The sequence below is a fragment of the Mesocricetus auratus genome, unplaced genomic scaffold (genome assembly GCF_017639785.1).
Source record: "Mesocricetus auratus isolate SY011 unplaced genomic scaffold, BCM_Maur_2.0 Super-Scaffold_100015, whole genome shotgun sequence".
NCBI classification, from domain to species: domain Eukaryota; kingdom Metazoa; phylum Chordata; class Mammalia; order Rodentia; family Cricetidae; genus Mesocricetus; species Mesocricetus auratus.
In genome coordinates, this window is record NW_024429198.1 from 50,922,410 (window position 1) to 51,201,892 (window position 279,483).

Genomic DNA, 279,483 nt, shown 5'->3' on the forward strand with positions numbered 1-279,483 from the left:
TATTAACAGCATGATGACTGTAGTTAAAAATGCAATATTCTATATCCTGAAAATTACTAAGGGATAAATATATGGCAAGTATTTTCACCACAAAATAATAAGTAGGTGAGTTGGTTGTTGGATATGTCAAGCTTGATTGAATAATTTTGCAATGTGTGCATATATTAAATATCCATAAATCCATCTAACTTTTATTTGTCAACTACCTGTTTATAATGTAGGAGAAAGATAAGAAGCAAACAATTAAGCATCATTTTCCCCTGAAAATAACTGTAAAAAAATGTTTTTCAAGTAGTGAATAAAATCAAGAGATCTTCAATACAACCAAATAGAGGGTTTGATCTAAGAATTTGAAAATAGTCCAAACACTAAAGAAATATGACTTAATGTTTTACGAAGCTGAGGATAATAAAACTACAATTATAACAGTCAGTTTCAGGCCAGAAAGAGGAAACAAAAAAGGAGACCGTGGAAGGGGACAAAGAAATTTAAGGGAGATAAAGAGGAGAATGGGTGCTGTACAGGAGAGCAGAGAGGGATTCTGGGGGAATGATGGGACCAGGCAGTGTGGGCAGGGAGGGCAGTAGGGAGGGAGGCGAATTAGAACAAAGTACAATGATAGATTTGTAAGAAAATGCCATAACGAAACATCACCAGGGAAGGCAGGGCGGCTCTGTGGGTAAAGGAACTTGGGCCAAACATTCTAACGTAAGTTGGATCTTGGGACCCACATGACCGAAAGAGATAACTTACTCCTGCAAGCTGTCCTTTGACCTCCACATATGTACTGTGACATACACATTCACACATGATAAATATCAAATAAATGGAATATATTTTTTAGATATTTTAACTTTATTTTATGTGCAGTGATGTGAGATCCCTTGGAACTGGAGTTATAGACAGTTGTGAGCTGCCATGTGGGTGCTGGGAATTGAACTCAGGACCTCTGGAAGAGCAGCCACCTGGCCGGCCCCAAATGGAATATACTTTTTAAGATAAATCGGTTACTTGACAGTCCAACTTTGAAGATTTGTCTCTGTTACTTTTATTACGTCTACACGGGTGTGGGCGGGAGTGAATGTGACCTTAGAGTCAGGAGAGAAATCCTGTTTCCCTCGGAGCTGGAGCTGCAGGTGGTTGTGAGCACCTGACCTGGACGCTGAGAACTGAACTCAGGTCCTCTTCAAGAGCAGTACTTGCTCTTAATAGCCGAGCCGTCTCTCTAGCCCCATGCATCATAACTTTTAAAAAGAAAAAAGTACACAAGCCAATAGGTCAAGGTTGGGTGATCAGGGTCTGATTTCCCAAGACCTAGGTGTGTCTAACTTTCCAGTCCCTTAACGACAGAAAGGAAAATCCAGTCGTGTTTCCTTACCACCTGCAGTGTTGGTCCTGGAATCCCTACAGCTATGTCAGACTCTGACTGCTCCATCTAGCTAGTTTTGCAGTAGACAGATGATGGAAACAAAATCTCATTTCAAAGTGGCATTTGTAAGCCCCAGGATGGAATGTCCACAATGCCCAATGGGGCACAGGTAAGTTAATAATTTAGCCTCTTAGTCACAGACCTGTTTAACCCAAGAATGTTTCCAAGGAATTTCTATAAGAAATTAGATCATCTGTTCTGATTTATTTGGCAGGAAAGACAGCGGGCTGCTCAAGAGAGTTCCCAAATTTCCTGACAAACTGAATAAACACTAATTTGCTTGTTTGTTGATATGATTATAGAATTAGCAAACTGGCCTGTGCCTAAGCATAAAAATTTAAGATCCAAATTATTTCATTACAGATTATTTCTATGACAAGTAGAATCAAATGGGAAATTAACTGTTCAGAACAGAAACAAAATGTTGTTGAAATACTGTTGAAAACAAAGGCTACCTGAGCACAAGGCCAATCTTCCACAGTTTCATCCACATATACAATGTTGATCACATCCACATCTTCCTCCATCTCCACCTTCCAACACCTCCTTCCCATATACCCTCTTATTAGTTGATTAATTAATTAGTTAGTTTGTTTGTTTGTTTGTTGAGACAGGTCTTATCTGTATAGTCGTGGCTGTTCTGGAGCTCACTCTACAGACCAGACTGACTTTAGATTTAGGTCTGGCTGCCTTTGCCTCCCAAATGCTCAGGCTAAAGGCATGTGCCACCACACCTAGTTTCTCTTCTTAAAAAAAATACTAACCCACTATGTCTAATTAGCGCTGCTCACATTCACATAGATATTAAGCCATCCACTTAAGACTGGGCAACACACCACAGACATACCTTCAAAAAAGACTTCCTTTCTCTCAGAAGCCATCCAACAGTCAGCTCCGTAGCAAGGGGTGGGACCTGGAAATTAAGTTCCTCCCCATCCACGTTGGAACGCTGACTGGTTTTATTTTATGTAGGTCTTGTGAGGGTAACCACAACTGCAGAGTTTATTTATTTATTTTTTTTTTTTGGTTTTTACGAGACAGGGTTTCTCTGTATTGTTTTGGAGGCTGTCGGTCCAGCCTGGCCTCGAACTCACAGAGATCCGCCTGCCTCTGCCTCCCGAATGCTGGGATTAAAGGCGTGCGCCACCACCGCCCGGCTACTGCAGAGTTTATAAGTGCAATGGGCATGCTGTGTCGAGAAGAAAGCATTTCACAGTGCTCTTTCCTGTCTACTGGCTTTTACTTTTTTTTTTCCTGCCCCTCTTCTGTGATGTTCCACGAGCCTTATGGGTGATGCAGATGTCCACTTAGGACTCCAATAGCCACTTATTCTAAGTACTTCAACCAGTCATGAGCCTCTGAATTGACTACCACCCACTATAAAAGGAAGCTAAACCGACCAAGGCTGAGAGTGAACCCTTGGTATAAACACATGTTTAGAAAGCAGGTTGACAGCATGTCCACTGATCACAACAGCAGTGCTAGCTTCTCTTCTATGACATCCTGGATGTGGTTGTAACCAGCTTTGTAGCACTGTGCATGAACTCCCTCCTGCAGGGCAGGTATTAACACCAGCTAGGAACAGTCGGTAACCCTCATAACAGTCATGCCACTATTGCGCCGGTGAGCACGTCTCGCCTGTCAGGTCAGTGCTGTAGCTGCAGGGTCCACCACTGAGGAAGACCTTTGATGTCTTTTCTCCCCGGCAGCCTGCTTAGCACCTTCCAGCTCTATGAAATTTGGCCAGGAGGGAAGAAGGTTCCTGGTCAGTTTGATATTGATTCCTCTTCATCCTGCAACCAAAATGTGTGGTGTCTTCACCAATAGGGTCTTACAGTCCAGTTGTGGTGGGTAAACAAGAACAATGGTATTGTCTGTGGGGGATTTTGGTGCCTCCCTGGCCAATAACTCATAGGGCGGCGTCCCACATCTGACACTGAGATGTTTACTTAATAACCCAGGTCTTCTGGGGGGGAGTATTGTCCACTCATGCGGGTTATCTCCACTCAAACTCCCATAAAAATATACACACATAAGATACATACAAATTTTATTGCTTTTAGTGTGTGTGTGAGTGTGTGTGAGTCAGGAGACAACTTTCAGGAGTTCTCTCCTTCCACCGTATGGGTCCCAGGCTGTCAGGTTTGGTGGCTAGTGCTTTACCCCACTGAACCATTAGTATTATTTTTTATTAGTCTGCAAGCTAGCGCGTTTCCAGACAGCTTTCCCATTCATCCTTAGTGTTGGTTACCAGTCCCTTCTCTCTCCCAACCTCTCACCTACATGCAGAATGTGACTCTTCTGTCAGAGGCTGTGGTCTCCAGGTTACCCACCTCTTTACCATGGGTCCCCACACATCACCTCCAATGGTGCTACACTCCCTGAACATCTGTTCTTAAATTGCCTTCCTTATATTATTCGAGTCTTATTTCCCTGTTGCATGGCTTTTTATATGCAGACCTTATTTCCAGGTTCAAATAGATGCTCATAAATATCTTTCTGGGGGCTGGAGAGATGACTTGGTAGTTAAGAGCACTGGTTCTTCTTTCAGAGGACAATTCCCAACACCCACATGGCAGCTCATAACTGTCTGTAACTCCAGTTACACCAACACATAAAATAAGTTAAATCGACTACACACACACACACACACACACACACACACACATATATATATATATATGAAAAGAAATATGTTTCCAGCCAGGTGGTAGTGGCACATGCCTTTAATCCCAGAACTCAGGAGACAGAGGCAGGCATATCTCTGTGAGTTTGAGACCAGCCTGATCTACAGAAATATCTTTCCAATCATCCTATATATAACAAATTATAGGATCACTTAAATGTTCAGTTAAAACAGGGGTATGTCTAGGTGCCCTGTGGGGGTGGGCTTGGAGCCTACCAGGCATGAAGCCCCTGGTTTTAACTCCATACATCAAGCATAATAGTGAAGCACACAGGAAACAGAAGCAGTATAGTCAGAAATTCAAGGCCATCCTAAGCTACCCTGCAAGTTTGAGGCCAGCCTGGGCTACACGAGACCCTGTGTGGAAGGACCCAGGAAGGAAGGAAGTTGCGCTGCTTCAGGAACTCTGTATCAGTGCTAGGGACAAAGAGCAGATATTCTATGTGCGGTGTAACTACTCAACCAGAATTTCTAGTGTGGAATGTAGGAATCTGAGCTGCTCAGCAAGAGTTTTTATTTTTGTTTGTGAATAGGTGGGTGTGCCTGTAAGAGCTAATATACATCATGTGAGTAAATACAGGTGCCCACAGAGGCCAAAAAGAGGGTGTCAGACGCCCTGGAAGTTCAGTGTGGGTGCTGGGAAGTGCACCTAGGTCCTCCACAAGACCAATAAGCTCCCTCAACTGTTGAGCCACCCATCTCTCCAGCCCCAAGAAAGTGGGTTCTAACAGTGAGCCTGACACCTCCTCACCATCCTCCCACACCCATCCACGTGCTCCATCCACTCAAGAAAGCATCTTTCCCTGATAATTATCCAGTCTCAGATATTCGGATGCAGCCACAGAAAACCAAGGGTGAGTGTTATCTCCGCTCCAGCTCCTCTTCCCCGCCCTCTCGGGTACCCGGCTGTCTAGAGCGCCTTATCCAGTTTGAACAGGGCCATGTCATCCCTCACCTCACCATGCTCCCTACTGGGACTGCAAATCAACGACATCTCAAGGCTCAGCTGGTGAGGAGTGCTGTTTTACAGACGACACACGGATGTAGTAGCTTAGAGTCTAGTGCCTTCTCCCACAGACCGCAGCAGCATCTAACTAACCCCTGTCCACCGTGGTTCAGATAATGCGTATTCCGTTGCACTGGGACCAGTGTCACATCTGCTGCTTCTTCAGGTTAAACCGAGCCTAGGACGTAGCTTGGTCTCAGGCACATAAAAAGAAGCAGAGAAAGATGTGGGGGTCAGATGTGACGGCACCCACGTGTAATAACGCTTGGGTGCCTGAGGCTAGAGTGTTGCTAAACAGCGCGTTTGAATACATCCTGAGATTCTGTCTGAAAACAAAACAACAAAAGAAAACAAGGAGCAGGGGGAGTGGGAAAAGAAAGGGCTCAGAACACCGGTGCTCAAGCCCGCGTCCACAGTGACCATCGCCCCAGAGGGCTGTGGAGGAGACAGCTTCGCTCCCCTCGGTGCACGCACGGGACTTGCTCAAGTTTCTTCACTGGAAAGGTCCCTGTGTCCCTGTGGCCTCACCCTCCAGTCTAGCAAAAACGGTTTCCAGGGGACTCACAGGAGGGCAGCTGCATCATCAGTTCAAACCTGGTGGCTGCCTGTAAACCGCCTCAGCCGCTAGGGCAGCCTGGCTCTGTTGCTATCTCTGTGCAACACAGGCCTCTGTTCCACACACGCTCCTTCTAGGGCACCCTTAGCTTCCGCCTCCTCTGCCTTTTGTTCATTTCTGTTACAGACTGGCTAGGGACAAATGGTCTGGGCTCCCCTCTCTATATTATCAATCATTTCTCCCAACTTTCCAAACAGATATGAGCCTTCCTTCCCCTCTTCCTGTCTGCCCTCCGGATGACCTTCCACAGAGCCTCCCCTGGGCCTCCCCAGGAGCTCTTTCCTGATAAGCACTGTCCCTCACGTTCCTTCTCTACTCCATTCTGTGGGAGAAGGAAACGGGCAGTATCTAGCAGTCTTTCTCATAGTGACCCCGCCTGGGGGACTGAAATGCAAGGGGCGGGTGGAACACAATAGGAGGAAGCCATCTGCTGACCCCTGCTCGTCCTGCCAGTCGGTGATTGGGAAGAGCAAGCAGCCTCTCACTCGGAGTTAAGACACACTGCGGAGCTTTTCATACAGCTCAGTTTTGCAAATGCAGCGTAAATTCTGTGAGCATAGGCAGGAAGAGGAGCATATTTTTATCCATAGTGAGTCAATGCTATTTCCTAAGCCATTTTCAAGGCTTGTAAACCTCCAAACTCATCAGCAAAATCACGCAGCACACCACTCATGAAGAAGAAGTTTCTCCATGGGGCCGGAGAGATGGTTCAGCGGCCAAGAGCCGAAGTTGCTTTTGTAGAGGATCATTTTTTAAAGAAACTTTAGTCCCAGAGGATGTGACGGCTTCTTCTGGTGGTGCCCAGCAGGCAAAAACACCCATATACATAAAACCAAAGTAAATGTATTTTTAAGAAATGTCTCCAATAGAAGTGAATTCCATTACTGGTTTCCATAATCAAGTGCCATGGGCTTTCTGGTTTCATGTTTGTTGCTGGGATAAAATACCCTGACCAAAATCTAACCAAAGGGTGAAGGCATTTATTTGGCTTGCAGTTCTGTGATACAGTGTAGCAGGTCTGTGGTTTCAAGGAGAACGGAAACTCCCGCAGGCTTGCGTGTTTGAACACTGGATTCCCAGTTACCACACTGCTTGGGGAGGCTTAGGAGATGAAGCCTTGCTGGAGGAAGTCCCTCAGTGAGAGCTGGTTTTGAGGTCGAGTAGCCTCGCCTACTTCAGCTCACAGCCTGGGATTTGTGCTTTCAGTTGAAAATGGGAGTTCTCAGCTTCCTGCTCCAGCCACCAGGCCTGCCATTTTGTGCCATCCCTCCTTGCCATGGTGAACTCCTATCCCTCTGGAATTATCAGCCCAAACAAATTCTTTCTTCTACACCTGGCCTTCAGTCACAGGGTTTTATCCCAGCAATAGAAAGATAACTAATACAGCAAGAAAGTGACAACGGCAGGTCCTTGGAGCGGCTAATAAATCATGTCTACAGTCAAGAGCAAAGGGAAATGGATTCATACATGCTACTTGCTTGCTTGGTGATTTCTGTACTTCCCACCGCTCAGGATCCTTTGCTTAGAGTGTGCTCCTGCCCACAGGGAACTGGACCTTCCTATAGCAATTAACTAAGACAATCCCCCCCACAGACGTGCACTCAGGCCAACCTAAAGTTAGCAGTTGTTCATCGAGACCCTCCTCCTAGCTAATTCTAGGTTGTGTCAAGTTGCCAATTAAAGCTAACCATCACATTGAGAGTAATACCATGGAATTAGGATGTTTGTTGTAAATTCCATGAATACTGCCATAATTTCACACCATAACACATCAATATACAGTTGAAAATAGGTTGGAGGTCACGCAAAATAAAATGGTCACTGATAATCGGCACAGCTCAGTAAATTCAAGTGTGTGTGTGTGTGTGTGTGTGTGTGTGTGTGTGTGTAGGGGGTGAAACATCACTGCTGCCTGGTACACAGTAGTCACTCAATAAGTACTTTGGGGACTAGGTTTTGAAGCCTCATGCTAACTATTCCTACTCATCTCCATCTCCCTCTCCCTCTCCTACTCCTGAGGAATTAATTCTCCAGGAGCAGAGGAGCTGACTCTTCCTTCAGACACTGAGTGAGCACAGGCAAGCTGTCTTCACAGTCCAGCTCCGCTTTCAGCTATGGAGGACCCTCAAGAGTGTTCTCCTGGCCGTCACCCCCAGCTGTCACTAGCACTATTCTGGTACATACCAGAAGCTGCATGCTCATCTACCCTCTTAGTCCTGTCTGTCTCTCCCAACCACGCCCTTTCTTTCCACTCTTCCCCACTCCAAAAGGGGGAAAAAACACATTTTAACATTTTTTAGCAATATACCCTGCCAAAAAAGATGAAACTTTGAATACACATGCTAGTGTACACTTGGCGACTCATGAACACATCAAAACATCATGTTACATAGCACACAAATGCATGTAACTTTTATGTGCCAATTAAAACATAGTCACTGTCAGACATGCTCCAATGTTAGCACTGGAGAGGTAGAGGCAGGAGGATCAGGAGGTCAGGGTCATCCTCAACTACATGATGAATTTCAGGCCAACCTGGGCCACGTGAGACCCTGTCTCGAAGAAAAACTAAAATAAAAATAAAGTAATAATAACTTTAAAAGCTAGATATGGGGATAGACAGATGTCTCAGTGGTTAAGAACCCTGAGAGTTTTCCAGAGAACTAGGGTTCAATTCCCACAGTCCTTGTGGTGGCTCAAAAACATCTGTATTTCAAGTTCCAAAAGATCTGACACCCTCTTCTGGCTTATGGGCACCAAGAACACAAGTGGTGAACAGACAAACATGCAGCTAAAATTCCCATACTCATAAAACAAAGAAACAGTCGAGAGCAGAGAGCTGCAGACACCCTTCTTTTGCTGCCTTCGTCTTCTCTCGGGCTGCCCTGAAATGTCAGGCTGCAGCCAGGACACCAAGGGATGATGGTGAACACATCCATAGAGTGTGCCTTCGAAATAATCTGTTTCATAGTGAGGCCCGGGACAAGAAGCCCTCACCCTTTCTCTTTCCAGAACTACCCTGAAGAGGAACTCCATGAGGCAGGTGTGACTTTAATGCTGGTCTTGGTTACTGAGGAGCCCGTCACACAGCATCCAGCAGAATCAAACATTTCTTCAGCCACCCTGATACGGAGGAAGCGGCAAAGCTAACCAGGAAGCAGAAGGAACAACTAGACAGAGATAATATGCCCTCAAAGATATCCCAGAGGCCTACTTCCTCGAGGAGACGCCACCTTCCAAAGTTTCCAGAATCTTCCAAAATAGCCTCCACCAGGGACCATTCAAGACAAAAGCAGATAGTAAACATTCCATACTCAGGCCACAGCATCCTGTTCCAGGCACAAAGGGCTCAGGGCATCTCAAATGCATCCAGTCCTACTCTGAAAATATCCAGGGGTCTCGTTTGCTTGTTGAGACAGGGTCTGTCTCGTGTCACTTGGGCTGGCCTCAAACTCACTGACCTTGAATCCCTGATCCTGTTTCCTCTACCTCTCAAGTCCTGGATTACAAGCATATTGTCCCCATGCCAACCTCAAGTCCCCATCGTTTTAACCATTTTAACGTTATCCAAAAGTCTTACACCTAAAGTGTCTACTGAGATTCAAGACATTTGTTTAGCTGTTCATGTCAGCGGTGTTAGTCAAAGTGATGTAAAAATGTGTACGCAGAGTAAACATCCTCACTTGGAAAAGGAGAGCACGGAAAGGGGGACACGGGGTGGGACCCAAGCAATGCTAGAGTCCAGCATTAAACCCTGCAGCTTCACACCCAGCATCTGGGGTGCATTTCTTCAGCCCTGCACAAGCAGCTTCCAGCTAAGGGGTAGCCAGGCCCGTGGACCGCAGCTGCAGTCTCTCCCCACCTGAACAGCTGAACCCAGGAAATCACTTTCACACGCAGCCTTGTGTGATCAGAGCAGCCGGGAAACGCCCTCCTTCCAAAGGGAAGCAGGTCACATGGGTTTATAAAGATTTTCCTTTTCAAAGAGTGTAAAGCTGCCGTGCAAGTACATATCGTGTGTTAAGCACATTCCCCCAAACCCCCTAATGTCCCTTCCATCCCAGCCCTCTTGTTAGTCCCCTCTGTCCTCCTAAACAGTTTCATCCCCCTTTCATATCATATAGACGTACATGATTTTATGTAGAAATCTAGGAACCAGAAAAGAGATATACAATATTTGTCTTTCTGAGATAGGCTTCTTTAATGTGATTATCTCCTGTTACATCAATTCACCTTTTAAAGGCATGACTTTGTTCCTCTAAAAAAAAAAAGTCCATTGTGTATATAAACCACATTTTCTTTGTCTATCCCTCTGTTGTTGGACGCCTTGGTTAGTTCCATAATTTAGCTATTCTGAGCGGTTCTGCAATAAACCTTGATGTGGTATTGGAGTCCTGCCTGTGAATACCCAGGAGTGGTACAGCTGGGCCATTTTTGCTAGCTGTACATGTGGTAAAGATTAATACCTAGAGTATACAAATAATTTTAAAAACTAAACAAGAAATCAAACAACCTAATCAATACATAGGATTACATGAGCAGAGTTCTCAAATGGCGAGATGCAAATGGCTATTGCCCATATGAAAGAAATCTTATTTATGCCTGCTTTCTTTTCTCTTTTCCTTCTACTCTTCCTTCCCTTCCTTCCCTTCCTTCCTCTCTTTCTCCCTCCCTCTTTCCCCATCCCTCCTCTCTCCCTCCCTCCCTCTTTCCCTCTCTCCCTCCTTTCTTCTTCCTTCCCTCCCTTCCTCTCTCTTTCTTCATTCTCTGTTACTAGTCACCCATGGCCAGGTCCTAGGATAAGCTCCAGAGGCCCCTTTTGATCCTTCCCTCCGTGCCAAGTTCTTTCTTCAGCAAGGCACATTCACCAAATATCTGAACCTGGTAAACACAAATGAGTTCAAGTGATGTGTGTCCCAGGAACTGCATCCAAACCTATTTGTGCAGAGCGGCGAATGATGCTCCTTGCTTAGAACAATGCAGAGGGCAGAAGTGGGTGGGACTCAAGCTGATGGGCTTTACTGATATTTGGGGGTGAGGAAGGAGTCCTTGGAAATCAGAAAGAAAAAAAAGTTTAGAAACAGGTAGATGGAACTTCTTTGAGTAAAGGAATTGTGGCAAGAATTCACATGGCTGAGAGGACAGAAGGGGAACAGGCCCCATTGGGGGAAGTTCCACAAAGCAAGCCTGGTCCTAATAACACTGAAAAAGACCAGCAGGGCCAGCAATATGGACCAGCAGTTAAAGGCACTTGCTGTCAAAGCTGACCCAGGAACCACATGGTGGAAAGAGACCTGAATTCACAAAGCCGTCCTCTGATCTTCCCTTGTGTGCTGTGTTTTACACACACACACACACACACACACACACACACACACACACACAAAATAAATAAATAAATAAATAAATAAATAAATAAATAAATAAATGGAATATGAGGTAACCGTGCAATCCACTAGCCGCAAGACACAACCGAACATCACAGATCCCAGGTAAGCATAGTCCTGTACCACTGAGCAGCTGTGGGGCCTCCACCCCATACAAGGTCCAGCAGGAGCCAGTCAGGACTGTCCTCAGTAGCAAAGCAGAAGTTGCAGAGTAGGAATTTGCTTAAGGAGAGCAGGAGCACATTCTGTCCTGCAGGGGGTCCCCAGTGTCAAATGCATTGGCCTTTCCCCACACTGGTGTGACAGAATTCTTCTCACACAGTTTCCTGTCACAGAATGCTTTAAAAACAGCATGATGTTGCCAGAAAAAAAATGGTCAAATAGGGAAAAAAAGAAAAAAAAGAGAGAGAAGAGAGAACATCCCCAGAGATCCATCCTTATAAATGCAGTCAACTGACCTGGGACAAAGGAACAGAGAAAGGGTCAACTTTCCCACAGCTCTACACCAAATGTAGACAAAACCAGAAACGGAGGCAGAGACCTTATGCCCTTCACAGACCACAAAACTAACAGAAATCTAGGCAAACTTGAGTCAGTAATGCCTTCCTAGAAGCCGTAACCAAAACGTGATTTACTAAAATATTGGCCAGCTGGACTTCCTTGAAATGACACACACGCTTTTGCTTTGCAGAAACCTTTGTTAAGAAACTGGCCTGGAGAGATAACTCAGGGGTTAAGAGGTGCTGAGTTCAAATTCCAGCAACAACATGGCGGCTCATGATCATCTATAATAGGATCTGACGCTCTCTTCTCGTGTGCAGGTGTCCATTAGATCACTCAGACATTAAAAAACATAAATAAATAAAAGTTAAAAAAAAAAGAAACTGAAAATTAGCTAAGCGGCGGTAGCTATCTTTTAATGCACAATAATGCCTTGGACTTCCAAGTGCCAGGGTTAGAGTGTGAGTGACCATGCCCAAAAACAGGTATTTTTAAGGTTAAAAAAAATCTAGAGAGATACTTCACTAAAAAAGACATAGTTCTCTCTTCTCTGTGGAGATGCTGAACAGTCAAGAAGTAGGATGCCAGAGGAGTAAGAGGTCCCTGGACCCTTCTCCGGTAAGATAAAACCATGTGGAGACACTTAGATCTGTAGAAATGGATTAATGATTAAGAATAAGAAACCTTAGCCAAAAGCCAACAGGTTTATAACTATGTAGAGTCTGTGTGCTTCTTGGGGGCAGAGAAGGGTGGTGGGACCTAGCCGGGCCAAGAAACTTTCACGTTACAAAATGGTGCCAGCAACAAGAGGCACGAATTTCCACGTAAACATAAAAAAAGCTTGAAAAGGGATTTCTAGAAACAAAGAACAAAATCTAGCACAGCTTCTTGGTAACCGCATTTTTCACAGTGAGCTATGTTTGCCAGAAGCAAGCAGGTGCTCATGACTCCTTTAAGGGAGGTTTCCTGATTCAGCATAAACAGAAAAACTGCATGACTCTTTTAAGAGGCCCTGCTAAAAATTGAGTGGCAGTGACCACGTCTCCAATCAGGTTTTTGAGAAACCCTATCTCAAAAAACGAAAAACAAAAGTAAAAAGGTAGAGTAATAAATAAATAAGCCACATATAGATAGAAAATAAACAGAGAATCTGGATATTGTATGCTATTGTGTTGTCTTTGAATTGTTCAATTACTAAGAAAGAAACAACTGCTAAAATACACTTGACTATAAATGCTGCTGAATTAATCCAACTTATATTTTGAAAATGCTATGACTTCTAAATTTAAGTATAAGGACATGCTACTTGAGAAAAGGATTTCTGCTTTTGTTTCCATAGAAAATGAAAAACTGTGGGTTCCTTCCAGAATAATATGATTTGATGAAGCCAGACCCCCTGAAGCAATGGCCAAGTTATCCAACATTAAAGACACCTGGAACCATGCAGTCACAGACCACTACAACCAGGATTTCTGAGTTTTCTTAGGATCCCCATGACAGTGCCCCTGAACAGCAGGTAGCAGTTTGGAGATGATGACACCCAAAATACCAAATATTATTTATGAACATTTGTTTTCATTTAAATGGAGTTGGTTATAAATAGTAATGATCACAGTCAATCTCTTTTTAAAGGAAAAAAGGGAAATATGATATAAAAATGATCCATACATTGGTATGGATTTTGGTTTATTGATACAAATTTAAGATCAATTTTGTTATATGCATTTATCTCCTCGTGTTTAGGTACTGTGTTTATATAGCTCATTAAAAATGTAATGTACAATTAAATACATAGTCACCTATAACAGTAAAAATTTATAGGTATGTTAGTTAGGCTTACTAGATACACAGAGATATATTTGAGATGGACAGATTTTCTTCAAACCTTTCAGAGACCTACAGAATATGGCATTTAAAATGGTTTAGGTTTTTTTCATGACAGTATATAACTGCTCCTGGCAACATCACTTAAGTCTGAGAGGAAGATAGACATCAAAAAACTTGTTATGAAGTTTGCTTTCAATATGGTAAGACTAGTCATTTAGGCAAGAAACCTCTCTTGCCTAGATTGTTTGACTGTATGCTGTATAAAGTGGACATACAGGACGCACTTGGAAGTGACTGCTGAACTTGCAAAATAAAATGGAACAGTTCTAAAGGGTTCCTACTTCATGGAAGAGTCTGCCAGACATTCTGCAGGACACAGAGAAAAATGACTGACAAATTGCCAATGCAGGTGGACAGTTTAAAATTTCCTGCTTCACTGAGAAGTTTGCCAGACACACTATGGCCTACAGACCACAGAAGGAGGAACTTCAGGTGACTGTCCAAGTAGCAAGATGCCTCTGTCAATTCTAGAGTCTATATACTATCCTTCTGTGGTCTTTGATGGAGTTGAAGATAGATAGTTATGGTTATGGTTTCATTAGTTTTGATAATAGATAAGTTACATATAAGGTAGGATAGATGATAGAATATTTTCTTTAAATCTTGCTAAATATTAATGGACTAAATATTGTAACTATAGTTCTGCTTGATAACAGTTTTGTTATATATATATATATATATATATAAATTTACTGTGTTAAGTTAAAATCCTTTTTAGTTTAGACAGAAAAGAGGAGATGATAGGAATGTTCCTCTGTGTATATGTTTGTCTTATTGGTTGATGAATAAAACACTGATTGGCCAGGCAGGATAATAGATAGGACTAGGAGATAAGGAGGATTCTGGGAAGTGTAGGCAGAGAGGAGTCATCATGTGATCCCAGGAAGTGACATAGTTGGGCAGAAACTGCCACTAGATAATCATAGAGATCTGGAGGTCTGTACAGACAGGCAGGAAGTGATGTAGCTGGGCAGAACCAGAATGTAAGCAGGAACAAACGTCTTCTCTGCAGAAACGCAGAACAGTCAGATAAGATCCACGTGGAGATACTTAGATTGATAAAAATGGATAAGTGATTAAGAATAAGAAACCTTAGCCAAAGGCCAACAGCTTTATAACTATAAAAAGTAAGAAGATATAGTTGCAAACTTGTAATCACAATGCTTGAGAAACTGAGGCAGTAGGATCACAAGTTTGAAGCAAGTCTAAGATATAAATTGACCCCTTGTCCCCAGACACCACAAATAAATAAATTCAATTTTTAAGATGACATACATATGGCAAAGGAGCACTGAAAAGGTAGTTAAAATCATATGACACTAGGGAAGTGTACTTAACGCCGCAATGATCTGATAGAATGGCCAATGACAAAGGTGGGAGGCAACAGGAGGCCTTCGATATTTTGGAAATTTCTAGAAAAATGAACACACTCTCAGTATGTGAGCCAGTGAACACACCTCTTGATAGTTTCCCAAAGAGTTGAAAGTTTACATCTATAAGACTTTGCACACAAATGCGTGTAGCAGCTATATTCCTAATTGGCAAAAGTTGGACGTAACCAAGGTGTGTAGCTACAGTCATACGATGGAAAAAGAAAAGTGCTGTCAAGCTAAAGGTGACTAAAGGGTCCCTAAGTGTGCTGAATAAAAAAAAGCAAGTCTGAAATTGACACACACGTACACGGTGATTCTATATGACAAAACGACAGAAAGGACAATTAAAAAGTTCATAGCCAGCCGGGCATTGGTGGCGCACGCCTTTAATCCCAGCACTCGGGAGGCAGAGGCAGGTGGATCTTTGTGAGTTCGAGGCCAGCCTGGTCTACAAAGTGAGTTCCAGGACAGCCTCCAAAGCCACAGAGAAACCCTGTCTCGAAAAACCAAAAAAAAAAAAAAAAAAAAAAAAAAACGTTCATAGCCACTAAGGTTTAGTGGGAGGGGTGATTCGATAAAGTAGAGGAGTTTGGGGTAGTGAAACTATCCTGAATGTTCTTATAATGGTAGATATGTATTTGTGAAAAATCATAGAATGTGAGAGTTGCAGCAATGGTGTGGTCATTAATATGCTTGTTTCACAAGTGTGAGGACCTGAGTATGCTTCCCAGCACTCACAGATATATACCCCTGTCATCCCAAACTAGGGAAGTGGAGACAGGAAGATGCCTGGCCAGTTAGTTTAACCGAATTTGTGAGCTCCAGCTCAAGGGGAGACATTTTTCTCAAAACATAAGGGATTGATGAAGTCACCTGGTGCCAACTTCTGATCTCCACATACCTAAGTGCACATGAACACATGTACACACAGACACATGCACACAAGCCATGGAGTGAATGACACCAAGAGTGAACTCTGATGTGAGTTGTGGGCTTTAGTTAGTAAATGTATCAAGTTTGACTCTTCAGTCGTAGCAAAAGCCCACAACTCGCATCAGAGCTCACTCTTGCTGTTATTCACTGGGGGGTGGGGTGGGGGGAGAGGGAGTGAGGATGAGGACACATCTTATGGAAACACTTTTACATTTTTTTCTATAAGTATAAAACTGTACCATAAAAATGAAGTCTAAATATCTGAAGTGGTCCAACAGGTAAAGGTGTGTCTGCCACTAAGGCTGACAACCTGACTTTCATCCCCAGGAACCACATGGTGAAAGGAAAGAACTGGCTTCTTCAAATTGTCCTCTGACATCCATGCATTTGACATAACATTCATGAGTGTGTACATGCATACACATGTGTGTGCATGCGTGCACACACACACACACAATGAATAACAAGTAAATAAATGTAAAAAATTTAAGAACATTGTGTTTTGGACAAGCCTTCAAAAATAAAGCATTAATAAAATAACGAAAGAAAGATCTATGTATACACTAAATGAATTTAAATTGTGTGACAAGAGAAGCAAGCTGTCACCACCATACTCACACAGAGTTCTGGATAGACTTTCCACATAGCACTAGCCATTGCACGTCTAGAAAAGACTTCACAAGCCTTCATGTGATGATGCTTCTTAAAGATTTGTTTCTACTAATGTTCAATTATGTGCATATGTGGGTATGTCCACATGAGTGCAGAAGCCCATGGAGTTGAGAAGAGGGCATCAGGTCTTGAACAGAGCTACAGTTAAAGTAGTTGAGGCCCACATCATGGGCCCTGGACTCTGAAGTCAGATCCTCTATAGGAACAGTATGTGTTCTTAAGTAATGAGCCATCTTTGCAGCCCTCAAGAGGGAATTTATGAGTGACTGTTCATTTTGTTTCGTGAGACAGGGGCTCGGTATACATAGCCCTGGCTAGCCTAGAACTCACTATATTGACCAGGTCGGTCTCAAGTTTACAAAGATACACCTGCCTGTGCCTCTAGAGTCCTGGTGTGAAGGTGTGTGCCACCATGCCCCCAGCATGAGAAGGTTTTGCAATAAGCCTTTTCTGAGAACTCTGGGAGCTGCTGTCAGTCACAGAGTTGGTGGCAGGGCAGGGACTAGATTGCTTAAAGACCTTTCTAGGTCTTCATGGACTCTTAGTGAAGAAGGTGAGGTATAAACATAAGTGAAACACTTATTTTGATTCTGAGTATTCGTGAGTCATCTTTCTTTGAATCCAAACTAATGGCCAAAGGTTTATACTTCTATAAGACCAGGTGTTTGTGTCTAACAAGCTTCATATATTCTTCAGTTTTAGCATTAGTCTTATTTGATTTTTTTTTGTTTTTTTCCAAACAGGGTTTCTCTGTGGCTTTGGAGGCTGTCCTGGAACTAGCTCTTGTAGACCAGGCTGGTCTCGAACTCACAAAGATTTGCCTGCCTCAGCCTCCTGAGTGCTGGGATTAAAGGCGTGCGCCACCAACACCCGGCTGTCTTATTTGATTTTATTTAAAGACAATATCTTATTTAGCCCAAACTGATCTCAAACCTGTAGCCAAGGAAAACCTTAAACTTGTGATTTTTTTCCTGTCTCTGTTTCCCAAGTCCCTGCTTTTATGTGGTGGTGGGTGGGTCAAAACCAGGACTTTGTGTATGCTAGATAAGCCCTGAGCTATGCTCCTAGCCCCACTAAACATTTTTGTGTACATTATTGTGAACAGTGATGAGTTACATAATGGCGATTTTTCTTTGAAGTATGTCACAAGTTTGACTGCACTCATCACCCTGGCGTCCTCTCCTGTCTCTTGCTCCCACCTCCCCCTTTTAACCTCTCTCCCTCCTCCCTGGTTTGCTTCCCAGGTGGTAATGAGGTCCAAAAGGAACTTGAGGAAGAAAGTTGGTCTTACCAGTTATATCATCCAGAGAAGCCAAGGAGAGAGCTCCAGGGCAAGTCCTTGGGATTAAACTCAGGTCATTCAGCCTAGTGGCAAGGGTCCACACCCACTAATCCATAACCCAGAACTGTATTTCTCCATCCTTGCGACAGAGCTATAGGCAGCTCTGTCAAATACAGACCCTTCGTTCTACCTGCTGTGTATACACTGGCACCAAAGAAACCTTTCTTGAAGCTGTTTCAAAACAGAAAATTTACAACACTAGTATTACATGGGGTTTTGTCAACAGTACATGACATGCAAATTTCTATTTCACTGATTTCTTCATGTGCTGGGGGAGGGGTGCCCAAGTGGTGGTCCCAGCAGGACTTCTGGGTTCGGGTTATCTTCTTCTATCATGAGTGTCCCAAGGACTTAGCTCCAGTCATGAAGCTTGGCAGCAGGAGCCCCTACCTGCTGAGCCATCTTGCCAGTCCTTGAATGAGGTTTTAATTATAGAAAACAATATCCTATCCTGTCGAAAATGACCAATTTGTGTAATTAAAGCAGCTGAGCTGGTGTAAAAATAGGGTAAGCAGCAGCATTCAGCAAGGCTTTGTCTTGGCATCTGCTTCATTAAAAATATCCTCTTAACTGATTAACTCTAAAGCTGACCAAAGGCAGCAATGATACAATGGTTTGTTTGAAGCACAAATCAGATTTCTGAGTCCTATTTATTCCCGTGGGGTCGTTGGCACTTCCGACATCATGTGAATATCTCAGTGTTGTGCACATAACAAGATGGCTACAATGTCTCCATCCACCACAGCCCAGAACAACATTATGTGGTCCAGGACTACTCTTATTGTGTGCTGCGTGCCTGATGTGTCAAGGTACACATGTGGAGACAGAGAACAACTTTGTGGAACCTGTTCTCTCCTTCCGTCTCTAAGTGACTTCCATTGACCTAATTTGGTTGCAAGTTTTTTGTGGGCAAGTGCTTTTTACCCACCAAGCCCTCTCAACAGTTCCGATGATAGTCCTTTTTATTTTTAGACTTCTCATTTTAGACTTGACATTGTAATGGGAAGTAGGAAAACTTCAGCATTCCTGCTCCTATGAAATTGTTTAATGGTTTTATATGGCAAGGTTAAGGTCCGGGGTAAGGGGGCGATCTAGTCACACCCCAAATGTTAAGAGAAATGATTCTTCCCACAAAGACATTGTTAGACTTTGAAGCCAGCAGAATCATCAGCAAAGGGAGTGTGGCCATGGGTTGCCACTCCCTGTGTAGAAACCACAGAACATTGGATTATGAGAGAGATACGAGAGGAGAAAAGACTACTCTATAAAACTAAGGTCAAAATTCCGTCCTTAGAGTAACGCACCCTGTGTCTGGAGTTGGCAAGACTAAAACGCACTCTCTGTAACAGATGATGCCCACAGTTTCATTCAGAACTCTGGGGTGGAGCCTCCTACCAGGTCAGGTACAGAAAGAGCCTCAAATTAGCCAGGGAACAGTGGCTTTGTCAGTCTGTGTGGTTTTCATTCTTACCGTGTTTGGACTTCGGAAAGTTGGTTAGCGGGCTGTGTACCATGGAAGTAAAGAGGATGTTAATGTAGGTAAAAGAAGAAATGAAAATGTATGGAAGAGGAAATATTTTCGTATTAGTAGAGACCAAAGAGGTTCCCAACCAGACAAGGGCACCGACCATTTTCTTGACCACAGCAGGCTGGACATCGCTTTCAGAAGCATCTGCGTTTATTTAGAATGGCTTTGTAAAGGGAAGATGGAAGCCAAGCTCCCTTCATGCATCTGGGTCCCCGAGGATGACTCATGTCTGCCTCAGCATCTCCCAAACCTGCCGGAGAATTTTACATTGCTGCCAAAATAGAAGGAGAGAGAAACAGTCATTTGAGAGCATCTGCTTGGCCTGTGATTGACATTGCCAGGTGCTGTGTTCCTTAGTGTTTCAAAGGCAGCTGTGGAAGGAATGGGTGGGATGCTGTGCAAATGGGAGGAGGTGCCAAGAGTGACAGCCACATGGGCTCCTTGGTGGGGGGAGGGGAGGGCAGGAGAGGTGAGATAAGAGCGGGAGGTTGATTGATGCAGATTTACAGGCTGAGGCTCTAGAAGGCTGACACACATTCTACATCAGTTATGAAGGGGACAGATGTGAAATAAAAAGCCCACAATGGGCAGTCCTGTGGGCCTGAGGGCTCTGCAAACACCTTGGTTTGAGTTGTTCACGCCCCAGAGATCCAGCTGCATGCCTCACCAGCACTGCTGGGAGATGGGCTTAGACTTCTGAGACAAACCTGGGAAATCTCTTCGTGATTCCCACAGCCCATCGAATATGCTATCCCCAAACATTAGCTTCTAAGGAGAAGTAAGGCCCCCAACTTGTGTCTATACCCATTCCTATGCCCTGAAGGAAGCCTTGAACAATTCCCCTAGCCTACCTGCAAAGCAGGTGGTTAAGACCTATAAGCAGCCAGACATGAAATGATGGGCCAGACATGATGGCACCCGCCTTTTATCTCAGCACTCAGGAGGCAGAGGAAGTTGAATCTCTGTGAGTTGGAGGCCAGCCTCGCTACATCATCATTTCTGGACGAGCCAAGGCTGTATTAGTAAGACCCTACCTCAAAAAATTTTTTAAATTTCTATTGATAAGTGTCTGTGTGTCTGTGTGTGTGTGTGAGAGAGAGAGAGAGAGAGAGAGAGAGAGAGAGAGAGAGAGAGAGAGAGAGAGAGAGGGAGGGAGGGAGGGAGGGAGGGAGAGAATGACATGGGGAGGGTGATCATGGAAACTGGAGACATCAGATGCCTGGAGTTGAAGTTACAAGCAGTTGCGAGCCGCTTGACACTGAACCATCTGTCCAGCAAGCCCTGAAAACACTCCCAGTACTGATGTTACAAATATTCAGTGGCCTGAAGGCTGCTGTGTGACACAGTTGGCAAATCGAGGGTCTTTTTTTTTTCAATATCCAGTCTATTGATGTGTTTAGAAGGACCCAAAGTTCGTTCAATGTAGAGGTAGTGAATACCATTTTGTAGTTATCTTTTCACTAAAAGTGACATGATGTCTTTTCTTTGGGGAACAGGACTGTGACACTACCTCTGTGCGCGGTTTGTCTGTCCTCATTCAGTGGCTAGGCCGTGTGGAAAGTAACGTGTTAGTGTGTTTACACTTGGACCTTGGCACGCGTTGTTTCTCCGCGTGTTCTGTGCGGTTTTTCTCTGCTCTATACACAACAATACATGTAATGGACAAGTACACACAAATCCTCCGCATCTCACCTCTGCATGCGGCATTGGTTGCCAGCCTAGGGCAAAGTGGTTACATCAGCACAGTTGGAGCCCTTTGTGTTGAAATTCATGGAAAAGCTTGTCCTCAGTAATGAAGTTGTATTGAGTTTCTGTTCACCTGTGTTTAAGCATTGCATATTCTGTACCTGTGCACTACTCTGAAGGCAGAGAGATGAAATGAAGCTATCTTTTAAGCTCAAAATGCTTATATTTACTACAGACTTCAGACTATAGCCGCTACTATGTTTGTACTTGTGTGTGTGTGTGTGTGTGTGTGTGTGCGGTTACATGGGTGTGGTCACATGTGCATGTTATTATTCATGTTAGGATCCAGACAGCTGTTCGGGCCATAGAATCTGCAGCAGCCCCTCCCCTCTGACAGATACCACAGGAAGCCTACCAAGAGCACTGTCTCCCTGAGCCCCTTGAGGACTTACAACCATTGCTAGAGGGAGGGGTTCACAAGGTGGCCCTCCCTGGGCAGTCACAGTCAGCTAACAGTATCTGGAGTGGAAACTGTTTCTTCAGTGCTGTAGGCACTAACAACTTGTCCCTGCTCCTATAAATGACACCTCACCCACCCTCATGTAAGTAACTAAATGCACTGGTTCGCAAATAAACACTTAAAAAGAGTATAGCTGGTGAATTAGTCAACTTATAAATGTGGGGTAATTCCCGGATGCCTCTTGGGCGTAGAGTGGTTATGACACCTCTGGCCAGCATGAGTTAAGACCTGCTGACTGGGCTGAGCTCAGAGGGGAGAAGAGGGTGACAGGAAGAGGCATGCTCTGATGTGTTCAGGTTTGTGTTGTGATGAGCAGCACACCCACACATGCAGCTTCTGCCTTTACTACAGAACTGCAGTGATAACCACAGCTTCCTGCCAATACCCTAGAGCTGTCTAGCCCTGATGACGAACCCCGAGAAATGCCACACTTAGCGCAGTCTGTTGCTTTGCATTTTTGTTTCGAATTGGACATTAAGGAAATGCAGTTTTCAGCTGTAACTCTTGTCAATAAATCTAGCTCAAGGCCTGTTGCCATTTTTGGGAAAATTCTGTCCCCGAGGAAGGAAGGTTTACAATTTTCCTAACAGATCAAGTGGGTGTGGTATGTTCTGGGCTATCAGAATACCACAGAGCATGGGGGGGGGTGGAGTTAGTGAACACTTGATGTTTGGGAAAGCACACCACACGCTGTACAGCTTAGGAGGCTGTGTGCAGGGCAGGGCTTGGTCATGGTCAGCCAAGCTGCTAGTGACAGGGTGGCTTTGTTCCTTGCTCCTTGTCCTTTTGCCTCCTGTTATATACTCTTAACTGGAAAGGATAAAGGTTCTTTTCTGAAAATGCCGATCATGGATGGGGCTGGGAAGATGGCTCGGTGATTAAGAGAGCTTGCTACACAACCATAAAGGCCGGAGTTTAGATCCTAACACCCATGAAACTAGTGGGGCATCTTATCTGTTATCCTAGCTCTGAAGCAGAGACAGCAAGACCACTGAGAGCATGAACCCAGGTTCAATGAGAGACCCTGCCTGTGAGGGACAGCAAAGAGGGACAGAGGAGGACACCTTATACCTTCTACACACACACACACACACACACACATTGTAAAATGCCAACTGGGTGATAAAATTATTTAAAATAAGTTTTTACATTTTCCTGGGATACTGTGATCTATACATATGTTAAAAGTATAAACAAATGAACAAGGTCTTAACATAAACTTCCATCAGGCATGGTAGACAGCAACCATGCCCCACGGAGTCCTATACCTCATGACCTGGTTAATTTTAACCTTTAACCTCTTCATGGTAGTGCCTTGAAGACACTTACTGTCACTAGAGTTCTTATCAGGGGAGGGGGGATGGTTTCAGAGGGAAGGCTTACAGCAGTTGAATTGTGCATAGCTAAAAAGTTCTGATCTGAGGGCCAAAGGAAAACAAACCGGCTCTCTTTAGGATTTCTCTCTAAAAGCTCTCTCCTCAAAAGTTCTTTCTCCAAAAGCTCTCTTAAAATCTAAAAGTTCCTTCTAAAAATTATCTGGAGGTTCTCCTAAAAAGCCTCCAAAATTTCCTTCTTGTAAAAGGTCTCCTGAGGTCTCTACTATCCCACAAGGCTTCTAGTTTTTAGACCCACAGGCACATTTAACAACTCTCTGACAAATCTCTCACAGCCAGGAAGGTGGTAGGACCTTGAGAAAAAGCAGGTACCTCATGTCTCTCCCCTGGATGTGACCTGCAAAACATCCAGGAAAACTTAAGTCTCAGCTCCTGCTGCTAACTGCTCTAGGGGGACTCAGCGCTGTGTCAAAGGGGAAAACTAAGGCTGTATAGTGTGAGATCCAGAGGATGCAGCTCTTACTACTGATGCCCTGGTGAGGTGAGAAGGAATTTCCTTTCTCTGGAGCCTATTTGAGACTACAAAGCACCCAGCATATTTTCTATATACAGCCAAACTCGTAGGAACAAATATTCTGGAGTTGATACCTAGAATATTAATTGCTACTGTAATACGCGATGAAGGCTTCCAAAAAGTAACTCATGGGGAATGCTTAGTTCTTGATTGTCAGTGATTGTTGGATGTGTAACATGTATGAACTAAGGACAACTGATAGCCTGCTCTTTTTGTTTGTTTTGTTTCTGTGTTGCCCTGGCTATCTTAGAGCTCACTCTGTAGATCACGCTGGCCTCAAACTCACAGAGATCTGCCTGCCTCTGCATCCCGAGTGCTGGGATTACCACCACCCGACTGGCCTATGCTATTCTTGGGAAGCAGGGCAGTTGAAGCAACCTGTCTGAGATGCCACCACTCCTTCCTCTCCCCTCCCCTCCATCTTCTTCTCCCCCCCCCCCCTTCTCTGTAACACTGGATTCCCTGCACTCCACTTCAGGAACATTTCTTCTGAACAGCTAGCGTTTGCAGATTTCCACAGGGTGCCATTCTCACTTCTGTTCCAAACATTTCATCTGTCACGTGATCACACGAGACCTGGGGCTTCTGGAACAGGCCTGGAGGCTGAGAGAATGCTCCAGACGTTTAGAGAATGTCATGGATTATGATTTGGATCACAGTCTTCCGACGTCTAGATTTTAAAAAGATCTACATTTCGTGCAGGGGTCGTGCAGGAGTCAGTTCTCTCCTACCAGGCGGGTCCTGAGGATTGAACTTGGGCATCGCTACCCACTGGGCCATCCGGCTGGCTCACAGCTGTGCTTGGAGAGCAGGTCTCTGCTCTGTCCTTTATCTGAATGCTAATCATGGCTCTCACTGAAACAAGAAACTTGGCCTTGAGGCAGTCTTGATAGGGAAATCTACCACGCAGCTCAAAACAGTAGTCATTATTTTTATGGGACATTTAATGTATGTTTTTCTCTGATATATCTCTATGAATCTCATTTGCTTTTGATTGGAAAATATAACAGACTATTTCTAAGTGCCTGCCTCTTTTACCAGCTCTCCAACAAGCTTATTTCTGGTTTTGGAATATTGTTCCAGAAGGGGACATATAAAACTAGGTGACACCCAGAGTCTTCTCTGGATCAAGTGGTCACTTCTGTCACTATTGAAAAAAAGAAAAGAAAAAGCAAGATGAACGCTTCCAATCTGTTTCCTATTATCTGCAGAGACCAGCAATAGCAGAGCCTAAGCTTTTTGGAAGTTTGAATCAATAGGCTTCATGGTCCCCAGGTGAGAGCCATACCCAAATCTCCAATATGAGCTTGCTATTGGTGGATGAATTTTCCTATTAAAGAAAGCTTATTTAGGGGCTGGAGATGCACTTCAGTAGTAGGATACTTGACTAGCATGCACAGAGCCCTGGGCAGGGTTAAAATATTGTCCTTTTTTTTTTTTTTATAAGATTAAGAAAAAACACAAGCTGGAAATTGGTCCAAGATCCACATTTAATAAACTATGGCTGCCATTAGCAGCTGTTGGGTGCAATGATCCTGAGGACGCTTCCCACCTGTGCTTTTCATCGCCACTACTGTGGACAGAACTGGATAATCCTCTGGAGTGACGTCTGTGACAGGGATGATTTGGAGTAAAAGGAAATCTAATTTGCAAATTATAAACTATTTTACAGCATCTCTGAGCTCTCCGTGGAGGGAGAGGTTGAGACAGAGCCTCGTGTAGCTCAGACTAACTTTGAGCTCTCTATGGAGTCAGGATGTGGAGGGAGAGGTTGAGACAGAGCCTCGTGTAGCTCAGACTAACTTTGAGAGCTCTCTATGGAGTCAGGATGTGGAGGGAGAGGTTGAGACAGAGCCTCGTGTAGCTCAGACTAACTTTGAGAGCTCTCTATGGAGTCAGGATGTGGAGGGAGAGGTTGAGACAGAGCCTCGTGTAGCTCAGACTAACTTTGAGCTCTCTATGGAGTCAGGATGTGGAGGGAGAGGTTGAGACAGAGCCTCGTGTAGCTCAGACTAACTTTGAGAGCTCTCTATGGAGTCAGGATGTGGAGGGAGAGGTTGAGACAGAGCCTCGTGTAGCTCAGACTAACTTTGAGAGCTCTCTATGGAGTCAGGATGTGGAGGGAGAGGTTGAGACAGAGCCTCGTGTAGCTCAGACTAACTTTGAGCTCTCTATGGAGTCAGGATGGCGCGTTGGCTCCCTGTCCTCCTGTCTCACCCTCCAAATATTAGAGCTATGGGTACATGCCCACATCCTGAGATTCTAGTCTCTAAATACTAGGTGCCAGCAGCAGCCTCTCAGTGTGACAACCCAAAATGCTCCTAGACATTGTCAGATGCCCTCTTGTTGAAAGCCACTGGACTTTCAACTGTGTGTGTAGAACAGCTACAAATACAGGCAATGGCCTGTGTGAATCTTAGCCAAATGAGGGACCATGTGTGGTTCTGTTTATATTCAGTCCTAGAATATAGCCATAATATAGGGTGAAAACGAATCCAGCAGTGCTTGTCCTTAGGACAGAGGGACTAGGGGTTGATGAGACAGGACACGGGAACTTTCTGGGATGATGATGACTGTCCACAGCTCAATACAACCTTGAACTATACAGTGTATGAATTGGCCAAACTTATTAATGTCAATAAAAGGTGTCTGCTTAGTTCAATCCCTGGAACTCACACCATAGAATAACAGAACCAACTCCCAGAAGTTGTCTTCTGACCACTGTGACATGCATGCACCCACACATGAATAAAATAAATAAATAAATAAACACAAAATACCACGTATCCATTTCATGTTACTAAAAGGAAAGTTACACTGCATTCTCGAGTATTAAAGTAAAGTGCACTGATGGTTTTATTGTGTAATAAATTGAAAATCAAGATGACAATGAGACAATAAAGGATGGACGGCTAACAACATTTAGAGTAGACTCTAAGAGGTAGGTATGTGGCTTTGCTATATTGTTTCATGTTTTCTAAATATTCAATTTTCTTAATAAAATATTGGAGGGAAATACATAGTCAGATACCCTAAGCACATGAGCAATTACATTTCGTGTGGTCCAGCGTCAGATTTTTTTTTTTTGGTTTTTCGAGACAGGGTTTCTCTGTATTACTTTGGAAGCTGTCCTGGAACTCATTCTGTAGACCAGGCTGTCCTCAAACTCACAGAGATCCGCCTGCTTCTGCCTCCCGAGTGCTGGGATTAAAGGCATGCGCCACCACCCCCGCCCGGCCCCAGCATCAGATTTTGAATGACTTGCCAGGTTATATAAAGAAACATAGTTCAGAAGGCAGTGTTGGGCACTCTTGAAGTATTGTTTTCAAAAGGGGGCTGATTACCAGCTGCTCTGATAAGGCATTCTTGTTTGTTTGTTTGTTTAAGAGATGATGTCTTATTTAGCCCAGGCTGGTCCCAAATTCACTGTGTCATTAAGAATGATCTTGAACTCCTGATCCTACTATCTCTACATTACAAGTGCTGGGAAGACAGGCATGTGTCACCAAATTTATGCAGTACTGGGGATTGAACCCAGAGCCTTGAGTGAGTGAGGCCAGCTCCCCACAATCTAGCATGATGTCTGGCATATAATGGCAGCTCAATAAATATTTGCTAAATGAAAAAGATGCTGAAAGATTAAATTCTGTTTCGTGTGTTATTGCTGTGTGTAAAATGCTAGGCTGGACATATACATCAAGATTCTCAAAGAGTCTTCAACCTAGTTGGATGATTCAGAACAAACAGTCTTATTGTTATGATGCTGACAACCACAGGAGTTTATGCCAAGAGCCAAAGGAAAAAGCTGAAGGGTAGAATTGAAGGGTCTCCTGGAGGAGATGACACGTAAGCTTCATCTCAGCGAACACTAACTACCACGTGGTTTCCTTGGGTGTTACACCTGCCACTCTACAGTGATACACTGGGGTGCTCCATGTCAGGGCTGTGTGGTGTAACAGTTCCTGGGGAGTCACCGGGACTGATGTACGCACAGAGTAAGGCTTTGGGTATTTCTGCATCTGGAGAGGGCTAATGAGAAGAACTGGAAGGCAGGAAACATCTGACAGAACCAGGCTCCGAACATAGAGCATGATTTCTATCTACCCGAGACAAGGAAAAGAACATTTCTCCTTCTGTGCCTGAAGGAGAAATCGTTCTTAAATTAGAAAATGTTTTCCAGGCTAGCCAGGGCTACAGAACAAGTCTCAAAAGAAAAAAGAGGGACGGAGGGAGGGATGGAGGGAAGGAGGGAGAACAGTAGTGATGTTTATGGTTTTTCTCCCGAAAAGGTATGAACCTTGGTCAAGGTCCAGGCACGCAGGAAATGGCTGGAGAGGTCTGCAGACAGACTGGTGTGGAGGCTCATACCCAGAATCTCACCATTTAGAAGGCAGAGGCAGGAGGATCAGGAGCTCAAGGCCAGCATTCAGTCCAGCTATGCAGTGAGTCTGAGTCCAGCGTGGGCTACCTGGGATCTTTATTTCCCAGAGGAGAGATTCTGCACACAAATGTCTAGATTTGCGTTTCAGTTTGAAGTCCGGCACTAGGTAACTGGGTGACCTGCAGCTGGTTCCGTCACTTCCTCACCTACCCCAGAACTCAGTGGGAGGTGTGACAGCATCTCCAACACAAGGCTGCTATGAAATTAAGTGTGAATGGATGCATGCATGACGAGCAGTCTGCGATGAACTGCTAGACTGCAGGCAGCCCTGTGTGACTCCCATGTGAAGCAAGTCTCTACCTCCTGGTCTTCAGAGAAAAGACAAAATGTCTGACGGCCAAGAGTGCCTCTTTAAGTAACTTGACCAGCACCAGCCAGCTCCACCCACTAACTGAGATCCCCAGCCAGCTCCACCCACTAACTGAGAGCTCCACCCACTAACTGAGAGCTCCACCCACTAACTGAGACCCCCAGCGTCGTAACGGGTGCGGCTGTTGGTAGGGGGCTTGTCTAGCATGCATGAGGCCGTAGGCTCCTTCCTGGCACAGCACACACTGAGTGTGACGGTTCTTCCTGCAACCTCAGAATTCCAGAGGTAGGGGCAGAAACAGAAACCCGGATTATCCTTGGCTACATAGTGAGTTTGAGGAAAGCTCGGTCCACCTGCGACCTTGTCTCTAAAAAAGAAAAAAAAAAAGGGCTGGAGAGACAGCTCAGTGGTTAAGACCACTTGCTGTTCCTGCAGAGGGTGGAGGTTTGGTACCAAGCATCAACATGGTGGTTTACGAACATCCGTAACTCCAGTTCCAGAGGTTCTGCTGCCCTCTTCTGGCCTCCGTGGGCACATACATGCAGGCTAAACACACATATAAAATAAAAATAGTTCTTTCTTTAAAAAGTGGGGGAAAAAAATTAAATGGAGCTACTAAAACACTCAGAAAGTCTCTACCCTCATCTCTTTATCATTCTTTCAAGACAGGGTCTCATTGAATTATCCTGGATGGCCTGGAACTCAATATCCATGCTGGGCTGTCCTCAAACTTTAGACAGACACCTGTCTCTGCTCCCCAAGTGCTGGTATTAAACGCTTACACACTACACTCAGCCCTTTTATTCTGTATCTTGCAGCAGATTGAGGAGTTATTTGTAAACCTAATCTCCCTCTTCTTCATGGATCTGCTGGCATTTTTTTAAAGAAGGCACCATTAATTTTAGAGACAATGCCCTGTTATCCACAGATCTGAACTTGTTCCACTATGATTCTGAGTGTTCGAGCTCTCCCCTCCCCCCAATCGGTCTGAACTATAGTTTGTCCCTAGCCAAGCTCTGTCCTTGTCCTCCAGGAGCTGCCCTCAGGCTGCTTAATGGGAACTTATCTGTGATAATAAGTGAGTCACCAGTTTATGGGAGGACAGCATTGCTATTCAGAGAAGTTTCCAGTAAAATACCATTATCATGTTTTGCATTTTATTGTCTAAATAAATGTACTGGATGATTTGCAGTTTCTCCAAGCACTTTCATAAGTGAGATGGATCTAAATGTATTTATTTGTTCTAGTAAAACAAAAATGCTCTAAGAACAAAAATGGATGCATTACTCTTCCTTGAGATTTTGAAAAATGTTTTCTGTGTTATAGACTTCATTTAGTCTATAAATGAAAACATCCATTATCTAGCACAGTTCCTGGTTTATGTACATTCTCTGCCAGTCATTTCTTATTCTTTTCTTTTTGGTAGAGAATTGTCTCTAGATACAAGTGTCTAGAGCCCAAGGCTGGGGACGACCGTAACTTTCCTGGTCGTGTACCATATATGCCACCTGGAGAGTTGGACTGAGTGTCCATCTTAAAAACTCACATTCCAAAATTGTCTATGAATGGTAACTTGTCTTTTTTTCATTATAAACCGTGTGGCTTATTGCTCAGGTTTATTACTAACTAGCTCTTGTGACTTAAATCCACCTATAATTCTTATCTATGTTTAGCCACGTGGCTTGGTACCTCTTCTAAGTGAGGCATTCTCATCTTGCTTCCTCTGCATCCGACTGCAACTCACTCTCTGACTTCTTCCCACAATTCTCCTAGTCTGGCTGCCCCGCCTATTCTTGCCTGGCTATTGGCCAATCGGCACTTTATTAAACCAATACAAGTGACAAACCTTTACAGTGTACAAGAGCACTGAATCTAATCTCCTTTGTTTAGCTTCTTTCCTGATCATTATCCATAATGAGTGGTAAATTTTCTAGGCTGTTAATGAGACCGGGGATTCAGATTCATCAGAAAGTGAAAAATCCAACAGGCACAGTGCAAGTATAGTGTAACAGTTAGCAGAGCAGCAGAAGCTACTAAGGGAAAGTCATGTGCAAATGCAGGACCAATAAATACCTATATGTTCATATGGATAAATGCTAGGTCCTGCCCTGGACTCACAGGAGAGTAGAGAGGGACATGATGGTGTGATTTGGCACAGGTCACCCATTTTGGCCTGGCTGCTATTCATTAAACCAGCCCAGAAACTTTGGCTGAACAACCAAGACAATGACTTCTCTTATGAGGGACATTCAGTTTGTGTTCAGGTGGGTTCCTAGAGTTCGTAGTCTTGGGATATACCGAGAAACGTATTGACTATCTAGATCCTGTATATAGAATGCTATAGAATTAAGGACTAGCACAGACTGATATCTAGAGCCAGTGAGGTAGAATCATACAGAAATGCTAACATGGAAGAGGGTTAGATTATGTAGTTTTAGTGGGGGGAAAACAGGCTTGGAGTATTGATAGTCAAGTGCCCTATTACCTGTTTGAACTGGATTAGGTTTTTTAAATTGCAAGCAGGATAAAAATAAATACATTCCTCACTCAATGCCAATGGGCACAGTGGTTCCTATTAACACCGCCTCTCAGTAGACTTAGACAGGAGGCCCAGAGATCTGAGGGCCTCAGATATGTAGTGAGATTTAGTTTCCTAACACACACACACACACACACACGCACACACACACACACACACACACACACACACACACAGTCAGGTTTGGTAGGTAATTCACACTTACAGTCTCATCGATTGCGAGGCTACGGCAGAAGGTCTCCCAGGGATCTGTAGTGACACCCTCTTTCCAGAACTAAAACAAGGCCTGACAAGACGGTGCAGTGGGTGAAGGCACTTGCTGCCAAACCTGATGATCTGAGTTTATGTCCCACGTGGTGGAAGACACAACTCCAGCAAAATGTCCTCTGAGCCCCATAACTGCAAGAGATATGAGTGGGGGGGGTGCACGTGCACAATGAATGAATGAATAAATTCATTGTAATAAAAAAAAATCCCATGCCACATGTAGTAGCACATGCCTTTAATCCCAGCACTTGGGAGGCAGAGGCAGGTGAATTTCTGTGAATTTGAGGCCAGTCTGGTCTATATGGTGAGTTCTAGGACAGCCAGAACTACATAGTGAGAACTTGTCTTAAAAACAAACAAACAAATACAACACCCAAATCCACCCAGATCATGTTTTCCTTTAAGATCCCATTAGACATCAGACACCATGTGGAAAACACTGGCTTACTGCCTGGCTCATAGGAGCAGCAGTTGGTAGCCCATGCTATAGGCTCCATTTAGTCAGTTAGCACCTAGTAAACGGGGCTTCGACAGTAAATGAATACCTCATTTCTCCCCCTCAATATTCTACAGAAATCACTAAGCCAAAGAAAAAAATACTAGAAAGCCACCTTGGAAGTGAGTTATTGCTTCTACCTCGTAAGGGAATCTTGGTGAATCTGGTGGTAAATACCTTATTAGTCAAGATTTTTTGGGGGGAAGTTTCTTGTATTCCAGGTTGGCCTCAAACTGGCTATTGTAACCAAAGATGGCCTTGGTGCTGACCCTCTAGCCTCAACCTCCCAGGTGCTGGGATTTCAGCATGTGCTACCATGTATGCCCAGCTCTATGTGCAAGATTTCTTAAATGACATAACTAATTCCGTTTGCCCTTTCCTCCTTTTCCTGTGAGTGTGTGTAGGGTTGATTCAGGTGAGTATACAATGGAGTTAGCTAAAAGTGGCGTATAAGCAGGCTACTCCACGGAGAATGACAGAGCTTAGAGAATGTGGTTCATTTGCCAGGAGAATGACAGAACTTAGAGAATGTGGTTCATTTGCCAAAGTGTCAAAACCACAAGGAAGGCAAACTTTCATGCTCCAGGAGTCAACTCTGAAACTCAGCTCCTGCCCCCACGGGGGCTTTACTCTGTTTCTGACATAGTGTTTGGGAAGACCAAGTCATGTTGGGCTCGCCAACTGTACCACCCTCTTCACAGAGCAGCTGCCAGATTCCTTGGGTGGTTGACCCCGCAGTCTGGAACATAACCGACTAGACCTGCAGAGTACACTTGCCTGGCACCAACACAGTCATCCAAAGGAGGATTTCAAAATCACTTGGAAATTTCTTATAAACAAATCCTAGAGGAACCAGCCCAGACCTTATGGCTCAAATTCCACAAGAGGGAATGATTCTATCGTTTATTTTTAATTAAGATAACCCCCCAGTGATGCGATGCTCTAAAAATATCTCTCAAATTCTAAGAGACTGGAACTTTTGCTGGACCTCACAGCCAGCGTTAATAATACCCCCTGTGGCCACTTAAGACACAAGACAGCTAGCCTCCTGTGTACTCAAACCCTGCTTAACCAGTCTCTAAGAGAAGAAGGCAACTACCAACATTACCTGCCTTGGATTTCCCTGCAGTCAACTTTTATAACCCAAGCTAATGCACAGCTGTGATCTTAAATGATGTAACTTCCATGACCCTGACCCAGATGGTACACGTGTGTCATTTGCTGACGGCAGAAAATACAGACACTGAAAGTGACTTCCTAAAACCTACCATAAAGGTTGAAAGCAACCACTTATACTTACTGGCTGACCCTCAATGATGTCTGTTATCTGGTCAGTTGGAGCCAGTGACTTAAAACCTTGTAACACTCTGCTAAAGATCTCTGTAAGTTTCCCATTCCTTCCCCCATGCAATGTGTCCTACGCTGCTCAATAAAGACAGCAGATCCTTCATTAGACACACACCCAGCCACACAACAGACGCACACGGGGATGGACAGGTTCAGACTCATACAACTGAGGATGGGAGACACAGGGAGCATGAAGTAGAGAATTCAAGTCTGGACTCACTCTTGGTTAAATGACTCCAAAGGGAAAGAAATGCTTTGATTTCTTTCTTTAATGCACACGGATTCGTTATTGGTGGCTCAGAGTTCATCACTAATGAGCTATAAGCTCTCCCACCCTCTCTCTCTTTCTGTGGACATGTAGTGCAGGTGTCTCTGGAGTCCAGAAGGCATTCAATCTCCTTGAGCTGGCATTACAGGAAGCTGTTAAGTGGTTCACTGAGGGTGCTAGGAGCTGAATCCAGGTCTTCTGTAAGAGCACTGCATGTTCTTAACCACTGAGCTATCTTCAGAAAGGCTGGAGAGATGGCTCAGTGGTCTAGAGCATTTGTTGATCTTGCAGAGGACCTGGGTTTTGGTGGCTCACAACCATCCATAACTCCACTTGTAGGGAATCTGACTCCCTCTTCTGGCCTCCATGGGCTCTTGACACACAGATGGTACACACATACATACATGCAGGCAAAACATTCATACACATAAAACTCTTCTTGAAAAAAAAAAAGACTCACCAAAGTTAGTCATGTGACACATGCCTGTAGTACCAGCACTTGAGAGGCCAAAGCAGGATTGCTGTGAGTTCTAGGCTAGTCAAGGCTTTTCAGTGAGACCCTGTAATGTGTGTGTGTGTGTGTGTGTGTGTGTGTGTGTGTGTGTGTGTGTGTGTGTATGTACCAATAAGGATAAAACAAAAAAGCCCTTGTCAGAGGAGTCCTTTATGTGGCAGGAGACTAGGACAGGGAGCAGGGCACCAAAGACTGTCACAGGAAGCAATGGCAGAGGAAGATCAACCCCCACACCTTGAGCTGCATGTAATGAAACAGCACACGTAGAGAAACAGGAAAACTTGGATGCTATGTAAGCGTGGGCTCACCTTACTCCACGCTGGAGGTCATCACAGCCCCTACCTGCCTCAGCTCTTCAGCCTGCTTCCATTCTTGGCTTGATACTTGGCTCTATTTCTGGAACTATCCACATGGCTCTGGCCCAATTCTGGTTCTAGGATACAAGAACCTGGACACCTCAGCAGATGCCCTCTAGGCTCAGGCCCATGCTTATACATTAATTTATACAATAAGCTTGTTTCCTCTTTGCTTTTTGATTAAAGCAACACATTTCTGGGAAGTTGAGGCTTTATGATTGTGTACTACAAGCTGGGAATGTGGGGAGGTAAACGCCACATTCTGAAAGCTCTTGAGGGGAGCAGCCAGGCTTGTTCCGACCACAGCCAGCCTTCTGTGGCCAGCTGGGCTTTAACAATATGACCACAGCAACCAATTCTGTGCATTTAGAGAGTTTAGCCAGTGAAAATTTGAATTTAAATAAATTAAGTCAAGGACCTCATTTGCATAAACCTCATAACCAGTCCAAAGCAAGTAAAATCAGACAGGTTTTTGAAGATTGCAGTTTTAATTTCAAAATGTCTATTTCCAACGATACACGTTTCTTTGTATAATAACCAAAATTGTAATTTAGAAAGTTATTGCTGGGCTGGAGAGCTGGCTCCACGACTTAGAGCACTTGCTGCTCCTGCAGACAACCTGGTTCGGTTCCCAGTGCCCAGATATTCACAGGAGCTTTCTATTCAGGGAGCTGACACCTGGCTCACAGCTTGTTATTTCTTTCTTATTCATCATTTGGCTTTGTGTGCTTTCTCAAAACGGTCTATATTTAGTGTGGCTCCTTCCCTGAGAGAGATTGGGTGACATTCTGAGGATTGGAAACTTTTGCCGACTAGCACTGCCTTTAGCCTCTTAGGACAGAACACCACCGCTTTTTCCTGTTGTTGCTGTTGGGGATGGATGGCATGGATGTTGGGCGTCAGGCCTAGAGCCTTGCACCTGCTCGGCACATACCCTAATACTGAGCAACACTCCCAGGCCATTTTCTAGCTCATTTTTTTTGTTGTTGTTCTAAGTGCATGGTGTTGTGGCTGCCAATCTGTCTGTGAGTATGCCACATGTATGTCTGATACCCAGAAGTCAGTAAAGGATTCTGTTACAGATGGCTGTAAGCCAATGTGTGGATGCTGGGAATCGAACCCAGGTCCTCTGGAAGAGCAGCCAGTATTCTTGACCACTGAGCCCTCTCTCCAGCTAATTTTATAGTATTTTCAACTCTTAAAAATAGAACCAAAACCAAATACAAACAAAGCCTAGGTTAGAATGAGGAGACAGCTTTTAAAAGAAAAGCCTGTGTTAACTGAAGAAATGAAACTGTGTTGATGTAATTAAACTTGGAGTCAGACCGGAGAAGCAGGGAGCAGCCACAGCGGCTTCCTACCTCTGCAGTCCCTCCATTCAAAAGACGGGGCTCCTCTCACTGCCCCACCCCTCTACTTCCTGTTTCCTGTCTCCAGTCCTCATAACTTTGGTATGCTAGTCCCGCCCTCTGGCTCCAAGCAAGCTTTGTCAGAACACAATCAAAATATCACACAAGAAAAATCTCACCATGACAGAAGAAACTAAGTTCTGAATTTCATATTATCTATCAACTAGGGGATGGCATCATTGGAATTAAAGTTGTATATTTTTCATTTGTGATTGAGAAAATGCCATGTATGCGTCTGATACACATCTTTTATATCTGTAAATTTATTCAGTGGCCCCTAGAAATAACTTCTAAAGGTTTAAATTTCTGGGCACCACGTGCATGCAGCGCCTGGGGAGGCTAGGAGAGGGCTTCAGATGCCCCTGGCACGGGTTGCAGATGCTAGCATGTCCAGAATGGCTTTGTCACCCATGTGAAGACATACAGACTGCAGAATAACCTACTCTGCCAGAGAGCTTCTGAGGACTGTCTGGCGTGGAATACCAACACACCTGGGCTTGCTTGGGACACCACACCAGGGCTTCCCAACTCTGCCCATCCTCCTCGGCACCTGGCCAGTAGTCCTGACAATATCTTCACATCACTGCTTTTAAATTATTCTCTCGGGGAGCTTTGATAGAAGTATGTACTCACAGTGCTTCCGCCACTCTCAGTATTCCTCCAGACAGTTTCCTAAGTGCCCAAGGGTAGCCTCAGGGAGCACACTTCCCTAGGGAGACAATTAGGAACATCACCCATCCTCTGCTTTCGGATCATCTTCAGGAACACAGATGCACCTCCTGGAAAGAGCTAGCTGCCTCCTGTCCAGTGTCACAAAGCTGGCAACCTGCTACGTGTGAGGGCCAGAGGGTTGCTTGTAGCATATTATGATATGTTACAAATGTTTTATAATATACAGCTCAAATTGCTGTCACTCCAATAGGCTGGTAAAAGCCTTTTGGGATAAATGGGCTGAAGAAACGGCTTATTTAAACTTGGAAATTGTGCAATTGGAGACATTTCGTTTCCTTTGAAACAGACTCACACCTAGTTTTTCTAGTCTTCATTTAATCCTGGTTCACTGCCAACCTTATATTATTGGCTCTCTTTGGGACCTTAAAGCAGACATGGCTGGCTTATGGCTGGTGCAAAGCATCATGGGGAAAGCTGCAGAAGAGATGCTGCTGCCTGTCCAGTAGTAGAGGCAGTCCTGGAAGCCAGAGACTGTCATGAGGACAGGCAGAATAGGGCCAGAGAGCAAGGTGAACATTCTTGGATAATATATACTAAAAAAGAGTTGGCTAATATATACTAAAGGGGCCTGGAGAGAAGGCTCAGCTGATAAAGATCATTACTGCCATGCCCAGGAGCAAGCTAAGTTTGATCCCATGACCCACATGGTGGCAGCAGAAAACCAGCTCATCCTAACTTCTACATGTACAACATGGCATACACATATACAAACACAAATTCATTCATTCCAACGTCATTTAAAAGTCTTAAGAGACGACCCCTGGCAGGTCAGACTGCAATGCTCAGCTTCAGTGCTGTCTTAAAGATGGGTGATCCGGTAGAGGGCTTTTGCTCAGTAGCATGAAGCCCTGGGTTCCATCCCCAACACCAAATAAAACCAGGCATGGAGGCACACACCTGTAATCCTAATACCCAGAAGGTCCAAGCATCGGAAGTTGAAGGTCATCCTCAGAAGATGGGGGCCAGAGCCGGCTACATGAGACCTTGTCTTGAAAATGATTGTGTAAGACCCTGGGTTCTAGCTCCAGGGGATTCAACACCCTCTTCTGGCTCTGGGGACACTAGCATACACGATACACGTGGCACACACACATACAAAACATGCTTAATAAAAATCTTTAGAAAGCAAATGCTTTAATTGTCACCTCTTACAACACTAATTTCTGCTTTACAGGCAAGTTAATGACAGCTCTGACCCAAAGCTGTACTCTAGTGCCTCCTTGTGGATATGGTTGGTTTCAAGAATCGCTTGCTATGGAGAAACCTTGCAAGAAGAGGAACCCTGACCCTGCACTGTCTCCTTTGCTCCCATTGTATTCTCATCTCGCTCGACGCCACAGAATACACCAGGATCATTTCCCTGGAGTGCCTTCAGCTCAGCCTTCACCCCTCTCCTTTCTAATCTACATTCCCACTGTCTCCACTTACAGACTCTAAAAAGGCTCCAAGTAGAAGCTTGTCAGAGTTTGCACTGAATTCCCACTAAAAGAAGATCTGGAGTTGGTGTGTCCTCTTGCTAGTACACAGGAATCGAGTCAGGTTTGGCTCCGCTGCTTTTCCTGTGGGATCACACACATATATGGAGAGTGAGTGGGAAAATTTGGGCGGTGGCCGTCAGATGACAGCCACCTGGATTGAGTGCTCTGGGTTAGTCTGAAAATATGCTTCGCTCCCTTTCTACAAAGGCATATTTTTGCTGAGTTTAAAATTGTAGCTTAGGCTTGGCATGCTTTCTCAACACATGCTATATTTAGTGTAAGTCTTGCCCTGTGCAAGACTGGGATAGTATGGAGAATTTAAACTCCTGGCAGATAAGCCAGTTTTGCTTTCAGCCGCTTATTTATGACAGGAATTGCTATACAGGACGCAGCACTGTGGAAACTGGACACAGTGACACATGCCTGGAAGGTAAAGACAGATCAAAATTTAAAGGTCGCAGGGCAATGGCGGTACACACCTTTAATCCCAGCACTCGAGAGGCAGAGGCAGGCGGATCTCTGTGTGTTCAAGGCGAGCCTGGTCTACAGATCAAGTTGCAAGACAGCCAGAGCTACACACAGAGAAACCCCTGAATTGGAAAAAAATTTAAAAAGAGGATTTTTTTCAAGGTCACTGTTAGCTATAATCTGAGATACATAAGACCTGCCTCAAAAAATAAAACACAAAACGCTACTCAACCCTTTCAAACATTCCACTGGATTCTTTTATTGTTATGATGTCACTATAGGTTTAAAGTCTGCTGCTTTTCTAGGGCTGGCTGACTAAGTGCACGAGGTCCTGAGAGGCAGCTCCAGCACAGCAGGCTATTGGGGAGGGAGGAAGCACATCTGCCTCTGGCCTAGACTGTCTGCCCACACATTCAGAGGAAAGTTCCGTGACCTGGCAATCATCTGGAGGTCTGGGAGACTCTCGTGTCCGCTACGTTCTTCTCTTTGCAGACTCAACATGTCAGTAGTTCTTACCGTTCCCCTAGTGCAACTTTTTCCTCTGCCTGCCTCAATGCACGTGATTTCTCCTGACTTACATAGCTCGTTTTCTAAGCATATTAAATCTGTGCCTGTCTCTAGGCTGCTTCTTCAGAAGGGAACAGATCCTGGGCAGAGCAGTCCCCCACCCCAGCAAGAGACTAGTTGGGTATTGTTTTAGGGAGCTGTTTCCTGTTCAATCAGAAGCTGTACTTCTTCCCACAGGAAGTCTACCCAGTGCCGATGACATTCCCACTAAGATGAGGCCAGCCCATGCAGACCTGAACACAGAACCAGACAGGACATGTGCAAAGAAAAACTCCGTTTGCCCTTCTAGAGCAAAGGCCATGGTTCATTTTTGAACAACAGAGATGAAGCTTTCACAGGAAACTAGGCTGGTGCCTACTGTACACGGTTGACATTTATTTTACATAAAGAATATATTAAGTCCTCACAAAGCCAGGTTTTAAAAAAGGCATCTAATAAATTTATACAGTGAATAGTATGTCTTTATTCTATTTACAGTAAATTTGTTATAAATATAATACATTTTTGAAAAGCTTATTTTTAACTTGAGTAGATTTATATTTTAAACAGATCAACTTAATTGTTAAAGTTATATAATAAAGAATATGATTTAAAGACAAAAATCTTATGGTGAAATAGTATGACAGTAAGAGATGAGCGAGGGAATAAAGTCAAATTCCTTCCAAAACTATGTTCAAAGCATCAGAAAAGCTTTTCTTTTTACAGTTATGTATAAGCCATTGGGACACCAGACTGAAATGCGAATGCCCATAACCAAAGTTCAAAACTGATCTTACAGAACTGTATGAGGCAAGGCAGGAAAACTGTATTTAACACCCTAGGACTTCACAGTAAGAGCTGGGATCTGCAGACTAATGGCTTAATGGCAGTATTGCCAGCAAGGCCTCTCCCTCCTCAAAACCATCTCAGAGTCACAGCCCATCACACAAGTTGCAACCGCAGACCTCGACGTAAGACACGGCTTAATTAAGTGTATGGATGTGTTGAAATTCTGTATTATGGACATGTAAATTATTACCAGTTTAAAAAAAAAAAAAAGGAATTCTATTCTCAGCCCAGTGTACTATGTGTCAACTAAGTGCCAAGTCCCAATAATTTGCAGTGATCAAAGAACTTCCTTAACAAGAGGGTATTTCCAATGCTGCTGTAAAGCTAGCTCCACAGTCGGACTCATTCTGTGACTCTCAGCTGTCATGCATTATTGATGATAATCAGAGCAGGCATGGAGTTCTGCTGACTTGTTTCAAATACTGTAACCTGGTCCGATAACTTGGCGAATACCCTTGGAGTTCCAAGGTTATAAACGCCTGTATGAACAAAGCATGCTTTCAGTTGCAAACTGTGCGTCTCTTCACTTTTCAGCTGTAGTTTATACTGTGTCTGTCCAAGCCACGTGAATGATCCATGAGTTTCCAATGCCTCTGGACTAAAGGAGGAAGGAAACAGTAAGCTGTAAACTTCTTAAGTTTTTTTTTCTCTATAGCCTTACATCTTTCTTTCATCAAATCCTTTTATTTCTAGGGATTATTTATGAAATGAACTATTATTAATAACACTATTACTGTAATAATCAACCATGTGTTAGCCATTATTACTATTCTCTAGGAACAATGCTACAAGGAGGTTATTTCATTTAATGCCCATAATGGCATGTAGTAAACAATGGAGCCTGATTTGAAAATGAGCTCTTAACCTCTTTGTTATTCACATATAAGGAATAACTGTGTGTAAAAGAATGCCCATGATGTTAAACCTTGTAAAACTAGAAAGTGGGAACAATCCAGTGCCAAACAACACAGCACAACTCAATGTGTTTGTAACACACATACATATAGGCTACGTGCTTGGATTTTAAGGCACCATTTGGGGTTTTAACATGAAAACATTCAGGGTATGCTTCATGTGAGTTTTCTTTTGTGTTTCTGAAGATTTATTTCCTCATCTTTATGTGTATGGATACACCACCTACATGTGTGTAATTGAATGACGTGGTACCCGCAGAACCAGAAAGCGGTATACATCCTTTGGAACTGGAGCTACAGATGGATGTAAGCCACCACACAGGTTCTGGGAACCAAACAGAGATCCTTTACCAGAGTAGCAAGTAAGTGCTCTTGACCGTTGAACCATTCTCCAGCTGGAGATTTATTTCCTAACACAAGAAATGCCTGAGACAAGCCTGCTGGCTCTAGGAGTACTGGGTATGGCAGTGTAATCTACACTATTGTGCTAAGTATTATTTTTCAAGTCAGGGGGGAAACAAATCTAATGCTGCTTGAGTTAACTTTATCCATGGTAGGCAATGATCTGCATAATTTCAAAACCCTGAACTGCTGTAAATAACACTAAACTTAGGGCTACAAAATAACCTCCCACAAAATACATTCTTACCTTGTTGTTTTATGCCGGAGATCAACGATTACATCTACGTCAGCTTTAGAACAGTTAGAAAGTAAAAGGGTGACTGGCACTAAGCAAAGGCTGTGGAACAAAGACGACAAAACCATTAGTTATCCACTTTCTTAGAAACTAGCTTCTTAATATAACACAACAACATTTAACAGAACAAGTTTAAAACCAAACTCAAAAACAGTCACAAAATCACTCTAGGTAACTTATTTTGTAAATAAAATACATTAATACAATGTGTCCATAATTTACATCAGGTTGCACACTTTCTATATGGAATATTGTTAAGCAAAAGTGCCATCCCTAGATACAATCAGCTTAGGTTGTACTGGCGCTAGGCCCCAGAGAGCAAGTTTCTAGTCTGCAGCATCATTTAAATTATAAATGTGTAAGTCACAAGCCAAAGTGAAACCCCAGGAACTCACACTATTCTGGTCCCATCTAATCCTCACATCTGACTAAAATGCTACTAGAAAGAAGAGTTGCAGGCATCTGCACATGCCCATCTAGTCCTCAGACCCAATTGACATTACTGCCCACTGACTATGAGACCTTTCTGGAGCACTTTACCAACTGCCCCCTGTTGAGACGCTGCTTCCATCTTGGTCTTCCTGTTAGCTGCTCCTTTCCAGCCCTCTTCAGCTGTTCTTGTCTCCTTGTCTCACTGTGCACCATTTCTTTTCTGCCCCATCACATCCCTCTCCCAGCTTAAAAGGGTGACTTCCCCAAAAGTGTGAACATCAATTGTTACATAGACACAGGTTCTAAGGAAACTCTATTCCTTTTCAAGTGTCATCAGATTTAGAATCTTCTATTTTAAAAACTTAGCTTATAGGTTAAAGCTGTTTATACAAATTATAAATAAATGATTCCCTATGACATTTAGTACTTAAAAATTCTACAGAAGTTGTTAGTTTGCAAGATGACTCAGCTTGGACAAGTTTGACAGCCTGAGTTTGGATAACTGGGCTGCATATGGTAGAAGATAAGAACTAAGTCCTGAAGGATGTCCTTTGACCTCCACATGAAAGCCACAGAATGCACACGCACGCACACACACACACAATACAGATACACACATAAGTGCATTATAAATAGATGCAAAAAATCTTGAGGGGATGGCAGTCTAAATTTGAGTCCCACCGTTAGTCATGCTACAGCTCTGATTTGTGTCTAAAACAAAATGATACAATTCTCCCCCTGGGTTTTGACTTTATGAAAAACCTTACACTTCAAATAGAAAGCTTTTGACATCTCAGAAGTGCTGGGGCAACATCCATCCTCAGTAACACTGAAGGTGTGTGACGTGCATGCATATGCATGGGTGCTTGCATGATCTCTCCTCTCTCTCTCAGCTAAATCATTCAAGACTCAACAATATTTTATATTTCTTTTGGTGTGTAGGTTAATGCTGTTACCAAAATAATGTTCATTCTTTAAGAATGGGTGTCTGACACGTTGGTGGCGCACACCTTTAATCCCAGCACTCGGGAGGCAGAGGCAGGCGGATCTCTGTGAGTTTTGAGGCCAGCCTGGTCTACAGAGTGAGTTCCACGACAGCCTCCAAAACAATACAGAGAAACCCTGTCTCAAAAAACCAAAAAAAAAAAAAAAAAAAAAAACCCCAAAAAAAAAGGATGGGTATCTGTACAAGTACATAGGAACAATTTAACAAAAATAACTGATACCTTTTTTGGTGAAATGGATGATGAAATGATTCCGGGTAGTGAAGACTCGTTTTAATGAGATTAGAAAGCTGTTCTACTGATGGTCTTGTGGAAACTGTAGTGTTTTCTGGCCTGAAAAACTTTAATAGTTCCATTTCTGGTGGCTCCTGAGAATAGACAATAAAAATTACTAATGAAATGATGCTTTATAAAGGTTACAGTATATACAAACTTAAAAAAAAAGCGAAGACAACCTAATCATGAAGAGTAATTTTCTTTTTTGCTATTTTTAAAACTAGCAGTTACTGTCATTTGTAATATAACCTTAATTTCCCATCAATTCCACACATTAGCTCTGTTATCTTACATGATTACTTTAATACTTTCCTTATATCTAAATTTGGGCTTCATAGCCAGTCACTTCAATGGTTAATGTGATTCTCATTCAATAAAATTGTTTAGTACTTTGGTGGTAGATATTCAATTATCCACAGTTGTTTTAAACAGTTGAGGATTAAGAATTGACAAAAAAATTCCATTTTGAAAATATATTCATTCATTTCATAATTTGATTATTTCAAATGTATTACTCAAAGGTTAACATGTACTGGGGAGACAGAGCTTAGCTGGTACAGTGCTTACCTGGCATGAACTGGTTCAAGCCCCAGTACCCTATAAAACTAGGCACAGTGGTGTAAAAAGAAGCTTTTTCTATGAGTGGAGCCTTTCTGCCCGCCTGGTTCTAGATCCGCATCAGTCCCAAATAAACACACAGGAGGCTATATTAATTATGAAGCTGTTGGCCTTGCTTGTTTCTTACTGGCTAGCTCTGACTTAAGTAATTACCCCATAATTGTTAATCTAAGTATGTCTCTTACCAGAGAGGTTTCCGGGCTTCCTACCCTAATGGAGTTACATCTCGAACTCTCTTGTGTTTCTCCTTCCCAGAGTCCTTCTGGACTCCTAGTCCCTCCTATCTTGGTTCCCTATAGGCTCAACAGTACTTTATTGGCAAATGCACAGGACTTCCCCCAACACAGTGGCACCAAATAATCCCACGCTTTGTAATCCCAGCACTTGGGTGGTAGAAGCAAGACAATCAGTAATTCAAGGTCAACCTCAGTTATGCTGTGTAAGGCTCCTTAAATTGTTTTTTCTTAAAGAAGGAAAGTGAACAACAGCATAAAAATTACCTAACACTGATCATAAAGATGGTTCTACTTATTTCAAAGAGCCTAAAAAACCCAGCTGATTCTACTGCACTGTGCATGCAGTATTTGTGAGGACCAAAGGAGAAAACCAGCAACACTGTAACATACAAGCAATTGAACCCAGCATGCTCTCCTAAGCTGTGGACACTTCACACTCCGGGTACCATAAGGTCTGACAGCTCACCTCGCAGTCCTCCTCCCCAGCCTGGGAATCAGTCACTGTTCCAGGAACCCAATGTTCTTTTGGTTGGAAAATAGTTTCTACACTGAAATGTCCACTGAAAATTGAAGAGCTATAACATGGACAGATTTCACAAACATGACCCTAGCCTGCAGCTTCTAGATGACAATGGACACTATAGGATATCTGCAGACTCAAATTGGCAGCTCTGCATTTGACTCCTAAGACACACAACAGTCCCCTGTACTCCGGAAAACACAGAGCTGAGGAAAGACAGGAGGAGCTGCCAGGGTCTTTCTCTTCACCCCAGTCTTGGATTAGAATGTGTTTCAATTTGTAAAAACTCTCTATTTATGACTACCTTTGATTTTAAATTTTAAAAAACGCCAGGTAGTGGTGGTATACACCTTTAATACCGGCACTTGGAAGGCAGAATAAGGTGGATCTCCATGAGTTCAAGACCAGTCTGGTCTACAGAGCTAGTTCCAGGACAGCTAGGGCTGTCACACAGAGAAACCCTGTCTCAACAAACAAAAATCAAAGCAACAACAACAAAAGCATTATTGGGGCTGGAGAGATGTTCAGTGGTCAAGAGCACTGGATGCTCTTCTAGAGGAACCAGTTCACAAGCATCCATAACCCCACTTCCAGGGTCCAATGTCCTCTTCCCAAGTCTGTGGGCTCTGTAGGCACAAGGTGCTCATATATAGTCTACAGACACCAAGTCTGCGGGCTCTGCATGCACAAGGTGCTCATATAGTCTACAGACACCAAGTCTGCGGGCTCTGCAGGCACAAGGTGCTCATATAGTCTACAGACACCAAGTCTGCGGGCTCTGCATGCACAAGGTGCTCATATATAGTCTACAGACACCAAGTCTGCGGGCTCTGCAGGCACAAGGTGCTCATATAGTCTACAGACACCAAGTCTGCGGGCTCTGCATGCACAAGGTGCTCATATAGTCTACAGACACCAAGCATGCACATGGTGCACAGACATATATGCAGGCAAAACATTCACTTAGAAAATAAAAAGAATATATCTAATTAAAAGTTTCAAATCCATTATTAATATATTCAAGTCATCTAAACAAGACTTCTAAATTATATTGAATAAGGACTAAAGGTATAGCTTTGTGATAGAGTATGGGCTTATCATGTGTGAGGCACTGGGTTCAATCCTCACCATAAAATAAATAAATACCAGAAAAGTTTCTACATATCACCTGTCAGGAGAAAAGGCATAAATAGTAGCCAAAGGATATTTAGACAAAATAGGCATGTAACACATGCCTCTAACTCCACCACCGAGGCCAACGCAGAGGCGTAGAAAGAATACAAGTACAAGGGAAGATATATATGCACACACAGCAAAGTTTCAGAGCAGCCTCCCAGCACCTGCCAGTACCTGTTTCTGAGATTGTGAAAAGGCTTCTTTCCCAAGATTGCGAAGAACAACATGATGCTGGCCTTCTAAAATAAGCTGCTTGTTATCTTCTACAACGTATGCCTAAAAATGCAACCAACAGAAATGTCACCTTTCACCCATGGTAGGAACCTCAAAAGTTAAGTATCTAAACTGGTGGGGGAAAAAAATAAGACACCTAGTATCTATCAATTATCAATAATCTCATGTCAGCATTTCATGTTAGCATTTCAACCTTTATTTATCCATTCAATCACAAATCTATCTATCCTTCCCTCTGAATCTGTTGGTGTTTTTTTTTTTAATAAAACTCGACTGACACAAGTATTTCAAAGAGATAAATCTTAATTTTTTTCCTTGTTTTCTCTAGACTTTCCAACTTCAAAGAAGTGGCTACAACAAGGATTTTGTGTGTGTGTGTGTGTGTGTGTGTGTGTGTGTGTGTGTGTGTGTGTGTGTGTGTGTGTGTGTGTGTGTGTGTGTGTAGGCGGGATCCCTTCTCCACCCAGCACTGGGGTTACAGACACAAACCAATACCTAGCTTTTACCTGAGTGCTGGGGTCTGAACTCAGACCCTCATGCTTGCACAGTAAGCACGTCAATTGCTGAGTCACCTCCATGGGCCCCAAAAGACTGCTTGTTAGCAGATCTTGGCTACAGACTAAGAAGTGACTGACATACAAGCTTCTTTACTCAACTGCTGAAATGCAGATGACTAAACTGAATGCTGTGAGTGGAATGCCATGCCTTATCAGACTGTCACGTCCAGGACAACCTCAACCCTCTAATTCTGTCTGTGCACTACGAGTGCTAGCATTACAGGTGTGTACCAGCAAATCCACTTTAATCCACACAGTTTTTTTTGCTTTTGGTCATTTTTCTAAGAGAGGGTCTCACTGGACATTACAGGCTGGAGTGGAATCTAATATGTATCTCAGGATAGAGTCAAACTGAATACTAGAATTACAGGCACACTACACCACATGTTTTTAAAAAGGTTTTTTCTACTAGTAAATAGCAAACTAAGTTCATTTATTTTAAAATACTTGTCCTAATTTATATTTTTCTTTCTTTTGAATTTGACTCTTCTGGAGAATAGTTGCCAATGGTTCTAACTTACTAAACTGTCACATTATATAAATGCATGAGACTGACTGGACTTAGTTTAATTTTATTTATTTGTTTATGTGCGCCTATACTTTGTTGGCATGAATGTCTATGTACTTACTGTGTGCGTGCCTGGTACTTGAGGAAGTCAGAAAAGAATATTGGATGCCCTGGGACTGTGGGTAATAGAATCAAACTTGGGTCCCCTGGAAGAGCAGTCCAATGCTCTTAACCCATTTCTCCAGCCATAACTTAGTTGTGTTTTTGCTTGTTTGGGTGGTTGGTTTTTTGGTTTTTCAAAACAAGGTTTCTCAGTGTAGCCCTGGATCTCACTTTGTGAACCAGGCTGGCCTCAACTCACAGAGATCCATCTACCTCTGCCTCCCGAGTGCTGGGATTAATGATGTGCGCCACCATGTCCATTTGTTTTTAATAAGCCAGATTTTCACTGATTCAAGAGACTCCATCAGAAGACTGTAAGAGTCTCAGTGCTTGAGCACTTCAATTTCTGCATTTACTGATTAGGGATAGTTTGTCATTTGGGGCCATACTTTTGAGTACTGATGTTCTAAGGCACAGAACAGCCCACGGCCCGCGGTGCCCAGAATCTGGAAGTAAGTAGCTGAATAGCTGCTGGTTTAACCTTCATAGGAACTCATCAATAAAGTCTTGAGACAATCCCAGATATCTTTTACATAGACTTCCAGGCCAACCTGAGCTACATATGAGATCCTGACTCAAAACATACAATTTGATGCCCAAGATATGAGTTTGGTCCTGAACAGTTTTGACTCACAAATCCTCCCCTTCCTGTGCATGACATCCCACAATTAAGATGACTTTTCAAGTGTTGAGTAGCTAGCTTGGTGTGATAGCACACACCTGTAATCCCAGCACTTGGGAGGTACTGGAAGGATAAGAAGTTCAAGGCCAACCTTGATTATATGAGATCCTGTCAGAAAAATAAAAACCAAAAGAGGGGAAAAAAAGTATTTTTAAATTCTCTTTAATTTACAGACATTTTCTCAACTCAATATAAATGCAGCTCCAGGTACTAACTACTACCAAGTTTTGTATCATATTCTTTAATACATTTTACCTCTATTTTCCATCAAGGACTACACCTTAAATTTTATTTTACATATGATCAGCAGGTCATTTTTTTCAAAAGCATAATTTTCTTCCCAACCAACGTCACCGTAAACTTGACAGCTGAGTATAGATTATAGGATACATTACTGAAAATCTTACCTTAAATGCATCAAAGGGCATTCAAGAGCCTATGATTTCAAGCTAATTCGCAACAATACACAAGCAGTCATTTTAACATAAATCTTATTCTATAATTAATATATGCAATTTATTTAAGCAGTGTTTCCTTTGAAGTTCATGCAAAGTTGGCATGGTTTAAAAAATATAAACGACTTCCAGTAGCAATAAATAAAGATGAAAATGAAAACGGGGGAAAGGCACACAAAGGACAACACCACCAGCAAGCGCACGGCTGCTCAAACTCCCAGCGCAGCTTCCTGCTTGACAGTGCCTGGAGATGCTCATGATAGAGTAATGGAGCCTGCTCACTGACCTGCACGTCCACGATAATCTTGGTGGCACACAGAAACAACAGAAGAAAGCTATCTGCTTTTATTGAATCCCTTTCTTTAGACAAACACATTCAAAAAGTCATTACGGTACTACTAAAAGTTGTAAAATAATTTCAATATTGAAAGTGAATATTCTAACCAGAAAAAAATGTGAGTATACAATTGTTCTCCAGTTTAAAAATAAAATATCTAGAGCTGAATGTAGTCGTACACAGTTTCAATCTCAGCAAAGATGGGTATCTGTAAGTTCAAGGCTAGACTGGTCTATATAAAAAGCTCTAGGCTAGCAGGGCTATATAGAAACTCTGTCTCAAAAACAAACAACAAAAACAAAACAACAGCAAAAAATAAAGGAAAGAAAGGAAGGAGAGGGGGGCTGGCAGATATCCAGGCTGGTTGTGATGGCATTCTCTTGTATTTCAGTGCTCCTGAAGCTAAAGCAGGCCTGTGCGGCACAGAAAGACCCTGTCTCAAATGCAAACTGCAAAACAAGGTACAAAACATAGCCGTCTCTAAGTGCGGCTTGCCACAGCATGTGTGTACTACCTTCCATAATATGACAATGCTCAGGTCCACCTCACTGCACTTCTGGACCAGCCGCACAGCATCCTCCGCTGCATGTCTCTCTGCATCTTGTGGTTTCTTCAACTCTGAGGACAAACTTCGGTAAAAGAAATCTGCACACGGACTTGCTGAACTTATTATCTGTGGAAAGAAAAATCACTTGTCTACATAAGTGTTTTAATTAAATGCCCTTTCAAAACTTACTCATTTAAACGTACTCTGCCAAAATTTACAAATCTATAACTTGTATATACCCAAAGTTCACTCATTAATTTCTTGTCTGTGCAGCTGAATACGTGAAGGCCATTTAAATACCTAAAAGATTTAGTGCACTTCACTCATAACCTCAAGAGTTATTATTACACCAAAATAGTCTATTATTGCCATGGTTTTAAGTGTCTGGGAAGATGAATAAAAGCTACAGTTCTAGAAAACAAAAGTGCTTCTCATCTATTTAACTCCGTAGAAATGTTAGTCAGATCCTTGAACTAAAACTCATTTTCATTGTGGTGGTTGTTAAATACTTTCGTGCAAGAGTACTTTTTGAGGTGTCTGGGTGAATTAAGAAGAAACTAATGAGGACACTATCCAGGCAGCATCTAATGAAATGATGTAGTATTAAACCACCCTTTGTATTTCCTTGAATGAGAGAAGATTCAATCTATCAAATTTCCCCCAACATATAATACTCTCTTATGGTCCTCTACATTCATAGTTTTATGATTTACTATAAATATATAATTTATATGTAAATCTTTACAATACAAAGTAAATATTCAATGTGAATAAATACATGATGGGCTGGAGAGTTGGTTCAGCTGTTAAAGGGTAGACTCAGAGGTCAGTTTCCAGTACCTACTTCAGGCACTTAACAAAACAAAACAAGAAACCAAACAAACAAAAAACCTATGCATTTTTTCTCTTCTGATGAACTTTTTCTGTTATAGTATCATCCTTATAGTTTTCTCCTTAATTTGTAGTACCTGGTGTTATTCAACCAGATACTTCAAAAAATGGTCTTTGTTTCTGCCTTCTTCAATGCTCATATACAATATTATTTAACAACAACTACAACAAAAATTGAAGTTTTAATATAACTTAAAGGTCCTACTGATGCTTCTAGGATTTAAATTATCTTAAAATAAAATTAATACAAAGTAAAAGAGGGCTGGGGTACAGCTTAGTGGTAGAGTGCTTGCCTAGCATATGGAAGGCTAGGCTTAAGGCCCAGTGTCACCAGCATCACAATAAACAAACAAAGAAGCAAAAAGACAACATAGAAAAAGAAGTGATGAAAACATTCAAGTGAAGACCTGAAATACTGCTAGTTGTAACATTTAAAATCACACATGCTTTGCAATTATTGGACCTTTGTAACTTTGAGATGTTGTTTAAACAGCTGCTTCCTCAGATACTATTACAAGAGGTGAGTGATGTGAAAACTCCTGATCAGAGAAATGCAATACTTTAGAGATGTCTGAAAGTGCTAAGGAGCATGAAGTCATTTCATTAACAGAACAGTCATACAGAATGAAGGTTGCTGCCTAGATGACCTCTCCAGATAACAGCAAAATGGGTTAAAAATGCATAAGACTTCCAGGCCAGCCTGGACTATAGAGCGAGTTCCAGGACAGCCTCCAAAACAATACAGAGAAACCCTGTCTTGAAAAACAAAAACAAAACAAACAAACAAACAAAATGCATAAGACAGGGAAATGATTCAACAGGTCAAAGTACTTGTTATACAAGCCTGATAACCTTAAGTGGATGCCTAGAGCCCACATCTTAATCCCAGCATCCTCATGGTAAAGTGGAGGTGCATAAAAGAGAAGTAGGCCAAAACTTGTAGACCAGCTAGCCTAGGAACATAAAGAGTGCAGCAGCAGAGACATGGGGAGACCCAGTCTCAAGTGACAAAATAGTAATGACACCAGAAAGTGGTCCTCTCTGCCCTCAACACATTTACCATGGCAGACACATGCAAACTAGCATATGTATGTGAGCACACGCAAAATTAATTTTTAAAAACTGCTAAAGCATGTTCCAGGCTAGGGACATTGCTCAGTTGATATATCAAAGTCTAGCATACACACAGCTCTGGTTTCAACCTCCAACTCAACATGGAAAGCCAGAAATGGTGACATGGTGCTATAAACCCATAATCCCACCAGACATGGTACCATAGGCCTACAACCCCACCAGACATGGTGCCACAGCCTATAATCCCAGCACTCAGGAGATAGAGACAGGAAGAAGAGAAGTTCAAGGTCATCTTTGGCTATATAAGGAGTTAGAGGCCAGGCTGGACTACATGATACCCTGTCTTCAAAAATACTTTAAAAAACATATTCCCAAACTCTACTGAAGATCATAATGAAGCTTCAGAAGTGGAGTGGGGAAAAGACTTTATTCTAAGAAAATTCTCTACACCCTGACACGCAAAACCAAGGTCTAAAGATTGAGCAACGACTAAGGTCTAGTACTACCTAGAAACTGACAACCACAAAGAAGAACCTAAGTTTCCACCAGTCCTGACAAACCAGAACTGCATCTTAATAAGGTGCCCAATGCAATATAAACATTCGAAAACTTACTCCAGGCGACTCATTCATATTATGATCAAGTACTACAAAAACCTTACCAATTCCATGATAGTCTATGTACCCACTGTTTAGGTCTCAGAACCATGCAATATGCCTAAATTTGAAGATGACAACATGAGGAAAGAATTGTAAGCAGACTTAGACGTTCCACTTAGAAAACAGTGGCTGTATTATGGCCACTTTTCCTAGACAGAAAAGTTTCCTCAAGTAATTCTGGCTTTTCGAAAATCCCAAGCACCATGCTTTCCTTCACTGGATACTTTCAAAAGAAGTTAGAGTTATGTAACTAAAGTAGCGTAGTCCATATGGCATGCTTAGATTAAAGGTGATTTGTAGAAGTCAATAAAGTTCAGATGCTTATTATTCAAAGATACACTAGTGATGCTACAGTTTTTTTCAGAATAGACAGATACTCCAAAACTAAGATTTTTTTACATCAAATACTACTGGGCATCATTGCATACCTGTTCATTTCCAAAGATGATATCTGCAAAAGTGTATTTTTCAGAGGACTGTATAGCAGCTAAAAAAAAAGAAAAGAAAAACAGGAAACAAACTAATCATGCCATTGCTATAAGATACAAAATGGACATTTAACAAAGTGTGAAAATAAAGCAAATTTACCTTCATTCTGTTTACATCTTACTGCCTTGAAGCAAAACTTTCCCTTCTCCCTACTGGCAAGTTTGGCATCTAGGAATAAAAATGTTTCTCAGGTTACATGTACAAAGCCCAATTCATCATTATAAAAATTTTCATTTGGTTGGGTGTGGTGATGTACACCTTTAGTCCCAGCACAAGAGAGTGAGGGAGAAAGAAGGGGAGAAGGGGGGGGGGGGGAGGAGGAGGAGGAGGAGGAGGAGGAGGAAGCTTTCTTTTTAATGAAATGAATATTCATTAACCTTCTGAAAAGGTTAAAATTCAGACTCATGAGGTGGAAGGAGAGAGCTGACCTCCCCAATTGTCCTTTGCCCCCCATGTGTGCTACGGAAAATGAATGTGCACATGCACAGAGATAAAAATACAAAAATAAATAAGTAAAAGAATTAAATGCTGATGCATTTTACTGGCTATTAAAGTCTACATGTGTGGTAGCATAATTTACACTAAAGCCACAACCAATTTTTCTCCAGTATGTTAATATGCCGTGCGCTCTGAATACTTCTCCTCATGTTCAGTTCATTCTTATTCTTCAAATGTGAAATGCCCCCACTGCTGTGTGAGCATGTGGTCCTCAGCTAGTGGTGTGGTGAAAAGTCTCATGCCTAGCCCCACTTCCTATCTGCCCTCTCTGCTTCCTGACAAAGGTGAGTGTGACCAGCTGTGTTACACTCTTGCCCCATGCTTTCCCCGAAAGGATGGACCGTAGCCAAAACAAGTCCTTCCTTCCTTAAATTGCATCTTCTTATATTTGGTCACAACAACAGGAAAGTGACTGCCACAATCTCCCAAATAAGAATCGGTGTGAGGCTAAGGGTACAGACCTTTGTTTTCAGAGATGTTCACGGATTTGTGTAGCTGCCAATGCTTGCTACTGCTTGACACCTGCACCATGTGGAACTCCTTAACCCCTGCTTCACTCTGTCAAAGACACAAAAGTCACTTGAGGTTAAAAGCACCGGAGTTAAAATACTCCAACAAGAACAAAATCAGATGCTACTCAAATAATCAAAATTAATATTAGAGGGTGGGGACAGAGCTCAGTGGTAGAACACTTGCCTCATATACAAGACCCCATTTAATTCCTAGTATAGGCAAAAAATAAAGGTGGCAAACCCCCTAGATTTGGGGGGCTACAGAGATGGCTCAGTGGTTATGAGCACTTTCTGAGCTTCCAGAGGACATAGGTTCAGTTCTCAGCACCCAAATGTCAGCTTACAATAGAATCTAGCCCTTTCTTCTGGCCTCCATGGGCACCAGGTACATATACAGTTACATTCAAGCAAGCAAAACATTCATATGCATAATAAAATCAAATCTTCAAAAATAAAATAAAAACATTAGATGTAATATGTATTTGAAATAATATAAACATATACCCCCAAAAATTATTCAAATCCTTCTTTAACACTTTATAGAAAGCAACATTTCAACCAAGAAATATATTAGTATAGTATATATCCACAGTATAATATCCACACAAAGTTATTAGAATCTACTACTTCTGGTAGTATTCAATGCAATTCACATCCAATGCCAGCACTTGGGAGGCTGGAGCAAAAGGACCAGTTTAGGGGCTACATCTCAAGCTTTAGACTTCCCTGGGTTACAGAATGAGGCCCTGACTCAAGAGAAAAAGAATAAATCTGCTGTGGACTTTTAACTAAAACTATGACACTTTCTGAGTTAGGGTGTCAGTTCAGTTGTCCTGGCATTCATGAAGCCCTGTGTCCCATTCCTAGCATTCTACAATCCAGATTTGGTGACACATGCCTATAATCTCAGAGTTCAGGAGACAGAGGATGAACCTAAGTTCAAAGTAATGCTCAGCTACAGACTGTTTGAGACCAGATACTGCCCTGCTTGTGCTCTCTTCTCCCTCCCTCCCTCCCTCCCTCCCTCCCTCCCTCCCTCCCTCCCTCCCTCCCTCCCTCCCTCCCTCCCTCCCTCTCTCCCTCCCCCTCTCTCCCTCCCTCCCTCCCTCCCCCCCTCAAGGTGTGACTCTTTTATTTCTTCTGATGTGTTTTCTCCAGAAATACCTCATTTTCAGTAAGGTAAGAAATAAAACAACAATAAGCAATTAGCTGGATACAGTGACACTTGCCACATGCCTATAAAACTGTACTCAAAGTTACCTAGACTAACACACAGACACTATTGAAGGAGGGAGGGAAGGACACAAGAAACAACAACAACTCTCAAACTACTGTGTAACTTAAACTGTATGCAATTTTTGTTTCCCTAAATGAGAGCTAATCTGACATTAGAAATTACCAACATTTGCTTACTCAAATAATGAACATAGTCTTATGAAAATCACCAACATTCCTCAATGCTTCTTACAAAGTGATTTCCATGAAACTAAAAACAACCATTACAGAAATAATGAGCATCTAAACTGATCCACTTGAAGCGCTATAAACTCTACAACCACACCTTCCTGACATTTAGTGTACAGACAGAAATGCCTTTTATAAAAGGAATGGTGCCGTCAGAGCATGTGAGAACAGGGTTATTACATTAATATGGAAAGTAGAATCTCTCAGACTGAATCACCAAATACAACACCCGACATCAACAGGCACATCCTTTCACAAAAGTCAAAGCCAGTGCAGAATTTTAACCCACGTGAATAGTTCTAAATTCCTATTTATGCTAAATTGTAGAGAAAAACACTACCCAAAACAAACATTTCTAAATAGACTTTAAAACAAAATTCAGCTTTAAAATAACTTACAGTATTGGTATTTTCCACATCCACAAAGACTAGCATATTGCCTCCCATGCCTTCTTCATCTTCAAGTGAATTACTTCTGTAGACTGTTGCTCGCACGTTCAAAGACCGGCTAGTACAAATAACTGCAGTATGTCTTAATATTCTGTGTCTGAAGATTAAAAACACATGCAAGCTGAATCTAAGAGTCTCTCCCTGTGTTGCAAATCTCTAATTTTAAATAGAGACCAGAAACCTGTTAACTTGTAGGATTGCATATAACCAGAAAACAAAGAATACAAGAAAGTAAAATTACAGTTAGATTAAGTTCAGTTCAGTTCTTTCTTCTCAATTTTTAAGAAATCTAGGCTGGGTGGTAGTGGCACATGCCTTTAATACCAGCACTCGGGAGGCAGAGGCAGAATGTGAGCTCTTTGAGTTTGAGGCCAGCCTGGTCCACAGAGCTAGTTCCAGCACAGCTAGGGCTGTTACACAGAGAAACGATGTCTCAAAAAAAGAAAAAAAAAAAAAAAAAAGGAAGGAAAGAAAGAAGAAACCTAATAGTAATCCTGGATCTAGGTTTTTCTCCAGCTCAATAAACCATGTCATAGTGAATATAACCTTCATATAGCAGCCAATATACCCTCTCTCTTTACAGGGGTCCCAAAGATGCCCCTAAAGGTATAGTTGCACGCACCCTTTAATCGAGCATTCAGGAGGGAGACACAGAATGATCTCTGAGAGGTTGAGGCCCAGTGAGTTCCAGGCTAGCCAAGGCCACATAAGATCCTGTCTCAAAGTAAATAGGTCTCAAAATTAAAACTACCAACAAAACCACAACTTAATTTTTTTTAGTGTATTTGTCTGTGTGTGTGTGTGTGTGTGTGTGTGTGTGTGTGTGTGTGTACGCGCATGCGTGTGCACACCACATATGTATGGGTGTCCAAAGAGACCAGATCACCCCAAACTGGATTACAAGCGGTTGCGGGACACTCAATATGAATACTGGGCACCAAACGTGGGACCTCTGGAAGAACAACAGGAACTCTTAACCACTGAGGCACATGTTCCTGGACCCGAAACCTCAACTTTCAGTTTGGTACTCAAAGCTGCACATTTCAAATGTAATGCTCAGTTTTGTAAGTCAAAGTCTGTGTTGCTTCAGGGTGGCTTTATATTCCTGCTCTTGCCTTCACCTTCCCAGTTACAGGCAAGAGCTGCTACACTGAACCCTACCACTCAGACCCTACTTGACTTCTTTCCCACAGTTTGTAGTACAGCATTAGCATCCAGTTCTTATTCTCTAATTGATAAGCCCCTGTTTGTAGATAAAGCTACAGTGGAGTGGTTGACTCCTACCCACTTGGGGTCCATGTCCTGAAATCTCTCCTGCCCTCTGAAGCTCACTTCACTACCTCAGCACTAAAGCTTCCCTGGCCAGAGTGCTCTGTCAGTGTCCATCCTCTTAAGGAGCATTCACATCACTAAGGACCCAAACTGTTCCATCATGGCAAGTATTTCCTATTATTGTCCTTACACTGTTTCACATGACATTTAGATATTCTACAGGATAAACAAATGTTAATTTAGTAAGGATGGTAGTAGTATTCGAATTCTGTCATGCAACATGTAGGCCTGAAGCTGTACAAAACAGTGAGGCTGGAGATCTTAAGTGATTGTCCACTGAACACCATTGCACACACATTTCTCATACCACCAAGACCATATTCTTATATAAGGATAAAATGGGAGAGGGCTTGATACACAAACAATATAGCATTTAAATCTATCAAAGAATCAGTAAGCTTATAGACTAAAAAAATAACCAAAAAATAAGGCTTTTTATCATTTTCTACTTAAAGAAAAAACAAAACACAATACTTCATTTAGTTAAACCTTTTTCCATTCTTAGCTACCTAGAATTAAGTTATAACAAGTTTAGATATAAACATCATGCATAATTTGAAATATGGTATTGTTTATTTGTTTTTCAAGACAGGGTTTCTCTGTGTAGCCCTGGCTGTCCTGGAACTCATTCTGTAGATCAGGCTGGCCTTGAACTCAGAGATCTGTCTGCCTTTGCCTCCCAAGTGCTGGGATTAAAGGTGTGAGCCACCTTGCCAGGCCAGGAAGATGGTGACTTCTTAGTAAACAATGGTGTATAACATTAACAAGTACCAACTATTTACTCAAATGCATAAACACATCAAGTATGGATCTCATACTTTAAAAGTTTTAAATTACCCACCGTCTTTTAGGCTGCTTTTTAACACTTTCATAGTAAAATAAAAAGTTAATTTCATGGACACCCTCTTCGTCTGGCCCACGAAGCCACATTGGCAGCTGAACAGAAGCTCCGGGGAGCAGCACAGAGTCAGGAAGGGGGACAGGAATGGCCTCCAGCTGCTGTCCTGTGCTGGTCCCAAAGTCCACAGATGACACTGATGACACAAGTGCCGTGCCCGTGCAGGGAGAACCTGTAACAACTGTCTTGTAAGCACTGCAGTTTTCAGATGTGGAAGGGCTCAGTGGTGTTAGAGCAGCAGTGTTGACACCAAAAGTGAAGAACTCTGGCCGTTTAGACACAACCTTCAGTCCAGTCAGAGGGCATTTGCTGACATTGACAAATTCTACATAAGCCTTTCGGATTTCTCCACAGAGGAGCCCTGTAGGAAAATGTATAAAGAACACCTGCATTGGAGGGAAAAAATATTATTACACTGTTAAAATTCTGAGCCTCTAATGAGCAACACTGAAAGACTGCTTTCTAAAGGAACAAGTTATTTCATAGCTCTATCTTTGAATCAAACATCTAATGTTACTTTGCCACTCAGATTTTAAATTTCCAATTTAAAATACAAGAACAAGATGACTAGTTTCTCAAACTTGCATACTTAGCATGGCATTTAAACTCAATCCACCTCAATTCATTTCTAGGTGCTAATCTTACCTACAACTATGCAGTATCAATGAATTAGCATTGTAAGAACTTAAAGTCAGGATAGGTAAAGGGAGATTAGGCTTGCCATGTGAAAGACATGACACACACCAAAATAAGGAAATTATCACTAAATCAAATAGGTAGCACACAATGGCAGATAAACAGCCACACATAGTAGCCCATGTCTTTAATCCCAACACTCAAATGGCAGAAATAGGCTGATCTCAGGACAGTCTCGTTTAAATATCAAGTTCCAGGCTGACCATGGGTAACATAATGAGACACTATCTCAACAAATGGGGGAGGGGGGGGAGGGTGTGCGTGTGGATATTTTCAGAGTATCAGTACATAGTCAAGCATAATGAGCATCCTATACCCTACTAAAAATACTAGGACTAGGAACACAAACAAGACAGGCAGAATGCCCAGGCACTAGGTAAACAGAGTGGGAAGACCAGCAGTCCCAGGACAATCTCGGTGGGGAGACATTCAGCAGCTGAAGGTAATGGCTGGAGCTCTGCCCTCAAACTCACATGGGAAGAGAAAACCACTGCCAATGACCTCACAAGCATACTCTAGTATATGCATCCATACACTCATACAAAATAAATAATGTGAAGGAAAACCAAAAATAAATGGAAAGAAAAAAAGTGTTTAAAGCATGCAGACATCAGTAAAAAAGACACAGGTAGCTCAATGGCAGAATGTGTATCTAGCACATGTGAGGCCCTGAGTTTGAACCCCAGCATCACAATCAATCAATAAAATTTAACTGAAAAGTTTTGACTAAGAGTCAGTATAGAACAAAGAAACAACAAATAAAAACCTAAATATAACTTTAGATTAGTAAAAATCCTCAACATGGATAAAGACAAAGTTAAAATATGCATAAGAAGAGCTGGAGAGATGGATTACAAAGGACCTGGGTTCAATTCCCAGTGCCCACATACATGGAAGTTCACAACTGTTTATAATTCCAGTTCCAGGGGATCTGGCCCCCTCACACAGACATACATGTAGGCAAAACACCAATGCACACAAAAATAAATAAATCTTAAAAATGCATAAAATATTTATCAACATCTAAGAAAATAGCACTTGGGCCTGTATCCATCCATCCATCCATCCTCTCTCCTTCCCTCCCTTTTTTCCCCACTAAATTTTGCCCCTTGGCCTTTAAACTTATTAGATCTGAGCAGAGCACATGCAGTTCAACAATGGTTTCATCGTAATACACAACACTACCACCACCCAAACATTCGACATGATGCTATTTATAACTACCAATACAATATTTAAGATCACAAGATCTAAAAACATAGATACCATTTTGGGATCATATTGCAAACACCTTTTGAACAAAGGTGATCATGCCTACTAACTTCCCTACCAGGGAAACTAGAAACTAACACATACAGTTTAGATTTCATTATGGTACTTATGAGCAAACCTTTCTGTGATTTTCTCATCCTCTCGCCCATGCCCCTGGCCACCCCTTGTACTCTTCCATGTCCCCACACAGCCTTTCTGCTTACTTTTCCCTTCTTCAACACCTTTTTCTCGTGGTTTCTTTACTAGGGGCATAGTCTATAGTCTCCCTCACCTCCACTCATACATATACACATATACACAGACTTTATTGGTCATGTTTTCTGAGTCTAGGTTACTTTCCACATACATTCATCCCCACATACTTGTATACTGCTTAGACTGTCTATGAGTTCAAAACCAGCCAGGACTACATACAGAGACCCTGTCTTAAAACAAACAAAACAACAACAAAAAGTACAGATCAATGGACTATCAACAACCTCAACCTAAAATTAATTTCTTTGGAACACCATCTGCCTCTGCAAATCATTGCAGCCATGCCATGGGAAGAAGTGTTATACCTCCAGCAATGGCATCTCCTCAGTGACTATAGGGTCTAAGCGTCGGTCAGGGCCATACTTGACAGACGTCTTCTCTTCTTTTGTGTTGTTAAGTCGAGGGCCCTGAATTTCTAAATCCTGTCTCCCACGGACTGACATACTCAGAGACTGTTTCCCTGAAATTAAAAAAAATCAGTACTTTAAAATAGCATGATAGGTTTGATGACTTAACTTGAATATATGAATACTATAAATTTCCATAAATGCTAGAAAAATTCCGGGTAATTGCTGAGTAACACATGTAATGACAACAGTAAGTATACTTTAAATTCATGTTTAATATCATGTATGGTATGCTTTTAAATATCTCATTTTTTTGGATTTGCTTATGTTACATAAAGATTACTCATCATTGAATAGAAGTCTTTAAAAACCAGTATCCTTATTCACCAAAAGGCCCAGTGTTGATATGAACCATGAGAAAACATTAAAGTGAAACATAAAACAGGTCAGCTTCTTACTTTTACTCATACAAAAAACAGCATATTTTGAATCTATAGAACTATCTCTTCTCAAAAAGAACAACAATAAAAATTATAATACAGGTAGTTTTCTTTTAACTCCTTCAGTAACTAAGTGAGGTTTCACCCAAGTAAAACAGGTGCGTGTGTGAAAGGGCTAGAGTGGGCGTCTAACTCCATCTTTCCTGAAGGCTGCGGGCCTTTGGTCACTGGGATGGTTCCACATTAGATATAATGTAGTGTTCCCACACAGTATTGAACCTAGAGCCCTGTGAACATTCAGTATAAAAAGTATCTACACGAAAATGTCATGAAAACTCTGTTTATAAGATAGGGCTTATTTTAATGTAAATTCAGTCAATGTCACACACTGACACAAATTATGAGCTTTAATGTATCTTGTTTTAGCACCCTGTTAGCTATATTTCATGGACTATAATAATTCTGTGGTACCAGATTAAGAGTTAAGTACCAGTGAGAAAGCAAAGTTAAAAATAATCTCAATCCTCACTCATACTGCTTTAGAAATGTAATGAATAAGTAAGACTACTTACAAATTACCTGCCTCATTAAACGGGAAGCAGAAATACAGTACTAAAACTCAGAAGACCATTCTCAATTTTTGTGTATTTGTGTTTGTTGCTTTTTTGTTTCTGCTAATTCATTCTTTCTATTTGAAGTTCCTGTATGTCCAAGTGGAAATGCTAACTACAAAGGCAAAGGTCAGCGAGTAATCCAGGAGACTCCCACTGTTAATAAACAGCTTTTATGAATGGTAAATTCACACCCAACAAATGAACGTCAGTTTGCTAGAAGATACATCTACTAATATTAAGCATATAGCTGGAGCTATAGCAGTTTACTATAAACTCCCTTCTTAGCATCTTTTCAACCTAAACTTAACCAAGTACACATTAATTATAAAGTAACATTAGGATCTTGTAGAGTTCTCCAAATTATTTAAAAACAAAACAAACAGAACATACCAAACCATGTGAAGTACATGTATGTATCTTGAGATTTCTTCAAAGTCTGCAGAGAATACTATTTAGGGCACCAAGAATAACAGCTTCAAACTAACTCTGCTCCTTTTGGGTATAGATAACTATATTTCAAGGGATTTTTTCCCCCTGTTATTTTGTTCTTTGTCAGTACTTAAGACTGAACCTAGAACCTCAGGCTAGGCAGATGCACAACTAGAGAACTACACTAATAGCCCAAGTTCTATTACTTTATTTTGAAACATTGTCTGGCTAAACTGCTCAGACTATTTTTGCAATTCTTCTGTCTTAGCCTTGAAAGAAGCTGGGATTATTGGCATGTACTGCCACAGGTGGCTTTGAATATTTATTATCTAAAGACAGAGGAAACAGCGGCTTCAGTGTATTGTTTTATAGAAAGGAAGTATTAAAAACAAAATATATTAAGGTGGTTTTGTATTAGCAGCAGACATTTCAACAAATAAAATTTATTTAGTTAGAATTTAATAAATTGGGATCACGAACAAAAATAGTATCAAGGGAATAAAATCCCTTACCATTGAACCTATTCCAGAAGTTAGAATAATCTACATTACATATGCTTATACATGTGTCCAGATGCCATTATATAAGCCAACATATTTAAAATATGCACATTTTTATTTACACTAATTTTTTGTAATTTGACTACAGTTCTCAAATAAGAACTTTGTAGATGGCAACATCATCTACAAAAGGCTGGACATGCTGAATATGAATTAGACCTATTAAGAAGAAACTCCATTCACTCATTGTATTCTATGGGATGGTTTAAGAGCAACTTTTCTGACTGCTTATCGATGCTATAGCTTTACCTGTGTGACATCCAGGAAGAGCGCCAATGCCATCTACTGTCACGGAGCCCTGAATAGTGCCAAGGTTATACACAACTCCCAGAATGTGCAGCTCCCCTATGTGATGGGGAAAGAGCTTCAGTCTTGCCTATGGAAATATTGAAGTCATTCTTATTATGTTTCATAGGATTTTGAATAGCACAGTACCTCAATTTTGGAATGTTGCAGAATTCACTCATAACCTAAACTTCTAAAATGACAACATTTCTTATGGAAAACTATTTTCCTTTTAATTTTTATTTCAGGGATAGGCTCGTACACAGTCCAGCACTGTCACAAATTATGCAGTAGAGTTTCCCCCATTTGGGGAAATTGCAGGGTCACAGCAAATCCCAAGTGCAATGGAGAGGCTTGCCCTGGGAAGTCACTTTCTTAGTTGTATATCTCCCCTGTCATTAAGTACAGAAAAGCATCTTCCTTAAAAGAAGATGTGTAAATTCAGTAATTGTTTTGGGGTTTTGTTATTGAGATAGGGTCTCACTGTATAGCTTTGGTTATTTTTTTAGAACTTGCTATATGTAGACCAGGCTGGCCTCAAACTCAAAGAGATCCATCTGTGTCCTGGGACTAAAGGTATGCAGTACTATGCCAGATCATATATATACATATATATGTGAATAATGATGTCTAGATCCTCAAAAATATTTTTCTTTTGTACTATTGGAACTCAAACGAGGCCTTGCACACACTAAAAATATCCTAGCCCTAAAAAACTATTTTTAATAAAACAAACCCACAAACCAACACTGAGCTGAGCATAGGGGCACACACCTTTAATCCCCACACTCCAGAGAAAAAGAGGAAGGTAATTTCTGTGAGGTCAAGGGGATTGAGTTTCAGGCCAGCCAGGGCTACACACCAGTTCCAGGATAGACAAGGCCACACAGTGAGATCCTGTCTCAACAAACACACAAATCTGCACACCTAAGTGCCTGTACATTTGCCATACTAACACAAGAAGTGGAGAAACATTTGTACCAGGCATCTCTGGAAACTTAAAGACAAACTACTACTTTTCTACTGATTTCTTTGGAGAAATTCCAGTTCTCTAATATTTCAAATTTAGACTTAAAAAATCTAGAATATGTTAATAGCTAAAGGAATTAAGCTGATCTTTTAAATTTTGTTTTCAGCTTACAAGTTTAGAAAGGCAAAAGATAAAAAAAAAAGATTTAAAAAATTACCACTTTAGATTCTTCACTGTTAATTAAGAATTCTGAAATAACTTCTGTTCCAATCATTTCAGGTTCACCTGTAACCTAAAGAACAAATTGTATTTTTTAATATACATACCAATGAGTAAAATAACAAATCATTAACATCTTACAGGCCATATTTACAAAGAGTAACATCAACTGAAGTTAGTCCCTCTAAGTTAAGCTCTGTGCAACGTGTTTTCCACTCCCACAGTACAGCCTATCTACAGAAGGCACTTGATGTATATTTTTCATTTTGTTCATCCTGACTCAACTACAGTGAATAAGTGATCGATCAAACATGCAATCATCAAGAGGACAAGACCCCAAAAAAAGTTCAACTGCTCACAGTTAACAATGGCCAAAATAACTACTTAAAAGCTATGCACAAAAATGCCATAGGATATGTGGGTGTGGCTTGCCAAACATACCATCATCAGTCATAGGTTTAACCCAAAATTCTACCACAACTTTAATTTAAAAATGCACCATAGAATTATTGTGATAGTCAACATGGAAATCTTCAAACCAACTAGTAAATGACAGTAAAAGTCTATGAATCATTCATAACAGTTTACACAAAAATGAAATACTAGACATTTTAACACCAGAAAACACATCAAACAACATAAGTGAATAGTAGAAGGAAATACAAAGCATGAGCAAAACACATACAAATGAAAAATCAATGTAAAAATTAACAGCAAAATGTTACTGTAAGTGTTTCTAAACAGCAGTATGGTAGTTAAGATCTTGTTTTATTGTTTTCTTACATTTCAAGAGAAAGCACATGTGAATTTTATAACTAAGTAGAAAAAAAAAAGTAAAACAGCAGGAGACTGTCATGCTGTAGCTGAGGCACACACACACAGATACCTGCTAGTAACTTACTTGTTCTCTAACTGTTTCAATGTCTTTCCCATTGACATCTTTAGGCTGAAACTTCCAGAGCAATGACAAATCGGACAGCAAAAGTGGAACTTTCAAAGGGTTTCTAAAAGCCACTTCCACTGTAATTGGCTCTACAAAAGAAAAGCCTACATTTAATAATTTCATAATCCTGACACTGTCTCTCAACACATCTTCTGTGTTTTTTGCCTAGAGTGTCTTTTGTTACCTTATACAACTCAGTTTGGGAAGAAATGACTTATGTGTCCCTAATGTCACCTTCTTGGTACTCCAGCACCACAAGAACATTAGAGCCCCAACATTTGGCTACAAATGCAGCTCAGTACGTAGTGAGTTATCTTTGTGCCCATGGCCTCCAGTAATGTGGCAGATCATAAACTACCTGGAACTTGCTCCAAGCAGACAAAAAGTTATGAATATACAACTCAAGTATTGGGCTGGAGAGATGGCTCAGTGGTTAAGATCACTTGCTGGTCTTGCAGAGAACCCAAAAGGCAGCTCCCAACCTTCTCTAACTCCAATTCCAAGAGATCCATAATCTCCCTCTACCCTCCTCCAGGAGCACTAAGCATGCATGTGGTACATATACACATGTAGGCAAAACATTCATACACGTGAAATATTTCTAAATTCAATTATACCACCTTCCACAACTGCAAGTGGGAATCTGGAGTTATCCGAGTAACTGTTCAAGCAATACTGTGTGGGGTAGAAACTGGATGGAATTACTCCTTTATTAGCCACAGCCACAACATGCTCCTCAAGTTCTCGCCACTGCTGTGACGACTCAGAGTCATATTCTTGATCAAGACTTATATGAGTAGCTGCTTGTTTTTCCCCTTTAAAAAGAAAGCAAATTTCACATTTAAGTACCTATTCATGAACATCTGCCTCATATAAAACATTTCAAATAAGAACCATATGTATCCAGATAAATACACATACATATACATGCACTCTTGACCAATTTCTAATTCTGATTCACAAATATCTACTCATTAGTTCTAGCCTAACAGCAACTTTGCTTCTAATATTGACGTATTTTTCTCCCTGACTCAGAAATGTTATTTCCCTAACTTCCACAATTTTTACATAAGATATTTCAACACACAGAAAAATAAAACACCGCCTATAGATGAAAGTTTTGTTTTTGATTCAGCAGCTCATGTAGCTCAGGCTAGCCTTGAACAAGTTAGGTAACTTAAAGATGGTGTGAAACATATCTTTCTGTCTCTACCTCCCAAGTGCTGAAATCAAATGTATGGACTCCTGGCTTGTATCTTTGTTTTTTATTTTTTGTTTTTGAGACAAGGTTTCTCAGTGTAGCTCTGGATATCCTGGAACTCACTTAGTAGACTAGACTGGCCTCGAACTCAGAGCTCTGCCTACCTCTGCCTCCAGAGAGCTAGGATTAAAGGCACGTGCCACCACTGCACAGCTTTTTTTTTAATCTAAATATTTTATGTCTATGGGCACTTTGCATGTATGTCTGCCTGTATACCACTATGTGCCTGGTGCCCATGGAGCCAAGAAGATTTTGGAACCCCAAGAACTGGACTTACAAAAGGTTGTGAGCTGCCATATGGGCTGTGGGACTCAAGCCCAGGTCATCTGGAAGAGCAGCCAGTGCTCTTAACCACTGAGCTATTTTCTAGCCCCATTGCTTATATCTTAGCAATTTTTAAAAATTGTATTTATTTGCTTATTTGTTTGTTTATTTACGTGGGGGATGCATGCTTGGCACAAATGTGGAGGTCAGAGGACAACTTTTGGGCATCAGCTCTCCCCTCCCCCATGTGGCTATAAGGGACTGAACCCAGGTCGTCAGGCACGGGAGCAAGTACCACTCATTACCTCTTGAGCAATCATGAGAAACTCGTATTTAAAAAAAAAAAATTTAAGTCAACTTTCACCTCATCAGCCTGACTTTTATTTTATTTTTTACAAAAAGAGTACTATAACCAGTCAATGACCTCTCTGCACTCCTCCCAATCCTAATAAACCCATCACCTCTGCTGGCATCTCTTCTCTTGGAGCACCAAGTGTATCACTTTCAGGCATGTTTGCATATTTTTCCTACATGTTTTAACAAGTATACACATAAACAATGCATGGAATTGACTTCTGTATTCAAAATTAAGTTGTAAATGATTTTTTTCACTCAATATTATGTTCCATTATTCAAAATCAAACAAGTAAAATTAGCTCATTGGGGACCTATAGTATATATTCCTTATTTTTTTTTGCTATAAAGAAAAAATCATGATGTAAAGTTGAAGGAGGAGCATACTGAGTTGAACTGTCCAAGTTTTTACGATGACAAAGCTCACCACCTGACGCATCAAGAACAATAGTAAACCCAGCCTTCTGTCTAATAGAGAATGCCCTTTCAGGCCTCAACCCCTGAGGGTTGAGAAAAAAACAAAACAAAACAAAGCTTTATTTAAAAGGCATGGTGATGCAGCTTAGTTGGAGGGTGCTTGTCTAGCACATACAATACCCTAAATTTGATCCCCAGAACCACCTAAAATTAAGCATGGTGACATGTGACCTCCATCCCAGCACTTAGGAGGAGGCAAGAGGATAGACTCAAGGCCATCTTACATACAAAGTAAGTCTGAGGCTAGCCTGAATTACATGAAACTGTCTCAAAAACATCTTTTTTACTAAAAAAAAAAAAAAAACAAAACAAAAAAAAGTTCTCTGCTTCTATATATGTTTTCATAATAAAAAGGTTAAAAGGTTAAAGAACCTAACCTGGGCATGGTGGCACACAGCTATAACCTATACCAGAGACACAGGAAAAAGGCCTCCAAGCTCAAGTTCAAGGCCAGCCTGGTTTATACAGAGTTCCAGCTAGCTTGGGAACCTTGTCTCAGGACAGGAAAAAAAAAATTAAAAACTAAGTTATATACATATCTGTCACAATATGATTTTATACAAGCAAAAAACTAAAATTAGTAACTACAGTAAGGGAATGAATGTTGTATTTAGAGGTGCTTTGTATGCACCAAATCGGGTATATATAGCAAACATTAAAGATGCTTGTCAAGGTGATACAGTAATGAACACTTCCTGAGTGAGAAACGCCGCTGTAAAGAATCACAACCATTTGGTTTTTATTGTTTCTAGTTTTTGGACTGGAAAGAAAAACAATAAAGTAGTGACTATACTCTAATGACTGAACAATAGGTGAAGCATCAATTTCTAACTGGAGAAAGAACACTTCAAAGAAATAGTCATTAGGCAACTGGGCCAAGTGAGAGTTTACTAACCATCTGCTGGTCGTCTGTCATGGCCAAAGAAAACCCGTGTTGCTGAACTATTAATGTATGGTAAGGGAAGCTGTGGTAAAGGGCCATCTGGTGACAGCTGATTTACATTCTGGGAGAAATACAAAAGAAGGGAAAAATAGTTTTTCAGAAAACTACATTTTTTATGTTTCCTAATTTTTAATACACAGGTATCAAAATGTTACGCAAGAAAGTTTAGACATACAAATACTAGTTTATATGCTATATCATTGTCATAAAAGTTTACTACTGAGAACCTTACACATTATTTATTTACTCTACTTCTAGAAAACCTTCCTAGCCAGACCTGGTGGCACAGACCTATAACTAACTCCAGCTAATCAGGGACCTTGGCCTCAGAGCAAGTGTAAAGTCAGCCTGAGCAACTCAACAAGACCCTATCTCAAAACAAACAATCAAGGGCTAGGGAAAGCTCAGCAGTAGAGTGCTTCTCTATCAGGACAGGGCTCCGGAGTTAATTCTCAGTAAAACAGAGCCTTCCTGAAGAGCAATCAACCAGTTAAGTTTCTTTCTTGGGCTGCATGCATCTAGCTTCCAAATGGTTCCTTAGTGTGAATGTTGCTATTTGTTGAGTCATTATAGAATCCTATCTGCCAATTTTTAACTGGTCTGATTTTCACTTAAGTCTAAAAGAGCAGTTATGTCCTGTGAATAAGATAAAATATTCAACCTTTCACAGATCTTGAAAGGGAGGGTTTAAACATCCTAAATGTCCTATCAAAGAGTGATTTGTGGTTTGTATCCACCTAGATTACAGTACAACACTTGCTATGAATCCACACCTCATCTTTTATCAGGAAAAGAAAGGAGTACATGCATCTAAGGATAGTAGGAGGATGTATTATTTTGTAAAATCAGCTGCAATCCTGTAAAAACATGATAAAATAGGCCCAGCACACGCCCACAATCCAGCACTGGGGACATAAGAGGCTGGAGGATCAGGAGGTCAAAGTCACTCTGAGATACAGAGAATTCTAGGCTAGCCTGGACTATGAGGCCCAGCCTCAAGATAGATAGATAGATAGATAGATAGATAGATAGATAGATAGATAGATAGATAGATAGATAGATAGATAGATAGATAGATAGATAGATAGGAAGGACAGACGGACAGACGGACAGACGGACAGACGGACAGACGGACAGACAGACAGACAGACAGACAGACAGACAGACAGACAGACAGACAGACAGACAGACAGACGGGAAATCTTAAGGTATTCCTTATAAAGATTTCAAAACAGTTACAAATTAAAAGTGTGGGTGGTATTCATCTGTAATACCAGTACTTGGAAGGCTAAGAAGGGTGAAGCATCTTAGGCTGCCTAGTTAAGAATGAGACTTATCTCAAAAGAAAGGGGTTAGAGAGATGGCTGATGGCTCAGCAGCAAAGAGCACTGGCTCCTCTTCCACAGGACCAGCACCTACATGGTGGCTCACAACCATCTAAGTCTTCAGTCTCAGGCGCTCCAACACTTCTTAGGCATCAGGCACAGGCACAGATGTAATACACATTCATGTGGGCAAAACACCCAAACATATCAGATAAATAAGTAGATAGATGAATAAATAAAATTTAAATAAAGAAAAAGAGGCTTCAGGGGGAAGTGATGTAATTCTATTTTAATTACATGCATATTTTTTAAAAACCACAAAACCACATTTACTGAAACATTAAAATTTTGTTTTAAAAATTGTATATGGACCACGCAGTACAAAGCTACAACCAAGAAATCTTCCACAAATTTTTATGACAGGTAATTACATTACATACTCTCCAATAAAGGCATTTAATTATACTCTGCGGGGTTAGTAGAAAGCAAGCATTTTCCTGAAAATAGTAATTCAAAAACAATTTTAATGTTTATTCCTAAAAAGCAGTACTTACCTTATAAACATAAAGATACTCTCTGAGGAAGGCCCCTTGCTGAGCAGCAGACTGCTTGCTTTCGTTGATTAAAATGTGCCTGAAAGCAGACACAGCATTGTCCAGCTGTCTCAGAGTATAGGACTGACGCCCAATGGTGAAGTTGATGTGATCCTCTGCCAGAGACCAGCCTTTTCCTTTGTAAACTTGCATGGCTTGACAATAGCATCGCAAAGCATGCTTCTTCTGAAGGAAAATAAATGAGATATGTATTGCAATTTTAGTTTGTCTTGAACTAGAAAAAATAAATATAAACACATGCAGAGACATGCACAAGTATAAACAGGTAAGTGGCTCACCCACTAAAAGAGAATGTAATAAAGAAAATGAAACTAACAATTAGGGTGATCTCCTCACAATTACACAATTCTGTGCAGAAATGTAGGTTAGGTTTCTCAGCCAGACAGTGTGAATGAGCGGTTGTTTTTGTCTGCTCTTACACTACCTCTTACACTACCCCTTATTTCTCTGACATTAACTTGAGGAAATTGTTCACTGCTTCAAATTGTTTCTGTGAACAGTTAAGGTATAATACTTAGTTGTCAGTGTCAACCTGATTGAATCTAGAATCACCATGGAACCCCACCTCTGGGAGTGTCTGAGTGTCTCTAGAAAGCTGTAACTGAGGAGGGAAGACCCATCCTAAATACAAGGGTACCACCCTGAAAACAAAAAGACAGGGCCAGTGAGACTGACTGCTCAAGCAACAGAGGTACTTGCATGCAGGCCTAATGGTCTGAGCTCAATCCACAAGCCCCACGAAGTGACAGGAGAAACTAACTCTGACTCCAAAGAATTCTCCTTTGACCTCCAATGCCATACACTACCATGTGATCTCTCTCCCTCAGACTCTTTCCTCTCCTCCCTCTCCCTCTCTCTCACACACACACACACCAATAAATGAAAAACTAAAAATCAAAATCAAGTCACAGAAAAATAACCAAAATTTAAGCCTGTATCTGTCTAAATCCAAGTCTCATGTCTTTACCAAAATATTACCTAAAAGGAGAATTTACTTCAACTTTTAGGACTAAATATAAAAGGCTGGCAAAGGTGTTCCGGGCAAGAGTCGTCAGAAAGGCTTACCACCAAACTTGACAGCCAAAGTTTGGACCCAGAGGACTCACACTCTAGAAGGATGAGAACTATGCTGGTAAGTTGTCTGAGTCCACATATAGGCATAAAGAAATAAACATACAGAAATATAACAAGAATCTCAGCACTCAGGAGGCAGGCAGATTTCTTAGTTTGAGGCTAGCCAGAGCTACAGTGTATGAACTTGTCTCAAAAAACAACAAAATCCACAAGAATACACTTTACAAATGAAAAAATAAAAATAACCTTTTAAAAAAGATTGGTTTTACTTTAAATTATGTATGCACATGTGGGTTTGTATTCACAGGTGAGTGTACAGGCACCCTGGCATCCCAGGAAAGGGTATCAGTTCCTTTGCAGCTGGGGCTACAGACAGCTGTGAATTACCCAGTGTGGACGCTGGGGTCCCATTCAGGTCCTCTGGAAAAGCAGCAAAAGCTCCTAACTGCTGACCATCTTTCCAGCTGCAACATCTTTTAAAGGAAATATGCTTACCTGCCCTGCTTTACTAAACCGATGGCCCGCTAGGATCATGTGAAAAGCGTATTTTCTAACCATGGGGCTCTTCATGTTTATGAAGCAATGCGCAGCCTGCTCCAAAAGAAGTGCACTTCGGAGATCAGAATCCTGTGAATGTGCAAACAAAAGAATGGTTAACATCACAAAAGTGAAAGCTTCTGTTTCCTAGTACACAACATAGTCAATTGTGCAGCTTGGCATAGAAGAGAGCAGAGAGAAAAGGGCCAACCAATCTCAATTCTTTCTCCAAGCAGCACACATTCTGTTTAAAAAGACTTCCAAAAAACTTTTTGTTCTTGTTCCTTTTAATAGAAGTCAAATGGTCAATTATGACACATGCTATATAATAAATCTCTGAATAACTTCAATCCCTTCTGAGTAGTTACACTGAGAACTGAATGCAGGTATTCTAATTAAAGATAAACTAAAAACCACAAACACAGAAAAACAGTTCTATCAATCTAGTTTGTCCTGGATATTACCTGGTGACTAATAGCATATTTAATGTATACCCTTCCCCAAAGAATATAGACTAGATTATTTCTAGATTATTATGTAAGCTAATTTGACTCTATCCTCCTTAAAGAACATTTGTTTAAAGGAATCCTCAATTTTTACTGTACTATTGAAGGGCCAATGCCTGCTTTTCATTAACAAGTTCAGAAGGCTAGCCCTGCAGCAGAGAGTTCTTCACAGGCTTTGAAATCAGGAACAGAACAACTACAAGCAGTTTCCATTTGCCTGACCCTGACTGCCCAGGAGCTGTAACAACTCATCCTCACTGCAGCCCCTCCTGGGAAGCCATTGCTTCAGATCAGTGATGAAGGCTGCTGATTAAGAATCAACTTTTCCCCAACACTTTCTCTAGGTCTTCAGCCTCAAGCTGAACTTACCAAGCCCTTCCATGTGTTCTGCTGCCATATTTTGCCCAGGGATAGTTGAAAACAGAAAACATTGAATTTTAAATGCAATTGCTTCAACAAATCAGTTATATCCAACAGATCACTATTATAAACTACCTTTGCAGCAGTCTTTTTAGAGAAGCAACAGATCTGAGGAGACCATGCAGAACACACACAGCAGACAGCAGCTGTTATTACTTTAAGCCAAAACTAAATGTTCAAATGTCTGCTCTAAGAATTCACATTGAAAAGGTGGTGGAAAAAATAACAGGAATATATAATTAATAAATGGTTCTAACAAGGATGCAAATTCGTTAATTAGATAATCTTAGGGGCTTACATTTTTAGACTTCAGGAGAAGCTTCTCTAACAAAAAATTATTAAATACAGATGCACATGTGTGTGACTATGTACACAAGTGCCAGCCATGGAGGCCAGAGGCATCATTTGGCCAACATTGGTGCTGGGAACCAAACTCAAGTTCTTGGAAAGAGTGATAATGTGCTCTTAACCCCTGAGCCATACTTCCATTCCCCCATATAAATATATATATTTATTCAAAGTAACTATACAAAAAAGCAAATGTCTTTGGCATCCCATGCTACAATTCATTTCCACAGGACTGTTTCCAATTTGGTGCTGTTATCTGTTTCTCTTTCTGTGAGTGCCTATGTGCTGAACATGCATGTATGAAAAAAAACAAAAACAAACACATACATTTTATATACACGTGGAAGTATATACAATGCTTTGCATTTTGCCAAGCCATTTATATCTTTCATTTCTTCCAAATAAGCATTATAGTCTAATATGTAAATATCAACTTATAGTCACCAATTAATCATATATTGGGTTTTTTGCTACTACCAAAAGAAGATTAAATATAATTTCTGTGTGCACATGTGCACATGTATATGAGCATGTGTGTGTGTGTATGTGTGTGCTGGGAACTGAACCAAGGCAAGTGTTCTATATTGAGCTACAATACCTGCTCTTACTTCTTGAGACAAGATCTCACTAAGTAGCTTAAGGCTGATCTAGAACTCTGGATAGACCCAGCTGATCTCAAACCCACAGACCTCCTGCCTCTTGTCATAAAAACAATTATCAAATTATGAAATTCTTAGTAATTAAATACTTTTATTACATAAAATTCTGGAAGTAGAAATAAGACATTAATGAAAATTATGCCTATATCTCAAAGTCTAATCACTGCAGACAAATCATTACCAAAAACATACTATAAATATATATCTTCATCAATGGAGACTAAGAATTCAGGTTTTTGGAGCCAGACAGATGGCTCAACAGTTAACGAGTGTGTACTGCTCTTACAAGAACTCTAAGTACAGTTCCCAGCATCCATGTCAGGAAGTTCACAATCACATCTAACTCAAGCTCCAATGAAACCCAACAGTTCTGGCCTCTGGGCATGCATGCACACGATTTCATTCATACACTTACTCATTCAACTGCAAAACTTGTATAGGTACCAATCCTGGATATCCTATGTAAGGGATGTTCTTTAGAAATCTGTAATGGTTTTTAAGTGACTCAACGTGCAGTCCAGTTGAGAACTCACATAATAAACTTAGCATTCTCAAATTTAATACCGTAAGACTAAGCAATTCAAGAAGGATCTTAAGTTCATATCATGAATTAAGCTAAAACAAAATTAGACACAGACAATTAGCTTCAAACATACTATCACTCTCAAGTCTTTACTATCAAGTTAGTTTTGCAAGTTAAAAAAAAAACTGCCACCAATACTTGACAACCAGAGTTTTTCCCCAAAAAAGTCATTTAAAGGTAGAAACAATGATTCTACTAACTTATCCTATGACTTCCTAATAAATGCCATGGCATGTGTACGGAACACACACAAAAATAGCAGAATAAAAAATTCAATTAAAAGTTACTGCTCAGAAATATATATGGGGGGGGGTTGGAAACATAGTTTAGGAGGACAGCACTTGCTTGGCATTTGTGAGGCCCTGATTTCAATGCCAAACACTGAGGGGAGGAGGAGGAAAAGGAGGAGGAGAAAAGCCTGACAGATCACTGCAAATTCATAATTCTGGGAAAATATTACTGGAACCTGCTGCTACCTGTGCCCTAAAGCAATAAATGACAAATCATCCATTTTGAGAAAGTTAAAAACAATTAACAAGGTTAAATATAATAAGAATGTGCTCTGAAGTAATTTTATTCATTTATGTGGGTAGAAAGACAAACATATTTAAACAAGGTTTAAAAAAACAAAAACAAGGAAATACTATACTAACTCCTGGATCATAAATTCTTTGTACACTCACTGATCTCCTTAGGTTGAAAAACATAGCATAGCATTCAAATTTAAGATCAGATTAGCTACTAAAATAGAGTCTGGATTCAACACTAGCAAACAGCTCATGCCTGACACACCACAGCCTCATATATTTGAGGCACTTTCCAGAAGGATTAGGAGGGTTAGGAGGTACAACACTGTTGGAGGTTTGGGCTGGGAGTGGGCTTGGAGGTTTCAAAAAGCTTACAGGAGGCCCAGAATTTCTTTCTCTCTCTACCTAAGGAGCAGGATGTAGCTCTCAGCTATTGCTCCAGCCCCTGCCCACATGCCACTATGCCCCCTGCCACGATAATGGACTAACTGAACCTCTGAAACTGTAAGCAAGCCCCAAATAAATGCTTTCCTTTCTAAGAATTGCTTTGGTCACAAAGTCTCTTTACAGCCACAGAACAGTAACTAAGAATACCAGTTCATGCTTGTTGGTCAGTGTATGGCATGTACCAATTACTAAACACTTTAAATATCACACATGACACTAATATCTCAGACAAATCTTTTTAAAGGCGTTTATCCAGCTTTACAAACATTTGTAAACCTCAGTGTTAGGTATCAGGGATAAAAGTGTAAAAGATGGGCTGTGGAGATAGCTCTGTAGTTAAAAACATGGAAGAGAACTGCTTTTTCAGAGGACCTAGGTTTGATTCCCAGCACCCACATCAGGCAGCTGAGCTGCCTGTACCATATAGATCTGAAACCCCCTTCTGGCCTCTGTGAGAGCACTGAACTCACATGAACATTATTACACACACACGAGAGAGAGAGAGAGAGAGGGAGAGAGGAGAGAGAGAGGGGGAGGGAGGGAGGGGGAGGGAGAGAGGGAGAGAGGGAGAGGGAGAGGGAGAGAGAGAGAGAGAGAGAGAGAGAGAGAGAGAGAGAGAGAGAGAGAGAGAGAGAGAGAGAGAGAGAGAGAGAGAGAGAGAGAATCTTTTAAAAAAGTAAAAGCTAAGAGGGTATGGTGGCATGCCTCTGTATTTCAGCACTCAGAAGGCTGAAGAAGAGGAATGAGTTCAAGGATAGCATGGACTATAGAGTGAGATAGCTCAGATCAGCTTGGAATACACACTACTGGCTCAAAAAAAAAAAAAAAAGCACAAGGCTGCCCTCATGTAGGTAACAAATCAAACATAATTCCTAGTATAATTGATGCCAAGCTTTGCAGCAGTGTATGAGACAGTAGCAGGGTAGGGAACTAGAAAGGCCCATGTGGAGGACATGACCAACAAGCAAAGCAAGCAGGAGTAGTGGGGAAACCATGAAGGCAGCAGAGCCGAGTGAAAGGGCTCAGCAGGTAAAGACACCTGCCACAAGCCTGGCCGCCTAAGTTGGATCCGTCAAACTCATAAAATACATAAACTTTAAAACATAATGTTCAATAAGTAAGTACAAATTACAAAAGAGATACTAGCTGAGTATGGTATTCATGACTAAAATCCCAGTACTTACAAAGCAGAGGCAGGGAAATTGCTAGGAATGAACTACAAAAACTGTCTCAAAACACCTTAGATGAAGTTAACAAATAACTAGTGGTGCTTTAACCCTAAAAAAGAGAGCCTCTCCTTGTTTTGTGTTTTGCACAGCACCTCTTTACACACTAATGAAATCAAGCAAGTCCAGTACCTCACTTGTCAACCGTATTAGAAGGGCTGCAGCCTCTGAGTATTTGCTTTGACTTTTTAAAATTTCGGCACTAAGTAACACACATCTTTCAGCCAACACCATATTCCTAAACAAAAACAGACAAGGAAAGATAGTCAGCATCACAGTAATTCTTTAGCACATCCAAGTTACCATGCATTCCAAGAGTCCACTAGATGATTCTGAGTAAGAAGTTTGTCCTGACATTGCTTGCAGAGCTTCATTCCCCCTTCCCCCTTTCCAGACTTTTTTTTTTTTTTTTTTTTTTTTTTTTGGTTTTTGGAGACAGGGTTTCTCTGTATTGTTTCGGAGGCTGTCCTGGAACTCGCTCTGTAGACCAGGCTGGTCTCAAACTCACAGAGATTCGCCTGCCTCTGCCTCCCGAGTGCTGGGACTAAAGGAGTACGTCACCACCGCCCAGCTCTAGCCCTTTTTGGATACATGTCAAAGTCCTAGCATGCTTGCTCTGAACTCCACATTCTCACTTTCTCTAAGAATCCATCTTATGCTCACCCAACCCCCCATCTACACAGCTGCCTGTCAATCTCCACAGTTGAACCTGCCTGCTCTCTTGGATCCTAACTCAAAAGGCAAGGCTATCTCTTCCTCGTCTCCTTCCATTACTTCCCAGTCTGCCTCCCCTGGTGTTGTCCCCAAATTCTAAAAACATGACTAATATTTAAGAAAGTCTGTCATTTTCTACCTAATAAAAAGACTTTAAAAAAAAAGCAATCCTCAACCTTTATTCCCTTTAGAGGTACTGAGGTCAAACTGGGAGCCTGGCAAATGATACGCCACAACCCCAGTCCAGCACATTTTTTCATCATACAGTTCTAAAGCAAGAACACAATACAAGGCTGAACACAGTAGCGTACACCTATAATCCTAACACTTGGGAGACTGAGACAGGAGAATGCTGGGGAGTTCAAGATTATCTGAGACTCTGAGACTTTGTCTCAAAGAAGGAGATAAGGTGCCTACAAAGGTGCCATCTTCCTTTTGGTACAGATATCTACAGCACTAACTGTATGGTATTATCAGCATACCTTACAGTTCATATATAACCTGTACCAATTATATAGAGTGTACATTTAAAGGTATATTCTCAGAACATAAACGTGAAAACAAGTCATATGTAGCATTTTGTTTGTCAGTATCCTTTGTATTGTGCCAAAGGAAATGTTTTAGAAAAAACAACTGCAATAAAGTAATTTTCGTAGACAAGAAAGGGGAGAGTCCAGTGAGATAATGCAGTGGGTAAAGGTGCCTGGAACCAAGTCTGATGACTTAAGTTTGTTCTAACAGACTCCCATCAAGTCGTCCTTGGCCTCCATATGCATGCCATGGCATGCCCATACCAAAACACTCAGACACACATGAAATAAATAAAAATGTTGCGGGGGAGAGGGGGGAGGTGTTTAATTGTTCGCAAAAAGTACTGTAGGCTAGACATGACACCACATGTGAAGGAAGGCAGAGGTAGGTTATCTCTGTGAATGGGAGACCAGCTTGGTCTACATGGTGAGTTCCAGGCTAGCCTGGGCTATACAGTGAGACCCTATCTTTTAAAAGAAAAAGTAATAGCAGGTCCCAAAGCTTACACATGTGGTCCTAGCACTCCAGAAGTGCAAACAGAAGGTAAGGAATTTAAGATCATCCTTGGCTACATAGCAAGTTCAAGCCAGTCTAGAATAAATAAGACCCATATCCCTTCAAAACAAACAAACGCTTTGATGATCTATCACACTTTCCACAAATTACATATTCAATCAGGTATTCCTAAATACCTAAGTCTTACTTAATGAACACAAAAGATAAACTCCTAATGTTCACTACTCATATAAGACTCGGTTCTTCAATTTTATGAATTTCTAAATGTTTAGATAAATTACATTTTATTTGCATATATTTTATATTTATTGTGTGTATGTGCATGTGGGGGCCCAAATGCACTTGTCATTACAGCATTCACGTGGAAGTCAGGACAACTCTCAAGAGTCAATTCTCTTCTTCTGTCATGTGGGTCCCAGGATCAACTCAAGCTCTCAGGCCTAGCAAGAACCATCTTTACCTACTGATATCTTGCCAGCCTTGTGAATGCTGTTCCAATGTAAACACTGCCACTACTATTACCTCTACATGAACACCAGAGCTCAAAATGACCTCCTCTACAACACAGACATCAGGCATGCAACTCAGCACGTCAAGTTCTGGGTTCAATCCAGCACCATTAAAAAAAGTCTAATTAATTTACCAAAACCAGCTTTTATAATGATGAATACCTACTCAAATTAGCAATAATTTTCATTTACTACTACATAAACCTTAATTCTATTTTAAAAAGAATAAATGACAGTTAAAGCTTCTAATATCAATTTATCTCTAACCCTTTCTATATATCCCCCCAATGCTTTTCAAATACACAAAGTGACCTTTACAGGCAAAACTATTGAGGAAACTTATTACTATAACTCATTATTCTAGAAATGTCCCCATGGCTATAAAACCTAGCCACCCTGCATGAAAAGTCTACCTATCAAATAAACTAGGAGCTTCCTTCTGATGATTTCTGGCCCATTTAATTTCCTTATAAGAATTCTAATAGTACTCACTACTTCTCATTTTTTCCTGAGTCTATATTACATGACTCTTCATGCTTCTGCCTAATTAACAAGCAAAGTTCAAAATGGCTAATTTCCATCTTAACAGTAGGTAAGATCAAAAATGTCCTACAACAAAAATGATCCCCAATGTAGCACAGAACCTTAATGCTACAAATGTCACCTTATCATCCCAAATGCAATGCAGCTAGGAACTGAATGAAGGTAACAAGCACTATTTTCACTTCAACCTGTCTCTGTCTCTGACTAAATTAACTTTGAGAAGCTAAGCCATGAAAAACTACTACTTATAAATACAAACTCTGTCCCAAAATAGGCAAAAGATAAATAATATGGTCACCTACTTGCAGATATCTCTGTAGGTCTGAATTGCTGTGTCCATGTAATGAGCAGGGTATGGCCTAGGAGCTCCTGGCTGAAGAAAGGCTGACACTGCTGCCATTTCCTAAACGGGAGGGGGGGGGGACAAAAACAAAAAATCACTACTTCAGGAGAAACATTCTCAAATGTAACACTAGGTAAACTTAAATACTGAAGGTATTTAAGGTCTCGGAGTATATATGCATAAACTTCACAGTTTAATGCAGACTCAAAACACATAACTATTTATTTTGACTTAAAATTCTGGTCTTTGCAGAGTGTAATGGCCTACATTTTTAATCCCAGCCTTTGGGAGACAAAGGCAGGCTGATCTCTATTAAGTTTGAGGCTAGCCTGGTCTAGGTTAGGCAGACTAAACAAAGACACTGTTTTAAAAAAAAAAAAAAAAAGGAGGAAGGGGAGGAAGGAGGAGGAGAAGACAGACATATTAATGATTTAAAGGTATATCCTGACATATCCATAACAAAGGTGAATCCTGAAAAATTTGTTGTGGGGTGATTCTGTTGTGCAGATATCAGCATATACTTATGCTGTTACAACTTATACTGTTAGTAGGTGATAATTTTTTCAGTAATAATTTTTATAAGAACACAATCATATATTCAATCTGTTGTTACGCACACACTCACACACTGCACTATGTGGCTGTACAATTTTCCTATTTTTACCTACATTTGATAAATATTATATTTAAACTTGCTAAGCAAAGGTAGCAGTTATATGAGAGATGAGTTCAGTGCTGGAAAATAAGGTGTATTTATCGTAACATTACACATTCCTAACTGAAAATACCCATAGTTTATAAAAGCTATTGTAAAAGTAATACACCTTAGAGGAACAGATTTGGAACACTCCTCTTGAAGCCTACTCATCTGAGTAATCAAAGCACAAACAAAACCATGAATCAGTAACTTCGAATGTGACCTTATAGCTTGCTGGGCGGCTTAGCATGGCTGGAGGATACAATCTAAATAGCAAACACTTCTTCCTGGCGAGATTGGGATGAAGAGGAACTCCTAACATGAGGGTGAGAGAGGAAGAGAAGCCTGCCTTGAGCCCAGAACTGTACAAAGGGAAGGAAGGGGGGAGACAATCAGTTTTAACTTCCTAAAGTACATCAAAGGCTTGGGGAACACTGCATAGACCATGCAGTAGGCCCTGGGCTTGATACTCAACAACACAAAATAAACAAACAAACAGTACCAACCAAGGCGCCAGCTGCATAAAGCATTGCTTGATCATTAAGAAAATCCTTCTTTGCAGTGTGATAGCAACTGTAAGCCAAATCATAATGCTGCACCAAAAAGCACAAGTCAGCCATTTTCCTTATCTGAAGCTCAGGTGCTTCTGGTGGATACCTAGAACATAAATATATAATTTATGGTCCATCACAGTTAAAAAAAAACTGTTCAACTACCCAGAACATGAGAGAATTTGATCTGTTGTGCAAAAATTCTGTCAAGGAACAATGGCAATTCTCAAAACTATTTGAAGTCCAAAAGTTAACATGTTTAACTTATAGCCCCAGAAGCTTCTCAACTGTAGACAAGCATTTGCCTAAGGAACAAGTTATGAAGTAAATAAATGCTTAACACCAAGTGACTTATTTATGTACAACTCAGAGAAAAAAATCCTAACAGACTCATGTCAGTTTTCATTAAAGCAAGATTTTGTAAGAAACAGAATTTGCAAGATACAGTCCTTGTCTTAGAACAGCAGCAGGAGGCCAGCATAGTGGCTCACCAACACTTGGGAGCCTGAAGCAGGAGAGCTCCAAGCTGAAGGCCAAATGGGGCAATTCAGTGAGACACTGCCTTTAAAAAATACCAAGTATTTCAGACAAAAAGGGCTAGTACTGAAGACCTAATCTAACTTCATCTTACAAATAAACAGGTCCAAAGTAAAATGACATTCTGAGTTATTTTAAGAGTTTTCTATGTTTTTGCTTATCTCTACTCTAGCCTTGAGCTGTTGACAGGTTTACATTATCAACCATGAATTCACTCTCAGTGCAGGACATGTCCAACCTAAATATAATTGGTTACCCTGGTAACATTCATGCTTCTATGAGACCAGTGGGTACATGTAGCCTAGCACGTGGGTACTGTGACATTCAGCATCCTCTGCTGAGTAAGACCACTGATGCATTTTTCCCTAGTAGACTTCTTAACACCTTCTAGCACTAGTAAAGCTTACCAACCACCAGGGAAGAAACTGTCCTGGTCAGTTCCAGTTTACTTTCTCAGTGTTATGGAATCAAATTACATGGAGTCTTTAGCAATAGGGTCTAAGTTCCAGTGAGCAACTAAAGTAATGGGGAGAGCTTGTGGTGTTTTGGGCCGGAAGAGTTTATTTTCCAGTGTCCAATAAGCCAGCCATGGTAATCCCAGTGCTTAGAAAAATGAAATAGGATTATTACAAATCCCAAGTGAGTCTTGGCTCAGAGTGAGAATCCATCTCAAAAAATAACTCGATTTAGAAGTCCAATTAAAGGGGCTGGAGAGATGACACAGCAGTTAAGAGCACTGATTGCTATTCCAAGGGACCCGGGATTCAATTCCCAGCATCTGAATAGCCACTCACAACTGCCTGTAACTCCAGTTCCAGGGGACCTGACACCCTCACATAGACATACATACAGGTAAACCACAAACGCATATAAAAATACTTTTTAAAAGTCCAATTAGAGTTGTTTTTCAAATTAGAATTTAGTGTCTTTCTTAGATGTCATTAAGTTTTCACCAACATGAAAATAAAAAACTAAAGAGACAATCACTGTTTTTGTAGTCAAACACAAGACAAAGTTAAATGCAGTAGAATTAAATATAGTGATATTTTACTTACAACAATCCAGGCGTATTTTTCAGCTCATTAATGCTCTTTTCTGGAACTTTACTGCCACTAAACCATTTCTTAGTGGCAGAAAACAGAGATCGACTCAAACCTTTCCTTGATATTAGCTAGAAAAAAAAACATTTAGACATATTGACAAATATAAAAACTTGGAAGTATTTTCTACAAACAAACAAAAAGTTTTACTAGCAAGTAAATAATTATTTTAGTAACACTAATTTAAAAAATGTCTAACGTCTGAAGAAATGGCTCAGCAAATATGAGTACTTATTTTTCTTGTAGAGGACTTGATAAATAGGTCTTAAAAAATAATTTGTCCGATAAATTGAAATGAATAAGGGTTATCTAGTGTTAAACAGAACTTCATCACTATACTAACTTCAGTTCGTTTTTACAGCTCATTGTAAAACAAAAAACAAAAATTAAATACAAAACTTTCAATAAAGTCTTAAATTCACTGATTTAAAGATTAATAATCCCAAAAATTTAAGTCTTACCTGATCATTTAACTGTCGAATTGTTTTCTCTATATGTGGCAAAAGGCCACGGAATGTAAACTCTTGTATGAACTGCCGAATTCTGTCATGGTCAGTAAGTGTTAAACAAGCACCACGAATCACTCCAGTACTCGCTTTCTTTGTCTCGTGTACTGAAGCAGACTTTGCACGATCTGAGCCATCCGTATTGTTAGGAGGGTCGCCGCATTGGTCTAATTGAAGTGGATGAACTCTGAAGTTATTTGGTAAACCATCTACTGAAAAACAAATCTCTCTTTTATTTTCAAAAGCTACACTAAACATAACAAAACTACCACACCACTAAAGGAAAAGATGACAAAACCCTTCTCTCTGTGTGTATCTGAGACAATACACTGCTAACATTTTTCCATTTTAAATTAAAGGTTTGAACTGCAGAGACAGTTCAGGGAAGGCTACCTGACAATTGACTTTGATTCCTGGAATCCACACATGAACAAAAAGAACAGACTCCCTGCAAGTTGTTCACTGACCTCCACATACATGGCACTGCGTGTGCAAGCAGACAGACAGACAGACACACACACACACACACACACACGTAAGTAGGTGCAATAAAAATTTTTAATTAAATTAATGTCTGAGTTAATAACTTGCCTCCATACAAGTTTAAGAATCCACACAGGTCAGTTTTAAATGCTAGAGTAAATTACCTTATTTTTAGAGAGCAAGCAAGGTCTTATTGAGAAACAAGAGTAATAGCTCCTGAAGCAGGGAGGGTTCTGCTTAGAAACAGGCTGTCTTATATCACAGCAGCTTCACATAGTGGCACATGTCTACAACCCCAGTACTTGGAAATATGAGACAAACGGATCTCAGGTTCCGTTTTGCACACAGTGAGTTCCAGGCCAGTCTGGGCTATCCAGTAACACCAACAAAACAAAAATTTGGAGCCATCATTACCAAAACTACAACTTAAAATAAAGGAATATGGTCCTAAAAATTATATGAATTTGGGAGATTGTGCTGCATATTATATTTCCTTGGCTTTTTAAAAGAGAAAGCTGATAGCATTTTTCCCTTTTTAATGTGATATTAATATTCTGATTGACCCAGGCATAACCATTTTTAAAATTTTTTATTTATTTGTGTATACATGAAGCTCATGGAGGCCAACAGAGGGTATTAGGTTCCCAAAGAGCTAGAGGTACAGGCAGTTGTGAGTGGTCTGGATGGGCACTGAGATCTACTTAGCTCAGGGTCCTCTGGAAGATCAATAACCACTGAGCCCTTGCTCTAACCCTCATGATCCACTTTTTAACACAGATTTAAATGTAAACAACAACAGCCAGAACTCAAAGGACTGCATAAAATCAGAAGAAACAAACTTCAGAGCCAAGTGTGCTGGCTCATGCCTATCTCCCAGCACCTGGAAAACAGCGAATTCTAAGTTCAAGGACAGTTTATGCTATACAGAGAGACACCTTAAATTCTAGCTACTTAGGAAGCCGGGAAAAGAAGATCCCAATTGAAAGCATAGTCAATAACTTAGTCAAGACCCTATCTTCAAATTTAAAACAGGAGAGGCAGGCTGGAGAGACAGCTCAGTATTTAGCAGCACATACTGCTCTCGCAGAGGACCAGAGTTCAGTTCCCAGCACCCACACCAGGCAGCTCACATATGTAACTCTAGCTCTGGGTGGATCTCATGCCTATGACCTCCTCTGGCACCAGCATTCACAGACACATCCCACACATAAACACATATATACATAATTTAAAATAAATCTTTAAAACAAATTTTAAAGAAAAGGGGCTGGAGCTGGAGATATGTCAGAGATAGAGTATTTAACTAGCATCTGCAAAGCCCTAAACTCAATCACTAGTACTAAAAGGGGTTGGTAGTAGAAATTTCCCCATCTCTTATCTGTGAAGGCTAGAGTGCTTTAGTAACAATAAATACTTAAAGTCAAAAGAGAACTTAGAGAAAGCATAACAAGACCTTTGACTTCGTTATCTAGTCCATCCAATGAGAGCAAGTTACTATCAGAATTCTTATTGGAGGTCATAATACAGGGGCCATCTTCATATGATTCCTAGCAAAATAAAATACAAAAGCATTAGCAACATAATTAATCATGTTTAAATATTACCAAATACGCTAATGCCTATGATTCTTCTGCTGAATATGGCTTCATGTACTTGCTGAAGCAATACTCTTATGGCCCTCTAATTTCAGCATATCGTATCATCATAATATCCATAATGTTGTATTTTAATTCCTTTTCATACTCAATTAACTATGCTAATACTTCTGCATTCAAATGACCAGTATCTCAAATGTATCTTAATATTCATGCCCAGAGGTACTTATATAGTCACATAAATATACCCATGCATCCTAAAAAAATAACGGCAAAGGAAAGTCTACCAGAGTCAGGCAAGAGGGGAAAAGAAAACAACTTCAAAATCTCCCAGGTCATAGACAAAATGCCAGGAGTAGATTCTGAATATACTGAAAGGCTGTGAGAAATACCCAACACGGTGTTCCATTCTAGAAAGGCACTGGAGTCTCGGTCTATCCCTGAACCGTACACTATTTCATGAGACCAGTAAAAATAAAGTATTATTATTCTGAGTACCAGAACTTAATAGCAACAGACACAGCTGGGTAGGAAACTCTGAAAAGCACCCCCCAGACAGGCTTGAGAAAGTAGGCATACTAGCCTGGAGTACCAAAAGTTGCCCACACTCAGCACTGAGGGGCTCCCTGAGCAGAAGCAATGGGAAGAGCAGCAGCAGTTGTCCTCAACTGTCATATGGTGACCTTTAATGACTCCCAAACTCTGGCCTCCTAAGACTAAATTATAGATACTCTGATACCTCCACCTTCTGTTAAAAGTTTTCAAACTGAAAAATCAGATTGGCATTTCCTTCTACAACCTTAGACAACTTACTATGAACTGAAGTTTTCAGTACTACCTTTATTTTGAGCATGGCCCTGGAAAAAAAAATGACCATAAAAAAAAAAAAGACCATAAAAAAAAAGCTGTTTTACATCCCGCTGGTTTGGTTCTTTTATGTCTGAAAATCTCCCCTCAACATAATCTGAAAGACAGCCAGCTCTATTCCAATACTAAAATGAATAAATGGGCTAGAGAAACGGCTCACTGTTTAAGAGTACTCACTGCTCTTACAGAGAACCCGGCTCAGTTCCCAACACCCACATAAAGTGGCTCTTAACCACCTGCAGCTGCAGTCAGTTCCAGGGTTTTCAATGCCTGCAGAATTCACGTTTATACATAAACTCAATACAACAATAAATCTTAAAAGTGAGTAAGTAAAATATTAGATACTATGTCTAGATTAAAAATTTTACATGACAGAAAAATAAAATCTTAACCAACGTTTCTATTAGATCAATAATTACATAAACTATGAAAGTGACTTTTAAATATCTCTGAAGGAGCAAATAAAGTAGTGTAGTTATACAAAATATATTTTCCATTTATTGAAAAAATCCCTTTTTTAAAAAAGTCAAATCTTTACTAACCAAATAAACAAAACAAGGTGCCACTGACTCTACCAAGTAGCACACAATGTTACTTAATATTGTGAAAGAAATACACTTTGCAACTATTCACTTCAACAAATAACACTTAACTTAGTTAGAATTCTAAGAAAGTAACAAAGAAGGAAGAAACAACACTTCAAAAATTCAAGAAAGGAAGACCAAATGACAGGAGCAAAACCCACCCACTTGGAAGACACGAGCTCTAAAGTGGCCAAAGAACAGCATGGTGGAACAATAGGAAGACAGCCCCAGCCAGGGATGATAAAAGAACAGACTGCCAGCCTTCTAGTTAAAACGGGGAGGGGAGGGATGAGGCAGAGTCTCACTATGTAGACCAGGCTGGCCTTGAACTCATAGAAATTCACCTGCCTCTGCTGATAGTGCTAAGCTTTAGAACCTTTAAGAGGACAAACAGCATTTGCAGCAGTTTTTGCTTCCTATATGTAGATGAAAAGCGATCTCTATGCTTTCTGACTGCCAGGCCAACCCCAGGCCCCTGCTCCCACACCTTCTCCACCATGATGGACTTCCTTTTTCAGGAAACGTAAGGTAAAATAAACCCTTTCCTCATGGTGTTTATCCCAGCAACGGAAAGTAACTGATACAGTATACAATTCACTTTTCAAAAACATTAACACCTAATGCTGTTACATACCTGAATGTGCTATACTTGATTAAAAGCCAGCTTGTGAACCACTTTATTTAACAGCTCACAATTGACAAATCAAAACTAGTCATATTAATGTTTGTATTAGTTAGCCACTAAGCAAGGCAGGTAGGTGCCTTTGGGGGCAGGCTCCTATGTCAATGTACCTTCAAAGTACCTTTTCCTTTAATTTCAGCTAAAACGTCATGGTGCAAGCTAAGTATGGCCAGGCATTTCTGTCTGTCACTTTAACCTTTTACATATGTGCTCCAAGAGTGAGTTGAACGTGACCAACATTGCATCTATCTGTTCTTTAAATTATGACCATAAATGAGCTTAAGAGGAACACAACAGAAAAAGCTTAGGAATGGGCCCTGAATTAAATCCTCATGCTTCTTTGATCGAGGGTGGCATTGCTTTGGAAATGACTCCCATTTGCCTTGTCTGCTGCATGTAAGACATCTTTCTCCCCCTCTTGTATGTTTTGGCTGTGCCTGTTTTGGCTTTGCAAACCCACAATGCTCAGTTACAAAACTAATAAATAAAAACTCCTAGACCCATGGAAGTGCATGTTGAAAATGTCAACACTTTTGTGAAGCTGAGGCAGGATGATTAAGAAATCAGGACAGACAGCCTGGGCGACATAACAAGTTCACGGTCTGACTGTACTGCATGTCAAAGAAAAAGAAAACAAAAGCTAACCAGGCATAGTGGGCACACACCTTTAATCCTAGCATTCTACATACAGGCAGAGACAGGTGGATCTCTAGGAGTTTGAGGCCAGTCCCTACATAACAAGTTCCAGGCCAGTCAGGTAAACATAGTAAGACCTTGTCTCCACTCACCCCTCAAAAAGTAAAAGTCTACAATCGTATTGTTATGATATGAACTAAAATACAACTTTTGTGGTTTGGTTCAGTTTTTCAGATGTACCTGGTTTTGAATACTACTTTTCTGGAGATACTGACTCCAAGGATCTGGTATCTGTTCATCTGATGCTCGATTGGGTGCTCGAGAATTAATTTTAAGCAAATAGCAACCCTGAGTTCCATATTTCTGTTTCATTTCTTCATAAATTGATTCAGCTCTAAAGAAAAGAGAAAAAATTTGAAATAATCTTAGACTTTAGACAGAATTTAGCAGACTACAGACAACAGCTCTTAAATTTTTTTTATTTACTTCTCTTTATATGTTTTTGCATTTATTTCTGTAGAGAGGGAACAGACACATAGCACACTGCATATGTGGACATCAGAGGACAACTCCCAGAAGCTGGTTCTAGAGACTGAGCTCAGGTCATCAACCTTCGCAGCAAATACCTTTATCCACTGAGACATCTGGTGAGTCCAGATAATAGATTTCACTTTACTTAGATTTTGTTTAAATGTGTGTAATCCTGCATGGACTTGATGTACATTTCCTACATGCAAGAGCTCAAGGAAGCTAGAAGAAGGTTCCCTGGGGCTGAATTACAGGCAACTTCAAGCTGTCACGTGGGTGCTGGGACCTGGATCTGAGGCATCATCTGCAAGAGTGGCAAGTGCTCTTACCCTGAGCTTCCCTCAGCCCCAGCATCAGACATCTCAAATCATCAAGAATAGTACCCCAAAAAGGCAAAACGGAAAATTAGAGATGATTAACTTTTTTTTAACTCTCATGATCCCCATCAAAACTTTTCTTCACGATAGTCATAATCTGCAATTCTGAGGGCCAAACTTGTCTGGAGGAACTACAGACATCAAAACTAGTTTCTTCACCATCTGGGAGCCTTCCACACTAGCTACTATGGAGACTGCCCATTTTCAGAGCTACTTCAAACATACAGATTAGCAGCTTTTTGTCAACTGTGGGAACTCATCCACAGAAAGCACAGTTTGAGAGTATCTTTTAAAACCATTTATTAAGAAATGAAAAGTATAATATCAAAAAAGTATATAGGATCGGGAAGAAAAGGAAAGAATTATAGCAAGGCAGATGAAGCCTTACTTACTGTCCATTCCACCCTCTGTTCTTACAGAACTTAGAGAAGCTGAGCCTTGAGTTACTCCTCAGACAAACAAATGAAAATAAAAACCTTTCCATAGTTTGAAATAAACTTGTCATCTTTAGCTACATGTCAAATTTGAGGCCAGCTTAGGCTACACAAAATATGTTTAAAGAAAGAAAAACTATTAAACATGCTAGCTGTTGGTGGGGAAAAATGAAATGTGACAACTTAAGAAAATAGTACAACTGTGAGAAATTAAATTCTAGTCACATTAGGTTCAATCTGCTTGTTCATAATTTATTTCTTTCAAGGCTGAATATTGAACCCAGGGTCTTAAAAAAAAAAAGATGAACTATCACTGTCTAGTCTCAAGTCTAGTTAAAATAGGTATTTTTCAGTTAATTGGCTATCTTGGGAAAGAAGGACACCTGGAAAATCTGAAGGCTCAAATAACAACCCAGCAAACTACAAAAATCACACACTATCCTATTAAGGCTAGATTAATAAAAGTTACAGAACAATGTATATAAATACAGAAATATGCTTATATATACATACTCTTAAGTACCACAAATCAAACTCCTGTTTACTTTATAAATAATACTGTTAAAAACCTAAGAACTGAGTTATTGAGCTGGCTTGTGAATAAATGTGCATGCTATTAAGTTTGAAGACCTGAAATCTGAGTTCTATCCCCTAGACCCACATGGTAGGAAGAGAACCGACCCCTGCAAGGTGCTGTCTGGCCCTGCCTGCAGGCTGTGATGTACACATACACTACATAAAATTACTAAAAAATTAAGAACCATTGGCCTAATTCTGAATGCAACTTGAACACTATCACTCAATATGGGAGATAAACCATCTTCAACTGACTCAAAGTAATTTTAAGCCAGTTCACACTTTTTTTTTACATATACTACTCTTTATCCAATGGTCTCTGGACATTTTTTTAAATGCTAAGGATGAGTACTCCACAAGAAGAATTTATTCTGTTTCTAAGTTTTAAATTATTAGAAATTAGTTCGAGGAAAGTGTTATTGCTCCATGTAGACTGTGCTCAAGATGCACTAGACTTGACGCTCAATCTCAACTACCCAATCACAATCTATTGTGGCAACCAGATACCAAGAATGGTATATAAACAACAAGACTTATCTGAACCATACCTTGAAACAAAAGCCAAAGTGAACTCCAAAGCCATAAACATAAATTTATTTTTATACTTATTTTACAAGAATTCATTTTGGGGGCCAGCAAGATAGCTCAGCAGGTAAAAGCACTTGCTGGGGCTGGAGAAATGGCTCAGAGGTTAAGATCACTAGCTGATCTCCCAGAGGTCCTGAGTTCAATTCCCAGAAACCAAACGGTGTCTTACTCCCACCTATAATGAGATCCAGGACCCTCCTCTGACATTCAGGCAGACATACAGGCAGAACATGATATATAATAAATGAATAAATCTAAAAAAAAAAAAGCACTTTCACCAACAACCTAAGTCCAATTCCTAGGCCCCTGTAGTGGAAGAAGAGATCCAACCCCCTAAAAGATGTCCTCTGACCTCCACACATGTACCATGACATGTGGATATATTTGGGCAGTGCATACAGACACACACAATAAAAACTGAGTCTCCTTCTTTTATAAAATAAAACAATTAAAATTTAAAAGGCAATGCTTACCTCTGCTCATCTCCTGAAGTTACATCATGCAAAAGCACATAATATTTAAGTGTATTTGGGATAAACCACTTAGGGTAGGAATAATCACTGTTGTGCTGAATTCGATGCTGTTCTTGTGACAACTTTGAAAACTGTTCCATGGGTTCAGCTTCACCAGATGATGCCACCAACATACCTTGTAGCCATATTGTCAGGAAAACATCACATCTCTCAATGATAAACACTGCCTTATTAATATATATAAATTTAGGGAGAAATTTTCTAGCCAGGCTTCATAGCACAGGCCTGTAATTCCAGCTACTCAGAAGCTGAAGTAAGAGGTTGCAAGTTAGGGTTGTTTTTTCACTATAGTGTGAGTCCAAGGCCTGCCTGAGCATCTAAGGGAGACCTCTGACTCTGGCTTCCATGTGCACAAGCACAAACATTTGCACACCACATGCGCATTGCATTCAACTACCCACATCAAAATCCAAAATAATTTTGAACGTGGTATCACCACCAATTAAAAAAATTCTCCATTCTCTATAACTTCTCAAGTATTTTGTCTCTGTTTCTTTAAGATTACTTAAAGGATACATGCTAAATAATGGTTCAGAAACTCATGATCTGATGCTGGCATGGACTGCAGAAATGTCTCTCTGTAAGACTCAAACCATGGAGTAGTAGCTAAAATTAAGAACATGCAAAATGGTTAGAATTCAGCAGAATCAGTTTATAAAAGAAAGATAATTTCTAGTAGTAAACAAGTATTATTACCTGTGCTTTAAGATACATAATATAAGAGTAAACAACACAATGTATCTTACTTATAGATGCAACATTTTATATAAATACATCAAGTCATTCACATATTTAAAGATACATATAAATATAAAGCATATGCAACATGTATATTTTAGGGTATTCATGTATATCCATTTATAAATGGAACTACTCAGGCCAACAGAATGAAGCTCTCACTCCTGAGCCTGTGCAGCAGCCTCGAACTATGGACTACTCACTGGATCACAGTGACTAGAAATAAGCTCACAGTCATAAGCAGACCCTGCTCATAAGAAATCACACTACATCACTGGCTCTCCACCGAGAAGACTGTACCCTCAGGAGAAACTGGACAGTACTGGAAGGTAGTTTTGGCTGTCATAACAGAGAAGATGTAACTACTGGTGCTTAGGCAAAGAGGTCAGAAAATCAGACATCTTACAGTGCACAGAGCAACACAGCTCCACACACACAAACAATCACTGGGTTCAAACTGAAAAGATGGGCATGGCTGACAAATGCTATAGCTTGATGACTTGAGTATGACTATAACATAGCCTTTTAAAATTTTACACATTATTATTACTGTGTGTCTATGTGTGCTGCATGACACGTGCATGTTATTGTATGCAACAAGCACGTTTACCGACTGTGCCACCTCACTGACCCAACAAAGTCTTTCTAAAGAGAATTTCAAAGGACAATTACTTTATAATCAAGTCAACTCTTTAGCAATTCATATTTCATCTTTTTAAAATAAATCTAAACATACTTACTTAGTTGGTTTATGCCTCTAATCCTAGCACTCAAGAGACTGAGGCAAGATAACTACAAACTACAAATCTGACATCAGCCCCGACTGACAAAGTAAGATCTGGTCTCAAACAGTTTCATGAAAGAGAGAGATGAGAGAGAGAGAGATGAGAGAGAGATGAGAGAGAGATGAGAGAGAGAGAGAGAGAGAGAGAGAGAGAGAGAGAGAGAGAGAGAGAGAGAGAGAGAGAGAGAGAGAGAAGAAGAGTGCTAGACAGAGCTGGTTAGGCAGGCATAATGGCATATGCCTGTAATCCTAGCACCAGCAAGGTGGAGGCTGGAGGACCAGGCATAAATGACTACCAAGGTAAAAGAGAAAAAACGATACATGTTGAGCAAATATTGTATCTCATCTGGTGCCAAATAAGCTTTTTTGGGTTTTTTTTGTTTTGCTTTGCTTTGCTTTGCTTTTTTGAGATATGATCTCACTATGGTAACCCTGCCTGGCCTTAATTACCAGTGTATATCTGTGCCAGCACATCAGCCAAATATGTAAAAAAAATTTTTTTACTGTGGCCAGGTGTGGTGGTACACACCTCTAATCCCAGCACTGGGGAGGCAGAAGCAGGTAAATCGCCTGGTCCATGTAGCAAGTTATAGGACAGCCAGAACTGTTACGAAGAGAGACCTGTCTCCAAAAACAAAACAAAATAAACATAAAGCCCAACCAAACAAAAACAACAAATGTCCTACAAGAAATGCTCGTGTGTAGCACACCTTTAATCCCAGCACTCAGGAAGCAGAGGTAGGCAGATCTCTGAATCTCTGAGTTTGAGAACAGCCTGGTTAACAGAAGAGTTCCAGGACAGTCAGGGCTACACAGAAAAACCCTATCTCGGAATTAAAAAAAAAAAAAGCTCATATTTGTAGTATGGTTAGGAGGGATTATTAAGACAATTCCCAGCAATTTTATAATCTTCATAGAAATGAAGAATAAATGACACAACTATATGTATTTGTCCCAATAGGAAACTGATTTTCTCACTAACCAGAATACATTTTTGCATCCAAATCTCCAGCTAAAAAGTTTATTGATTTATTATCAGTACCAAGAAAAGAGCTATCAAAAATTTAGATTAAGTAACCAAGTATCTCACAGGAAATGGCTCATTTCACAAAAATGACTATATATTTTGATCATGTTTACCTTTGTTGCCTTACTGTTGCTGAAAAATTAACAAAATAAACAACAACAAAAAGAAAATGAAACTAGTCATACGAGCAAGTTTCTGTTTGGTAGTACATCTTCCAAACAGCCATGCCATACTATATTATCTGTACTAACAAATTTTAGCTGAATATGATGGCAAATACCTATACTCCTGGCAACTTGGAGGCAGAGGGAGGAAGATCAGAATATGAGGACATCCTAGGCTATATGACTCTATATCAAAGAACAAAAGGAGGGGGGCTAGAGAGCCTTATATGTTCAGGACTAAACTATGACCCGTTCATTAAATGGTATACTATGTATGGTGAATCCATTAAATGGTACACTATGCAACTAAAAGAGAAAGAGGAAACTTCATAAGGCTATGAAGTAAAATCTGCAACAGCCAAGGCTAGCATTGTGGCTCATACCTGTAACTCCAGCACTTAAAAGCCAGAGGCAGCAAGAGGATAGCAATGAATGATTCAGTGCAAACCAAGGCTACAGAGCCAGACTGTGTCTCAGAAAACAATAAAATGGGCTGGAGAGATGGTTCAGAGATTAAGAGCATGGGCTGCTCTTCCAGAGGCCCTCAGTTCAATTCCCAGCACCCACATGGTGACTCACACATAAAGTTATACACATTTGTTTATATTTTCAAAAACAAATAATGCAAAGATAAACCTAACACTTGTGGGCTATGGATATACATCTGTGGTAGGACATTTGCTAGCATGCATAAAACCCCGGGCTTGATCCCAAGCACTACCACAAGAAAACATCCTAATACAACCAATCATCTCTCAGGCAGCAGAAAGGAGAATGGGAGAAAGGAAAGGGGGGGAGGGGAGGAAAAAGGGAGGGAGGGAGGGAAGGAGGGAGGGAGGGAGGGAGGGAGGGAGAGGGGGAAAGAGAGATGGACGGAGGCTAACTCTCTCTGAACTACAGGTTTAATCTTTTGTTTTTGTATCTGAGACAGGGGTCTCATATAGCCCTGGCTGGCTTGAACCCACTGTACTAGGGGTGACCTTAAAGTCCTTGTTGTGGTTTGAATATAAAATGTCCAGTATCGGCTCAAGTATTTGAATACTTGGTCCCAGCTGGAGGCTCTGTTTGGGAAGTTATGGAACCTTTGGATGGTCAAACATTGCTGGAGGAAATCTAGGGTGGCCCTATTTCCTATTCTTGTTCTACTTTGATACTGTGAATATAATGACTGGCAGCCTTGAGGCCATTTCTTCCCCCAAAATAAACCCTTTCTCTCCTACGTTGCTGTTGTCAGTGTATTTAATCAGAGCAACAGAAATGAAACTAATACTCTTCTGGCCTGTCTCAAGCTTCCAATCCTGGGACCACAGGTGTATGCCTCCACACAGTTTATGTGGTGCTAAGGATCAAATTCAGAATGTCATACATGACAGACAAGCACTCTACCCAAGAACTATACTTTCAATTGTGTTCCATGATCTGACTTTAGAACTTCATAAGCAATAAGCATAGTTATGTATAAAACTGTATGTAATTTTTATTATATTGTTTAAAGTATGCTTTCTGTAGGAAGTAGTAAGAAATGGTACTCATTAATTTTTGTGTTTAACACAAGACTTTTAACACTTAATTACAATTCTCTCACCTTAAAAATCTCGTACATAGTTGGGATGAAATCACTATTTTGCTCTTATTCCTTTTTTTTATTGGCAAGTGAAATAGCAGCCATGATACCCTGTGAATGTTTCCTTCAGCAAATCAAGCAAACACTTGGGGGGAGGCAGGAGAAGAGAAGTTCAAGGTCATCCCCTGATTCAAAGGGAGTTTGAAACTAGCATCTCTCTACACAATGTACTTTGCCTTTTTATCAAAATAAGATGCAGTTCAAACTAGACTATCAAAACAATGTATGTGTTTAAGAAATAGATAATAGACGATGAGCAGGTAAATGTATAAAGAGTACCATAAGACCACCTTCATGTCAGAAAAATTAGAGACATGTCAACTGACACAAATATGTAAGAGCACTGGAAAAGGGGGCAGTGGGTAATAGATACGGAGTAACATGACAGCAATCTAGAAAAAGAGACCCATTACGAGAAATACCTGTATATAACGAGGATTCTTTTAAGTCCATGAAAGTGTCTTTCCAATTACTGTACCAAGGAACACTAGCTTTAATTGACCGATCTGATAAAGAAAATATGGCACCATTAAGCCAGGCTTACGAGGTAAATATCTAACATTTACTGTTTAAACAGAATGAGTGAAAGTATGCCAACTCATTAACAGTAAAACCTAAATGCAAACTTCTGGACATAACTAACACTATATCAGAATGGATAAATTTGCTTTTAAAATAACCCCCAGAATATCAATCTGTCATGATGGAATTTTATTCAAATTAATTCTTTACTTCTCATCCCAAGTTTTCAGAGACAAAATGAGGCTCAGTGGTAGAGGGCTTGGCTTACACTTAGCACGTGTAGGGCCGGAGGTTCAATCCCCAGCAGCCAGATACATGCATAAACTGAAAGGAGATATCTTGAAGTAATGGGGGAGAAGCTGAAGAAATCATTTTATTTTGGCTTATCCTAATAGTTGAGTTTTTCTAAAAATTTGTCTAAACAGTTCAGCTAAATAGTATCTCTGTCTGCCTTTAAAAGCAAAAAGCACACAACACTCTCTTAAACAGAAATGCTGGAAGGTCTCTGAGAACACAACTAATGTAATTAGGTAAGCTTTCACACTCAAATAACTACACTATTCCTATAAACTATCTAGAAAAAGCCACTTTAACAAAATAGTTAAAATTAAATCTGCTCCATAGTTAACAAACAGCAATTTTAAAAGTTCATCTCTAGAGAAACTAAATGGCCCCCAAAGAAAACAATTACAAATAATAAAAACTGAAAACCAGACACTTCCAAGTCTACACAGCTTCACTACAAAATGAAGAACTGAAAAACTGATGACTGTTGAGTTTTCTTCACACCCAGGAAACATCTTAACATCTCAATGTGAAATAGGAAGCAAGCTTTTAACAGATGTGAGGAACTTTTCAGCATTAAAGAATCAAACAGAAATGAATGAGAGAAAAGGTGCAGAATAAAGGAAAATTGAAAAATAAAAAGCCACTAACAATTAATTAAAATTAATCTGTTAATATCCTGAGTTAACATTCTAAACAAAAAAGAAAGCAAAAACCCATAAACCAAATATCTTGGGGGCTGGGGGGGGGAACAACTATGCAGTCCTGGCAATGCTGGAACTCATTATGTAAACCAGACTGTCTTCGTGACTTTGAACTCAGAGTGGAGGCTCTGCTGGGATTAAGAGCATGTGCCACTACACCTGTTCTCAAAGAAATATCTCAATTTAAAAAAAAAGACAGAAAACATCAAAATTTTAATAGACGAGCAGATATAAAGTGAAAAGGACAAAAATCTGCAATATTCATAAAAATGATCAGAACACTGAGTATCAATTCAAATTCTACAGCCATCTAAGAATAGCTCAAGGGGGAAAAAAAGGGAGAAATAAAGAATTCAAAAACATTCTCAGGACTAAAAACCATGCATGACCAGACGGTTACAGTTGCTCATTTCTAGGAGTTCAGAAGCCCTTAAGTGGTCCAACGTGCATCTCAAACAGCAGAGCATCTTCTGAGTTATTTAGAGATGAGATTAAGTAGGGTTCTTAGGAGCAACACTAAAAGCTTAGAGGAAAAGTATCAACTCTGAAGGAAAACATGTCTAATTGGTACAGGTAAACCATCAGTCAACCATAAAGTACATTTTCATTACTTTCTCAAAAATTTTATCTTAAGGGGCTAGAGAGATGACTCCATGGATAAGAGAACTAGCTGCTTTCCCAGAGGACCCAGGTTCTGCTCTCAGCATTCATGTGTTAGCTCACAACTATCTGTAACTCTAGTCCCAGAGGCTCCAACAACCTCTTCTGGCCTCTACAGGCACTGCATGTATGTGAAAGGAAAGCATTCTAAGAATTTTTTTTAATTTCTTAAAAGTATTTAAAAAGCATTATCTTCGATACACCCTTCACAGAAAGTTACTAGGGAAGATTCCTCCATCAAATGAAAGAAATACACCAAAAAAGATAAGCATGAGTCAAGCCAGGTTACTCTTGCCTATAATCCTAACTCAGGAGCTGAAACAAGAGAATCCAGCCCTGAGTTGGAAATGAACCAGGACCAGTGAGTTCTAGTGCAGCCTATTACAGAGTAAGAATCTGTCTACACACACACAGACACACACACACACACACAGAGAGAGAGAGAGAGAGAGACAGAGACAGAGAGACAGAGACAGAGACAGAGAGACAGAGACAGAGACAGAGAGACAGAGACAGAGACAGACAGAGATATGAAAGAAAGAGTATAAGAAAGGAGGACTGACCACTGGTTCAGTGGGAAAAGGCCCTTGCTACCTGACATAAGCCTGAAAATGATTATGATCCACAGACCCTACAAAGAACCTCACAACGTCCTCTGACCACCACACAAGCACCATGGTACACACATACATCCACAATAATAAAGATGATGATATTACTAAAGTAAAATAAAGTGAGAGAAGGAAAGGAAATCTCTAGGATGACAACTGTGGAAAGTGCCTTAGAGTCTCCAGTCCAGGATGGAGTAGATGAACATTTTCAACTTTTGTTTTGTTTTGTTTTTTTTGGTTTTTACGAGACAGGGTTTCTCTGTATTGTTTTGGAGGCTTTCGGTCCAGCCTGGCCTGGAACTCACAGAGATCCGCCTGCCTCTGCCTCCTGAGTGCTGGGATTAAAGGCGTGTGCCACCACTGCCCGGCCTGTTTTGTTATCTTTAATCAATGACTGTTCTTAGATCTTTGTTTTGAAACATAGTTACATTCTGTATTCCATTCTGGCCTGGAACTATGTAGCCCAGACTGGCCTTGAACTGGGAGTAACCGTCTTGCCAGATTAGACTACATGCATAAATCATCATTCCTTGATGTCTCTAAACCTTTTTTCCCTAGTCCCTCCCTCCCTCCCTCCCTTCCTACCTTCTTCCCTCCCATCTTTTCCCCAGCTTGAGGTCATGTACATGCTATGCACGTTCTCATTCACTACACTAAACCCGTTTGAAATTACACAATAAACATGCAGGGACACAAATCTTTGGGGAAATAAAAACCCCTGTAATAACTAAATCATTTTGTCCCAAAAGCAATTTTCAACTCCATGAGGGATGATATCATCCTTGACAGACACCAGTGATAGAGAGAAAAAGACTCTGGAGGAAGATCTTGATACAGAATTACTTGAAAATTGACCTGACAAATTCAAAGTCCTACTCAGGAAGTTTGAGAGACTTTATAAAGACTCTGAGCAAAATTATTTTAAAGATGATTACTATAGTGGTTTGAATAGATATAACTCCCCCCCCCAAAAGAAAACCTCATGTGTTTAAATGCTTGGCCCATAGGAAGTAACACTGAAAGGAGATGTTGCCTTGTTGAAGGAAGTGTTCCACTGTGTAGGTGTGCTTTGAGGTTTCAGATATGCTTAAGCTATGGCCAGTACAGTCTCTCCTTTGCTGCCTGCAAATCAAGATAAACAGAACTCAGGGTTAGGGTTAAGGTTATGGTTAGGGTTAGGGTTTCAGGGTTAGAGTTTCAGGGTTAGGGTTAGGGTTAGGGTTAGGGTTAGGGTTAGGGTTTCAGGGTTAGAGTTGGGTTAGGGTTAGGGTTTCAGAGTTAGGGTTAAGGTTAGGGTTACGGTTAGAGTTAGGGTCCTTCTTCAGTACCATGTCTGCCTGCATGCCACCATGTCCCACCATGACAAAAATGGACTAAACTTCTGAAACTGCAATCCATCCTCAATTGTTTTCCTTTATAAGAGTTGTGTCTCTTCAATAGGAACCCTAACTAAGACAGAAGTAGATACCAGGGATTGGGGTATTGCTGTGATAGGCTGGACCGTATTTTTGCTTGGAGGAATGGGGACTTTGGTACTCTGAATTAGGAAAGCAGTGGAATGCTTTAAGCATTGCTTAACAGACCACACTAGTAGGAGCATGGAAGACAACAGGGCTGAGAATGACTACATCTGTGGGGGTCTGGCTCAAGAGGTTTTAGAGAATTGTAGTATGTGGCCCAGAGATTGTTCTTGTGATATTTTTGGCTAAGAATGTGGCTGCTTCTAAAATAAAGAGATATGGATTAACTGCATTGGCCTAGTATAGACTATGTTGTGTGGTTACTAATATTCACTCTTATGAGCAAGATGAGCAAGGGAAAATACAACATATACAATTTAAGGAGAACTATGAAGTAGAATGAGCTAAATCTTGTATTCAAGGAGATGAGCAGATTAAAGATATTAAATGGAATAAAGGAAGTGGTGCCCTCAGGGCAAGATAACACCCAGGTAAACTTCGAACTTGTGAAAAGGAATTGACAACTTAGGCCCACGAGTGGTGGAGCACACAGAAATCTTAGTACTTTAATCCCAGTACTCAGAAGGCAGAGACTAGTGGATCTCTGAATGAGGCCAGCCTGATAACAGATCAAGTTTCAGGACAGTCAGACTTAGGGAGTGAAGGAAACCACAGAAAACAGAAAGCTATTGAAGATGTAATTGAATGAGGGGGCCATGCTCCAGGCTCAGCAAGCAGCAGAATTGGCAGTTCAGTCATGTGGTTCTGGCTTTAGAGTCAAGGATAGAAGAAAGGGTTTATGGAACCTCCCTCTGTGACCAAGGAAAACTGCTGAGGCTAGGCATGTGCCAGGGGTATGCTGTGGGATGATCCGTCCATATGCTGTAAATATTTATTGCTCCATTGGTTAATATAATAAAAGCTGTTCGGTCTATGTCAAGGCAGGATAAGGTTAAGCAGGACTATCAAACTGATGCTCAGGTGAAGAGGGGCTGAGTTGGAAGAGAGTCACAAGTTAGCCACCCAAGAAGCAAGAGGCCACAGAACCAATAAAGCCACGGCCACATGGCAATAAAGATTAATAGAAATGGGTTAATTTAAATATAAGAGCTTGTTAGCAATAGGCCTGAGTTATCAGTCAAACATTCTGTAATAAATATTAAGCCTCTAAGTGATTATTCATAAGCATCTGCAGGACAGGGAGGGCAGAAAAACCTCCGTTTACAGGGGTATATCCCTGAATGGAGGTCTAAAGAGGCCACCATGTGAAACTGTAAAAGTGAAGCTTAGATTGCCCTGGAGACCCCAAGACATTGGAGATGCCAGAACTGTGGGATACCTAACCAGAAAAACTGCTAACAGTAGGAACCAGCCCAGGAGAAAGGATATGTCACAGTCAACAAAGCTCAAAGGAGATGGAGATTTGAAGAGCACTTTGACATAAAACATGGAGATGCAGAGTTTGGAGTTTGTACAGCTGGTTTGCAGTCTTCTATGGTCCAGTATTTCTTTACTATGCTCCATTCCCTCCATTTTGGAATGGATGTATATCCTGTGCCATTATATGTCGGAAGTATGTGACCTGCTTTTTTTATTTTGATATTTTGATTGTAAAGGGGATTGCATGAATCTCAGAGAAGACTGAACTTTTAAACAGTGTTGAGACTGAGAGACTATAGGGACTTTTGAAGTTGAACTAAATACATTTTACATTATGTAATGGCTACACACCTAAGGGGGCCAGGGAGTAGAATGTGGCAGTTTGAACAGGTATGACTGCCATGGACTGATGTGATTGAATGCTTGGCCCACAGGAAGTGCACTGTTAGGAGGTATGCCCCTGTTGGAGGAGGTGTGTCACTGTGGGCACAGGCTTTTTGAGGTCTCATATATGCTCAAACTATACCCAGTACACAGCCTTTCCTTCTGCTGCCAGCAGATCAAGATGCAGAACTCTCAGCTCCTTCTCCAGCACCATGTCTGCCTGCATGCTGCCATGTCCTGCCATGACAATAATGAACTAAACCTCTGAAACTACGTCACCCCCAATTAAATGTTTTCCTTTATAAGAGCTGCCACGCTCGTGGTGTCTCTTCACAGCAATAGAAACCCTAACTAAGGCAAGCTGGCACCAGCGTAGTGAAATATTGCTGTGCAGAATTGACCATGTTTTGAGAAGGATTGTGAAGGGTCTTTGGAACTTTGGGCTAGAAGAGCCATTGCACGTAGAGGTCAATGGGCTTTTCATTAGGCGTATGGAAGATGAGAATATTGAGAGAGGTACAGAAGACGGAAGCCTAGCTTATTAGATTTCAGATGGATGTTTAAAGACTCTACCAGAACCATTTGCTATTCTGACTTGAGATTCTGTGGTCTGGTTAGCTGGGGCTGAAGATCAGCTGTGGTTAAAAACATACCAGAACTACTAAAATGAAACCTTTGCTCTGCTGGGACAGTCAATGCTGAGGGGTGGAAGCTGAGAATTTAGCAGTGATTGTTTAAAAAGAGACCAGCATCACTGAGGTGAAATCTTCTGGGATGTGTTTCCTTAGAGCCAGCACACAGAAGCTATGTTTCAGAGGTGGGCAAGGCTGTTCTCATGCCAGTAGCCAGACTTGGTAATATGTAAGAGTCACCTAGTTGGTACTGGTTTTGAAGGCAAGAAGGGGCCATGGAACACAGCTGAGAGGCCAGGGAAGGCCATTGGTGAAGGTGCATCCTTAGTGGCAGCTGAAGGCCACGGCTGAAGGGGTCCTGCAAAGAAGCTGAGGCCTGGCACCATAAAGAGAGTTTAAGAGAGGCTACTGGTCAAAGACGCAGCAGACCCCAGCATTTGGGAGATGCCGGTATCATGGGTTACCACCAAGAAGAGCAGCAGCATGTGTGCTGTAGAGGCTGAGCTGGAGAACTCACCCACGCCCTTTAGAGGAGTCCAGGAAGATCTTGAGTGGATCCCAACATTGGATGGGTGGGATTTGGTTTTGCTTGGATTTGACTGTGACTGAGCCCTGATTCTTCCCTCTTGAAGCCTTCCCTCAAGAAAGAAAGAAAAGGGCATGATGGCACACACCTTCAATCCAAGCACTCGTGAAGAAGAGACGGGTAGATTGCTGTGAGTTCCTGTCCATTTAGGGCTACACAGTAAGACTGTGTCTCAAAAAATAAATAAATAAAAAATAAAAATAGCAAGAGCATGGCAGGGGTAGGAGGAGAGGAGATAGAGGGGAGATCAGGGAAGGATGGGAGAAGAGGAAGGAAGGAAGGAGTCTGGTCAAGTTTATGTTTTCAGAGAGGAGACAAAGTCTCAAACTGTCAACAGCCTACCTCAGTTACCCCATTAACTGAGGGCTTGTCATTTAAAAGATTAAGACACTAGAATCTGACTCCTTGCCTTTCATACTACAACACTGGCAGGAAAACAAATCTCAAATTCTACCATGTCTCAGGTAAATATGCCAAATTTTCCATCACTTTAAAATACATTGTGCCAAAAACTGATTAACCCTAGATCTAAAACTTCAAATTCTTTTGAATAGTATAGCTCAGTGGTAGACTGACTGACTAACATGCTTAAAGTCCTGGGATAAATTCTAACACTATAAAATTTTAAAAAGATACAATGAAATTATCACATTAATCTATGTTGCTAAATTAAAATTAATAGTAAAGAAAGATATGGCAAACTAAAACACAGTAATTCTATACATATTTCTAAGTATACACACTTATAGACTAATTACCATGGTGACCTATAGCCTACCACTAAGTTCTCCATATCTGGCAGCCAGATCTAGTTTACTATTATTGTCATTAATGCATGGGCGGGTACATGAGTGCCCCAGAGCCTATGTGGAGGTCAGAGGACAACTTCATAAAGTCAATTCTCCCATGAGTTCTAGGCCTCAGACTCCAGTCATCAAGCCCACATGGCAAACACTATACCAGCTAAACCATCTCACTGGCACAGGAAGATCTTTAACTATATAATTAGGAAGTATGACAGTGTCAAAAGTAAATTAGACCAACCTAAAAAAAAAATGTAAGCTGCAGTTTTTAAGAGTTGAGAAATTGCAATTAGATTAACATATTTTTAGTACTTTCCTTTTAAGAATTCACCTCATGTATTTTTAATAAGACATTTGGATACTGGAAAATAATCATATCAAATATTAAGTTGCTCTACATATTAATGTATTAGTTTCCTTATCAGTCTTATGAAAACATTTATTATCTAAACCAGTATAAGAAGCACTAATAAAACTATGCATTTACATCTATTTTATAAACATTTTCACTTAACACCATGCAAGAATAAAAGTATAACCGTATGCCTTTCATTTAATAACAATATCAAATCATACAGAAAAATCTGTTATCTATTGTTAGCTTTATCATGAAACACTGATTACCCTAGGTTATTTACTACCGGTTGTAGAATAAAACAAAGAAGTTTCTGGGAATCTCTCCAAGACAGAATTATTCTCCTAACAAAAGAAATTTCATTGAAAAAAATAACAACACTTGTTACATACCACTGATGTTAAGGTCATAATCCCCTGCTGTAATCACATTGGCGACTGATCCTTCTGCAGGCTGGCTGCCAGAAACGACATCATTCAGAAGCTTCCCAATGGCTCCAGGCTGAGGTGGCTGGGTGACAATGTTGCTTACTGCTATCTTCAAATTTTTAATTACATGGAGTTGATTATTAGGATCTCTCATGTGAACTTTTAAAAAAGAGAAAAATTTTAAATTAACTTGGTATAATGTATCATCAGTCAAAATTGGGTTAATAGTTTTCAAACACAAAAGAAACTCAAATCAGAAACTAAGAATTAAAAAAATATTCTACCAGAACACAACTGGTTTACCAAACCAAAAGAATTATCTAACCTGTTAACCATAAACTTCCTTCCTCTTAGCCAGCCATAGTGGCACATGCCTGTAATCCCAGCACCTGGGAAGTCGAAGCAGGGGGATCAGGAGTTCAAGGCCAGAGTGGGCTACATGAGACTGTCAAAGGGGAAAAAATATTCCTTTCCTCTCACACAATGCTACATGTCACATTTTCCCTATAGGTCCTGTTTCCCTACACTTAGAGTTGCCCAAAACCACCACCCATAAAGTACCCAGACACTTTTCTGACTTTTGGAGACAATATCTTTGTATGAAGCATGGGTGGCCTTAAATATACAGTGATCCTCCTGTCTCAGCCTTCCAAGTGCTGAGATTACAGGTATGTGCAACCATGCCCAGCTCCCCACAAGCATTTATACATCTAGGCTTATAATTTAATCAGTTACAAACTAAATTTCCTAAATTTCTTGTGCTTTCTCAGACACTTTTAAAATTTTAAATTTAAAACATAAAGCTTATCCAGATGTACAAACCGTGTTCCAAGCAAGCCAGGGTTACATAGTGTAGGGGGAAAAAAAAGACTATAAAATATTAAAATAATATCCAGTTATTGTAGCTCATAACTGCAATTCAATCACTCAAGCAACTCATGCCAAAGGAATGCCTTGCTGTAAGTTCAAAGCCAGTCCAGACTACAAATGAGGCACTGTTCTCAACAAAAAATAACAGTAATAAATGAAATATCAAAATAGCATGTGTCATGAATGTTTGTGTGTGAATTTTAAATAACATATGTGGGATAGTGAACCACTCAGAGTAAAGATCTGATGACCTGAACAGAGTTCAAGATGGAAAGAGAGACCCAGGTACTGAAGTTGTCCTCTGACCTCTACATGCACACCACAGCATGGACATACTCACACTCACACACATACACAATGATTTAAAACATAATTAATTTTAAGTACATGTGCAAAACATATTCATAGTAGCTGACCTGACTGTTTAAAGATGAAACAAAACCAAGAGAAAGAGGATTCAAACCTAACTTGCAATAATTTTAAAGAAAAAGAAGAGAAGCAAACACAGGGCTGAGGAATCCAGTTTGGATCTCTAGAACCCACATAAAACCAGACATGCAAGTCCATGTGTCTATAATCCTAGCACTCCCATAGAGACGTGGGTGTTGGAAACAAGAGGATCCTGAATACTCACAGGTCCACAGGTCAGCTAGCACAGCATATGCAGAGGTGAACAAGGAGAGTCTTGTTCAAACAAGGTGGAAGACATGGACAGACAAGGCTTTCCTCTGCCCTACACACACACACACACACACACACACACACACACACACACACACAGCTTTGCTTTTTATCTTTTTTTTTTTTTTTTTTTTTTTTTTGGTTTTACACAGGGTTTCTCTGTTTTGGAGGCGGTCGGTCCAGCCTGGCCTCGAACTCACAGAGATCCGCCTGCCTCTGCCTCCCTCCACACACAGCTTTTAAAAGATGACAATTTTTGCATTTTCTAGATGAACAGTGGAGATGAATAGTAATTGTATTCTCTTCATTCATCTATGATTATTGTTTTCTCATTTAAATACACACAAACCTCCCTCAATAATTAAAACTTCCCAACTGTATAATTATGACACAGAAAAGGAAATGGGAAAAGGGAAGAGAAGAATAAACGAAAAGAGAACTGTCAGAGTGCTATGGTATGCCTCTGAAAACTTTAGGGATATATTTTCAAGTATTTCCTTAAAGTTGTTTCATAACTGATAAATACTATAAGCAGCCAAAAATATAGCAAACCTTCCTTTGAGGGCTGGGAACAGCACTATAGTGTGCTTTTCTAGCACACTGCAGGTCCTGGATTCAAATTAGAAACATATAAGTGTGTGAGCGCGCTCTCTCTCTCTCTCTCTCTCTCTGTCTCTCTCTCTCTCTCTCTCTTTCTTCCTTCCCTCTCTCCCTCCCCCAAACCTTTGAAATTAATTACCTAGTTATATCAACATAGTAGTAGTTGTGATGGCTAATACTGAGAACTTAACAGGATCTAGAGTCACCAGAAGACAAACCTGAATATGCCTGATTCAGAAAGTGAGAAGACCCACCCTGAATACAGATGCATCACACCATGGGCTCAGATCCTAGGCTGAATAAAAAACGAGAAAGTGAGCTGAGCACCCCAGTCATTTATCTCTCTGGTGACTGTGGATGTGAAGTGACCAGACAACTTCCTGTTCCTGCTGTCATGTCTTCCCACGATGGACTACACACTTTCGAAAGTCAGCCAAAATGAGCTTTCCCTCCTTTATGATACTTTTATCAGGTGTTTTGTCCTAACAATGAAAAGAGTAGCTAGTTACAGGACTGAGAGCAGAGGTGGAACTGTGGTGATACACCTCACCATGTGAGTGTCAGGCCTGACTCATTCATAGGAAGAACGGCAAAGGGCTTAGAACTCCAGGCCTTAAAAAGCCCAAGAATGTTGTAAGAAGAGTTTAACAGGCCATTGTAGTGGGAATTTGAAAAATCAGATTGCCAAGAAAAACATTAGCAGTGGAGCCGGGTGTTGGTGGCACATGCCTTTAATCCCAGCACTCGGGAGGCAGAGGCAGGCGGATCTCTGTGAGTTCGAGGCCAGCCTGGTCTACAAAGTGAATTCCAGGACAGCCTCCAAAGCCACAGAGAAACCCTGTCTCGAAAAACCAAAAAAAAAAAAAAAAAAAAAACAACACATTAGCAGTGGAGACCTTGCTTATAGTGTTTCAGAGGGAAACAAGAACTCCACTGAGAACTAGGCTAAAAGTCATTCATTTTATACTCTGACAGAGTCTGACTGCCTCTGTCTACGTCCTGGGAACTTCGGTGAGGCTGAATTCAAAGGTAGGGAACTAATTTGGTTGGCTGAGAAAATATCAAGCCAGACAGCATTCAGGCTGTGTCTTGATTACTGCACACTGCTTTTGGCTAGGTCTACAGTGAGAGAGAACAAGTAGAGAAAACGTGCTGTTGTTGGGAAAAGGGGGTTTAAAGCCAAAGACAAGGGGCCAGCAACATATTTGGCAGGTAAAGGCATTTGCTGCCAAGCCTGAGACTGGAATTTGATCCCTGGATCCTACATGTTGGAAGGAGAGAATCTCTGACCTCCACAGGAGCACCTACACATATACAGACACACACAAGAAATATGTAAGTGTAAAAAGAATAAAGTTGAGACAAGTCGTGTTGATGAGAAAGGAGGTGTATTACTAAAGACTCTGGCACAATTCTAGAGAAACCTGTCTTGAACTAAACAATAGGAAATGTGCTCAGAGAGCAAGATTCCATCCTTTTAGTCCTACATCTTGTGACTATCCAAATCCCCATAAAGGAGTCTAAACAGAATGCAACTTAAAGGGTGCCCTGCTCAAAAACAACTATAGGGAAGATTGTCTCCCCCAGAGTCATCTTGGAAGGCACAGAGAACAATTCGACTACGGTCCAGGGGGCCTAAGCTCCATCTCAAGCTGGCATTGCTTAGCATCACACACATGGTACTTGTTTCACCGACGTGGAAGCTGCAAGAGTGGCCACGGAAGGCCGAGGTTCTAAAACACCACTGAGGCAAGGTAATGTAGGATCCCTGCTAAGAGAGCCTACGAGAGCACTATGTGAAGCTGGGAAGGTAAACCCTAAGCTACACTGAGAGATCCTGGGATGCCACAAGAAGGCCAGGACAATGGAGTATCTGCAGAGGAAAGCTACAGGAATGGAGTGAAACTGGTTTGAGAGACAGTACATGCTGCGGGTGACAGACCAGGAAGGGTGGAGCTACCCAAGCCATCTGGAGCAGCCCCAGATACCCAATAAAGAGCTGGAGATTTGATGTTTGCCCTGCTGGATTCCAATCTTGGCTTGGTCCGAACTGTCCTTGCTATACCCTCATTCCTCCCTTTAGGAATGGGAGTGTTTATTTTGTGTCATCCCACAATGGAAGTATGTTGTTGGGTTGCTGTTTTTGTAATTAATTTTATAGGGGCTCACTGTGAAGACATCACCAGAGTTCCAGAAGAAATTTTGCACTTAACTTCTGAATAGTATTGTACTGTTAAAAACTGTAAGAACTTTTGAAATTAGACTAAATGTATTTTACGTTATAAAGTACCTTTATGTGCAAAGAACATAAGGTTATAGCTTAAAAGTGAAGGTTATAGCTTAAAAGTGATATAGGGGGTGGGGGAATGTGGACTGGATGATTAAGAGCACTGGTTGTTCTTCCAGAGGACCTGAGTTCAATTCCCAGCACCCACATGGAGACCCACAACCATCTGTAACTTCAGTCCCAGAGGATCAGACTTCTTCTGACTTCTGAGGGTACTGTATAAATCTATGTATGCACAGACACATTTACAGGCAGGAGTCATAAACTAAAGACTAAAACATTTACTGTGATATATGTGGGTATCAAGTTGACTAGGGAAAGATGTGTGGTAGTCAATTTCAATAGTCAACTTGACAGGATCTAGAATCATCTAGAAGACAAACATCTGGACCTGACTATGACAAGAGTTAACAGACAGGGCTAACTAAGGAGGAAAAGCCACTCTGAATATGGTGGTACCATGGGCTAGGGTCTCAGACATGAATGAAAAGGAGGCAGGGAGCTGGGCACCTCACTGCTGCCTCTGCTTCCTAAGCACAGATGTGCTGTGAGCAGCTCCTAGTGCTCCTGCGGCCTTCCCCAAAACAGCTGATTGCATTCTAAACTAATGTCAGACAAACGCTTCTTCCCAAGTTGTTATTGTCACAGCAATAGAAAAGTAAGGAAAATAGTGCCTTAGGTTTGGTATAGGTCACTCATAAAGGTTTGACTCCTGAAAAGGAGTCAAAAGGAAAAAGAAGTTGCTGGGCCTTTAATCTCTGAACTCGGGAGGCAGAGGCAAATGGAGCTCTGAGTTCCAGGCCAGCCTGGTTTACAGAGTGGGTTCCGGGACAGGCACCAAAGCTACAAAGACACAGTTTCGAAAAACAAAAACAAACAACAACAACCAAAAAAATAAAAAAAGGAAAGTGTATAACTACAAGACATTTAACTTTAAAAATGACTATGATGGTTCTAACAACAAGAAAAGTGTGGTGGGGAACACCTGCAATTCCACATGGGAGGTGAAGGCAAGAGGATAGGAGTTCAAGGCCGGCCAGACAGGAACATGGCCTTATCAAGAAAAGGGGGGGTGAAGATGGGGAAGAAAAGGTGGAAAAAGAGATGGAAAATGGAAAGAAAGCAAATTAGAAGCTGCCTTTCAAAGACATTTCCTAAACTTATCTGCCAAACTTTCCAATTCATGCAGAAAATTACTCAAGAGTTATAGAATTACATTGTCATTTTTAATCACTTAAATAGATATAGATTTAATTCCAACACACTAGTATACATACTTCCAAACCTGTAATTTAATGTTTAAGGTGAAATTGTCTTAAAACACTTCTAAAATGATACAATGAAATACTATTTAGAATTATTAGAGAACTACCATTAAAAAAATCAGTAAGGCATGCCCTCCCAAGATGCTATTGAGTTTGTTTTATGCTGATAGCTACAGTATTCTTTACAAGAGTAAACAGAAAAAAAAAAAAAAGGAGTCATAAGGTCCCAGTTGAAACTCCAGCACCACAGAAAAAAACAAAGTACTAGGAACACAAATGTGTGAACAGTGAATACAAGTTAAATCTGCAACACACATCGGGAATACATACAAAAATCACTTAATTGTGCTTTACTGGTATATTCAGTGCATTTAAATCTTTTTAGGTTTTAAAAACATTCAAGGAGCCTTAAATGGCTCTCTGACATATATGCGTATGAAGCCTAATAGCTACTTTTAAGGTCCTATACAAAAATAGTACTCAAATTTCTTCTAGCAATCATGTTTTCAGTTTATCTTTAAACTATGTGTTTTTCTACTGAAGCCTAAAGATAAGTCTCCAGGAAATACGTGACTGTACTAAACCAATTTTGATCTCAGAAGTCAGGGCAAATAAAACAAACCTGCAGGCCACAAATAAATTGGGACCTTAGGACACTAGTCTTGTTTATTTGTTTACATTCCTTTCTCTGAGTAAAGAAACTTGAACTTGGAGCTAGAGAGATGATGGCTCAGTAAGAGTTCTGGCTGTTTTTCCAGGGAACCAGGTTTCAATTCCCAGCACTCCAGTTCCAGGGGATGCAAAGCCCCCTTCTGACCTCTGCTGTTAATGAACACAAGTGGTGCACAGACACACATGTAAGCAAAAACGCCCATGCTTATAAATAAAAGGAAATCTCTTTAAAAAAAAGAAAATGTAACTTGTTTTACATGGACCCTGAAATTGTACTACCTAAAGTGATACTCTCATAACTTACATCCTAAGGGGGGAAACAATCTTTGAAGAATTTCTATAAGACACACATGCCATAAAGAAGAAAAAAATCCAAAACTTTATTTACCAACAATAAAAAAAGCAGTATTTCACCAAATTTTTTGTTTGTTTTCGAGACAGGGTTTCTCCGTGTAACAGCCCTAGCTATCCTGGAACTCGCCTATGGACCAGGCTGTCCTCAGATTCAGAGATCCACCTGCCTCTGCCTCCCACCACCTGGCTTCATCAAATTTTTAAATATAATTATTTCCATTAACTCTTGGAAAATTTCATGCATTTGTACAATGTATTTTTATTATATTCACACCCTCCACCTCCCCCAACCCCTCTCATATGCACCCCCAGTCCCCTCCCAACTTCATGTTTGATTGTTTTTTATGATGCCACCATAGTCTCTACCTTAATCATCTTTGAGGCCTCCTGCCTCCAAAGCAATAGGATTACAGACATAGAACCATGACAGCCTAAACTTTTAAAAAACTTGCCGGGCATTGGTGGCACACGCCTTTAATCCCAGCACTCGGGAGGCAGAGACAGGCGGATCTTTGTGAGTTCGAGGCCAGCCTGGTCTATAAGAGCTAGTTCCAGGACAGCCTCCAAAGCCACAGAGAAACCATGTCTCGAAAAAACAAAAACAAAAAAAAAACAAACTCAATGATCTGCCAAAATGGCTTCACTTAAGAACTCAAGACTGCCTCATATTTACCACTAGAAATCGAGAAGCCCCTTCCTGAAACTCCAGCTTCTCCTCTCCTAAGGCATTGCCTCTGCATTCTGTACCCCACAAGATACTTTCCTGCTACTCTCTCCTAACCACCGACTACAATTTATACCATCTGAGTAACCATTTGATGGTAGTCTTAACTGCAAAACCTGATACAATTTATATCACCTGAAAGACTGGGCATGCCATTGGAGGCTATCTTGATAATGATAGGTATCCATCTTAGTAGAGGTAACTATCTCCCTAAATGGGACCCTGGACTGTATAAAATGAGAAACAAGAGGTAGCTTTAGTTTGTAATCACTCCTGGCTCCTGACTGTGGTTTCAAGATGACCAGATGCTTCAGGCTCCTGCTGTCTTCACTTCTCTGTAAACCAAAATAAACGCTTCCCTCTTAAGCTGCTTTTGTCAGAGTATTCTATCACAGGAGGAACTAAGACGCCATTCTACCTCATTCCTTTCCCGACTCCCGAATAAGCAGTGACTGCTTTTTGCCTTTCTGCCTCTCTATCAACCACCTCACTGTACTCCTACCTTCCCTTCCCTATGCAGCAAGAGAAACACAAGTGAACACAAGTTCACCCCTATCACCGCACTGCCAATGAAGGCAGCACCATCATGGAAGGCCTATGGAGTCCTTAAAATGCACCTACTCACAAAAAAGAGTATTTATGCATAAAGCACACTGAATTTTAAAAACTTTTCAACAAACAATGTAAAACCTCCCATTTATATCTTTTATATTAGATACCTATTAAAATAAATCTGCCAAAACTTTGGAAATACATGGGTCAAATAAGTTACATTATTAGAACGAATCCCACCAGGGCTGGGGATATACCTAATTGGAAGAGAAAAGGGTTAGTACAAGAGACCCACGTTCACTCTTGTACTTAGTACAATAGTAACATCACTTACTATTTTTTTATATATTTTATTGCACTTACCAAAAAATTTTAACTATATACATGAGGCCTGACATGGTGCCACATGCTTTCAATCCTAATACTTAGAACACAGAGGCAGGAAGATTAAGAGCTCAAGTTCAGCCTGGGTTACATGAGACTTTGCTCTCTAGTATAAAGTAAATTTAAGCACGTCCAGGAAATTAGATGATTGATGATTCAGATCACAATATCTTGAGTCCCAATGACTGCTTTTAACTCTTTCCTAGATACAAAACTGCAGATAAGCTATTATTTCTATACCTCAATGTCCTCAACTTTAAAAGGGTAACAATGACCAGTGGTGGTGCACACTTGTAATCCTGGCACATAGGAAGCTGAGGTAGGAGAATCACTGTGGGCTAGAGGCCAGCCTGGGCTACACAGTGAGTTTAAGGCCAGCCTACACTACATAAGCAACCCTGTCCCAAAATAACAACAATAAAGATAACTATTAAGTGGAAGTAACGATGAAAGACTCAGTAACTAAAAAGTCTCGGATATCAGTGTTATTTACTTTTCTTTTCTTTTTTTTTTTTTTTGGTTTTTTGTTTTTTTGAGACAGGGTTTCTCTGTATTGTTTTGGAGACTGTCCTGGAACTCGCTCGGTAGACCAGGCTGGCCTCGAACTCACAGAGATCCGCCTGCCTCTGCCTCCCGAGTGCTGGGATTAAAGGCGTGCGCCACCAACGCCCGGCTATTTACTTTTCTTAACACAACAGGAAAGAGCACACACAAAGTCAAACTGACTTCCAAGTGCTCATTGTTTAAGGATTTGTAAGGCTGTAGAGGGGCTAGAAACGTAGTTCAGTGAGATAGCCCTTGCTTAGCATGGGTAGGACCCTGGATTTGAACCTCCGTACTGGGACAGGGGAAGTTTAAGGCTATAAACTGAAACAAGGTGTGGTGACACACACCTGTAGCCCCGGTACTCAGGAGGCTGAGGCAAGAGGATGTCAACACTGAAGCTAGATTGGGGTATTGTGAGAAACAGATGTCAGTCAGAGCTAATATTCAGACCTATAAACTCCACCACCAAAAAAGAGTTACAAATGACAGAGGCTTTGCTGCTCTCCGTAACTCTAGAGCAATAGTTCTTAACATGTGAACTGAGATCCCTTTGGGGCCAAATTTACATTATGATTCATAACAGTAGCAAGATTACAGTTATGAAGTTGCAACAGAATAATGGTATGGTGGGGATCACCACAACATGAAGAACTGTATTAAAGGGTCACAGCATGAGGAAGGTTGAGAACCACTGCTCTAGAATATGGGAGAAACTACAATGCTGAATAAACTATAAGCTGAAGAGATGAACAGAATCTAAGAATTCTTAAAGTTTGGGTTAGCCAGGCGTGGTATACTTTAATCCCAACACTGGTGGGGGGTGGCAGGGAGAGACAGGCAGATCTGAGTTTAAGGCCAGCTTGGTGTCCGTAGTGAGCTGTAGGACAGCCAAGACTATATAGAGACTCCCTGTCTCAAACAACAAAAAAAATCTTTTAACTTAGTTTTATGTGAATGTACGCCTACACGTATGTAAGCACATCACCTTGGGCAGTGCTATGCCAGAGGACACACTGGACCGATCCCCTGGGACTGGAGTTACAGGCAGTTATAGGCTGCCATGTAGGTGCTGGGGATCGAAGCATGGTCCTCTGCAGAGTAGCAAGTGCTTTTAACCACTGCACAGTCTTTCTGTCCTTCCAAATTTGGGGGGTTTTGTTTTGGGGTACCTCCTTCCTCCCTAACTACAAAAGGAAACTTGCAGAGCAGCAAGTCTCTTAAAGACTAGCATGTAACCACATGCACCAACAGTATAGCTCTAATTTTTTTGGATAACTACCATAAACAAATAAACACCACAGCTATTTGATGAACAAAAGTTTATAAGAGAACCCTTCATAGTAAACAGCTCTTAAATTTCCAAGGAACTATATCTGCTTTTTTTGTTATTTTCTGTTTGAAAGATATCAACTAAACTACACTTAAAAGTATACTTAAATAAAAATGTTTAACTTTTAAAATCTGTGTGTGTGTGTGTGTGTGTGTGTGTGTGTGTGTGTGTGTGAGTGTCAGAGACTTGGATTCCCACCAGAGCTATAGATACACGACGTTCTGAACCACCACACAAGCAGCAGGAATCAACTTCAGTCCTTCAAGAGAGCTATATGTGCTCTTAACCACCGGGCCATCTCTCTAGCCCCTTGAATAAAATTTTAAGTATGGCTTATTTTTTCCTTAATAAAAAAAAATCAAAGGCTGGAGAAAGAGCAAGTTATGGTGGCTCAAGCCTGTAATCTCAACATTCAGGAGGCTGAGACAGGAGGACTGCCTGGAGTTTGAGACCTTCCAAACCATCCTGATCTAGAGTAAAACCCGCCTTAAAAATTAACAAAAATAAATAATAAAGCTGGAAAAAATAATTACTAGATATGAATATACTTATGATTAACCATCAATATGAAAAGGACCTGTCTCCGTGAGTTCGAGGCCGCCTGGTCTACAGAGCGAGTTCCAGGACAGCCTCCGAAACAAAACAGAGAAACCCTGTCTCGAAAAAAACCAAAAAAACAAAAAAGAAAAGGACCTGAACTGTCCTAACCCCATAAAATCTAGATAACTTGGAACATCTACATTGTTAATACTACTTTTATTTTTTTCTCTTTAGATGGGGTCTCATGTGTCCCTTGCTGGCCTCAAACACCCTACATAGCCTAGGAAAGACTTCAACTCATTTTCCTGCCTCTACCTCCGAGTGCTGGGATCACAGGTGCGCGCCGGGTGTGTGGTGCTGAGAATCCAATGCACAGCGGCCGCCAGCCAGCACGCTCGAAGGAAGTCTGCCTACCACCTGAGCTACGCCGCAGCCCGCATCCTATACTATCCACGGAGTACTTTTGGTTGCTTTCTTGAGATTGGGCAGACTGCTGTGTCGCTAAGAACTCGTTTGAATGGTCGAAAGGGGGAAAGTAAATAGCTAAAAAGACGTTCGGGCAGAGATGAAACCCCAAGGCTAGGCGATCGTCGTGAACCAGGTAAACTCTGAAAGTCCAACTTAACACTCGACCAGGGGGACACGGAGGATCTTTCGCTCTTACACTCCGTCTCGGAGGCTGCCTCTTTCTACCCGGACCGTCTAGTTAGTGCCGAGTCCTGCTGGGTGGCTGCTAACCACGGTCTCGACCCCCTTGTGTCAGGACTCAAGTTTACCTTCGGGGACTTAATGACCCGGCTCGTTGGAGGAAGAGAGCGCCTAGGAAAAGGGGGGGGGGGGGGGGGGGGAGCGGCCAGGAGCGCGCGGTCTTGACAGCCGCAGCCCCGGGCCGCCGCCCCTCTCGCCGTCCTCGGCTCGCTCGCAACTTCCCCTCCCCGTCTCGGCCACGGCTCTGCTGCAGCCCGAAGGACGAGGACGGCCACCACCACGTACCTTCGGAAGTGAGACGAGAGAAGGGCTTGAGCAGTTCGGCGAAGCTGAGGTGGTTGAGGCGGGTGAGCCGCTCGGCTTCGTCGCTGCACAGCGCGGCGACGCAGGGGACGAAGGAGTCGGGGATGAGCTCCTGCACCGACTGCACACACTGGGCCATGGCCGCGGCCGGGCGCCCGGCCTCCGCCCCGCCTCGGAGCCGAGCTCGCCGCCGCCGCCGCCGCCGCCGCTGCCGCCGCCTGCCCGGCCGGGTGCGGCCCCACTCCGGAGCCTGCAGCCGACTGCGCGGCGCCGCCGCCGCCGCTTCGGCTTTCGGGGCCTCGGCCCTGCCCTGCCTCCGCTCAGCGCGCCCCGAAGCTTTGCATCCCACCCCGGCAGGTGGGGACGCCGACCGCCGCCGCTCAGTCCTCCCGACGGCAAAGCCTCGGTCACTCTCCGACGGGAACCGCCATGTTGGGCCGAACCCTGACCCGCCGCCGGCAGCGCTACTCCCGGCAGGCCCCGCGCGCGCGCGTGCGCGCGTGCCCCTCACGTGACAGTGTCCAAGACGCGGGCGGGGCGGGGCCGGAGCTCGATGACTAGAGAGCGGGGAGCTACGGAAGCCCGTAGGAGGACGAGGACCGGAAATACTGTGACGAAGGGGGGAGGTTCCCTTACTGGCCGAGGGCGGGGCTGTGAGGCTGGTGGGCGTGGCCGAGTGGGCCGGGCGTGCACCTTTTCGGCCAGGTTCTTCGGCCGGTGCCTCGGCGAGGCTGTCGGGGTGATGGCTCTTCACGCCGGCCTGACCTCCTTGGTGTCCCCAAAGATCTCATCCGGCTGCAGTAAGCAACTGATGTGACTTAGCGCTACTTTCTGACCTGTCGCCCCGCCTTTCCCCTGGTGGGCGGCCACCGCTTGGGGTGCTGATGGCCAGGTGCCTAGGGGCTCCCCTCTGCGGGTGCCCGGGACGGACTCTATTCTCTGAGTACGGTCATACTTTTAGAAGCGGCCTACCACGTATGTGCTCAACAGGAAAACGTGCTGTAGAGGGTGCTTTAGCGTGGGTTGTAAGGGAAACTGCATTTTTCTGGGAAAGGATGTCTTCGGTGTTGGTTTTGTTTTGTTTTTAAGACGTGGGCTAGGATGTCGCGCACTTGTCTCTAATACATGAAGTTCTGGCTGTTCGGGTGTCTTAAAACTCCTACTTCAGCCTCCCAAGAACTGGGGTTACCGGCTTTCACCACCACGCCCCGCGCCACCTCTCCTTTTCCATTTTAGAGTATTTACTTCATGGCCACTTCTCCTTTTCCATTTTAGAGTATTTACTTCATGGCGCTGGAGCCAACAGTACTTAGACTGTGTGGCCGGCCATTCTAGCATACTGCAGACTTGTCAGCCCCCGTAATCACATGGCCAGTGCCTAAAAGGGAATAGCTGAAGGAAATTACCAGAGGCTTGCCACAGACAGAATGGAGAACAGAGTTTTATCAAACCACAGACTGGGCCCTAGAGCTGGCTATTAGCAGAACCATGTAGATCTCTGTATGAGATCTGTTCTATGTAAAAAGTTACAAGCTAGTGAGGGCTGTGTATAGTGAGTCCCTGTCTCAAAGAGAAAGGGGTTGGGGAAGGAGTGTTTTCTCCCTATCCTGGTCAGCTCTTGGCAAAATATTCTTTGAACTATAGAAATCCCTAAAAGAGATAGTATTTCAGTAGGTACCTTAACAGACTTTGTTTTGTTGTTTTTCCAGACAGGGTTTCTCTGTGTACCCACTCTGGCTGTCCTTGGAACTCACTTTGTAGACCAGGTTGCTCTCACGCTCACAGAGAGGCTAGTCTTTGCCTCTCAAGTGCTGGGATTGAAGGTGTAGCTACCACCACCTGGCTTTAATAGACTTTTTGAAGTATGAAGTCTTATGTATCCTCAGCTGGCCTGGAACTTGCTATGAAGACCCAGCTGACCTCATACTAAGAGATCTGCCTGCCTCTTGGGATTAAAGGTGTATGCCACAATGTCCAGGAATAGCAGATGTTTTCATCAAGACTTTTGCAACATCAAAACAGAAGTTGGTGGGGGAAGAGATAGTCCAGTAGTTAAGAGCAATTACTGCTTTGGCAGAGGACCTGAGTTCAATTCCCAGCACCCACATCAGGTGGCCCACAACTGCCGGTAACTCCAGTTCCAGGGACTCCACACGCTCTTCAGACCTTTAAGGGCACCTGTACTTGTGTGCACATAACCACACAGAGACATACACACAAGTACTATAGATAAAACAAATCTGCAAAAAAAAAAAGAGGTTAAAATTGAACATGATGATACATGCCAGTAATTCCAACCAAGTAATTCGAGGCTGGAACTGCCAAGAGGTGGTGGCACATGCCTTTAGTCCTAGGAAGGCAGAGGCAGTTGGATCTCTGTGAGTTCGAGGTCATCCTGGTCTACAACGTGAGTTCTGGGACAGCCAAGGCTATGCTGGGAAAACCTGTCTTGAACTTCCCCCCTCCCAAAAGAAATCCAGGCTGAAACAAGGTTGTCATCCTGAAATACACAATAAGACCTGATCTGGGGGGAAAAATATAAGATGGGCATAGTGGAATATGCCTGTCATCCTGGCACTGGAAAGGTGGAGGCAGATAGATCCATGTTCAGGGTCATCTTCAGTTACATAGCAGGTTCCAGGCTCGTCTAGAATACGAGACTCTGTCTTTAACAACATCAAAAAATGTATCTAGTCAGTGGTAGCTATACCTATAATCTGAGCAGTTAGGAGACACAAGCAAGAGCACCAGCACAAGTGCAAGACCAGCCTGTGTGCGCGTGTGCATGTGCGTGTGTGCTGCACAAGTGCTTATTGGCTAACACCTGTAATCCCAACTTTTGAGATACTGAGGAAGGATGAATTCTACAAGGTCTAGGCTACGTAAGACCCTGTCTTTGAAAGTAAAAAAATAAGTAATGCAAAACATGCTGAGGATATAACTTCAAGGGCACTTGAAGTTCTGGATTTGATCCCCTGTGATTTACAAAATAAAAATTTAGCCTGGAGGTGGTGGCAAATGCTTGTAATCTCAGCACTTGACAGGCAGAGGCAGGCTGATCTCTGTGAGTTGGAGGGCAGCCTGGTCTACAGTGTGGGTTCCAGTACAGCCGGGGCTGTTACACAGAGAAACCATGTTCCAAAAAAAAAAATGTAAATCAGAAGTTAAGGTTATACTACCTTAAACAAAGTGTAGGTAAAGGAGAAATATAGCCCACAGGCAAGGGAGCATGGGACAAGCGTAACCCCAGGCTTCCTCAGCAGAGTCTTCCCCTCACACTCCACTTCCGTCTTCATTCCTCAGGAAACTTTCCCACAGGTGTAGAGCCTGTCCACATGCCCAGATCCCACACTCCCATTTTAACAAATTAAACAGAAATGGAACTTCACCTTCCCAGCATCAGTCTATCAACCCCAGGGAATGCTTGTGATTTGTTTCACTCAGACCATATGCCATTCCCTCAGCCAGTCAAGTTCCAGGGAGGTTAGCTGTCATTGGCCAGTCATGGTCATAGCTCTGCTCTTCTGGGAAGGAAGATAGGAGTGATTTATGACTATGAAGCTGGAGATGGGAATGTTTACCAGCCAAATATAAAAATCATGTATCCCAGCACAAACTAATCATTGACTTCTCTGTACGCACACGTTGCCTTCTTCCATAGCTATGATCTAAGAATGCCTCTACCCAACAATTATCCCTTTTACTACTGAAAACAGACTCATTGTCTAGCTAGAGGCAGCCACACAGAAACCATCGCAGCCAATCCCAACCGAGGGATCTCTGGATATGCTTCTCCATGGTCTGTGACCAATAGCGTGCTGTTTATTTCTTTCTGAGATAGGCCCAGGCTGGCCACCAACTCACTGCATAGTCAAGAATGATCTTGAGTTTCTGATCTTCCTGCCTCCACTTCCCCAGGGCTAGGGTTTCTACATTTTATGTGGGGTTGCAGATTTAAAGCAGGACTTCATGCATGCTATGCAGGAATTCTACCAACCAAACTTCATTACAGAAGTTTGTTTAGTTGTATTTATGTGCCCATACACACACATGCAATGATATATACGTGGAGGTCAAAGAGCAGCCTTTATATCCTGCTACCATGTGGGTCCTGGGAATAGAACTCAGGATATCAGGCTTGGAAGCCAGCATCTTCTTAGGTATACATACACACACACACAGAGAGAGAGAAAGAGAAAGAGAGAGAGAGAGAGAGAGAGAGAGAGAGAGAGAGAGAGAGAGAGAAGATGAATTTAATGCAATCTTCAAAGTCACTAGGCAGTAGAGGTAGACCTTGAACTCCTGATCCTCCTGTCTCCGCCTGCTGGGGTTACAGGTGTGGGATACTGTGCCTGGCCTCCACTGTTTAAAGGGGAGACATGAGGTGTAGATAGAGCTCAGTGGTAGAGTACTTGCTTAGCATGCTCAAGGCCATGGGCTTAGTTTAGGAGAGGCATCAAATTACGCCATTGGTTCTTCCGTCAGTGCCATGCCCACTACCTTTTTTTTTTTTTTTTGCAATATAATAAAGAAATCTGTTTTCTTTGTTAGAAACAAAATTAAATCATAAAACCGTCATTCAATAGTTTCACATCCCACTGGACCCAGTAAGTTTTAGACAGCACCTATCTCCTAAGTAGGCTGGGGATGTTAAGGTCCAGGGTTCTGTTGCTAAGTCAAAAGAACCAATGAAAGAAGAGCAATAGCTAGGTGCCTCCACAATGTGCTGGGAATAAGGCGCTATGCAGGATGTGTTTGCAGGTCTAGCTATGCTCTTCTGTTTCTGTGCTTCCTCTGGACACCGGCTGTCCTTGTATTGCACGTATTTTGAATAGTTCACTGTGTCCGTGGTCACATCCTATCCTTGAGGCCAAAAGGGCAGGGGTGGTCACAAATGAGTAAACACTTGGTGAACAAAGCTCAATGATGAGTTACCTTCTCAGAATTGAGTCATTAGACAAATCCATCACCATTGGACATCACAGAGTATACTTACACAAATCCAGGTAGTATCTTCCTGGGGGAGATATGAATAAATGTCCACTCGTTGCTGATAACTGTCTTAGGGTTTGTGTTGCTGTTAGCAGACACTATGACCATAGCAACTCTTACAAAGGAAAACATTTAACTGGGGCTGGCTTACAGTTCAGAGGTTTAGTCCATTGTCATCATGATGGAAGCATGGCAGCATACTAGCAGACATGGTGCTGGGGAAATAGCTGAGAGTTCCACATTCAGATCTGAAAGCAGCAGGAAGAGAAAGTGACACTGAGCCTGGCTTGAGCATCTGGAACTTTAAAGCCACCCCCAGTGACACACTTCCTCCTACAAGGCCACACTTCCTAATAGGGCCACTCCCTGTGAACCTCTAGAGTCCATTTTCAGTCAAACCACCACACTGACCAAAGGAACCATTCCACCCAGCTTAGTGAACAGGTTACTTACAGGAGCATACATCACCCCACAGCAGCTGCACCGTCAAAATACTTGCCCCAGTGTGGGCGATGATTCAGGAAAGCTGCATCCTTGAAACTCCCTATACCACCTTCATTTCACCAATGTTCAAATGCAGGCAGTGAACCATGGGGCAATTAACGTTCCCAGACAGTCAACATGATGCTAGAGACAGAATTAGCTTCCCTTCACCTCAGAGGCTTCCCTGTGAGGAGGCTGCTTTCCCACCAAGCTTCCTTGTTCCAAACACACCTACAGATGTTTTGGCTTGCCTCACATATAGTGTTGTTTGTGCTGGCTACTTTGTTGTCAACTTGACACAAGCTAGAGTTGTCAGGGAGGAGGAAGCCTCAATTGAGGAAATGCTTGCAAAAACTGGCTGTAAGGCATTTTCTTAATTAGTGATGACTGGGGGAGGGCACAGCCCACTGTGGATGGTGCCATCTTTAGGCTGGTGGTCCTTGGTTTTATTTTATTTTATTTTATTTTTTTGGGTTTTCAAGACAGGTTTCCCTGTGTTGTTTTGGAGGCTGTCCTGGAACTCACTCTGTAAACCAGGCTGGCCTCGAACTCACAGAGATCCGCCTGCCTCTGCCTCCCGAGTGCTGGGATTAAAGGCATGCGCCACCAACGCCCGGCGGTCCTTGGTTTTATAAGAGAGCAGGCTGAATAAGCCATGGGGAGCAAGCCAATTAGCAGCACTGCCTCCAAGCCCCTGCCCTGTTTGAATTATTGCCCTGGGCTGCTTTTGATGATGAACTGTTATATGGAACTGTGAACAAAATAAACCCTCCTCCCAAGTTGCTTTTGATCATGGTGTCTCATCACAGCAATCATAACCCTAAGACATTGTTACAGCAAGATGTTTGTCACTTCTATATATCTTTTCTGAGTCTCACATTATTTTCTATGCTTACAAAGTTGGAGTTAGAGGCTAGAGAGTTGGCTTAATAGTTAAGAACACTGCTATAGAGCTAGAGTGATGGCTCGGTGGTTAAGAGCACTGATTGCTTTTCCAGGGGACGCAGGTTTGATTCCCAGTACCCACATGGTGGCTCACAACCAGTGACTGTCTCCAGGACCTGACACCCTCTTCACCTTCTTCACGCTCTTCTGGCACCAGACAGACATAAACACGCATGCAGGCAAAATGTCTATACACAAAATTCTGTTTGAAGAGAGCACTGTCACTCTTCTAGGGGAGCTAAGTTTGTTTCCCAGCGTCCATGTCTAAGAGCTCATAACCACATATAACTCCAGTTCCAATGGATCCAACACCCTCTTCTGCTCTCTGTGGGGTAACATTCAAAATAAGCCTTAAAAAGAGTTTTAAAGATTTTTTTTAATTTTGTTTTATGTGTATGAGTGTCTAGGTCCTCTGCAAGAGATCTCTCCAGCTCCTAAAAAAGTATTTTTAATTTATTGATCTTTATTTTATGTGCATTGGTGTTTTGCCTGCATGTGTGTCTGTGTGTGAGAGTACCAGATCCCCTGGAAGTGGCATTACAGTTGTGAGCTGCCATGTGGGTGCTGGGAATTGAACCGAGGTCCTCTGGAAGAGCAAACAGTGCTCTTAACCACTGAGCCATCTCTCCAACCCCCCAAAAAGATATTTTTAAAACAAACTAGAGACTAGGGGCTAGAGGTCACTGAGATGGCCAGGAGGCTTGTTGCCAAGACTAATGACCTGAGTTTGGTCCCCAAGACCCACATAGCAAAAGGAAGCATGCCACAGAGTTGTCCCCTGATCTGTGCTTGTGAGTTGTAGTACACACATGCCTGCGCTTACACTCACACATCATATACACATCATAGATATTTTATGTTTTGGATTCATTTAAATTAGAAAACCTAAGTCTACTGTTCAGACCACTGTAATTACTTCAGTCATCTTAAATGTGAAGATCAGTTCTAGTGTATTGCAAAACTGTCACTGCTTTCACTTTTTCCAACAGCAGATGGTGCTGTTGAACATTATAATTTTTAATGTAAAAATTTGTAATTCTCCAATACATAGTTATCCCATAGAGACTCAGGTTCAGTTCCTAGCATACAGGTAGCAACTCACAACAATCTCTAGCCCCAGGCATAGGGGATTCAGTGCCTTCTGTAGGCACTACACACATGTGATACACAGACATGGAGAGAAATCACCTATACACATAAGAGAGGGAAACTTCTAATGACACTCAAATATGTTGTGATATGCTATTTGAAATAGAAGGAAGATTTAAAATATACAATTTATAGGGTATGAATGTAGCTCAGTGGTAAAGCATTTGCCTGAGATATAAGGATCATGGGTTTAACCCCTGAGAGAGAGACAGAGACAGACAGACAAACAGAGAGACAGACACACACAGAGAGAGAGAGAGAGAGAGAGAGAGAGAGAGAGAGAGAGAGAGAGAGAGAGAGAGTTATGTCAGGGCAGGCATGTGTAGTTCAATGGTGTGTCTGTAATGGCATGTACAAAGGCTCCGGGCTCAATCCAGTACCCAACATATACATATATATACACACATATAATATGCTCACATAATAACCCTGTATTCTACATGTTCATTCATATTGTTATCAGTTCTGGGGATCGAACAGCTTTATTTTTACTAGACCAAGCCCTCTGCTACTGTGCTGACCTCAACTCTGGCCCACATGTTTTGTTTTATTTTAGACAGGTCTTAGTGTGGCCAAGGGTGTCCTTGAAGTCCTGATCCTCCTGCCTCCACTTCCCAAGTGTTAACATTTCATAGAGGAGCTTGAGATACAGCTCAGCAGCTAAGCTAAGAGTACTTGTTACTCTTCCAGAAGACCAGAGTTTGGTTCCCAGAGCCTGAGTCAGACAGAACTGTAAGATGCAAAGGCCTCTTCTGGCCTATGCTGGGGTTTACAGCTCTAGAGGCAGTGGGACTTGGAATAGTCCAGCCAATACATGAAGCAGGCTTGTAACCTATATACAACCACAAGGACAAGCTGTATAAACAAATAGCAAAAGCCAGTTACTCTCTCCTGTCTGCTATACCTGGGAGGAGCATGAAAATGCATTCCAAGAACAAGTCTGTGTTTTGAAGAAACTGAGGTACAAGACTCTTGCCTTGTTTTCTTAAAGTTTTCTCATGAACACTCAGAATTCTCCTCACTCAACTCCATTCTTGGACTGTGTTTTGACACAAAGGTATCTGCACACACATGATTAACACACACACACACACACACACACACACACAGACTTTTTAAAATTATTTAGGTTAGTGAGATGGCTAAGTAAGGAAAGGCATTGCCATCCAACCAGAAGCCAGGCAGTGAGGCACAGACAGATATCTCCAGAAACTTTGCATCAGACACTGCTCCAACCCCTTATTCAGAACAAGACCAGGTTCAGTGATTAAGAATGTTTGCTGTTGCCGGGTGTTGGTGGCACACGCCTTTAATCCCAGCACTCGGGAGGCAGAGGCAGGCGGATCTCTGTGAGTTTGAGACCAGCCTGGACTACCAAGCGAGTTCCAGGACAGCCTCCAAAGCCACAGAGAAACCCTGTCTCGAAAAACCAAAAAAAAAAAAAAAAAAGAATGTTTGCTGTTCTTGCAAGGGGTCTACAGTTCATTTCACAGCACCCAAATTTGGTAGCTCACAACCACCTATAATTCCAGCTCTAGGAAATCCAGCACCCTCATATGGACAGGAACAAATGTGGCACATGTGCCTGTGTGTGCTCAAATACACACACACACACACACACACACACACACACACACACACATTCAACTTAAAGCCCTTAGAACAAAGAAAGCTAGCTGTAACCTTTGCAAAAAAACAAAAACAAAAAAAAAAACACAAAAAACAAAAAACAAAAAACACTTGGATGGTCTTGGCTGCTCTCCATGGTTCTGAACCAGGTTTCCTCATCAAAACTCAAGCCTACTTTCTCTAATGTTCCTGAGAAAATCCTCCTGTGCTGACAGGCAAAGTAAAGACAAAAAGAAAAGCCAATAAAAAAGGGAGAAAGCAGCACACCTTTAATTCCAGCACTTGGGAGGCAGAGGCAGGCGGGTCTCTGTGAGTTCAAGACCAGCCTGGTCTACCAAGTGAGTTCCAGGACAGGCTCCAAAATAATACAGAGAAACCCTGTCTCCAAAAACCATATAAATAATAAAAAGAGAGAGAGAGAAAACAGAAACAGAGACATCAGTACAATGGATAATTGCAGGTTTGGGTAGGGGGGAAAAAAGGAAATCCACTTTCAGATCTTCAAATATTTGAAATACTATCCAGCCTGGCCCAGTGGTATACTTCTTTATTCGTAGCACCTAGGAGGCAGAGGTAGGTGGGTCTCTGTGAGTTCAAGCCCAGCCTGGTAGACATATGGAGTTCCAGAGCAGCTAGCGTTACTTGGTGAAACCTTATCTCTAATTAATTAAAAACAAAAAATGAAGTGTTAGGCTAATTGTGGTGACACACACCTGTAATTCTAATGCTTAAGAAAAGGATAAAAAGTTCAAGCTCATCTTCAGCTACTTCAAGGATGAGTGATTAACTCTGAGTTACCAGTAATGGCTCAGTGTTGAATTAAGGAAAGAAATGGCAGCACTTCCTCTAGAAGTCATTTAACCAAGAGTGAGTCCAGATTTGCATTCCCTGATCCATGCCCCCCACGTCTTCTGTCTACTGTCTGTTGCATGAGTCGGAATCTATGCCTGCATCTGTGTGTGTCCCTGTGTGTCTGTCCCCAACAGTGGGTTTTCTCTGTCTTTATTGAACAGCATAGAAAGCATCACATGGGGGAAAGAATGGGATACGTACAGAGATCTTTAATAGCAGAGTTATTCAAGGAATCAAGTCAGTGTTTCCAACTGACCAGATAATAGACATCACTGAGGATGGATGCTTTATACTGTTAGTGTTAAATTTTAGGAAGTCGCTTTCAACTTCTGTATCTACTGCTTTCAGCAAAGACACACATGCATTATATGGGCCAGATATGGAAGAGTACATAACTTAAGATTACAGTTATTCATTAGCTGTAATTAGACAAGGTCGTAAAAGTTGATTACATGGGAAATCCAAGGCAAGTAATGTTGCTTGTTATGTTGTTCTCTTAACAGCAGGTTAAACAAACAGTTTGAGTACACAGGTGGCTAGTAATCTTAAGTCCTAAATGACTTCAAGGTGTATTATTAACTCTGGCTGTGAGGCCCAGCAAAAGTTCCAGTCTCTTAGAATATAAGAGATACTCTCAGAGTGCTTCATTACCACATGTTACAGAGAGTTGGAGGCCAGACTTGGCTATTTGAGACCTTAGCTTTAAAACAAAAAGTTCTAGTTAATGTTAAAGTTACAACAAATTAAGTCCCATACCCCCGTTCACACCTATAAAAACAAAAACTCCTAGAGAATTTTGTCTTTAAAATTTAAAAGTTAATCATTTAATTTTATGCCTATGAGTGTTTTGTGCCTGGTCTCACGGAGGTGCTAGCATTATATAGATGAGCAAAGCCCAGTCTCAGCAGTCACTCTTGCCAGTTAACCTGAAAATGTCTGCACTGTTTGTTATCGGGGCATGTTTACTGGGAATCTGATTTCCCTTTCTTTTATAGCAATGTGTAAACTATTTTTAAGAATTATTTTATGCAGGCCGCTGCGTTTGACATTGGGTCATGTTGTACATCTAACACCTGGGGGGACATACAAGGCAGTGGAGTCCTGGTGGTAGGGGCCATGCAGGCTGGTGTGGGGGAAGAAAAATAATCACGGGCATAACTAGGAAGAAATCTGAGAAGGACCCAGTTTGCTTGTGGAAGCATATAAAACCAGACTACAGGAGACTGAGACAGCTCAAGAGGTTACGGAGAGCTAATGAAGTGAAGACTGTTTCCAGTCATCAGAAAATGTTGGAAAGAATGGAAACCTTAAACCAAGAATGGAAGCAACAAAGGATACAGCCTGCATACATCATGATTTCTTGTTCCGTGCCCAGTAACTTGGATTTTCCAGCACAAGTCATCCTGTTAAACACCCTGAATGCAGTTGCATCAAGGCCCATAATGTATTTTTGATCTCCCTGACAGCAGAATTTTATAGTGGAAGATGAAACTGATTTACATACATTCCTTGTATGGGGATGAAGTCTGGGTCAGGATGGTACTTCCACTGAAGAACTAGTACAAACTGTGATGCAAAAGTACATAGAGACAGAAAATGTGGATTTACAAATGGTGAATTTTTGTGGAGTTGGTAAATGTTCTTGATTAATATAATGATAATGATGATGACAATGATGGAGATGATCCTGATGAAAGAGAAGGAAAACAGAAAGATCTAGAGGATAGTCAAGACGATTAAGTTGCCCCCCTCGGAATTTCCTGCTGATAAAAGTTTTGAAGCTATTTCTTCAATGTTTCCAGATAGTACAGCTGTCACCAGCTAATGTGGTAGGCTGGAGGATGAATCCATCTCAGCATACTGTGGAGAGATTATTTCTCTTGATGAAGCCAACAGAAATGGGAAAGCATATGACATGTGCAGCTTCCTGTTCATTTTGAACAATGACATAACCAACAAGGGCAACAAAATTCATTTTGCTAACCATTCAGTAAATCCAAACTGCTATGGAGAAGTTATGATGGTTGATGCTGGTCATGGGATATGCATATTTGCTAAGAGGCATCCAGGCTGATGAAGGGCTGGCTTTGGGTGACAGATTCAGTCAGACTGATGCCCTGAAGTGTGTGGGCATTCAAAGAGAAATAGAAATCCCTTGACATCACCTCTTCCCCTCTTCTCTAAAACAGCCGCCTTAACTTCAGGAACCTTGAGTACTGAGGACAATTTAGAAAAAGAAAATGCAGTTCAAAATTCTGGATTTGCAAAGAACTGTAACAGTAATTTATAGTAATGAGTTTAAAAATGAACTTTTTACTGCATTCTCACCCGCTGCAAAGTGCTTTGTACCAGTGGATTTTTGCAATAATACAATTTGGTAGATTTTCAACTTTGAATAAAGAATACTTGACCTTGTAAAAATTATTTTATGCATTAGACTTGATTTACATTTGTTTGTGTGTGGGGTATGTGTAATGTTGTATTTGTATATCTGTGTGGTGGAGGGGATATGTGTGGTGTGTGTATCTATGATTTGGTATGGGATATGTGTGGTATATAGGGTATATACTGGATAGTTTTATGTCAACTCGACACAAGCTAACATCATCTGAGAGGAGGGACCCTCAATTGAGAACATGCCTCTGTAATATCCACCTGTAGGGCATTTTCTTTATTAGTTATTTCAGTGGTTTGACAGGGAATGGTCCCCATGAACTCATGTATTTCAATGCTTGGTCATTAAGGAGGGGCAGTAGTTGACAGGGAACAGGAAGTATGACCTTGTTGGAAGTGCGTTACTGGGAATGACCTTTGGGATTCCAAATGCTCAAGACTATCATTCCTTCCTGATGCCTGCAGATCTGGATGTAGAACTCTCAACTCCTCCAGCACCATGTCTGCCTGTGTGCCACCATGCTTTCCACCGTGCTGACAATGGACTAAGCCTCGGAAACTGTAAGCCAGCCTCAATTAAATGCTTTCCTTTGTAAGAGTTGCTATGGTCATGGTGCCTCTTCAGCAGTAGAACATTAAATGAGATAGTAATTGTTGGGGGCGCAGCCCAGTATGGGTGGTGCTATCCCTGGACTGGTGGTCCTGGGTTCTATAAGAAAGCAAACTGAAAAGGTTGTGTTGAGCAAGCCAATCAGCAGCACTCGTCCATGGTCTCTGCATCGGCTCCTGGTTTCAGGTTCCTACCCTGCTTGAGTTCCTGTCCTGACTTCCTTTGATGATGAACTGTGATGTGGAAGCTTAAGCTGAATAAACCCTTCCTCTCCCTGACTTGCTTTTTGGTCATGGTGTTTCATCACAGCAACAGATTGTGTGTGTGTGTGTGTGTGTGTGTGTGTGTGTGTGTGTGTGTGTGTGTGTGTGTTGTGTATATGGTGTGTATGGTGTGTCTGCATTGTTAAGTGCACATGAGAACAGTACCGGTGGCAGACAGAAGAGGGCATCAGAACCCTTGGAGCTAGAGTTAACAGGTTGTTGTGAGCTACCAGGTGTGAATGCTGAAGTTAAGCTATGGTAGTCTGTAAGAGTAGTGAGTGCTCTTAACCACAGAGTCATTTCTCCAGCTCTGAAATGTAAATTTTAAATAGAATGTATAATATTTATACAATACCAAACAACAAGAGCCAAAGTTCTTATTTTAAAATTGATATGAACTGTTCTTGGGTAGAAAAAGACACAAGTTGTTTGTATGATTTAATTCTTTCTTTAAGACTCTTTTGTGTATCTTAGGCTGACCTTGAACTCATTCTGTAGCAAGGATTATGTTATACTTCAGATCCTCCTTGTGATTACTGACTTCTTCTTGTGGTTTTGTTTTGTTTTAAGAAGTATTTTTATTTTTCATTTATGGGTATGTGTGAGTGTCTTTGTGTATCTATCACTTAAGACCAGGTGGCCTCCCAGACCAGAAAAGGTGTTGGGTTCCCTGTAGCTGAAATTCCAAGTGGGCTGGGAGTCACCCAACATAGGTGCTGGGAACCAAACTCAGGTCCTCTGGAAGGACTTGCTCTTAACTGATGAGCTATCACTATAGCCTGGCCTTTTTAATTGGTGATCTCTCTGTTTCCAAGACAAAATAAATAAAATAACAACAAAAGGCAAGCGATGTGGTCACAATTGTCTGGCTAGTTCAGGCAAACACGGTCAGTTACTTGGAATTTCATTTTCTCCACTGTCATTATTGGACTTTCCCTGTGTCTAGATCTTGTTGGAAAGATGTGATCACAGGATAGCCTGCCTGCAAACCCAAATGACTCAGCTCACTCACTTTGGACTTTGTCTTACCTTTCCTGCATCTAAAGCCTCTTTTATAAAAAACAACAAAGATTAGAAAGACAATAGCAGTATCTATAATCCAAAGCTGGCTCTGGGCTTTTATTTAACTTTTCTTGAAGATTTTGAGTTGCTTGTTCAAGCAGTACCCTGGACTTTATCAGTCAACTGGAGCAGAAGCTGACCCAGGCCTCTTCATTCTTTGCTTGGGCAAGTGCCTTAATATATGTTTGCTTTTGTTTTTTTATAATGCTGTACTAACTGGTCTACAACCAGAGCTCTAAGCTGTCTAATTTCATTTGTTTGTTTGTCTGTTTGAGACAGGATCTCTATATGTAGACCTAGATGTCCTGGAACCGTCCAGGTAGGCCAGGCTGGCCTTGAATCACAGAGTGCCGCCTGACTCTACCTCTGGGATTAGAGGTATGCACTACTATATGAGGTCTAAACCTCCTAATGTCAGAGATGTTACTGACAGAGGCAATGCAGCTTAGTGACGGAATGTTCACCTAAGGTACACAGGCCCTGGGTTCAATCTCTAGCAACACAAAAAACTGGGAGTAAAATACAGGTTTGATACCCAGCACCAAATAAAACTAGGTGTGGTGGTTCTGGCTTGTAATTTTACCAGTGGGGAGGGGTCTACAGAAAGATGAGAAGTTCAAGGTCATCCTCTGCTACATAGTTAGTTCATGGGCAGCCTATCTCAAAGTAAATGAATAATATGTAAATAGACAAAATGATAACACACCTAAATATATATCAAGTTTTTCTATTGATTTAAAAATCTGAGAACAAGAAGTACTCTTTCTACAAAGATCTAAGGATGTTGCTATACATGGTGACTCACACCTGTAATCCTAGCCCCAGGCTGAGGCAGGAGGATTACTGTGAGTTCCAGGCCAACTTGGGCTGTCAAGTAAGATCCTGTCTCACATAAAATGAAACAAAATGTCTAAGGATGGAAATTTCCCCTTGTTCTTCCAAATATGTGTTGTGTTAAAAAAGTTTCTGTTGAATTTCTAGGGCCTTAAGAAGCCAATTTTAAGAAATGACGCAGCCTGGTTTGGTAGTTGGCAGCTTTTAGTCCCAGCACTCAGGAGGCAGAGGCAGGCAGGCCTTTGAGTTCAAAGCCAGCCTGGTCTACAGAATAAGTTCCAGGACACAGAAAAACCCTGTTTGGAGAAAACAAAAAAAGGGGGGGGGGAGAGAAATAGTATTTACTACTTGATACATAGTTACCAAAGAACAACCACTGTTCAAAGTACTCTCTGCATACGGGTTTCTTAGAGAATTCACAGTTCTACCCTAGAAATGCTAATATGGGTTGACATCTGGGATGGGGCATAATCACTAATTTTTCTCCATCCCGTTTCTACAGTTACCTTAGATACCAGAAACAACAGGCCCTATTAATGGTCATCATAAGATAAAGGATAGAAACAGTTCCCTAAGTACAGAGACAGTCCCAGACAACGGTCACATGACTAAGATAATGACCCAAAGTGATGATCAATCTGCCAATAGGATCTGTATTGCTACCATAGGAGCACTCATTCTTGCCTCTATTTCTCGTTCAAGTGTGTCACAGGAGGATTGCATTTGGAGGACAGAGTCTAGGCCATTGGACCTCCGTTCTTCCCAAGGAGGCACCTCTCTTTCCTTTCCATCCTTCCTCGTTTTAACTGGATTTTTAGATGCCAGAATCTTATCCTTTGTGACTTCCTAGAGCCAGGCTTTATTCCTAATAAGTCCTATCATATTCGTTCTGCTGTCATCATTTGGGGTGTGTGTGTGTGCCACTGTTTTCCTTTGTCATTCTATATTTAACTGTTTGATACAGGGCCTCATTGAAACAGACTTTTATTGATTCAATTAGACTAGCTGGCTGGCAATCTCCCTGGATCCTCCTGTCTCCAGCTCCCCATACTGCTTTCTATGTGGGTGGTGGGTGGTGGGAATCGGAAGTCAGGTCCTAATGCTTGTGTGGATTGGATGATCTCTCTCTGGTCCAGATGATTTTTCCCTCTGTTTTTGTTTCCTGGTATTTGCTATCTTGGTGCTATAGATTAAATAAAGGCTGAATACAACAAAGTACTCAACTACTGGGCTGCACCACTCGCCATAAAGTGTATTTTTCAGATAGCATCCTTCATAACTATTTGAAAATTGATTTGGATGGAATCAGGAAGGTTTGCTAGAGAATTCAGCCAAGGTCTCTACCATTTCATTAGAATTGTATTATTTTATTTTTGGACAGGTTTTATGTAACCCAGGTTAATCTTAAAGTTGCTATGTAGCCCAAAGATGCTTTGAACTTTTGTTCCTCTGCTATCCTCCAAGTGCTGGGATTTCAGGCATGTCTCACCTTGCCTGGTACTATGAGGTGTTAAGTTCTGAACTCAGCACGTCCTGCATGCTAGTAACTTCCTGAGTGAAAGTGTATGTTTAACATGAGCATGGCCATGTCAAGGACCCCAGTGCCTCAGAGCCATGAGCATGACAAGCCCTCCTGTAGTCTGAGTGTGAAAGTTGACAGTGTGCTCGGAAACATCTACAATAGCTTTCTGCCACTGAATGTTTGCAGCCTGAAGACAGCTCTCTCTTCCGAGCTCCTACCAACGTTAGCTAGTCTTGACTCTCTGTTCAGCTGTATGTAGTAACCCTGAATCCTTGATCATCTGTCTGAAGTAACCCTATCTCCTTGTTCAACCGTACATAGTAAGCACACTGAGCTTACAGGGTACTGTGGTTTCTCTATCCAACAGCCCAGATTACTTATCCCAACTTTTCTGTGTAAGTGTGTCTTACCCCAGGGTCAGTTCCTGGAGCCATACAGAGCGCAGTGCTAGGCAAGTGTTCTACCCACCCAGTTGTATTCCCAGCCCCCCCCCTTTGGGGGATGTCTTGAGATAGAGTTTTTCTTTTTTCTTTTTTTTTTTTTTTTTTTGGTTTTATGAGACAGGGTTTCTCTGTATTGTTTTGGAGGCTGTCGGTCCAGCCTGGCCTCGAACTCACAGAGATCCGCCTGCCTCTGCCTCCCGAGTGCTGGGATTAAAGGCGTGTGCCACCACCACCTGGCGAGATAGAGTTTTTCTATCCAGTCCAGGTTAGCTTCAAACTTGTGATTCCCCTGCCTTGGCCTCCCAAGTGCTAGGTTTATATGCAGGCACCACCATGACTTCTTGAATACCCCTCTCTCTCTCTCTCTCTCTCTCTCTGTGTGTGTGTGTGTGTGTTTGTGTGTGTGTGTGTGTGTGTGTGTGTGTGTGTGTACATGGAAGACAGGTCAACATCAGATGCTGTTCCAAAGGAGCCACCCACATTGTTTTTTTGAGACAGTGTCTCTCACTGAGATAGCAAAAAAAAGTAAAAACATTTTGAAAAGTAGAAGGTGTCATTCAAATATAAAGAGATATTGCCATCACTGAGATCTATAGGCTTGTCTGGTTTCTGACACAAATGGATTGAAATCTGAGAACATCCCTCTCATTTGCCTAAGAGTCCCTCTGGAATGGACATGGGCTCAGCCACTCTTCTGTGCTCACTCTGGTGCCCATCTGTGAAGCTTCGCCCTCCAATTTCTCTCTCCTCTGCCCCATTCCATGCATTCATTGGTTCTATGCTGTTACCCTGGACCACCTTCCTTCCTTACACCTAACTCAGAGCATGAGTACTGCTTCGTCGTATGCTCTGCCCACCCACAAGATGGTCTATACGTGGACTATGATTTTTATATTTTCACCCCAGAATGAATGTCTAAAAATGATAATGTGTTTTCTTCTAGAGAATTGTAGGGCACGTTTAGCTCAGTCTATTTTAAGAACATACTCTCAGTGTCAATTTCCAAGAAGCAGAAACATGACATTTATGGCTCTTCAAGTAAGACATATCTTCAAATTATGTCCTTGAGGTCATGGGATATTTTGTACTGTTTATTCTCAGAAATGTCCATCAGAACTATGAATGGGATCTGTAGAGCAATTAGTGTAGAGCATAAATAACAGGGTTCAAACAAAGACCTGGGCTCTGCATCAAATGGCATCAGCTAGCCTGGGTGTCGCCCTCTTTAAAAACTTACAAGGGAGGGGAATAACAAAAACTAACTTGCAAAATAAAACTAAATGTACTCTGAGTGTATTTGCTCTCTAGGGCTAACATACGCACTGCACCGGCCTTGAGTGTTGATCAATATCGGTAGCCACTATTGCTTAACTCTGCTTTAGAGGACACTATCACCCGGAAAGAAATTCCTGTCCAAGCACACTTCCATATGTTAGTGGGACTCAGAGCCTGGGCAGAATGTGAACCGTGGCAGCTGAGGCTGCATGGCAACCGCACTTAAGGAGAACATACCCTTAGTTCAAGTGAGCAAAGACTTGATAAACAGGAAGCTGGCACAGTCTGTTTTCTAGTGCAAATGGGAGGTCTGTGTTTAGATTGGTTTCTTTTCATGTATTATGTGTAGGAGTGCTTTGCAGGCATATTTATGTACATCTGTGCACTACAGGCATGCAGTTCCCTTGAGGACCAGAAGAGGGCCTCAGATCCCCAGGAACCACAGTTACCGTTGGTTGTGAGCTACCATGTAGGTGCTAGGAATTGAACATGGGTCTTCAGGAAGAGCTGTCAGTGAGTGCTCTTCATCACTAAGCTGTCTTTTGAGCCCTGAATGTGAGCTATTTACTTGAGAAGAGGACGTTTTTCTATAAGGAAATCTTTTCTGTGATAAACATGTGAAAGAATACCTTGTCCAAGGGGAGGGCAAGGACCCGTCATTTTGAAGGTGTGGGTGGGACACAGACAAAGACTGTAATCCCAGAACTTAGAGGGAAGCAGGAGAATCAGAAGTTTCAGATCATCCGTAACAAGATCATACACAGCAAGCTTGAGGTCCGTCTGAACTACGTGAGATTCAAGCTGCTGATCACTAAGAGTAAGACATGAAAACTGAGACTGGAGAGCTGGCTCACCGGTTAAGAGCACTGACCGTTCTTTCAGAAGACCTGAGTTTAGTCTCCAGCACTTACATGGCTGCTCACAACCCTCTGTAACTCCAGTTCCAGGACATCCAGTGCCTTTTCCTGGCTCCCTTGGGCATGAGGCACACAAGTCATGCACAGACAGACATACAAGTAAAACATCCACACAGAATATAAATAGAAGTGTTAAAAAATGGTTTAGGAAATATCATATATCTAGCAATTGATACCATGACTTTGAGAAGCAAGATATGGGTCTGGAGAGATGGCTCAGTGGGTAAGAGTGCTTGCCGCATATGCGTTACAGCCTGAGTTCAAATCCCCAATATCCACATAAAAAGCCAAGTGTGATCATGCACACACCTAGAACCCCAGCGCTATAGAGGGAGGACTGAGATAGAAGGATGGGGGTGTGGCTGGCTACCAGATTAGGTCCAGGTTTAGTGGAGACCCTGCCCCAAGGAAATCAAATGGAGTTCTCTGCCCCCCTCCCAGAGAGGGGGGGAAGAAAGGAGAAGAGAAACAGATTCACCCTAGCAAGTTCAAGGTCAGTCTCAAAAAAAAAAAAAATAGAATGGAGGGCCATGTGGCTGTGACACGTGTCATTCTATTGATCATCAAGGTGACTTCATTTGATCTGGCTGGCTCAGCAGGAATCCCTTCCTCTCCACTCTGTCTCCCTCGCAGAGCTGTGTACATGGCAGAAGAGACTTTTCTCTGGTGGAAGGTATCTACATAGCTTTGCTCCCCTGTGAAGACAGTTAAGTTATCACATAGGAGACTCTACAAAAGTATACAAAATAAAAAGGGAAGAAAAGAAGCAGAACCAAGGGGGTGAGGGGAGAAGTTTCAGAATGTCACATAAATACTCAAATACTGGCTGAGAAATTTCAAAATGACTGTTTGGCCTCTTCATTCCATATGTAGCAAAGGTAAACTAAATCTGCAGGTTACAATACCTCAGCCAGGACCTGCAGTCATTCCTAGGTGTCATGACTTTGCAGTTTGTCATTGTCATTTCTGAAGGATCTCCTTATGCAGCCCAGGACACCCTTGAACTCCAGATCCTGCTATATCAACCTTGAAAGCACCGGGATTATAAAACTATACCATCATGCACACTTCACAACCTGTGGTTTCTGTTACTGCTGTTTTTTGTCTAAGAGTGGTTCATGTAGCCAAGGTTTGCTTGCAACTTGCTATATAACCAAGGATGGCCTTGAACTCTTAATCCTCCTGCCTCTGCCCCAAGTGCAGGGTCTATAGGCTTGAGTCACCAAACCTGGCGACTTTTGATGCTTCTTTTGATGCTTGATGCAGTGCTTCCAATGCAACGCTAGTGGAGCTGCAGATGTCATCCCAGGGAAACCCCAGAAGTGAGAGTTCTGGCCTAGGTTAGTTAATTTAGGGTGGCCAAATTGGAGGGAGTGAAAAAAGGAAGAAGGTCTTTATGCTAGGGCTCATGAAAAGTGGGCTGCCTTCATATCCACAGTGGGTAAAGGAGCAAATCTGTCAGAAGGGTGAGCCCCTGGGATCTACCAGGGGTGAAGGAACCTCTGGTTGCAGGCCTGTTACTGTGCTATCCCAGAAAATTGGATACAGGCCATCCACCAAACTGAGTCCAGACTCCTCTCCCATCATCTGCTGTGAGAAATTGCCCAGGACAATTTCTGAGAAATTGTCTCAGAGTTTCTTTTGGGTCATTGGCTACAATAACTCATTTTGCATTGGTATAAAATATGCCTGAAACTGGATGTTTTATAACTTAGAGAGGTGTATTTGGCTGAAACATATCCAGCCATCCTGCTGGTGCTAAGAAGGTATGTGAAGCCTAGCTGATTGAATTTGCTGAGAAAACTGAGTGGCACCCATGCCAAATGGGTAACAGACCAAAAGACACCCAGCTGGCACATGGCTTACTGCAGAATGTGGGCCTGGGGACACTAGATGACTCAGCAGGTAAGGCATTCCCTGCCAAGGATGACAGCCAGAGCCTAGATCCCACAGCCACGTGATGGAAGGGGAGCATGTTTCCCTCTGATCTCCACACAGGTGACATGGCAAGCTCACTCCCCAACACACACAGTCACACAAACCTCAACAGATGTAACCTGTGTTTTAAAGGAACTGAAAGAATCTGTCATGAGGGGAAGCATTTCATTACAAAAGAAACGAAACAAACCTTTCATCATTCTCTCCTTCTTACTGGGAGCCCTAAGTGTTAGATATTTGTGCCCCTGGGATCAGAAAGTAGCTAAGTACATGACTGCGAGTGGAAAATGCCAAAAGTGGGCATCAGGTCCCCTGGAGTAGGAGTTGCGAGTGCTTGTGTCCCATGCATTTGTGCCACTCATATACACCCACACCCCACGTAAATAAATACATATACTAAAGAAAATTTAAATGTACATACAAATGCAATAGAGTGAGCTAAAAACAGTGTTATTTGTTTTTTGAGACAAGGCTTCTCTATTATGTAACTCTGGCTGTCCTGGTGCTCCTATAAACCAGATCTGCCTCAAGCTCACAGAGTTCACCTTCCTCTGCCTTCAGAGTGCTGAGATTAAAGGCATGCACCATGCCCAACAAAAACAACTTTTAAATGCAAGCTGTGGTGGAGCAACTTACTCTTAATTACTAGATTAAGAGCGAGCCTCATGTTCTTATTGCCTCACTCCCAGTAGCCTGTGCTTCTCTACACAGGTGTGTTTGAGACTCCACTCCATACTAATCTGCCTTGGACTACAGAAGTTCAAATTTCGGAGCAGGAGTTAGCTGCCCTTGCTTGGGATTCATGGGGCCTTTGGTTAGCAACAAACCAAACGAAGCAACGGGAGCTGAGCATGGGGGGAGGGAGGAGCTCCATGGCAGTGCTGGCCTCCCATGCAAGAGGCTCTGGGTCTGCTACCAGAACAGCAGAACCTGGGCGTGGTAGCATGTACCTGTCATGCTAGCCCTCAGAAGTGTAATGATGATCAGAAGTTCAAGGTCATCATTGGCTACGTAATGAATTGGATATCCACCCAGGATACATGAAACCCTATCTAAAGAGCGAAGGAGACAGGGCATGGTAGCTTCAATCTGTAATTGAGCACTCAGAAGGATGAGGCAGAAAAATTGCCTCAAGTTCCCAGTTTGCCTCCCCATCCCCCACTCCAACTGTGCAGAGAGACAACTGTCTAAAAAAAGTTTAGTTCAATTGGATAAGGTCAGGGCAGTAGACCCAGCATGGTTGAATTGATGACTTATGAAAGATTGAACAGACACATGCACACCCACTGCCTCTTGCCATGTGACACCTTCTGCCACCATTGGGACTTTGCCATTACAAAGGCAGAGTCCATTACCAGAGGTAGCCCTTGGACTTTGGATCAGATCCACTAGAGCAAATAAACCTCTTCTCCATAAAGTTACCCAACCACAGCATTGCGCTGCAATAACACAAACAGTCTAATAGAAATGGCCTCCTTTTTCTCTTCCTTCCTCCATGACCTTGGCTTAGAATCTATCTCACCAGACACACATATTTATGCATGCAAAAGAGAAACAAATGTTGGCTGAGGCCTTGCGTTTTTGTTCTGTGTGTGTTGCACATGTTCTCCTATCTGTTCTGCATTTTCTATTGTATATTGGATTTTAAAAACTCATTAATTGATTTCACAACTATAGAGGGTCATGAGCTACGGGTGAAAACAGTTTTGGCAGCTGCTGCTGTATGACTCAGAAGTTTCTCCTCTCTCTCCTCCCCTTTGCTGTTTCTTGTACCTGGGAGCCGTGCAGTGTTACTTGCTGAAGTGATTGGCCAAGATGAAGCTGGGTAACAGAGTAGGGGCAGTGACAGCAATCACCGACATTTCTTCCAAGCCATATTAAGCATAGAAGTACACTTCAGGATCTTAGAAAGAGATGAGCAGAAAGAAGAAAAGACCACATATGGTGTCCACCTGCAATTCCCATACCTGGAACACAGAGACAAGTGGATCAGATGTCCAAGGTCATCCTCAGATGCATAATGGGTTCAGAGCCAACTTGAGCTACCAGAGAGCCACCCAGCCCCCTTTAAAAGGCAGAGACCATAGCTCATGATTGTACTGTATTCTTATTCTATTAGACACTTTTCATCTCAATGACAAAATGCCCAAGAAAGCAACTTAGGGAGATTCAGTTCATGGTCAGTTGGCTACATTGCTTTAGGTCTGAGGTGAGGCAGAAGACCATGGTGGGAAGGGTGTGATAGAGCAGTCGCTAACCTCAAGACAGCTGGGAAGCAGAGAGAGCAAGGGGGAGTGCCCAGGGACCCTCCTTATTACCTGCTTCCTCCAACTAGGTCCTGCCTCCTCGTTTGCGCACTTTCCAACAATGCCATCAAGTTTCAAATGAGACCCTATCCAAAACAGAGCGGAGCAAGTGGAAGGTGGCGGCTCAGGTCTATAATCCCAGGAGTAGGTGATACATGCCTGTGATCCCAGCAATTGAGACTCCAAGGCAGGAGGATTGCAAGTTCAAAGCCTGAGTTGGGCTACATAGTAAATTCCAGGCCAGTTTTGACAATTTAGTGAGATCCTGTCTCAAAATAAAAAGTAAAAGAGTTCAGAATACTTGGTGGTAGAATGTTTGGTATATTCTCCAGTATTACACACACACACACACACACACACACACACACACACACACACACACACACACACACACACGGTGGGGAAGTTGGAGAAAGCAAGTGCTGTGATCCTCAGAACAATAAAAGGGCTGTGGGAGCAACATGGTGAGATCCGGGACAGTCAGGGCTACAGACTGAGACCCTCCCTCAAAAAATAAAAAGTTTGTCAGCCAATGGTGGTGCACACCCTTAATCCCAACACTGGGGAGGCAGAGCCAGGTGGATCTATGAGTTCAAAGCCAGCCTGGTCTACAGAGTGAATTTCAGGACAGTCAGGACTACACAGAGGAAACCCTGCTCAAAAAACTAAATGTTCTCTTTGTTTAAAGCTGCGGTCTAAAATGATCATCAGTGTGACCCTTTCCCCACTGTTCCAGAGGAATGTTCTCTGTGTTATCTCCTTTCACTTGCTAAGTCGATGAATACTCAGGCACTGGTCCCAGTTTAGGTTTAAACTTTGTTCCAAATGCTTTAATAACGGCAAGATTCTGTTTCATTTTTCAAGCCACAGCCTTTTAGCCTAAATTGAGACAGTCACTTGACAGCTGGGACTTTCTGTGATCGTAGGAACTGAAGAGCCAGCCCACATCTACTGTTAAAATCTCATTTAAAATTTCTAGGTCTGGGTGCCTATGTGGACAGCATCTTGTTTTATCAAGTTTCCTCTGTCCCAAGAGAAGCGAGGCCAGTTAATAAACATTCTGTTCTGGGGATGTGAGAAAACAACAAACAGAGTCACAAAAGCTTGAGTAGTTCTGAGCAGTTCTGCTCATCCCGGGCTCCCTCCACTCTCTGTAGACAGGCCAGAGAGAGCCTGTGGATGTGCCTGGGTCCTCTCAAGAACTTAGCCAGGGCTGAAGATACAGCCATTTGATAGAGGGTTGCCTAGTACCTATGAGGCCGTGGGTGAAACCGCTGTTACAGAAAAGCACTGAGGTCACAACTGGGGGTGTAGCTCAGCTGGTGGAGTGCTTGTCTCAGTGCCCAAAGCCTCCTTGGTTCGATCCCTAGCACAAACGCATTAGGCACCAGGCATGGTGGAGTCACAGGCAGGCAAGTCAGAAGTTCAAGGCCAGTTTCCCGTACCTGAGCCTGAGACACAAACAAAACAAAATGAAAAGTGAGGTCATCTAGCTTTTGCCTTACTGAAAGTTTAATATAGAGGCTAGAAAGATGGCTCAGAAGTAAGAGAGCCGGCTGCTCTTCCAGAGGATCTGAGTTCAATTCCCAGCAACCACACAGTGGCTCACACCTGTCCTTAACTCCAGTTCCAAAGGATCTGACACACTCTTCTGGCCTCCTCAGCTACCGGGCATGCATGTGGTGCACAGACATACAAGCAAAACGTGCATATGCACAAAGTAAATAGACATAAATCAGTAAGCTTAATGGGGGTAAAGTGCAGCTCAGTGGTTCAGCGCTTGTACTATACAGGAAGCACAATTCAGTTTCCTATGGCAAACATCTAAGATGGGTTTAACACGTTTCAAGATCTCTCATTCTCAACTGGGCATGGCGGAACAACATAATAATCCTAGCACATGGGAGGCTGATGCAGGAGGATTGCCGTGAGTTTGAGTTTGATAGTAACTTGGGCTACACAGTAAGACCCTGTCTTAAGGCGAAGTCAACGCCACGTCTTGTACTTGTGGCATCAGAACCCTCATACCACTTTGTGCTATGTTCCAAATAGACCCCCATACATATTTCTTAAATTGAACTGACTTGAGTTCAAGGCGATGGCATAGCTCAGAAGCCCTCCACCCCAGACTAACAGTTTTGCCTTTTCATTTGTTTGAACTTTAATTCTGTGTATTGTCAGTGGGGGATACTCACTCGCATGTATCCATGTGGAAGCCAGAACTTTTGAGAGTCAGTCCTTCCCCTCCATTGCGGGATATGGGGCTCAAACTCAGCACAGGCCTGCACAGCAAGCCCTTTACCTTCCGAGCCCTCGTGCTCCCCCGACTCTGCCTTAACTCACCACAAGTGGGATAACCTAAGCAACCACAGCCTGTGTGTTACTGACATTCTCCCCCTTCATGGCACAGCCTTCCAGCAAAGGTGTCTTCAACTTGTCAATTAACACAGTATTACACTTGCCTATCTTTACATGTACCTGTGTATGTAATTGTGGTGGGGGACACACAGGCCACAGTTCATGTGTGGAATCAGAAGCCATGCCGGTTGCAGGAATGAAACGTAGGTTGTCAGGCTTTCCTGACAAGCTCACTGAAGCAATTTCTCCCAAATTCACAATGTACCTGAAAATGACCTTGAATTTCTGGGCCTCTGCCATCTACCTCCAAAGTGCTGAGATAGTCCTAGTGTTCGTACCACACCACACCAGCCTGGTTTATGTAATACTAATGATCAAACAGAGAGAAGGCTTTGAAAGCTAGGCAAGCACTCCACCAGCTGAGATACACCTGAAGCTCAGCAAGGTTTGAGGTGTTTTGTTGTTGTTATCTATTTTTGCTTTTTTTTTAATGAAGGAGAAATTACCATATAAGAAGAGATACTTCGGGCCGGGAAGTGGCATCAACGCCTTTAACCCCAGCACTTGGGAGGCAGAGGCAGGCAGATCTCTGTGAGGTCAAGGCCAGCCTGGTCTACAGAGTGAGTTCCAGGACGGCTAGGACTATTTCACAGAGAAACCCTGTCTCAAAACAAATAATTTGTAAGAATTTTAGTGGCAAGTATCTAAAACTAGGAGTCTGAGACAGAGACCCCAAAGACAAGGCCTGGGAGAGTTAGAAAGCTGTTTGTCAAACAAATATAGTGTACTGTGACTCCCAGGATCACCTGACCCAGTGACCTAATTCACGCTGAGCTGAGACTGTCGTAGCTCCCAGCAAAGTGCATTGGCTGGAGTCCTGTGGATGCGGAATACCTGTGCCTACTTGCCCTTGTTCAATGACGGTTTACACTTTAACCATATACTCATTAGCAGCACCCAAGTTGCACTGTCCCTGGGAACATGGATGTTTTCTGAGAGAGAAACAGGTACGAGTGTTGGGACTTGGCCCTGGACATGGAGAGTGTGAGTCAGCTTATAAGTCTAGCCGGCAGGGTAGAGGACACTGTCCTTGCGTTAGACAACCAGTATTGGAGAGATCTGTCTTGCTTGATGATAACCTCCACTCTCACCAAAAAGGTTGGGTTGCAGGAACAAGCTCTCAGTTGCCAAGAAGATGAGCTAAGGCCCGCCACCGGCCTTGCTCCCAGGCTAGTCTGGACCTGAGGCCGGGACAGCTGTGTAGCACCTGCTGTTTTAATGTAAACGTCAGTTCCTTCCACTGGGTGTGATGGAGTGCCTATGATAGAAGCACTAAGGAGGTAGAGGCCGAAGAATCAGGAGTGGAAGGTCACCTTTTGTTACATGCAACCCTGCAATACCCCTGCTTGCCCCCAAATCCCAAGAATGATCTTTTTCATCTTCAACAAGGTCCAGCTTAGCACAATAAATTCACGTCATCATCGGCATGAAGTTCTTGGAAGGGTACCAGATAAACAGCGTCCACAATAGAGACCAAAGTAAAGACCAGCTTTATAAGCTAGGCCAAGAGGAATCCAGGAAGGAAATAAAGGACCGTAAGTTTGCTGTTCTTGCAGTACTGGGAGCCTAAAAAACAATTTGAGCCATATTACGCCTTGAATAACAGAAATTCAAAGTCATCCTTGGCTACTTATTGTACTCAAGGTCAGCCTGGGCTACATAAGACCTTGTTTCAAAACAAAACAAGGAAATGAATTTCTGCCTGAGAGTTACATATGGTCATAGAGGCCTGTAACCCTGCTTCCCAAAAGACTGAAACAGGGAAGTCTTGAGTTCAAGGTTGGTTTGGTCTACATATACATACACACATATATACATACATACATACATACATACATACATACATACATACATACATGCAAGGTCCTGTCTATAAATAAATAAATACATGCCAGAATGTAGTAACTTAAAAAACCCAAGGCCTACTTAATAGCTAACCAGTTGTGTTTGTCGGTTTATTGTAATCTTTATGAGAATCTGAAAAGAAAGCATTAATCACTCCAGGCTGGGATAATCAGGAGAAACTTAGGCAAAAGATGAGGTGTCAGGTCTGATGAACTTCCCTGGGGTGGTGGTGTTTTTCAAGAAGGGGTTCTCATGCAGTCTGGCAGGGCTAAGCACAGAGTCACCATAGGTGATGGCGACATATCCTGATCTTCTCATGTGCCTCCAGAGTGCTGGGATCATAGGGTGTGTGGTGGCACCTGGCCGTAGGACTTCATCAGTCTCTGAGTGAGTTTGTGAGATAGTTTTCATATCCGTGGGAAAACACAGAGGGACGTGTGGGCTTATGGCGCTCAGACAGTGGCATCAGAGCCAGTGGACTCAGTGTGCATATCATCTGTCAAAGTTTCCTCTTTTCCAAATAAGGGGAAGGAACACCACAAATACAATGGAAGCCCCTGATAGATTGCACAGTGTGAACAAGTTAACAGAGATTTAGCTATGGAAGCAGAGTTTGGAGTTACACCGCTGCCCTATTTAACACGAGTGGAGATCTTCGGAAAGTGTTGATACTTGCCAACAGCTGCGGCCAAGTCTTATTGTACAGCCTGGCCCATCATGCCTAGAGCCTCGAATGGAGAGTGATGCTCCAGGGTGTGGGTTGTGGGTACTGACATTGCAATGACAAGGAAGATATCTCCATGCACAGTGAGGGGGGCTGAGTATGCGTCTAGCATTCCTGTAGCCCACAATTCAGTCCCGAGTACCATTCTACTTGGGCTGGGAAGGGTGAGTGTGGGGTGTACAGCTTTAATCACAGTGCTTGGGAGGCACAGGCAGGAGCGCCTCTGTGAGTTTCAGGCCAGCCTGGTGTGTATAGCATAGCAAGTCCTAGGCTACATAGTGATACCCTATCTCAAAAAAAGGGGGAGAGAAATCTGGTGTGACAGCTCAGAGGTTAAGAGCCATGGCTGCTCTTGCAGAGGACCTGGATTCAACTCCCAGAACCCATATAGCAGCTCACAATCATCCATGACTCCAGGGATCCCATGTTAGGCATGAATGAGGTGCACAGACATGCATGCAGGCAAAAAAAAATCCATACATGTAATAGTTTTTTGTTTGGTTGGTTGTTTTTTTTTTTTCTTTTTTTTTTTTCTTTTTTTTTTTTGGTTTTTCGAGACAGGGTTTCTCTGTGTAGCTTTGTAGACCAGGTTGGTCTTGAACTCACAGAGATCTGCCTGCCTCTACTTCCTGAGTACTGGGATTAAAAGTGTGCGGCTCTGCCCGGCTTCATATAATAGTTTTTTAAAACCTCATAACAATGGAAGAAGAAGGGGCTGAAACAAGAGGCCCAGATGAAGTGCAGATTCGGAAGGCCAACAGGAGGAGGCAAACAAAGGCAGGCGTTTGACTCCGCTGAGATTAACTCTTGGTTATGCTGCTTGGCCTTGGGCTGCCCTCTTATCACTCAAACCCAGGTTCCCTGAGGTGAAATACACTTCCTCTGGGGTTGAACTTTCTGACGGACTCCCCCCAAGCCCTCTTCTCCTCAGGTCATCAAACCAAGCTAATCCAGAGAATCCTGTTCTCTTTACTGAGAACTGGTCCAGGGAAGGCAAATAAAATATAAGGGAGGATGCTATGGGTTGAACTATGTTCATGCACAGCAAAGACGCAAAGGTACCTGGGTAAAGCCCATAGACCCCATGAAAAGCTGGTAGGAGCTATCTCTTTTGTCCTGTCCTTGAAGGCCACACCTGCTCCCATTTTCTGGCACCTAGGTATGCTGGTGGGAGGGAGGGACACATTAGAGCAACCACAGAAAGTCTCCATTGGGTCAGAAGTGGGAGTCTGTGGTGCAAGATGTCCTCCTTGGCTTGCAGACTCCTCTCTCCAGATGTATCAGAAGTGGCCAGTGTGAAGCTCACTCTTCTGCTCTCCAAACCGGTTGATGAGTGGCATGGGTAGAGGGCTGCCTTTGGAGTGTATGGCGACATTGTGATCTCAGAGTGTTGCAAAGCACAGAAAGAGGGAACCGAGCATGGCTTTGAGGTTGGAAAGGGAAAGAACCCTGTGTTGTATGTGGAAGAAGAAAAGGCTTGGGAGTAGAATGACCTTTGAGATCCGTCACAGTCTTCCCGGTGCATCAGCTATCTCCGTAAGCACCAGCTGACGTGAGAAGTACTGGTAGAACAAGAAGATGGAAATGTAGAAGAAACACATTTGTCACCTCCAGAGAAGGGCACTAGACGTTCCTCCATAGAAGGTCTCGTACGGGATAGTTTGGATTGAATTAGGTGTAAGTGAGGTCATGAGGCTGGGGCCCTCATAATGGAATCGGTGCCTTTACAAGAGGACAGTGTGGGGTGGAGTGCTTGCTGCAGAGGACCCAGGTTTGTTTCCCAGCACCCATGGTTAACTCCAGCTCTGGATAACGCACTGCCATCTTCTGACCTCCGGAGGTACTGCACTCACTGCTCAGTTGGCGCCTCCAACTCCCCCTGCACAATCCGGAAGCCCCATTCCTGTCTGTCTCCAAACCCCTCCCTCCCAGAGATCCTCCGAACAGAGGAAAGGCACCAAAACACATTCTCGTTCTTGGCGAGTATTGCAGCTTCCTCCCGTGATGCCTCGAGATGTCCACGTCTCTGCTGAGCGCTCTGCTTTTGAGCATACTTGGGCACAAACCCAGATTGTGACATGCACATCATCACCCCTTGCCTACAATCTATAAAATTTCCCCCGCCTTAGTTCGAGCAGGTGACTTATCTGGTGTCCATTTGGAATGGTGAGGTGGTGAGCTCACCCAGGTTCAATAAACCTGCTGTTTGGCTGGATCTGGTTTACTGCTCCGGCAGAGACACTTACTATCAGGTGTCAGAAAACCTATTATTCCTTTCACATATGTACACACACCAACCCATCTTCCTTCCTTCTTTCCTTCCTCCCTTCTCCCTTTGTCCCCCCCTCCCGCCCTTAAAATTTACATTCTGGGTGACAGAGAGAGCAGAAGTGACAGAGCTGGAAAGATGACTCAACAGGTAAAATCATTACCACCAACTTGACAACCTGAGCCCAGTCCCCAGGACCTTGTCGTGATGGAAGGAGAAAAAATCAACCAGTGCCTTCTCTTGGGCACTTTCCCTTCTGTTTCTTTTACTCAATTTGGATGTATTAGTTTTTGTTTTATCTTATGTTTATCCCTTAGAAGCCCGTTTGCTTTCTTTCTTTTTTTTTTTAAGGTTCATTTATTATGTATAGTGTTCTGACTGCATGTACACCTGCTTGCCACAAGAGGGCACTAGCTCTCATTATAGATGGTTGTAAGCCATCATGTGAGTGCTGGGAATTGAACTCAGGACCCTCTGGAAGAGCAGCCAGTGCTCTTAACCTCTGAGCCATCTCTCCAGCCCCTGCCTGTTTGTTTTCTGATGAGAGGCGGAAAGGGTGTGGATCCAGATGGGAGGGAAGGTAGGAGGGCCTGGAAGGAACAGAGGGAAGAAAAACCATTGTCAGTATATATTATATAACAAAAAATATACTTTCAATAAAAGGAGGGAAAAGTTATCTTCTGACCTCCACACTTGAACTATGGTGCATGCAAGCAAGCAAGCACACACACACACACACACATACACACTAATGATGATGATGATGATAAAATTTAATTATGAACATACACTTTTAAAAGTGACATAGATGTTGAATTGTGATCTCATTCTTTTCCCTATGGTCCTGCTAAGTGAGACAACTTGTTCTGCCTAGATGCTTCCTTGTATCATTAGCACTTGCCTTTCCATCTCTGGAATATACTAGATTTTTATTTATTTATTCATTTATTTTTGAGACAGGGTCTTGTTATGTAGCCCTGACTGACCTGGAGCTCACTATGTAGACCAAGATGGCCTAGAACTCACAGAGATCTGCCTGCCTCTGCCTCCCACGTGCTGGGATTACAGGTGCCATGCCCAGCTTGGGATATATACTTCTATACATCTTTTGTTTAAACACTATGATTTAAGCAGGTAAGAAATAGTAAAAAACAAAAAACAAAAACAAAGGTGTGTTTAGTTCTTATTCAGGTCTACTTTTTTTTAAGATAAAAGACATCTTAACTATACATTTAAAGCAAAGCAAAGCATAATCACTGAAAACTTTCCCAAACTACATTGTTCACTGGACAGCAAGATTCTAAACAACAATGTGCTGGGCTCCTGGGACAGAGCTTCCTTGAATTGTTGAAGTTTGGTAATTAAGCTAGCCTCCATGGTGGAATCGTTAAGATTTTCTATTTTTATCAAGCTGCACTTTTAAATCCTGAAAACTGTTCAGCTCTTGACTGCTATAACCCTATTTCCCTGTTACTAAGGGCATGTAAAACAGATTAAGTTCGCAGTTACGGTCCTAAAGAAAATATGAGGGAGATGTGCAAGACCTCGCTCCAAAGGTGTCCCTAGGGGCATCATCTTAACAGCAAAGAGGGAAATAACAAACTCTTCAACAACAAAGGATTGCTTAGATCTGCTTTCATACAGCAGCCAGAGCCAGTGAGAAGTGTGGTGAAATTCTACTAATCTGATATGCCCAGATACATAATATGAGCTAATAAAGATTTCTGACTTTCCATCAGTTTAGTTTACATCATGCACAAGACCCAGGGTTCGTAGACGGCCTACCGGCACATGCCTGTGATTCCAAAAGTTGAGAGGGAGAGGCAGGAAGACCAAGAATGCCAGGACCAGTCTTGGGGACACAGTGAATGTGTGTCCTCCTGAAATACAGGAGACCCTGGCTCAAAACAACAACAGAAAGCCAGCTCAAAGACGTTTTAGATGATCCCACGAAAAGGGAGATACTCCATCCATACCAGTAGCAGCAGAGAGGGCGGTAGTCATCAGGGCTGTGAGCCTCACATAGACACCCTGGTTAGAGAACGGGGAGCCTGCAAACAAACGTTCACAGCACTGCCCAGCAGTGTGAGGTCCCCGGGAAATGATGGGACTGACGGGAATGAACTCCTGCCTTGTAACAGCTTCCAAACCGACTAGTTAGAGTAACAGGGACAAAACAGATGCTGCACTATGAGGGTGCTACAGCACAATTTGAATTTGGCTTCTGGAGGGTCTGGGGGAGCGGGAGGGACAGGGCCTAGAGTAGTCCAAAGTAATCTCAAACTCAATACACAGCCAAGGGTTTCCTTTGTTAGAAAGGTATTTCACAAAGAAACAGTCCAAGCACAAGGGACCCAACAAGGCAATTTCTTCTTGCAAAATGAGTGAACCACACCCTAACACCGGGCCAGCAAGCACGCTGGGACAGGAAGCTTTTATCCTAATGCAGGTGGGGACAGTGTCTCATCCTCTTGGTGGGAGCTTGACCTTGCAGTCTGAGGCAATTGGTTAATAAATAATCAGTGCAGAGAAAATGAAGGGGAGGGAGAGCTCAGCCTCCCTGAGTCATCAGGTTCTTGGATGCAGCAGGACATTTATAAACAAAAGTTGGTCAGGTGGGAAATATAAGATTTACATAAAAATTCTACAAGGTTGAGGGAGATTTGTGGAATATTGGCCTCTGGAGGGATCTAGTCACCTCTGAAAGGGAAAAAACGTTTCTCACACCACAACCTTCTGATCTTTAATCCAAGTGCTGGGATTACAGGTTTTCTTTGTTGCTAGAAAGAAACCCAGAGAGTACTATGTATACTACATAGGTCTGCTAACAAAATGAGTTAAGAGTCTAGCCTGAGTGCTTGTCTCTTAAAACAAAATAAACCAGCACTTTGGTGCCTGAAGGAGGAAGATTATATAGTGAAGAGAAAGAAAGGAAGGGAGGGAAGAGGAGGGGTGAGGGGGAGCAGAACATGGAGAAAGGTAGAAGAGAAAGAAATTGAGCATGATGACATCCTTCTGTGGTCCCAGCTTAAAGGGGTAGAGGAAGGAAGATTTAGTTCAAGGTCATCTTCAGCTATATAGCAACCTGTGAGGCCAGCCTGGGCTACATGAGAGCCTAATTAACGGTGTGTAAGTGTGGAGTAGCTGTTAAGTAAATAGTTACAGGAGATTTCCACTTTCATTCAACAAATTGTTATCATATTTCTTCTACATTTAAGACCTTGGACAGAAAAAAAATAAAACAAAAATGACCAATTGTGGTAGCTCGTGCCTTTAATCCCTGCATTAAGGTCAGAGGCCAACCTGGCCTATATATATAGCAAGTTCCAGGAAAGCCAGGAGTACAGAGAGAGACCCTGTCTCAAAAACAAAAACAATGGGGTGAAGGGCCCGAGCTAATGGGTTTAGCTCGTTAAATAACTATAATAAAAGAAAAGAAAAACAAGAAAGACCTTGTACTAACTGCTCATACTCATCTATAATACTAACTCCAAAGGATTTGGTGAGCTCCATGGGTTAAGTGTATAAAGTTGACTGACATAAGGTGTCTCTTAGGTCTAAAGCAAGCCCCCCAAATGGCAGTGCTGGTGACTACATCCTAAACAGAAGAACCTGGTAAGGAAAAGGATTATTACTAGGTAAACCGCCGCCTACAGTCATCATTCCTCAGAAAAACCAGTAGCTCCTTTATCTATCCCAACAGTCACCAACCTCAAGCAAGAGCATCTAGTTCCCGTTAACCTGAGCAGGCTGCTGAGTAGCCTGTAAAACTCAACCGCCTTCCCGTCAGGCTGCTTTCCTGTCTTCAGAGGCAGCCTGGTAGTTCATTCCCCTAATAATCTTTTCTTCCCACCCACGGAATGGTTGCGTTCGGTGACTTCACTGTACCCTCACTTCCAGTACCTAATTCAGGAGACAAACAAGGTTCCTCGTTTTTAAAATACCTTATTTTTATTTATGTGTCTTGTATGGATATGTGCGTGAGTATGGTGAACCCATGGAGGCTATCAAAGCCTTTGGAGCTAGTATAGGACTATGAGCAGACCGCCATGGCTGCTGGGAGTCAAACTGGTCCTCTGTGAAGGCAGTGTGTGCTCTTAACCACTGAGCCCTCTTTCCAGCCCAAAGTCTCGCTGACTTTACTCACTCCTTGGCATCATGCGTTGTTATTCTTTCTTCTTTAATTTCTACTGAACCTCTGACAAAACCAGAATACCTAATGCAAGATTAACCGTGGGTTACCATTGTAAGAAAGATATGAGTACAGACAAATAAATTTCATTTTCTCTTAGCTCGTTTCCTCTTGGTGACATAATGCCATAAAGGCTTAAGCCTTTACCTCTAGAGTACATTCTAGAATAAATCGGGAAGGTCTTCCTGCACCAGCTTCCTGAGTGCTGAGATGACAAGTGTGCACCAAAGATGAGTCCCACTTTCCACCTTGCTGACCAGGTTTCTTTTCCTATGATGTGACGGCTACTCTTGATTAGCAGCCTGATGACATTGGGAACTAAAGCCCAGAAATGGAGGGCATATCTGTGAGGGGTTTTTGCTTGGTTTGAAGTGGGTGAATCCACTTCTAGTCAGGACTTTGACATACGAAGACACACTCCTTTGATCCAGATCTTTTGTTTGTTTGTTTTGTTTTGTTTTTCAAGGCAGGGTTTCTCTGTGTAGCCCTGGCTAACCTAGAACACACTATGTGGATTGGGCTGACCTTAAAGTCAGAGATCCTCCTGCCTCTCCTGGGATTAAAAGAGCCCAGTTTTTCTATTGGCTGGCTTTTTGATCCGAATCTCATGGCGGGAAGACACACCTTTAACCTGGCCACATGTTCTGCTGGAGTCTATATATAGAGAAACATGGAAGACCAATGCTGGAGTCTAGAGAGACATGGAAGACCAATGCTGGAGTCTAGAGAGACATGGAAGACCAATGCTGGAGTCTAGAGAGACATGGAAGACCAATGCTGGAGTCTAGAGAGACATGGAAGACCAATGCTGGAGTCTATATATAGAGAGAGACATGGAAGACCAATGCTGGAGTCTATATATAGAGAGAGACATGGAAGACCAATGCTGGAGTCTAGAGAGACATGGAAGACCAATGCTGGAGTCTATATATAGAGAGAGACATGGAAGACCAATGCTGGAGTCTAGAGAGACATGGAAGACCAATGCTGGAGTCTAGAGAGACATGGAAGACCAATGCTGGAGTCTATATATAGAGAGAGACATGGAAGACCAATGCTGGAGTCTATATATAGAGAGAGACATGGAAGACCAATGCTGGAGTCTATATATAGAGAGAGACATGGAAGACCAATGCTGGAGTCTATATATAGAGAGAGACATGGAAGACCAATGCTGGAGTCTATATATAGAGAGAGACATGGAAGACCAATGCTGGAGTCTAGAGAGACATGGAAGACCAATGCTGGAGTCTATATATAGAGAGAGACATGGAAGACCAATGCTGGAGTCTATATATAGAGAGACATGGAAGACCAATGCTTCTGCTCTTTGCCTGCTTGCCCTCCCTGGTCTTGTTAGCAATTCCATTCTTTCACTGGTGTTAGGGCCTACTTCTTTGGGATTCCAGCCTTGTAGACTAAGCAACTACTGGACTCTTGGACTTTCCATTCACGGCCAGCCATTGTTGGATTAGCTGGACTGCAGCCCGAGATCTGAGATTGCAAGTATTTTTCCACCACTCCCAGTTTATGTGGTGCTGGGGATTGAACCCAGGGCCTTGTGCATTATATGCAAGCGCTCTACCAATCAAGAAACATCACAGTCTCTCTCTCTCTCTCTCTCTCTCTCTCTATCTCTATCTATCTATCTATCTATCTATCTATCTATCTATCTATATATTATATATATATAAAGTCTCATATTGTAGCTCAGGTTGACCTGCAATTTACCATATAGTTCAGGCTGGTCTTGAACGCATGGCAGTCCTTCCTCCTTCATTTCCCAAGTGCTGAGGTCTACCTCGGGATGCACCCACCCCCACCATGCATGCTAAGTGCTCTGACTAACCTTGTCTCTTGGACAAGACAACCAAACCCTGGAGAACTAAACATGATCCCCGGTTCACACAGATGTTAAGTGTCGCGGTGGGGATCCAAGCCTAGGAAATGAGTTTGAAGACTTCCTGTGCTTTTTTTATTTAACTGTCCCTCCAAACACTTGTATAGTACTTGTCCTGTTTCATTTTTTTCCCATTTCATAGCCATGACCAGCCCGGAACTGGGTATTTGGACCAGGCACGCCTCCAACTTACAGAGATCCACCTGTCCTGCCTCTTGAGGGCTGAGATTAAAGGTGTGCACTACCACTCCTGACCATTTCGGTAGTCTTTGAGATGGGCACTTGTAACTTCCCACTTCAGCTTCCTGATGACTGGGGTTCCAGAGGTTCACCAACGTGCCCAGCTTCAGCCCTTCCTCCGTCTTTCCTGGGTCTTCCGTCTTCCCTGGCTGTCAAATGGCTGTGCCTATTCTTCAGTCCACAATGAAGAATATGAGTCACATAAAGCGTCTGAGTTTCCCATGTCTCAGCTAATGCAAGAGAAACATTTGTCCACCCCCCCCTTTCACTCATCTCTGTATTTTGAAATCTTTCTACCTGAATTTCGAAATTTCCATAGAATAAACTCAGCCTGGGCAGGGTCAGGCAGCTACCTTGAGCTAGTAAACAGCAGGGTCAGGGGAGGTCCAGTTCAAGGCCACTTCTCAAGAACTGGTAGCTCTTGCTGAAAGGACAGAGTGGGTGGGAAGAACAATAGAAGGAAAAGAAGGTTCCAGCAGCATTCATACAAAAAAAAATAGTAATGAAGGGACTCTGAGAAACCGAAAGCGTTTAGCAAAGTCATGTGAGTACCTATGAAGTTATTCTCCTTAGAGTTTGTGTTTTCAAAGAGAAAACAGTGCAAAACTTAACAAATCGAAACTGCAGTCACATGGACCCAGGTATACACGCTGGTTGTGAGTTCATCAGCTGTGTTCCCTGTTCTGGTTATTTGAGTTCAAAGGGGAACGGCAGCACCGTCTACTAGTTAGAGGTGAGACCAGATAGCTGTACACCATACTCAGCACAGTAAGTACCCCGTAAATAATGATTGAGGGGTAGCATAGACACACGCTGCTAAGTCTGATGACCCAAGTTCAATCCCCAGGACTAACATGGAGAAAGGAAGCCGGGCGTTGGTGGCGCACGCCTTTAATCCCAGCACTCGGGAGGCAGAGGCAGGCGGATCTCTGTGAGTTCGAGGCCAGGCTGGTCTACAAAGTGAGTTCCAGGACAGCCTCCAAAGCCACAGAGAAACCCTGTCTCGAAAAAAAACAAAACAAACAAACAAACAAAAAAAACATGGAGGAAGGAGAGAACCAACCCCTGCAGACTGTCCCCTGACCTCCACAAGTGGGCTACTCCCCCTCCCCGCACAATAACTTACAAACTTAATGTATAGTAAAAGCAGCTAACATTGCCAAGCAGTGGTGGCACATGCCTTTAATCCCAGCATTTAGGAGTCAGAGGGAGCCAGATCTCTGTGAGTTCAAGGCCAGCCTAGTCTACAGAGCTAGTTCCAGGACAGCCAGAGCTACACTAAGAAACTCTGTCTCAAAAAGCAAAGCCAAAATAGAAAAACGAAAGAAAAGAAAAAAGTAGCTGATATTATTTATGAATTTTCTTTAAGTGACTGAAAATTTTTTTAAAATTATAGACAGGGCCCCAGTTAGGATGTACAAGGCCCTGGGTTTAATCCCAAGCACTGCATAAATGAGGGTATGGTGGCTGTTGCCTGTAACCCAGGGGTGGTGGCTGTGGAAAATCAAGCCCATTGTCTGCACTTACAATTCCAGGACTCTGGAAGTTGAGGCAGAATCATTGCCACAATGGAGCTGCATAGTAAGCTCCAGGTTAGCCTGGAGTATAGCTTGAGGCCTCACCTCAAACAAGTAAGTAGGTCCAATCCCCAGCCCAAGATAAAATTAAAATACAGTGTGCTTGTTTTGGGGGAAGCTTATCTCATGTGGCCCACTCTGGTCTCAGATAACCTGGGTTTCCTGCCTTCACCTTCATAGTGCTGGGAGAGCCAACAGGTGCTGCCTGCCTGTCTCTGCAGTACTGGGACCAAATCCACGACTTCGGGCATGGTAGGCAGGCATTTCTACCAAGTACCACTAAAATAACGGCTAAAAACAGAGGGCGGCACGTGTGTTCTGTTCTTTCTGACCCAAGTTGTCAGTCACAGGTACCCGGAGAAGCAGTGTGGCTGGGACTCTGAGGACATCAGCTGTTTTCTTTGATGGATGTCTGTGGTTTCTGATCTGCAGTCTGCTTTGCTGCAAGATTTTCGCATTGATTCCCTGCAGAGGAATCTGCTCACAGATGTGACTACAGCAGAACCATTACCAACATCCCCTCCAGAGCCTTCTGGCATTGATTTCCCACTGTCCTTCCTGAGGAGTGGGGGGCAGGGGTGAGAGTCTTGAAGTAAAGGAAATGCTGAATCTCTCCTCTCTGCTGCAACTGACCCAGAGGCACCTGCTTTTTCCATATTCATCGTGACAGATGCAGAGATAAGCAGGAAATGGGCACTGCCATGCCCTATAAAAAGCCATTATATGTGACAGTGCCTCGCCTGCAAGTCCTGGCACTCAGGAGGCCATGGTGCATAGATCACCAAATTTCTGAGCCCTGTCTGAGTCCAGGATGAGCAACTTAGTAAGCCCTGTCTATATATTAGGAAGAAAGACATTATTTTTCAGATTTTCCATGTGTTAGTAGCCTAGTGGTTCCATTTTGCTAGGCATGTAGCTCAATGATAGAATGCTTCCTAGATATGTGTAAGGTTCTGGTATTTGGAGGTTTGATTGCATGGCTAGGGGATAGTTAGTTGGGTTTTGGTTGTGGGGTCTTAAAAATTGCTAGAGAGGGAGGGAGGGAGGGAGGGAGGGAGGGAGGGAGGGAGGGAGGGAGGGGGAGAGAGAGAGAGGAGGCCAGAGGACAACTTGCAAAGGTCAGTTCACCTTCTGCCATGTGGGACCTGGGGATCCAACTGAGGTCATCACACTTGGTGGCAAATTCTGTCATTTAGTTGTTATTTTGTCTTGTTTTGTTTGATTTGTTTTTATTGTTGTTGAGACAGAGTCTTACTGTGTAGCACTGGCTGTCATGCAACTGTATGTGTTGACTGAGTTGGCTTTGAATTCACAGAGACTTGGCTTCTGCCTCTGCCTCCCAAGCACCAGCATAGGACACCACACCTGGCTTGGCATTCTTAACTGCTGGAGAAGCCAGGCTGTTCTCTGAAATACACCTAGTAGAATAGTGTGCCGTGCAATCTTTTGCTTGTTAGTTCACGTGTTATGGTTAGCAACTATAAATATAAAGGAAGAGTGAATTCTTTAGGCAAGTTCATAGCTCGCTCCTTCCTTCCTCCCTTCTTCCCTCCCTCCCTCCCTTCCTTCCTCGTTATATAGTCGAGGATGATCTTGAACTTCTCATACCTCAGCCTCCACCTCCAGAGTGCTGGAACTCTAGGTTTTGAGACCGAATTCAGGGCAATTCTACCAACTGAGTTACATCTCTAGTCCCATACTGTGAATTCTTGATTTTTCTTCTACTCACGAATTCTGCAACTATAGTCATGTGCTATTATGGCCAGTGCACTCTCTGTCTCTCTGTCTCTCTGTCTCTCTGTCTCTCTCTCTCTCTCTCTCTGTGTGTGTGTGTGTGTGTGTGTGTCTGTGTGTGTGCACGTGCGCACACGTGCGCTATGCTGTTATTGAGAAAGGACTAGAGTCTCAGGCATGCCAGGCAGGTGATCTCCCACTAAATTAAGTTTCCAGGTCCTCCTTTTAATGGGGGATATCTTTCTGTGTGCTGTGAATATGTTTCTCTTATTGGTTGATGAATAAAAATGTTTTGGCCAGTGGAAAGGCAGGATGTAGCCAGGCAGGAAGTATAGGCAGGGCTACCAGACTAGGAGAATGCTGGGAAGAGGAATACAGAGAGAGTTCCCAGGAAGACACCATGTATCGGCCAAAGGAGTAACATGCCAGAACATTACAGGTAAGCCACAGCCTCATGGCAATACACAATTTCTTAGAAATGGATTAATTATTAAGAGAGAGCTAGCCAATAAGAAGCCTGAGCTATCAGCCAGACAGTTTACAATTAATATAAGCCTCCATGTGTTTATTTGGGACTAAGGGGTAAAGGCACTACAGCAACTTACATCTTCATCCTTTCCCTCTCTTTACAATGTTGCAAGGGTCAAACCTGGGACTTTCCTGTACTTATAGACCTATAACCTCAGCCAAATTATTGTTGTTGTTTTAGAGACAGGGTTTCTCTGTGCTTCCCTAGCTGTCCTGGAACTCTGTAGACCAGGCTCACTTTAAACTCAGATCTGTCTACCTCTGCCTCCTGAATGCTGGGATTAAAGATGTGCACCACCACCACCCAGCCCAAATTAATTTTTGACATATAAAAGTTCACACATTTGTGAGATAATGTGTCATGTTTCAAGATTCATGTATATATTGTGTACAAGGCAAACACTTTCGTTTTTCTTGTTGGGTTTGGGGTTTTGTTTTGCTCTTTTGAGACAGGCTCTCACTATGTAGTGGAGCTTGCTATATAGACCAGGCTAGCCTCAAACTCATAAAGATCCCCCATTTCTGCCCCTCAAATGTGAGTGCTGGAATTCAGGTGTGTGCCACTATGCCTATCTTATTTTGTTTATTTTGTTATTATTGAGTTTGGACCAGCCTCAAACTTCTGATCCTCCTGCCTCAGCCTCCGAAGCTTTGGGCTTATTGGCATGTGCCCTCTTCAGACCTTGCCATTTCTCTGTGTAGTGCTGCTTGAATTCGGTAGGATGGCCTTTGATATAAGATTATAGTGTATCCTGTTTGACAGGTCGCATAGCTGCTTCTCTGCTCCCAGCAACGGCACTGGCATTTCCATAGCTGCTGCCTCGTAAGAAGACAGAAGGGCAGCCAGTTTCACATTAGGGCCAATAGAAGAAGAAAACAGGCTAATGGGATGCATTCAAGCTAGACTCAGACCAGAAAGCAATTATGGCATAGTTTGATCCTGCTGGGTCTAATTACCTCATGCCTGGAAGAATTTATGGATAAATGTAAGTTAGTTCTCTTTGTGTGACCTTTTATATACTCATATTGTTGTTTTAATGAGTTTTTTATTGCCAGTGATGATGTGTTATGTTGATATTTTGCACTGAAGGAGGAAACGCATATATTTTTGAGAGGGGGCATTTCATATAGTCATTTCATATAGAGACGACCTTCAACTTCTGGTCTTCCTGCCCTTATCTCCTGAGTGCTGCCATACCTGGTTTCATGTTCTTCTTTTAATGTCCTCAAATTAAGAAAGTAGTTCTGGTACCCACTGATCTATGATGTCTCTTCCTGCAACATCTGCTGCCAACTGTAAAGGGGCAGGAGAGGACCCTCCTCAGCTTCCAAGATGCTTAGGCTGGCAAGTTCAGGTGTATCTAGACATAAAGCATACCCCAGGAGTCCCTGGTTCATAACCACGAAGTGAACCACACCTCCACACTGCCACCATGCTGTCTCTGATGTAGAACCAAATTGCCAAATGCTAACCACTCAGAAAAGAGCCAAACCCAAACAGTATTCTGACCCTTTTTATGTTTGTTTAGAAAAAACAAAAACCAAACTGCTGGCCAGTGGTGGCGCACGCCTTTAATCCCGGAACTCAGGAGGCAGAGATAGGCAGATCTTTGTGAGTTTGAGGCCAGCCTGGTCTACAAAGCAAGTTCCAGGATAGGCTCCAAATCTACACAGAGAAACCCTGTCTCAAGCAAACAAATGAAACCTTCTTTTTCTGGTTTCCTTTCACACCCGAGCGTAATACAAACTGTGTTCCATATAGGACAAGCAATCTGAAATTTGAGGTGATTTAAAAAGTAACAAGGTAACACTCAGATAGAAACGGGAGGAGCAGGAGTTCAAGACCATCCTCAGCTACAAGAAATGTTCTCAACTCCTTTGTTGGTCATTGTCTCGAGGAGAAAGCTAGGAAAAGCTATACTTTAAAAACAGTTCTTAGCTCTGTCCTTCCCAGAGGCTCCTAAAATCCATCTATCATTTGCTCTTCCCGATTTAGGTCATTAACATTTAACCGCTACCATCGTTTCCATGCGTCTGTTTCTCAACTGCCCCCTGTTTCTAATTATGGGGACACAGACTATAAATGAAGTGTCCCACGTCTATTTATAATCCTCAGCTTTTGTGAAATGGGATAACAAAGTTCATAAATGCTTTTTCTGGAGATGCTCTCGTTGCTCTGACTTTTTGTGGTGCAGGAACAACACTATGTGAAAGATCCCTATCCCAGGCTCTGCCCTGAGATTGTAAGGCTATGCCTTAAAGACTTAAAGTTTTCCTGTTTTCGTTGTACTTTGTACCTTAATACCATCTTAGAGTTTCTATTGTTGTGATGAAACACCATGACCAAAAGGCAAGTTGGGTATGGGAAGGAATTTTCGGCTTATGCTTCCATATTGCTGTTCATCACCGAAGGAAGTCAGGACAGGAACTCACCAGGGCAGGATCCCAGAGGCAGGAACTGACTGATGCAGAGGCCCTGGACGGGTGCTGCTTACTGGCTTGCTTTCACGGGCTTGCTCAGCCTGATTTCTTATAGAACCCAGGAATGGCCCCACTCATCATGGGCTAAGCCCTGGCCCACTGATGACTAATTGAGAAAATGCCTGCAGCTGGATTATGGTGGCATTTCCTCAGCTAAGGGTCCTTCCTCTCTGATGACTCTAGCTTGTCAAGTTGACCCGAAACCAGCCAGTACAAATACATTGAGGGAAGCAGGTGACAGAAATAGAACGCATCCAGTCCTATGTATGTTTTCATGACATGGGGAGAGGCAGAAGCACAGACTCAGCGTGACACACACGACCTCTGCTCTAGTCCAGGCATATCGGTAGATGGCAGAAGAGGCCCCGAGCTCCATCTCAGCACAGTCGAACGATGCCGCCCTGTCATGTAGGGGTTGTCAGGCTCTGTGCAAGTTGTGTAAATCCTCTGAGCCTCACTATGTGAAAAGGGGAAACGAAAGAGATACAAGTTGTAAACAGTGTGTGTGTTAAATATGTGACAAACACAACTTAAGGAAGGGAGGGTTTGGCTATTTGGCTCACGGTTTTAGGAGTGCAGTCTGTCACTGTAGGGAAAGCATGGTGGCAGCGGTGTGCTGGAGCTCACCGCATTACATCCACGGTCAGGACGTGGAGAGATGTGAATAGTGGTGCTCGGCTCACTTTCTCTTTCATAGTCGGCCCTGGCCCCCAGCCCGTGCTGCGTGCAACTCCCACATTCAGACTGCGAATCTCTAGAAGCATTCTTCACCCAGAGGTGTCTCTCTGTGGCTAGCCTGCAGCCAGTCACACGGAGATCAAGCACCACGCATGATTTAATTTTTATAACACAGACATACACATTCTTACTTGCGAATTATAATAATGCTATACATGGTCTACGTAATCCACTAAACTGGTGTCAGTGTGCTCATTTGTTGTTGATAGCTGAGACAGTTGGTATTATGCCCATAGGATTATAGGTGAGAATTTACCAAGTGATCACTGTAACCATGGAGATACCCATGTTCAAGGCCAGACTGTCTAACCAGCATGGCATCGCCCAGTGGCAAGGAGGCTCAAATTGTGTCAGAATAAAAGCAAGTACCTCTCCCATCACCTGACAGATCTTTAGTGACTTACCGAGCCTGCTGCAGTAAAAACCACCGAACTGCTTCTCAAGGACTGTTCAACTAAGCCCTGCATGCAAGCCAGCTGGGCCTTTAAAATGCAAGGCTATTGTCTGGTTGGCTGTCTGTTTTGGGTTTCATTTCGTTTTGATATTGTTTGCTTCACCTTTCTGAGAAAGGGTCTTTCTGTACCCCCAGCTGGCCTCATGCCTCAGCGAGCCTCCTGTGTTCGCTTCCTGAGTGCACCACCACACTCAGCTGGAGTGTAGCTTTCGTAACTAACCCAGACACGGAAATTTGGTATCTGGGCATCGAGCCTTTCAACAGGCTTCTCAGGTGAGTCTGATGCAAGACACTTTGAGGACAGAATGACTTGACAAAACTGTGAGTGTGGCCATGTCACTGACTTGCTCAAGCTCTTAATTGGTTCTATGAAGCCACAGAAGCCAACTGAAAATACCCACCAAGGCCACTTCCATTTTCACATGTCCTGGTCTCCAGTTTCCTCTCTCTGTCGAATGCTGTGAGCTGGAAATTCTGTCAACGGGGGACTGGATGCGGCTTTGTGAGCCAGAGCTGGGGGCTTCCTGCCCCCTTGCCTGTACTCACAGCATCCAGTCACCCTGTCTGAAATGCTTTGGTTTTCCCTCCATTTGAATTTGGATGTCATCTCTCCTCCTCCTCCTAGCAGTCCTGGGTGTCCTAGAACTCCCTATGCAAACAGGCCTCAACTCACAGAGAATGTCCTGCCTCTGGCCCCTGAGTGCTGAGATTAAAGGCATGCTCCCTCATGGCTAGTGATGGGGTGCTGTTTTCTGTTTTGTTTTGTTTTTTATTTCCTGTTTTTATTTTTTGAGACAGGGTCTCTTTATGTAGCCCTGGTTGTTCTGGGTTTCTGTACGTAGACAAGGCTGTCCTCAAACTCCCAGAGCTCCACCTGCCTCTGAAATGCTGGGGTTAAAGGCCTTCAGCACCATGCTGGTGTTTGTAATTTTTGAAAATAGGTCTTGGTATGTCACCCAGACAGGCCTCAAGCTTGCTATATAACTGAGGAAGACTTTGAATTTCTGATCCTCCTGCCTCCACTCAGTTTCTGCTGTGATGAAGATGAGAATCAGAGTTTCCTGTGTGCTGGGAAAGCTCTCTGCCCACCGAGCTGCATCTCTAGCTGCACAATGTGCTTTCTCGCTCCCTTCTCTGTTATGCGCTCTGGCTGAAGCCAGCATCCCCATTCTTTTCATAGATTCTGACCACTGATGATGTACTCTATTATAAAGGTTTGCTTTTCGTTTTTGCAAGACAGGGCATTTCAAGACAGGGTTTCTCTGTGTAGCCCTGGCTGTCCTGAAACTCGCTCTGTAGACCAGGCTGGTCTCAAACTCACAGAGATCCGATTCCTGAGTGGTGGAATTAAAGGCATGCACCACCACTGCTGGGCTACAGCTGTTATTTTCTCAAACAGCGTATCTATGAGAAATGAGAGCCTTGAGGACAGGAAAGAGGCGTCAATTTTGGTGTCAACCACAGGACTAACTGAACAGATTATGCAAGAGAAAAAGGAAGTGTTGGTGAGATGTTGCAAGCTGTAGACTGAAGAGAAAGAGGAAGTGCATCATCATTTAGGAGGGAGGGGCTAGGAAGGCTGGGATTCCACCAATAGGGAAGGCCTGAGGTCAAAACGTATACAGTGAGTGGCGCACTCCAAAGTCCCAGTGTGTCAAGGAAACATTCATACACGTACACTGCATTGCCTTGACCACCACGGTCCACAGCAACCAGTCAAAAGCAGCTCAAATTCACAGATGAAGAAAGAGGACGACCGTGAAGGTGAAGAGGTTCCCGTGACCAAAGCCAGTAGCTGTCCACTCCTTAGTTTGTTCTAATTTCTTTCCTGTTGCTGTGATGAAATATTCTAACCAAAAGCAACTTTCCATAAGTTTCCCTTCCATTGCGACCCCCGGGAAGGGACCCCCGACCCGGGGGGTGAGGTGATGAGGGTCGCTACTAATTTGGTGGGCCTTCACGAGCAGATCCGATCTGGAAAGTGAACTTCAAGAGGTTAATAGAATCAGGCTCAAGACAACGTTCGCTGATCAAGAGCCTTTATTTTTTGGGGCGCGCTGGAACTTATAGAGGAAGGACCTCAGGGGGTGGTACAAGCATGTAAATCAAGTCTCAATTCAAATATACACCAAATACGGTAAAGACAAAGCTGTAATTTTCCATCAGTCATTAGTTGCATTCCACAAATGCTTGTCAGCGTAAGTCAGGTGCAGGAAACATTTTTTTAGGCTTAACCTCCAAGTCACAGTCCATTATTGAGGGGAGTCCGGGAAGGAACTCCAGGCAGGAGCCTGAAGCAGAAACCATGGAGGACTGCTGTTTTCTGGCTCACCCCAGGCTCATGCTTAGGTAGCTTTCTTTTCTTTTCTTTTATTTTAGGTTTACGAGACAGGGTTTCTCTGTATTGTTTTGGAGGCTGTCAGTCCAGCCCAGCCTCGAACTCACAGAGATCTGCCTGCCTCTGCCTCCCGAGTGCTGGGCTTAAATGCGTGCACCACCACTGCCCAGCGTTTAGGTAGCTTTCTTATATAGCTGAGGACCACCTACCTGGAGAGAGGGGCTGCCTACAGTAGGCTATGCTCTCCTACATAGATAAACAACCAAGACAACTTCTCATTGTCATACACAAGCCCAGAGATCAACCTGATAAGGACAATTCCTCAGTTACTTTCTAGGCTGCGCTGAGTTGACAATTGATGCTAACTAACTAGACCACCCTTTATCCTGCCCCTGGTGACTAGTGCCATATTTGACCCACAGTAGCCTTCGTCATTAAATGCTGCACAACGAGTAAAGTCAGAGACAGAACATGTGTTTAAATCCACCTGGTAGGCCTCACTGTTCTTCGCATCCACTTACTTTTAACAAAAATTCTACCTGAAAAAAATTGCCCATCATTGGGCTGGAGAGATGGCTCAGACGTTAAGAGCATGGACTGCTCTCTGCCAGAGGTCCTGAGTTCAATTTCCAGCACCCACATGGTGGCTCACAGCCATCTACAATTCAATCTGGTGCCCTCTACTGGCATGTAGGCAGAACACTGTATATGTAATAAATGAATAAATCTTTAAATAAAAAAGGCCCTAATTGCTGGGCGGTGGTGGCACACGCCTTTAATCCCAACACTCAGGAGGCAGAGGCAGGCGGATCTCTGTGAGTTCAAGGCCGGGCTGGACCGACAGCCTCCAAAACAATGTGCGGAGATTGACAACACAGAGACTCGTTCAACGATGTAAAGAAAACTTTAAGCAGGCCCCCAAAAGGCTCAAGAAAACTTCCCAAGAAAGGCTCCCTCCAGAGAAGCTTCTGCTCTCTCCTTACCCCTGGCTGGTTCTCTCTGACACCAGAAAACTGCCTTGGGTGTGTCTGAAGAGGTGGTTAGACTTTGGAAAAGGTTGAGGTCAGGGCGTTCCTCGGGCCAGCCCTTTTCAGGAACTTATTGCCCCGGGCATTTTATTGTTTTTAGTAAACATTGTTTTATAGCTGCCTACTCCCAGGCTTTTGGGGAAGTGGGTCTCTGCTCAAGGTCTGGTGTCCCCAAAGCATGCTTGATACTCGTGTTGGTGTGCTGTGGGATATTCCTTTACACCGTATGAATATGCGTCACTATGATTGGTTTAATAGCCATGCTAACCGGCCAATGGCTGAACAGAATAGGTTAGGCAGGCGAGCCAGACTAGGAGAATAATGGGAGTAAGAAGGGCAAGTCTAGAGTTGGCAGCCAGGTGCAGAGGGAGCAGGAGATGAACGTGCCACGCTGGCAAAGGTACCACACCGACACGTGGCAGAGTGTAAATGAAGAACACGGGTTAATTTAAAATGTGAAATCAATTTAGTAATAAGCCTGAGCTATTGGCTGAGCATTTACGGTTGATATAAGCCTCAATGCATTTACTTGAGAGTGGCTGTGGGTCAGGAGAACCCCGCTTGCTTTGGTGCTTGCCTTTAATTCCAGCACTCGGGAGGAAGAAGCGCATCCAGATCTCTGGGAATTCAAGGCCAGTCTGTTCTGCATAGTGAGCTTCAGGCTAACCAGGGCTACATTGTAAGACCAGTTTTCAAAACCAACAGCAACCGAAACAAAACAAAACAAAAAATAAGCAAAGGGGGCTGAGTTACAGCTTAATGATAGAGTGTTCGCTTGAGAGACAAGGCTCACCATCATAAAATTAAACAACATAAAATAAAAGTGTCAGCTGGGCATGACTGCATACCTTTTATTACAGATGCAGGCAGATCTTGAGTTTGAGGCCAGGACTGATACACAGAGAAACCCTGTCTTGAAAATAGAAAAAAAAATTAAAAGCCTCAAAAAGAAACGCAAAAAGGTAAAGACTGGGAGAAACCTGGTGAGGATCAAAAGAATTTAATATTTTGTAGTATTGCGTACAGTTCACTGCATATTGTGTATCAGCCTATACAACTGCATTAAGTCTGTTACTCTCTCCAACCTATGTTTTCCCTCCTAGCTCAACCTCCTACATGCTGTTACCCACCATACGCAGGTACGAGCTTTATTTTTCACCTTGTCGTTTACACAGTACTGGGGAACAAACCCGCATATCATACAGTCTAGGCAAGCACACCACCACTGAACTACATCGAAAACGGTCTCATTCCATAGCCCTGAATGTTCTGGAATTCACAGTGTTGCCCAGGCTGCCCTAAAACTTTCGATAATCTTCTTTACCTGGCCTCCTAAGTGCTGAACTTGAAGGCGTAAGCCATGATGTCTGTCTTGTCTGTTTTTGAAACACTGCCGCGTTCAAATGCAGCCGAGGCTGTCCTCGAACTCGTAGCAATCCTACTGCCTGACTGTTGGCACTGTATTTGTAAGCCAACAAGTGGGGTTCTGGATGAAGAAACTTTCCACTCACCCCCCCTCCCGCCCCCAGCTATCTCTCCCTTCCTGATTAAAGTATTGAGTCAATCACCGAAATGGTCATAGGTCGGCTCTGAGGCTTATTAAGATACCAACTTGGAGACCAGATAGTCATCCCGTCTCCGGTGGGTGTTCTCAAACTGCACTTTGCAGAACTCTGAGTGCGGTCGCGGGGTGGAAGGTTCAGGTTTCACCCTCCGGAGACCTCGAGCCTCTGCAGCGCCTGGTCGCTCGCGGAAGAGCGTTTGCAAGCGGCGGTCGCGCGCTCTCCCTGCTCTCCACCGAGAGGCTGTGCGACGCGGCTGGCCGAACCAGGAGGCGGCGATCCGGGCTGGGCCGGGACTTCCTTCCTCCGGGGAGGGACAACAGACACCTCCCCACCCCACCCCCGACAGCCCACACCGAGCTCCTGGCAGCCAGCGGTGCTAGCGTGCAGCGATGGGCTCCCTGCTGAGCAGCGACAGCTCCAAGTCCGCGCCCGCCTCCGCCACCCCGCGGTCCCTGGAGCGCAGCGGGGACACCGAGCTGCCCATCACCTCCTTCGACTGCTCGGTGTGCCTGGAGGTGCTACATCAGCCGGTCCGGACCCGCTGTGGCCATGTGTGAGTGTCCGGGAGCTCGGGTGTCGCGCCCACCCAACGGGAAAGGATGCCTGGGAAGCGGAGGGCACAAGGTGGGTGGGTGGAGAAGCAGCGACTACTGGGGAACTGATGCAGGGCTGGTTGTGGGACGCTTACACAGGACTGCGAGAGCCGGGGCTCGTGAGACCATAGGGCAGGGGGATCCCACCATGCAAGGCGGTCCAGCTGATTTTGACTGGTCCGGGGGTGCCTCCCACTTTCCTAAGAACCTGGGTGGGTTTTGTTTTGCTGGAGCTGTGCACATGTTCCAGAGCCGCCGGAGGTCTGTGCTGTAGAGGATCTGCACAAACTTTTAATTCCCACCCAGTCCTTTTCCCAACACTCACAGACGCGGACCCCCTTTAAGGTCTCAATAAGACCTTCTTCGTATTGCCAAACGCTTTCTAAGGTTGCTCAGACATTTTGCTCCACGCCACTAAATTCACCCACTTAAAACTCGGCTGCAAAGTGACTGGAGGTTGTGTGCTACCTGCCAGCCCTTGTCTCTCCCAGAACCGAAAGTATAGACAGTTTTGTTTTGTTTCGTTTTTTCAAAATCTTGTGTCACGCTGTGAAAACTCAATACTGTTGCAAAGCAGTGGTAGTTTCTAAGGCTTTAAAAATGACGCCCTGACCATAATGGGTGTGCTCTTGTTTGAATAAGCAGAGTCCTTCGATGTGTGATTTGTGTTAGTCATTTGTTCAGGCAGTTTTTTTTCTTGGTTACGTGGGTCTGAGTTATGTGATTGCATACATAGGTCAAAAGCAAAACCCACTCCACCGTCATCTCTATGAAACTAACTACATCGAGAGAAAGCAACAGAACAAAAACTATTTGCTGGGGCCCACTTTCAGCTTATCAACCAAGCCAAACCAAACCCTGTATATAAAAAATGCAGAGCAGGGCGGTGGTGGAGCACGCCTTTAATCCCAGCACTCGGGAGGCAGAGGCAGGCGGATCTCTGTGAGTTCGAGGCCGGGCTGGACCCACAGCCTCCAAAACAATACAGAGAAACCCTGTCCCATAAAAAACAAACAAACAAAAATGCATATGCAGGGCCATGTTTTTTAACAGCACTTGAGTGAAGCTTGACAAATACGGATAGCCAGGGAGGAGAATGTGCCACCCTCCCACACAGTGTTTAAATCAAGAGTGCTCTGGGCACTTCATTGTGGCTTATGTTTAGGACCTGGTTTTTTATTTTGTTTGTTTTTCCAGCTTTGTACTTTAAACTCAAGGCTTACATTTTTAACATCTTTTCCAGTGACTGATGTTGTTTCCTAGGTGTCTCAACACAGCTCTTTGACATACCATCCAAAGGCCAGCTTGACAGAGTGAGAGCCAAAATTCTGTTGTGTAATGTCATGAAATATGTTGATTGGATTACAACAATAGCCTAAGGAGAACTACATTTTTAAAGACCTATTTATTTTCCTTTGGGGGTCTCGGGGGTGAGTTTGGGTCTAATGAAGGATCTGAGGGTGGCCTGAATCGTTTTGTTTTGTGACTGTCACTATGTAGTATTGGCTAGCCTGGATATCACTGTGTAGATCTGTCTGCCTCTGCCTCCTGGGTTCTAGGATTAAAGGTGCGGCCACACTCCAGTAGCCTTGACCTTGACCCTCCTGTCTCCACTTGCCCAGGGATCACTGACTTGCACGCACCCGGTGTCCAGTTTCTATCAGGTTGGGGGTCCTTGCATGGTAAGAAAGCTCCCTACCAACTCCACATGCTCTACTTTGTGAGTGTGTGTGGAATTCAGGGACTTGTAAATAAATCACTAAGCAAGTGCCTTGTGCCTGAGCTAGATCTCCAGAGCTTTAGTTTAACCTTTACTAACATTAAAGCTTTGCAGTTGAACCAAAGACGGACAATAAGTCTTGAGAATCCCTTCTACGGCACTGAAGGGCATCTTTGCTGCTGCAATCAGATGACTCCAGATTGTTTCCAGGGGTCGGACTTTGAACACAGTAATTTGTTTCTGCCAAAGGATAATATAAGCTTGCAAAATGTTACATGTATTTTCGTTTAATCTTTTTTCTTTGTTAAAGTGAATAGGAAACTGGCCACTGGGAAAACAGTCATAAAAAGCATAACAAGGGCTGGACAGACAGTCTTCCCTCCCTTAGCTGTTCTTTGTTTTGACAAATCTATGTCCATTGTTCTGGCTGTGGGCAGAATTTCCATGTTCTTCCTTTTGGCCAATTTGGGCCCCTTCCACTTTACAAATGTTAACCAGGGTCCTTTTCGCACTGGGGACTGTTGTTAACACCAGTTGTACATTCTAATGAATTACTCCTTGCTGCTGAACCTAACTTGGAAAATGAGAAAATTGCAAGTGAAGCCCTTTGTTTTTGTTATTCCATATCGAGGTTGGATTTTTGAATGGGGCTGTTTCTGCTGATTTTAGCTTATAGCTCTATCGAAAGTCAAACTTGCATAGTGACAACTTATTTGATGGATGAATGTATAGATGATCCTTTTCGAACACAGTTGTGGCACAGTGCCAGTTGAGCATGACTGAAAGTGCATTTGAAATCAGTACAGCCCCGAGCCATCTTGCAACCAAGTGCTTGAGTCTCAGAATCTGAGTCTCCTCTTAAATGGTGAGAGATGAGATGTTGTGAGCATTTGAAGTGTATAGAGCCCCATAAGAGGGCTGAGAGCTGGGAATGTGGAGTGTGCTTGCACAGCAGCACAAACCAAGCCCTGGACTGGATTGCCAGTGCCACACACAGAAAAGACTCAAAATGTGGTTTCTGTTTGCTCCAGGCGCCTTATAAGCCAAAGTCCATAAATAAGTATCATCATCATCTCTGTTTGACAAAGGGATGCATGTATCCCAGCTGGCCCTGAACTATGTAGTCAAGGGTGCCCTCCACTTTTGGTCCTTAAATTTCTTCCTTCTTTCCTTCCTTCCTCTTTCTTTCTTTTCTTTTTCTTTTTGGAGACAGGGTCTGACTAGGTTAGGCTGGCCTTGAACTCAGGGATCTTCCTGCCTCTGCCTCCTAACTGCTGTGATTAAAGGCGTACGCCACCATGACTGTTTCTTTTGTCTTCCCAGCTGAGATTACAGGTAAACTACACATATGGTGCTGTGTATCAAACTCAGGTCCTGTGCCTGCTAGACAGGCTGGGCAGGCACTCCACCACATGGACTGTATCTCCAGGCCTGTTTGATTTTCAATGGAACTTCCGGGTTTCCAGTTAGTTCATTATTTGAGTGAGGTGATACATGCTGCCCAGGATAGGATACGGGGGAAGGGAAGAGGCAGCTTTCAGGCGTTGACTCTCTTTCCATCTTGTCTGTCTTGGAGACTGTCCTCCAGTCGCCAGGTGTGGTGGTAGGTGCCCTTACCCTTAAGTGGGTGTTTTGCTAGTCTCTTGTTTATTTGAGACCAGGTCTTGTGTACCTCAGGCTGGCATTAAGTTCACTTTATAAGCAAGGATGACCTTGAACTTATGATCTTCATGCCTCCATCTCCCCTTCTGTTTGTGGGTTCTAGAGATGAAACTAGCAAGGGCCTTTCTCCTTGGAGCCATCCTGATGGCCAATGTTTTATACTTTAGACAATTTTCTACAACTACAGGACTCAGTCTCTCTCTTTCTAAAACAAGATCTCATTCCATATCCCAAGCTGGCCTGGAACTCACTGTGTAGACCATGGCTTTTCCTGAACTCACAGAGATCCACCTGCCTCTGCCTTCCTAGTTCTGGGATTAAAGGCGTGCACCACCACGCCCGACATCCAGTGTTTTATATTTTAGATTGATTATTCATATCACAAAAACAGTTCTAAAAGTAGATTAGGGGCCGGGCGTTGGTGGCGCACGCCTTTAATCCCAGCACTCGGGAGGCAGAGGCAGGCGGATCTCTGTGAGTTCGAGGCCAGCCTGGTCTACAGAGCGAGTGCCAGGACAGCCTCCAAAACTACACAGAGAAACCCTGTCTCGAAACCCCCCCCCTCAAAAAAAGTAGATTAGGAGAAAAGGACTTTGAACATTTGCTTTGATATTGTCAGAGAAATAAGGAAAGAGAGTTGCTGACAGTGTGAAGAGAACTGAAAAGGAGCCTGGTTTGTGGCTACAGGGAAATCAAAGGGTCGGGGTCATTGTTCACTGGTAAAGGACTTGTCTAACATGCATGAGGCCTAGATTCAGTGTCTAGTGCCAGAAAAATCAACCATTCTGGGTGTTATAGACATGCCTGCTGAAGAGGGCTAGGGATACATATTAGCAATTTTGCCGTTACCATGATAAAACGTCTTGACCAAGGCAACCTATGAAAGGAGGAATTTACTGAGGCATGTAGTTCCATGATGGCAGGGTGGAGGCATGGCCGCTGGAAGCTGAAAGCTTCCGTCTGTGAACACAAGCAGGAAGCAGAGAGAGTGAGCTCAGAATGGCTGACATCCAGAGTCTTTAAATTCGCAAAGTCTGCCTCAGGTGATACACTTCCTCCAACAGCACTGCAAGCCCTAAGCCTTCCCAAACACTGCCACCAGCTGGGGACCGAATACTCAGATGCCCAGAACTATGGGAGATGTCTTCAAACCACAGGCTGTACTGTAGTGGCAGGGTTTTTGCCTCATATTCACAAGGCTTGGGATTCAACCCCTTAGCATCACACACTCAAATAGAATCCAGGAGTTGCTCGGTCCACAAGGCGGGGTGTCTCAGCTGGTCTTCAGAACACACCGGGATCCTGAAGAAGTGGGCTGGAATGCCAGTGAAGGAATGGACATGGCAAGGGGAAGCAGGCAGAGAGCGAAAGCTTTGGTCTCCCTCCCTCGTCCTCAGCAGAAGGTGTGGCCCAGATCAGAGGTGTATTTTCCTGCCTCACCATCGGATTGAAGGCCTGTGTCTTCCTACCTTAAAGGTCTGGGTTAGAAGTGGATTTACCTACTTTAAATTAAGAAAAAAAAAATTCCTCACGGGTGTGCCGTCCATTTTTGCATTTCGGTTAATTCCGGATGCAGTCAAGTTGACCACCAAGAACAGCTGTTACAGACCTACTGAGCATTTAGCAATCTGGAAAAGAGAATTTAAAATGTGACTGTTTATACCAGCTCTGGTGGGGCATGCCTGTAATCTCAGCATTTGAAATGTAGAATCCTGAAGACTGCCACAAATGTAAATCCCGCCTGAGTATCAAGTGGTAGCCAGCTAAGAGTACATAAGGAGTCACTGTCTCCAAAATAACAAAATGCCAGAAACAAACAAGCAAACACAAATATCTCAGATCAGGGAAGCAGATGAAAGCTAAAAGATTTACATAAAAGGTCTAGAGCAGGGTCTCTCCACTTGTGGATTGAGACGCCTGTGAGAGGGTCCAGTGCCCTTTATACAGGGGTTGCCCAAGACCATCAGAAAGTACAAATATTTACATTATGATTCATAACAGCAGTAAAATCACAGTTTTGAAAACAATTTTATGGTTGGGGGTCACCACAACATGAGGAACTGTATGAAAGGGTTGGGGCATTAGGAAGGCTGAGAACACTGGTCTAGAGGTTGAGAATGGGCCTAAGCGAGCCAAGACCAGGGTGTGGTACAAGATGGAAAGAGCTGTATCTCCCTGGAACTCAGGGGAGACAAGTGCTTACAATCATAGACATGCACACCTTTCCTAGACAAAATGCTACCGAGGCCGTTTCTAATCACTTTGAGTGAAAATGTTACATTTGTGATTAAGTAGAAGCGATAAAGCCTCTTCAAAGTGGTGACTTCTGGAGTAGGTGTTTGTTTGTTTTGAGATGGTTCTTGCTATGTAGCACAACCCGGTCTAGAACCTGAGATCATCTTGCCTCAGACTCCTAAATGCTAGGGTTATAGGCATGCTCTATCACACCAGACTCTGGCGGGGTTTCCCTTCCTCTTGACTAAGGATTGAACTCAGGTCCTTGTGCTCAAGAGGCAGGCAGTCTAGCACTGAGCTACACCCCCAACTACAGTGCTTTCGCTCTTAGAGATGCAGTTCAAAGGTTTCTTTCTAGCTTAAGGTGAAACCATCTTACCCTATTATATATTGTAGGTATTTGTAATCTGCTTATGTATTATCAATTAGTGAGAACTCTCTAGAGAAACCATCTAGAGGACATGTGCCTCTGTGTGCTTGTTATGTTTGGCCTCTGGGTTATAACTGAGTTTGGTGAAGACAGTAGACAAATTTTGTGGCTTTTCTTCCCAGTATGAAAATAAGCATATACTCACTCCAGATAGGACATCAATGATGACCAAAGGGATTATTATTTCAAGTGCAACTTTGAGTTCATTTTGGGGGTTACTTATGGGAGCATGGTTACTCAGAGGCTTTGTCCCCACAAACCTCCATCCTAGGGTGGATGATGACCCTAAAGAGTGGTGTCCCTGGAGCTCCTTGGACAACCACTAGGTACGTCCACTCAAGAGTCACCTCTCCACTAGCAATTTTTAAAGGCTTATCTTTAGGTGCGTGCGCGCATGTGTGTGTGTGTGTGTGTGTGTGTGTGTGTGTGTGTGTGTGTGTGTGTGTGTGTAATGTGTATTTGTGGATATGTGCACACCAGTGTAGGTGCCTTCAGAGGTCAGAAGAGGGAGCTGGATTCCCTAGAGCTGCAGTGTTTGTGCACCTCTGATATGGATGCTGGGAACAGAACCCAGGTCCTCTAGAAGAGCAGGAAGCACTTTTAGCCACTGAATTCTCTCTCCATCCCTAGAGAGTTTCCTTGTTTCTGTAACAAAATGCCCAAGAAGCAACTTAGGGGAGGGTTTGTTTGGGTTTTATATTTTAAATTGATTAGTTATATCACAAAAAAGTAGTTTTAAAAGTAGAATAGGAGAAAAGGACTTTGTACATTTGCTTTAATATCGTCAGAGAACTAGGGAAAGGGAATTACTGAAGAGAAACTAAGACCTGAACTGAAAAGGAACCTAATTTACAGTTAAGGAGAAAAAAACCAAAGTTTTGGGGATAGTGTTCATTTGTAAAGCACTTACATAAAATGTTCAAGGCCTAGGTTCAGTGCCCAGAACCTGAAAAGTCAACTGTTCTGAGTGTTATAGATATGCCTGCTGAAGGAGGCTGGGGATGCATGTTAGCTACCTTGTGACCATGACCAGACAATTTATAAAAGAAAGAAGTCATTTGGGCATATGGAAGGCATGGTGGGCAGCGTATGAGGCAGTTGAACATACTTGGTCTACAGTCAGGAGGCAGAGGGAGATGAATTATGAAGCAGCTAGCTTTATCCTTCCCTTTTTGTTTAGTCTGGGGCCCCAGCCCCGGGGACAGTGCCACCCAGATTCTGGCTGGATCCTCTTTAGTTAACCTTCTCTGAAGCTGCCTTAGAAACATATCCGAAAGCATGTCTCCTTCGAGGCGCCAATCCCAGTTGAACTGACGGTGAAGTGAGCCATCACGGACTCTTCTGACTTCACTTGCATCCTGAGTTGTGTGAGCTCTCCTCTCCCCTCGAGGAGGGAGCGCTGGGATTTCTGGTGTGTGCCACCATGCTCAGCTCCTCCTGTAGACTTAACATGAACACTAGCAGACAAAGGCTAATTCTGTGCAGCCCGGTTCTTGGGTCAGGAAATTAGTGTGGCTACAACTAATTGGGAACAGCTAGGCTTTTTTCTTAGGCTGGTTTTTGTTATTGTTTTGTTTTGTTGTCGTTCTCAACATTAGTGTATGGTGGAAAGTCTCTAATTTCCTGGGAATTTTCACCTGCCGCATATATACTTTCAGACTTTATTGTCGGAAAGGAAGAAGCAAGTTCAAGGCCATGAAACTTAGATGGGGGGGGGATATATACCCAGGTTATAAGATAGTATTGGGGCTTGAACCCTGAGCTTTACAAAGGCTATGCAAATCCTTTACCAGCTGAGCCTGCCCCCAGCTCCAACGATCTGATTTCTCTCTCTATAAGAATTTTAAGAGAAAACTGATAATTAAACATGAGACCTCCATGTCCCTGCACACACTCTCCGTGTGTGTGTAAAGCCTTTTGTGCCACAACGATTGGGAAATTCTTGACTACCATTGTTCTGGTTGATGAACACTCCTTTAAAAGCACAATGTCCCCATTCTGTAAAGATTTGGCAATTAAATGTTGAATATTGGTTGGATTAATGAGTATAAGTGACTCCAAAAACAAAACATAGTTTGTAAAATTTGGCGTCATTCCATAGCACCGGTGTGTGTGTGTGTGTGTGTGTGTGTTACCCTATAACAGAATAATATTAGCCTGTGACTGTTGTCTTTGGTAACACCTCCCCATATTCCGTCCCATTTTCATACTTACTGTGCCAGCTTAAGTATTTTTTTTAAAGATTGTTTAGACAGGTTCTCACTCTAACCTAGACTGACTTGGACCACACTATACATAGCCCTGACCAGCCTTCAACTTAAAGCAATCCTCCTGCCTCCCAACTGGTGGGATTACAGGTGTGAGCCATTGAACTAGCCGACTCGAGGTTGGAATTCGGCGTTGTATCAGCACATCCATAGAGAAGCTTTGTGTTGGGTTCCTCAGTTAACAGGTTAGACTTACCACGTGCTGCCCACAGCCCCCTCCAGAACCCTCCCCCACCACCCCAGAAAGTCCCGGGTGCTTCTCTTTCCTGTTTCTTTCATTCAGAGTTCAGTTTTGCTCTGAGACTGGGACAGACGTCTCTCCAGTGTCCTTAGCTGTTTTCCTGTTTCCTTCCAGCACTCTGCTGGCCTCTTTAGTACAGGGATTTGGCTAATTGCTTAATTTAGACAACTAAAATGGAGCTCTAAAATAACAAATAGCAGTGCTGTAACTAAGTTTCCAGCTGGCTTCAGGGTTGGTCCAGTCATTATGGAGTTCCTTGTTGATTTTATCCGCTGTGCTACAAGGGAGGCCAGGGGCTGAGGGCCACACTCCTCACAGGGCTTGGCCCAGCACTTCCTGGAGATGGCCCTGGAGTGGCACCAAGCTTGTAAGACAAGCCTCACAGCTGAGCCAGATGTGGGACGTCCCGATTTCAAAGTCCTGGTATCGCACCTGGAAGGTTTCCTTCTGCCCATCGCATTTTCGTTCACAAATTACCGTATTTGTTTTATGTGTGCTTTGTGTGGACGTGTATGTGCTGCCTGGCCCGTGTGGAGGTCAGAGGACGGCTGGTGGTGTAGATGCTTTTTGCTGGGGGTGGGGTGGGGTGGGGTGGGGTGTTTCACTGACTGCATTCAGGGTTTTGAAAACAAGGAGCCAGATTGATTTTTCTTGCTGCTGCTGTTTGAGAGACACAAGGTCTCACTATGTAGTCTTGGCTGGCCTGTAGACAAGACAGGTCTTGAACTCATGAAGATCCTCCAGCCTTTGCCTCCTGGGTACTGGGATTAAGGAGTGTTCCACCACAATGGGCTGGAGTGAGGTTTTCAAAATGGTGTGCCATTTACATCCATGTTCAACTCCAGTCTTTAAACTACAGATTCTCTTTGTGTTAGACCTTCCTTTTGTGATTTCTCACTTCATAGCCTCCTGGTGGGTCAGGCTAGACAATCAAATACCTCCTTTCTGTGGTGTCCATTCCTCTCCCTTGGGGTCTTCATGGTAGAAAGAATCACACTCTTTCTGAGACAGGCTCTCATGTAGAGTCTAGGCTGGTCAACTGTTTATGGCATTGGGGTTGATCTTGAACTGTGGACCCTCCTGCCGTTGACTTCCAAATGCTGGGGTTATAGCATGTACCACAGCATCCAGGACTTTGTGCACATCAGCCGAGCTGCAGGACACCACAGTATGATTTACTCATGGGAACTTTGGGAATTCCCAGAAAACTCTCTATTGGGCAATTTCTCCTGATTGTCATGTCAACTTTCTGACAGAGTTCTGAGCAGCTGCAATTGTGCCTGGGTTGTGTAGGAGGGAGCCCATGTTGGAAGTGGTCCTGTGATCTTTCTCACAGTGTTACAGAAGTTTTTGTTTTGCTCCTCAGCTTTACTGAGGTGATAGAGTGTGACTCATACAGTGTACGATGAATTGCGGCAATTGTTCATGGCCCATAACAACACCACATGGAGATCTGGAACAGTGGGTTCCCTTACCCTGAGAAATCCCTTCCCACCCTTTGTGGTCATTCTCTGCCCCTATGGCTAGTGCCATCAGCCCCATCTACTTCTGGCATCCAACTTGGGGGATCACACAGCTAGTCGCTCTTTCATTTGCCAAAAGGGCATGGCTTTTGTTTTGCCTGTCTTGTCCCTTGCCAATGTCAACTGCCATTTACTGGTATGAGGCACTCGTGTGTCTTGGCTTTTTGAGTCGGGGTCTTGTATATCAGATTCACTAATGTGGCTAAGATAACCCTGAATTCCTCCTCCCTCCACCTCGGGATTTCTGCGATTACCACTATGTCAACCATAGTGGGACCTGGGGCTGCATCTGTGCAAACTGAACTCTACCAACCAAACTCTAGGGGCTTTAGAGACAGGATCTCACATGGCTCAAGCTAGTCTTGAACGTGTTTAGGACACATTAGACTTCTGGTCCTCCTTGTACTCCCTCAGTGACAGGTTTACAGCTTTGTTCTCTCACACCCTGGCGAAGGCACCAGTGTCTTGAATAAATTTATTCTAAACTTAAAAGTATATGAGGTGGAGGATAACGGGGGGGGGGAGGGGAGGGCACGGGAGGAAGGGAGGGAACGGGAGAGGGGCCTGGAACTGACTTGTGAAGCAACCTTGATTCTTATCTAAATTTAAACTGGAAAATAAAATTTAAAAAAAAAAAAGAAAGAAGAAAAAAAAAAGTATATGAGGTGGTTCATTTTTTTTGGTAGGACCTAGAATGACCTATGAAATGTTAAACCCCTTGCTTAATTCTGAATATCTTTCTACTTTATGTTTTAAGAGAAGGCTATGGACTGAAAGTATATTCTTGAAAAGTCCGCATTGCAAGTGGTTCAAACAGTCAACTGAAAGTAATATACTTTTCATGGTTCCCTGGACCAGCACTTAGGCTGGCCTTGAATTTGTGCGATCTTCCTCCTGTTCAGGCTGGCCCCGTCTACTCATCTCTCACTGCCCACCTCAGTTTATGCCCTAGGATTCCTAGCAGCCTTCCTGAACCTCAGCAAAGTGGTCCCTAGCTGGTGCAGTTTCTGGTTTTGCTTCCATTAGGAAAGAATTCCCAGTGGTTCTCCAGGTTCCCTTGGACTCACGCCACTGTTTTTCCTGTTTAGTTTTTGGAAACGGTCTTGTAGCTCAAGCTATCCTAGAACTCTCCTATGGAGCCCAGGTTGACTGAAATTCCCTGTCTCGGTCTCCCAAGTACTGGGAATATTGGCATGCTGATTTAATTTTTTTCTAATATGACAAAAGATATACCCCTGTTTTTATTTCATTCCTCTACCCCCTCCCCACTTTTAGCTTTTTGTTTATGCTCTTGCTTTGAGGCTAGACTAGACTCCAGTTGCTATTAAGCTGGGGATGACCTTGACCTTCCAGTTTCCCTGCCTCCAGCTCCCATTCGTGTCATCATGCCCACCTTAGGCCTGCCGGGCGTTGGTGGCGCACGCCTTTAATCCCAGCACTCGGGAGGCAGAGGCGGGCGGATTTCTGTGAGTTCGAGGCCAGCCTGGTCTACAGAGCGAGTTCCAGGACAGCCTCCAAAGCCACAGAGAAACCCTGTCTCGAAAAAACCAAAAAAAAAAAAAAAAAAAACCTCAGGCCTTATCAAACCGAGTCCTTCTGCAGTCTCACCTCTGACTCCCATTGAGTGAGGGCTTATCTGCTGGTACGTAAGTCATGTGAGCAAATAATTCAGGTTGGAGCCATTGATGGTGTATTTGAAAAAAAAAGTTTTTTATTTGAACCATTTGTAGCCAGGCAGAGGCATTCAGCTTCCAGCACTCAGGAGGTAGAGACAGGCAGAACTCTGTGTTTCAGGCCAACCTAATCTACAGAGTGAGTTCCTGGACAACCAAGGCCACACAGTGAAACCTTGTCTCAAAAAACAGAAAACAAACAAACAAAAACCCCCACATTTGAACCATTTGTAATGAATACTCTTAAAAGGATATACTTTAAAGGCTGTGCACGGTGGCCCACACTTTTAATCCTAGCACTTAGGAGGCAGGATCAGGCAGATATGTGTTAGTTTGAGGCCAGCCACGTCTACACAGTACATTCCAGCAAACAAGGCTACACAGTGCTGCCGCGCATTGGTGGCACATGCCTTTAATCCCAGCACTTGGGAGGCACAGGCAGGTGGATCTCTGTAAATTCGAGGCCAGCCTGGTCTACAAGAGCTAGTTCCAGGACAGCCTCCAAAGCCACAGAGAAACCCTGTCTCATAAAACAAAACAAAAACAAAAAACTACACAGTGCGACCCTTTCTCAAAAACAGACAAACAAAACAAGAATATTCTTTCAACTGGGCTTAGTGATGTATTCCTGTAATCCCAGGCAGATTATAGGAGGTAGAGAGTTAGTGGGTAAACTGAGCTTCTTCTTAAGGTTCTTAGTCTCATTCATAAAAGAATTTAGACAGGGGAGCAAGCCATGCCCTCCGAGTTAGGGTCCGACATATTTGGCAAGCAGTCACACGCAGCAGCAGAGAGAGAAAACCCAGACTGTCAAGAGAAGTATGCCTGGAGTTTGGAAGGAAGAAAGAGAAAAAGCTACATTTTCTGGATAACTCAGGAAAGTGGGAACTCCACAAGAGACTACTTCTAGGATAGGGTTTCTGAGAAGGAAACTCATTAAGTGGATAATTATTCTTGCCATCTTTTTATCATGGCTTGAGGAAATCAGCCTCTCTGAGGTGATTGATAGGCCCCCACTGCTTTGGGTCTCCATGCAGAGCCGTGGTAGAACTTAGATTCTGGTCTTTTTATCTTCGAGCAGTTGAATGGACCCTTAAAGCCCAGAGACGTGTCATTGTGTGGCTCTGGCTGGTCTGGAACCTGCTGTGTTGACCAGGCTGACCTTGAATTCCCAGGCTGGCCTGTCTCTGCTGCCTGGGTGCTAGGATTAAAAGCGTGGACTACCATGTCTAGCTCTTTTATTTTTCAATTATGTGTTTGCGCCTATGTATGAATATGTGCCCATATGAGTGCAGGTGTCACGGGAGGCCAGAAGACTCGGGTGCTGGGAATGGAACTCGGGTCCTCTGGAAGAGCAGTGAACTCAAGTGCTGAGCCCTGTCTGACGTATTCTCTGTTTGCTCTGAGTAGATTCTGCCGATCCTGTATTGCAACCAGTATAAAGAATAATAAATGGACGTGTCCATACTGCCGGGCATACCTTCCTTCAGAGGGAGTGCCAGCAACTGACGTAGCCAAAAGAATGAAATCAGAGTACCAGAACTGTGCTGAGTGTGGGAGTCTGGTGAGTAATATAGCCCATGTTCATGACTGCAAGCAAAGTTTTCCACTGAGACTATCATTCCGCCTGCTCCAGCTCCCCGACTTTGGGAACAGGGTCTCATTCTGTAGCTCAAGGGGGACCTAAACTTGCCGTCCTCCTGCCTCTGCTTTGGAAGTGTCCGATTCCATGCGTGCCCCCCCCCCACATCAGCTCCTTTACCATCAGTGTGAATGTAGCTCAGGGAGATTGCACCCATGGCTTCCTGCGAGGTAGGTGACTGCACCACATCCCAGCCCTCGTTTTCACGTGTGAAGGAGACGCATTAAGCTACCTGTGCGAGCTGTGAACTCTGTATCCTCATAGCAGCTAGCATTACAGGCTTGCCCCGCCAGCCGTTTAAACATTCTGCTTTCTCACCACCAACAAGAGCTGGAAAATAAACATTTTTAACATGGAATTGAAAAAACATGAAAATTCAAGCCTTTACTCTCAGCACACTGGAGGCTGAAGCTGTATGTCAAGGCTATCCCAGTCTACATAACAAGTTCCCATCAAGCCAGGACTAATACAGTACGGTGTGTCAGAACAGCAACAAATACCCGAAACAAAAAGCCAGTCCTCAGCCGGGCGTTGGCGGTGTACGCCTTTAATCCCAGCACTCGGGAGGCAGAGACAGGATCTCCGTGGGTTTGAGGCCAGCCTGGTCTACTGAGCTAGCTCCAGGACAGGCTCCAAAACAGAGAAACTGTCTCGAAAAACAAAACAAAAGTCAGTCCTCGCCAGGAGGTAGCGCATGCCTTTTTAGTCCCAGTGCTCAGGAGGCAGAGACCAGCCTGGTCTACAGAGCGAGATCCAGCACAGTCAAGGCTACATAAAGAAACCCCATCTGGAAAAACAAAAAGACTAGAGAGATGGCTCAGAGGTTAGAAGCATTGGCTGCTCAATTCCCCAGCAACCACATGATGGCTCACAGCCATCTGTAATGAGATCTGGCGCCCTCTTCTGGCTTGCAGGCATATGTGCGGGCAGAGTACTGCATACATAATAAATACATCTTTAAAACAAAAGTCAGTCCTCATAAGTCAAAGAACGCGGTTACTCTCCCACCTTGCCTCAGAGCCTGGAAACCAGCTGAACATTGTCCCCCGCTCCCTCTGAGTTTACAGGAAGATGCTAAACGGCCTCTGGACTTCTCAGCTCCCAAGAGAGACTGATTTGATCTGGCTACCTGCACCCCTCTTCCGGGGCCCCTGTCTCCTACTAGGCTCCTCTCCTGTCACCATCTTTCCCTTGAGACCTTACGGTCACATTCCACGCGTCAGTCACTGCCCACGCTCTTAATGCAAGGGCACATGGGGAACTTGGCACCTCCTCTAACTTCATACTCAGCATTTATCCACTAAGGCCTTTAAATGCCACTAAGGCCTCGGTGAAAGACATTTTTTTTTTTTTTTTTTTTGGTTTTTCGAGACAGGGTTTCTTTGTGGCTTTGGAGCCTGTCCTGGAACTAGCTCTTGTAGACCAGGCTGGCCTCGAACTCACAGAGATCCGCCTGCCTCTGCCTCCCGAGTGCTGGGATTAAAGGCGTGCGCCACCAACGCCCGGCCGGTGAAAGACATTTTTAAGTGTAAAGCCCAATTATCTATCATGGCCACCTGAGCAGAATTTATGATGTATCCTTTGGGAGCAAGCATCCAGAGACCCAACACTAATTTTCACACCTGTTTCAGATTTGGCACAAATAAACAACTTGTGTGTTTATTTTTATTAATTTATTTTACAGAGACAGCCTTACCATGATTGTCTATCCAAACCAACAGCATTCTCTCAGGTCCTGGGTGGATTCCTCACCTGATTCTGATCTCTGGTATCTGACTAATCAGGATTTTTGGTTAGTGTTTGTGTCCCTCTCTTGCTTTCGGGGCTGTTCTTCTGTCCAGGAATGCTTCCTGTTCCTTTACAAGTTCCAGCTTTGGGGACCTCACTGTCCAGGCCAGTTCTCTCTACGGAGCCTGGCCTTAGTATTTGGAGTACCTCTCAAAACATCTTAACTACCTGTGTATTTGATTATCTGCAGTATTAGAACACACAAGAGGCTCATTGTCTAACATCTCTTCAATGGCACCTTGCATAATTTTGTGTGTATGTCTAGATTATAAATTTGTCACTATGTTTGTCAATGTACAACCCCCAGGTTGATGCTTTTTCTAAGGAAAGCTTATCTTTCTTGAACAAAGAATATGATTTTTTTTTGAACCAGAGTCTTAGCCTAGTTTAGCCTGAAACTGTGATCCTCCTGCTTCAAACCCTCCTCCTCCCAAATCCTGAAGGATTATGCATGTACCACACCACACCTACTATCAGGCTAATTTTTTCCCTCCCTCCCTCCCTCCCTCCCTCCCTCCCTCCCTCCCTTCCTTCCTTCCTTCCTTCCTTCCTTCCTTCCTTCCTTCCTTCCTTCTGTTTTTTTTATTGTTGTTGTTTTTATTTGTTTTGTTTGTTTGAGGCAGGTCTCACTCTGTAGGCCTGCATGACCTGGGATTCACGGTGTGGATCAGGTTGACAGAGATCACTTGCCTCTCCTTCTCAAGTGCTGAGATTAAAGAGTCTGCCATAATACCTGACTCAGAAGTGTGTGTGTGTGTGTGTGTGTGTGTGTGTGTGTGTGTGTGTGTGTGTAATGTATGTATATACTTCTATATGATTAAACTAAGTAAAGAGAAGCCATATAAAGAGGATTCTTAAATTTTTATTGTGTGTGTGTGTGTGTGTGTATGTATACGAACGAACAGGCACACATGAGCACAGCTTGCATGTGGAAGCCAGAGTACGACGTGTAGGAATTGGTTGTCTCCTTCTTCTTTGTGGGGGCCTGGAATCAGTTGTCAGGGTTAGTAGCAGGAGCCTTTACCCACTGAGCTATCTCAGCAACCCCCAAGTAGATGTTATAGGTTACAAACGTTTCCCTGCTCCTCCTCTCCCTCCTCCCTACCTCCCACCCCCGTCACAGATGTAGTCTCACTGTATAGGCCAAGCTGGCCTGGAACTCAAGGATCTACTCACCTTTATTTCCCAAGTGCTCACCACTGGGTTTATATCTTTAATCCCATCACTGGGGAGGCAGAGGCAGGAGGATCTCTGAGTTCAAGGTCAGCCTGGTATATGGAGCTAGTTGCAGGACAGCCAGAGTTGTTATACAGAGAATCCCTGTCAAAACCAAAAAACAAAAGAGAAGACATGCCCCACCAAGTCTGGCTACAAGCATGTCTTTTTAAGATGACTACCTTGATCAGTCCTCCTTTTTATGGCTTTGATGGGTACTTTGTCACTGTTTTTGTGTTCTTGCTAACTTCTGCCTTTGGTTAAGCGACTGTGGCTATTTTTGTTTGTTTGTTTGTTTGTTTGTTGTTTTTCGAGACAGGGTTTCTCTGAGTCTTTGGGGGCTGTCCTAGAACTAGCTCTTGTAGACCAGGCTGGTCTCGAACTCACAGATTCACCTGCCTCTGCCTCCCAAGTGCTGGGATTAAAGGTGTGCATCACCACTGCCTGGATACTGTGGCTATTTCTGTCACGTGGTAGTTTTTGAAGCTGAACTTCCAGTGGAAGTTTGGGCAGCATGAGCTGGCTGTGGGCTGCCACCTAGCCACCGCTGTAGGAAGCTTCCTCCACGAGGAGATGCTATCAGTGTTTCTGATGAAACTGAGTGGAGTGTGCACTGTACTGTCAACATAGCCCTCTGCGTGTTTATCCGGGAAGAATAAGATAAAGATGGACTCCAAGAGCTGTGCTTTGTTAACCCTGATGGCACTAGGAAGTCTACTGTGCATCGTGAGCTCACAGCACGGCTAGTCATGTCATGAATTGGTGACATTTATGACTTCACCAAGCTGTGAGGTTTCCTTTACTTTATGATGGACCCTTGAAAAATGTGTGCATTCCATTGTCTTCGTCTCTATTTCTTTTCATCTCTTGCTAGTGTTTTTCTTCTTCTCCTATTCTTACTCTTTCCTCTTCATCTAGTTTTCCTTTTGTCCAAAATCTATTTGCATAACAGAATGCAAAACAAAATCCTTTGTTGCTACTCATCTTTTTCCCTTTTAAAAAACAAAATGCTTCTTAGAAGGAACAAATGTAAAAGCTCAACATTCAATGTTTCTGAAGTGTTAGGAGATTTAAAACACAGTATATTGTTATTATTGTTACTATTACTACTACTATTACTACTGCGGGTTTGTCTCTTCCCTGGCTGTCCTGGAACTCGATCTGTAGTCCAGGCGGGCCTCAAACTCAGAGATCTGCCTGCCTCTGCCTCTTGAATGCTGCGGTTAAAGGTGTGTTCATCTGGCTCAGCACTACTCTTGATAATTCCTGTACGTTGTGTTGTTTCATGAATAAATCCACTTAATTACTGCCCCAAGGTATCCTGATTTGAAAGTTATGGAGTAGGTCACATAGAGGCCCTTTCCAGCAGGAGTTTTATCTGATTTCCTTTGTGTAGGTTTGCCTCAGTGACATGAGGACACACATAAGGACATGTGAGAAGTACATCGATAAGTACGGGCCGCTGCAAGAACTCGGAGAGACGACAACAAGGTTTGTTTGAATTCAGTGGAATGTCATGCTAAAGTCAGTATGTTGATGGAGAATTTAGGCCTAGAACTTAGGAGGCTGAGGCAGGAGAGTTTTTATGAGTCTGAGGCCATTCTGGGCTATACATGAAAGTGCACTCAAATTTGAGTTTGAACATCTCTGTTTAAAAAGACTTCTTTCCTGTTTATGTGTCTTGCATTGTCTGCACCGTGTGTATGCTGTATCCACAGAGGTCAGATGACCACTCTGTGGGCACTGGAATTCCAATCCAGGTCCTCTGTAAGAACAGCCAATGCTCTTAACTGCTGAGCTATCTCTCCAGCCCCAAATATCTCTTTTTTAATCGTGGGTGATGGTGGCACACAACGCCCATCTTTATTTTCTTAATACTTGTGTGTGTGCGCTCCTGAGGGTATGCTGCGTCACGTGGATGCAGGGCCCTGTGGAGGAGGGAAAATGTGTTGGATCCCCTAATGGAGTCACGCAGAGTTGTGAGCCCTCTTTTAGGTGCTTGGAACTGGGCCTGAGCCCTCCACAAGAGGCCTTTTAACCACCGAGCCATCTCTCCAGCCCCCAACTTACACATCTTAACCTCAAAGTCCAAGGCACACTCTTTATTTTACTTGAAATTGCCTTGCTAATGTACATGCTACTGCAGGATTTGTTTTATAAGTGATGCCGTAAAATTTAAATTTAATTTTTGCTGAGCAGAGTGCAGATTCTGCTAGATTGAAGAGTAGTGGGGAGGAAGGGGACACATGAGTGGCTTTGACTGCAAGTCGATGGAGTTTATAAAAATTTAAAATATACGGAAACTAACTTAAACTTTAATTTCCTTTGCTGGTTAAAGTAATAGCAAAGACTCTTGCAGCTAAGTTTGGTGGCACAGGCTATAATTCCAGTACTCTGAAGACCAAGTCAGAAGGATCACCAATGCTAAGCTGGTCTATGCTACATAGTACCTTTGAGGACATCTTGAACCATGCAGTAAAACAAACAAAACCCCAGCCAGTATGGTGACAAATGCCTATAACCACAGCATTTGAGGAAGCTGAGGTAGATGGATTGCTGTGAGCTTTAGGAAAGCCTGAGCTACATAGCAAGACTCTTGTCTCAAAACTCACCAACCAGAAAAGGAAGCCACGTGGTGGCACATACTCATAGTCTCATAATCCCAACATTTAGGGGCTAGACGCCAGAAGACCAGGGTAAGCCTGGGCTACATAGTGAGACCCTGGCCCTCTCACAGAAAAGATACTAATGCCCTGTAGACCAGGCTGGCCTCAAACTCACAGAGACCCACCTGCCTCTGCCTCCCGAGTTCTGGGACTAAAGGCGTGCGCCACCAATGCCCGGCGGTTTTTTAAATTTCTAGTTAGGTGGCTACTCCCTAGGTGACCACTGTTGTAGTGGCTGTAATCCATTCTCTGCTCTCCCCAGGTGTGTGTGTCCGTTCTGTCAGAGGGAACTGGATGAAGGCTCTTTGCTGGACCATTGCATTACCCACCACAGATCAGAAAGGAGGCCTGTGGTAAGGATTCTCACCTACTGCCTGTCTGTCCGAATATAGTGTCAGAATTTCAGATGTATTAGAATCTGGGCATCTTGTCTCGTGCCTGTAATCCCAGTGCTTGGGAGGTAAGGAAGAGGGGACGCTGAAAGTCTGAGGCTAGCTCCGTGCCAGCACTTACTTATTTTCTGATTTTTAAAGTTACTACAGTTATTTATCTGTGTGTTTACACCAAGTTCACCTGTAGGGATGATAGAACTTTGGGGTGTCTTTTGGCAGAGAACTTTGGGCACAACTGGTGTCAAGTGTCTTTACTCACTGAGCATTTCACCAGGCCCAAGAAACTCTGTGTAATATGTTGCTGGGCATGATGGCACACACCTTTGGAAGGCAGAGGCAAGTGGATCTTTGTGAGTTCAAGCCTGGTCTACGTAGTGGGTTCTAGGATAGGCAGGTCTACAACAGTAAAGCCCTATAGTTTATTTTTGATTCTTAAAAAAACAATATTCAAATAAAAAAATAAATGCTTAGTGTCTTACCATGCAGCCCTAGCTGGCCTGGAATTTTCTTTGTAGATCTGGTCGACCTTGAACTCACAGAGCTCTTCCTGGATATAGATAGAATTTTTTAACATTGAGTTATAAAGGCAAGTGTAGTAGTAGGCTGGTGTTTAAGGCCAGACTTGGTCACAGTAGATTCAAAGCTAGCCTGAGCTACATGAGAAACAAAACGAAACAGTGCTAGGAAGATGGCTTAGTCAGTAAAGTGCCACACAAACAGGAAGACCCGAGTCTGTGTCCCTGCATTCCCCTAAGACCCGCATGTGATGGTGTGGTACCCACCTGGGGTCCCAAGACTGCTAGCTTAAGTAATTAGCCCCAGGTTCAATGAGAAGCTCTGTCTCAAAACATAAAGCTTGAGGGGCTGAAGAGATGGCTCGATGTTTAAGAATACTTGCTGCTCTTGCAGAGGACCTGAGTTCAGGTCTCAGCACCTACGTGGTAGCATCCAGCAATCTATAACTTCAGTTCCAGGATATCTGATGCTCTCTTCTGGATTGTATGGGCACCAGGCATGGATGTGGTACACATATTATATGCAGACAAACACTCATACACATAAAAGCCAATAAATCATTTTTTAAGATCCTTAAAAACTGTATGGCACCTCAAATACATAAAGGGGAAATAAAAATGAAAATAAATTAAGAACATGAGGTGGAGAGTAATTGAAGAAAACACCTGACATTGGCCTCTGGCCTTCACATGAACATTCACAAACATGACCTTGTGCAGATACTTGCAAATACAAGAATACATGTATGCATCACTCCTACACGAAACTAAACTAACAAAACGCAATGTTGAGGTATGTCCAATGGATTCAGAGTTACAGTTCGCATTCAACAGTGACTTCTTTTTTTAAATTCTGGAGTTAATAACTATTGAAACTTCTATTGGTCTTTTCTTCTAGTTCTGCCCTCTTTGCCATTTACTACCTAGTGAGAGCCCAAGTACCTTCAACGGCAGCTTAATCAGACATTTGCAAGTCAGCCATGCTCTGTTTCATGATGATTTCCTAGTAAGTATATTTATGCCTTTTACATTATGCTTTTGTGCTATGTTAAGCTTACCTGTTAAAGTCTCCATGAATAAAATTGTACAAGAAAAACTGAGCATGTAGGAAAGGGTATGGATTAACATTAGCATTAAGGAGAATGTCATGTCAGTAGAGTAGCATTCACTACTAATGTTGAAGTAGTCTTCTTTCAACAGCTGTGGTGGTGTATACCTTTGATCCTAGCCCTGGGGAGACAGAGGCAAACAGAGCTCTGTGAGTTCAAGGCCAGCCTGGGCTACATAGTAAGTTCCAGGCCAGCCAGAGCTACACAGTAAGACACTGTGTCAATGAACAAACTAAAACTATAGAATGGACTTCTCATAGCAATTTCACCTTTTGTTTTAGAAGTGAGAGGAACTGGAGAGAGATAGGGCTCCTACTACATTTGTTTTTACTTATGAAAGTGCTGATATGAAGCTTAAATTTCACTTCGATGCATAAAGAAGCAAGAAGAGCATTTTGTTGATTTTTTTTCCATTCCACAAATCAGTAATTAATAGAACTGTTATTATTCTGAGGCCTAGGACTGGCCTTCTTTTTTTTCCCAGTGCTAGAGATCTGCCCTGGGGTCTTGCCCATTCTAGGAAAATACTGTCATTCAACTGTGACCCCCAAAACTAGCGGGAATAAAGTGTAAACTTTATTCCAGGTGTGTGTGAAATATAGAGACCATCCTGACCTGACAAGGCTTTCTTTCCTTTACTTTTATACACCTTAAGGTTCTAATTTGCTTTTTACTTGTATGTCTATGTGTATGTTGTGGAGAGGGGGGTGTTTGTCAAGTGAGGTTAGAAGTGGACATCAGCTTAAGACTTTATGGCAATTCCTGAAAGGCCAGTGAAATCAAACAGGAAACAATAACCTCAAAGTAAGTTCTGGGCCTGACAGGCCTCCTGGAATCGTGGACAGGCCTTGTAACTCAGGGAAATTATTTCCTGAAAAATGAGCACTGTGTTGACCCTTGTGCCAACCCCTCGCATTTCTGAAACAAACTGACTGTTTCTAATCATTCTTCTCTGTTGTAGGATTTTGATATAATCGAGGAAGCCCTTATCCGAAGAGTGTTAGACCGATCACTTCTCGAATATGTGAATCACTCAAACACCACATAATTTTATAAGGGACGATTCACTTGTACCATTTAAGATGCTGCTTGAAGGACTAGAGGGAAACCGTCAGTGTTTGATGACGAAAAATGTACCACAGTGTTACAAGCTTGTCTTTGTTAAGTTGCATTCCAAAACTGCTTTTGTTTTGGTTTAGATCTGCCTTTACATTCTTGAGTTTCTTAGACATTTAGCCACAGGCAGTAGTCTCCATAAGCTGTTAACAGATGGAAGAGGCACAGACTGAGTATGTGATGAAGGAGGTCAGATGCACATTGGTGACACTGTGCACAATGCTACGTGTTCATAACTATCACCATGGCTAGGCAAGACAACCAATCTCTGTTCTATACAAAAGGATGGACCAAAATATGTGGACTAAAGGAAAGCGAAAATGCACTCAAATCCTAATGCTCTAATCTCCAATAAAGGAATGTGAATAATCTTACATGGAAGGAGGAAAGGGAAGAATTTGAACGCAACAGAATCGATTTTTAACCAAATTACAGTACATAATATTATAAGGAATTTTGTCTTTGGAATGTGTACTTAGCTGGACATAGTGGTGCTTGCCTGCAACCCAAGTATTTGGGAGGCAGAAGGATCAGAAGGGCAAGGCCAGCCTTGGCTGATGAGACCATAAAAACATTAAAAACAGAAAAAAGAAAAATTTATGTGGACTTAACTATTGACATATCATATATGCACATATAAAAATTTGATAGAATTTTTTCAAATATTTGTACCTTATTATTTAGAAGTATTTTATAATATAGGTGATTTCTTTAGACCTATCTGTTAATATTTGTGGTCGAAATTTTCACATTGGTAATTTTGAGTGGAACTCCCAAGCTTTGTTTTTAATTTTAACATCTTAAAAAGTATAAAATAAAGCACACAAAATGTATAGCTTAATGTGTTATTATAAGAAACATTATTGCTCATGGATGGTGACATATGTATGCCTGGGAGGCAAAGAAGTATTGCTTCAAGTTCAACGCCAACCTGGGCTACATAGTTGTAAGGCCTGCTTGGGCTGTAGAGTGAGACCTGGTCTCATTATGAACTCATGTATTTAGACACCCAGGAATGGACATCCATCCTTTGTTGAGGTTCAGCTTCTCTTTTCTTTGCCATTCCTCAAAGGCTGGCTGAGTCCTTTGAACATTTTGTTACTTTGCTTGCTGTCTCCTATGGTGAGAGCCTCCATGCGGAACTTGTGTTTGCCGTTATGCCTCTAAAACCACCCTTTCTCTGAGAAGCCAGCTTTCTTTCTGTGTGGGATGGTATTCCAAAGCTGGGAATGGTAGCCCATGCCTGTCAGGAGTTTCTGTTGTCAAGCTCTTCCTCAGCTGCATAGCAAGGTGGAGGACAGCTGACACAAGGCCTTTTTCATTCCAGGAGGGCTCCAAGGGTAGCTACTGTTGACTACACAAGACCTTTTTCATTCCAGGAGGGCTCCAAGAGTAGCTACTGTTGTTGAGGTGGCCATTGTTTCAAGGAGAGAGCTCGGAAACAGCTGTATGTTTGTTTAAAGAGAGAATACCTCATGGCCAGACATGGTGGCCATGGTAGTCCAGGATGGCTGCTAACTTGAGACCCTCTTGCTCTAGCATCCTGTTAGTAAGGATACAGGTGTGTGTTCCCATGCCTGGAAGTTATTTCCCATTTTCAAAATTAGCTTTACTGTGCCAGTGTTTTTTGTTTTTTGTTTTTTTTGTTATGTTCTACTCTCTCCCTTTTACAACCCCCCTCCCCAGTTCTTCAGGTAATATGTATATATTATTACTGGAGTTTTTCACATTTGATACTTTTGGGGGGGGAGTTGAAACAGGGTTTCTCTCTGTAGCTTTGGAGCTGTCTTGGAACTCTCTCTATAGACCAGGCTGGCCTTGAACTTACAGAGATCTGCCTGCCTCTGCCTCCCGAGTGCTGTGACACATTTGATTCTTCAGTGACACTGATTAGAATTACCATCTTGAAATGAAAAATGTAACCAAAACTTTGGCCATGGACTCCTGAGGGTGAAATGTTATTTGACTTAAATTAGCTAGCGGGCTGGTAAGATGGCTCACTAGGTAAAGGCTCTTGCTGCCAAGTCTGACAATCTGAGTTTGATCCCTGTGACCACATCTGTGAAAGGGAGCTCCCACACACAAATAAATGAGCATAACACAACTTTAACTGTAATAATTTATAAGCATCATTCATTACACATCGACATTGTCATAATCATGGTACCATGGCTTCTTCCCCCTTTTTTTGAGACAGGTTCTCAATATGTATACCTGGCTGGTCTGGAACTCACTGTGTAGGGCAGACTGGCCTTGAACTTTAGGTGATCTTCCTGGTTCTACCTGCTGAGATTTATATGTGGTCCTCTAGTTTCTAAACTTTCGGTAATGAATTTTTCCACGACTGCTTTGATATTGCTACTGTTTTCCCACCCAGGACAAGTTCACTTGGGGGATATAAAGCCAGGGAGGAAAAGGGCTTCAGGACATACCTTTCATTCGTTCATTTGTCTTTCAGTGTTAGATTAAACCCAGGAAGTGATGTGCACAGGCCAGTGCTGACCCAGGAAGTGATGTAAATCAGGTCAGTGCATATGCTAATTTAGAACCATCAAGTTGTTACACCTCTAAGTAAGTTAAAAAACCCATTCTGGGGTCTGGAGAAATGGCTCAGTGGTTAAGAACACCAGCTGCTGTTCTAGAAGATGCTGGTTCAATTCCAGCACCCACATGGCATTCACAACTGTAACTCCAACTCCAGGGCATCCAACACCCTCAGACATGTATGTAGGCGAAACACCAAAGCACATAAAATAAAAAGCAAAACAACCTATTCTGGATAACCAAGATGGCTCAGCAGGTAAAATGTTCTTGCAATTCTGGCCCCCAAGTTTATCTGAGCCCCAGCAGCTGATGGTGGAAGGACGACTCAGGAAAGTTGTCTTTCCATTTTTGCACACGCACTGTGGCATGCTCATGCTCACATCAGCACACATAAAAATAGCGAATGATGCCGGGTGTTGGTGGCGTGCGCCTTTAATCCCAGCACTCGGGAGGCAGAGACAGGCGGATCTCTGTGAGTTCGAGGCCAGCCTGGTCTACAGAGTGAGTTCCAGGACAGTCTCCAAAACAATACAGAGAAACCCTGCCTTGAAAAACCAAAAAAAGAAAAAAAGAAAAAAAAGAAACCCAACAGCTGAATTCCAAATTGGGCATGGCAACTCAAGTCTGTAATCCCAGCACTTGGGAAGTAGAGGTACAAAGATGAGAAGTCTGAGGCCAGGCTCGGCTACATAGCTAGTTTAGGCCAGCCTGGGGTTACATGAACTGTCTCAAAAACCAAAACCCTATGTTGTAAGCACTAAGTTGAAGTCATTACTAACAGTGTGTGGATAGACTCAGAATTCTACATGAGCTTTGTTGGTTTGCTTGTTTTTTAATTTTACCATCTATAGGATAAATTCGGTGCTGGCCACCTGGGTTATTTTGTGTTCTGAATTACTGCAGTTTGAAAGTAACATGCAAATATTCTTTCACTGTGCTTTTTACCTTTTTATAGAAAGGAGTCTGTAATTCATTGCTTTAAAAAGTAAAAAGCGGTATTCGTGTGTTTTTTTTGTAAATACTGTCTTATGTTACAACTTTATCAAGGAAAGAGATTCAGTGATATTCCAATGATTCTAAAACTCAGTTCTAAACTGCATGGAAAGTGGATTCATTGCAGATCAGCGGCAGAGAGTTAGCACTCCTAAGGCCCCCTTGACTACGGTAATGTTGGTTCCTTACAGTTACTGGCTATTTTATGTGTGTTTCATTTCAAAGTGAGCTTACTCCAGTTTTTGAATGTTCATTATATGATAATTTGTATGCTCATACATTGAAGTTATTTTTTAAGTACTAAGAGATTCATTCTTTCATTGTTCAAATTGTAAAAAGAACTTCTGATCAGAACTTAAAATGTATAATTCTTTTTCTTTTGAAAACTGTATTATTATGAAAAATAAAGAATGGCAGGACCATTGCTTTCATTAAGATATCCACTGTGTATGTGGGTTTTGTTTTTATTTTTGTGGTACTGGGTATAGAGCCTAGGCCTCACACATGCTGGTCAAGCATCCGAGTGCCTAGCTACATCCCTGCTTCTCTTCCTTTTTAAGACAGAGTCTAAATTAGTTGCCTAGGCTGCTTTTGAATTGTCATCTCTGTTTTAGCCTCTCAAGTAGTTGGGATGACAAGCATGAGTCACCGTACACAGTTTTTATTGTTTTGAAATAGGGTTTCAACTGGTAGCCCTGATGACCTGGAATTTGCTTACATAAACCCAGCTGGTTTTGAACTTGTGATCATATCTTTGCCCTCCCCCACAAGTTCTGGGCCTGTAGCCATGAACTGTTATTCCTGGCCAAGTGGCTTAGGAAACGCTCCCTCCCCTCTTCTCGGAAGTGCTAGGACAGGGACCCAGGGCATGTGTGCAGTTCTGTCTTATCTTTCTAGTTTTAGTGGAGACCCTTGCTAACAGCCAAGAGTAATGTCAGGGTGCTCAGAACGCCAAGTTTTCTAAACTGTGCTGTTATGGGTACTCTGAGTGTTAGTGATGAGGGGCTATCTTCTGCACTGGAGAATACTGAAAACCCTTAGTTTCTGCCTAGATCCTAAGCCAATAGCATACACTTCCCAGCTAGGACAGTCAATGTCTGTAGACAATGACAGTGTCTGCTGGGACGCAGAACTACTGGACTAAATGAAAATGACTTCGGTGGTAGATGTTACTTAGCCATGATTAAAAACAAAGAGGTGGCATGACACAGGACTCTGTCTCAAAAACAAAAGTGCTGCTACATTGCCTTTGGTCTATGGATGTAGAGTACTTGCCTCACACAAATATATAGGTCCAGTCTTTAGCAGCAAACAAAATAGGTGTGATTACACTTGCCTATAATGGTACAGGCAGGAGTGACAGGTGTTCAAAGTTAGCCTTGGCTTTATATTGAGTTTGAGGTCAGTTTGGCCCACAAAATACAGTCCTAGGTTTCAGAAGATACATGTTTTAAAAGTTTTGAATAAATAATATAATTACGTGTGTGCCTGAGTGTGTGTATATAAACATGTGCAAGCAGGAGTTCTTGGCTTAGAGGCATTGGATCCCCTAGAACTAGAGATACAGTTGTGAGGTGCCATGGGACTTCTGCAAGGACAGCCCGTTCTCTTAACCACCGAGCCATGTCTCCAGCCAGACAAGAACACATCTTGGTTTTTTGTTTTGTTTTTGAGGCAGGATCTTAATTTATAGTGCTGGCTTGGCCTAGAAGTCAGAAAGCTGCCCACCTCTGCCTCCTGAGAACAGATTAAAGATGTGTGCCACCATAGTTGAATAAAAACAACAACAAAAAAAATGAACACATAATTGTTTTTTCCCTGAGACAGGGTTTCTGTGTGTAGCTTTGGAGCCTGTCCTTGAACTCACTCTGTAGACCAGACTGGCCTTGAACTCACAAACTCACATAGATCAGCCTGCCTCTGCCTCCCAAGTGCTGGAATTGATGGTGTGCACCACCACCGCCCTGCCGTATTTCATTTGGTAATGATTCCGAAGTTTGAGTAAAAGTAACTAAATGTTACCATGATAATAGTGTGTATCAGAGCCACGTGTGGTGGCACATGCATTCCTACAAGCCTGGCATTTGGCTGAAGCAGGAAGAGAGTGTAGAGCTAACTTTAGCTGTATAAGGAGTTCAAGACTTCAAAGCCTACTGAGATTTTTTTTTGAGACACAATCTCATGTAGCCCAGGCTGACCTCACCCTCGACAAAAAAACAACCAGCACCTACCCTCTAATCTATCTCTTTTGTTTTGTTTTTGAGACAGGATCTCACTATGTAGCTTTGGCTGTCCTGGAACTCACTATGTAGACCGGATGGCTTGGAACTCACAGATGTCCGCTTTTTTTTTTTAACAGAGGGCCTAAAATGCAACATTCTATCATCCTTTTATGGAATTTCAAGGTTGTGTTCTGCAGAAATTTGAACTTAGGGGCCAGCTGGCTTGAAACTCCTTATGGGGGTGTTGTAGGATATTATTTTAAAACTAGGCAAAGATATGTTACTTCTGTTTATGCTGCATTTGTTTAATTATGAAAAGATGTGTTACATTTGTTTCACTATGCCTGACTTCTTTTGGTCTACTAAAGAGCTGAACAGCCAGTAGCTGGGCAGAGAAAGGATACATGGGGCTGGCAGGCAGACAGAATAGATAGGAGGAGAAATCTAGGCTGAGAGAAGAGAAGAATGAGAGAAGGGGAGAGAACCAGGGACAAGCCCAGGGCAAGGTGAGAGACATGCCCGGGGCAAGAATACAGCTAGACACCAGGCAGATGTAGGGAAGCAGTGAAAGTAAGATCTGCAGAAGTAGGAAAGGTAGCAAGCCTCCAGGCAACGGGCAGATAGAGAGAACGGGTTAATTTAAGTTAAAAGAGCTAGCTGGAAACTAGCCTAAGCTAGCCTAAGCCCAGTATTCAAAACTAATAATATGTCTCTGTGTCATGATTTGGAAGCTGGTCGGTGGTCAAAATAAAAACAAAAAGCCTGGTATTTGGGGGGGAAATAGCTTTCCCCCCAAGTTTTGGGCGTTGAACCTAAGGCCTTACTCATGCTACTTAAAAACACCTTCAACCTTTTCAGTAAAGTAATACAATTAACAGAAACAGAAAAGGGAGTGGCTTCCAGTGGCTGAAAGGAAGAAAGGGAGTTGTTCAATGGGTCTCGAGTTTCAGTTCAGCAGTAGGCAAAAGTTCTAAACACAAAGTGTATAGCTGATACCACGATACTGTACATCTGAAAAGTGATCAAAATGGATGGGGGCTCTGGCTCAATTCTCAATACCCACAGAGCAGCCCCCTTGTGGCTTTTGTCAGTATTGCATGCACACGGTGCTCAGACATACAGACTGCAAAACTTAAACGCACAGAAAGAAAGAAATCTTAAAAATATTTGTATTAGGTTCATTCATTTTATAAGTATTTCTGCCTGCATGTATGTATTACACCATGTTCATGCTTGTTGTTCCTGGAGGTCAGAAGGCGTCAAATACCCAGAAACTGGAGTTACAAGGCCTCTGTATAAGTGTTGAGCAATCTCTACCATTGCTCCCCAAATCAATCCTTAAAAAATTATCTAGATGGATTCCGCGTGTGTGTGTGTGTGTGTGTGTGTGTGTGTGTGTGTGTGTGTGTGTGTGTGTGTGTGTGTGTGTGTTGCATGGTTCTTCACCATCACTCTCCGCCCCATTTCTTATTTTGGGGGCAAAGCTCTGGCTAGCCTGGAACTTACTGTGTAGACCAGACTGGCCTCAAACTTACAGAGATCCACCTGCCACTGCCCAAAAAGGTGTAGATCAAGATACCCAGCTCCACCTGAATTTTGGAGACAGGGCACTCAGTAAACTTGGATTTTGGTGATTTGACTAGACTGGCTGATCAGATAGTCCCAAGAATCCTCCTGTTGCTGCCTCACCTGCACTTGGGATTATAGATGTGAACTGCGCACCTGGCTTTTTAAGACAAATAAATATCATGCGTTCTGGGGAAATAAGGTCAAATGCTTGTCCAGCAAGCACTTACTGATTGAACTGTTAGCTCCTAAGAGTCTATATTAGTGTTGTGTTTCTCACCCCATTCTCTCTCCTCTCTCTCTCTCTCTCTCTCTCTCTCTCTCTCTCTCTCTCTCTCTCTCTCTCTCTCTCTGTCTCTTTCTCCCTCTCTTACACACATGAGCTTTTTTTTTTTGAGGTTTTGAGACAGGGTTTCTCTGTGTCCCAACCCGCAAGACATTCAACGTGGGTCTGGTGGACACCTAGGAAAAAGATGGGGGTCAGGGGACACAAGGACAGATGCCAAGACAAGAGTCTGATCAAGGTGACAACTTTATGCATCCCAAAGGGATTTATACAGGGGAAGGGAGGAGGGAAAGGAATGGGGGTGTGCTGTCGCTTCGATGAACCTGGTGGAGCGAAGGTCAGTGGGAGGGGTAGGTCATCCTGTGTCCTCTGGTAACCTAACCGCAGACTCTAACTTTATCTTTCACATTCGACCTTCTATTAAGCCTAAGCCCTAGATAAGCCGCAGGTCTGTTTCTGGAATTTGGCAGGTAGCAGGGTGGTCCTGAGTCACGTACTTTCTTTGAGGGTCTTTTCTTATGAGTACGTGAGGCAGCCGTACCTGGTTGATGGCCGGAGGTCCCTGACATCTCTGTATTGTTTTGGAGGCTGTCCTGGAACTAGCTCTTGTAGACCTTGCTGGTCTCAAACTCACAGAGATCCGCCTGCCTCTGCCTCTGCCTCCGGAGTGCTGGGATTAAAGGTGTGCACCACCACTGCCCACAGAGCTTATTTTCTTTAATCAAGTTTGGTAAATTATAGTTGTCAATGAAATTTGAAATATAAGAAATGTTACTTCACTGGCAATGCTCCTGAACGTTCAAAAATAAAGCATTTAAATACAGACACAGAGAAACTCCTTGTTTCTGGTTTTCACCCACGGGTTTCTGATTGGACTTCAGGTAAAGCCTTGTTTGAACTGCTCACCTTTCACGTGCTGCTGTGAGTTTGACTGACTGCTAGTCAGGGGAGCAGCACCCATTTTAACGTTCTGGTTCATTGTGTCTTGTTTTGAGACAGGGTCTCCTTATGTAGACAGGGTGGTCTGGAATTCACTAGGCAGAGTAGGCTGGCCTAGCATTCACAAAGACCCTCTGCTTGGTATAGTTGTGTGTCACCACGATTACTCCTCTACCCCATTTTAACATTTCACTTTGCATGATGGGAATGGAGCCCAGGACCTTGCACATGCCAGGCAGGCATTCTGCCAACCAGTTCCATCTCTAGCCTCCCCATTTCATTTCAGCTTAATTACTTCTTTCAAGTGTTCCACTACTGGGTTACACACATAGGAATGGTTTGATTTTTTTGGGGGGGGGTGTCTCATTATGTTATCTGAGGTGGCCTTGAACTCCTGGGGCTTAGTGATCCCTTCTGCCTCTGTCTCTCAAATAGCCGGATCTATAGTGTATGACATTGGACATGACTCAAATTCTCTCGTACACATTTTTTCCTAGATGGAGTTTCATGTAACCCAGACATAATGATGTCCAGTTTGCCATATAGTAGAGGGAGGTTATAAACTCCAGGAAGGGACCCTGTCCTAGTTAGGGTTTCTATTGCTATGAAGAGACACCATGGCCAGTGCAACGTTTTTTCTGGGGTGGGGGACAGTTAGAGACAGGGTTTCTCTGTGGCTTTGGAGGCTGTTGTCTTGGAACTAGCTCTTGTAGACAGGCTGGTCTTGAATTCACAGAGATCTGCCTGCCTCTGCCTCCCAAGTGCTGGGATTAAAGACAGCTACTCTTACAAATGGTGGGGAGCATGGCAGTGGGCACGCAGAAGTGGTGCTGGAGTAGAAGCTCAGACGACTGTATCTTGCAGGCAACAGGAAGTGAAGTGAGACACTGGGTGGTACCCTGAGCATGGAAAACCTCAAAGCCACCCCCCATGAAGCACTAACAAGGCCATACCCGCTCTAACAAGGCCACACCTCCTAATATTGCCACTCCCTGTGAGATTATGAGGCCAATAATGTTCAAGCACCACAGATCCCAAGACCAAGTTCTCCAAACAGAGATTTATTTGCCCCAGAGGGACAGAAGTCAGGGAATAAGAGACAAAAACAGAAGGTAAAGGATGAGGGAGAAAGAGAAAGGAATAAAGGAGAAGGGGAAGGGTTTTTTTCCTGAAGGGGCAAAGGAACACCTCTGGATGGAGAGGAGACAGATGTGACACATAGGCAAATGGCAGCTTATAAAGGAAAAGGGGAAACCTCATGTTAGGATAAGGTGTTTCATTTTGACTGGACAGTCAAAATGGGCTTTTCATTGCTGGATCTCGGTATTATGGTGGAAGGTTCACCCCAGCCCCTGGCATCCATACACCCAAAGAGTCTGGGATGTTATGGAGGAGGTTCCACCAATACCCTCCGCTATCTCCCTCCAAACCGTGCAGCATCTCAGAAAGCCCACCAAATGATGACCCCCAGATACTCAAGACCACCTCCACAGGGTATTTAAACTGCCCCCAGAAAACAGACATGTGGTTTTCCTGTCTCTATTTCCCCACTAGTCTCTGGGGGACTAGAAGGCCATCAGGAAGCGTTGTATCCATTAAGGGGGGGGGGTCTTTCTAATTTGGTTTGATTTGGTCTGGTTTGGATTGCCGCACCCTAGGAGAGCAAGGCTTAAGGGCTATAGAAACGTTTCACTCGGGAGGAAGAAGTTGACAAATAAGGGAATGGACCTTAGGGTTAGTGTTAGGAATGCAATCTAAGGGTTTTTAGCAAGGCAGAGGGAATAGGGGAAGGGCATGTTCCCACGCTCTGGCTGGGTAGAGCCCTCACCCTGAGCTGACCCCCTGCTTTCACCTCCCCGGTACAGAGGGCAAGGGTATGACTCTACGCCTGGTTTTCTGTGGTGGTGGAGTCTGAACCCTGGGCCTCACCACAATACCAACTGAGCCAAATCCCTATGGCCTTTATATTGAGGTCCCCTGCCCGAGATGTCACTATGTAGCACTAGTGACCCCAAGGGGTTTGTCCTGCCTCAGTCCCCTAAGGGACTAGGGTTATAGAAGCACACCACCATGTTCAGTCCTCCCGACCTCCTTCCTTTATGCACTTTTGGTACTAAGAAGCGAACTTGGACTTGGAAGAGTCTAGGGCATCTTTATTGGGTCCATTTTTCTCTGCCAATTAAGGAATTAAAAGGCAGGAAGAATCTCAAGCGCCACAGGCAGAGAAATCTCAAACACCTCACACAGGAGCAGACGGAGCGGCTGGTGAAGAAAGGTGTTTTTGGAGGTCAGGAAGCATGTGCATGCAGCAGAAACACAGAGGAAAGACCCCTGCAAAGCAGAGGGGCCACTCGGGAAGATGAGAGATCCAGTATTTCCTGAGTGCAGGAAGTTTTAAAGTCTATGAAGTTTCCCTTCCCTAAGTTAGGGTTGGTCAATTTGCAAATACAGACACTATTGTCCCATAGCTGAAAACAAGCCGTGTGCCACCGCGTGTCACATTAGATGATTTAGAATACAGGAGGGAGAAGTATAAATATATTTGTAATAGACATGCGGAAAGTTAGGGTTACAGAGGATGAAATGAAATTGAAGTTATAAAATTAACTTCGTTAGGTATTCTTAGGAATGACATTAAAGAATATCACATTGTGTTTCTTGTGCTTTCTTCACTGTATTTACTGAAAAAATAACTTTGCTACTTATGTGTCTTGCCTGCTTGTGTGTCTGGGTGCCATCAGTGTGCCTGTGCTCTGAGAAGTCAGCTGATGTCATTGGGTCCCTGGACTTGGAGTTACAGATGGTTGTGAGCCACCACATGGGTGCTGGGAATTAAAGCTGAGTCCTCTGGAAGAGCAGCCAGTGCTCTCAACCACTGAGCCGTCTCCCCAGCCCCTTATTTACTTTTCTTTTTTTCCTGCCTGTTTGTTTTATAAAGAAAAAGAGGCATAGAGCGGGACAGACAGAGAGGATCTGGGAGGTAACCAAGGAGGGGAAACCATGATTAAAATAACATCTGTGGGAGTTGGAGAAGCCAGCATGCCCCTCCTATCAGGTTCTTCCCTCCAGGAAATCTCCCGCTACATTCGCTTTCCTGCCCTGCTCCCGCTGTACTTGATGTTATGGAGCAAAAGGAACAGGAACACAAGCACTGACATGCTGGTAGAAGAAATTATCTATTAGGAACCCACCCACATGAGCAGTTTTCTTCTTTTCCTGAGATAGGGTCTTGCCATGTAGTCCAGGTTGGCCCTGAAGTCTCCATCCTCCTCCTCTCACATGCTAATTAGGACCCCCCCTTAAAAGGATTTATTTATTATGTACACAGTCTTCTGCCAGCATGTATGCACACAAGCCAGAAGAGGGCACCAGATCTCACGAAGGATGGTTGTCAGCCACCATGTGGTTGCTGGGAATTGAACTCAGGACCTTCGGAAGAAAAGCCTTTGCTCTACACCTCTGAGCCATCTCTCCAGTCCTAGGACCCCTGCTTGATTTGCCATGCGCACTGAGACTTCTCAAGGTTTTCAAGGAAGCCTTAGAACCCAATCCTTCCATTTTCTGCCCTCATAATCACTATTAATGTAAAATTTAATACTTTATCAAATAGCATGCTTTGTTCCTCCTTGAATTATTTTGATAGCTATTGGAGTGAAATTAGTTGACAAAACTATGACAAGTGCAAAAATACCTAACAGTGCTACTAGAAAAATAACAAAATTTGAAATATCAAATCGGCTTTTACTTGCAACTATGTGAAATCTGAAATATGCCATTCCATAAAGCAAAGCAGGGCTGTTATGTTATTTACCATGTTGGAGAACAGACAAATTCAGAGATTTGCCTGCCTCTACTTGCCAAGTGCAGGGATTAAATGTGTGTTCCGCCACTGCATGGTTGGAGTCTTTTTTTTTTTTTTTTTTTGGTTTTTCCAGACCGGGTTTCTCTGTATTGTTTTGGAGGCTGTCCTGGAACTCTTCTCTGTAGACCAGGCTGGCCTCGAACTCAGAGATTCACCTGCCTCTGCCTCCTGAGTGCTGGGATTAAAGGCGTGTGCCACCAACGCTCGGTTTAGTCTTTTTAAAAAATAATCTTTCTTTGCAATTTTATTTTTATTTTCTGAATGTTTCGCCTGCATGGATGCCTGTGCACCTGCATGTTCAGTGCCCACAAAGGCCAGAGAGGAAGTCAGATCCTCCAGAACTGGAGTTGTAGATGGCTGTGAGCTGCCATGTGTGTGTGCTGAGAACTGAATCTGTGTCCTCCAGAAGTGCAGCCAGTGATGAGCTATCTCCCTGGTCCCCCAGTTAATTGTCCTAAGTGTCTAAATGACACTGATTTATAATTACCTTAGCCATCGTTTAAGGAATGGCACTGGAGCTTTTCTCTAGTTTACTGAAGATTCCCTAACACACGCTGGGTTTTTCTTATCTTCTCTTTTCCACATGACTTCGTTCCTATTTCATGTAGCTTTATCTAGGAATTAAGGGCCCATTCAAGAATACACATTTGTTTCCAAAGTGAGGCAAAATAACGTAGTGACTCAGATGCAATGTGTAGGTACAGGCTTCTAGCTCATTCTTACTCTATCATTCTCTCCTTCCTTAACGAAAAGGTATGAAGGTAGAAGACCGCATCTGTCAGTGTGACTGACTAGTCTGAAATGGACAAATCTGTCATTTTGCTTAAGACGAAAGTTCAAACGCCACAGCAGCTCAGGCTGGCCTACCTTGTTCTCCCCAATTACAGACATCTAACCAGGTTGTGGTTACTTGTTCCATAACATACATCTTGTCCAAATCCAAATCTGACCTGGGCAAATAGTGAAAATCAGATTTTTTTTTTTTTTTGGTTTTTCGAGACAGGGTTTCTCTGTATTGTCTTGAAAGCTGTCCTGGAACTCGCTTTGTAGACCAGGCTGGCCTCGAACTCACAGAGATCCGCCTGCCTCTGCCTCCCGTGTGCTGGGATTAAAGGCATGCGCCACCAACGCCCGGCTGAAAGTCAGATTCTTTACATTAGGAATATCACAATAGGAATATTTTTTAGTTACATTAAAAAAAACAAGAACAAAGAAAAAGAATGAAAGAGAGAAAGACAGGGAAGGGAAGAAGGAACCAGAGAAAAAAGTAGGGAAGAAAAATTCCCAGGACACGCAGTAGGGGGATCAAGAGCGGAATCCACCCTGCGGGCCGGCTCAGGGGGCTCCCGGGTGAAGACGGCGGCCTATTGCTTTCGTCACAATCCGCCGCCGGTTGCCATGGGGGCCGGGGAGGCCACCACGCCCCCGCCCTGCGGTGGGCGGTGACCGGCGAGCGGGCTGCGGGCTTCGCAATGCCGAGGGACCGCGGCTCCGGGGGTGGGGGCTTCACGGTGCTCCACGAGCCTCACTGGGGCCCAGTCCCATGAGGCTTGCGCGCCGCGGGACTGAAGCCAGAAGACCGCGCAGGAGCCCCCCGCTCGGCCGGCCCGTGACGGAGACGGCGCTTGAGCCCCACAGCGCGGCTCGGCGGATCTGAGGTGAGGCCGGGCGAGCGGGGCGGAGGAGGCGGGGGGGGCGGGTCGGTGAGGGCGTGGTAAGCGCGGAAGCACCTCAGGGTGGAGAGGGCGGACCGCGAGGACTAGGGCGAGCCGCCGAGCGCCGAACCCGGGGTAGCGGCGGCGGCTCTGGGCGCTGGGGGGGCGGGGCCTCGGCACTATGGCGGCCGGGAGGGGAGGGGCTTCGGCGCGCGCGCCGGCGACCGAAGCCGCGGCGCAGCCAATTGCCGCGCCTTCTGCCGCGCCTCCCGCTAGGCCCCGCCTCCGCGCCCCGGTCCCGCTGAGAATGGGCGGGGCCTGCTCGTGCTGCTGCCTGGTCTCTGTGTTCCGCCCCGCCCCCGAGCCCCGCCCCCTTCCTGGCGCTGGCCGCTTCCTGAGCGAGCCGCTTCCTGACACCACTCCCTCCCCCCCCAGGGCTCGCTCAGGTCGTCGGGCTGAGGGCCGCCACCGCCACCCGGGCCCCCGCCGGCGCCGCCGCCCGTCCCGCCCAGCCCTCGCCATGTCCGAGGAGCTCTCGGCGGCCACGTCCTACACGGAAGATGATTTCTACTGCCCCGTCTGTCAGGAGGTGCTCAAGACGCCGGTGCGGACCGCGGCCTGTCAGCACGTGTGAGTGTGGACGCCCCTCGGCTCGCGCCGAGCCCCGGCCCCGCGGCCCGCCCGCCTTCCCCCCGCCGCCCGGCCTGGGGCCCCCCACCCCGCCCCCCGACGCCCGCTCTCTGCGCCCGGGGCCGGTGCTCGGGCCCTTGGGGGTGGCGTCCCTCGGCCTCCCTTGCCAGGCCGGAGGTGGGGATCGCAGAGAACGTGGAGCCTTTTTGTTTCCTAGCAACCCTTGTGGAGGCCCGGGCGTTGCGTGCTCGGCCCCGCGGAGGTGTGGTCGTGTGGGCCCGCCGTGTCTTCGGGGGGGGGGCTTTTCGTTGGCTTTAGACCCCTGGCTGGGCGAGGCCTCCCCCCACCCCCGCCCCCAAACACACCCTCCGCCCCTCCTCCACGCCAGTTTAAAAGCGAGCGGTGAACCGGCCTGAGAGGAGCCAGCCGCCTTCCCCCACGTCGGGGCCGCTCCGGCAGGGTTTCCTGGGCCGAGGAGGTGGCTCCCTTTGTGCTGGGATTCTGTTTACCATTGCTGGGTGAGGTACTTGCTCCGGGGAGGAGGCGGACCACAAAGGCGTTAGGCAGGGTGGCCATCGTTAGCTGGAGGAACAACTCGCTTGAGGCATTTTCTAGACACCCAGTGTCGGTAGGAGCTGGGCACGGACCGTAGGTAAATATATAAAGCATGTGACAGGCCTGGGTGATGATCAGGGCCCGCGAGGACCAGCCACTTCTTTTCTTATTTTGAGGCAGGGTCTCATGTAGCTCTGGCTAGTCTGGAACTCAGGGTGATCTACGTGCCCCTGGGAATTAAAGACGTGCCCCGCCCCGCCACGCCTGGCTCCCCTCCCTGAGGAACTTTTTCAAAGTGAAGATAACCAATTTCTAGGCTCCATCCCAAACTTAGAAGTGGGTTTCTGGCAGGTGGAGCCTGAAAAAGTTCTATGCTTTAAGCAGCTGCCAAAAATTGAACAAGTCTCTAGATAACCTTTCCTTCCCCTCTTGTTTTTAATGATGGGACTTACAATCCTCAAGGCAGGGGAAGTGGTGCTTGGGAGGCTCAGACAGAAAGATTTTGAGTTTATGGCTAGCCTGGTCATGTCCTAACTTCCAGCTACCCTGCACTACAAACGAAGCAACAGTACCAACAATCCAACAGTCCCTTCTAAAAACACAGCTACCCAACAGTACCAACAATCCAACAGTCCCTTCTAAAATCACAGCTACCCAACAGTACCAACAATCCAACAGTCCCTTCTAAAAACACAGCTACCCAACAATACCAACAATCCAACAGTCCCTTCTAAAATCACAGCTACCCAACAGTACCAACAATCCAACAGTCCATTCTAAAAAAAGGAATAAGGGGTGGTGGGTAGAACTCTGGCTTTTTAATCACAAGTCTAACTACAGGTGACTTTTTTGTTAACTCTTGATATTGATAATTTTTTAATTAAAAAATCCCTTTAATCCCAGTACTTGGGAGGCAGAGGCAGGCGGATCTCTGTGAGTTTGAGGCCAGCCTGGTCTACAGAGTGAGTTCCAAGACAGCCTCCTAAACAATATAGAGAAACCCTTTCTCAAAAAACCAAAAAAACAAAAACCCCCACAATATAGTCTGACCATGGTTTCCCCTCCGACAACTCCTCCCAGATCCTGGTTATCTACCTGCCCTTTCTTTAGCAAACAAAGAATAAGCCCAAACAAATGAGACTAAAAAAAAAATGAAAAAAAAAAAAAAACAAGAAACAACATTGAGCTCCTTGTGTGTTGGCCGTCTTCTCCTGGGCGTGACTAACTCTTCGCTGTTCATCTTCACTAATCGTGTTCTATGGAGTCATGTGAGTAGCTTTAAGTGATAAAATATGTAAGTTATTTCTGCTTATCAAGGAAGATTAAAGAGCCCGATGGTGGTGGTGAACGCCTTTAATCCCAGCACTAAGGGAGGCAGAGGCAGGCAGATCTCAGTGAGTTTGAGGACAGCCTGGGCTGAACAGAGAGATCCTGTCTTGAAAACAAGAAAGGAAAGAAAGAGGATATTACTGCTCTTCCACAACCTGAGTTCATTTCCCACCGTCCACATCAGGTAGACAACTGACTATTGGCTCTAGCTCCAGGGCATTCAACATCTGTGGCCTCTGGAGGCACTTACACTCAATGCACATATCCACATACAGACGCACAATTTAAAACAATCACGTTTTAAGTTGTTTACAATGGAAGACTAATGACAGCCTGGCATTCCTTTATTTGGCACAGATGAGGTGAGGGGAAGCTATGGTAGTTGCTATGTGTGTACTTAGTAGATCTTTTTATTTTTATTTATTATTTTTATTTTTTGGTTTTTCGAGACAGGGTTTCTCTGTGGCTTTGGAGGCTGTCCTGGAACTCACTTGAGATTTATTTATTATGTTTACAGTGTTCTGCCTGCATTTGTGTATACCTCTTGGCAGAAGAGGACACCAGATCTCATTACAGATGGTTGTGAGCCACCATGTGGTTGCTGGGAATTGATCTCTGGACCTCTGGAAGGGCAGTCAGTGCTTTTAAACCTCCGAACTACTCTCTAGCCCTGTAGATTTTTTATATACAGTATCATTTCAAATACTCTGGGGTCACTGGCCTCAAATTCAATTGTAATTTTTATCCCCTCAAATTCTGTGCACAAAATTCTACTATATTTCCCTTGTGGTATATTTAAAATGAAGGACTGTAATTTGGCTTGAGCTCAAGTGATTTTTTTTTCTTTTAAATTTCTGACTTCAGATTAACTTTCTGGACTTTGACAATGATGACATGAAAAGAATAGCTCTCTACCTTCAGTGTCCCTACAGTTGCTTTGTATTTCTTGGTGTATTTAAAAGGGAAGAGGGAGGAAAAGTTTTATATAAATGGAGGGCAGGTAATGATGGAACATGGACTAGACTGACCAGACTGAATGGGCTGAAGAAATTAATTTTTTTATAATTAGAATTATTTAGCGTACTGTATTAATTTGTTATATCATTATCTCTCTTTTTTTTTTTTTACAAAAGATAGAATTGTGCCAATAAACAAGTTTATGTTTTGCTGTAAAATCAGGTTGTGTTTTTGAGGTGGGGCTTAGGATTGAGCTCAGTGGCTCAATATATGGACAAACTCCAGTCTACCAAACAGACAGAAGGCAGAGTACCAGATTACTGTATGATTCATTGAGAGGGATGAAGTTAAGTTTTCATGGTCATTTCAGTGACAGGAAAGGAACAAAATCATTACAATGGCTTTATCAAAATATGTGTCATTTTAATCTCCATTTATTTCTCTAAATAGGAATTGTCTAATACTTTCTATTTGGCTCAAGGAGTACTCAGTGAACTTTCTCTGGCAACTGTTGGTAATCTAGTGGAGAAAACCTATAAATGAGTGTTACTGATATAAAGAATTTGATGTTACCAACCAAAACACGTGTCTAAATCAGTAGGAATATAAATGTAAATGGCTGATTTTCTTGATGAAGTTACTGGTGACAGTTTGTCTTTTGGCATGGTGGGGAATATCTGGTATAGGTTTACTTTATGTACTGTAGGAAGGAGGAGTACAGAAGATGGCTATCCTCATATAGACTTTGGAGCCAAAGAGTATGTGGTAATGAGCTGTAGTTGACATGTATTGGCAGGAATTTACTGGTTGAGCCATTTAAATGTTTTCCTAGAAACCAGAGACCTATTTTGGGGAGCAGAGTGGTGTGGTTTCACTTTTAGAAAGTTTATGTTAGTGCCAAATTTCAGGTTGGCAGCTGAGACTAGTAATGTTGACGACATATTGATAGGTCAGGAAAGGGAATGATTAGAACCCTAAACTGAGGAGATAGACCCTTGGCCTTTTTAGGGATGTTGTATGAGATGTAATGACAGCATGTCCAGTAGTTGATGTGTATACTGTACATAGATCCAGAATAAATGGGGGTAAAGCTGCCTTTGTGGGTATATTCACTGAGGGATGTACGTAACTGAAAGCAAGAGGAGAAGAGTTGTAGAGAATACTTAAGTGTTCTACCCTGAGAAGCATAGGATAGGAAGAAAACAAGCAAGACATAAACTAAGAATTAAAAACAAAAAGCAAATCAATAACAAAAAGACTAAACCACAGCACGGTTATATACTTCATAATAGATATAATGTTTTTAGAAATACGTAAAAAGAAAATAAGGACTGGGGGGATTAGTGTTAAAATGCTTGCCTAGCATGCACAAGGGTCTGGGTTCAATCCCCAGCACTGAAAAAACAGAGTTGGCCTGGGTGGTACAGGCCCGAAAAAGCATCTGGGAAAACTGAGAAAGTATAATTGTAATTTCAAGGCTAGGTTATTCAACTCTATCTCAAAACACCAGAATGAACTGGGGGACATAGCCCAGTGTTAGCATAGTTATCTAGCCTATGTGAGGTTCAATTCCCCCCCCCCCCCAGTCATGGTGCTATAAAAACAGCACTTGGGCTGTGAGGTAAGGTAGGAGGATTGCCATGAATTTGAAACCAGCATGAGGTACATAGCAATACTGTTCTGCAGAAGGCCAAAACCAAAGGGTGTATGAGGCAAGTATCCAAAAAACATTTCAGGAGAAAATAGAGTGACTATTATTAAGGTTATTTCTCATATTTTTATTTCATAATCTTAAAAATCTTTTTCTGTTCATTTTCATTTTTGTTGCTTTGATAAAATACTTTTAACAAAAAGCAACTTAGGGAAGAAAGGGTTTATTTGATTTACAATTAAGTCTATTTGGGGACATCAAGGCAGGAATTTAGAGCATCACGTACAGTCAAGAACAGGGTTATAATTAATACACAGGCCTTGGTTGTTACTTAGCCATTTTCTCTCTCTCTCTCTCCCTCTCCCTCTCCCTCTCTCCCTCCCTCTCTCCCTCCCTCTCTTCCTCTCTCCCCCTCTCTCTCTCTCTCTCTCTCTCTCTCTCTCTCTCTCTCTCCCCCTCTCTCTCCTCTCTCTCTCTCTCCCTCTCTCTCTCTCTCTTGTTTTTTTTTTTTTTTTGGGACAGGGTTTCCTTGTGTGGCTTTGGAGTAAGCTCTTATAGAGGAGGCTGGTCTGAAACTCAGAGAGATCCGTCTGCCTCTGCCTCCCAAGTGCCACCACTGCCTGCCAGTTATCTTTCTTTTAGACAGTTCAGGGCCCCAAACCAGGGAAGGCTCCTGTCTGAAATGGTCTGGGTCATCTTCCTATAACTATCAAACAATCCTAAAATGTACCCACAAATCCAGCCATCCTAATCTAGACAATACCTCAGTTGACTGTCTTCCCGGGTGATTCTGGGTTGTGTCAAGTTGATACTTAAAACCAATCATCATAATTTCTATCTTTTTAAAATGTCGAGGAATATTTGTACACTGTTAGAAGTAAGCTCTCATACAAATGAAGGTTTACATATCATAATACATATCTGGGAAACATTAGTTTTCATATAGCCCAGGCTGACCTTGAATTCCTTATATAGTTAAGGTTGGCTTTGAACTCTGATTTTCCTGTCTACTTCTCAAGTGCTGGGATGATAGGCGTGTGACAAGATACCAGGCTTCTTTTTGGCTTTTGAGATGGAAGTTTACTATATAGTGCTGGCTAATTGAACACACTATTTTTTAAAATTATTTGTTAACAAGTCTCATATGTTTTTTGTTCATTTTTATTTTCAACTACCCTCTCATTTCCCTCTAATGTCCTCTGAACTTTCCAACAAATCCCCTTTCTATATTTTCATGTCTTAAGATTTTTTGTTTTGTTTTTTTTGTTTTTGTTTTTGAGACAGAGTTTCTCTGTGTGTCTCTGGCTGTCCTGAAACTTGGCCTCAACTCTTAGAGATCTACCTGCCTCTGCCTCCTGACTGCTAGAATTAAAAGTCTGCATTACCACCTTTAAGATTTTTTTAACTATCCAAATCCTTTGTCATTCTTTATAAAGTGGCATAATTAAAACTCCTCAGTTATTTTGGGGAGCTGTGTATTTTGGCACTTGCTTGTAGTCTCAGCATTAAGAAGACTGAGGCAGGAGAGCCACACCAGGATGAAAAAGACGCCAGGCATGGTGTGTACGTGCCTGTGATCCTTGTACTTGAAGGCAGGAAGATTAGGAGCTTAAGGCCAGCCTACGTGAAGAATTTGAGGTTATTCTAGCTACATGAGACTTTTTTTTAAATTAACCTTTATTTTTATATGTATTAATGTTTTGCCTGTATGTCTGTGCTCCATTTGCATGCAGTGCCTGTGAAGGCCAGAAGAGGTTATCAGATACCCTGGGACTGGAGTTAGAGATCCTTATGAACTGCCTTATGGGTATTGGGAATTGAACCCAGGTTCTCTGAAAGAGCCACCAGTACTTTTAACTGCTGAGCCATCTCTCCAGCCCCAAGACTCTTTCTTTAAAATATGTTATTTGGAGGAATGATTTTGATTATATAAATTTGCATGCCAGGTGTTTAATTTACACTAAAAGCAAGGTGGGTGAAAATGCAGTTCTTTTTTCCTTTCCCAGCATCTGTTAATCAGTCTTTTGTTGGAGAATGAAAAAAGACAAATGTGTGTGGCCTCTGGGGGTTGCAAACTGAGAGGACTTTGCAGTGCTAGGTTGATGCACTATTCCAGTTACAGGCTCCTTTGACATTGGGAAAGAAAGTAGGACAGGAAGAGAAGGAAAGGGTACACACCAAAATTACTAAGTTTCTGTGTAGCAAATTTATCTAGCTTAGTACAAAGAGAGATAAACAAGTTTATAACTGAAGAGGCATGCTTGTGGTACAGAAGGAAAAATAGTAAATTGGAAATAAAAGATACTTATTTCCTAGGTGGTGTTTTTCTGTTGTTGTTTGTTTGTTTTTTTTTTTTTTGTTTTGTTTTTGTTTTGTTTTTTTGTTTTTTTGAGACAGGGTTTCTCTGTATTGTTTCGGAGGCTGTCCTGAAACTAGCTCTGTAGACCAAGCTGGCCTCGAACTCACAGAGATCCGCCTGCCTCTGCCTCCCGAGTGCTGGGATTAAAGGCGTGCGCCACCAACGCCCGGCTGTTTGTTTGAATTAAGGTCTTTTTATGTAGTTCTAGATGTTCTGGAACTTTAAATGAAGACCAGATTGGCCTTGGGCTCAAAGAAATCGTTCTGCCTCGTCTTCCTGAGTGCTGGGATTAAATGTGTGTGACACCACACCTGTCTCTGTTTTATAGTTTTCAAACACAAATGTAGCTGGGTGTGGTGGCACATGGCTGTAATTCCTATCACTCTTAAAATAGGATTGCTTTGTTAGAGCAGAGTAAACTGTTATATCTAATCCAGTTATTAGTCTTATTGTCTGAGAAATATATATAACTTTTTGAAACAGGGTTGTCCATGCATTTGAATAGCCCGACTACATACTATATGTACGTATCCATAATCACTTGTTTATGTTTAGTTATAGAAATAAAAAGTACTTTTTTCTGTAATTAACTAACATGTCATAAATGTTTGGTTTAGTTTCTGTAGAAAATGTTTCCTGACTGCAATGAGAGAAAGTGGAATACATTGTCCCCTGTGTCGTGGAAGTGTGACTAGAAGAGAAAGAGCATGTCCAGAACGGGCCTTAGATCTTGAAAATATCATGAGGAAGTTTTCTGGTAGCTGCAGATGCTGTTCAAAAAAGGTAGAGTTATATTATGATAGTGTTTTAATTTTACTGGTAAATATGGTTTTGACAAGAAGGACATTTCTAGGCAATATGGTGTACACCTTTAATCCCTGCTCTCAGGGGGCTGAACTAGGAGGGTTGTAAGTTCACAGTCAGTTTGGGCTACAAATTGAGATAATCTCAAAAAGAAAATAAACAAGAGTTATGTAGAAAAGACCAGAAACTTTGTGTATCAAAAACCTTAGAGATTTTTATCTTTAGGATTAAAATTTTATTTTCTCAATAAGTCACAGTCTCTCAAATGTTAATAATTTGGCCAAATAGATTTATGTACTCAAAAAAACCTCTGTGACTGCCCACTTAGATATTTAAAAAAATCATGAAATGTTTCAAAGAAGACTGGCTTAAGTTTTAAGCACATGGGATAATCAGGTATTGATAAACAAGAAACACTCTCTAATTATTCTATTTGAAGAATGCTGAATGAACAGTGAGAAGTGGTTAGGCTTTGAGTATAGCCTTGTGTCTGAAGAGCATTTACCCAAGTCAGATCTGCTTTCCATGTCTGAAGAAGGTGTTGAGCTGAAAAGGAAGTGAAATAAAAACACTTGTGGGATTCTGGCCTCACTTCTCAGCGAGAAAAAAAAATGTTTCCAATGTGAACATAACAGCATCATTTGTTAACCTGCTTTCTAACACTGTCATGTTGTAATAAATAGTCAAAACACCCAGCAGCATGAGGCAGCCTCTTAGTATTCTTTCTAGCTAGAGTGTCATCAGGTAGCCCAAGTGGGCCTTGAACAGCTGATTTTTTTTTGTTTGTTCCTCTTCCCAAATGCTGAGATTATGAGTATGCACCACTGTGCCTGTCTTTTTCTATCAGTAATATAATTTCAAATATAAGATTATTTGTTAATTTTTCTCCCAGTGGTTTAATGGAAGGTGGACTTGTATGCATGAGCAAAAATGTGTTACACACACACAGATACACACAGACACACATGCATTTCATCCATCTATCAATCTATCTATCTATCTATCTATCTATCTATCTATCTATCTATTTTTTGAGGCAGGGTCTCCCTGTGTAGCCCTAGCTAACCTGAAACTCGCTGTGTAGACAAGATTGGCCTTGGCCTCTAGCTGAGAGATCTGCGGGGGTTAAAGGTGTGTGCCCCGCTGCCTGACAATAATTTGCATTTATAAAGAAACTTGCACTTAAGTGAATATTTAGTGATCTATTTTCATCTTTTCCCTCTTATTGACAGTATCTCAAACTTTGTGAGTTCTGTTTTAAATTAAAATCTATTTAACCAATAATTTGCAGATTAAATTCTATCGCATGAGACATCATTACAAATCTTGTAAGAAGTATCAGGATGAATATGGTGTTTCTTCTGTCATTCCAAACTTTAAGGTTTCTCAAGATTCAGTAAGAAACAGGTAAGCAACATTTATCCTAAAAGCAAAGTTTTAATAATTGAAATGGAAATTGTTTGGGGAATTTTGGTTTGTGTATGCTTAACAAATTACACTAAGTATCTTAACTAGAATTTGCCTTCAAAACTTATTTGCTATTGTATCTAGGAGACCAACTCCATGATATACCTAAGCCTATGTTACTTAAAATCATTCTGGGAGTCTTTCTTTGAATAAAAATTATACCTGGGAGTTAAAGACTCAACTGATTTTTCAGATGAAATTATTTGGCAAAAATTTTTTTTTCTTCTCATTGCCCTCTAAGGAATAGGTTTAGCATTTGAAGTTTTTATTCTTATAGTGTCTCAGATCTACTATTACCACTGCTACTTTAAAAAAAAAAAACCTATTTTGAGACTGGGTACAGTGTATGTATCCAAAGCTGGTTTTGTACTTGTTAGTGATTTATTTTTTATTGTTGCTTTGTTGTAGCATCATTTAAAAGCATTTATTTCATTGTTTATTTGTATTGTGTGTGCTGTTATGTATATTTGGAGGTCAGAGGACAACTTGGAGGAGTCAGTTTTCTTTTTCCATATGGGTCCTGGTATTGAATTCAGGTCCAGGTCTTTATTTGTTTGTTTGTTTTTAAGCAGGGTAAGTCATATATATGAGAGGTGTGGGGTGGAGAAAATACGGAGTATTGGGGCTGGGTGTAAGCAGAGGTCTTGGAGGTGTTTTCTCAGCATTGTCAGGTAAATGTTCGCTTCAGTTACTTATTCATCTATTTATTTATTTATTTGGATTTTTTGTTTTTGAGGTAGAGCTTCTGTTTAACTAGACGTTAACTTTTGACTAAGCCTTTTTTCCTCAATTAGCTGACTGGTAATTTAATACTTTTTGATATTTGGTAAATATTTAGGTAGTATCTTATTTACTAGAGATTGACCTGTAGCTACCAGAAGTTTCTAGAAGACAATATATAGTCGTGAAAATTTCAGGAAAAGTTCAACATGTTATCTAGGTTTGTTGTCACCTGTGTTTGTTTCTCCACTTTTCACAGTTCTCTCACCATTTTAGTTTTTTTCTGGATAAATTTTCTCCATTAAATGTATAATGTAGAATAATTTTTAATATACTGTTTTTATGTAATACAATAATACTATAATAATATTATATATATATATATATATATATATATATATATATATATATATATATATATATATATATACACACACACACACACATACACAACATGGCTGTCTGAAACTTGTAGACCAGGCTGCCCTTAGCTGGCATCAGAGAGTAGCCTGCTTCTGCTGGGATTAGAGGCATGCACCACCACTTCTGGTGGCCGTCAGAGTTAGTATTAAGTGCTTATACCTGCTAAGCCATCTATCTCCCCAGCCCTTCAGTGAGCATCCTTTAACTAATTTGAAGTAGAGGCACTTTAGTAATTTGTTTCTGTCATCTTCTGTATACACAAGTACAATATTGAATAAGTAACAGAAGCTCAATAAATACTGTTAAAATAAATACCTAGTTAGCCACTAGCCTGGGTCAAGAAATAGAGCAGTCACCAGAACAGTTTCCTGTGAGCTGTGTCCATTTGATCTCCTATCCCTGTAATCACTGTTCTTTCATTTGGATGGTTGTTTTTCTTTATATTTTATCATCCTCACATGTATCCTCAATGTTTTGCTTCATTTAGAAAATTGATGACAAGTTTGTGTTCAGTAGTGTGAAGAGGCTGGTTGGTGGTGGTGCACACCTTTAATCCTAACACTGGGGAGGCAGAGGAAGGCCAATCTCTGTGAGTTCGAGGACAGCCTGGTCTACAAGAGCTAGTTCCAGGACAGCCTCCAAAGCCACAGAGAAACCTTGGCTCAAGAAGCCAAAAAAACAGAAAAACAAGAACAAAAAAACCCTAATAGTGTGAAGAAATGCAATTTCTTCAGTCTAATAATAGCTGTGGAAGTCAATGTGCTAAGTCAAATAAATACAGTTCTAATTTCAGTGCTTCATCCATATTGCTAATGTTCATACTTTAACCACCTATAAACAATTCTATTCTCCATATAGTTTTCCTATTGCTTTTGGCTGTTTTACTTACTACTTAGTTGAAATGTCTGGTAAGTTCTTTAGGAATGTTTTCACTGCTCTACACAACTCAACCCGAGTTCTCAATTTACCTCAACAATGATTTATTGTCATTAGATGAAACTGTCATTTTCATTTAGTGATTTTTTTTTAAACCAAATCCCTGTGGATTTCTTTCATCCCTGTGCTTCTCTTACCATACTTCTGTTGTTTTATAAGTATACATCTATTTGGTTTTTTGTCCAGTTTTTAAATTTTTTTGTTGTTTTGAGACAAAGTTTCTCTGTGTAGCTAGCCCTGGCTGCCCTGAAACTCATTCTGTACACCAGACTGGCCTCTAATGCAGAGTTCTACCTGCTTCTTGAGGGCTGGGATTAAAGATGTGGGCCACCACCATTAATTTTTCTTAATAAAGGGTAGTGTTTAGTTTCACTATGTAGTTCTGGCTGATGTGGACCTTTCTCAACTCTTTATAAGTGAGGTTGAAAGTCAATGTATTAGTGTAGGTGAGACTAAGTTGAATAGTGTCTTGCCTGGTGTTAGTTCACACCTTCACCTCCATGGTACTGTTTTTCCTTAGTACTCTAATCTCTAATCCACACCTTGCCAGCTCTGGCAGACCATGCACTTATTTATTTATTTGTTTGTTTGTTTATTGTTTTTTTGGGGGGGGACAGTTTTTGTATAGCCCCAACTGTCCTAGAACTTGCTTTGTAGACCAGGCTGGTCTCAAACTCCACCTACCTCTGTTTCCAGTATGGGGACTAAAGGTGTGCATCACAACTGGTAAAATTTTAATGATTTAATTATTTTTATTTTATGTGATTAGTGATTTGCTTGCATGTATGTCTATATGAGATGTCAGATCTCTTGAAACTGGAATTACAGGCAGGTGTGAGCTACCATGTGGGTTCTGGGAATTGAACCCAGGTCCTTTAGAAGAGCAGGCATTGCTTCACTGGTAGACTTTATTCTTTTAATGTTTACTCGTGTGTGCGTGTGTGTGCGTGTGCGTGTGTGTGTGTGTGTGTGTGTGTGTGTGTGTGTGTACGCGGGCGCGCATGTTGAACAGCTCTCAGAAGGCGGTTCTCTGTTGTCATTTTGCGGGATCTAAGGATCAAACTCAGGTTTCAGGCTGTGTGGAAAGCTCCTCTAACCCTTGAGTCATTTTACTAGCTTTTTTTTTTTTATTTAAACTAAGTGTTAGCTACCCTGTGAAATCTTTCCTAGCCTTTAGAAGTTCTTCCTGTTAGTAGAAGTGTAGTTTATATTCCAGTTAGATCCTTTAAACTTTATTGTATTTATTTACTGCTAAATCTTATCTGGAATTTAGTATTGTTTTATATCCTATGCAATGTTGTAATTACCATAGAAGGCATCATGAATTTTCAGTGTAGACGTGGGCAGATTTGTTTGTTGGGTTTGTTTGTTTTGTGGTGCTTAGGGCTCAGACTTGGTCGCCCATTGCTTTACGTATTGTAGAGTAGCACTATACCATGAGCTACATCCTTAGACCTTAGTTTTTCTTTGAGACAGGATCTTGCCATGTGACTACTAGGAGTTTTGAGAAAGCTTTGAACTGATGGATTGGCTTCTCACTGCTGGGATTATAGGTGTCATGATGCCTGGCAAGAGAAATGTTTTCTTTTGGAGGGGGCACTTTCATTTCCAGATGTATTCAGATTCCTAGCAGTGGGATCAGGCAGCTCACAACCATCCATAAGGCCAGCTCCAGGGGGAACTGATGTCTCTGACCTCTGAAGTCATCTGCATTCTCATAGACAGATACACTCATATAATGAAAAATAAAATCTCTAAAAGAAAAAAGGTGTTTTCCCATGGTAGAAGTAGGCTAGTGAGCTGGACAGGAAGCCCCAAAGCCTGCAAGCACTTGTTTTTATAATAAGATTGACAACAGTGCTGAGATTCTTTGCCATGTTAGTTACAGTTTCTCTATGGAATGCCCCTTTTTCCCTTCTTCTGACAGTCATTTTGACAGACTTTTCTGGTAGAGTACAAGTAAGTATGTCAGGATAGTCTGTGTATTAGAAAAGTGTGCTAATAATGAAGCCTAGTTTCTTTTTTTTTGAGCGGGGGGGGGTGGGTGGGAGATGTTTGAGACAGGGTTTCTCTGTAGCTTTGGAGCCTGTCCTGGAAAGCTCTATAGACCAGAAATTCACCTGCCTCTGCCTCCCAAGTGCTGGGATTAAAGGCATGCACCGCTACCGCCTGGCACCTAGTTTCTTTTTTAGGAATAAGTTATAATCATTAAAAAAGTTCAAATATTTTGTGGAATCTACTCCACTTTGGAAGCCACAGTCTTCTACCATATCTTAGCTACATGACAAAGGTTCATGAATATTTTAGTTCACCCAAGGGTTTAACAAGGAGCACTGGATAGATGGCTTAGTAGTACAACGTTGACTTCATTTCCATAGGACATGGGTTTGAATCTCATTTATTTGGGGGCTCACCACCATCTGGAACTTCAGATACACAGGGTCCTACATCCTTTCCTAGCCTCTGAAGGTACTGCATGCATGTACTGCATATACTTACATGCAGGCAGAACAGGTTAAGTGTGATAGCACATGCCTATAATGCCAGGAGGATGGAGCCGGAGAATGGGGAGTTTGAAGCCAGCCTGCATTGATTTCTAGACCCTGTCCTAGCTCTCACATCACCTCATTATCTTCAAAAGAACATCACTGGTTGAGGAAAAAGACTTTTTTTTTTTAGAAAAAAAATTATGTAATTAAAATTACACTTGTTCCTGAATATTGTAAAGGTTTTTGTTTCTGTGAGTTTTTTGTTGTTTTTAAGATAGTAGCTGGCCTGGAATTCTCTTTGTAGCCTGAGATGCCTAAAACTCAGAGATGCACCTGTTTCTGTCTCTGCCTCCCAAATATTGGGATACTGGGATTAAAGGAATGTGTCACCATACCTGGCCTCCTCCTCCTCCTCTTCCTCCTTCTCCTTCTCCTCCTCGTCTTCCTCCCTCCTCCTCCTCCTCTTTTTGACAAGAGTTATGAAGTCCAGGCTGGCCTCAAACCTATGATTCTTCCTGCCTCAGCTTCCTGAGTGGTGAAATTATAAGTATGCCACTATGCCCTGCTGTAATCCTCTATTTTAAAAGACATGAATACATGGATGAATAAGAACTTAAATAGTCTTACTTTATTTGGAAAGCCATGCCATGAATATCATAAATATTTTTGATTTTTAAGACTACTTAAGTTTTACACTTTTTCTTTTTTTAAATGTGGATGTGTGCTTGGTACCCTTGGAGACCAAAAGTATTAACTGCTGAGCCATCTCTTCAGCCTCCGAAGTTCAGTCTGGTCATCTTCATTAGACAGTTCTCATTAATGAAGCCCTGAAGGTGTGTTTATTATTTAGGGTATTAATTCTTTTCCCCCTGTGTTTCTTAAGTAATAGGAGTGAAACATCTACATCTGATAACACAGAAACTTACCAAGAGAATACAAGGTAAATTTTTGAAAATTATACTTTAGTAAATAATATTGTTGAATAACATAAAAGGTGATTATTAGTTGTGGTGATAAGATTTTAACTCAGGGATTGATCATGCTAGGCATTCACTATACTATTGAACTATAACCCTGAATCCTTGTAATAGATTTTTCCTTTCTCTGAGACAGGGTTTTGCTGTATAGCTTAGGCTAGCCCTCATGATCCTCATGCCTAAGTCTTCAGAGTGTGTGGAGTTGCAGGCACGTAGGTTATTACAATAGATTAGTAAGTAGTATGTTTTTTTTATTATTAGGCCTTTTGTGTGTGTGATTCTTTTTATGTTTTGTCTGTGTGTGCTCATGTGCATGCTACATTATACATACAGAGGTATAGAGGATACCTTGCAGTAGTTAGTTCTCTCTACCATGCGAGTCTGGAAACTCAGGTTTCAGGCTAGGTGGCAACTGTCCCTTAGTTGCTGAACCCTCTCTCCACCCAGTTGCTGTATTTTTAAAATAAATATTCATTCAGTTAATTCACTAATTACACTGCTAGAAGCTAATGCTTCAGAAATAAACAGTGCTTAGATAGTTGTTGCTTTCAATAACATGTAAGAGCTTATCTATTTTCCTGGTCAGATTTCTCCCATGCATGATTCAGGCAAAGATGTCAATATTGAACTGTCCCTTGCTGACATTCAGAGGTATTAAAACCCAGTAATGCTTGATTCTTAGATTGCTTAACTAGTTTGTCTTAGGGTGTCTGTTGCTGTGATAAAACACCTTGACCAGTGCAGCTTACCAGAAGATAATGGATTTGGGGCTTACATTTCTAGAAGATTAGAGTTCATGATGGTGTTATAGACCTGGTGATTGGCAGCTAGAGCAGTTCACATCTTGATACATAAGGAAGAAGCGAAAGCACACTGGAAATGGTGTCAGTTTTTTGAAAGTCTGCTCAATGACACACTTTCAACAAGGTCATACTTGCTAATCCTTCTCAAACAGTTCTAACAAATAGGAACCAAGTATTCAAACATATGAGCCTTTGGGGACCATTGTTATTCAAACCACAACACATTTCAGTCTTTGCTTTTTCTATGAATTTTATGTTAGATTCTTAATTTGATGGAAATCCTTTTTTAAACTGTATTATTTATTTTGTGTGCTTTGGGCAGGGTAGTGAGGCACTTGCAACTGTACAATTAAATTGTACGGGTCAGATAACTATTTTGTGCCTTCACTCATTGAGCTATCTCACTGGTCCATGGAGTCTGTGAAGTTTTAAATTCCTACATAAGAGCTTTCTAAAATGTAGTAAACTGTAGGACATCACATGAGTGATTTACAATTAAATTTGGACTTAGCTTCTTAACCATGGTCCTGTATTTTGTTTGTAATTGTTTGAGATGGGTTTCATTAGGTAGTCGAGGCTGATATTGAAAGTGATCTTGTTGCCGCAGTCTTCTGAGTACTAAGAATTAGGGCTGTGGACTGAAATGGTAAACACTAGTCCTGTTTAAAATGAGAGTGTAAGAGAAATTCTATTCTAAATCACGTGTTGAATAATTTCATAATTATACCACAATGAATTTACAGCAATGCATCAAAAAACAGGAGCGTCTTGTTTTTATGTTATGGTTTGAATTTCAGTATGTTTCATTTGAATTGCTTTGTAGTTCTTCTGGGCATCCCACCTTTAAGTGTCCCTTATGTCAAGAGTCAAATTTCACCAGACAGCGTTTATTGGATCACTGTAATAGTAACCATCTGTTTCAGATAGTTCCTGTGGTGAGTACATGTATTCAAAAGAATCTTTTGTTTAAAGCATGTGGTTCCATGAATCTGTCTTTATGTATATAAAGGGGAGTGTTTTTTATTTAAATTTGGATTTGAAAGTTTTAATAAATGATTGTGAGGCAAAAGAAATGAGATATTTAAAATCTGGCTACCTCATGTAAAGAAAGATAGTTACTGTGAGGTAATGTAGACTAGTCTAGGAAAGAATGAAAGGTGAAGTAGGGAGTCATTTCTGTGTAGTGGTAGAGCCTGATTCCATTGGGTCCTTTCAATTTTTCTGCTGGATGCAGAGGACTGGATCCAGTAATGTAAATCTGTTGCAGAAGACAATACCTATAGAGAGTAATAAAACTGGTGAATGGTTTTAATCCTAGCTTTGGAGAACAGTTCCAGGCTGGCCCGAGCTGTACAGTGAAACCTTGTCTCAAAAACCAGAGAGTAAAGCCAGTAGATATTTTTAACTATATCCTTGAATAATGTTTTATATGAATGTATAAAGCAAGAAGGAAAAGAGACATGCTATGTTTTTATTTTGATGTGTACTTGTCTTTTTTGATGTCATTTTTAGGGTAAATTATGTAGATTACAGGGTTCCAACATTATTTTAATGATCCCAGAACTCATTTTGAGCATACATTTCCTAGGGAAGTGAATTTTAACTGTAGACAATGAAAGAGGAAGTATTTGGAAGGTATCTTCTGCCTCCCTTCCAGTACCCCTGCCCGGTACCGGGGCTTGAACTAGGATTCTGCACTTGCTCCACAAGCATCCTGCCTTTAAAATGTATCTCCAGCCTTTTAAATTTTTTTCTATAAAATTTTGTGATGGGGTCTCACTTAGTTGTTCAGACAGACCTTGCATTTGGTTCTTTCTGCATTAGCCTCAGGAGGAGGTGGTTCTATATATTTCTCTACGTACATAGGAGAAGGTTGTTGATTGAAATTTGAATTTAAGTTATCGATACACCATATTTTTGTTAATGATTGACTGTGATGCAAAATGAGACATTTAAAACTTTTATTACCTTATTATATAAAGGAAGATGATATCATGAGGTAATATAGACATTCTATAGTAGGATTAGGAACTATAGGTTTGAGCTGTCACAACTATTTCCTTCAAAAATAAGGAATAAAATGTATTAATAACATTTACAGCCACTCTTAGGATATTTTTAGCAGATATAGTAGAAAAATGTTTTTTAAAAATGCCCGAATAACAATCGAGGATTCCTTTCAATTCCTGTAACCATTTATTAGAAGGGAAGGGGTTATTAAATAAGCAAATGCAGAACCAAAGAGGTATATGGGAAGTCTTCATAGTTAAGACACTATGCTTGGTTTTATTTTGAATTAATTGATTTGTATTCTCTGCATAATATTCTGCACATTGTCAGCTTTTGCTAAAATTCAGTTATTCGTTTCTTTTTGTGTCATTTTAAGAAATGTACTTCATTAAAACTTTGAGGATACATTTTAAACATAATTCACTCTATTTTCATTTTACATATAAGTGAAATCAGGCTAATAACAATTCAATAATGGTTATTAATGAGATCTAATGAGATTATATGTTGCACATGTTGTAGGTAGTTAATGAAAACTGTCATTACATTGATGTTAGTATAGGCTGCATGTGATGTTTCTGTTTAGTTATGTAACTAGAGATTTAAGTAATAGAATACCCATGGTCTCTGTTACTATAGTAGTGTTATTTATGTAAGGTAATTTGCTCTGGAAATGAACTAGTCAATGGGATTTGACTCTTAGAAATGGATTTTAAGTGCTATACACATGGTGGCACATGTCTACAGTCCCAGGACTTGGGAGGCTTAGACAAAAGGGTCACAAGTTCAAGGTAGTCCGAGCTACACAGTGAGATCCTGTCTCAATCTCATTATAATACTGCAAGTTTGAGTACAGATCACAATATGAAAGCAAATATTGATGTAAGGGCCGGGTATGCTGGTGCATGCCTTTAATCCCAGCACTTGGTAGGCAGAGGCAGGAGGATCTCAGTGGGTTCCAGGCCAGCCTGGTCTACACAGGAAGTTCCAGGATAGCCAGTACTACATTAGAGAGACCCTGTCCCAAACAAACAAAAAATAAATAAAAAAACTGATGTGAATTGAGTTATACCTTTTTTGATTTTTTTCAGTCCATATGTATAAAAATTACACTTGACTATATATACTGTATCTGTTAAGTATGCAATAGTACTGTGCCTAAAGTATATATTTTCTGAGTTAAATGCTTCATTGCTAAACAGTGTTATTGATCATTTGAGATATTGGAACAATGGTGCCAAATAGACTTGCTTGACATTGGGTTGGCACAAACTTACAATTTTTAATGAAGTATCTGCAAAAAACGCAGCAGAGGGAAGCACGATGAAGTGTACCTGGTGTTTTCAATAACATGAGCTTGTATTTTAATGCTCTCAATAATTATATAATGTTTCATTATTTTTGTTATTTAAAACAATCTGTTTCTCATAGACATGTCCTATTTGTGTGTCTCTTCCTTGGGGAGATCCTAGCCAGATTACTAGAAATTTCGTTAGTCATCTAAATCAAAGACATCAGTTTGATTATGGAGAATTTGTGGTAAGTGAGTTCTTCAAGATTAAGAAAGTTAAATTACCTTTTTCAATCTAAATTTGAGTTTTCAGGCAAGTTGTGGAACCAGACTGCTTGGATAAAGAAAAAGTTATTGTATTTTTAGTATAAAATTGTTAAGCTTCATGAAGTTCTGAGAATTTAATTTATTGTTTATACAGGAGGATAATTACTAGAAAAAAATGAACCCCTTTAATGACAAAATGAAAGTTTAAGTAAAAATTGCTAGAAGTAAGAGACTTGAAAAGTAAAATTGGCACAGTCTGTATGGGAGGATGCGTTTTCAAATGTAGCTAGCATATGAGGCACGTCAACAAACCAAACCGTGGAAACCCATCAAAACCAGGTTGTCCACTTAGGAATGGCAACAAAGGCCCTCAAATTAAAATGGTCAGTTTTTCCTTTTCATATTCATGATAATTTCTAAAAATGTGATGATTTCACTTTATTAATTGTAAAATTGCATTTTATTCAGCTTGTGTGTGGTTAAGATCTTAATACATGATCAATCCCAGTAAACAATAGCTGATGTTCATTTTCCTGTTCAGGTAAACATAGGCATACATAATTTTCATTTTTATGGAATTTGCAGTTTTAGTCTGTTACTTCAGAATAATTTAAATGTATGTAAAATTCACATGTGTTGCTTGCTTTAGTGATTTAAGGAAGTAATTGTATATTATTAAATTCCCATTTTAAGAATTGATACTATATCTGGAGGGCTATATTTGGAAGAGCAAAATATGTTTTGTCTGCTATTTTTAATGCATTTCTTTGCTTTACCTTGCCATAGAAAACTGTAGAAGACTTGATATCTTTTAAAGCTAATCCAAAGGGCATATATTGACAGCAAATAGTGTTGTTAAAAATGGAGTAGGGTTTCTGTTGTTGCTATTGTTTGGCTAGTGGGTCAGGGACTCAGTGCATTCTAAACTGCTGTACTACACTGAGATCCTAAGCCCTAGTAATAGAGTCAATGTATAATTTAAAGATAACTGAACTACAGTTACTTAGTTCACTCTGTGGTTAAGAAGCTGTTATTTAGCTGTTAATTCAGTAACTGCTTATCTTTTTAAAATTAGTTTCTCTTCAAAACTTATAAGTATTTTCTAGAAATTATACAAATTTATCATATTGTTAGTTTTAATTAACTATAAATTTGGTCAGTACTAATTTTATCCTCTGCTGAGCAGTGTAGTTATTAGTTATTACTAAATAATTATAGCTGAGTTTAATTTTAAAGTTTGTGTATTGAAACCTTGTATTTTGCTAATTTTTGAGATGGGGTCCCATTATGTTCATGATGGTTTCAAACCTCAGTGCTCAAGATATCCTCCTGCCTCATACTCCTGAGTGTTTGAGAATATGACACACACCATGGTGCTCAGCTTTATCTTGTGTTTTAAAACATACTGTACATAAACTCCTTTGTATGCAAATGTATGTGAAGATGTGTAATACGTTAGATAAAATTGAGCAATTGGTTATTTTCCTGTTGTCATTTTTTTTCTTTTTTAGAATCTTCAGCTAGATGAGGAAACCCAGTATCAGACTGCTGTAGAAGAGTCTTTTCAAGTAAACATCTGATGTGTATACACATCTCTGCATCCTTGTACCTACAAGTGCCATCTTTAAGGGGAAGACAACATGAAGTCACCATTTCAGTAATTTGCTGTGCATATTAATAAAAATAATAATTCAGTCTACTGTATTAGGTTTTTAATTGGAAATAAAAGGTGGGCCACCTTAACTCCATTCTCAAGACAGTTACTTTAGCAGCATGGAAAAGGTTGTGTTTTCTTGTGTGGTGAAAAGGGGATTCCTGTTGTCTTTTTCTTCTTTGTATTACATATTCTGAATGTTTCCTTAAGTTGTTTTTTATTTTTGATGCAGTTCCTTCTATTTACTTTTTTGTGCAGAGGTAACAGTACTTTATTAGAAAGGTAACAGTAGAAAATTCTGAAAGATGTGATTCCTATAAAAATAATAAAACTGAGCCATTTGTCAGAACTGCAGAATGGAAACTTGAAGTGCTAAGTGGGATAATCCAAAGGGTTTTTTTTTAAAGTATAGATTCTAGCTGAGGAATTCAACAATAAGAAAATTGTATTTATGTAATGTTTTGTATTTTTGAAGACTAGTGACATTTCTATGATAATTTTGACTTTGAAAGCGTATTGTACAAATGTTTCTTCTTTTGTTATTAGATGAACATATCAAGAGAAGAGAAAAAATGTTTTGTTTGGTTAGTTTGTTATTTCCTCTAGCTTGAGTAATTTGTAAGCATAAAATGAGTTGTATGACAGTTCTTTGAAGTCAGAATTTCTCACTAGCTGATGAAACTTTTACTCAGTGATGATATATTACACTTAAATTAGTTTTTTAAAAATCCAAAGTTGAAGATGTATGTGGATATGTACATATACTTTGCATGTATCTATACACATATATATCTTTGCCTAGAGTTTGTCAGGTTATGTATAGAATTTCTATTAAGAGTTTTAATAATGGGCAAGCAATATAGGATTGAAATATTTATCTCATTTGATTAAAATTTTCTATGTTGTTACCAAATTTTTTAAACAGTAAGCCAAATACTAAGTGGTACAGTTGGCTGTTATTACACCTGAAAAATTTGTTATATGGTGCTCATTAGTTATTTTTGAAAATGATGCATAGGTGGTGTAGTGAGAGGGATTTTACCAGCTACTGTTTAGTCAAAACCAAGTTTGTTCTTAGTCTTTGGTGTAAAGTATAGTAGAGGAGGCCAAGTCACAGAGTATAGGGTGAAGAGTGAATTCCTGACATTCCATGCTAACATACACTGTTACACTTTCTTTAAAATAACTAAACTCAAAAGAAAATCTCTGAAGTAGTTTGCTGCTAATATATACATATATTGTAAAAGAAAAGTATATTTTGATTTTCTTAATACTCTTGTTGACTTTTCTACAATGAACATTTTTTAACTTGATTTAATAAAAATGTTAATTTTGAACATGCATTTTGTAAGAATCCCTTTTCAGTTAAACAGTAATGACTTTATTTATGTTTAGTAATGTAGTTGAACACACAGAAAGCCATACATCTTAATGCCTTTTTTTCTGTTGTTTCTTGAGCGTGATGTTTGCTGTGTTTTCTAGCACTTTCAGTTGACATACAGGAATTTTAGGAACACATCTGTATAATGAGCTCTTTAAAAGGAGACTTCTGTCCACAGTTCTTCCAGCTTAAAGCAATAACTTTGATACTTAAAGTTTAATTAACCAGTGTGTCCATAAACCATCCTGAGATATACAAACTTCTTTAAAGGGAAACTTGTACTAGAGGCCATTTTGAAATCCTGTTTTGAAGTCTTGTGGATGAGTTAAATATTAATAGCTTTTTCATAAGAATTACCCCTCCCCCAATCTGACCATGGAAAAAACTTTTTAATTCCTCTGTGTGGTTGGGTTAAGAACAGGGATAGATGGGCTTTATAATTTAATTCATGGGGGAAAGCCCCTACTTTATTTAGTCTTTGTAGCTGTCAGTATAAAGGAGAGCAGCTGTAGAAATATGCTGATGCATCAGTTTCACAGTACCAGTTAGGAAAGCGATTTCTCTTTAAAATTTACTTTATGATGTTAATATTGTGTTATTTGAGATGTATTGCTTAATTTTTTTCAATTAAAAATGGTTTTCTCCTACTAGTGTGTCTTAATTAAAATTTGTCCTTAGGTAAACATTTTTGGGTCTCATAAGACCTTGCAAAACATGCAGAGATTTCCCATTATTTTGTACAGGCTGTAAGTTGACAGGCTGTTGTATGTTGGGTTGAACTGTATAAAATTTTGTTATATATTTCCAATGTTAAACATCTGCGTGAAGATATTTCATTAAGTATCCATATAGCAAGATATTTGAAGTCCTGTTAGCAGTCAAGCAAAAAGTCAGCTAGCTGATGACTAGCTGTAGGCAGGATAAGGCTCTGAGAATATTTTGCATATGTATTACCATCTTTGTGTTGGGCTGCTTGGTAAATATTGTTGCCTTCAGTGAACCATGCCCTGTATATATGAATTGTAGGTCTTATATTAAAATAGGCTCCCATCAGAAGAATGCTATTGTAGCTTATGTAGAAAAGATGTATCCTAGAATACCTCATTTGCAGTTTGTAGTGGAGGTGGATATATTGCATGATGCCACCTAGTGTGTAGTTTCAGGTCTGCAGTACAGGGTTGGGAAAAGGAGAATGGAGACCAATCATAAGAGGTCAAATATTGAGCGCAGGAGAGCTGGCTTATCAGTTAAGAGCTGCCTGCTCTTGTTGGGTATCTGGGTTTGGTTCGCTACCATAACTCCCAGTTCCAGGGTACCTGCACGCTACACATACTGCAGGCAGAACACTCACACACAAATCTTTTTAAGAGGTCATAGACTATAAAGGGATAAAGGGTGAGATGACTCAGTGGGTAACTTGCAAAGCACTTACTGACAACTTGAGTTTGGCAACTTGAGTTTGGTCCCCGGAACCACATGGTGAAAGGATAGAACAGACTTACACAAAATTGTCCCCTGACCCCACAGTACTATGGCATGCAAACACCCTATATAGTTTTTTAATGGCAGATACAAGGGCCTTGTGAAAATGGGAGCTAACAGCCCTGCACCCAAACTGCATTTGCCTGTCGTAGGCTTGAGAGAAGTCAACTATCACACTTCTCACTGGTAAAAGAGTAAAAGATGGTGTGTGCCTATCATTCCTTCTAAGGCACCAAACTGCAACACAAGGTTGCAGTATGTTTCTGATTTTTTTTAATGTTCTGGGGACTGAAAGTATGCTCTACTGCTAGGGTATATGTCCAGCCCCTGTGTAAGGGATAAATTCTGGGGAAGCCGAGTCAAAGGCATTGATTGCTGTAAGGTCAAGAGGAGCCTGAGCTGTGTAAACTAGATCCTGTCTCAACCCTCCCTTTCTCTAAATGTATAAGACTTGTGGGCATAGTGGCACATGTCTGGTTTCAGCACCGGAGAGGTGGAGACTAGCCTATTCTCCAGATCCTGTGTTTAAAAAGGTCTCAGCACTTGGGAAGCAGAGGCAGGAGCATTAGGAGTTTGAAGCCAGTCTGGTTTTCAAAAACTGCTTGTGTGTGTCCAGACATGGATTAGGATGTTAAAGCACTGCCTGCTTTTCCAGAAGTTCAGGGTTCAGTTCCCAGCACCCATATGGCAGCTAGCAATCACCTGTAACTCCAGTTCCAGGGGCTCTGATGCCTCGGCCTCAGCAGGTATCAGACATATCGTTGCCCAGTCTTTCACATCAAGTGAAAGTCTTAAAAATAATTATAGGTCATGGTAGCACTTGAGTGGGAGGGAGGAGGACCAAATCCTTCCTCATCTCATCTACATGAGACAAGTTACAGGTAAGGTGCAAGAGGATGATTAGATGAATTAATAGCCTGTTTAATCGAGGACATGGAACAGAGACACAGGACATGAAGGAAATCACAGGTATACCCCTGGCGGTGACTGACATGATACAGCATACACAGAGGGAACAGAAGCGTAAGTGACTGGCGCGCGCATCAAGCGTGTATTTTCCCGGTGTATCTCCCTGTAAAACCTGTCTTTTGCTCAGATTGGAAATGTGGAGTTGGCCGGGTGGAGCACACTTTTAATCTCAGTGCTCAGGAAGTGGAGGCCAGCCATGACTACACAGAAAAACTCTGTCTCAACCAAAAAGAAAGTTCTTTTATGTTTCAGTTTCTTGGCAAGATCTTCCTGTTTAGAGCAGGCTGACTAGAACTTGAATCCTGTCTCAGCCTCTTGAACTTTGGGGTTGTAGTCAGGAGCAATACCTAGTAAAGTTTTGGTGTTTGTGAACATTGTATTTAAAGCTGGCTAGCCAGTCTCTTGACTTTAGGAGTGCTGTATATAATGAGAAACAAAAAACTGGCTTGTTTCATTGTAACTGGTTGAAGAAAGGTACAGATGCCTAACAATGCCCTGGTATGCCTATCTGACTTTCCATAGCTTTGTTTTACATGTCTTTTCAGCAAAATTGTGTGTGTGTGTGTGTGTGTGTGTGTGTGTGTGTGTGTGTGTGTGTGTGTGTGTGTGAGTGAGTGTGGGGGGGGAGATGGAGGAAAGGAGGGAGGGAGGGGAGAAAGATTGGGCATGTGAGTGCTGTGGGTGTGGCAGCTAGCAGACAGCTTTGGGGAGTCTCTCCTTCCACTGTGGGTTCCAGGGATCAGATACAGGCCATTAGGCCTGCAGAACAAGTGCGTTTACCACCTGAGACATCTTGCTAACCATCTTATAGGTATGGGTTGTTGATGGGGGATTGTCCTTCTGTATATATGTTTCTCTTATTGGTTGATGGATAAAACACCAATTGACCAGCAGCCAGGCAGGAAGCATAGGTGGGGCTACGAGACCAGGAGAATTCTGGGGAGAGAAAGGCAGAGAAGAGCTGCCAGAGAGACGCCATGTAGACGCAGTAGGAATAACATGCCAGGGTATGACTGAAAGCCCGTAGCACGGGGTATAGTGGTCACAGGTGCTTACCTGATTTAGGTCTGAGGGGAAGGACAGGCTCGCTCTGGGTTCCCTTCTGCCCTCTGAGGGCAGCTGAGATTGGATGCTCGGGATGCTGACCCTTGGTTATTGGTAGCTCATGTGATTTCTCCCCAGTAAAATTGACCTACTTATCCCAACCCCTTGTATCATAATTTGTGAAGCTACATTCTGGTGCCAGGAGTGTGGTTTTCACAGGACCTGGGGAAGTAAGTTTCACCTAGTTGGCGGGGTGCCCTTCCCTCCCCCACAGCTAGTCAGTGAGCCGTCCCTACCTGACTGCAGCCCACTGTAGCCCCCGAGCTCCCCACCCGAGGTTTCTCGCTCAGCTGCAGCCTGCTCCGTTTCCACTGCTCCCTGCTAGCACAGCCATATGCCTGCTATTCGTGTGGTCCAGCTCTTAGCCTGTCCGCTCTCCCGTCCCCACCAGTGTGGGCTCCGGTCTGAGGCTTCACTGATCCACACATGCGGCTCTGTGTATCCGCCTTGGTGATTGCTTATGCTACTGCCTGCACTGCCTGGTGCCACCCTTCCTTCCCCGCAGATCCCTGTGATATATGCACAGCTCGTTTTCCTCCTTTTAACAAAATACCGCTCATTCTAAACTTGTTTGAAAAACACTTAGAATTTACAGAATCAATTTGCGTCCAGGGACCATCCTGAGGTTGGATTCTGCTTGGTGGTACACTTGCGCCACCTTCCGGCCAAACATAGTTACTGCAAGTTGAAATTCTACAATTAAAAAAGACAACCACAGTCCTGAGACTAGATTATCACTAAAGGTAAGCATTGCATTCCTTGTATTTTAAGCTAATAATAATAAATAAGATTAACTACTCTATACCAATGGTGGGTAATCTTACAATACAGAATGTTAGGAATCTTTTTGTTCCTTACATGGATGGGATTTTAGAAGAGGATTATGCCCTACCCAGAATATACCTATTCTTAATACTGGTGATTAGTTTCATAATCCATATAATATCCTTAATGAAAGAGTTTAAGAATAGAACAAAGAATAAGGAATTTGCACAAACCATTGAGATCTTTTGGGAAAATACTGACAACTTAGAAAGAAGGACTCAGAACATTGAAAACAGCAACGAGGATGTGACAAAATGGGAGGCATGGAAAACTTACAAACAAGGATTGGAATATTGAATATGGCCATAGGTATCTAACAAACAAGATTCAAAGCATAGGATGTAAAAGTGGCCTATATGTCTGTTGCTTTAATGACCAAAATAGTAACAATGCAAAATAACATTAACAGACTGGCAGAAACAACTTGCTCCATGTCTAATGACTTGGTTAATAAAAATCAAAGACTGGAACTTCAGATTTGAAAACTGACAGAATTTGTTCCATGTGCTGGGCGTTGGTGGCACACACCTTTAATCCCAGCACTTGCGAGGCAGAGGCAAGAGGATCTCTGTGAGTTCGAGACCAGCCTGGTCTGGTCTACAAGATCCAGTTCCAGGACAGCCTCCAAAACTGCAGAGAAACCCTGTCTTGGAGAAAAAAAAAAAAGAATTTGTTCCATGTCTGAGGGTAGTGACGAGCTAGCAGATAGAACATTGTTTCTGGAAGGCAGCTTACATGCCATTCAGATAATATATAAAGATGAGACTATTAAATATTTAGAATCATATATAAATGAGGAGAACAAGAAACTGATCGAGTCCATGAAATCTTTAGAAATTTATATGGTCCAGGAAGTTCAAACACTCAGAGAAACAATGGTGAATAGATTACAGGCCTTAGAAGACCTTCAATCTGATACATCAGAATCAGAGATACAAATAATAGGGCATGAAAAATATTCAAAATTACCTATACCTTTCAGACACTGGGAAGATCTTTCTTTCTTTCTTTCTTTTTTTTTTTTTTTTTTTTTTTTTTTGGTTTTTTGAGACAGGGTTTCTCTGTGTTGTTTTGGAGCCTGTCCTGGAACTCACTCGGTAGACCAGGCTGGTCTCGAACTCACAGTGATCCGCCTGTCTCTGCCTCCCGAGTGCTGGGATTAAAGGCGTGCGCCACCAACGCCCAGCCACTCGGAAGATCTTTCTAAGGTTGTTATGCCTTCTATGACTTTCCCAGTGGCTATAACTGAAAAACCAGCAACAACAAAATAAAAACACCTGAAACGCTTTGTTGCATATCAGTGGGAGCCAATACAGATGAAGGATCTGAAAGGCATAAAGGAAGAGGTGGTCTCTTATGGCATGCACTCACCGTGCATGAGACAATTAGTCGAATCAAGGGCAAAGAGCAATAGAGTGACCCCTAAGGATTGGGGCCAACTAATATCAACTGCACTTGACAATTCATCTCAAATAGAGTGGAGGGCTTTATGGAGGGAAGAAGCAAAAGCCCTCGAACTTCATGGCTTAAAGAAAGGTTATGAAGCTCCCCAAATAAGATTCTTGATGAGGGTCCAGAGACTCAAGCTTCATATGATGAACACATCTTGTCTATATGTCGTAGCTTTGAATGCTTGGGATAAGGTTCATGAGTCAGGAGAGAGAATAGAACCCTATACCAAAGTGGCATAGGGACCAAGAGAATGATATAATGAATTTTTCAAAGATTTTCCAGAGCAGTGGAACTACAGGTAACAGATTCAGATTCTAGGCAAATACTCATAGAATCTTTAGCTTATGGGAATGCAAATCCACAACACAAAAAGGTGTTTTGGCCCTTAAATATCAGATTAACACCATTGGATGAATGGGTCCTGTATACAAACAGCATTCAGTATAACGATTATGACACTGGAGCTTGGGTAGGAGAAGCAATCTCCCAAGGTTTGAAAAGACATCAAGATACCAGATGTTTTAACTGTGGTAGAATAGGACATTAAGAAGAAATTGTAGGCCAGGCATTCCTAGAAATAATGCTCCTTCTAGCAATGAATCAAACAGAAGCCCTCAACCTTCGGGATTATGTAGAAGATGTGGCAAAGGCTGACACTGGACCAAAGAATGTAGATCGACCAGGGATAAGCAAGAAAACCCTTTACAATCAGTAAACTCCTTTGGGGGCCTCTTGAAGGCCCCCATGTCAAAAGTGGTTTGGTCATTCCCAGTCACTGTGGAAGACAATCCTCCTCAGGACAATTAGAAAATCCAGTGCCTATTGTAAAAAATCATACCGCTCTAGATGGTAGATTAGCCACAGAGTATGAATCAAATGTACATAGAGAAATCAAAAAAACATATATTTTGGCAAACTTCTATAAAAGATTGACAACCTAAATTAAGAATACAAATAGATAACATAATGCTAATGGGTTTGGTAGACATAGGAATAGATGTAACTATTGTACCTCAAAGATCTTGGCCTCCAAGATGGGCCCTGCAGGAGGCAAATGTTCAATTCTTAGTTATTGGAACCCTATCTCAAGTAAAGCAAAGCATGAGATGGGTTGAGTGTATAGAGCCAGAAGGACAAAGAGGAAGACTGAGGCCATATGTGACTGACAGCAATAAATCTGTGGGATCGTGATCTATTGCAGCAATGGAATACCCAGATTAACATTCCTCCAGTATCAGATATGAATTATAAACAAGCTTATGGTTATGTAAAAAATATTGTAAGGCAATACAGAAAACAGATACCAACCATCCAGGCTGTACATAAACAGAATACAAGTGCCAGACTTAGAGGAACCAAAAATCCTATCCTTAAAATGGCTAAGCTAACAGATGAACTTGTCTGGGTAGGGCAATGGCCTATGACCACTGAGAAGCTAGAGGCTTTCGAAAAGCTGGTTCTGAAATAGCTAAATGCTGGACATATAGAAGAATCTGCCAGTCCTTGAAATTCTTCTGTATTTATTATCAAAAAGAAATCTGGTAAATGGAGAATACTTACAGACATGAGAACCATCAATAAAGTAATTCAGCCAATGGCCTTTCTACAGCCTGGGATGCCCTTGGCTTCTCTGATACCCAAAGAATGGCCTATTATAGTCATTGATTTAAAAGATTGCTTCTTCACTATACCTTTACAAGAAAAAGATAGGGGAAAATTTGCCTTCACAGTGCCTACTTAGAACAATTCTCAGCTGGTTAAGTGATATCAATGGAAGATCTTGCCACAGGAAATGTTAAATAGTCCTACCCTGTGCCAATATTTTGTGCAAAAAACCTTTGGAAATAATTTGTAAACAATTTCCACAATCCATAATTTACCCTTATATGGATGATATTTTGTTGGCTGATTTTAAGGAAGGAATGTTGGAAAAGATGTTTGAGGCAGTAAAGGAAGTTTTACCTTTTTTGGGCATTACAGATTGCCCACAAAAAATACAAAGAGGAGATTCTGTCAATTATTTAGGGTATAAAATAGGTCTATAAAAAATTAGACCACAAAAAGTACAGATCAGGAGGAGACTTTTAATGCTCTTCAAAAATTACTGGGAGAGATTTCTCAACTACAGACAATTATTGGAGTAGAAGGCATAATGTGAAAAACTTAAAAATGGCCCTAAAAGGGGACAAGGACTAAAATAATTCACAAATCTCTGAAAAGCATTAGAATGGGTAGAAAGGAGAATACCACATGTGGACTGTGTGGATCCAGAACTAGAGTCTATTCTGGTTATATTACCATCTAGAGAATGCCCTTCAGGGATTTTTAATGAAAAGGAAAGATATCATATTAGAATGGATATTTCTACTACATAAACAGAATAAAAAACTAAGAAAAGATCTCTGATTTGATTTTAAAAGGCAAATTAAGTCTTTGTCAGCTGACAGGAAGGGGCCCAGCAGAAATTGTAGTACTTTTAACTAATGAGGAAATTTCCTCCTTATGTTAAGATAATGAATATTGGCAAAGGGCTTGCAGTAACTTTTTGGGAACAATTAGCAACAATTATCCCAAAAGTGAGAGAATCAAATTCATAAAGAATATGATTTAGATCCTTCTATGTATTGTAAGAAAAACACCAATCTCTGGAGTCCCTACATTCTACACTGATACAAACAAATCAGGTAAGGCAAGATATAAATCAGGAATTATAAGTAAAATAATTCAAGGTCCTTATAACTCTGTACAAAAGGCAGAATTGTACATCATTCTCATGGTACTTACAGATTTTACAGAGCCTCTCAATATAGTTACTAACTCTCAATATACAGAGGGAGTCATTTTACACCTTGGAACTGCTGAATTTATTCCTGATGATACAGAATTAATTTCATTGTTTATACAATTACAAGAAACAATCAGGAATAGGACTCATATATATTATATAAAACACATCAGATCCCATACGACTCTGCCAGGTCCTCTAGCACAAGGCAATGATGAGATTGATCATTTATTAATAGGAAATGTGGTAGAGGTCTCAGAATTTCACAAAAAACACCTTGTGAATATCAAAGGTTTAAGAAGGAATTTTTTTTATTACTTGGCAACAAACCAAGGAAATAGTAAAGAAATGTCTTATTTGTTCATTCTTTAACCAAACTCCATTACCAGCCGGCAGTAATCCAAAAGATATACATAGAAATGAAATTTGGCAAATGGATGTGTTTCACTTTACAGAATTTGGAAAATTAATATATGTGCACCATACAATACACTTATTTATTTATTTATTTTTGGTTTCAATGGGCCTCTGCTCTTACCTCTGAAGAGGCTGATTTTGTTATCACACACTTATTAGTGGTAATGGCCATTATGGTTATACTTGCATAAATAAAAACTGACAATGCACCCGGTGGTGGTGGCACACGCCTTTAATCCCAGCACTCGGGAGGCAGAGGCAGGCGGATCTCTGTGAGTTCGAGGCTGGGCTGGACCGACAGCCTCCAAAACAATACAGAGAAACCCTGTCTCGTAAAACCAAAAAAAAAAAAACAAAAACAAAAACAAAAAAACAAAAAACGAAACTGACAACGCTCCAGCATATGTCTACAGCAAATTGGAACAGTTTTTAAAATATTATAAAGCACATAACTGATATACTACACAATCATACAGGCTAAGCGCTGATTGAGAGATCTAATTGCACTTTAAAAGAAATGTTCTATAAACAGGCAGGGTGGGAACAAAGACCTCCAAACACAGATTACATAATGCTTTATTCTAACATTAAACTTCCTTAATGCTAATGAGAAAGGAAAAACAGCCACAGAAAGACACTGGACAATAGAAAAAAACTTCTGCACTGAATCAGCTAGTGTACTTCAAGGATGTATTGACCTCAGTATAGAAACCAGGAAATGTGTTATATTGGGGTAGGGGTTTCACCTTTGTTTCTACAGGAGAAGAAAAGCTTTGAATACCGTCAAAGTTGATCAAGATTCTGTTCAAACAGGAGAAACCTCTTGATGAGGAGAAAGAATAGATCGTCTACCAAGGTTATATCACATGAAGTTGTATGGCGCCCTCACAAGGTAGGGTAGTGTTTTGTTCTTGTCAGAACAGGAAAACCAATCTCCAAAAAGAAAAAGACACTGAGCTTGTGGATGCCTAAATAAGAGAGGATAGTTATCCTAAAAGAACCATCAAACAAAGAAGAATCTGACATATGGTACCCATGTCTAATTCTACTGACCTATTTCTATACAAAAATTTATTCTTTATTTCCTAGTACTCTTTTAGTCTCAATTCACTTAAACCAGTTCTGGCTTTGGAGTTGGATCTGGCTCTCCTCTAAATTCAAGCATGTTGTTAAAATAAAACCCAGAGTTTCTGTATTATATCAAGAAGCCAATTGATGTTAAGATAGAAGAAATAAAATCTAGGGGCTGTCATTTGTTTAAACTTGGTTCCTTCTCTGAAAGCCTAATTTCCCTCATATTTATTTTCTTCTTTATTGTTGCCTTTCCCGATATGCATACCTATAAAAGTTGAGATTTCTGTATTGATATTAATATTTAAGTCTTCCACAGTGAACAAAACTATCCTAATAGCAATCTTTGAACTCTCGGGAATGAAGATGGGGCCCCACTTCATCGATTCCACTTGATCCAATTTGATACTTTTGAACTGACAAATACCACCCTAAAAAAACGGTTTGGAACTATATTGCTCTAGACTAGCTAGCTGAAATGGTGCACCTTCTTACTATACTCTGGCTAGAGCTTCAGATAAGAACTTCAGTCAAGCATCTCCTGCCAAACAGAGACTAGGTGGCAAATGTTACAGCTAGTCTGTTACTCTAAAAATTTTTTTCCTACAGGATCCCTTGGAGTTATCATTGTCCAATTTCAGCAGGAAGTAATTCTAAAAATACAATGCCACCTTTCCCTTAAGTGTGCATGTTCTTACTTTTCCTTCTCCTAGTGCATACTTGATATTTGTCGTCTTTGTATGTAGTTTTGCATCAAGTGTAAATCTTTTTCTTTAGACTAAAAGGGAAATTGTAGTGAGAGATCTTACTAGGTACCGGTGGTGCTGACCACACCCATTTGGGCATGGTCACAGGTGTGTATGTGAGCATGTGTGATTTAGGTCTGAGGGGAAGGACAAGCTTGCCCTGGATTCCATTTGGCTGTCAGAGTACTGACCCTGGGTTATTGGTTTCTCATCTAAGTGATTTCTCCCCAATAAAACTAAGCCACTTCATCCCCAACCCTGTGTATCATAATTTGTGGAGCACACTGCACAGCCTACATCACAACGGGTCCAAAAGTGCTCTTTCCATGTGGTCTAACCTCTTCCAGGCAGCTTGGCTGGCCCTGCTTCTTCCCGGCAGCTGGTCTGGGCAGTCTTCTTTGCAGCTTTTCTCCTGAGAGTCTTTGTAGCTCTGTTTTTCTAGTCTCAGTGGGACTCACAACTTTTATTGCTTACTCTGGTGGGGAGGGGTCTAGTGAATCTGGTAGGTTTCAGGGACTTCCTGGAGCTATTTTGAGTTGTTTACTCCTTCTTGAGCTTCCCTGAAGGATGGAATGTTTTCATCTCAGGGAAAACATTATTGAACACTTTGCTGCGCATTTCAAGCTAACTGGCCCTCAGCTTCTGGGAATTCTGCATCTGCCTCCCATCTCACTGTAGGATTGTGGGGATTATAGGTGTGCCCAGGTGCATGTGGCTTTTCCATGAGTTCTGGACAATCAAAATCAGGTCCTCATCCTTGCATGGTAAGTGCGTTTTTACTCACTGAGCTGTCTCCCTAGGCTGTAACTTTTATTTTTGATTTTTGTCCCTTGGGATTAAGATCAGGAGCTCATGTATGCAAAGCATGTGTTGTGTCACTGAGCAGTGTACGTGCATACTAGGTCGCTCTATACTCCGAGGCCTGTGTAGATCATTTTTAAGGATTGAAAAATAAGATTCATAAATCTGCTGACAAGATGGGATTGACTTGTAATGTGTCTAAATCTGCCATTTAGATGCATTTAAAACATTCTCATTTTGTGGGATGTCATTTGCTAGTTACTATGGAGATAACACCTGTCACAATGTGGCCAGTATGATGGTTTCTAGGGCTTCTGCCGTTCTCCAGGAATGATCCTTCTGAGGTAGGTGGCGGGCATGTTATCAGAATGTGAGAAAGCAGGGCCCTTTTTTTTACCCTCTCTTTGTTCTCTAAACATACTTTCAGTAATTCCTTGGGTATGGTACTGTAGGCATGTTCAGTTCAGTTTCAAGGACAGGTGAGCTACAGAAATGTCAAGTGTTGCTTTAGAATTAATGATTTGAGGGTTGGGGTGTGCCTCGGTTGATAGACTGCTTGTTTAGCATGCCGGAGGCCATGGGTTGATCCCCAGGCGGAATAAAGCTGAGTGAGGTGGGCATGGAAAGATCAGGTAGGAATTTAGGGTTATCCTTAGCTACAGAAAATGTGAGCCTGACCTGGGCTACATTCCTTTTACAGAAACTTAAAACAAAAATAACTAGTAATTTTAAAATGGAGGAACTATATTAAAGAGATCTAATTCTGGGCAGTTGTGCTATTGGCCAAACTTTATCTCAAAAATCTTTTATGGGTCTATCTGAGTGTAGGTATGGGCACTTGAGTACAGACGCTGGAGGAGGCCATAGGCATTTAGATTATATGTGGGAAGGGTGGTTGTGTCCACATGAATGCAGGTGCCTGAGGAAGCCAGAAGAAGACATTAGATGTCAGTAGAGCTGGAGTATGGATGGTTGTAAGCCACATGATGCAGGTGCTGGGAACCAAACTTGGATCCTCTCTGAAAGAACAGCAAGTACTCTTAACCACTGATCGCCCCAGTCCCAGTGCAAGATTTTGTTTGGAAGAAAATAAAAAAGGAAGCAGTTCCCCTAAGAACATTTAAATGCATTCTTGAAACCATGACTGTTTGGATTTGTGGAACTTGGGACAGAGTTTCAGAAAAGTGTGTGTGTGTGTGTGTGTGTGTGTGTGCTTTCTTACCAAAATAGCCCAGCTTTCCCCTATCTCTGAAGGTCTACCGTACTCCCTACCCTACTCCCATTATTGGGAGTCAAACATGTTGACTTTCTTGTTAGAGTCAGCCTGGATGTTTCTAGAAGACACCACTTACCCTTTCACCCTTTAGTCTTAGGTCTCCTTTGTGATGTTAATTGTCACGTGGTCTCATATGGGGTTGGCTCACAGCTGCCCCAGAAGTGCATGTGGAAGGACTCTGGAACTGCCTGTGCAGCTATGAGTCTTTAAAATGCAAATTTCAGGGTGAACGGGAAGTTGCACATACTGTGCACGCCTGCTGTTTCGGAGTCTTGGGACCCTTGTTTTCTTGAAAAATAAGGAGTTCTGTAACCCATTTTCCTAATTGTTACAGGAAAACTAGTGACGCTGCAGGAGGAAGCATGTGTTCTAATCCTTCTCCTGTCATGTGAGGTGCTTCCTTCCTAGATCCCAGGGAGTGTGGAAGGAGCCCACTGCGGAAGGCAGAAGAATGTGGCATCAGACTGAAACCCAGCTTCCACGGCAGACTGGTTATGACATACACGTAGGAGCCACTAGATGGCAGCCCAGAACTATGACATGGCAGGGAGGGCGGTCAAAGACAAAGTAGTTTTGGAGTCAATGGAGAAGGGAGCAAAGAGGACAGTTTATGTGCTTGTACCCACCTCTCATTTTGTTTTCCCCGTGGAACAGTATGATGCACACACACCCACACACCCAAGGCCTCACTCATGCACACCTATCTGATATGCTTTTACAGGCTATTTAACCTCTCAGTGCCCACCTGGGAGAGTTGCTGTCAGACTCCAGAGCTGTTCGTAGAAGTGCAGAGTTTTGGAGATGTGTCTGTAATTCCTAACAATATGTACCCTCCATTGACAAGTCAGCAAACCAGTACTTTCCAGTAGGTGTACAGTAGATGTTAGCTGGCTGAATGGAAGGGAAATGGAGAAAAGGTGTCTGGAAATGGGAGATGAGGAACTGATAGTAGCGTGAAAATTCAACACAGTGAGGAGGGTCACTGAGAGGGACAAGGGAAAAGAACGTGCCTGTACCCTGTCCTCTGCTCAGAGCGAGATGCTACATCCATGAAGTGCCAGGTCCGTTTGGCAGCTTTTTATTAATAATTTGTTTACCTGAATCTCATAAAGGCTGGCCACAAATTCTCTGTGTAGTCAAGAATGACCTAGAGCTCTCTACTTCTCTAGTGCTGGGATTACAGGCATATACTACCAGGCTTTTTTGTTAGTAAGAAGACAGGTCTCTAACTACACATCCAACTTGAATGGCAAAAAATAAATGCTATGGACCCTCAGAGGGAGGAAGCCTTCATAGAAGGGGTTGTCACTGGCTTGGACTGGTCGGAGGAGCTTATGCAGATGACAATAGGAGAGAGAAGTATCCTGCTATCGGGGCCAGGAGACATATTCAGGAAGAGGGTGAGCAGGGCGTTCGTGGGGGGTGTGGAGGTATGGGAATGTGACAGCCAGCCCTGACCTGATTGGGCACTGGGTTAATGTCTACCCAGAAATGAACCGTTCTATCCCAGTCATTAGAGTGCTCCAACCTGAGTAATAATTTACACAGGACCCCCGTGATGTCTAAAGCAATTTAATATAGAGCCAGGTATCCCTTAAGGGCTGTTGACTTTTTGTTCTGGAATGCCTGGGAGTTCTTAGTGCCTGCAGGTCAGGTTAGAATAGGATAGTAGGTTGTGAGGTATTAACAGCTGCCTTTGCTTCTGCAAAACTTGCTTACTGCTATGGGAAAGGGATGAAGTGGTATTTTATTACTATATATCAAGAAAGAATGAAACAATTGAAAGAAGTAAAACAATTTCCCTGCCCACCTTTCTGATGTCCGTCTTAAAATCCCACCTTACCCCTTTCCACACAGGATGTTGTTTTGCTCTAAGGCTGTCATCCTTCTATTAGCAGTAAGAATAATTCATTTAATCTAAATTTGAATTGAGTCTAAGTCTTTGGTCTTTCCCATGGGTTTGAATGACACAACAGAGGGCAATTAGGAGATGCATGTGGTGTGGATTGGCAGACTCCTAGGAGGCAAGCCCAAAGACAGAAAAGAAGGTCTTTGAGGCGGTGACCTGGGTAGCATAAACTTGGAAATATGCAGGGTATATTGGTCTGCATAAGAGTAGAAACAAAGCTGGGCGTTGGTGGCGCACGCCTTTAATCCCAGCACTCGGGAGGCAGAGGCAGGCAGATCTCTGTGAGTTCGAGGCCAGCCTGGTCTACGGAGTGAGTTCCAGGACAGCCTCCAAAACAATACAGAGAAACCCTGTCTTGAAAAACCAAAAAAAAAAAAAAAAAAAAGAGTAGAAACAATGTTTTGTTTAAAATAAAACATCTAGGACAGTTGAAGGGTACAGTCCATTATGGTAGGGGAATCAAGGCAGCCTAAGAATGAAGGAGCTGGTTACACCACATCCACAGGAAACAAAGGGATGAAGGCATTCTGTCACTCAGTTCTCTTTCTCCATTTATATAGCTTAGGATCCCAGCCAGGGAATGATGCCACCTATTGTGGGCAGGTCCTCCCACCTCAATGTAATCAAGATAATCCCCTAAGGCCGGCTACTCTCCCAAATGATTCTATACTTTGTCAAGTTGACAGTTAACACTAATAGGGGTATAGCTAAATTGGTAGTTTGCCTACTATGTGCAAAGCCCTAGGTTCAATCCCAAGTATCACTAAAACTGGAGATAGTGGTATAAGCCTATAGTCCCAGCACTCAGAAAGAAGAGGTAGGATTAGAAATTCAGCTACAGAGTTTGAGGCCAGCCGCAGGTTACATGAAGACAAGAAGAAGAGGAGGAAAGATAGGTAGGAAAAAAAGGAAGAAAGGAGAAAAAGAGAAAGGAAAAAAGAAAAGGAAGGAAGAAAGGAAGGAAGGAAGGAAGGAAGGAAGGAAGGAAGGAAGGGAAAGAAAAGAGGGTCAGCAAACTAGTCTGATGACCGAGTTCAATCTCTAGACACATGGTGGATGAGGAGAACTCACACCCACGAGCTTGGCTCTGACCTCCACATCCGTGCTGTGGCACAAGCGTGCCTGTGCTCTCCACATATGCACTCTAAATACACAGATATGTAAAAAATTACCTTACAAATCCTCTAAGCACCATAAGACACTACCTGCAGCTATCATGTGCATATAAATACTCAAATATAGACAGTAAATTGATCACATAAGATTGAATGACTAAATAAATTTGAAAATTATGTCAACTCATATTTTAGATGTATAATTTAAAACATTAAGTTGTAGTCGTGGAGTAGATGATGAGAGAAGTTGAAAATGATAATGACGTCATGTAGAAGTCAGATTCCAAACCCCACCTTAGGTACCCAGTGAGGAGTGTTGCTTTGTGTGTATGTGGGGGGGTAGGGGGTAAGTTCTCTCCTTCCACCATGTTGGGGCTCAGGGATCAACTCAGGTTGTAAAGCTTGGTGGCAACTGCTGAGCCATCTTGCTGGCTGGAGTGCTGTTGTGATAACCCTTTGTGTGCTAGCCGGGCAGTGTCTTCTATAAACCCTGGTCCTTCCAAGGTTCAGCTAACCTGGTCTAAAATTCTTTCATTAGGATCTCCAGCCAACCACTGTACGATCTCCATGAAGACAAACAGTATCCACTTCCACAGTGGGAAGGCTTAGTGGTAGAGTACTTCCTACTGTACTCATGGCCCTGGGTTCAACCCTTGAGAAACAGTTTTACCAGGGTAGTGGAAAAATATATATGCTGTAGCCTGTCCGTTCAAAAGGTTAACCACAAGGTTACCATGTAACCTTGCATTATACACCAAGGTAGATTCTGAGTAATGAAAACAAGTATCCACACAAAAATTTGTACCAAACATACAAACAAAAAACAAAACAAAAAAGCTAGACATGGTGGTGCATGCCTGTAACCCCAGCATTGAGATGGAGATGGGATGATTGTAAGTACATTCAAGGCCATCTGGGATACTCAGGCTCTGTCTCAAAAAACAAAAATAAAAAGAACAAAGCTCATAGTATTATCCAAATGCCCATCAACTGATTAAGCGATTCGGAAAACTTGGCCTGTCTGTATAAAGTAATGTTATTTGGCAATAAAAAGAAATGAAGTACTGGTACATCCAACAACACGGACGGGTGCTGAAAACACAATAATGGAAACAATCCAGAAAAAGATAGCACATATCACATGATTTCATTTATACACCATGCTCACAATAAGAACTCCATAGTGGCAGACAGGAGATTTGGGCTACATGGGGCTGGAGACATTGTGAGGAAATGGAATGTTGATAATCCAATGCTATAGTGTTTTTAGGGGGTGGGTAATAAAAATCCTAAAATGTATTTGGGCTATGGTTACAAAATCCTCACTATGCTGAGTCATACACTTTGAGTGAATTATATGGTATATAAATTAAAAATCTTTTTTTTTTTTACTTGGTTTTTAGAGACAGGGTTTCTCTGTGTAGCTTCGTAGACCAGGCTGGCCTCAAACTCACAGAGATCTGCCCACCTCTGCCTCCTGAATGCTAGGAATAAAGGCATATGCCAAGCTTATAAATTAAATCTTAATAACAGTTATCAGAAGTAAAACCTCGCCTGCCATGGGTATCACAGTACTAGAAAGGGCTTCAAGATACCATCAAATGTAGTTTAATCAAGTATAGTTCATCTAACTGATGTCAACCAAATCGTACAGGCTGAGTACTGGGAGATATGTTGGCAGCCTTTGGTGAAGGTATTTGGCTCCCACTGGTAGTCAGGAGTGCTCTTGGAAAAGGTGGTGTTTAAGCCAAGAGGGGAAGACTGTGTGGGTAGCGTGAAGGTATTAAGAAGAGGCCTGAGTGGGTGGAGGACACAGACCGCACCCTCCCAGACTTGGGACTAGTCAACCTGGCTGGGTACCATCATTGCAAATGTTGCCTGAAGTTTCTAGGCCTCGAGCACTGGAGAGAGGAAAGGCAACAGCTCCATACCATCCTTCATGGCTGAGGTGGGCAGTACTCTCCCGAGCGTCACCTGTGATCCAACCAAGAGCCCTGGTGCTGGGATGTTGGGCACCATTGTGGTGAGAAGCTTCAGGGTGGGGAGGAGGAAGAGAGACAGAGGCGGGATGGTTTGTGGACTGGAGAGAGGGGGATCTGGAGAGGTGAGGGTGGTGAGGAATGGTGAGGGTGGTGATGGGAGTCCAGGGAGATGTTTGAGGGCCAGGTCTTGGGTCACTGGAGCAGCCTAAGGGGGCTGCGTTGATATCTGTTGATCCTGTTGCTGCCGGGGACAGTGGAGGGGCCTGTGGCCTGGGCTGCCTTTGGGGGCCATACAAATCTAGATGGCATGCTCAGCCACCTGGGGCCATGGTGACATCCTGGCTGAGGCTGCTGTCAAGGACCATGTCTGGGTTCCGTGGTCCTGCCATGGCTGGGGTTCTGTGTCGATGCTCCTGGCCCATGTTGCCATCAGGGGCCACTCAGGTGCCCAGGGCCTGGGCTGCAGCCGGATCATGTTGTTGTCCAAGGGCTGTGCTGCTGCAGGAATCTGGCCAAATTGGGTGGCCAGTGCTGTCATCTGGGGTCATAGTATAGTCTGGTGATGTCCAGGCACAGGCCACTGACTAGGGCCATGCTTGGGTCCATGGCCTTGCAGAGACCAGGGTCTGGGGTAGTCTCTATGGCTCCTGTTGCCACCGGGGCTCCGTGGATGCCAGTGTTTGGTAAGGCACCTGGGACCATGTTGGTGCCAGGGGACCTGTAGTTGTTTATTTTTTTGCTTTACTTTTTGACTTTTTACTCTTTTGGAGGGCCAACCACCCAGCTCCCAAATAAATACAAATGGAGGCTTATTCTTTCGTATGAATGCCCAGCCTTAGCTTGACTTGTTTTTAGCCAGCTTTTGTTAAATTATCCCAACTACCTTTTGTCTCTAGGCTTTTACCTTTCACTCTTACCGATGTCTGGGTGGCTGACTCCCTCACCCCCATGTCCTCCTCTCATTCTCTTGCTGCTCCTCCTCCTCTCGTTCCTAGATCCTCCTATTTATTCTCTCTGCCTGCCAGCCCTGCCTGTCCTTTCTCCTGCCTCGTTACTGGCTGCACAGCTCTTTATTAGACCGTCAAGTGTATTAGACAGGCAAAGAATCACAGCTTCAGAGTAAAACAGATGCAGCATAAACAAAAGCAACACATCTTTACATCGTTAACAAATGTTCCAGAGCATAAACAGATGTAACACACCTTAAAATAATATTCTACAGCAGGGGCCATGTTGCCCATGCTGATCTGGGTGACCTGTGCTGCCACTGGGGTTGTGGCCTGAGCTGCTGCTGAGGGCCATGTCTGGGTCTGTGGTTCTGCTGCAGCTGGGATCCCTGGTGATGTCTGTAACCTGCGTTATCACAGGGGTCATAGGAAGCATGCTGTGCTGAGCTGGTCCTGTCCTTTACTGACCCTGGGATGGCTGGCCCTGTCCCTCTCTGGACACTGCAGCAGGGGACCTGGCCCCACCCTTCAGGGGAGAGCTCGACCAGCACTCAGGAAAGACGGCCCCACCCCTCACCACAGGCACACGCCTCACCTGGACAGCACACTAGAGCTGACCCTGTTGTCTGAGACACAGGTGAGCCAACCCCGAGGGCTTGAGAGCAGGAGAGCTGACCCCCACCGCTTGTATTCTCCCTACAGCAACCAGGAGAGAGGGCCCTGCATCTTGCCTGAGCAAAACAGTAGAGCTGGCCCTGGCGATGTGAGTGTGGGGACCTGGACCCGAGGACAGGAGACCTGGCTGCATTGGGTGAGCTTGCTGAGGTGTGCTGGCGAGCTTGTTCCGTAGTGGCAAAGAGAGAAGGCTGGCGAATGGAACCACCGTCGTATCTACACACATTTTATCCCCAATCATGAAGCAGAGAATTGAGTGCTCAGCTTGCTTTCTGCTTTGTCCCCATTTTTATTCAGTCTGGAATCCCAGCCAGGGAGATACCATCCCCATCAGGGACAGTCTCTCCTACTCAGTCCCCTATGGAAGCAATTCCACAGGCTGCCCAAAGGTGTGTCTCCTAGGTGATTTCAAATCAAGTTAAATTCACAGTGAGGATGAGCCCTCACAGCAGCTACATAGTAACTTAGCCTTACTGGATCTGAACTGAACCCCTATTTCCTCCCACCCCATTCAAACCACGTTTCCTTCAGTTTTTCAAATTTTAGCCAAAACAACTCAGTGATCCAAAATCAATCCTCATCCTTGATTTCCCTCTCTTCCCCCTCATATCTCATCAAAGTTCCATTGACTCCACTTTTAAAGTATTCCCAGGATCCTCCTCACACCTCCAGATGGCTACTCCCTTTGTGGGAGCCACCCCCCATGCAGATTTTTACAATAACTTCCTCATCCCCATTTGTAAATCTTTCAGCATAGTTTCCATTACAGCATCTGGAACAATCCCGATGACACTTGTTTGTTGCTCCTTGTACAAGATTGTCCAGTGAACCTTTATCCCACTGAATAGAAGCCAAAGTCCCCTCTACGTGGCCCCTCCTGCTGTTATCTTATGTTCCACAGCTAATCACCATTTTTGTCATTCTCTGAGTTGTGCTTTGGACAGGACTGTCATGTAGCCCTCCCTCTATTCAGAACTCTCTTCCTATGAAGTCCTCCGTGTTTGCACCTCAACTCCCCTCTCACTATCCAAACACCGTCTTTGTTTTTGATGTTTACAAGGACAGTGTTTAATAAAAATAATTTTCCAACTAAGCATCGAGTTGTTGACTGGAAGTTATCACAGAGGAAGCAACCTAAGCAGTGATCATCTGGGGGGGGGGGGGGGGATTAAGCAGAGGAGAGGCTAGGATTTTAAAAATTTACATAACATTTAAAGGGGTTGTGGCTGATGTTGGTGTCTCTGAAGGGTCATTGGCAAACCCGAGAAACTGCAGCCTGGATTCAGCCACCACTGAGGTAAATTGGGGCTGTTTGGGTGGCACTGGGGGACAGCCACCCTCCAGTTAAAACAGAGCTACATTTCATGCAGCCCCGTCTGGATCTGAGCTCACTGTGTAGCCAAGCGTGACCTTGAACTTTATTATCCTGCTGCTGCCCCCCCAAGTCTGGCATTCCAGGTGCGGGCTACCGTGCCTGGCTAAAATGTCATAGGAATAGTTAATGTTTTCTTGACCATCCCGTTGAAAATTAATTGTACTCCCCAGACACGCCTTATTCCCTTCCTTAACCACGGTGGATATGTACTGTGTCAGCTGAGCTCAGCTAGAGCCACATTTGCTAGATTCTCTTCCTAGGGTTCCAAGGTCGTGCAGGCGGGGCACAGAGCATACTGCTCAGCCACGGAAGGCCGAAGTGCGGAAGACTCAAGCCGGGCAGAAGGTGGCGGTGTGCCAACGAGCGTGCATATTTACCTGTGGATCGGCTCACTTCTCACTTCTCGGATCGCCTGCTCGGTGTCTGGATGCTCAACTGCTGCCTGTAGCTGACCCCTCCCACAGTGTGTTGGTGTCCCGGGCCTGGTGCACCGGGCTCTGTAAAGAAGAGGCTTCCCCTTTGGGGCTCTCTACCTGTCCTCAGCGCGGAGGCTTGAAGACTGGGACATCACAGTGCCTCACCCAGTCCTCATGGCCTTCAGCTCCCCTGAGTGGTTTCTCAGACGGGAAGTTGGGGGCGGGCAACCTGTGTAGAGAGAAACTGTTGCGAACTTCCGTGGTTGTGGAGACGCAGCACGGCAGGCAAGAGCTGAACTACCGGACCGTGTGTTCCATAAACAGCTTTCGTTGTCCTCGTCTGAGTTTGCGCTAGCACCTACCTGACGCTTACATAAATCATTTTCGAGTGTGAAAAAAAAAAACAAAAAACAACCCAGCTTCCATCACCTGTGGCTGGAGGCTGTCCTGGACCTTGCTCTTGTAGACCAGGCTGGTCTTGAACTCACAGCGATCCGCCTGCCTCTGCCTCCTGAGTGCTGGGATTAGAGGCGTGCGCCACCACCGCCTGGTTAGAAAACTAAACTTCTGAAAGCAGAGAGAAAAGTGCAAGGCAGCATGACTGCACCACAAACTTCCCTAGGCTGCTTCCTCCGCTCAGGTGTCCCCAACTGGTTTTCTGTTCCGGCGTCTCCCATCCTGAGCCTTTGACCGTCTGTGTCACCTCTGTCTCTCATTGGCTTCCTGTGAGCACAAGGAAAACCCACCTAACTACAGATTTCTGCCTCTACCATCCTGTAAAGCACACGCTTTAAAATGTGTTTATCTATTGTTGTGTCTTCCATATGGGTCTGGGTACTAAACTCAGCGTCAGGCTTGGTGGCAGTGCCTTTACCATTTAAGCCATCTTGTCTACCCAACCACACTCCCTTGAGTCTCTTGGGCTCCTTGCCTAGGGTTTTAATTCCAAGTGGGACTTGTCCTAACATTGTGCCCATGGTTATTTGTTACTGATACCTTTCTGCCTGAGGGCAGGCACTCTTAGCTGTTTACATCACTGCCCTCTGTCCAGCCCTGAGAACAGCGCCAGCATAAAGAAGCTGTAGGAAGTTAAGTTGGGCAGATGGTTATGCGCCTTTGACTCCCCGCCCCCCCCCCCACAGGGTCTCACTGTGTATCCCTAGCTAACCTGGAACTTGCTCTGTAGATCAGGCTGACCTTGAACTCATAGGAATCCCCCAGCCCCTGTTTCCCAAGTGCTGGAATTAAGGGTGTGTGCCACCAAGGCTGGCTGGTTATGAGCCTTGGAGAGCAGCTAAGTGGATCAGGGACACTCTTCATAGCCCTGGCTGGCTTTAAATCCAGAGATCTGCCTGCCTCTGCCTCTCATGTTGGAATCATAGGTGTGTGCCACCATGCCCAGTCTCTTTTTAGAGAAAATTTCCAGAGGCCAGTGTGGTGGCTCATACCTGTGTAATCCCTGTATTTGGGAGGCTGAGGCCAGAAGGTCATTGGAAGTTTAGGGCCATCTTGGGCTACATAATGCATTCTACGACAGTCTGAGCTACAGAGTAAGCCTCTATCTTAACACTCCATTGCACCCCTAAAAGAAAAAAAATAGAGAACGAGTTTGCAGAAACTGGTAAAGACAGGAACACAGGAGCTGGGGTTGAGCATCGTGAGGCAGGGCATCTGCTGTTCTCTTCATGAATGGCTTTCACTGTTTCCATGCGTAGAAATGGATGCTGGCACTGAAGAGACCACTCAGTGGTGAAGAGCCCTTGCTACTGTATTGAGAACTGAAGATCTGGTTCCAGCACCCACTTCAGGTGGATCATAAATGCCTGCCTGTCACTCCAGCTCGAAGGGTTTGACACCCTGTTCTGGCTTCTGTGGGCACCTACACACACACACACACACACACACACACACACACACACACACACACACACACACCACACGGTATCTACGCATACGCACTTGAAATTTAAAGAGAGAGATGATGTTGAAGTGTCACCTCACCTTTCCCTTCCCTTCCCCTGTTCTTCCCGGGCTTTCCTCCCCCGCCCCTCGCCGTCTTATCAGTTCTACTGTGCTCAACATTCCTCCACCAGGCCCACCTGTAATAACCAGTGGAGCTGGGAACTCACCAGTGGACTCATTCATCCTTGTAGGTGGCACACTTGTGATCCAGTCGTCTCTCAGTAGCTCCAAGAGCTAAGAACCAAGCCTTCAGCTCACCACTGGGGCCGTATTCTATCTCCACCTCAACGGGCATTTTACTAATGCTGCACACAGAGAACTTGAGAGCATGGAGGAGCCAGAAACAAGCAAGCGAAGGCACAGGCATGGCCGTTTCCCGTGTCACCAGAACGTGTCACAGGGGAAGGCGACAAAGGCGGGTTTGTTTGGAGTTGTTCAGGAACAGACAAGGAGCATTTCTAGTAGAAAAAGGCCCAGAGGGAGGACACAGAAGAATCCCAACTTTCAAGGGCAAGGTGTTCTCCACTGGAGGGCCAGCAGTCTGGGCAGTGAAGTCTTAGTTGAGGTACCCGTCACAGGAGACTTCTCAGACACAAGTTTAAGCCAACAGAAAGTCTTGATGAGTGGCCTGACGACTACACTGGGTGTTCAGGATCCCAGCACAGCACTGTTTTAGTTGGAGCAGTCTTCCCTGGTGGATACCCCACAACATTTCTGGAAGTCCCACACATATCATCAGAGACCAGAACGCCAGACACCAGGGGTCACAGAGCCCCTCAGAGTGAGGAAGCGTATGGCGGTCAGGGAGCTCCCAGGGGGGTGCGAAACCAGAGATGTTCCAGGTCCCTAGGAGTCCCTCTGATCAATCGCTGTCTGATGACACTTGGGAGGTATCTGACACCTGTACCCCAAAAGGAAACAAATTAGAAAGTCACCTGGGCTGTCACCTCCTGAGGTAAATCTGGTTAAGGCATCTCCTTTTTGGAGACATGGGAGAGGTCAGGCATGGTCTTTTATCTTGTGTCTGGGATCAGTGTGAGATGTCACTGGATTCCACCTGTATGTTTCAGGTGTATGAATGTGTGGTGGCCATCCCTGGTGGCCTTTACAGTGTGTCTTTCTATGTGTTTCTGTCAGCTCCGTTTCCCTGTGTCCAGCAATGGCTTTATCTGGTGTAAGACCCCGTCTGACTTAAGAATGTGCCTCTTCATTTGTTATTATAGTTGTTATATAAGAAATGGACAAAAGTAAAATTTTGGAAAGTCTGTTAATTCACCATTTATGCATTAATGATGACAGATTTTCTTGAACTGTAAAAATGAAAAATAATTTTTAGTTTTCAAAAGTGAAGTCTGTTTTCAAGTATAGAAGAGTTTTCCCACAGGAATCATGTAACTATGCTCTTGTGAATTGAACTTGAAACAGTTTTGGCTACATCTTATTTTGAAAAACTTCATTTTGTAAATTTTATAATTAAAATGCTTAAGGTAGATGTGGTTCCCTAATTCCAAAGGTTATAATTTAATAGAAATTATAATAGAAAATGAATAAAATCATGTATTATTGTAGGTTGTAAGATTATTAATGACTTTAAGTTCATATATTTTATCAATTTAAGCATCTTTATGAAATTCTTGTCACTGGGGATTAACAATTTGTTTAAAAGATAATAAGACATGAAAGATAATATGGTCAATAATTTAGAATTAGACATAATTTTAACAATTCTTAATATTTTAAAGACAAATAAGTGTTATATTTAGAGAATTAATTTATTTGAAGAAAAAAAAAGAATGTGTCTGTTATTGTCGGCCTGAATCCTTTTGGATCTGCCAGCTCACCCGGAGAAACCTAAAATCCCTGCACCTGTCCCACTCTGGAGCCTTGTTTCATCACTTAACTCATGGTCCCCATAGGTCCTGGTCCTTGCATGGAGACAGGGAGGGGCCAAGCCTCTCATCCAGGGTCCCCTGCCATCTAAGCAGAATACACACAGAAAGGGAAATAGTTCCCCCAAACCTTCTCATCTGCTTGTCCATGAAACAAAAGACATTACAAAAAAGAGTTTTAACCCAAACTTTAGGACCACAGAAATGCCCTCTAACATATCTGTCCAAACAACTGGTCCCGGTAGCCACAGCATGGTCCACCTATGTAAGAGATGTGGCAGCTACTGCTAGTCTAACAAAAAACCAACAACAAAACAAGTTAGCTCTGGGTCAAGGTCTTATCCTCACAGCACCGCATGCCATTGAGGTCCTCACCGGAACTCTGTCTAATGCCTGTGTGGCTCAGCACCAGTCCCTACTCCTGCTTATCCTCACAGCACCGCATGCCATTGAGGTCCTCACCGGAACTCTGTCTAATGCCTGTGTGGCTCAGCACCAGTCCCTACTCCTGCTTATCCTCACAGCACGGCATGCCATTGAGGTCCTCGCCGGAACTCTGTCTAATGCCTGTATGGCTCAGCACCAGTCCCTACTCCTGGGCTACCCACTGCTAGCAATCCTGCTACCTGATGTTTTTCTGCTGGCACAGAGGCCTGAATGACTGCTGTTTCAGCTTCCAGTCACTGGGTCACTTCTCAGGAAGCGCCCTGAGACGTCTTCATCCTGCTAGATCTGCCACCTGCCACCATCTCCAAATGTAGTTTTAAGCTAAAGCTCTATTGTTCCTTTTACCAGTGAAAACTCAGGAGTCAGAGGCTGGCTGCTTGCTCAGAGAGTTTGAGCGACTAGTTGACCTCTCTGGCATCTCAGAGAGAGCGTCTCTTCCAAGAGGACCACCACACTCAAAAGTCCCTCCCTAGTACATACTGTGTCTCTCATCTATCTTCCAGAGTTCCACTGACTATGGTCACTCTCTGTGAACTAGTTGCTGGCTCTGCCTCCTGACCCAAGGTTGATTTTATTTAATTAACACAAATGCAAACTCAGGGCTCACAGTGTGATCATAGATCCCGCAACAATTACCCTCTTATCTCCCCAAGGACCCACAGGTGCTCATCCATGACTGTCACCAGATGAAAGAGGAAACCAGGTATGTGAGAGCTATAGTAGTTACTTTACCTGAATCAATTTGGACCCAAGCCTGGTACCCCAGCCCTGAGAGCATAACCAACAAATCTGACCCAGACTTTCAGACGGGGAAAAGTCCAACACTATACACACTGACAGTCACTTTGTTTTTACTACAGCATGTGTCCACAGTAGGAGCGACAGAGAAAGAGGGTTGTTGCCACAGGGGGATCAGGCAGTTAAAACAAAGAGAAACTCATGGCCCTCCTAGAGGCTTTTTGGCTTCCCCTGTGAATTGTTATCTCCGACTGTTCCACTTGGAGGACATAAAAATGATGATTCCTCTGAGAGAAGAAGTAATTGGGACACTGACCTGGCTATCTACAAATAGCCCTAAAGCCAGTGAGGCCTAGTGATATTCTTTTTTTTTAATCACTTTTTATTTAATTTTAAATAGCTTGTTTTACATGTCAATCCCAGTTCCCTCTCCCTCCCCTCCTCCCGCACTCCCCTCCCCCCCCACCCTCCCACCCTATTGTCAAATCCTTCCACATAGGGGATATCTAGAGTCTGTCATGGCCTAGTGATATTCTGAGGACCTACTGTGAGCCACTATTGCCTGAGTGAGACTCCATGGTACAACCAAGAAGAAATAGGAACACCAAAAGGTTGTTGGAAGACACCAGAGGGAAAGGTCATTCTCCCAGAAGCCATTGACAGGACTCTGGTAACTGACCTTCCCCAGACTCCTCATCTGTGTCCACACCATGTCCTGAGTTGCTCAGGAGGGGACAGCTCAGCAGATGGACTTGTGAAATTGAGGCTTCCTGGAAAACTCCTTAAGAAATACCCAGCCAGGCGGTGGGTGGCACACGCCTTTAATCCCAACACTGGGGAGGCAGAGGCAGGCGGATCTCTGTGAATTGGAGGCTAGCCTGGTCTACAAGAGCTAGTTCCAGGACAGGCTCCAAAGCTACACAGAGAAACCCTGCCTTGAAAAACAAACAAACAAATAAACAAACAAAACAAAAAACAAACAAGCAGACAAAAAAGAAATATTCTGGCCTTTGGCAAACAGGGAGAACCTGGAGAACCAGTCCTTGAGGTCCCCGGACCTTTGGGTCCTAACAAATATCTCCTGCTCGTGCCAAGGCCCCGACTAGCTCTATCCTCCAAAGCACTTAACACACCCAGGGCCAGAGTCCCACTGTCTAGGAAGCTGAGGAATCGCCATCTTTATTTTCCATTCTTGACAAGGTCCACTGCTTAGTTAATCATTTGCAATCAGTAATTGGCCAGGATTTCTGGCTATTCTTAGACCTCCAATACCCATGTTATGTAGGGGTAGGAACTAACCAGACTGTCAGTCACTGACTGACAAAACTCACTGTGCCTAGGGGGAGGGCAGTCCAAATTATCGTTAAAGGACTTACAAGGTACGGCAGCTTGTCTAATATCCAAGGCACTTCCCCTTATTCTGATGCCTGCTATTCTGCCTTGCAGGTTAATTCATCTGGGCAATAGCAATATCACTGGGCCTCTGACATTACTTGCTGGGTACATACTAATAGATTAACTAGATGTACGTATTCTAATGCTTTCCAAACAGAAATTCTGCTCCTGTATAATGGGCAAGAAGAAAAAATACATTTTAATATAGACCATGGACTATAAAAAAGAGCTCTTCCTGTTCTTATCCCATTCCTTGTTGGAGCTGGTAACAATTACAGTCACTCTAGCCTTTATCATGGGACATACAAACTTTAAAAACTAAGTAGGCAGCTTGATCGAAACTTAGAGGCATTACAAATTTCCATTCCCAAATTAAAAGGACCATTAGATTCTCTCACAGAAAGTGGTCCTACAAAATCAGAGGGATTTCAAATTACCTCTCAGGATATAAGGAGGACTGTGAATGGCTTTGGGGAAAATCTGTTGTTTCTATGCTAATTAACCAGAAATTAGAGAAAATCTTGCCATGATTGGGCAAAATCTCAAAAACAGAAATGTAAGTCAGATAACTGATACCAACCTCTGTTCTCTAGGTCCCCCTGGCTAACTACTCTGAGATCAACACTGCCTAGGCCTTTAATTCTCATTCTGATTGGTTAATGGTAAACCCTGCATCTTAAACTGTTTGGCCAATTGTGTGAAGGGTGAATCATGATTTGACTCATTCAGTAACACCAGTGGGGAATGTAACAGGGCCCGAGACCTTAATAGGCCCCCAGACCTTAGCACAACTGACTCCATGATGGAAATTCAGTTCATAAAACTCAGCAAAAAGACAGTACCTATTGCTATATAACAAAAATCAAAGACCTAATCCATGAAAGTCTATAGATCTTGGAAAGTCTCTAATGTACCAACCTTGCTTTTTGGCTTCTGTAGCTCTGCTTCTGGCTAACTGTTCTTGTTAACTGAAGTATCTCAACCTAAAACATGTTTTTTTTTGTGTGCTTAAAATCTCACCTCAAGGCTCAGTGCTACATGGGGGACCCTACACACCCAGTGTAGTTTCCCGGGAAGCTAGTAAAGACTTTCTATTGGCTTAAACTTGTGTCAAGCAGTCTGCTCTGATTGCTACTCCGCAAGTTTTGTTTTTGTAGGGATATTTTATCACAGCAGCAGAAAGGAAGCTATCCCAGGATAGCGTGCATGCAGCCCTACCCATTTATAGACCATGACATAATGTCGCAATGTCAAAACATTGGGTACCCTTGACTGACAGGCCTGCTGCTTGTGGGAGGCAAGAGGACAAGTTACAGGTTTTGCAAGCAGGGCTTGGCGCTTTTGAAAACCTGGTTCACCCTAGTTTCTATTCCCCTCTCCTGCCCTCTCAACTATTTTCAAAAATCTTAAAATGCCACATATGCCAGTCTAGCTTTTCCCCTTGTAAAATATTTGATGTGTTTTCATGATTTGCTTTCTAGCTGTAATTAAAAAAAAATCTGTTGCTACCTTTCTTCATGAGCATGTTTGCTTGCAATTGCCTGCAAAGTGAGAAAAAAATCTGATCTGTGTATTTTTTCAAATGCAAAAATATTTATGAATATTAAATTTGGTAACAGATGAGCCCAGCATATGATATTTGGTAGAACATTTAATTATACATTTATTGACTTCACATCCATAATTTTATTTTTAGTTTAAAGCTAAGCACTTTCCATGCCTGGGTCTATTTTAAGTGTTTCTGCGGACACCGTGGTCCTGCCTCCTTGGCTCTGGGCCCTGTTCCTATGGTACCTAGTGGACGAAGCAGCTTTCTCACAGATCTCTGACTTGATGGCTTGGCTGCTTCCTGGAACTGCCAAGCAAATGCTTCCTACCCCTTTGCGAGAATTCAGGGCAGCGTCCATCCAGGAAAGACAATGTGGTGGGAGGAGACAGCTCTCTCTCTATGGATATCTTCATTCGTCTACAAAACTCCTACGTAAAATGTAAAATGGGAAGGCTGAAGAAAGGGTTCAATGTCTAAGAGCATCTGTTGCTCTTACAGAGGACCCAGGTTTGGTTCCTGGCACCTACATGGCAGCTCAAAACCATCTGTAATTCCATTCTAGAAAGAAGTCTGATACCTTGGTCTGTCCTCTGTGGGCACTGCACGAATGTAGTGCATACATACATGCAGGCAAAACACCCATCTATGTAACATAAAAACCAGTTTCACTAACTTTTTATTAATTTGTGTGTGTGTGTGTGTGTGTGTGTGTGTGCCCAAGGTGTGTCAAGATGGCATTGAGAAACTTTACTCTGCTGAGTCATCTCACTAGCCCTGGACCTCAAAATTTTGGTTCCTTCTCAGAATAATTTTTTTTTGCTGTTGTTTTTTGAGACAGGGTTTCTCTGTGTTGCCCTGGCTTTTCTGGAACTTTCTCTGTGGACCAGGCTGACCTCAAACTCACGGAGATCCCCCTGCCTCTGCCTCCCGAGTGCCAGGATAAAAGGCATGCGCCACCACATCTGGCTTAGCTCATTTCATTATTTTGTTTGTACTAAACCACCAGTGAACTGCCTTTTTGTCCACCACACAAGCATGTAGCCACACATTTAATAAAGGGGCTGTGGAGTGAAGGTAAGGGTGGAACACAGTGCTCATCACTCACTCACCGTTCTCCCAGACAGGGGAATCACCCACTTACGGTTCTCCTCAGATGGGGCAACCGTCATGCCTTTGTAAAGGATCACTGATAGCCAAGCCAGTCTCGGAAACTTCTAGCACAATTGGAGCAAATCAAGTTATTTCCCTGTGCAGAAGAATTTGTTTTGGGGCTGCCTTGAGAAAGGTTCAGGTTGTGTTTGGTTTGTGTCTCTTGAATGGAGAATGTCTAATTCTAACTATCAGGTTTCTTCTCCCGTGTGTTACCGTGGGCACAGTTCGCATGCCTGCTTGTGTCTCGTTCCTTTTCTTCCCTCTCAGATATAAATGGAGTCATGATCTATATTTCCTATTCCTTCTGAAAAACATGAAGTGGAATCATTTGTGTCTGATGTGGGATTCCTGTATTGTGTCCTGGGCCCTGGTATAACCTTTTGTAATGCACTTCTGAGTGGTTACTTCTGGGCTTAAGTAAGGAATTTGAATTTGGAGGAAGTGTTGTTCTTTCTCTTTCAGATACACACACACACACACACACACACACACACACACACACACACACACACTGCATCTCCTGTACTCCCCTTGCCTTGTTTGTGGTCCCTCAATAAAGCCATTACCTTCAGGGCCCAGCACCCAACTTGGAACCTGTCACAGTGCAAGAATCACAGACACTGAGCTACTGACTCCTCAGGGATCCATGGTGCCCTCCTAGAGGCGTCCATTCCTGTGCACCATCATGGAGAGGGCCTGAAAAGTCGAGAGCTCATGACACAATCTCCAGTGCCTGATTTCCTGGCATGGGCACAGTGTGCAGTTCAGAATGATGGGCTCCCTTCACTCCAGGAGCTCCTGAGAGATCTTGAGAAAACTGGGTTGTCTGGGGCTGAGGGACAAGGCTCAGTGAACAAAGCCTTGTAAGTCTGAGAACCCGAGTTTCATCTCGAGAGACTGGTAGTTTGAATGAAGTTGGCCCCATAAACTCCTAGGGAGTGACACTATTAGGAGGTGTGGCTTTGTTGGAGGAAGTGTGTCACTGTGGGGGTGGGTCTTGAGTTCTCAGATGCTCAAGACACCTCAGTTCACTTCCTGTTGTCTTCTGATCAAGATGTAGCCAGTATCAAGTCTGCCTGCACACTGCCATGCTCCCTGCCATGATGATGGTGGACTGAACCTCTGAAATTGTAAGCAGCCACCTCAGTGAAATGTTCTCCTTTATAAGAGTTGCCGTGGTCATGGTGTTTTCATAACAATAGAAGCCTTAATTAAGATGGACATTGGTACCAGGGACTGGGGTATTGCTGTGATAGGCTGGACCATGGTTTTGTTCACAGGAATTTGGACTTTGGTGCTTTGGGTTAGGAAAGCAAAGCCTTTAGAGTTGCCTCTGCTAAAGAAAATAGAGAATAAAAAACAGTATCTCAGTCCTGGAGGAATTGCAGAAGTGAGTGCCACCATTAAGGACTTGAAAGGTGCAGGGGTAGCTCTCCTATCTGGCCAGTGCAGATGATAGATGGCTCATGGAAAATGAAAGTTGACTATTGAAAACTCAGTCAAGTAGTGACTCCAATTACAGCTACTGTACTAGATGTGGTGTCCTTACTTGAGCAGATTAACGAATCTCCAGGTACATGGTATACAGCTATTGATCTAGCAAATGCTTTTTTCTTAGTACCTGTCCATAAGGACCACCAGAAGCAATTTGTTTTCGGTTGGCAAAGCTAGCAGTATACCTTTACAGTTTCGCCTTAGGGATATATTTAACTCCCCATCCTTGTGTCATAACCCAGTTTGAAATGTCTCTTTCAAAATATACCACATCAGTGTGCTATATTGATGACATTATGCTGACTAGACCAAGTGAGCAGGAGGTATTGACCTCTTTGAACTCATTGGTGACATATTTGCATATCAAAGGATGGGAAATAAATCCAACCAAAATTCAAGATCCTTCTACCTCAATGAAATTCTTAGGAATCCAGGGGTGTGGGGCAGGGATATTCCTTCTAAGGTGAAGGATAAGTTACTGCGCCTGGGCCCTCCCACCACCAAGAAAGAAGCATGTTTCGTGGGTCTATTTGGATTCTGGAGACAGCACATTCCTTACTTGTGTGTGTTATTGTGGCCCATACACCAAGTGACTCAAAGAGCTGCTAGCTTTATATGGGGCCTGGAACCGGACAAGGCTCTTCAACACTGTGCAGCCTGCTCTACGGCTTGGACCACATGATCCAGCAGACCCTATGGTACGTGAGGTGTCACTGACAGGGATGCAGTTTGGAGCCTTTGGCAGTCCCCTATAGGTGAATGGCCAAAGACCTTTGGGATTTTGGAGCAAGATTCTACTATCATCTCCAGACTACTATTCTCCACTTGAAAGACGGCTCTTGGCCTGCTATTGGGTCTTAGTAGAAACTAAACATTTGACAATGGGTCACCAAGTTACCATGTGATCTGGGTATTATCAGATTCACCAAGTTGTAAAGTAGGCTGTACATAATAGCAATCTATTATTAAATAGAAGTGGTATTCTATTTAATAAGAGATTGGGCAGCTCCCAAAGGCACACATTACATGAAGAAGTTGCCCTCCTAATGTCACAGAACGTTTCCTGATGCCTTCTGTAGACAGCACCATGTCTGACTGTGTGCCGTCATACTCCCTGCCATGATGATAATGGACTGAACCTCTGAAACTGTAAGTGAGCCGCCCCAGTTAAGTATTTTCCTTTATAAGAGTTGCCGTGGTCATGGTGTCTCTTCACAGCAATAGAAACCCTAAGGGACTGTGTTAAAAAAAACAAAAAGCAAGGCAAGTAAACAAAAAGCTGGGCATGGTAGCACCCTTTTGTAATCGTAGCCCTATACAGTCAGAGACAGGCAGATTCCTGGGTTTGTGGGTATGGCAGTTTGAAAGAAACTGGCCCCAAAGCAAGCAGCAGTAGTAGGTGCTGTGACCTTGTTGGAGGAAGTGTGTTACGTTGGTGGTTGGCTTTGAGGTCTCTTTTGCTCAAGCTTCCCTCAGTGTGATTGTCAGTTCACTTCCCGCTGCTTGTAAGATGTAGGGCTCTCAGCTACTACCCCAGCACCACATCTGCCTTCAAGCCACCAAGCTCCCCAGCGTGATGATAATGGACTGAACCTCTGAAACTGCAAGTGAGTTCCCTCAATTCAGTGCTTTCTTGTATAAGAGTTGTCGTAGTCATGGTGTCTCTTCACAGCAATGAAAATGTAATAAGATGATGGACTAGCCAGCCTAGAGGATTCATCAAGTTCTAAGCCAGTGAGAGACCTTGTCTAAAAAAACAAGGTTGATGGGCTGCAGAGATGGTTCAGTGATTTAAGAGCACTGGCTGTTCTCGCAGAGGACTGGAGTTCCATTCCCAGCACCTACATGGTGCTAACATACCTGTAACTCCAGCTCCAGGACATCTGATGCCCTCTTTTGGCCTGCTCACATAACCTACACATACATGAGTGCCTTCCCTCTCACACAACCCCTCAAACAAACACACAAAAGACGACATCTGTTTGAATCTGTGCTTCAGAAGAACAGTCACAATCTAAGTTGAGTTTGGTGGCTCTTGCCCATAATCCAGAACCTGGGAGGCTGAGGCAGGAGGGTCAGAAGTTTTAGGCCAGCATGGTCTACAGAGTCAGTTCCAGCCTTGGCTATAGGGAGGACTTGTCTAAGAAGCTTTAAAAACAATGATACAACATCAACAAAACCTCCCCCCACATAAAATATTGTAAAGTATTTCATCTTTTCCAACTACAGCTTTCTTTGAGGCCATATTTTCTCCACACTCTTGAGTTACGACTTTCTACTGGTGAGATGAGTGTGTCAGTAGATGTGGGAATTCACCAATATTTTACTAAACCAGACACTGAGTCTGCAAAATGGTAAAACACTCTTGTAATTATTTTTTTATTTTGGACACATACTTAGTCATTAAAATGTTATTCATATTAACATAGAGAGGTATTTTTATAGCTAATTTTTTTGGGGTAGGGTCTAACATAACGTGGGTTGGTCTCAAATTCATTAAGTAGCTGAGGATCTTTTCTTTTTGATCCTCCTGTCTCCATCTCCTCAGTGATAGTATTACAGGTGGGATTTTATTTTCTTGTGTTAATTTCTTGTACTAAGTGTTTACATTCAAATCATTTGTATGTAAACAATATCATAGTATATTTTTTGCTCTTGGATTTTTTCCTTTTCAATGATTTCTGTGGTTAAGGTGACCCAGGCAAGTCACTGTGAGTTAATGACAGAGTCAAGACACAGGTGAAAGATACACTGTGCTTCTTCCAAGCTCCGTATGCTGTCATCTAGTGGGCTTCCTTGTGCGAGCATGGCTGCTGTGACAATAATGCCCTTGCTTGCTCCACTGTAGAAACACACACTAGTGCCTGGCTTCATTCTTCACACGACAGCCTAGTCAGGTGTTTTCTTTCTGTTGTGGTACTGTAACAATGTCACTTCCACAGACTTTGAAATGTGTTTGCCTCTGCAGCAATCTAGGTCAGGGCTTCTTAAACTGTTTTATCTAGAAAGCTATTTGTGCCTGAGAAAATTTTACATGATCCTGGCTAGATAGGCATGTGAGATAAGCATACAAATTAGACGTTCACTGATATTCAGTGATGAATTTATTTTAAGCTGGTTGTATTGGCACTGTCTTGTCTGTTTGTTTCCTGAGATAAGGTTTCTCTGTGTAACTTTATTTGTCCTGGAGCTTGCTTGGTAGTCCAGGCTGTAAAAGGCTGCCACCACCATCTAGTGTAGAGGCACAGCTTTGTAATCCCGGCTGCTTGAGAGGCTGAGGCAGGAGGATCACAGATTCTGGGCCAGTCTGTACCTCAGAGTGAACTGAGGACAGCTTGAGAAACAGTGAGATGCCCATCTTAAAATAAAAAAGTGAAGAGCATGGGGTGCCCTTGGTAGTGACGCTCACCTAGCATACGCGAAGTCCTGGGTTGGATCTCCATTACCACAAGAACTGCTTTGGAAAAAGCTATTAGGTATGCATAAGATGTTACCATTTATTGAAGATTAAAGCAAATTTGCATCCTAATGAGATGGATGCATTTGTTTGAATAACACAATCCAATATAAAGATGCAATATCTTCGAATCCATTCTGCTAGTCTGTGTCTTTTTATGGGTGAGTTAAGGCCCAGCATGGGACTGATCAAGACCCCCTGAATCTGGGTGTCAGTGAGGAGGCCTAGGTAATCTACTGAGCCTTGGGCAGCAGATCAGTACCCATCCCAAGTATACACACGGACTTTGGACTCCCATAGAACAATGTGAGGTGCACTCTCACCCTGAACTCTTGGGGAAGGTTCTAGGCACTGCCCTATATGAAATGACAGACTATGGACACCCCCATGGAGGGCCTCACCCTCCCTGGAGAAATGAGGGGATAATGGGGGGGTTGGGGGGAGGGCACGGGAGGAGGGGAGGGAAAGGGAGAGGGACCTGGAACTGACTTGTGAAGCAACCTCGTTTCTTATCTAAATTTAAACTGGAAAATAAATAAATAAATAAAAACAAACAAAAACGAAGATGCACTAGTTTGATGCTTTTACACTGAAGAATGACAGTGGGAAAATATTAAACATTTCCATAATGAAACCTTCATGCTTCTATATGAGCAAAAAACAGTACATCTAGTGAAAACATTGAAGTTCATAATGCAGTCAGGATGAGTTTGTGGGCAAAGGTTTTCGCTGTTAAGCCTGATGACCTGAGTTTGATCCCCAGAGAGAACTGATTCCTGCAAGTTGTGCTTTGACCTCTACACATAGTTAAAAAGTAATGAACATTAGTTTCACATCCGAGTGGAGGTGTTCTGACAGAGTTCACTGCTGTGACCTGAGCATTGCAGAGTGCTTGTACTGTGTGTTCAGAATGACGCCTGCAGTGAACACACAGTGCAGTGCGGATAAGTGCTTCCAGAACCTTCCAGCTTCATTATAAAGTAGATTTGGAAAAAAAATGTTGGTCCTTGCATGCTTAGAAACCTTTTACTGCTGATCTATCTATCTATCTATCTATCTATCTATCTATCTATCTATCTATCTATCTATCTATCTATCTATCTATTATCCTTCCTCCTCTCCTCCCAGTCCCCCCTCATACTCCCTCCCAATTTACTCCTTCTCTGTTTCTGTTTAGGAAAAGGACAGGTCTCCTATAGATATCAACAAGACAAGGCATATCAAGTTGCAGTAAGACTAAGCACCTCCCCATGTATTAAGACTGTACAAAGCAACCCAGTATGAGGAATAGTCTCAAAAGCAAATAATAATAATAACAATAATAATAATAATAATAATAAACCAGAGACAGCCCCTGCTCCCATTGTTAGAAGTCCCACAAGAAGACCAAGTTATACAACTGCCACATATATGCAGAGTGCCTAGGTTAGACCCATGCAGGCTCCGTGGTTGTTGGTTCAGTCTCTGTGAACCCCTATAAGCACAGGTTAGTTGGCTTTGTGGGTTTTCTTGTGGTGCCCTTGCCTTTCTCGCCTTCTTCTGCAGGATTCCTCCAGCTCCGCCTAAAGTTTGGCTGTGGGTCTGCATCTGTTCCCATCAGTTTCTGGGTGATGCCTCTCTGATGACAGCTGGGCTAGGCACCAATCCCAGCCCATCCCACAAGCAGGACAGACCGTAGGTGGAAAGTCATGTGGCTGGGTTGGCTTCTCACTCCCTCCACCTGAAGTCTTTCCTTGTTAAAGGAGATGGTCAGCTCAGACTATGCTATTGCTAGGAGTCTTAGCTGGGGTCACTTGTAGATTCCCTTGTACCAGGTTTTTACCTGACCCCAATATGCCCCCCCTTTCCAGTAGTCCTTTTCAGTGCTCTCCTCCTCTCCCCCAGCCTGCTCTCCCATGTCCCCATCACCACCTACCATCAGTCCACATGCAATCTCTTGTATTTCCCCTTCCCAGGGAGGTATGGGCATCTTCCTATGAGCCCTCCTTGTTACTTAGTCTCTCTGAATATATGGATTGTAGTGTAGTTATCCTTTATTATACAGCTAATATCCACTTATGAGTAAGTACATACCATGTTTGTCTTTCTCGGTCTTGGTTACCTCACACAGGATGCTTTTTTTTCTAGTTCCATTTAACTTCAAATTTCATAATGTTATTGTTTTTAACAGCTAAGCATTACTCCGTTGTGTAAATGTACCACATTTTTTTATACACTCCTTGGTTGAGGCACATCTAGGTTGTTTCCAGTTCTGGCTATTACTAATAATGCTGGTATGAACATAATTGAGTAAATGTCCTTGTGGTATGGTTGAGAATCCTTTGTGTATTTGCCCCAAGTGTGTTACAGCTGGGTCAGTTCCCAGTGCAAACTGGGAACCAGTTTTTTGAAAAACCATCATATTGATTTCCAAAGTGGTTGTGCAAGTTTGCACCCCCACCAGCAATGCAGGAGTGTTCCCCTTGTTCCACATCCTCTCCAGCATAAGTTGTCTGTTGTGTTTTTGATCTTAGCCTTTTTGACTGGTGTAAGATGGAATCCAGAGCCATTTTTATCTGCATTTCCCTGATGGCTAAGGATACTGTGCATTTCATTACGTGCTTCTTGGCCATTTGAGATTCTTCTGTTAAGAATTCTCTGTTTAGATCTATACCCCATGTTTTAATCTGATTATTTGGTTTGTTGAAGTCTAGTTTTTCAGTTCTTTATATATTTTGGAAATCAGCCCTCTGTCAGATGTGGGATTGGTGAAGATCTTTTCCCATTCTGTAGGCTGCCATTTTGTCCTATTGACAGTGTTTTTTGTCTTACAGAAACTTCTTAGTTTCATGAGCACCCATTTATTAAGTGTTGTTCTTATGTCTACACTATTGGCGTCATGTTCAGGAAGTTGTCTCCTGTGCTAATGTGGTCAAGGCTATTTCCCACTTCCTTTTCTAGCAGGTTCAGGATTTTTGGTGAGGCCTTTGATCCACTTGGACCTGAGTTTTGCATTCTGCATGCCAACATCCAGGTATTTCAGCACCATTTGTTGCGGATGCCTTCTTTTTTCCATTGTATAATTTTCGCTCCTTTGTCAAAAACCAGGTATCCATAGGTGTGTGAACTTATGCCTGCATCTTTGATTTGATTCCATTGACCTACCTGTCTGTTTTTATGTCAATATCATGCAGTTTTTATTACTACAATTCTGAAGTAGAACTTGAAATTAGGGATCATTATACCTCCGGAAGTTCCTTTATTTTTTTTCCTTTTTTAAAATTTAAATTAGAAACAAGCTTGTTTTGTATGTCAATCCCAGTTCCCTCTCCCTCCTCTTCTCTCCTCCTCCCCTGCCCCCCTACCGACCCCTTATCCCATACCCTTTCTGCTCCCCAGAGAGGGTGACACCTTCTATGGGGATCTTCAAAGTCTGTCATATCATTTGTAGCAGGGCCTAGACTCTCCCCCGCGTGCCTAGGCTGAGAGAGAATCCATGTGGAATGGGTTCCTAAAGTCCATTTCTACACTAAGGATAAATACTGATCCACTACTAAAGGCCCCATAGACTGCCCAGGTCTCCTAACTGACAGCCATGTTCAGGGGTTCTGGGTCAGTCCTATGATGGTTTCCCAGCTATCAGTCTGGGGCCCATGAGCTCCCCCTTGTTCAGGTCAGCTGTTTCTGTGGGTTTCTCCAGTCTGGTCTTTGCTCATCACTCCTCCCTCTCTGCAACTGGATTCCAGGAGTTCAGCTCAGTGGTTAGCTGTGGGTGTCTGCTTCTGCTTCCATCAGCTACTGGATAGAGGCTCTAGGATGGCATATAAGGTAGTCATCAATCTTGTTATCAGAGAAGGGCATTCAAGGTATCCTCTTCACTATTGCTTAGATTGTTAGTTGCTGTCATCCTTGTAGATCTCTGGACATTTCCCTAGTGCCAGATTTCTCTTTAAACCTATAATGGCTCCCTCTATTATGTTATCTCTTCTCTTTCTCTCCTCTATTCTTCCTGACTCAGTCTTCCTGCTCCCTCGTGTCCTCCTCTCCCCTCCTCTTCTCCCTTCTCTTTCTCCTAACTCCCTCTTCCTTCCCCTGTGCTCCCAATTTGCTCAGGAGATCTTGTCTCTTTCCCCTTCACCGGGGGACCATGTATGTCTCTCTTAGGGTCCTCCTTGGTTCTTAGCTTCTCTGGTGGTGTGGCTTGTAGGCTGGTAATCCTTTGCTCTATGTCTAAAATCCATATATGAATGAGTACATACTATGTTTGTCTTTTTGTGATTGGGTTACCTCACTCAGGATGATTTCTTCTAGTCCCATCCATTTGCCTGAAAATTTCAAGTTTCCATTGTTTTTTCTACTGAGTAGTACTCCATTATGTAAATGTACCACATTTTTTTTTATCCATTCTTCAGTTGAGGGGCATCTAGGTTGCTTCCAGGTTCTGGCTATTACAAATAATGTGTACAGGATATTTTTTTGTCTATCCGGTTTTTTCCCCATATGAAATTGGGTATTGGTTATTCATGGTGTGTAAAGAATTGTGTTGGAATTTTAATGGGAATTGCATTGAATCTGTAGATTGCTTTTGGTAAGATGGACAGTTTTGCTATGTTAACCCTACTGTCACATGAGCATGGGAGATCTTTCCATTTTCTGACATCTCCAATTTCTTTCCTCAAAGACTTTAAGTTATTGTCATACAGGTCTTTAACTTGCTTGGTTAGAATTCAAGATACTTTATATTTGAGGCTATTATAGGGATGTCTATTCCTTGATTTCTTTCTCAACTTGTTTCTCATTTGTGTACCACAGGCTGTCTATAGCATTTTTGATCTTGGTCATTCTTACAGGTATAAGATTCTGTCTCAGAGTTGTTTTGATTTGCATTTCCCTTATAGCTAAAGATGTTGAATACTTCTTTAAGTGTATCTTGGCCATTTGAGATTCTTCTGTTGAGAAATCTCTGTTTAAATCTGTATCCAATTTTTTTTTATTGAGCTATACATTTTTTTCACTCCCCTCCCTTCCTCTCTCTTCTACCCTCCCATCCCTCCATGCTCCCAATTTACTCAGGAGATCTTGTCCTTTTTTTTCTCCTTCCTGGGCAGATCCATGTATGTCTCTCTTAGGGTCCTCTTTGTTTCCTAGGTTCTCTGGGGTTGTGACCTGTAGGCTGGTTATCCTTTGCTTTATGTCTAATATCCACTTATGAGTGAGTATATACTATATTTGTCTTTCTGGGTCTGGGTTCCCTCACTCAGGATGGCTTTTTCTAGTTCTACCCAGTACCTGCAAATTTCAAGATACCATTGTTTTTACTGCTATGTAGTACTCCATTGAGTAAATGTACCACATTTTCCTTATCCATTCTTCAGCTGAAGGGCATCTAGGTTGATTTGAAGTTATGGCTAATACAAATAATGCTGTTATGAACATAGTTGAGCAAATAAATGTCCTTGTGGTGTGAGTGTGCTTTGGGTATATGCCCAAAGGTGGTATTGCTGGGTCTTGAGGTAGATTGATTCTCAACTTCCTGAGAAACTGACATACTGATTTCCAAAGAGGCTGTACAAGTTTGCAGTCCCACCAGCAGTGGAGGAGTGTTCCCTTTGCTCCACATTCTCTCCAGGATAAGCTGCCATTGAAGTTTTTGATTTTGGCCATTCTGACAGGTGTAAGATGGCACCTCAGAGTTGTTTTTGGCTTACATTTCTCTGGTGAATAAGGATGTTGAGCATTTCCTTAAGTGTCTTTCAGCCATTTAAGACTCCTCTGTTGAGAGTTCTCTTTTTAGATATGTACCACAATTTTTTTATTGAATTATTTGACCTTTTGATGTCTACTTTCTTGAGTTCTTTGTATATTTTTGAGATCAGCCCTCTGTCAGATATGGGGTTGACAAAGATCCTTTCCCATTCTGTAGGCTGCTGTTTTGTCTTGTTGACCATGTCCTTTGCTTTACAGATGTTCCTCTGTTTCAGGAGGTCCCATTTACTCATTGTTGCTCTCAGTGTCTGTGTTACTGGTGTTTTATTTAGGAAGTGGTCTCCTGTGCCAATGCATTCAAAGGTACTTCCCACTTTCTCTTCTGTGAGGTTCAGTATGGTTGATTTTATGTTGAGGTCTTTGATCCACTTGGACTTGAGTTTTGTGCATGGTGATAGATATGGATATATTTATATTTTCTACCTGTTGGCAACCAGCTATGCCAGCACCATTTGTTGAAGATGCTTTCTTTTCTCTATTGTGTATTTTTGACTTTTTTGTTAAAAATCAGGTGTTCATAGGTGTATGGGTTTATGTCGGTCTTTGATTCGATTCCATTGATCCATGTGTCTGTTTTTATGCCCATACCAAACTGTTTTTATTACTGTAACTCTATAGTAGAGCTTGAAATCAGGGGTGGTGTTACCTCCAGAAGTTGCTTTATTGTAGATGATTGCTTTAGGTATTCTTAATTTTTTTGTTTTTCCATACGAAGTTGAGTATTGTTCTTTAGAGGTCTGTGAAGAATTGTGTTGGGATTTTTGATGGAGATTGCATTGAATCTGTAGATTGCTTTTTGTAAGATTGTCATTTTTTACTGTGTTAATCCTACTTACCCATGAGTGTGGGAAATCTTTGCATTTTCTGATCTCTTCCCAGTTTATTTCTTCAAAAACTTGAAATTCTTGTCATATAGTCCTTTCACTTGTTTGGTTACAATTACCCCAAGATATTTTATATTATTTGTTTCTCTGATTTCTTTCTCAGTCCACTTATCATTTGTATATAAGAGGGCAACTGATTTTTTTTAGTTAATATTGTATCCAGCCACATTACTGAAGGTGTTTATCAGTTGTAGGAGTTCCCTGGTAGAATTTTTGTGGTCACTTATGTAAACTATAATATCATCTGCAAATAGTGAAAGTGTGACTTCTCTCTTTCGATTTGTATCCTCTTGATCTCCTTTGTAGCCTTATTGCCCTAGCTAGAACCTCAAGTACTATATTGAGTAGGTATGGAGAGAGTGGACAGCTTTGTCTTATCCTTGATAGAGTTATTTGATGTTGACTGTCGGTTTGCTGTATATTGCCTTTTTTGTGTTTAAGTGTGTTCCTTGTATCCCCATTCTCTCCAGAACCTTTATCATGAAGTGGTGTTGGATTTTATCAAAGGCATTTTCAGCATCTAATAAGATTATCATGTGTTTTTTTCTTCAGTTTGTTTATATGGAGGATTACATTAACATATTTTCTTATGTTGAACTATCCCTGCATCTCTGGGATGAAGCCTACTTGATCATGGTGGATGATTTTTCTGATGTGTTCTTGGATTTGGTTCACCAGTATTTCATCTAGAATTTTTGCATCAATGTTCATGAAGGGCTGCTCATGATTGGTCTTTAATTCACTTTTTTTGTTGCATCTTTGTTTGCTTTGAGTATCATGATAACTGTTACCTCATGAAAAGAATTTGGTAATGTTCCTTCTGTTTCTATTGTGTGAAACAATTTGAAGAGTATTGGTATTAGCACTTCTTTGAAATTCTGGTAGAATTCTGCACTGAAATCATTTGGCTCTGGTTGCTTTTTTGTGGGGGAGAGTTGGGAGACTTTTAATGACTGTTTCTATTTCCTTAGGGGTTACAGGTCTTTTTAAATACACACACATGCACAAAAAATGTAATTAAAAAATTAAAAGGTAGAAGAACAGCAACAAAGACAGACAAACAGGCCGATTTTAGTTCCTTAAAGCTCAATTAAAAAGTTACTGTGAATATATACCATATTTTCTTTATACAGTTATCTGTAGATGGGCATGTGGTCTGATTCCATGAACTTGCTATTGTGTAGAGACACAATAAACATGAGTGTGATGGGGGTTTCTACTGTGTGCTAACAGTATACAGTATAGTGGATTTATTCCCAAGTTGGCATAGTTGGATCATACAGTTTTACTTTTAGTCCCAAGAAACAATCTATGGAGACTTGTGAGACATATTTCTCTAATACCAGAATGTAGGAGGTGAAGGCAGAAGAGTCAGGAGCCCAAGGTCATTCCTAGTTATGTAACAAGATTGAGAGCAATGCACGCTACAAGAGGCATTGTCTCAAAAGCCTTAACACAAACAACAAACAGTTGAAAGAAACATCGGAATTGGACTCAGATATGAAAAGAATTATTGGAATTATCAGAGCAGTAATTTAAAATAACCATGAAGAATATACTTAACACTATAATAGAGAACATACACAACCTAGAAAGGCAGAGGGTGACATGAGAAGAGAGATGGGAATTTTAAGAAAACAGAAATGGATTTCCTTGGAGTTTTTATCCTTGAGCTAGACACAAGAAAAAAAATCCCAAATCAATATCTAGTCATGTCATTTTGAAGCCACAGGCAATGGAAGGTGAAGGAACCTGGGTGTGGTTGTACATACCTGTCGTGACAGTACTGAGAACTGAGTACAGGAACTTAGGGAGATGTGAATGTCAGGTTTAGGGAGAGACCCTGCTGTAACAGGGCCCCAGACCTTACTAGGCCTTGAGACCTTGGCCCAACTGACTCCATGTGAAAGTAGCATTTAAGGTGTAAAACTCAGCACATAGACAGTGCCATCTGTCAAAACTAAAAGGCCTAATCTATCAAAGTCTATAATTATGGCAAATTTTAAAAATGTACCAACTTTGCTTACTTTTATAGTTCTTGTAAACTGAAGTATGTCAACTGAGGTTATGGTTTTTCTGCTTAAAAGCTTACAAGAGCCGGGCGGTGGTGGCGCACGCCTTTAATCCCAGCACTCGGGAGGCAGAGGCAGGAGGATCTCTGTGAGTTCGAGGCCAGGCTGGACCAACAGCCTCCAAAACAATACAGAGAAACCCTGTCTCGTAAAACCAGAAAAAAAAAAGCTTACAAGAAAGGCTTGGGGTTATACTGAGATCCCAAACACCTCATGCAGTTTCTGGCCAGCTAACAAAGACTTCCTATTGGCTTAACTTGTGACTAAGCATCTTCTCTGGTGAATATGTCACAAATTTCTGGAGGCCCCAGTGAGATCCCAGAGACCAGACCTTGAGGCATCGGAGCTCTCAGCACGCCTTGAAGCAAGGAAAAGTGCAGTGGGCAGGGGACTCCTAGCAGGTGTAAAACATGAGATGTTTTAGGTCCCCAGGGCTCCCTTTGATCAATCACTGCCTAATTCTTCAGAGGGGTCTGATACTTCCACTCAAAGGAAACAGATTAGAAAGTTGCCTGGTCTGTCACCTCCAGAGGTAACTCTGGTTAAGGTGCCTTCTGTTTGGACACACAAGAGAGGTTGGATGCAGCTTCTAATCCAGTGTTCAGGATCCATGTGAGTTATCATTGGATATCTCTGTTCAGGTGTATGAATGTGTGCTGATCACCCCTGGTTGTTTTTACTGCATGTGTGTTTGCCTCTCTGTGTCTGTGTGACTGTCAATGTGTTTCTGTCAGTTTTATTTTCCAGTATTGACCAATGGCTTTCTCTAGTGTGAGGCATTTTGTTCCCCCTCATGTTGGGGACCCAAATCCTTTTGGCTCTGCCAGGTCTCCCAGAGAAACCCCAAGCCCTCCATCTGTCCCACTCCAGGACCAGAAGCACTTGCTTGTTTTATCGCTTGATTCCTGCTCATCATGGTCAGAGTTGGTCTTTGTGTAGAGGGGCGGAGGAGCTGGGCCTCTCTCTCATTCAGGGGCCCAGCCATCTAAGTGGGATGCATATGGAAGGGGAAAATAGTTCCCCCAGGACAGCATTCCCGCTGCTCTGCTCCTTGCCTGCTCTAAGAGGCCCCAGGGAAGGGGATGGGTTGCCCTGGGCTAAATCAGAAGGAAAAGAGGCAGCTGAACTTGTTAGCTGAGTAATTACAGGAGCTTGCTATCGGGCTGGTCCTGAGGAGTTGGTTTCTTCTCACAGAGGGGGAGCGTCTTGTTAGGTATCTGTAAGTCTAACTGAATAAGCCTCATTGGGTATCTGTAAGTCTAACTGAATAAGCCTTGTTGGGTATCTGTAAATCTAACTGAATAAGCCTTGTTGGGTATCTGTAAGTCTAACTGCATAAGCCTTGTTGGGTATCTATAAATCTAACTGAATAAGCCTTGTTGGGTATCTGTAAGTCTAACTGCATTGCACTATCAGAGAAGTTTATGCAAAAGTTCTTATCTCTTAATCAGTTCTTTATTGTTAAACCCCCTCAATCTACCTGTAGCAACTGGGACCTATTTATACCTTTATTTTTTTAACTTTCATAACTTTTTTTTTTAAGGTCTGTGACTGACTGGGTGGCAAAGGAAATCTTTTTAGCAACTGTGTTTAATCCTTTTAAAAGTACCTAGACAGCTGTTTAAAGCCTCCTTGGTCAACGTTGGACAGAAGAGAAAATCCATTCTGTCTGCCTCCATTGTCTGGCAGTGCTCCCCCACCCAGCCCAGGTGGACTCACAGTGACACACTTCTTCCAACTCGAACAAGGACACATCTCCTAATACTGCCATCCCTTTTTGGGGACATTTTCTTTCAAACCACCACATTTCATCCCCTGGCCCCCAAAGGCTTGTAGCCATATCATAATGCAAAAATGCATTCAGTGTAACTTCAAAAGTCCCCATAGTCTGTAACAGTTCCAAACTTATATAAAGTCTAAAGTTCAAAGTCTCTTCTGAGATTCAATCTCTTAACTGTAAATCCCTGTAAAATCAAAATCAAAAAGCAAATCACATGCTTCCAACATATAATAGCATAGGATATACATTAATATTCCACAACTTAGGGAAGGGAGAATAGTGAGGAAATACTGGGCCAAAGCAAGACCAAAAACTAGCTAGGCAACTCCAAACGCTGCATCTCCATGTCTGGTGTCAAAATGCTCTTCAGGTCTCGACTCCTTTCCTCTTTGTTGACTGCAACACACCTCTTTCTCTTGGGCTGGTTCCACTCCCCGTTAGCAGCTTGTAAAGAGAAGCTTTTTCTTGCTAGCCGCTTTGGTTTATCACCCGCCAGTCACCTGGGCTCTGCCGCATTGTAGTCTCCAAATAACACACAAGACGCTGTATTAATTATGAAGCTGTTGGCCTTGCTTGTTTCTTTCTGGCTAGCTCTGACTTAAGTATTTACCCCATAATTGTTAATCTATGTATTTCTCTTACCGGAGACGTTCCAGGCTTCCTACCCCATGGCGGTTACATCTTGAATTCTCCTGTGTTTCTCCTTCCCAGAATCCTCTTGGACTCCTAGTCCCACCTATCTAGATTCCTATTGGCCAACAGTGCTTTATTAACAAATGTACCACCATTCTGTTACAAGAAGCTTTCCTTTACTAGCTGCTTTGGTTTATCCCCTCCCCCCCCAGTCACCTGGGCTCTGCCGCGTTGTAGTCCCCAAATAAACACACACGACACTGTATTAATTATGAAGCTGTTGGCCTTGCTTGTTTCTTACTGGCTAGCTCTGACTTAAGTATTTACCCCATAATTGTTAATCTATGTATTTCTCTTACCGGAGACGTTCCAGGCTTCCTACCCCATGGCGGTTACATCTTGAATTCTCCTGTGTTTCTCCTTCCCAGAATCCTCCTGGACTCCTAGTCCCACCTATCTAGATTCTTATTGGCCAACAGTGCTTTATTAACAAATGTACAGGACGTCCCCCATCAGCAGCTCTCCTCAGCAGGTGTCCCATGGCTCTGGCATCTCCAACATTTTGGGTTTTCCAAGGCAATCCAGGCTTCAGCTCCACAGATATACACAATGACCCCTCTAGGCCTCCATTCACGGACACTCCTGACACATGCCTGGCCTCTGGTCACACAGGCAAATTTCATAGTCCCTTTCATTGATCCTTAACTCTAGAACCATGTGTCTGAAGCTGCCAATCCTGTTGCTTCCTGGAGCTGGAACATGACCCCCTTGTTCAGTTACATCTTCACCAAAGTTCTGTTTTTGATGATGTTTTTTCCACTACCTAAGCTTGACTGTTTTGGGACTTGCTCTGTAGACCAGGCTGGTCTCAAACTCAGAGATTCACCAGCCTCTGCCTTCTGAGTGTTGGGATTAGAGGCATGTACACACAGGGGCTCTAAGATTTCCTTTTTTTTTTTTTTAAAAAAAATCAATCTTATTTTACATCCCAGTTCCCTCTCCCCCACCTCGATTCCTCCCTCTCTCCCTCTACTCCCCCTACCATCTCCCCCCCACCATCCATTCCTCACAGAGAGTAAGGCCTTCCATGGGGATTCATCAAAGTCTGTCACATATTTTGAGGCAGAACCGAGGCCCTCTCCCTTGAATCTAGGCTGAGCAAAGTAGCCCTCCCTAGGGAATGGGCTCCAAAAAGCCAGTTTATGAACTAGGGATAAATACTGGCTCCACTGCCAAAGGCCCCATAGACTTCCCAAGCCTCCCGACTGATGCCCACGTTCAGGGGACCTCAGTTCATGGTTCAGTCTTATGCAGGTTTCCTAAATGTCAGTCTGGAATTCATTTTCACAAGTTGGAAATTTATCTGTGTAGGATCTTGCCCTGAGTCACCACTCCCTTTATTCCATTTCTTAGTCTGTTTATCTCCTTGAACACAGGATTCTGCTCCCTGGTGCTTCTTTTCTCCTCAGAGCTTACATTTTGTAATTTACCCTGCTCTGCTCGCTCCTTTTCATTGTGAGTGATCATCAGAGTTACCACTAATAACTATATGACAGAGTCTATATCAGTGTAGAGAGAAGCCTTTTTCTTGCCAGCTGCTTTGGTTTTTTTCCCCACCAGTCGCCTGGGCTCTGCTGCATTGTAGTTCCCAAATAACACACAAGACGCTGTATCCAGCAAAATCTGCCGGCTTGGAGATGTGGTCACTGCCACTTCCAGCTGTACGTATACATCTTTCAATCATTAGCAGAGGCTCTTAAAAGAACCTTTTTTTTTTTTGCTTATGCTGAGTCAGGAAGACTCCCTTAAGTGAGCTGCATGAGTCTCTGCTTGTCGCTAGCGAAACAGAGTCCACTTGAAAAAAATGCTGCTACCCAAAACCCATGCTTTTCTCCTTTCTTTTGTATCTAAAATTCCTTTAAAGCTTTTGTCATTCTATGTGGAAATTCATGACCTCACTCCTGACACCATTTGTAGAGATAAGCCTTTTCCTTGCCAGCTGCTTTGGTTTTTCCCCACCAGTTGCCTGGGCTCTGCCGCATTGTAGTCCCCAACTAACACACAAGACACTATATTAATTATGAAGCTGTTGGCCTTGCTTGTTTCTTACTGGCTAGCTCTGACTTAAGGATTTATCCCATAATTGTTAATCTAAGTATTTCTCTTACCGGAGAAAAGTTCCGGACATCTTACTTCTCTGGCGGGCTACATCGTGACTCCCTGTGTTTCTCCTACCCAGAGTCCTCCTGGACTCCTAGTCTTGCTTCCCTATTGGCCAACAGTGCTTTATTGACATATACACAGGATTTCCCCATCATACAAGGGTGTTTTCAGATTTCCTCTGCCAAGGGAACTAATTCAACACTCTTCACTTTAGTCTCAGGCAGACTCTTTGGACAAGGGCAAAAGGCAGTCAAATTTTTTCAACAAAACATCACAAGCCCAGTCTCTAGGTCACATACCAACAGTCTTCTGCTCTGAAGCCCCTTGAGCCAGCCATTCACTGTCCAAATCACCTCAGCACCACTGTCTTCTTGCTGCTACTGGAGTGGCCCAATGTTCAACTGTTTTTCCAATCCATAGTCCCAAGGTCCACATTCCTTCAAATAAAAGCATGGTCAGGCCTGCCACGGCTATACCTCACTCCTGGTACCAACTTCTGTTTTAGTTAGGGTTTCTATTGCTGTGAAGAGACACCGTGACCATAGAAACTCTCATAAAGGAAAACATCTAATTGAGGTGGCTTACAGTTCAGAGGTTTAGTTTATTATTGTTATGGCAGGAAGCAAACCAGCATCTAGGCAGACATGGTCCTGAAGAAGTAGCTGAGACTTCTTACATCTTGACTCACAGGCAGCAGGAAGTGGTCTGAGACACTGGGCGTGGCTTTAGCATATATGAGACCTCAAAGCCTACCTCCACAGTGACACACTTCCTCCAGCAAGGATACACCTACTCCAACAAGGCCACACCTCCTAATAGTGCCACTTCGTTTGGGGACCGCTTTCTTTGGAACCACCACACCTCTCAATTAATAGCTAAAGTTGTTAGACTTAGATAACAACTTCATTTTTGCATTTAGCCCTCAGAGATCTGGGCAACTTAAAAAAAAATAAGACATTAAAAAAACTTTAACAAAATTCTCAGTAGAGTCTATGAAAGAATGAAAAGACCCCCTTCCTTTGCTTTGGGCCCATTTCACCTCATGTAGTGAGGGATTTGCCCTACTATGAGACTATGTGTGAAAGACCTCCTAAATTGCTTCCCTGGCTCAGAGACCTGTAGTTGGAAAAACTCTCTAACCATTCCTGTCTCAAGTAGCTAGACCCTCCAGTTCTCCAGGCTATTCACTAAACTATCTGAGAGACCCAGCTGATGTCGGAGTCCACCACCAGTTTCCCATTGTTAAGTCTAGTGATACCATCTGGGTCAAGAGAATAGCCAAAGGGGTGCTGGAACTAGCCTGGAAAGAACCTGACAAGGTGATTCTCTCTACTCCTACAGTGGTGAAGATAGCTGGTATATGCCATGGGTCCTCCACACCCAGGTCGTGAAAGTGGAAGCCACAGACACTGCTGCCGAAAGGATTGTTTCTGGACTAGGGACCCAGGGTCCTGCCACTCCCTGCCCCTCTACCTCCTCCTGACTCTTGTGTTTAGTACTATGGTTATGAATACAGGGTCTTGGTCCAACCCCTGCTACCCTCGGGAATGGCCCGGAACCTGAGAAAGACAGACACTAGGAAGTTATTAGCTAGTGTGACCACAGACCATCAACCCATACCCATCTTGACCTTTCCTTACTGGTGCCCACTTTGAGTGTCTGGTTGTATGGAGAAAAACAAGCTATACAAATTTATCTTTAGAGATAAGAATATAAAGTTTACAATTCTGTGCATGCCTTGTGGCTGGGCCCCCAAGTTTCCATTGCAAAAACTGGTGTTGTAAAACTAAGGCTTCCTGAAAAATATCTTTAAGATATTATGGCCTTTGAAAAACAGAAACAAACAACAAACAAAACAACACAAGAACAAAAAAATGCAAGTAAACTAAAAAAACAAAAACCTAAGGAATCAGGCTCATTGCCACAGGAAGGGCCCTGGGGATAGAGTTAACCATTCCCAGCCAAAAATCAGCCAGAATTGGTGGTTATGCTTAGGTACCTGGCCCCTGTACTACACACGGATAGCAACTAACCAGACCGTCTGCCCACTATTAGTCCAGTTGGCAAATAATGATTTTCTTTTGACTTAAATCTATGTCCAAACAGTCCTCTCTGGTGAATGTGCCCATAGGACCTGCCTAGAATGAATAGACCAAAAGTAACAGAGGAGGACGTCTGTGTCCCCTTCTGGGCTTGTGTGTGCAGAGGCATACCCACCCCCATCACATGTGCATTCGCAGATATGCAAACAAACAAGTAACTGCTTTACCAAAACACAGGAGTGGGGCTGGAGAGATGGCTCCGTGGTTAAAAGCCTTGGTTACTCTTCCAGAGGACACTGTTTCAGTCCCAGAACCTATATGGTGGCTAATAACTATCTGTTGAAAGGGAAAAATTAATAAAAGTCTGAAACTTGGACTCCAAAGCCTGCATAGGAAAAGAAAAAATTCCAAGCCTCCCTGAGTTTCCAAAAAGGCAGCCTGACAGATAAGGCTAAACAAAGAACTGGGCACAGATGCTGGGAACAGATAATACCCCCCAACTGTGTCAACATTTCTCTGTCTAAAGAAGATCTGATAGTTGTAAAAGTCCCTGCCTAGGAGATAATTAACAAACTTATTTCCTCTACAGCTTCCTGCTTTATTGTATCCTGCCTAAACATACAGTTATAGTTTGATCCTATGTAACCATAAAAACTGTAATCTCAAGACATCCAGTCTTTTGAACTTTTCCCTTTAAAAACCCCCTCAGCCAAAATGTAGCACTCTGCTTGTTCCCAAAGGGCTGGGTCCGAGTTGCAACTCGTAATAAAGAAACCTTTGTTGTAGAGTGTAGCCTTCCCCGCCATCTGCCTGGGCCCTGCCACAGTTGCAGTCCCCAAATAAACACACAGGACGCTATATTAATTATGAAGCTGTTGGCCGTTTGCTTGGTTTCTTACTGGCTATCTCTGATTTAAGTATTTAACCCATAATTGTTAATCTAAGTATTTCTCTTACCTTTAACAAGGGAGAAAAGGGTCCGGACCTCTTATTCCTATGGTGGCTACATCATGACTGCCTATGTCTCTCTTTCCCAGAATCCTCCTCGACTCCTAGTCCCACCTATCTTGTTTCCCTATTGGCCAACAGTGCTTTATTGACATATACACAGAACTTCCCCATCACTTTGTCTTTGTATTCAGTGAGTTGAGTCCTTGTCAATTTTTGGGGTTCTGTGATATGGGCATAATACTGTAACTCTAGTCCCAGGGGACCCAGTACCCTCTTCTTGCCTCGCAAGTGACACCTGTGGCACAGAGACAAACATGAAGGAAAATACTCATACCTGTAAAATGCAATAAGTAAACCTAAAAATAAAATGGAGTGATGCTTCTTCCAGACACTTGCAAGCTTGGACTGCAGGGGCATTTATCTGAATTTGCCTTTAAGGAGTCAACTTCTATTTTTTAAAAAAGATTTATTCTATTACCTAAAATATGTGTATTTGTATGTTTTCTGTGTGTATTTGTTCACATGAGTGTAGGTGCTGATGGAGTTCAGACTATAGCATCGGATCCTATGGAGCTGAAGTTGCAGGCTGTGTTAAGTTGGGAACTGAATTCTGGTTGTCTACAAGAGCCCTGGATACTTATAACCACTGAGCAGTCTTTCCGATCCCCAAATCCCTCTAGCAGTCCCATGAGGTAGACACACAGCCAACGAAGGAGCAAGCTACACTGTGAACCAATAGCACTCCAGACTGTAGATGGTCACAGTGACAAGACACCGGCTGAACTAGACCAGAGTCCCCCAGGAATCCTACTGTGCCTGCTGGAGGAAGCTGTGACCTGGTCCAATGGAGGCATGAATCATTTGTTTTGCATTATTCCCTGTAGGCTGTCTGCCAGCAGAAGCACGGATATTAGAAATGGGGTCGCCTGTGCAGGGCTAGAAATTTCCCTCTCAGTCTCAGTCAGCTGACTTCTTGATGAGCTACTCCCTGGTCCTTGGATGTTTCTGAGAATCAAAGACAGAGGTCGTTAAAGGAAGAATTTCTCCAGTCAACTTGTCAGGTGGCTTCAACTCCAGCTCCTGCCTGGCTGTCCAGCCTGCTGGGGGATGTCCCGCTTGCAGACTGTGGATGAACTAGTGAGCTCTGTGAACACGTGGAGTCAACTCCTCAAAGTAAGTCTGTCTCCCTCTGGGCATTTATACACGCTGGTGGTTCTTCCCTTCAGAAGCACCTTGGCAAATTAGAAACAAGCCATGTTTTGAGAAATGTTGTAAAAGATGGCAATCTAAGGGAGGGACTCAGAAAAACCTTTGTGAAAAATGTGCCTGACTGATCAGCATCAGGCAGGATAGACAGCCTGGGCTTCTGACTTATGCAGGCTTTTGCTGTCTAGTTGATTGTACATTTGTGTTCTTAATGCAAGGGCTTCTATAATCACCTATAATTATTCTTCATATCTATGAAGTCTAAGTGCATATATACATATATATATATGTATGTATGTATATATGTACTCACAAATGTATATAGAAAGAGGGATGGAGAGAGCCAATAGAATTTCATGAAGATCTGGTTTTAGGAAGTTCATGTCATAACTTGCTATTCTTGTTTTTGATTGAGAGAGAATCACGTAGCCCAGGTTGACCCTGAGCCCCCTGAGTAGTAAGTAGAGCATGACCTTGAACTTCTGATCCTTCCACTTCTACCTGAGTTCAGGGATCACAGGTTATACCACAGCCTGTAAGCTTCAATGGACGCTGTAACGATAAGCGACACTTACTGGAAGTAAAACTAAGTATTTATTGTAGAAATTACTCACAAGATACCAAACAAGTAACCCAGACGAGACAAGCAGTTTTCTGCTGCCGAACCAGAAGCCGAACTCCGGGAAAAGAGACCGAGACTTCCTGTGTGCTGTCTTTTATACCTTCCCCCGTAACGCCCCCTAACCATGCCCAAAAATGGGCCTGGCTAGTGACATAGTTCTGCCTACGTACGTATATGTCTTTAGTCCTGCCTAAAGTGGGTGTGGTTAGCGGTGTGGTAAACCGCCCTTTTATTACCTCATCTGTATGCGCCTCTAATAAGTCACATGTTTAATGGCGGCATACAAACTTCCTCCTACAATTCCCCTTTTAGTCTAAAAAGGACAACTAACTTGTGTCCATGAATAAAATGTATCAAACATCTATTCTATCTAAACCTAAATTTATCTGAAAGAAACACCTAAATATGAACACCTCCTTCCAATCCCAATTCTAAAATAATTGAAAACTAACACTAACAGGTGTAAACTATCTTATAATATCAATAGTAGGGGAGGGGGCGTGGAATTCTCAAAACTACTTCCTGCTGAGATGGGACAATGATAATCTCATGGGGACCTGTGAGAAGAAAAATGTTAGTATAACAAAATCTCAGTAGATCAGACAGTCTCTGTATGGCAGGAGATGCTTGATTGAAGTTCCTGACTGGGGTTCTAGTGTTGATTGAAGCTTTCATCTTAAAGCTCCTGCCAGATTGTAGAAGATGCACTATTTCAGTTTCTTGGTCCGGAGTTGTGTAGAGTGATGTAGTTTCAAGCCAGTTTCAGGACTGTGCTTGTCAGGTGGAGTCAATGATGTGGGGCAGTTCAGATGCCTCCAGTCGAATCAGGTGAAGTCAAGGAAGTGGATCCTCATTCTCTTTCTGAAGCAGTTGAAGATTGCTGTCAGGAAATCCCTTGTTCTCTGGAAAACTCAAACATTAATGTTAACAAAGAAATATTTTAACTTTCATATGTATGCATACCTGAAGAGGTGACAATAGGGAAGATGGTAAACCTGAAGGAAATTAGACTTTACAGAAAAAGAAATCCACAGATAACAGTCCCTCATTTTATTTCTTCTGTCTTATATCAATGGCTCTTTGATATAATACAGAAATTCTGAATCGTATTTAAATAATATGCTTGAGTTTAGAGTAGGAGAGCCAATCCAACTCCAAAGCCAGCTTCAGTTAAATGAATGGGGACTGAAGTATGTGAAGAAATAAAGATAAAAGGGTACTATGAAAAACAATATAGAGAGATTTAGACTTTGATACCTGTCCCGCGCTACCGTCTCGCCAGCAAGAACGACGCAGAACACTCGGATCCTTCTGCAGTAAAGCTTTAATGCATCTTGAGAGATAGATGATCAGCTTCTTAGAGGGAGACCCCAAGCTAAGAAACCCAGCCCCTTATATAAGCCTAGGAGCTCCGAGTGAGACGTGTAGAGCCGGGATTGGTGGTTTGCACATCACCCCAGATGACGCCATGGGAGAGGCACAGCTTACACGGTTAACTCCAACTGACAGCAGATGTCAGCGCCATCTTCTAACGGCAATAGCGATAGCGAGGGCGGCTCCTCACATCTCCCCCTATTCATTTATTTTTGAAGCAATAGGACACCCACAACTTTGGAGTGGAGATAGAGGTCAAATCCCCATGTGCAAATT

At 42.6% G+C, this 279,483-nt stretch overlaps 3 protein-coding genes, 1 long non-coding RNA gene and 1 other non-coding gene across 14 annotated transcripts; 3 read left to right on the plus strand and 2 right to left on the minus strand.

The window, feature by feature from the left end:
- Positions 1-38,401: 38,401 nt before the first annotated feature.
- On the plus strand, positions 38,402-39,118 carry LOC121144348. Its single transcript, XR_005881700.1, has 2 exons — positions 38,402-38,600; positions 38,844-39,118. It is a non-coding gene; the product is annotated as an uncharacterized LOC121144348 (long non-coding RNA).
- On the minus strand, positions 39,022-115,576 carry Trappc8 (trafficking protein particle complex subunit 8). Of its 6 annotated transcripts, none has more exons than XM_040757879.1 (30): positions 115,086-115,576; positions 103,252-103,446; positions 94,900-94,983; positions 90,657-90,746; positions 90,081-90,255; positions 87,345-87,498; positions 84,194-84,287; positions 82,213-82,424; positions 81,707-81,822; positions 80,070-80,220; positions 78,826-78,926; positions 75,843-75,948; positions 70,953-71,084; positions 69,324-69,548; positions 67,397-67,505; positions 64,766-64,960; positions 64,104-64,234; positions 63,201-63,275; positions 61,978-62,104; positions 59,644-59,798; positions 57,059-57,501; positions 54,835-54,982; positions 52,922-53,018; positions 52,062-52,130; positions 51,902-51,960; positions 48,817-48,975; positions 45,542-45,643; positions 42,764-42,909; positions 41,058-41,147; positions 39,022-40,092 (listed from the first exon to the last, which is right to left on the minus strand). In XM_040757879.1, exons 1-30 carry the CDS (start codon positions 115,240-115,242, stop codon positions 39,858-39,860), a joined length of 4,332 nt encoding a protein of 1,443 aa, XP_040613813.1. In that variant the 5' UTR covers positions 115,243-115,576; the 3' UTR covers positions 39,022-39,857. The 6 variants fall into 6 exon arrangements, with proteins under 6 accessions (XP_040613813.1, XP_040613812.1, XP_040613811.1 ...); XM_040757878.1 differs by having other exon boundaries at positions 82,213-82,466; XM_040757877.1 differs by having other exon boundaries at positions 82,213-82,469.
- LOC121144403 lies at positions 62,262-62,419 on the minus strand. The gene has a single exon (XR_005881766.1). It is a non-coding gene; the product is annotated as a U1 spliceosomal RNA (small nuclear RNA).
- A 178-nt stretch (positions 115,577-115,754) lies between the features above and the next one.
- Positions 115,755-191,511, plus strand: Rnf125 (ring finger protein 125). Of its 3 annotated transcripts, none has more exons than XM_040757885.1 (6): positions 115,755-115,903; positions 178,503-178,656; positions 183,134-183,228; positions 184,666-184,756; positions 186,209-186,316; positions 187,381-191,511. In XM_040757885.1, exons 2-6 carry the CDS (start codon positions 178,615-178,617, stop codon positions 187,465-187,467), a joined length of 423 nt encoding a protein of 140 aa, XP_040613819.1. In that variant the 5' UTR covers positions 115,755-115,903; positions 178,503-178,614; the 3' UTR covers positions 187,468-191,511. The 3 variants fall into 3 exon arrangements, with proteins under 3 accessions (XP_040613819.1, XP_040613818.1, XP_040613817.1); XM_040757884.1 differs by lacking the exon at positions 115,755-115,903 and adding an exon at positions 164,305-164,322; XM_040757883.1 differs by lacking the exon at positions 115,755-115,903 and adding an exon at positions 164,826-165,301.
- Positions 191,512-201,372: 9,861 nt separating this feature from the next.
- On the plus strand, positions 201,373-224,952 carry Rnf138 (ring finger protein 138). 3 transcript variants are annotated; one of them, XM_021234895.2, is made up of 8 exons: positions 201,373-201,605; positions 202,038-202,232; positions 209,701-209,866; positions 211,179-211,294; positions 216,806-216,862; positions 218,526-218,637; positions 221,144-221,251; positions 222,782-224,952. In XM_021234895.2, the coding sequence occupies exons 2-8, from the start codon at positions 202,123-202,125 to the stop codon at positions 222,848-222,850; spliced, it is 738 nt and encodes a 245-aa protein (XP_021090554.1). In that variant the 5' UTR covers positions 201,373-201,605; positions 202,038-202,122; the 3' UTR covers positions 222,851-224,952. The 3 variants fall into 3 exon arrangements, with proteins under 3 accessions (XP_021090554.1, XP_021090556.1, XP_040613820.1); XM_040757886.1 differs by lacking the exons at positions 201,373-201,605; positions 202,038-202,232 and adding exons at positions 202,612-202,884; positions 204,052-204,055; XM_021234897.2 differs by lacking the exon at positions 221,144-221,251.
- The last annotated feature ends 54,531 nt before the right edge of the window (positions 224,953-279,483 follow it).

Excerpts from the sequence above, each read along its gene's own strand:
- Rnf138 (XM_021234895.2), top strand. The coding sequence starts at position 202,123 with ATGTCCGAGGAGCTCTCGGCGGCCACGTCCTACACGGAAGATGATTTC. Across the intron at positions 211,295-216,805 it reads CAAGATTCAGTAAGAAACAG|TAATAGGAGTGAAACATCTA; the intron begins GTAAGCAACATT and ends GTGTTTCTTAAG. Across the intron at positions 218,638-221,143 it reads TGTTTCAGATAGTTCCTGTG|ACATGTCCTATTTGTGTGTC; the intron begins GTGAGTACATGT and ends TGTTTCTCATAG.
- Trappc8 (XM_040757877.1), bottom strand. The coding sequence starts at position 115,242 with ATGGCCCAGTGTGTGCAGTCGGTGCAGGAGCTCATCCCCGACTCCTTC. Across the intron at positions 81,823-82,212 it reads TTCGACAGTTAAATGATCAG|CTAATATCAAGGAAAGGTTT; the intron begins GTAAGACTTAAA and ends TTTTTTTTCTAG. Across the intron at positions 80,221-81,706 it reads AAAAATACGCCTGGATTGTT|GTATCCACCAGAAGCACCTG; the intron begins GTAAGTAAAATA and ends TTTATGTTCTAG.
- Rnf125 (XM_040757883.1), top strand. The coding sequence starts at position 165,138 with ATGGGCTCCCTGCTGAGCAGCGACAGCTCCAAGTCCGCGCCCGCCTCC. Across the intron at positions 178,657-183,133 it reads GTGCTGAGTGTGGGAGTCTG|GTTTGCCTCAGTGACATGAG; the intron begins GTGAGTAATATA and ends TCCTTTGTGTAG. Across the intron at positions 186,317-187,380 it reads TGTTTCATGATGATTTCCTA|GATTTTGATATAATCGAGGA; the intron begins GTAAGTATATTT and ends TCTCTGTTGTAG.